At 38.7% G+C, this 280,751-nt stretch overlaps 5 protein-coding genes across 8 annotated transcripts; 2 read left to right on the top strand and 3 right to left on the bottom strand.

Annotated features, from left to right (window-relative positions):
* Positions 1-556: 556 nt before the first annotated feature.
* On the bottom strand, positions 557-31,031 carry SLC39A8 (solute carrier family 39 member 8). Of its 2 annotated transcripts, none has more exons than XM_063309886.1 (9): positions 30,441-31,029; positions 24,193-24,358; positions 19,879-20,048; positions 18,260-18,382; positions 17,336-17,512; positions 11,422-11,629; positions 10,648-10,832; positions 2,789-3,383; positions 557-2,522 (listed from the first exon to the last, which is right to left on the bottom strand). In XM_063309886.1, the coding sequence occupies exons 1-8, from the start codon at positions 30,717-30,719 to the stop codon at positions 3,234-3,236; spliced, it is 1,458 nt and encodes a 485-aa protein (XP_063165956.1). In that variant the 5' UTR covers positions 30,720-31,029; the 3' UTR covers positions 557-2,522; positions 2,789-3,233. The 2 variants fall into 2 exon arrangements, with proteins under 2 accessions (XP_063165956.1, XP_063165957.1); XM_063309887.1 differs by lacking the exon at positions 557-2,522 and adding an exon at positions 9,275-9,387 and having other exon boundaries at positions 3,295-3,383; positions 30,441-31,031.
* A 46,113-nt stretch (positions 31,032-77,144) lies between these two features.
* Positions 77,145-151,394, top strand: NFKB1 (nuclear factor kappa B subunit 1). Of its 2 annotated transcripts, XM_063310424.1 has the most exons (24): positions 77,146-77,487; positions 93,364-93,416; positions 95,805-95,892; positions 98,609-98,649; positions 104,226-104,324; positions 110,609-110,757; positions 112,753-112,916; positions 113,871-114,029; positions 115,696-115,800; positions 118,216-118,307; positions 118,564-118,702; positions 127,761-127,895; positions 129,363-129,452; positions 130,230-130,388; positions 132,332-132,473; positions 138,787-138,901; positions 139,887-140,088; positions 141,073-141,242; positions 141,923-142,025; positions 144,436-144,560; positions 146,085-146,151; positions 146,477-146,649; positions 149,080-149,254; positions 150,708-151,394. In XM_063310424.1, the coding sequence occupies exons 2-24, from the start codon at positions 93,372-93,374 to the stop codon at positions 150,893-150,895; spliced, it is 2,925 nt and encodes a 974-aa protein (XP_063166494.1). In that variant the 5' UTR covers positions 77,146-77,487; positions 93,364-93,371; the 3' UTR covers positions 150,896-151,394. The 2 variants fall into 2 exon arrangements, with proteins under 2 accessions (XP_063166495.1, XP_063166494.1); XM_063310425.1 differs by lacking the exon at positions 130,230-130,388 and having other exon boundaries at positions 77,145-77,487.
* Positions 149,350-212,011, bottom strand: MANBA (mannosidase beta). The gene is made up of 18 exons (XM_063310426.1): positions 211,793-212,011; positions 202,305-202,399; positions 201,932-202,037; positions 198,297-198,467; positions 191,183-191,306; positions 184,189-184,364; positions 180,140-180,250; positions 177,716-177,867; positions 177,048-177,165; positions 174,932-175,018; positions 172,049-172,216; positions 168,433-168,651; positions 166,523-166,687; positions 163,667-163,811; positions 159,212-159,354; positions 157,297-157,554; positions 151,659-152,796; positions 149,350-149,362 (listed from the first exon to the last, which is right to left on the bottom strand). The coding sequence occupies exons 1-17, from the start codon at positions 212,009-212,011 to the stop codon at positions 152,572-152,574; spliced, it is 2,682 nt and encodes an 893-aa protein (XP_063166496.1). The 3' UTR covers positions 149,350-149,362; positions 151,659-152,571.
* An 18,202-nt stretch (positions 212,012-230,213) lies between these two features.
* UBE2D3 (ubiquitin conjugating enzyme E2 D3) lies at positions 230,214-253,627 on the bottom strand. Of its 2 annotated transcripts, XM_063310314.1 has the most exons (8): positions 253,526-253,627; positions 252,580-252,939; positions 236,783-236,846; positions 236,633-236,664; positions 235,782-235,859; positions 234,600-234,705; positions 233,127-233,220; positions 230,214-231,532 (listed from the first exon to the last, which is right to left on the bottom strand). In XM_063310314.1, the coding sequence occupies exons 2-8, from the start codon at positions 252,601-252,603 to the stop codon at positions 231,487-231,489; spliced, it is 444 nt and encodes a 147-aa protein (XP_063166384.1). In that variant the 5' UTR covers positions 252,604-252,939; positions 253,526-253,627; the 3' UTR covers positions 230,214-231,486. The 2 variants fall into 2 exon arrangements, with proteins under 2 accessions (XP_063166384.1, XP_063166383.1); XM_063310313.1 differs by lacking the exon at positions 253,526-253,627 and having other exon boundaries at positions 252,580-253,027.
* A 13,754-nt stretch (positions 253,628-267,381) lies between these two features.
* On the top strand, positions 267,382-276,968 carry CISD2 (CDGSH iron sulfur domain 2). The gene is made up of 3 exons (XM_063310695.1): positions 267,382-267,600; positions 273,680-273,894; positions 275,269-276,968. Exons 1-3 carry the CDS (start codon positions 267,498-267,500, stop codon positions 275,356-275,358), a joined length of 408 nt encoding a protein of 135 aa, XP_063166765.1. The 5' UTR covers positions 267,382-267,497; the 3' UTR covers positions 275,359-276,968.
* Positions 276,969-280,751: the final 3,783 nt, after the last annotated feature.

The raw sequence follows: 280,751 nt of genomic DNA, 5'->3' as shown, positions 1-280,751 counted from the left end.
TATTTGAATATATGTCAGTGAAGGATTTTTATAGATGGAACAGCACCAGGAAGTGATAGAGGTTATCATATGATTCAGTGAACACGTGGATCTCTCCCTGTGGTAGCAGATTCTGCCAGTCTTCTTCTGGAAAGAGGTTCTCTGCACTTCAAAGGCTTGGTCTTCCACGGAAGATAATGTCCAGCTTTTGATAGCAGCAAAGCACCAGTCATGCTTTGGAGTTTATGAGAAGACAAGATCATTTGTAGATACAGTTTAGAAAATAAGGATTGTCCTATTGTTCTGCATAGTCCAGCATCACTTCCATGTAGACTGGCTGACCCTAGTCTGTTTAACAATAATTTATTCAGTAAGTCACAGTAGGGTTACACAATATGCCAGGTTGAAGCTATGTGTGAACAGGCCTTAGGGGTACATTTTATAATTTGTCTTCAATTTTGCGTTATTATATCTGTGCCATATGTAGATAATGCATACATTTGCATGAAACATGTAAAGTATTTTTACAAATATTAACCAAGTTGGCTTTTTAAAAGTTTATCAAAAGAAAAATGCATTTACATTTTCAATAAATCTAGTTTATTGCTTCACAGGAAACATAGCAACAAAGTCAAATCTCACCTCAAAAGTCAAGCAGGTAAGTATATCATGTATCTACAAAGTAATGACCCAGTTGAAATTTCCTAGTACTGTAGAAAATATGCTTAATTTGTAATAAATATTGCACACTTCCTCCAAACTGCTGTAGGATGGAAGAGAAATATGACATGTATTTCTTTCTTCCTATTCCTGTCTGCAGTATCAAGTTTCTTCTGTTATCATTATTATTTGCAAAAAAAAAATATCAATCTGTATATATTTTAGAGTGCATATAACTTTCAATCCGAACTAAATTACAGCAAGAAGAATACATACCCATCAAGATGTAAACTCAAATATGGAGAAATAAATGCAAGAATACAATGTGTTTTCTTTACTAAAATGATGATTTGGGCAGCATGAGTAACTTTGAGGAAATAAAAGCTAAAATAGGTATGTTAAACTTTTGAAAACCTATACCTTTGGTACCCAAAATTGTCAATATTTTCTACTCTGACTGATTCTGTAATACCTCTACATCACAGCCATGACTCCTGGGGCACACAAAGTCTTCTTAAAATACAAAATACAAAAAAGTTGTAATCACCCCTGGATTAAAGAATTTCATGTAGCACTTCTAGGAAAGATCCCTCCTTAAAGGATTGAGGAACCATTGTTCCCTAGAATAAATTATATTGGACATGCACCAGTTCACTGAGTCTGCTGAGCACAGTGATGCATTCCTGTATATTGGGTTAACAATCATATGGAACTTTTACATGAGCAGCTTCTCCATTCAGTGTTTGGATATGAAGCTCGACTTCCCATTAAAATTGGCACATAATTCCTATGAGAGAGCTTTGTGCATGTATCAGAGTTTACACAGCCAGACAGTATTTATAACATATCTAGGCATGCAATTCAGCTAACAGTTGTTGCTTTCTTATTCCTTCCATTTCTACAGAACTTATAATAAGAAGCTTTAACAGTTTGGTTTCAAGAATGGTATCACTGACTCATGTTGAAAGTCAGTAACAAAAGTCAAATGCTTCGTGGTGGTCTAATGTTTAATCTAGCGCCTTCCTTTAAAAACACCAGCAAAGTATAAACATTATTAATTATTAAAAAGTTGATGAATTTTTAATTTATTTTTGATGCCATTCCCATAAGCATGAAAGAGAAGAATTAAAAGTAAGTCTGATTACTCCAATATTAATTAGCAATTAGAATTTGTGCATGATTTTTAAAAATCTTGCTACAGTATTTAAAAAAATAATAATAAAAATCCCTGTGGAGGGAACCTTTAAGCCTATTTTGAAATTGTATTGTAGTGACAAAAAGGCAGTGGCTTCTCTAAAAAGAGGGTCTTGTCAACTAAAGCAATAATCCTATGGACCCTGGTGGCCATAGAAATATTCAGATTTCCTTCTTCAATGATGAAGGAAGAAGTCACTCCTAGGTGAAAATGAGCCATCCTTGTGAGGCTGCAGAAATTTTTTTTTTAAAAAAAGCTGGTATTCCTTCAGTACCAGCAGGGAGAAGGAACCATTTTCCAAAGGCTAGAGATCTGTAAAATCAAAGTCTTCCAGCTGCCAGACTATTACCAGAAAATGGAGAAATTGATACCATTAATTGGAATTAATGAAGAAAATATGTAATGCTCACTCAAGAATGGGAGGGGTAAGCAGGACACTGAAAATGGTAGCATGGTTCCTCCTACCCAGATATACACACATACCTTAGAACAGTGTTTCTCAACCTGGACAACTTTAAGCTGTGTGGACTTCAGCTCCCAGAATTCCCCAGCCAGTCCTGGCTGGGGAATTCTGGGAGCTGAAGTCCACACAGCTTAAAGTTGTCCAGGTTGAGAAACACTGCCTTAGAATATGTGCCATTGTCCTCAATAGGACTTAATTTTCTATATATTTTTATATAAAATTGATCTATAAACCACTTTGTGGTGTGGTAGGTGGCAGTATTGCAACTGAAAACTCTCCCCACAACCCAAGTTTGATCCCAGCGGAAGCTCGACTCAGCCTTCCATCCTTCCAAGGTTGGTAAAATGAGTACCCAGCTTGCTGAGGAAGGTGACGACTGGGGAAGGCAATGGCAAACCACCCCGCTTTAGTCTGCCTAGAAAATGTCGCAAAAGCGGCATCCCCCCCAAAGGGTCAGACATGACTCGCTGCTTGCACAGGGGACCTTTCACGCATAAACCACTTTAGCTTGGATCATACTGCGTATGTACCCACTGCATACTACCACTTAAAACAGGTCTTAAGTACAAACAGAGTTCCAAATCCAGAGGCATTTCTGATACACAGTTTTGGTGGTACATTTTCGTTGAAATAAATAGTTATTTGTTTATTTATTCGTTTTACAGATGAAAAATCGCATACCACTAAGTTGTTACTGCACTGATGTAAAAGTGACTCTCATAGGACAAGCGCATAGAGGAAAATGCTATCCTAGAACACATTAGATAATTATTTTTATATGTTTTCATATTATTTTTATCTTTATATATTATTTTTAGGGGAAAAAAAAGTTTTGTTTTGTTCCATGACTGGTGCAAACAAGGTACCTTTATTACCTCCAAGTTCCTTTGTGAAGTTCTTCCATTTATAATCTACTAAATTGTCTTCATTATCACATTACTCCAGGTCAATTTCTCCTGCGTAGAGAGTAATGAGCAGGATGGCAGTAAACCCTGTGAGCAATCCAGCATTTTGAATCAGGAAAAACACGAGATCTGTTTTTCTTCCGGTTACTTTTTCTCTCAACATATCGTTCAACTCTGGAAACTGGAGTTGCCGTGGGAATCAAACCACAAGAAAGAAAAAGATTTTTAGGTAAGTCTTGCCATCTAGTGGTGGAACAGCACATTACTGTATTCAATTTCTTAAATGCATTCATTGATTAATTGTACATTACTGGTATGATTGGGTATGATTTCTAAGTGCCTAAATAAAAAAGCCCTAATGACTTGGGGATACACCCATCCTGGATGGTAGGGCCAAACAAGCAATGGACAAGAGGAAAGATGCTGTTTATTTAGTTCTAAATCTCTTTTCTTAGTTTTGGGGACTTGCTCATATGTCCATCTTATGCAGGAGACATTTTAGTGGTTTGTGTACCAACTCTAAACAATACTCATTATACACTACCATACATCAAAAACATCTCAGACACAACCAACAGACTATTACAACCACATGGAATCACAACTAACTAAAGCCCTCCAAAACATCTCAACCTATCATGAGTGAAGAATTAAACTGAGGTTCAGGCCTAGCTGCAAAACCTGATAAATTGCAATGTTTTGTAAGTAGGAAAAAATAAAACAGGCTAGGGTAATAAAGGAGGAAAGGCTGTGAAGCCCTTGGTGCTCTCTGAGCTTGGTTGTTTGCCTGCAGACATTTCATTACCCGACTAAGTAACTTCATCAGTGCTGGTGAGCATGGGGTTTTCTCCCTGTTTATAGACAGTAGCTTGCCCTACCAATGTTGGTGCAGGAGTGGTTTTCCCTTTGATAGGTCCTTGATTAGGGCATTGTTCAACTCCACAGTTCAACCCTCAGCTACATATATTCTCTTCTATAGGAGGAGAGACTCCCCCCATATTAATTATGAAGGCAGAAGCAGAGAAAGAGGATATACAATATTTGCTGATGATTTAATAGCACTGACCCAGACTCTTCCTGGCAACCTAGGTGTACAGTGCTGGCTAAGCCATATTTTACTTCCTCTACTGGTTACAGGTACACAAAACAATTTTTCCCTTCTGTAATCACCTTGGAGCTGTGCCATGAAGTTTCTCCTTGGAAATCTCTAGACAAATCACTGCAAAATCCTAGTTTTTGTTTAAGATGAAGTGGGAGCAGAAGATTGTACATTAAGACTGGGTAAAGCAGGCATGTTCCACTTCAACAACAAACTCTACCTCAAGGCTTCAATTAAAATACTGAAGCTGAGCCTATCTGTCTTGACTGACCATCTCACTTGGAAAACTAACAGCTTCTGTGTGCGCAGGAAGACTGGTTTCCTTAAACGAAGTGAAATGCCATGGTTACTTTCCTTCATAGGAGCAGAGAAAGATGCTTCTTTTCACTGAAGTACTTTGAAGGGACACTTTGACCAAACCATTTTAGAAACCAAGCACCACTTTGCATAACTCGATTGTTTTATGTGTCTGCATTGTGTATATGTAGAATTATATGCATAATATACACACCAACATACATTATACCTTGTGATTGGAATGAGATGAGTAGCAATCTAATAAACAAGGAAGAGATTTATCTTTTGACTGTGCTCTTGTAGTCTGCATCAGCAAAGGTATTGGTGTATGACACTATGAAGTCATAGACCAGCGCTTTGTTTTAAAGCATGCCAGCATTGTTTAATTTTTAAGAAAAAGTCTCTTTTTAAAAGGTAGGCGGGGTAGGCTGCCTGGAGATCTAGGGGTAAATAGGTTACCAATACCTGATTAAGGAAAGGATGAAGAAGAGGTTAATAGATACAGGTAGTCTTCACTTAACAACCACAACAGGGAACAAAAAATTGGATGTTAAGCACTGTGGTCATTAAGTGAATCACCATGTGACCAGACCTGATTTTACGACCATTTTTACAACAATCATTAAGCAAATCCTGCTTCCCCAATGGATGTTTTTTGCCAGAAACCAGCAAAGAAGGCCACAAATCGTGATCATGTGACCACAGTATGCACCAACTGGTCATAAATGCGACCCGGCTGCCAAGTGCCTGAATTGCGATCACGTGACCACTGGGGTGGTGTGATGGTATGCAACGGTCATAAGTTTGAGTACAGGTCATAAAGCACTTTTTCCAAGACCGTTGTAATTTTGGACCATTGTTCAATGAACAATCATTAAGCAAGGAGCAAATGTAATGCCTGAAACTTTTACAGTGACATATTTTTGCTATATAATCACAAGAACTAGAAACACATACTTTAAAAATAAATGCAGTCATTTTAATTGGGAATCAAATAGAACTTTAAGATATTCCATGTAATGATTTGTGATTCTATGACTAAGACAAATGCAGTTTTTTCAATGCCTGTGGTACCCCAAGATGCTTAGTCTGGTCAATATATTAACCCATTTTCTGGTTTGTTCAAAACAGTGAACCATAAATTAACAAGCAATCTGGGCTTGCACAATATATTACCCCCCCCCCATTTAACCATGGCTAACACAAACCAAATGTAGGATATTGTGTGAATGCATTTTCTAGACTCATTTATCTGGCCTGGTTAAGGGTACTATATGAATGCATCACTACATATTTAAGGCAGAATTTAAAAAGTAATAATGAATAATCCCACAAAAACCATCACCAGCTTGGCAGATAAGCAATCTGCCATTTACTTGCAGTTTAATCAGTGCAGCATTCATTCCTTGAAAATTAATTCAAAGGCACTGAAGAAACCTCAATTTCTGCAAGAGACTGACCAATATAAATCAAAAAAGTTGCTGTGCCAGCTGTTTACCAAAGGCAAGGAAGGATCAAGTTCAGAGTTTTCAAAATTCTTTGAAACTTAAGTGGGACAGAAACTGGACTCCCAAAAAGCATCTTCCCAATTTAACTCAAGTGGGGGTTATAAAATAAGCCATCTGGAGGCACCATTTAGTAACCCTCTAAATGGTGCCTCCAGATGTGTGAGACTTCAACTTCTATAATTTCCATCATCCAAGTCATAATTCAGCACATCTGGAAGGCAGCAGGTTGGGTCCAAACACAGAATGCTCTTCTTTCCACATAGTAGGATTTCAGGTTCTTTGAAAGAAGTATTTGACAGAAGCTAGAATGGGAATTATCTTCAGCATTCTACCTGAAGTTAGTTCCTCTCCTGTTTCTCCTTTGAAAAAAAGTCTCCATGTAGATAGAAATGTATCTATTACTTAGTTTTTATAGGCCAAGCTAAATAAAGTAAAATTCTTCAATGTCTACTGCCCTCCTGTTCAAGTGAGTCCTTATTGGGATATCCCATTGTGACCATAATAGAACAGGAAATTGAAAAGGCATTTTTAGAGTCTAATTAAATGAAGTAATGGTGCTGGCAGCCTCCTTCCCTTACACACACACACACACACACACTTACACTTATGTATCCAAACTGTTTGTGAGCTATATGAAGACTTGAGCAAGCATAATCACCCTAATAAAAGCCTCAGTCCTTAATTGCCCATTACCTTTGTTTTTAGATGTTCTATTCAATATAAGCCATTGAAAAAAGTTTACAAGAATCCTGTGAAACCTAAACAAAAATGAAATTATTGTGGCTTACCACAATACAGTAGTTAAGCTTTTTGGCCTCCCCTGGTGGTTCTTTTGTGTACTGTCTAATTCAGTAGACAAAGACAAGGTGACAAAGAACTACAGGTACATGCAGAACCATGTAACCGTACTTCATTTCAGCAGGTTCAAAATGACAAAAGCAGTGTTGAGCCATTTGGATACAAGCTCAGCCTGTGTCCATGTTTTATATGTGTGTGACATCAAGATCTATGTACAAAAGGGGCAGGGTTTGCATCAGGATGCTGCTCCCATCATCTACTTATCTATCTCTCTAGAGTTTTAGTTCTACAGGAAAAATGAATGAGTTAGAAGTCTACTGGTATTGTGTCACTTATGCTTGTGATGGGAAGAACAAACTGCAAGAATGTGGAATAAATCCATTTCCTTAAACAGTCTTGTTGATAAACATCACAACACAACACAACAACATAACAATATCATTACATTACATTACAGCCAGATGGGCAACTGAAAGACCACTGATTTAAATGGTTTTTAAAATAAATGAGAAAATTAACAGTGGTCAGATCTGTCAACAGCAATTACTAATGATTGATTGACTATTTATTTATGCCCAAGAAATTATATACCATTCAATTCCTAAGACTCTGGGCAGCTGACAAGTTAAAATTAAACATATACAACTAAACTGAACTTAGTGAAGCTTTTGATTTAGACTGTATTTCTCTAAAAATCAGCCCTTGTTGGGTTGGAATAATACAAATGGAGTCATGTTCTGAACTGAACACGGTTTTTGACATTGCTAAGATTGTTACATTTCTTCATGTAGCATTTCATATAAATTATCCTTTACATGTCTCTGATACAGCATTTCAGGTAACTAGGGCCCTAGGATGTCCTTTCTTAAATGGACAAAAGCACAGGGTTAGCAAAGCCTGTCAGCAAAAGTAGATTTAAAGGCTTTCAGGATCCATTCTGAGCCCTGATGAAGAGCCCTTCAGGACCCCATAGTTATGACTCATCAGTTCTCACTGCTAACTTTTAAGGCTCAAGAGTGATCTCTGTCCTTGTGTATTGACTCCTTCCAAAAAGGGACTATTAACTTCTGCTTGACTCTGGAGCTGAACCTATCACCTCCTTTAGTATACTTATTCCCAAGGGCTTCCCTCTTTTTTTCCCTGAGATTCAATTACTTCTATTTTGTGACCATTGTATATGTTTTAATCAAGTAATACACAGTTATGGTGACTCACACAAAGATAACTGTAAACAAAGCTTTATTCTTAATAATTCATGGTAAATATTCATTAGAATACTTTTCAGTGTGCTCAGCTAATGGCATAATTCTATTAATGTTTATTCAGAACATAAATAAATTCCAGTGAGCTTAGTGGGTCTTTTTCTCAAATAAATTACTCATATGACTGCAGCCTAAGTTATACTACAACTGATTTCCAAGGAGAAGCTGAAGAACTATGCAGGGGAACCTAATGGTCACCTTTTTATATTTTCCTTGTATTTTACAGAACCATCCAGATCTACTGTAGTTATGCTTAGAAGAGATCCACTGAAATTATTATTAATGTAAGTCTCATACATTTCAATTAAACTTGGATTTAACCAACTCAATCTGAGCTAAAGAGAAGTTCAGGGTAGCTGGATATGTGGGAAACTGCTCCAGAGTGCTCCAGACCACTGCAAGGTAACCAATAAAGCAAAGAAGAAGCGTGATTTTGTGCAAATTCTCCTTCTGCTTATTTAACAATCATTAATCCAGGATATATATTGATTTTTTTTTGGCATGAGTGTTTCTAGATCTTAACTTGCTGGAGATTAATATCTAGTTTAACCAAGGTATTCCATTACCAGATACATAAAGCATCTACTGTTCCATTACCAGTAGAAATACAGTAGATGCTTTATGTATTTGACAGTAAGCAAATCTAGACAACTCTAATTCCTTGCTGTATCTGGTAATCATCAGGATTTTTGCAGCTCAGGTCTGGTAGCCCTAATGCTTCATCCAACTCCCAGAAGAATATTCCTTCAGATTGAGGGTGGAAAACAAAGCACCTTCAACCACAGACAAGTAAGAAATGAATTCAGAAGTAAGCCAGCCATAAACTGTAGCTACAGAGCAGACATTTAGGATTGATTTTTGAATGCTCTGTATTTAAGGCAGCCTGACTATAACAAGAAAGACATCAGACCAACAACTTTTTTTAAATATGCAGAAAGGTGGGTTTTTTTTTAAATGGAGAAACATTAAAAAATATGAGACCCTCTCTGTTTCGACTCCAGAATACTTCACCTGATAGACTAGCTTGGGTAATGGGATCAGTTCATAGTGATCAGCTAAGAGAAATGATGAGGAAAGAGAGAGAAACAAGAACTCTTACAAATCCTACCTGTTTCTAGACAGAGAAGAACAAAGTGGGGTTCAGCAATAAATCAGGGTTCTGTATTGACCATTCACACATATTATTTACATTGGTTTCAGACACAGTTCCGATCTAGAGACCTAAAGATAGAGAGATTTGAAAGGTAGATAGAGAAACCTATCACCTACTGCGCCATAAGCAGGCTTTAAAACAAGGGTGTATATGTATCATCTAAGATAGATATCAGAGAAAACAGCTATAATTCCCAAACATGCTCTTTGCTCTTGGTAAAGATGGGAAACAGCTCATAAAATATACCAAACAGCCATATGTCCACTTTTTTCTGACTATACCTCACTCATTGTAGCCAAAGAAAAGAGGCACAAACATCCTAGAATTCACTGTGCCAGCTATGACTGTAGAGTTTGTCTATTCATGTCTCCCTCTCCAGGCTGGGTGAAATTGTGTATCTCTACTTGTACTTAGTTTTATTAAATTTTCTATGTTTTTCATACATTTCATACATCTTTTGTTTTAGAATTTGCACAACCGGAACCATCAGAATGGCATATAGCCCCTGAAAAGAGTATGTTCCTCCGAGCCCTTCCAAAGTTCGCATAAATTATAATTCTTAATTTGGTAGAATGAGAAAAATATTCCATGCATGTGGGTAATTGCGTTAACAGCATTTAATTAAATAATTACTTTTTCCTAGCTATCTTTTTCTTCTTCGTTTTTTTTTTGTCCTGGACATACCAAATGTTTTGAAATGAAAACTGTTGGGATGCCACCACAGACAAGATGTAAACTGCGGTGGTCAGTTCTAGAACTATAGCTCTTGAAACCCACACAGTCTAAATCAGTGTTTCTCAACCTTAGCAACATTGAGATGTGTGGACATCAACTCCCAGAATTCCCCAGCCAGCCAGCCAGATGTAGAAGATGTCAATCTTCCATATACGCAGTTTTCAGATGCAGTTAGATAACTTGTTGGGGAGAACAGCTGTTCTAAAAACTAAGCAGGAAGGCCAAGATAGAAGTCCCACCATAAGCGTACCTTACTTTGTCTGATACCACTGACTATTCAGACACTAGGTTTAGACTGACTTCAAAGGGAGTTTATGCAATTTAGCACCACGCTGGGTTGCATCCAATATGCCAAGTGGTATGAACCGATTGCCATTTCAACGTCCTTAATTTCCAGAATGGACTAGCTTCATGCTAATAGTATTGGTCCTGTGGTTTCTCTTAACACCATTTCACAAATGTAGTCTCTTATAATCAAACACTGTAATCACTGTATATTGTAACAATGCTTACACTAAGTCCATTTCTACTACAGTAGGCTATGAAGTTTGTTAAGTAGGTAGATAGGTAAATATGTTGTAGTGGGAACTTACCATATCTGCGAGGGAGATGTATAGAAACATGCCTCCAGCAAGTGCAAAGATGATGTTTGGAGCAAAGTTGTTGCCTACTATTATACCAAAAACTAGGCCAATATAACAGGAGCACGCTGACAAAAAATTGAAAAACAAGGCTTGCCTTGTGCTCATCCCTGCATTAAGGAGGATGACAAAATCCCCTAAAAAAGAAACAGTATGGCATTATCAGTAAGTAATACTGGTCTGGTTTATATTTTGTCCAAGATAAATCAAAATGTAGAGAGCCAGTCTGGTGTAATCCTTTAAAGGCACTGAACTAGGAGCAGGCAGATCCAGGTCCTAGTCTTCCCTTTGGTGATTTTGGGCCAGTCACTCTGTCAGCCCTAGAATGGGAAGTGGAAAGACTTCTATCTACCCATCCACCCGGGACCAGTGTGATAAATTACAGCCCGAAACCTTCAGTGAAGAGGCTTTCATCTTGCAGTTGACTGATCCAGGCTGATAATTCAGAATGCCCTGGTGAAACATATACGAAATGTATCATTTCCGCATTTAAATGCTATAAAATACTTATGGATTAAGTCCTGCTTGTGAGACATCTGCCTGGGCGGCTTCCCCCATTAGAGTCCGATACCCTTTAGAGCGGGACTGCAGCTCCAGATTACCGAACCACTACAGTTTTAAACAGTTTAAAGCCATGACTTCTGGGAAATTATAGTAGCTGCATGGGTTCTAGAAGCCTGCCCCAGCTACGTTCTTTGACATTTGACATGATAGAAAACATATTACCTAATTCATGAGGAAACTCTTCACATAGGATTGCTATAGATGTGCTAATTCCCTGAAGCAGGGAAAGTGTGAATGAAGCCCCAATGGCTAGTCCATCAATGAAGTTGTGCAAAGCATCACTTAATGTGATCATCCAGGCAATTGTACCGATGTCTGACAGGGAAGGTCCTCTGAAACATTTGCATGAACTACTTTGCATTTCTTCTTTCTGCAACAATAAAAATACGAGAGTTACATCACATATTAAGGAGCTGCAAGAAGGCCCACGATCATGCATTACAGTTTTACAAAAGTGATTAATAAGATTATTAATACTGTTGTTGTTGTTATTTAAAACAATTAATAAAATATAAATAAGATCATGAGGGAATACACCCAAATCTCATAGACAATACAACCATCTTGTGTTGCTATTAATAATATTAACAAGGCATTTTATCATTATTAATTGTAATATATAACATATAATCATATTAAATTATTAATTGTATATTATCATTATAATAATATTATTTGATTGTTATGATTATAACACTGATTGTAATAATCATATATTTATTATTATAGTAATCAAATAATAAATATAATTGTTGTATAATTATTGTAATATATTAATTCATTAATTGGTGGGTAGGTGTGTGTGTGTGTGTGTGTGTATAATTTTATTAAGGATTTTAATTACAATAGTAAAATGTAATACAAACTAAAAGAAAGAAAGAAATAGAAAGAAAGAGCAAAAGATGCAAAGGGAAGGAAAAAATGTAGAAAATAGAAAGAAAAAAATAAAGAATATAGTAAAGAAAAAGAAAAGAAATATATAAAGAAGTGACTTCCAACCTTCATTATAAGTATAAATAATTTTAGTAACTCTTCATCACCTCTTAGTTTACATCCAATGATCTTCATCCCTTATCCCACCTCTTATCTATAGAAAAATCCATAAAGCATCATCTTTTTAGACCTGTCTTGCCATCTCCTCGCAAGGAGCAACTGTTCAGAACACATGTGGGTGGGAGCAGAAAGTCCATTAAGGTTTACCACAAATAACAACATATCTTATTTTAACCTTGATCATATAAACCAACTTTATATTCCTTTCTTTTACTTATAACAGTCTTAATCTTTAGTTCATTCAAATAATGTCACAGAATTTGATTTCTCTTCATTTCTTCTTTGTCCTTCCTCACAAGATTCTTCAAAGCTTTAACAAGCCTCTTTTGTAAATCCAATATAAAATAATTATCCAGGTCACTCTCTTAGTTTATTATTTCCCTTTTCATTTTCGAAACATCAAATGGTTTCTTTTATATGTCCAGTGTGACATCCTTTTCCATGTCATTCTTATATCCTGTCATTTGTAGATCTACTTTCAATGCCATCTCTGTCTTGTCAAATAAAGCTTACTCCTCATCTGCCATTTTTTCTATAACATATTTTGGACACAGTCTATCCATAGAAGCAAACATCACTATTGACATTGTTGATACTAATTTCTGATTCAATTTTTTGAAAAAGTCCTTTAGTATTTTCAGTGTTGTAATGTTTTGTGTCATTTTATAAGTCCCAGTTAATTAGCTGTCAACCAGGCTTGTGTATTTTTCTCCTTTAACTACAATCTTTAGTTCCCTCTAGTGTCCAATTTTTAAAATAGCTTATCTTTATTGTGTCTTCAAAAAATCCAAACAAATCTATTTCCCACAGGAAGGATTACTTATAATTAATTCCAAAATCTTATTCCAAATTTGTCTGGACCCTTAATCCATTTATCACTTATTTAGCTTTTTGCTGTTTATTTCAATTTTTTTAATTCCTAAACTTACGATTAAAGTTTTCTTTCACTAAGGATTGAAGGCAAACTCATCCAGCATTCTCAGACTTGTTGATCCAAAGGTCTCTAATAGCTTAAAAGTAGGTAACAAGCAATTTTTGAACATGATTAGAAAAGGAAGTTTGCTAACTTAATGTCCTTTAAAAGACGCCTACTGTGGTTGTGAGCAAGATGGCTGTTCCTGTCATTTCCCAGTGCTCAAACCCACCAGAGACTGCTGTCTTGCAGTCTCCTCACAAGGAGCAACTGTGTCCTCTCCTTGTCTGGAGAGATTCCAAAGAGCCGGTCTACTAGCTCTTCATTCTTACATTCTACACTCCACTTTTCATGGAGCCATCTTCAGTCTGCAATTTCTTCCTCCAGAAGTCTATGAGAGTCAGTTTTGACTGCTGGCAACTTCCTGAACTAGTCCCTGCAGTTTTCTTGGCAAGGTTTTTAGAAATGATTTACCATTGCCTCCTTTTTATGGCTGAGAGGGTATAACTGGCACAAGATCACTCAGCTGGCATTGTGCCTAGGGCAGGACTAGAACTCACAGTCCCCCAGTTTCTAGCCTGATGCCTTAACCACTACACCAAACTGTGCTGCGGCCAGCCATCCCAGTACCCCAGGGCAAAGCCCCAGCTGCCCCAGCTGAAGCTACCCCATCCCATGGTGTGAATCCCCAGCCACCCCAGCACCAAGCCCTAGCCCCAGTCACAGCTGCCCTGGAGAAGACCACATGCAACTTGGAGAAAGCCCTGTGTGGCCTTCTTGCAAGGCTTCAAAAGGCCTCCGAAGGTTGCCCAAGCTCACAAGGCAGCACGCAGCCTCGGTAAGAAGGCCTTGCATGGCCAGCAGCTGCCCCGGGAAGGGCCAGGCTGGGCACGCCTTGTCAGCAGTGGGAAGATGGTGAAGGTCAGCTGCGGGCAAAGGGGTGGCAGAGGCAGCAGAGTGCAGGGTGGCCAAAAAGGCAGAGATGGCGGGGAGACAGGTGGGTGGGTGAGTTGAAGCGCCCTTGTGGTCATAAGTGCGGGCAGGCTGCCAAGCATCCAAATTTTGATCACATGACCACGGGGGTGCTACAATTGCTGTAACTTCAGGGACTGGGTTTAAGTACCATTCATTCGGCACCATCATAACTTTGAACAGTGGCTGAACAAATGGTCATTAACTAAGAACTACCTATGTGCATTTTTGCCAGATATTTGATTACTATAATTTTTATTGTTGATGAACTGCATTGAAAAATTTGGAGAATTTCAAATGCTATCTAAATTTCAGTTGGTGCATTGGAAATACAAAGTGAGATAAGTTTATATTCAAATGCAAACTGATTTTTTACCATAGGCTAACATGGCTCTTCTCCAACAGTGAAATTCCCAGAGAAGCCATTTAAAGAACAAGAGTACGTTCAATAGTCTTTCAAAAACTACAGCCAATTTTCTCAGCAAAGTAACAATACAAAACTTAATTGATGTCTGACATATATATTCAATTTCCTACTAGATCCTTTTTTCTTTAATCTTCTTAACTTTTAGTAATCAACACAGAGGATCCTGAAAGAATCTGTTAGAACACAAACCTTCTTCTAGCCACCAGAGTCTTTTGGAGTGGGCAGCCATAATACAAATAATAATAATAATAATAATAATAATAATAATAATTCTTAACACTATCTTTGTTTTAAGGAAGGACGAAAAGTTGTACAACATTGTCCTTTTTTAACCAAATCAGACACTACAGCATTCCAGTCTGAGCAACCACGAATCTTGTATAAAGATTACATGAGAGGTTAAAGATTACAGTTTCAAGTATGAATGGAATTTAAGTTCATGTGACTTCTGAAGATATTGACAGGGAGCTAAATTAACAGTTCAGAAGTCTAAAAGAAAGGGAGAACCACACTAGAGATTAGTTCTATTGTTATACTAACAGGACTAGCCTAAAGTCAAACAGGGTACTTTAAAGTCAATGTCCTTCTTGTGAACCTGCAGATCTAGTATCAGCTTCCTGGTTATGCCTGATATTACTATATAACTATACATACCTTTGTCAAGTATTTGTCAAGCAGAACCAGCTTCAGGAGAAGGCTTTGATGGGCAAATCCAGAAAGGGAAACCCGCCCCAACAGGCTACTGCCTCCATTTTGCATGGCGTACCCAAAGAGATTATGAGTAGCTACAAATTTCTCAGTTTGTGTGTCTTACATGTTCCATTGGGGGGAACTTAGGATACCATTTCCAATGACATCAGATTCTTGGAATCAACACCAATCAAGTCTAGCCTTTACCTCTGCAGCTGCTAGACTCTGTCTAGCGTATGTCATGATATTCGATAGGCAGGAAGGGTGACAGAATCACAAGAGCAATTGCAGGAATAGTGGGGTGGGGGGAGTCTCAAAATAGGCAAGATGATTGTTGGGACTTCTTGACTGAACCACTATCCCTTTTGTATACGCCTGTTGACACACATATAGAAGGGACATACAGTACCTCCAATTATGAGGCTGTTTGAACACACCTAAACACACTCTATGGATGTTGCTGGTTGGAAAGGACCAGTTATCAAGTTCAACCCTCAGAGCAGGAATACTAGTTAAAGCAACTCAAACAAATGTCTGTCACGTCTCTACCTGAAGAAATACAGCAAATCTAGGTAACTGGGTTTTTTTACATATAAATTTAATAATTATAATTATAAATAAAACCTTAAACGTGACCCCACCTCCAGGACCAATATTTTGCTTAATCATTCCTCTTTCCAAAAATGTAATAATTCTTGTGAAGGTGTACATCCTTTCCCTTTTAATAAGACAAATTCTACAAATATGTTCCATATCTCTGCAAAATCATTTCGGCTCTGCAACCCCCTTCTAACTTTAATATTACACGTTAACTTGTCATTGATTGCAATATCCCACACTTCTTTATACCATTCCTCTATTTGATAATCACCTTGTACCTTCTATTTTCTAGCTATCATTAGTCTTGCCACCATCAATAGATTTGTAATTAAGTCTTTAATAGCTTGAGTGCATCTAACCTTGTCATACATTGATAACTATGCTATATCTGGACAAACTTCCAAGTTTATCCCAGTTATCTCATTTACTTCTTCAAATACCAATTTCCAAAACTTCTGTACCTGTTTACAACTCCACCACATGTGGAGATAAGTGCCAGATTCCCAGAATCCCCTCCAACATAATACTGAATATTTCTATTTGATTTAGTCAAATACCATCTCCAAACCAATTTAAAACAATTTTCCTTTATCCTTACAGACATAGTTTTCTAAATGTGCATATCCCATATCCTGCCCATACCTGGTTTTACTATGAAACATTTCCACTAGGAAATCATGGGTGTATTTGTGTTTGTTTAGATGCAGCAAATTTTTACTTGGATGACTTTGTACAAACTGCTTCTTTAAAAATGGATTTAAGCTCCTTGTTAGATTAAACACTTTCACTTGTTTGATTTTTCCTTCCCTCCATTTTCTTTCCTTCCCTACAGTCCTCTGAATCTACTCTGGAAGACTTTGCTGAATTTTCTTTTCATTTCCTTCATCAAACTGAGGGAAAACTGATAAAAATAAATGCAGGAACTGCCCCACTGCCAGGGCAGCACATTATTCTTCCAAGAGCCAGAATTGCCTGCCTCTTTCTACCCAGTGCTGACTTGGTCAGAAGCCTGGAAGTTCAAAAAAAAAAGCTACACATTAATGTAGATTGTCAACATCCATTCACTTCATATGAACAATTTATAATGAAGTCCAAAAGGACAAGAGCTGGAAAACTCTCAAAGGTTAATTAAAAAAGCAAAAATCTATATAAAAAAGGATAGATTAAATTTACAACTTAATTGCAAGAAATATTTATATATGTGTGTGTATAAAGAAACACACATACAGTTTTCTCTCTCCATATCTGTGCATGCATGCACACACACACACACCTGTACTGAGTGGTTAACAATGCTGGAGTGAACTATGGATTGAAAGTCTATTTTAAAACTGTTATCAAAAAAGAAAAGATCAGAAATCAGCTTTTCACCTCTTTGCTGGAAAGGCTCTGATCAACTGGCAAGACATGTTCATTCATACCTGTCCAGAGATCACACTGACATTATCAAAACCCAAATTTCCATTAGCTTCTGCTACAGCTGGGTTTGCATAGCACATTGTTCCATTGACTGGTTTGAATGATTCTGCAGGAGGAGGAGGAGCAGAATGACCTTGGGGAAGTTTCAGTTCTTCAGGTTCAAAGTGTCTCTGACCCATCTAAAGAAAAGCAGATGAAACAATACAGGAAGGAATCAGTGGATTTCAGGAAGAGCTAACTTGTCCAAATGCATTTTTTTCCAATATACATGAAGTTGCTGTAGTATAAGTATAAATATACAATATATATATCTCTATGTGAGAAATTTGGCCATCTCATCCAGAAGTGCACACCCTAGGTCTAAGGAACACACACTGTATGACTCCTGAAAGCCTTATGTGCAACCCTCAGGGCCCTCCAAAATTACCACAAAATTGTTATTTTTAATGGGACAGAAAGGAAAATTACCCAGTACCTTGCTGAGAATCACATCAATTGCATTTAATTTATGTGATTAAATGTTAATTAAATGTAATTGTAAATTAAATCAAATTTAGCTTTTGTCCTGCCCATTTACTTTTTGGAATAGATCCATGTGTAGTTAATGTATAACATTAATGTAGTAGACCAAAGATGTGATTATCTTTTCAACCTACATTTCACACATGTCAGTGGCATTTAAATCCTCTCTCCCAATCTCATTCTGGCTAGACAGAAAAAACTGGCTTCCAATCAGTCTCTGCCTCCATGCAGTGAGCTGGATTGGGTGAGATCTACTGTATTGTTTGATGTGGTCTTGTGTTAAAACACAGTCTCAGCTTCTTATCTCTACTTTCTGTTCAGTTAAATAAATATAATCATCTTTAGCAGTGAAAAGCACCAAACATCTGCACATCTTTTTAATTCAATCCTGCTACCCAACTCACTTGACTATAGGTCTTCAACAACATTTTAAGAACTCTTTCCACAAAGAATAAGATGTAGAATCCACCAAAAACTGCAACTGCTTTTTCAACGTAGTTATCTACTTTGGGATCAAATCCAAATGCCTAGAACAAAAATATTAACAATAACTCCATGTTATCAGATATTCCTGTACTCCTTTAAGAAAACTTTTTTTTCATCATTCGCCTTTTCATTAAACTCACTCAATAAATTTAACCCAAATTTACCTTGTATTGTAACTCACCTAAACGCAACCATATATGTCACCATTTGATAGGTCTGTCCCATAAAGAAGGTTGCCGGTTTTATATTTAAATTATACCTATTCTAAACTGGCTGATTTGGAATCAATCTTGCCAAATAATTAACCCACAAAATGGATATGTGGGCCAGAAGGCATGCTCAGGATGGTGATTCATATGGAAACATACTGTAGTACGATGGCTCTGATTATATTTCACCTCCCCAATGGGCTCCATTCACACATGTTTAACCAGGTCAGCCACTAACCCAGTCAATTTTCCTTACCAGTGGTTCTGGCACCACATATCATCATTTGGGGAATAAAGAAACTTCATCCCCTTTATCCAAGAAGTAGCTGAACAATCCTGGCAAAGCTTCATAACATCACCAACTCCTTTTCTATTGGCCTGGTGGGCAGCAATAGGCATGGCTTGGTGACTGCAGCAATAGGCATGGCTTGGTGACTGCAGCTAATCAATGTTTTCAAATTGTGTTCTATTTGCCAGTTCTGTAATGGGAACATGTTTTTCAGCTGTTCTTTCTCTGCAATTCTTTTCCTTGGAGAACTCCGAAAGGAAATAAGGAAGTGCACGGGTTTTAGTGTTCCAATGATGAAGCTGATTGGGTGGAATTAATTTAACGCTATGCAAGGCTAGATCTCTTTTGGGTGAAATCTCGTGTTAGCTGGCCAGTTCAATTAATCTCCTTTCTAAAATTCATGATGCATTAATTTTCCACCCACTGACCCAGTTAACCATATCATGCAAACAGGGCCTAAAGGTAATCCAGTTCATACGTGAAAGTAAATTTTGTGCCTAATTTTAGCCCGAGGGAAAAATACATCCATTGTTTGAGATTTTACCAACTTGCCATATATCAAGTCAGAGCATTGTTTTATATAATTCAATGTAGCTAATTCTCATTGTCAGCAGTTCTGGTGGACTTGAGACAAATCTTCATTCCCAGCTCTATTCAGAAATGCAGGGTATTAAACTTGGAACTGCATACAACTCATGCGTTCTATCAATGGGCCACAGCCCTACCAATTTCAGTTCTGTCAGTTTCATGCATAGAGGGGTACTAACTGCTGTGCCTATACAACAGTGCCAATGAACAGAATTGCTTTATGATATTAGCTTGTTCTCCCTTCCACTTCCTGTCATAGTGGTAATTCAACTTTCTCAGAGAATACTGGCACAAATCTGACCTATCCACTTGAAGTGCTTATGGTTGGAGGAAAGGGAATTACTAAAGACTGTAATACTGAAGGATGTCCTTCTGGGTGTTCTCCATCAGTACAACATGGTCATATTCCCACATCCACCATTCTTTCCTTTTTTGCCTGCCCCTTCCTTACCTCTGGAATAAGCTGGAAAATTGCATTAGAGAAGAGTGTTCCAATAGCCAAACCTACAAAGTAGGTTAAAATCTTAGGGAAATAGTCCTTCTTTAAAAGAGGAGTTAAAACCAATCCAAGAAGTGAAGCAAGGCTGATTATAGTCACAGCAAGGAATCCAAAGCCCCAAACTGCAGAAAGAGAAAATCACACAGTAAAATATATATTAGTTATTTTAAAACAACGAAGTGCTTCTTGTAGATTCATTTGATAGGAAACTCATCTGGCAGGAAGAAGTTGGCATATCTCATTGAAGAACAGCTGAAGACATAACATTCAATATATAGTTAAGTCAAAGGAGTCTTTGGGACTATTTCACAAGAAACAGCATATAAATTATACGAAAGACATAATAAAATATGTTAAACTGCACCTGGCAACAGATTGAAAGTACTAAAGCAGGCTTTCCCCAAGCTATTGATCTCCAGATGCACTGAATTTCAACGGCCAGGTTTTCACCCAAAAGAGACTTATGGGGATTGTTGTCTAACACATATCGGGAAAGCTGTATACAGGATTTGTCACATTTGTGATCACTCTTTCCATGCTTAAACCACAGAATATCACAACAGACTTCAAATTAATTTTTTTTCCTTCCCTTTGACACTTCCCATTGTGCTACATTTCTCATCAGCTAAAGTTAGTTAAGGATAACCAAAAGCAATATGGCAGAAGAATTGTGACCTGACTAAAATGCACACAGATGCAATAGCATGTTTTATTCTTTTTAATTGTTTTAACATTCCCATTTTATTAATCTTTTTTAAGAAAAAAAGAAAGAAAACGAACAAGCAAAAAAAAAAATGAAAGAAAAAATGATGCAAAGATATAATATTAATAAGTGGACAGAAAAGTTACAGAAGTTGTACAGTTAGTACTCAGTATATCATTGATGAAGAATTAACCATAATGTATTGTTTCTAACAATAAGGGAAAGGGGTTTAGAGATCTTTTTGAATCTCTGAGCTGAGTGCCAAAGACTCCACTATTTTGTTATTTAAAGATACTTTTTTTAAAAAGAGAAAGAAATACCACTAAAAACATTATATGTGAAAATTTAATTTCTAATATTTAGTTTCTTCCCCTCTGTTGTACTCTGACTTATAAACAATATTTATAAATATTTAAAATTTTCATGTATTTCTGATTTCAGTTCTTTGGTCAACTTTTTTCCCCTTAAAAACCATACTCTACCTGCTTAAATTTCCCTTGCCTTTTGCCTTAATCAAAAGCAAGTTCGACTAAAATCCCAGAAGATGAAGATCAAATTAGACAAGGCTGACATAGTTTGCATTGGGATGGATTTGTGTTTACCCAATGGCCACCTCAAGATATTCTGATGTCTTTGGCAAAGGGCAAAATGGCATCCTATATCTTTCCAACTCTATATTTTCTACCTGAAGCAATTTCCTTATCCTGCATTATTATATTTCAATTCCACACATCGTATGTCACAGCCAATATTGGCCGGTGGTATTGCATCTACTGCTCTAATAACAATTGGTACCACAATTGATGTCTTCATCCAAATTTTTGCAATCTCTTTTTACAAATCTTTGTAATCTTTTCCACTTCCTTGTCTTCAACATTACTGTCTCTTGGAATGGCTACATCAATAAACTAAACATTGTTCTTTTCAGTAACAATAATGTCTGGTATGTTATGTTTCAGGGGGAAATTGGTCTGAATTTTAAAATCCCATAACATTTTTGCTGTCATTTTCAGTGACTTTATCTGTGATTTGATGTTTCCAGTAGTGCCTATTGGCTGTGAATCCATACTTTTCACATACATGCCAGTGTAATATCTTCCCAACTCAATCATAACATTTTTGTAATCAGTCTGTGTGATTTTGCTATGTCCAGTTAGTATATAATCAGACGGTCTAGTTTTTTCTAATTTTGCCTTGATAACTTTTGTGCAAAGTGCTTGTTCTTAGGCTAAAAAAAGGCATTGCTTCTGTTTCCTTTTTTAATACAATATTCTTAATGGTATTGTCTGATTTTCCTTCAGGACCTTTAAAAAACTGTCCATGGAGTGCTTTGGCTTTTTCAAATCTCATATTCAAGCTGTTGCTTCTTATAGTCAAGTTTAGATTCTGCAAATTGCCCTTCTTTCTGAGATTCTTTCAATAACATTTCTGTACTTGTTTTGATGTAAAGCCCTCAGTTTTCCTCCTCTGTGGTTTGGTTTACCTGTAAAAGTCCTTGTTCACCAGTCTTCCTTGGAAGAGAGAAAATCTACTGACATCACTACACAAGTGGAAGGCATTATTCACAGTTACCAATTTTCTCATTTGCTGGTCAAGGCTATCAAGGTCCTTCTGAGTTCAGTCCACTATTCCTGCACTACACCAGCTTTTATGCAGTTAATGACACTCAAGACTAAAATGTTTTGCAACAATGTCTCTGTAATAATACCTGCTGGGGAGATACAGGACTTAGTCTCACATGGATTAGGGTCACAGGCAAATTATATATGACAACTAATGAGATACAGCAAACATTTTGTTATTATCAAAATATCATATTTAATTATAATCATTGTCTGATTTGATATAAGGCAATTATCATGCAATAGCAGTCAATAGTGAAGAATGGTGGCCAACATCATGCCACTGTAGGTGTAGAAACATTGATAGTTTTTTATAGAAGTACATACAGTCGTGGGAAAAAGTAAGTGCACCCTCTCTGAGTTCTATGGTTTTACGTATCAGGACATAATAAAAATCATCTGGTCTTTAGCAGGTCTTAAAATTAGGTAAAGACAACCTCAGATGAACAACAACACATGACATACAGTATTACACCATGTCATTATTTATTTTTACAAAAATAAAGCCAAAATGGAGACGCCATGTGTGAAAAAGTAAGTACACCCTATGATTCAATAGCTTGTAGAACCACCTTTAGCAGCAATAACTGTATGATTTTATCAGTCTCTCACATCATTGTGGAGGAATTTTGGCCCAGTCTTCTTTACAACATTGCTTCAGTTCATTGAGGTTTGTGCCCATTTGTTTATGCACAGCTCTCTTAGGGTCCCACCACAGCATCTCAATTGGGTTGAGGTCTGGACTTTGACTGGGCCATTGCAACAGCCCGATTCTTTTTTTTTCAGCGATTCCATTCTAGACTTGCTGGTGTGCTTGGGATCATTGTCCTGTTGCATGACCCAATTTTGGCCAAGCTTAGACAGATGGCCTCACATTTGACTCTAGAATACTTTGGTATACAGAGGAGTTCATGGTCAACTTAATGAGTGCAAGGTGCCCAGGTCCTGTGGCTGCAAAACAAGCCCAAATCATCACCCCTCCACCACTGTGCTTGACAGTTGGTATGGGATGTTTATGCTGATATGCTGTGTTTGGTTTTTGCCAAACATGGTGCTGTGCATTATGGCCAAACATCTCCACTTTGGTCTCGTCTGTCCAAAGGACATTGTTCCAGAAGTCTTGCGATTTGTTCAGATACAACTTTGCAAACCTAAGCCATGCTGCCATGTTCTTTTTAGAGAGAAGAGGCTTTCTCCTGGCAACCCTTCCAAACAAACCATACTTGTACAGTCTTTTTCTAATTGTACTGTCATGAACTTTAACATTTAACATGCTGAGGCCTGCAGAGTCTGAGATGTAACTCCTGGATTTTTTTGCAATTTCTCTGAGCCTTGCACAGTCTGACCTTGGGGTGAATTTGCTGGGATGTCCACTCCTGGGAAGATTGGCAACTGTCTTGAATATTTTCCACTTGTGAATAAGTGTCCTCACTGTAGAATGATGGACTTTAAATTGTTTGGAAATGGCCTTATAACCCTTCCCAGATTGATGGGCAGCAACAATTGCTTCTCTAAGATCATTGCTGATGTCTTTACTCTTTGGCATTGTGTTAATAACACCTCAACGCTCAAGACCAGCAAACTCCTAAAACTTCGGCTTTTATAGAGGTGGGCACACTTGCTGATGATCAATTAATCAAGGGTGTTTGATTAGCAGCACCTGGCTGCTACTTAGCCTCTTAATACCTATGGAAGCAGTAAGGGTGTACTTACTTTTTCACACATGGCTTCTCCATTTTGCCTTTATTTTTGTAAAATAAATAATGACATGGTGTAATATGGCATATGTTGTTGTTGACCTGCTAAGGACCAGATGATTTTTATTATGTCCTGATACGTAAAACCATAGAACTCAAAGAGGGTGTACTTACTTTTTCCCACAACTGTAAATAACTAGAAAAAAAATAATCTGCTAACTCGACTAGTATTCTTGAGAATTACCTTCTGTGGAAGATGGTTTGGAACCACTTTTGGGTACAGATTTTTCACAGGGGTGAAAAATCAGTTGTTGTAAGACAGCAGGACATATTGTAGAGAAGGTGGTCTCCATAACCCTGCTCCTGTTTGACATTCCATACAGAGAAAAAATATCTTCAGCAGACATGCACTAAAAGAGAATGAAAAACTTGTGTTAGTTCAAGAAAGGAAATGAACACACAGCAGAGATGAAAAAGAATTAGACTTGAGTGTCATTAACTGCATAAAAGATTATCTTTGGAATGGGATCTGGGGGGAAATTCTCATTACTAGAAGCATCCTCTTGAAAGGCTACTGAAGCCTTGTCAAGGTCAATTTTAGACTAATTGTACCTTTTAAAGTGAATCTTAACAATTTGCAAGGCAAACTTCCTTTGAACTTGATCCACCCTGCCGTTCTCTCTCAACAGGCTGCAAATATGGAAAATCAAGATATCAGAATAGAAGATATGAGCACAGTCCTTAGATTCTTAGTGCAGGCTCCTTAGCCATTCATGGTTCCATTTATTATTTTTTGTTCATTAATTCATTCCAGTTGCACACTGCTAAATCAGGAATGACTCACTTTTACCAGCTTGCAGCCTGGATCCTATGCAGAAAACTATGGCACAATTTGAAAGCTGCAGCTCATCATGATCACATGACAACTCCCATGAAGTCAGGTGAGGTCATGTTGCAGGCTGATGCTGCTGCAGCTTGGATTCCAAACCAGGAATGGATGACAGAAGCCAGGATGAATGCAATTAAGAAAGCTTTATTAATTAATTCCATATACTTACACAGGAGAGTCCCTTTCCTGATCTGCCATGGTGGCTGCAAGTGACAGGAGAAGTGAGCCATCACAAATCCACTCGCAATGGGCTGCCTTTGTAGGCCAAGTTCTCTAGCCTTCAATCCCTCCCTCTTCCCAAATTGAGTTTTCTTAGAATGCTTTTGGGGAAATAAGTCAGGAAATATTTCCATAGTTTCAGTAAGAGAAGGTTGTATATTAGTGAGGATTACCTACATTGTTAAGTGTAAGGCAAAAGCGGGAAATAATTATTCAGTTGGGATCAGAGCAGGAAGCTCCTTATCACTAGGTTTGCACAAAACAAAGAAAGTGTCTCTGGTTTTGTGAAGAAAACAAGGAAGAGACTAGCTTGACTAAGCAGGCTTTTGTGGGCTAGCTGAAAGTGCAGTTCATTCACAGTTCAAGTCATGCCCCTCTTTTCTTTTTATTTCTGTACCTAGGAGACATTTTTGCACAATTGACATAGCAGAGCAGCCCATAAGCCTGTTCTGAAATGAATGACTTTCCCTGGAGCAGCACTTTCAAAACGACATGAATAAGAAAGAGATATAATCAGGTGACATATAGATGCACATTCAAGCGTTTGCTGGAACCAGGAACAAAAAGCTGTAATTAAAATCCTGCGTCTTTCTGCCCCTGATATCTCATGAACATGTTATATTTCTGGAGACAATATGTTATTAAAACATACTCAAAATTATGCTATGCTTCCTGCCTCATTGTTTATACACACATATTTTGTTAATGCTACGGATGGTTTTACTCTGAAGCTTTATGAAACAAGTCAATACTCTTCCCCGTGAAACCTGAATTGCTACATATTTATTATTATGAAATCCTGTAACCATTTAATTATAATTTTAAAGCATTCCACCAATGGTTATTTAATCTTTGAAACAGAAGATGTGGCTAAATTGACTCATTTAAGTAGAGAAAAGTCAATATCTACAATTATTGGGGACTGGAAACCCATTAGGGACTTTTTGCATAAGAAAAATGAACTTATGATTTATGGTTTTGATAATTAGACAGGATAGATTATAGAAATAAGAGAGTCATGATGTAACTTCAGAGAGAGGTTAAACTATAATTGTACTTATAACTACTGTAAACAAGATTGGAAGCCACTTCTTTACATCTTTCTTTATATATTTTTTTTCTTTTTTCCCCACTTTTCTTCTACTTTTTTTCCTTTGCACTTTAACTTTTTCTTTTATTTCTCCCTTTCTTTTTCTTCTTTTTCATTCTATTTTAGTTTGCATTCATCCTTATTATTTTAAAGCTATATATATTATATAGTTTCATACACATACACACACATTGATGAATGAAACAAATTCCCCCCCCCCTCCTTTGGTTAAGCCTGGAATGTCAGTTAAGTTATTCTGCCATTACTTCAAAGGTAATAAAGTAATATTTGGGGCTTGAGTAGCTGTCATAACAATTCATACGCAAATGTTTATACCATGTCAACCTAGTTATTCTACAAGACAATTGCCTGACCTTTGGCCACACCGGCACCTGCAATCAGTTATCACAGTAAACAAGCAGACTGACATGGCAATCTATGTTTTTTCCAAGAAAATGGATAACAAGCTCTGCATCTATAATTGACTCGAAGGATGTTGAACCAAAACTCTTCAATACCCCCATTAGAGAGATGCATCTCATTCTTCCTCTCCTCCCTCTCTTCTGTTTTTAGACATTTTGTGGTCTATAATTAATTATATTTATTGATCAATAAATATAAATTTTGTGTTCACTCTTCTAAGCCTGCAATGAAACTTCCACTTCTCCTCCTGAATATCCTGAATCCCTTCCACTATGTTTTGGATCTGATATGTTTTGGAATAGTTTTGGGGAAAATGCAATTTACTACAGGAAATTGGGGAAAGGGAAACATTTTTTTGTCAATAATTATCTGTTTCATTGGCAGATAGATGCCATTATATTATATTCAATATGCTTTCACTGGCTGCTATTCTAATGTCTTATACTTAACTATACTGTATAATAACAGTTTTATTCTAATTAAATTATATGTGTGATATGGCTTTAAATTACGTTATTGTAAGTCACTTCGATATTCTACAAAAAAGATGTGATATAAAACTTTTAATGAATAAAGTTAAAAGAAATAAAACTGGTTTATGTTCTATTAAACACTGGTATATAAATAACACAAAAATAACAAGAATAATGTCATCTTTATCTTCTTCAGATAAATAAGTTATTTTCATGAATCCTCTGGCTTACAGAATAATGCTGTTGAAATACGTTCCAATTTACATATTCACCAACTACCTTTGCAATTTGCTATGTAATATTTTAAAAACATATTAACAAAGCAGCTATTGCTGTGTCCTTGCACACAATAAATCCTTTCCCTAAATCCCTACTCAATGTAGGGGCAGATCACATAACATAGATTTATGATGTTACGGTATTTGCCAGGATTTGTGTTATGTGCATAAAGCGATAAACTGCTGCCCCTTTTACTCTTTAACTGTTTGTATTATTTCTGTTGTTGTGATAAGTATTCTGTTTTCTTTTTATTGTTATGAGCTGCACTGATATTTACACTGAAGGGAAACACTAAAGACAACAACATGAATAAATAGCATTTATAGCATAATTATAGAACCCCAGACAGCAAGTAGTACATATTAATTTTGGATGGTCTAATGCCTTTTAAAAATAGCTTCTAGAAGTACAACATGGGAGAAGTCTATTAACATTTTATTCTTTGCAATACAGTTCATCTTCCCACATACAGCTCACCTATACTTAAACTACCACATATACTTTATGCTACCATATTTGTTTTGCACAGGCCAAGCCTAAATCTGTTTCACAGAGAGACAGACAGACAGGCATACCAAAGAGCTTAAATGCTTCCTACCCCATGTGGTAAAAACTAGCTTGTATTAAAAGTGTTGTCATTGCTGCTGCTGTTGTTCATTTTCTGGATGTTCCTTCTCCAATGAGAGTTTGGGTGGATTATTACTACACCTGGTGATTACTTCCAAAATGAATGTTTGCCTCAGGTATTTCTACACAGAAACATTTCCCAATAGGTCTTCTCTGACATTCCTCACCTCCCTACCTTTCTTGTATGTTAACATCCTTTTTTTTTTTTGAGGTTATGCCTTGTGTGTGAAATGCTGTGATAAGTCAACACACAACAATGAAATTATCAACTTGAGAGCCACAGCATGGTCTGATATGTAAACAGTGGCCACACATGTAAATTTACTTTCCTCCAGATCTTTTGGGACTGCAACTCCCATCATCCATGTTATACACCAAAGGAGGATAGCAGAATTTGGTGAGGGAAATATGAGTTAGTGTCTAAAGGACACCAAGATGAGAAGCCTGGTTTATATCCTAAATGCGAGGTAGAGTAACACACAATTCAGTGTGGAGCACAAACAAAGAATAGCAAAGCAATGGCACAGACAACCTTTCTGCATTCTTTAAAGAAAAAAAAACAGTAAGATTCAAGCCTATTCACACTTTTTTAGTAGCATGACACTCCTTCCTGGATGGTATTATATTGGATTACAATCCTAGAAGGAAACTATTAATTTATTAAGGGATGTTTTCTTTAGCAGGTGAACATCATTATTTACAGAAAAAATTATATTATGATTATCATCATCACCCTTAACCATTTGGCAAAAGCTAAAACCATCCCAACACACAGTAGTGACTTCATCCATCAAAGGAAAATCCATGTCATGCCTCTAGAGGAGCCCAAACTTTGCCAAAGCTCCATGTATTGAAATCCAAGAACAATATCCATTGCCTTTCAAATTGTGACAAGACACCAAACACCAAGAAAATAAACTTGATTCATCTTCAGTTTCACAAACTAATATAGTTATGTGGAGCACATGAAACTGCTTTATTCTGAATGAGACCTTTGATTGATTTCATCTGGCATGTACATTCAGATCTTCTAAGTCTCTAACAGTTTTCTAACACATACTTCCTGAACCATTTGGGTGAGACTCTGGGATCTGAGATCTTCTGTGTATGTGTAAAGTATATCCTGTGGCACTAAACCATAGTTCTATCCTCCTATTTATACTATACCATAATAATGCTCAGTCCATAATGAGCTACAATTTGTGTGTGATTTTTTTCACATCTTATTTGTTGAAGAAAGGGGATGTCACCACTGCCCATAACTGGATGGTCTCTCCAAGAACAAATGTGGCTGTTTCCAAGAACAGTGGTTCTAAACTTTGCTATTATTCTGAAAATAACTTGCTTCATTTAAAAAACTATAGGTAGGTAGTCAAGAGGATAACATTTACAAGTATATTTTTTTCTTGCACTACTTATTCAATGTTTTCACAAAATCAGGAAGAGAAGGATAGAATAGCTGTACAATATATTCTAAAAGGTAATATTGGGAGCTGTCTGTTTTGAAGCATGCTCAATTATTGCATATACAATATTTAGCACTGAAGATGTATATTTGTTTTCCTGACCTAATACCCTCCAGAGATGTTAGACTTCAGTTTCCATGATTCCCATCACTGGCTATGATGGCTAAAAATTCTAGGAGTTGTGATCCAAAAGAGGACACAAAGATATCCAGACATAATTCCTGCTCAAAACCAACCCAGCCAGGTTTATTTAACCCAGAGTAGTGAGCCAATTTAAGCTGGGCCAAAAACCAGAAATGAGCCTGAAAGTAAACACATTGCACATAATTTAATGTGCAATTTATTTGAACTGAATATACTAAATATTGTATGGCATAAGCCTTCTCACGAGTCTGAGACATCCTCAGACTCCAGGAAGATGGCCTTTTTTGGCTCAAAGTATCTTTGAATGGTTTGGCTGTCTGTAGGTTAGGGTTCTGTGGGGGCAGACATCCTGGGGGTAAAAATATCCAGAGTATATAAGGAGATTGGCTATTCTATCATTGGGATTCTAATATGGGTTGTTAACTGCTTACAGTCCAGCATTCCCCAACAACAGGTATCTTGCCACTTAGATTTCCATCATCAGAAGTCCTCCTAGTTTCATGGTAGGAAGTTTTGCCACTGACATGACCCACCAAAGGTAGGGCTGTAATAAAATGATCTGGTGTTGTCAGTGGATCCCAGGCCTTAAACTTTGCCAGTTCTTCCTCCCAACCATAAAGGGGGGGGGGGGGGGGAGAGAGAGAGAATAAAATACTGTAAATGGAAAGAGCTGTCTCTGTGCGCCTCTAAGGGTTCCTTCCATCATAAAATGCCCAAATTCTTAAAAAGAAAAACTAAATAGATTCCTAAAGAAAACCAGACCGAGTCTTTCGGCCATAGTTCCCTCTTCCCTAAACTCGGAAAAGAAACCGAGAAGGCTGGGTGGAGTTAGATCTCTAGCGCTAGAGATGCAGGGCAAAGGGCAAAGGATCGTCTCTGTACCTGGTTATAGTGCAGATGCGCCAGCGATCCCGCCGGCCAGGACTCGCTCAGCTTGTGCCAGGCTCCCAGCGTCTGCAGCATCTGGCCGACTTGCTCGGTCGAGAGGCTCCGGTTAGCTCCGAAGACGGCGAAGACATCCCGAGCGAAGTGGTCTTCGACCGACGACGACGACGCAGCTGCTGCTGCTGAGAGATCTTCTTGGGTACGGGTGGGAACGAAGGCACCAAGTGCCAGAGCGAAGGCGGCGGCCAGGAGCGTCCGAGCCGCGCGGGGAGACATCGCCGGCAAGCGCGAAGAGGCGAGCGAAAAAGAAAGGCGAGGCGCGGAGGAGTTAACGAACCAGCCGAAGAAGCGCCGTGCCTTTTGGGGCCGACAGCAAGCGGGAGCGAGTCTTCCTCGGGCGCTGCTGCAAGTGAAGGTCCTTCTTTTCCCGCCCTCTTGGGCAGGGACAAGGGCCTTTCCCCGGACGTTCCCCAAATCCTACGCCGGAAGGGTGTAGGTAGGAGAAGCTGGCTCAGTCAGAGAGCCGAAAGAAGACCTTCTCTTCAGTCCGCAGGATGCCAGGCGCACGCAGCTCTTCCTGTAACAGGAGGGGGAAAAGACCGAGGACAGAGAAGGTGTCAGAAGCCGCCTTAATCCCAATCTGTTGCCTTTAAAGGGCACACTGGACTACAGCTCCCATCATCTCCAGATTGCTTGCCCAACCAGAGGGCAATAGTGTCAGGAGGCTATGAAGGACTGTATGTTCTTTCTTTTTTTTTCTTTTCTTTTCTTTTCTTTTCTTATCTTATCTTATCTTATCTTATCTTATCTATTTATTTATTTTGCCTTCCAGTCATTATTGACTCCTGGTGACTGCCTGGATTAGTCCCTGCTGTTTTCTTGGCAAGGTTTTTCAAAAGTGGTTTGCCATTGCTTCCTTCCTAGGGCTGAGAGAGTGCCCAAGGTCACCCAGCTGGCTTCATGCCTAAGGTTGGACTAGAACTCACCTTCACCATCTTCCAGTTTCTAGCCTGATGCCTTAACCACTACACCAAACTGGCTCTTGTTGTTCTAACTAGCTGGCAATTAATTGATCAATGTGATAAATAATTCTCAGACTTGCTCACTGATTTTATTCATGGTAAATGTTGGTGCTTCAGTTCTTTCATGGCACTTGGTTGGTTTTATTTAAAACTTATGACTGAATTCACTTTAGTTGTTGTTGTTTTTAAATCTGAATTCAGGATATCTCAGTGGACTGAAGGAACCTTTATAATTATATGAAAGAAATGTTAAAAAGTAATAAATGAAAGCAAGCAGCATCTTCCAGAGGCAAGATAAGTTCAAAAGGCAGCTGTTTTTTTCAGGACTGGAGTTTCCTAGTACTTTGCAAAAAACTTTATCAAAACACCTCCTGAACAATATTAGTGCAATATTTGATAAATGTAAGCAAATTCTCCAGAATTCTTTTGCAATGTAGAGTACCAGAGTGCTGTCAAGAAAAAGCAATAAATTGGGGAAGAGAAAAACTAGCTTTCCATCCAGCCTACTCCCTCTCCCTAATATATGCATCCTGAAAAAGAGTTTTAACAAACTTGAAATTCAGCACTGCTGGTAATATAGGAAAACGTCATTTCCCAAATCAGCCCGTTATTCCATTTACTCTATACTGACTGGCAGACCTACTCAAGCTTCAGATATATCTCTTTCTTTATTCTCCCAGAAACTGAAACTGCAATTTGGCATATAACGAATCGGCCTATTATTGAGCAAGTTTTAAGTTGCTAGGGAAGAATGTTAGATATGCAGCTCATACAGAAGAACAGAACAAATACCTACTTAATATCAACCTAGCCCAGCCTCCTTTTTCTATTATTGATGCTTCCAGGAAGCTCAGGAACAAGCATATCAATAACAACCTGCTCATGTTGTCTTTTATCATCTGGTATACAGAGATGCACATCTCTTGAACTCAGAGTTTCTAAGAACAATGGTTCTTAGCCATGACAGTCCCAAAGAAATAGTTTTAGCAGCAATAGTTACTTATTGCTCCAAGGCCTTCTGGAACAGCCAGATCCTGGTTGTTTGCTCACACCGCCTGACCTCAGGTGGAGCACTGTTCCAAAGGAGAGGGACAGTTACGGAAAAGACACACCCTCACAGTCCCCAATGATAGCAAACCATCAAGGATGAAACTTGAAGGGTACCCTCCCTACCAGAGCTTGATGGATGGGCAGAAAACATTGGGAGAAGATGTACCACAGGTATCCATGTCTCTGGTTTCAAACAGTTGGAAGCCAAATGGGAATCAGTCCAGCTGTTGCAGTAATGGTATTACATGGGTAAACCAGCAGGCACCCTTAATTACTTCAGCCCTTGAATTCTGGACAAGGTGTAGCTTTTGGGTGGTCTTCTAGGGCAGTCCTATGCACAGCAAGTTACAATAGTCCAATGGGAAAGGGACCACAGCATGATGGAAACAGTAACTCCTGGCTTAGCAGTAGTCATGACCAGTGTGCAAGATGGAGTTGTGCAAAGGCCCACCTAGCTACAGACGCAGCCTGTTCCTGGGCAGCAGGGGTGATCCCAGGGCCACTCCTAACTTATGAGCCATTTCAGTCCAGGAAAGCATGACCCCATCCATAAAAATGGAATATCACTGGTCTTGGATTCTGAATTCCCATCCACTTGTTCTCTGTTTTCTAATGAACATATATAGATCCGAGAGGTATCTGCTTCTCCATTTTGGTCTTGTGTGGGTTCATCCTCCAGAGGATTTCAACATACATGCCACATATACTTCATTATAAGAAGTTTGTCAGGGGCAGGGGAGTAACAGCACAAATCTCAATTTCAGGTTTATGAAGGAGAAATATTTCTATCTCCTGATTCATGATTATATAAAACTTCCTTCCCCACCTTCCTGTACCTGAATTACTTCATATTCTGTATTTTAAAAGCCTGGAGTATTTTAATGTTTTTTTCCATAGAAAAAATGCTGCGGTCCCTTAATAATTATAACGATTGCTTTCTACACCTTTTTCAGTTCTAAAATACCTTTTCTGTCACGGAATACCGAAAACTTTTCATAAATGTCAGATTTAAATAAATGAGTTGTTTATTCCTGTCCTTGCTCGCTTTCTTGCTCGCTTGAAATACATACTGAGTTTTACTAACAGGGTTATATACCAGCTTAGCCATTACATTGCCAGTCCCCCTTATTAATAATGGTGATGTGGCCACCTTTATCCTTATTGCATCGTTTTTTTAATAACTGATTTTTATTATCATTTTTTATCTGTTTTACATGTTTGATTTTATGATGTGAACTGCCAGGAGTCACTTGGAATTGCTGCAGTTTAAAATGCAACAAATGAATTAAAGACACAAGTAAACACAATCACTGAGGATGAAGATTCCACTTGTTCTACCAGATTCTTCTCTAGTCTGCACCACAAAAAGGCAAACAGTGTTGGTACTCCAGGAATCCTTTCAGGTTGACTTTTTTTTTTTTAAGGAAAAGGAACTAGACACATTTTAATTATAGTTGTTACTGCAAGCTAAAGCAATACGTGGGTAAGCATTAACTTTATTTCAAAAAATGCAAAATGCAGTCATGGGCTGCTGAGGGAATGGGGCACAGCTTGGGCTTTGCAGTTTCAGATGGTAAACAATCGTTTGCTGGATTTTGGCTCTTGCTTCGAAATGTCAACATCTGAACATGCAGATATAAAAGAATCTGCCAAGAAAACAGTGGGATCATGGAGGAGTTGCCTTTATCAACTTCCTGGCTAAATTATATATATTATTAGAGCATGAGTTTATGGGGTTATTTTTAACTTTGAGGTAGGCCCCCAGGCACAGTGGATCTTTAAAAATTGCACAACACATCTATACGCAGATTAGTTAAATGCTTTATTTGTCCACATGAGAGGTACTAGCAATATCTACACACGTAACACAATCCACACATTGAATGTCAGCATTCAAAAACTCTCCTACAGTGTTTTGCTCCTTCATCCTTTTTTAAAGCTCTGTTGCAACCCAATAAACACTAAGTGTTCCTTGGCAACAGACAGTAAAAAATGCTGTTTCTCAAGACAATCTCGCTAAGATTGTCTTTTTTCTTCACACAGTTTCTGGCTGTCAAGCATTATAGGAGGACAGTCATGTTAATCAATGGTAGCCAAAAATCAGAAGGCATCTGGAAGCACCTTTTCCTAATATATATTTTTAAAAAATACATAAGCTTCCAAGAGCCACAGCTCACTTCACCAGATGATCCAACATCAATTTAGCCACTCCGTGCATCTCTTTCTGATTTTTGACCATCAAGCACAAAGTTCAGAGAACTTTGGGTGGGCTGGGGATGGGGGGAGGTAGCGGTACAACAACTTACATTTATTTATGAACAGCTACAGTAATTTTGGAAATACATGCACAGTCCTCTATCTCAACTCATTCAGCCATCTCCTAGGAGAAGAAAGCAAACAGGAGCTTGCCAGAGGCAGAATGTTCTTTACAATGGGAAGACAGTAAGAATGCGTTCTCTGTTTCTGTCACACAGTAATTTCATTCAGCTCTCTGCATTCATTCACAAACATCTGTGTTGTCTAGTCTTTCCACCACTTTCATAATTCTTTCTGCTTCTATTTCCCATTGTAATGGGCAGGAGAGAAACACACTCACTTCCTTACTCACCTTGTCCGGTCTCTGCTTACGCCAGCAATCCTTCAGAATTAACACGGTTTCTTCCTTAGATAAAGTCTTAAGCGGAATGCAGGTTGCAGCTCAGCAACTGTATGCTGCCAGATAACTTGAGACACGTGCAATTTCTAGGATCAAAGATCAGCCACTTTTTGCCCCTCCCAGCTGTGGTTTTAGCCCTCATTTTCCTCGAGAAAGCACAGCCAAAATGAACGAGGCACTAAAATAATTCCTGCTGCTAACTCGGCTGCTACAGGACCTTGTTCTGCACTGTAAGCAGTATACAATTATGCCCTGAAGCCTGCCTTGAGAAGTAACTGATTTGTTTTCTGTGTAAGCAAGGTTATAGAAGCATTTCAGCACAACACGGAGAGAGTATAATTCTCTTACATTCCACTGGATTTGGCTTCCATTAAGATCTTCGCCATCCACCGGCAGATTGTGGTTCTTCCTCCCCCCACTATTTTTTTAATTTTATTTTTTGCTGGCATGGACAGGGAACTTAACAGGTAAAAGGCACAGCAACAGAATGGCACTGAAGAATCCCTCTTGTGCGTGCCACCAGATAAGCTTCCAGTTGCTCTGCAAGTTCCCACCACCTTCAGTGAAATGATTTGTCTGTAGGTCCTGCTTGTTTCTAGTAAGTTATTCAAAGGAAATTCCATGGATCTTTCAGAGGGTAAACCCTGTCAGTTTTCTCTAGATTCATATGAAAGGGACTTATGTTTGATTTATTTGGTAAGAATTGTACCAAGGTAAAACTATATACCCATTTCTTGAAAAATCAAATAAGATAGGAAACTCTGAGCCTTTAATCCACCAAAAAGTTCAGATGTTGAATTAAGTATATAAGTGTTTTGCAAAACTGTTCTATATGTTTGAAGGAGGGCAATCAACCTTTTACAGGTTAACAGTTGCACCAGTCATTGAGTGGTATGTGGGCAGAGCTAAGACGAACATTTCATTTCATTTCATTTCCATATACAGACACCTTTACAGTAAATTAAATTAAATTAATAAAATTTAATTTACTTTATTATTCTCCATTCAGGAGAATTCACTAAATTAGAATGTAAATAGTCTTAGGGGTCATCAGGGGACTGCACACAAGGCTTGTGGACCTGCATGCACCATTGTTGTGTTTCAGATGATTCATCTCAGGTTAAATGAGATGCTAGTCATAAATGCATGTAACGAAATAAAACAATGTTTGTTTAATGGAGAACATTTTGGAGAAGAGACAACTCAAGCTCAAACTCAGACTCAATTGAATTTCTCATCTGCAACATTTTCATTTTACTTTTGCCTAGTTTCCTTTTCCACTCCAGTATTTACACCCAGATACTTCTGAGTGTTGTAATTTGACTCACCATAGTCTATGCAGAACTTCCTTGTACTTAGAAAATTTCCTGGGGCGGGAGGGAAACCATAAGGAGAACACTGTGGATATTTGCATAGCACATTTTTTTTTCTTACATTCCAGAACTTCAGATGGATGAAATCTCTAAGGAACCTTTTTTCAGGCACTTTTCAGCCCCTTCTCTGACATGGAAAAACATTCTGGGAAGAGAGACAGGTGTATGTAGATGATTCAGTTGATGACTCTATCTGAATTCAGCTTTTGTATTTTCAGCCTAATGAAGTAAATTTAGAAATGCCTTGGGGTGAACATAAAGCTAAGAGGGAGGGGCAATAATATAGGTAAGTGTTTCTCAACCTTGGCAAATTTAAGATGGGTGGACTTCAACTCCCAGAATTCCCCAGCCAGCAAGGCAAGGTTGAGAAACACTGATCTAGGTATATGAGCAGAGCAAGAACATTGAGTTCCATTTAAAACCAATGGAAAGATTTGTCCATCAAAGCCTGCTTTGTTTATTTACTTTATGGGAACAATTTGCCAAAATGTAAATCTTTATTTTCAGGTTTTGAAATTGTAGCCTTGAATAAACCTCAGATGGTGATTCCACTGTCTTGTATTTTATCAGCCACTGGCTCTCAATACTGTGTGCAATTTCACTATTTGCAGCTACAGGAATACAGTCTGTGTTTGCATAATGCTGAAAAGTTCAATTCCTGGGCAATTCCAGTCAGAATTACCTTCTCTTTCCAATCCGCTGCAGAATGAAAATCCTTCTGTGACTGGGAGCTAGCCAAAGATTTGCCTCAAACACTGATACTTCCTCTCTCTTTTTCTCTTCCATCTTTCCAATAGCTGGAGGATTTTTAAGCAGCATGTTATTCAAAAAGAGGAAATGTCAAATAAGGTCAAGAAAGTCTTCAACCGTATAAACTGTACTGTACTAACCATACTGTAACTAAAGAGCAACTTAGTAGTGAAATCTGCAGTACATTTTCCAAATAATTACCACCTGTCATGGTATTTTATAGTGATTATAAATCATTACAGTTTAATCTTGTCAAGAGCTACTAGGATTCCAACAAGTTACCTTGCTGATGACAGTCCCATGTGGGGAGCTATCAAAAGTACACCTTTAAAGCTTACCAGTCCAGTGTCATGACCTCGTTGCAAGGCACAAAGAGCCTCACAACGTAGATCATGATCATTAAGGAATAGAGGAAGAAGATAATTAAACCAGGGATTAAAACAAGCACCCAAAGCACCCACACCCATGGACCCATAGACAGCTGAAAAGAAGGACATCGGACGAGCAGAGATAAGCCACACCTGGTGCCCTGGAGGACACACCCGAACCGAGGGGACAAAGGAAGACACTGGGAAAACGCCCATGCAGCCATCAAGGATCCCCATCAAGAGGGATTGGGACAATGAAGGGTGGAGGAGCCCGGGGCCCTGCAAGAGGGTATAAAAGGGGCACCTCCACACCACACCCCCCATTCCCATTTTTCATTCTGTCAGCCACCATTCCAATAAACCAGAAATCCTTAATACCCATTAAGTGAGTCTGTGTGTTATTGCGAAGCGAGACTGACCCTGACATCCAGGCTCTAGGCCTAAAGGTCTTCCTGTTTGTCCTGGAGTTCTAAACATGATCAGGTAGACCCCTGGATGCATGAAGGCATTAATGTGTATAGTCCAGCTATTGAACCACTCCTGATGTCCACCTTGTGCGTGCTTTTTTTCTGCTCAGTTTCTGACATACTGGTACTAAATGACAAAGTCTGAATTGAGCTCTGCTTTTATTCATCTCAGTGTGAATAATAACTTCCCCCTTACATTTGTGGGCTCAGGCAAGGTTGGGTCTGCAATCATGCAAGAGAATTCTGTGCCTTGTATTCAGACAGACCCAAATACAGCGGTCTTCATACCGTCAAGTATAACATAGTAAGTCCTGTAATGGGAGGAGACAGCATATAAGATATCTAGCCTGTCACTCTATCTACAGTATACATTTAGGCAGAAATGAGAAGAAGATCTTTTCTCCCTCCTCCTTATATGTCCCTTGCCTCTGCCTTCTGAGTTCCAACCAGGTTGGCATGCTCCAGGTTCCTTCAATTAAACAATGCCTTTTATTGGGACCCCAGAAGTATGTCTTCTCTGTAGCAGTGCCTGCCCAGGGGAACAAGGTTTGCCCCAAGATTCAAATGGCCCCACCCTACTTGTAATGGTATGTGGGAATGACCTTGAGGGATGAGGGGAAGAGATGCTGCCTAGGGAACAATCAGATAAAAGAGAGACAAGCCCACAACTGCTTAATGGTCAGAGAAAGAAACTTAGGACGGATCCACCCTAATTGATCAGGCTGTAAAAAGAGATGGCAGGAGATTTGTACTTTCAGACTTGCAAATTTCTATTAATGCAGCCTTAAAATAAAGTAGAATTAGTTCATCTGGTTGTGTTTCCTATCTGGTTTACCTGGGAGGGCTGACATTCATGGTGTTTCGAAGGGCCCTGAAGACATGGCTCTTCACCCAGGCTTTTGATGAGGATGATTGAAGCCCCTTTTCTTTCTTCTCCTTGTTCCCATCTGGGTTTGTTTTCCCTGCCATCTTTATTGTTTTTTGTTGTTGCTGTTGTTTTGTCGTTTCCTCATTTTAAATATTTTTAATAATTTGTAAACCACCCAGTCACTGGGAGTCAGGCGGCATGTACATTTATATTGTTGTTGTTGTTGGTCACATAGTCCGCCAGATGTTTAGACTGGATTTGGCGTTTTTGTCCACCTATTAAGTCCTTCCCAAGGACCTGGTGTAGGCAGATGTTGTTGTTTAATGATATTAAAGGTATCATCGCAAGATGTAAGCTGTTCCAAGTAAAGCTGCCTTTTGCATTTGACTGATGGTGATTTTGTCAATGCTGACAAAAGGCCTGCAAATAGAAGTAGAACAAATGACTGTGGAGCACCACTGGTGTTAAAGAGGTGCTCCACAGTCATTCGTTCTACTTCTATTTGCAGGTCTTTATATTTTGTGATTTTCTCCAGTTCTTTCTCTTCTATTCTGCTGTCTCCAGGTATTGCAATGTTCACTATTCAGACTTTTTTGTCTTCCTTATCAACAACTTGTAAGTCTGGGAATTATGATTATGATTATGATTCCACCGATAGTTGCCCATACCCCTGTCCAACATGCTCAAAGTAAGATAGTTTGGGCTCACATTTTTTGCTCAATGAGTTCCAAAGCTAACAATCTGACTATGCAGATGATACCACTTTGATGGCTGAAAGCGAAGAGGAACTGAGGAGCCTTATGATGAAGGTGAAAGAAGAAAGTGCAAAAGCTGGCTTGCAGCTAAACCTCAAAAAAACCAAGATTGTGGCAACCAGCTTGATTGATAACTGGCAAATAGAGGGAGAAAATGTAGAAGCAATGAAAGACTTTGTATTTCTAGGTGCAAAGATTACTGCAGATGCTGACTGCAGTCAGGAAATCAGAAGACGCTTAATCCTTGGGAGATGAGCAATGACAAATCTCGATAAAACAGTTAAGAGCAGAGACATCACGCTGGCAACAAAGGTCCGCATAGTTAAAGCAATGGTGTTCCCCGTAGTAACATATGGCTGCGAGAGCTGGACCATAAGGAAGGCTGAGAGAAGGAAGATAGACACCACTTTTGAACTGTGGTGTTGGAGGAAAATTGAGTGCCTTGGACTGCAAGAAGATCAAACCAGTCCATCCTCCAGGAAATAAATCCAGACTGCTCACTTGAGGGAATGATATTAAAGGCAAAACTGAAATACTTGGCCACAACATGAGAAGACAGGACACCCTGGAGAAGATGCTGATGCTAGGGAGAGTGGAGGGCAAAAGGAAGAGGGGCCGACCAAGGGCAAGATGGATGGATGATATTCTAGAGGTGACGAACTCGTCCCTGGGGGAGCTGGGGGTGTTGACGACCGACAGGAAGCTCTGGCGTGGGCTGGTCCATGAAGTCACGAAGAGTCGGAAGTGACTGAACAAATAAACAACAAGAAATAAATCCCATTGTGTTCAGAAAGGCTTGCTCTGAGGTAATTCCATGCATGGGATTATAGTATTAATTTATGTATTTAACTGCATTTTAGCCCAAGCTAATAATAATAGTTAATGTAGCATTAACGTAGGTCTTTTTCAGTCTTAAGAAATATTTTGCCTTGTATACATTACCTCAATACGCCTTCCAAAAATCATTTCTGGTAGGCTGCTCTTATTATCTCAATATTGTAGCTGGCTTTTGGGACTGGAGCAACAATACAGCACCTGGTCTAAATCCAGGGCTGAGACAAGATTGAGCCAACAATCTCCCACTTGTGAGTTTGTAGTAATCCAATGCCTACTTGGGCAGACGTATGTCCAGTGGAGCTTATTTGTACATAAATTGGCCAAGAATTGCCATGTTAAGTGCTATACACTATTTGTATGTTGCAGAGATTAATAGGGTAGTAAAAGTAGCACTCTTAGTCAACCTACAGCCTAATTACAGTGTAGCTCTAGGTTTTCACAGATTAACAGCTTCAACTACTGTAACTTAGCTTTGAAACAGCATGTAAACAGATGCTTGGACCACAACATTAAAGAGCAAGAACAAATTGCAAAGAAATGTTTCCTTATATTCTGTGCTGAAAAAATCTGCACTCTTTATCTTTTTTTTTTCAATTTGAGGGAAAACAAAACATTACATTTGTCTTGAGAAAGAACAGCAAATCCAATGAAATTCTCACTGAGTGAGGTACAAGGGAGTTCCAGTTCCTACTGTGGTTATGAGGTAGCTGATCAGTTTGTTGAGTGTCCTTCCAGAAGTCTAAATTTTCCAGGTTTCTCTCCCTGATGGGATAGCAACCTAAGGGATAGAATGTTATCAGCTAAGCTACACAGATGTTTTTGACACAGTACTACCATAAACCGTGGGTTGATTGCCCACTGATGATTAATATTATCAGGTTTTGTTTTATTTTATTTTAATGCATTTTATCCGTATTTGTATAAATTTGTATTTTATTTGTAATTATGATATGTGACCATAATAAATATTAATTGAACCATGGGTTACAAGTTTTCCTGGGCTGAAGGTCACACCTGGCCTTTGAGTGGCATGATACAGGGCACATACCAAAAATTGCAGGTGGAGCTGGACAAAAACTAAATTTTATTTTATTTACAGCTAAACTTCATTACAACTAAATATAGTTAATGATTATTCACCAAACCTATATGTAATTATTTTCCCTTCAATCATATTTGAAGGTCTCCAGAAGACACATCTGAAATTTACCATTGGTTGTCCTGGAGTCTCTGGTTCTGCATCTCTGCTTAAAATGTCTTAGTATACATTAGGAATAGCGCTGACTCCAAGCACCAGTGAATTGAGATTGGAACCTTATGCTAAGGAAGGGTAACAAGCATCATGTACTTTCTGATGAAAATGATGTTCTGTATGTCATTTACATCATGATGGCATGATGCAACAGACACCAATGGCATAATTTTCATCCTTTGCATGATGATATCTTTATGTATGTGACATCACTCCAGTTTCTACCAAATACCTATACTTATGCTCTTGTAAATACCATGACTGGGCTTATTAGCCTACAATGTGTTATAATGTCTGGAAACTAGCATTCCCATTCTGTTTGATGATGATACTGTGCAAAAAAAATATGGAACTGGGGTGTGAGCTTTATCAAAGCAAAAGGAATTGACAATTTGTAAATTCATTGGCATACCTGGAGTTCCTAAAATACCTATGTAAAATGGCTGCGTATCATTCAACAAATTATTCAGAGGCTTTCAGAACTTGTAGGACTGTGAGTTCAGCACTTCTGTGCTACTTATTAAAGTAGCTGTGGTTTTTCTTTTAGGCTTCCATATTCGTCTGGAGTCATCTGATACAACTCCTTATGATGCCACATCTTTTTTCAGGCTTCTGTGGAAGTCTGACGAAAGATGCAGCTCCTTTAATAAGTAGCAGGAGGTGCTGAAGTCACAACCCCAGAAGTGATGAAGCACCATTAACAAAGTATGCACAGTCCTAATATCTAATTTCTGAAATTGTTTGGAGAATTCTGACTAACAACATAATAGCATTAGCACAACAGTTTCCAGACAACCTCTGCCATCGGCTCTCCAAGTTTTATCTCTTTATAGGTAGATTTCCTCAGAGATATCTACTCTTTCTTTTCTTTTTTTACATGCTGTCATACCATTTTTAAAACCACAAGAAATCTTTCTTGGAATGAAATGAAAGAAGCCTTTATTGCAGACTGATAACTCCAGTAATTTTTTTAAATTGTAGAATGATACCTTTGTACAGTTCAAAGAATGGGAATTAGAGCATTATTCCTACTGACAGAACCCTATGACTAATGAATATATTTTGCAAAAGAAAAAAAATCACAACTACCAGCTTCGTTTAAGTGAATAAAGTTTAATCATTTTATGAAATATTCAAGATCTACTGTATGAAGTAAGACCACTGACAGTTTTTGGAGAATGATACATGTCTACTTCACTTAATAGCAAGGGAATCCTGTCAAGTTTATAGAAAACTCTTCCTTTAAGGTTAACTGGATCTCTTTGAAGAGATCTGGGAGAGTACTGAGTTTTGAAATAGATGAATCTTTTGGAACTTTCTATGGCACTGAATTCCTTTTAAAGCTATTTCAGGAAGCCATCAAGAATTAACTGTAAAGAAAATCCCATAGATTACTTTTTGATAAAAATTATCAAGATCCTTTTGAAGCTTGAGCCTATATTCTGGGGTGTTAGCAATTCCCCTTAGCTTTGTGTCACCTGCAGATGTTGTGAGCATTCCTCGTATTCCCTCATCTAAGTCATTGTTATGGAATGTGTCTCTGAAGGGGTGGTGATGCGGTGGATTTCAGCGGTGCCACTAGTTCTCAGGAAGGAGGGTGCACATTCCAAAGAGGTAGAGGAGATAAGTGGAGGCACAGTCTGGGAGGCAATGGTGGGAAAATGAAGAGGTTCAGGATAGCGCCGCCCTAGACTCTCCCAGGTTATTTCCCCTTAGGTTAGGTAGAGTAGCTTTAGTCTGGCAAGATTCTGTCTATACGGTGTGAGCAAATAAAGAACTGGAGTTTGAATGGACTGACTGTTGTTTTTGGACTGGGCCTGACAGTCATTTATGAAGATGTTGAAGAGTACTGGGACAGAATCCTGGGGTATCTTGTATAAAAATCCACTATCTCTTTTGTTTAAGGTCTGTATTCTCATTTTGTAAAAATAAAAATAAAATATGAGGTGTATATGCATGAATTACAAGGTCAGTTTCTGGTTTATATATATTTTAGTCTGGATTACATAGAATACTGAATGCATGTTGATCTAGCACATGTTTTCAAGCATTATGCCCCTGACTTGATTTCCTGTGCCATCAAGACTAAGCATTATTACTGAAATCATCATCATCATCATCTACCAGAGAGTAAAGTAATTCACAGCAGAGTTAATATAGTTAATACATCCCAAAAATCAGATTATCAGATTAAAGTAGCTCAACTTTATCAAGATCAACATTAGCCTCCATCTCCAGGTTGAAACCTGAAGGATCTTTCTAGTATTTCATTATGACAATCCAAGTAATGAGAAAAACTGTGTATCAGCTAGATTCCAAATACTGCCGAGATAAGCAGAAAACACAAAGTATTACATTAGAACTGGACTGGAACAAACATGAACTGTAAATAGATTTGGCGACCCAAACCATGCCTCTTTGCAAGAAAACTATTGAGGACCAAGGGGCAATTCTTTGTTCCAAGGCATGCACTCAACACTGAGATATTTTAGTGCTCATAGATATGGTAGTTCAACAGACATGTGCCCTTCTTATCTATTCTAAGATGGCAGCTAATCAGAGGATAGAACATGGACATAGAGTCTTTTGGTGTAATACAAAAAAACTTTCTGGATATCAAATGAATAAGTTTAATAAGTTGAGCAAGTTTAGTTTTCCAGGAATAGAGCTGAAGTTGAATGTCTGCTATCTGTCAGTCATTTGAAACATAAAGTATTTAGCTGAACCATTCAGAAGTATATTTTTCCTGCAACAATCTGGGGAACTTAGCCCCAGCGATCTTCAACAATAAACTAAGTGATCCATGAAACTGTACTGGATTTATGATGCCAAACATTGACTGAGAATTTAAATTATTCTCAGCCATTTATCTCATCTAATTCAGCCATTCAAGGTATCTTGTTGTGGCCTTTCTGAATAAAAACAAAGAAATCAGGAAATAAATTTTAATATCAGGAAATAAATTCTTCCTTGCAGAAAATCAGTTTGAATGATATCAGTACATTATTTCAAACTATACCTAGAGACCTATGTAACTGTTGTTCTATTTCCTTTCTAAAAAGATATTCAGTCCTGTGACATACAAAAGTACATTGCAAAAGAATTTCTGATCTAGCATTCTTGATAGCATAGTAGCTGCCCTACTTTCCACAGATACTAAACTAAAATGTGTAGTATGGGTTAGGAATATGTGTCAAGACCAGACCATTTAAGTACTGAGAATAAAACCAATATCTGGATACCAATTCACACAATCTAGTACACTAACCACTTTCTTGATTCCAGCTGTTATTTTTAACAAAGTGACAGCTTAGATGTTTTCCGAAGTACACACTATTGCACCAGATTTCATGAGCAAGAACAATCAAGAAGTACCCAGAATCATTGCATGTTCCTCAGACCTTTGTTTCAGAAACTGGTCTTTGTGTACTTATTTATATTTGAAATTGGCCTATGGTATCCTTATAGAACTTCCTTGCTTTTATGGGCCTTTGGTCCTCTCTTTTTCATTCAACATCTTTCTCCTACCTTCTGGTCTGCCTGTTCATTTAATTGACCACTACATGCATTTAAATAGTGAGGTTTGGCTTATGAATGCTTCTGCCACAATAAACTGCTTACCCTTTCAGTCACCTCAGGCATATTTTGCCAATACAGCTAACATGGCTAATCTTCAGAAAACCTGCATGGAAGCCTGTATCCAAGAGTGAATATATATTCTTCTATGCAATATTTTTTAGGGTGGCTATTTATCCAACGTGACAGGAAAAGTTGAGCTGAACAAAGAAAAAAAAAGGTAAGACTCAAAATGTGGGGGGGGAGGGACACTCAAAATAGTTAAATGCATTATAAAAAGTAAAACACGCAGCACATTTCAAGGGTGCAAAGTTATAGATTTCCTAGTAAAGCAATTTTTCTCCATGAGAAACACAATATAAAGGAATTAACATGACAGCCTTCTGCTCATTTTACAATCTATGAACTACTGGTAATTCTTATGTTTGTTTCGTTGTTTAACTTATACATTTTTGCAATATAAAATAGTATAGAGTTAAACAACCTTTATCTGGAAATAAACATACTGTACTTCCTTTTTCAAAGTATTAGCTGAGAAGGATTCACAGATGTCTCTTTATATATCCTGACATAAATGCTCATACATATAAGATATGATACTCAGGAGTTGTTTTGATAGAGACAAGGTATATCTTTGTAGATTCTGGAGACAATGATCACATTTGCTTTGGGGTAAGAAAAAAAGTTGTACCCACTGAACTTAATTTGGACTATTTGTCTACTTGCAAACTTTAAAGTGCATATTCGTATTTCAGAAGTGGTTTACAAAGATTCTTGTTCTCTGCTTTTGCTTCTACAGTCAAATATGACCGAATAAATGGCAGCTAAATAAAAGCACTGAATGAAACTTACAAGTATGAACTGGAGTCCCTTAGTAATGATGAAATCAGACTGGCTAAACCAGACCTTCAAGATATAAACTGACTGATGTATTTCTCTGATAAAAAGACCTAGTTAAAACTAGTGTGCATATGTCTCTAAGTGTGTGTGGGTAATTTAAGCAAGAGAAGTACTGCTTCTCAAATAATCTATATAAAAACAAGGTAGGAGTGCTATATATATCCCTAGTATGTAAACCTGTGTGGTATAGTTTGGAGCCTGTCTGGTGTAGAGGTTAAGGCAGAGATGTCAGTGCAATATTCACAGGCATTCAGAGGTATGGTGTCTATGGAACTGAGGTACAAGAGAGCCAACATGGCTAGTAGCCATTCACAGCAGCATCATGCATTAATTTAATACAATCACTACAAACTTTCATTAAGACAATTTTTGTTTAATTCTATATAATTTGAAGAATTGCTTGGTTTTGATAGTTCTGAATCTCCCATATGGTTACGGCACTGGGTTACCATAGGTTCTAATATTAAGAAAGATGGGTGGAAGCTAATATCCACTATTTGTACACCATGGAGTTTCTACACTTGACGAAATGCATTGGATCAATAGCGTTTAAAAGCAGTTCCGTTCCCTCCTACTCCAAAGGAAGTGCTATAATCACGTTACTGCTATACACGGTGAGGAAACAGTGAGTATGTCCAAAATGGTATGGGACTGTGGTTTGAGTAGGGAGGGGCTTTCAATTGCCTTTCAATGTTCTGAGAAGTGTTCACCTTGTCACACACTCCAGCAGGCTATACACGGAGCAGGAAAAACCTACTGACCCCAACTTTCCTTCTAAATAATAGAAAAGCATTGTTTTTCTTCCTTTCTGGAAGAATCTAAGCACTTTTTTAAAAGCTGTCTTACTAATAGTGGAAGAATGTAAGCACTTTTTAAAAAGTTCTAGATGAATAAAGCTTCAACTCACAGGGATCTGTTAAAGCAGTTTGTTTGTTTGTTTGTTTTTATTTATTTATTTATTTATAACTCTGGGATTATAAAACCTGGAATGCAAAAGTCCATATTTTCTGCATCTCTTTGCTGCCATCTAGTGAACGTTTGGATTTTTGCAGCCCAGGTTTGGTAGATAATTCTCGAGTAGTCTCTCCTATGTAGAAAGTCTCAAGTTCTACTTCCAGCAGCTTAAGCCTTTGCTGTCTTTGGGACCATCTTCTCTAAGTAGTATCTACCTGCCCTACCCATTCTAACAGGACTTTCAGGTGTCCACCATATGAGAGAAGGATTTAATCAGACAGCAATGTGTTTATTGTTTTATCTTATTATAATGAATGTTCATGGTTTGGTTTTGTTTTTATTGTAGGTCACTTAGAGTTCTTACTAGAGTTCTTTCACAGGAAACATAATAAGCAAAGGTGATAATAAGCAAAGAAATAATTTCCAGAAAGGGTTCGGAAATTCTATTTGAAAGCAGCTACAACATAGCTAAGGCAATACTCAATCACATAGACCAAGGCAGCTTTCTTTTTTATATATATAAAAATGTTATTAAGTTTCAAGCAAAGATAAAAGCAACAGAAAAACAAAAAAACTACAAAGAAGAAAAAAAAACTAAAAAAAGTGTGAAAACACAACAGAAAAATTTTCCAAAGTTACAGAAAGAGGTGACTTCCAACTATTAACAGAAAGGATATACAAAAATTTCCATAATCAATCCCTTACTCTATATTAAACCAAAATCACATTATTTCTATAAATCATTCCATTGGCACATTGTAAAAATAACTAAATACAGTTACTCCCTCCTCTTATATTAAAACAAAAAAAAAAGAAAATGTATATAGACCTCCTTAACAACTCCCCCCCCCCAAAGATAACATTTATTTAATTATTTCCTTCCTACTACTATTCTATGCATTTCTGTCTTCTATAATAAAAATCAAACTAAGAAACACATAAATTGTCTGCCATTATACTTGATAATACAACAGTTTTAATAATCTTAATCATATTAAACCATCCAAATAGACATTTTTTTTATTATACCTCAATAACAAGGCAACTTTCTATATTCCATCCATCACCTCCATCATCAAGTAGAACCCAAGTCACATCTGTTCGCAGCACACCTCTCAAAATAGCACTCATATGACCATAATGAGGGTTGTATGAAATATGAAAATCAGTTATGAAGATCTGATCCAAATTGGACTGGAGATCTTTCAGAAAGATATATAGAAGGGGAACTGACATCTTTGCTTGCTGATAACTTTCTTTTTCAGAGTGTGGGGGAAGATACAACAGGAACAACTATGCTAGATATGAGATAATCCAACAGCAAATATTTAGTTAAGGAAGTAGAGCAGCAAGAATGTTGGGGGAAAATGTAATGCAATGTAAGAGTAAAGTTCTTGATTTTAGGGGGAACTGAATTTGATGTAGTCAAACACTTATCTTGTATTTCAAAAAAGCAACTCTCCTTTCTTGATATTCTCAAGACTTCCTGATTTAGGTAACACCAGGGCAACGAGGAAGTATCAGAATGGGAGTTTCCCATCTATGCACTCCTATAGGGATGGGGCAAAAAAAATATATCACCTAATAGTAGCACACAATAGATTGGACAATTTCCAGGTTAGGGGTGTATGTACCTCTTTGCTGATTGAATGGGGGCCCAGAGTTTTTCAGCCCAGCTCTGATAGTGACAACACTAGTGTTGCTTCATAAGTTTAAGCTAAGGAAGGTGCGGTGCAACTGACCCTCCTGTTAAATCCAGCATTGTAGCTTCTTCCCAGCTTTGAAAAAATACATCATACATTTTTATTGATCATCACTGAATTCCTCTTCTCTCCAAGTTCCTCTTTTCATTTTATCAAAACCTGCTCTTAGTAGCATTTAGTATTCCTATTCTAACCTTCTTAGGCTTTGCAGTTATATCATTATTTTGTATTCCTTTACTTTTATAGAAGGTTTCACTGAGGGTGTACTAATAAAAATGTTTGATAAATTAAAATATTTTTATAAGATACTACTGTCATATTTCCAACTGCTTAAGCCAATGCATGAAGCTGCATATTGTAGGGAAAACCCAACCACCCCAATCTTAGGGCAGGACAATCAAAACTGTTCGAAAGTCCAGGATGAAATGATGCATGAACTATTCTGTGCAAAGGCATGCTAAAAAAGTGGGAAGGAGACAGAGAGTACCGCTAAGGAAGCTGCTCAGTTGGACATTTTCTTTGGTCCATTCCACCACCACCCCTCCGGGCTATGACCATTCACTGCTCTACACATTAGTTTTTAAAGTAATATTCATTGTCATTTTTAATTAGCAATTGTTTCAGTTTCTTGTAAGCCCCTTTGGAAGGATTTTTATTCTAAAAACAGGAAATAAGTTACTGTAATAAATAAATAAAATGGCCTGATTCAGTTAACTCTGGTCCAAAGTAGAGCTGCAAGATTAACTTGGGCAGAACTTCTGAAGCCTATCGCAGCACTGCTTCATCCACAGAATGAAGTCTGGTTCTAGGGCAATGTCAAAGGGCTGGTTTGATCGACAAGGCCCAAAAGGTCACCTTCCCCAGCCTGGAAGCTTCCCGAGTCTACAATTCCCATTATTCCCAGCCAGGGCAGCATATACCAGATGCTAGGGAACATGGAACATCTCATTCAACATCTATAAGGATGCCATGATAGGAAAGCTGCCTCAAAGCTGCCTCAGAAACAGGGTACCTGATCATTTGTATTGTATGTGTGTATGTATTTATTTATTATCTCGCCTTTATTATTTTTATAAATAACTCAAGGCAGCGAACATACCTAATACCCCTTCCTCCTCCTATTTTCCCCACAACAACAACCCTGTGAGGTGAGTTGGGCTGAGAGAGAGTGACTGGCCCAAGGTCACACAGCCAGCTTTCACACCCAAGGCTGGACTAGAACTCTCAGTCTCCTGGCTTCTAGCCCAGCACCTTAACCACTAGACCAAACTAGTTCTAATAATAATTGCTTTCTCTGTGACATTTCTAGCCAAACCTTAAGATTCACTGCCAAGGTTCAACTGGTATGGAGGAGGTCTGCACCAAATGTGTGCAGCACCATCTCAATTCCCCACCTGTGTGGAGTTTGACTGTTATCATTCAGCCATTGTGAAGGCAGAACACAGGAAGTTCTACATATCCTATGGATTTATGCATTTACCGAAGCAAACAAAGTCTTAGGGGCTTTATAAGGGAGCAGGGCAAAATGCAAAACTGTGATTACAGATAATCTTTGGTCACATTCATCATACTCTAAATCCTTAGCAAAGATGAGACATCTCTTTCTTGCTCATCAAAAGCACGTAATGGAAACAATATTCAGGGATGACGAGAACCGTGGTCAAAATACTCTGGCTTACTTACCACATCAGACAAACTAAGGGGGTATGAAAATAGCAGCTTCAGAGTTAATGGTGCAGCAAAACACACCTTTTAATATAGCTTGAAAAGTGCTTATTGCTACCTTACTGACATGTAGAAATGATGAGAGTAAAAGGATCAGCACCTAGGTAGTTGTTAAACCCTGTAATTTTCTTGATCTTTGTCACCCTACTGTAAACAGATTTCTGTAACATTTTCTTCCTTCTTCCATTTTATGTTTTATGTCTTTTATGTTATCGTCTTTCAATATTTGTTTAGTATCTTTGCTCACTAAGTATTTTCCACTTGGAAGTATCCAACTATTTTATACTGGCATAGAATTTGCCCTTTTATGGGAGATTTCCATGCAGATTTGGCACACCCATGTTGTTAAAGGTGAATCTATTCCATTTATCATCTTTCCATTCCTCCAGGTCTTTCAGGGCCACATCTGTGTTGTTCTTTATTCGTTTAGTTGCTTCCGACTCTTTGTGACTTCATGGACCAGCCCATGCCAGAGCTTCCTGTCGGTCGTCAACACCCCCAGCTCCCCCAGGGATAAGTCCGTCACCTCTAGAATATCATCCATCCACCTTGCCCTTGGTCGGCCCCTCTTCCTTTTGCCTTCCACTCTCCCTAGCATCAACATCTTCTCCAGGCTGTCCTGTCTTCTCATTATGTGGCCAAAGTATTTCAGTCTGGCCTTTAATATCGTTCCCTCAAGTGAGCAGTCTGGCTTAATTTCCTGGAGGATGGACTGGTTTGATCTTCTTGCAGTCCAAGGCACTCTCAGAATTTTCCTCCAACACCACAGTTCAAAAGCATCGATCTTCCTTCTCTCAGCCTTCCTTATGGTCCAGCTCTCGCAGCCATATGTTACTATGGGGAACACCATTGCTTTAACTATGCGGCCTTTGTTGTCAGTGTGATGTCTCTGCTCTTAACTATTTTATCGAGATTTGTCATTGCTCTTCTCCCAAGGATTAAGCATCTTCTGATTTCCTGACTGCAGTCAGCATCTGCAGTAATCTTTGCACCTAGGAATACAAAGTCTTTCACTGCTTCTACATTTTCTCCCTCTATTTGCCAGTTATCAATCAAGCTGGTTGCCATAATCTTGGTTTTTTTGAGATTTAGCTGCAAGCCAACTTTTGCACTTTCTTCTTTCACCTTCATCATAAGGCTCCTCAGTTCCTCTTCACTTTCAGCAATCAAAGTGGTATCATCTGCATATCTGAGATTGTTAATGTTTCTTCCAGAGATTTTAACTCCAGCCTTGGATTCCTCAAGCCCAGCATGTCGCATGATGTGTTCTGCATACAAGTTGAATAGGTAGGGTGAGAGTATACAGCCCTGCTGTACTCCTTTCCCAATCTTAAACCAGTCCGTTGTTCCGTGGTCTGTTCTTACTGTCGCTACTTGGTCGTTATACAGATTCTTCAGGAGGCAGACAAGATGACTTGGTATCCCCATACCACTAAGAACTTGCCACAATTTGTTATGGTCCACACAGTCAAAGGCTTTAGAATAGTCAATAAAACAGAAATAGATGTTTTTCTGAAACTCCCTGGCTTTTTCCATTATCCAGCGGATATTGGCAATTTGGTCTCTAGTTCCTCTGCCTTTTCTAAACCCAGCTTGTACATCTGGCAATTCTCGCTCTATGAACTGCTGAAGTCTACCTTGCAGGATCTTGAGCATTACCTTACTGGCATGTGAAATGAGTGCCACTGTTCGATAGTTTGAACATTCTTTAGTGTTCCCCTTTTTTGGTATGGGGATGTAAGTTGATTTTTTCCAGTCTGATGGCCATTCTTGTGTTTTCCAAATTTGCTGGCATATAGCATGCATTACCTTGACAGCATCATCTTGCAAGATTTTGAACAGTTCAGCTGGGATGCCGTCGTCTCCTGCTGCCTTATTAGCAATGCTTCTTAAGGCCCACTCAACCTCACTCTTCAGGATGTCTGGCTCTAGCTCACTGACCACACCATCAAAGGTATCCCCGATATTGTTATCCTTCCTATACAGGTCTTCTGTATATTCTTGCCACCTTTTCCTGATCTCTTCTTCTTCTGTTAGGTCCTTGCCATCTTTGTTTTTGATCATACCCATTTTGGCCTGGAATTTACCTCCGATGTTTCTAATTTTCTGGAAGAGGTCTCTTGTCCTTCCTATTTTATTGTCTTCTTCCACTTCCGCGCATTGCTTGTTTAAAAATAATTCCTTATCTCTTCTGGCTAATCTCTGGAATTTTGCATTTAATTGGGCATATCTCCCCCTATCACTGTTGCCTTTTGCTTTCCTTCTTTCTTGGGCTACTTCTAGTGTCTCAGCAGACAGCCATTTTGCCTTCTTGGTTTTCTCTTTCTTTGGGATGTATTTTGTTGCTGCCTCCTGAACAATGCTGCCAAGTTCTGTCCAGAGTTCTTCCGGGACCCTATCTACTAAGTCCAGTCCCTTAAATCTATTCTTCACCTCCACTGCATATTCCTTAGGAATATTAGTGAGCTCATATCTAGCTGATCTGTGGGTCTTCCCTAATCTCTTTAGTCTGATCCTAAATTGCGCAAGAAGAAGTTCATGATCGGAACTACAGTCAGCTCCAGGTCTTGTTTTTACCAACTGTACAGATGTCCGCCACCTTTGGCTGAAAAGGATGTAGTCAATCTGATTTCGGTGTTGTCCATCTGGTGAAGTCCATGTATAAAGCCGTCTCTTAGGTTGTTGGAAGAGAGTGTTTGTTATGCAGAGTGAATTGTCTTGGCAAAATTCTATCAGCCTATGTCCTGCTTCGTTTTGTTCTCCCAGGCCATACTTACCTGTAATTCCAGGTGTCATTTGACTGCCCACCTTAGCATTCCAGTCTCCTGTTATGAAAATAACATCTCTTTTAGGCGTGTTGTCCAGTAGGTGCTACAGAGCCTCATAGAACTGCTCTACTTCAGCTTCTTCAGCATTTGTGGTTGGGGCGTATATTTGGATCACTGTGATGTTAGATGGCTTGCCCTGAATTTGAATTGAGATCATTCTGTCGTTTTTTGGATTGTATCCAAGCACTGCTTTAGTCACTTTACTATTAATTATGAAGGCTACTCCATTTCTTCTGTGGTCCTCTTGTCCACAGTAGTAGATCTGGTGGTCATTTGATGTGAAGTGGCCCATTCCAGTCCATTTCAGTTCACTGACGCCCAGAATGTCGATCTTTAATCTTGACATCTCACCAATAACCACATCCAATTTGCCCTGGCTCATAGGTCTTACATTCCAGGTTCCAATGGTGTGTTGATCCTTAGAACATCGGATTCGCCGTTCACCACCAGCACCATCGGCCGCTAGCCATCCTTTCGGCTTTGAGCTAGCTGCGTCATCACATCTGGGGCTAGTTGAACTCATCCTCTGTTCCTCCCCAGTAGCATTTTGACCATCTTCCGACCTGGGGGTCTCATCTTCCGATGGTATACCGACATATCTCTGGTTGTACTGATCCATTTAGTTTTCACGGCAAGAATACTGGGGTGGGTTGCCATTACCTTCCCCAGGGATCGCCTTTAGTCTGACCTCTCTGTCATGACCTTCCCGTCTTGGGTGGCCCTTCACGGTTTAGCTCATGGCATCATTGAGGTGCTCAAGCTCCAGCACCACGACAAGGTAACGATCCTTTGCTGAAGGGCCACATCTGTAAGATGATCCATTTTACTTGCACAAAGTAAATGGGATTTGTAGGAGGAAGAGTTTGATGAAGACTTCCAGTTGACTAGTGTTTCTGTGTGCTTGATCTTACAGTTGCCTAGGGGCTTATGTGCCAAGTTTGGGTCATATAGTAGTTATTGCCTAATATTAGATGGTGCATAAGTCTCAGTCCTATATACAGTACAACGAACTCTAAATAACTAGGTCCTATGTTACTTTGTTGCATTTGATCCAAATTTTAAGTTGAGAATTTATATCTCCCATTTGAGGAAACCACTAGGATTCTGGAATCAGAAAGTTAAAATTCATATCATTATTTAGCACCTTATTCTCTTATTTTAGCTGACTTTGTTGTTGGAGTTGGTAAAGGGTAATTCTGATGTTTTTACACATATTTCCATTACTCTGAAGTACCCAAGCTGCACACACTCAATATTTAAAAAAACTTTCCTTGGGATTTAGTGGAAGCACCAGGGCAACCAGGGAAAAGAATTGACTGGAGGAGAAGAGACTGGAGGATGAACTCCTATCCCTGACTGCGAAGACTTTGTGCCCTTTAGGCTGGGTCCTGGCACATATTGGCCCGGAATAAGCCAACAGTAAGATGAAATATATTAACTTCTGGTTAATTTGGGGTATGATGGGATCATTCTCATCACAGCCATCCTATGCTATCAATGCACATGGCACCTTACACCAAACAGGGCCTTTCCCCACGGCGGAATTGAAATGCATTCCACCATCGTCAAGTCAGCAGAAAACTATATTAGCATGAAATCTGTTATCCTCATACACATTCCCTAGCCCACCTTTATTACCACTTTTCCAACTCACTGCAGCCACCTGCCTTTTGTTCAAGCTACTGGTTGACAAAGCTTAATTGTTTTTATAGGCATTAATGCTGCCACTGAATACTGTCAGCTTAAGGCAAGCAACTCTAACATTGGCACAACTACAGATGACTTTAACCCTGTCCCTCATTGGCAGGTGATGAGGTGAGGGCAGTGTGATGGGTATATGCAGAAGAAGTATCATTGTGCCACAGTTAGGGGCAAGCTGAGAAACACTTATTTTCTTAAACCACAGGCCACAAGAATTTCTTTCCAAGTCATCACTCCAACTCTTTCCAAGTCTCAGTACAGTACATGCCTCACTTTTTTTATGCTGTATAATTACAAATAACATAGTACAACTGAAACCAGAGACTTTTCTTTTGGGATTAATGGAAAGGCAGTTAGAAAAAAGTCACAGAACTTTGTTTTTATATATGATAACTGCAGCGAGACTAATATATGCTCAAAATTGGTAAGGTTCGACACGACCCACAATGGAGGAATGGCTGGTGAGGTGGAGGATCTTGTGGAGATGGCTAAATTGACTTCTTTGATTAGAGAAAAAAAATCTACATTTATGGCTGACTGGAAACCCCTTATAGACTTTTTGCAAGAAATGGAACAAAATGCATTTATGGTTTGTAGTTTTGATGATTAGAAAAAAAAAACTGGACAATAGAAAAAAGTGAGCCTTTTCTGTAATCATAGAGTAAAAGATAATTTTGTAATTGTATTTATAGTCATCGCAGAAGAAATCAGAAACTTCTTTCTATTTCTCTTGGTTCTCTCTTTTTGTACTTTTTCTTTCTTCTTTCTTTGTTTCTTTTACTTCTTCTTAGTTTGGGTTAGTTTTTATGTTCTTTGTAAAACTTTTAATAAAATTTATTTAAAAAAAACAAATAACATATAATGATATATTATTGTATATTTTAATAATATATTATTATTAATATTATAATAAAATAATAATCAGGTTTATTATAAAATAATAATCCAGATACCCATTAGATGGTGGCAAAGAGTTAAAGTAGCTGTCCAGATTTTTGCAGCTCGGATCTGATGGCCACCACTTTCACCCCACTTTAAGCAATTACATCATACTGTATAAAATATATGCTGGTTTTAAATGTGCTGATGCCAGCATGCACTGTGTAATTTGCCAGCTAACAAGCACCCTAGCCTGAATGTTGCAAAAAACAGTTGGATACCTGATGGAAAACTGATGCATTTTTCAGAGAAACTGAACATGATCCAAAATGCCGGAGGCTGTTTTGCTACTTCCGGATTTAGGAATCTTCTGATTAGAAGTTTGTATACTTCAACACTAGATGGCAGTCATTTCCCAGGAAAAAGGCAGGACCAGTTTTCACCTTGAAGGCGTTTATGGGCTAATGTGACCTAAATAGCAACCTTCTAACATGGAACAAAAAAGGAGGAGGCCGTTGCTGTCAGTTAAAATGCTGAAGATGCTGACAGTGCAACAGGGTGGCAAATAAAAAAGGGTGGCAAAAACAATGTCAACATTTGATCTTGAAATTAATTTCCATAGGACTACAATCTGAACTGGTTTTTCACACAGGAAGAAGATGAAAGGGGAGAAAAGTAATGATATACCAATTACGGTGTGGTTGCAGGCTGACTGTTCATGTGGCCCTCTAAATATTGCTGATCAGTTAGAGTTAGGGCCAGGAAGATCCATGTTCAAATCCCCCACTCAGGCTTGGGGCAAAGCCAAAGCTAACCAGTCCTATTTGCTACCTTGAGGTAGCAAAAAAAAAAGTATGCCGGCGTAACATTTGCTACCTTGACAGCCAAGATCTATTTTTGAACAATAACTAAAACTAGCAACTGGTTCTCTCCTAACCATTTTAAAGTGGGACAAGTTTAGGGGGGGAAATGGCACTTCTAGAGGTGGTTATACTAATAACAATAATTCTCCCTAATGTGGGATGAAACAGTTTTAGGTACTGTAGGTGATGCTTGGAACAGCACGTTTTGTCAAGCTGCCTATCAGGTTGCAATGGAAAAAAAACATTTAGAGTTATCTACCATTGCAGTTGCCTGTAAGCCTGAGTAAGTAAATAAAGATATAAATTCCCTGCTTGAAACCATCGACCATGGTTTGAAACTATGTTTAGCTCCATTAAACATGCTCATTTGATTACCTGATTATTAACAAAACAAAGGTAGAATCTTTTAAGATCCTTCCTTTGGAATAGTCAGAATCACCTTACTTTAAATAAGTAGCATCATTCAAAAGGAAGAAGAAAAACAAGGCAGACTTTTTAGAGACTTCACCAAATTTCAAAAATTTATAACATAAAACTCAGAATATCTGTTGGGCTTGTATAAAAGCTGTTAATGAATTATGACTCAGAAACTAAGTAAGTTAAAGACTGTATCATGCAATAGATGCAGAATTCAAACAAGACAATTCATATGCAACAATGGCAATAGCAACTGAAGACAAATATTGAATTTATTGTGCATATCACACTTAGAGAATATTAGTACAAGATATTTTATCATTGGTATAATTGCCAAAAGAGATAACTCATTTTCTAAAAATTGTTGAAAATGAAGTAATCAGTTTGGATCATTCTTTCACATTTGGTGGCTATGTTGTAAATCCCAACAATTCTGGAAGATGATTTGTTGTAGAAAGAAAGAAATTTTAAAGGTTGAATTCTCTTTCTGGACAGCTGTTTTTCTGTGAAACATTACAAACGTTACATTCTCACAAAGTATACTGAATTGGTTTTGTATTTGACAGAAGTTGCTAGGATACTTTATGCTTTTTATTGCAAATAAATCAATCCTTCTATTAGAAGAATAACGAAGTAAGCAGTGTGAGTATGCATTAATACTGAAAGTAAACTCGTATTTGAAGAACAAGTCTGATAAAGAATTTAATTCAGCTTGGAAACCATTTATGGATTACAGTTCTTCATACAGATTTGTATAGCATCTGAAATTTGGTCTTCTCTTAACATTAGGCTTCAGTATGTTCTTGTTTGATTCATTAAATAAAGATAGACAGATTAGACAGAAAACTTCCTTAATTCTATTCTGATTTATTTATTTATTTATTTATTTTATTAATTATTATTCAAATTTAATTACCACCCATCTCCCCCAAAAGAGGGACTGTGGGCGGTTTTATGATTCACATTAGACTGGCTACTATTTTTAAGATACTCTAATATGCAGCACTAATCCAATGTTACTTCAAATTTTTTATTTAATCTTATATTGCTTGTAATTTATTTTCTATTTTCTTCTTAGCTTTTTTTCTGCTTTTCTTCTTAATTCTGTTCTTTTTTAATATATGCTAAAATAAAAAAGAAAGGAATATGTATATGTATGTGTGTGTGTGTGTGTATAAAGAAAAGAAAAGAAAAATGCTCATTGAAACAAGCTGGACTTATGCTTTTTTCCTCTCAGAGTCATGAAGTTATAACAATTTTCCTACATTCCAAAACCTCAGGCCGCTCTCTGAAATGTCCTTATTTTTTTCTATTACCTGTCCTGTGCTCAGGTTGAATTTCTATAGAATATTAATACTGTGTTTAGCAAATAACAGAATAAATCCTTCAATTACCCTTTTAATCACTTTTAACAGGAAACCTTAACCAAAACTTGTGCCAAGATCTTAAGAAACAGGACTAGGAATGTTTGGGGTGGGGGGAGGCATAGTGTTTGTGAGGTCATGAAGCTATCGTGACTTGAAACAAATTGAGCAATGATGTTATCATACTAGCTGGTACTTATCAGCATCTGCTCTGGGAGGTAAAAAAAATGCAGGTCTTGCAGGTTGGGGGGTGCCTGCATCATCTTTGTACAGCACAAGAAAACCAATCTTGAAATGTATCAGTCAGCTGTGGCATTAGCAAAGATTTTGTAATGGTGTGCAATTGCCCTCCATTTCCCACTTTGAAGATTTTGAAACTAAATTCACACAATTCAAGCTAAACTCTTTTGGTCACTGCTGGTGTTATCAACAATTTTTTGACCACAGCATCTGGACCTCCATTCCCTGCTAGTCAGGGAAACCCATCCTTGCAGAATTACACCTATTTTGAGGTTGCTGCATTGATTACCAATAGGCTTCAGGATGCAATTTGAAATGCTGGTTGTTAGTTATAAAGCCCTTTGTAGCATGGCATCAGGATACATTCAGGGACTGCTTTGCTAGATATGATTCTGCCTACCTGGTCCACACATCAAGGTAGAAGGACCTCCTAATAATCCTGCCTCATTAGGAAAAGAAGGGACTTAGACAAGGAAGAGACCTTCTCAGTGGTAGCCCCCATTTTGTGGAACAAGCTACTCCCAGAGGAGAAAATGGCTCCCACCCTTGCATTTAAGGAGCCCCTTCAGCTGGCCTTTGTACCACAAGTTAATTGTGGGGTATCAATCTACTATTATTATTGTTTATGATGTATGAATTTTGTATGCACGAGATATTAATGTATGGTGTTAGTTGCACTGTATGACTCTGTGTTGGTCAGTTTGGGATGGTTGATGAATGATGTAAATAAATAAATGAATGAATGCCTGGACTTGGGGGTGGGGGAACCAGATGACAAATCTATGACATCAAAGAATTAGGGTTTTCTGTACCTGTTTGCTGCCATGTAGTAGTCATCCAGGTGTTTGCAGTCCAGATCTGGTACCTCTACATATATAGAGGGTGGAGCATGATTTATTATTTTTTCCAGCTCTTGAGGGAATAGTTCAGGGATTAGCTATGCTAATTCTATCCTAGACCTTGTACTATGGTTTTGAATGTCTCATGCCTCCAAAAATCAGCTGACCGTGCAGCTGACCATCAGCCATAGCAATCAGAAGGGGGTTGTGAACCAAATCATAATGGCGTTCGAGTGGTTTTGGTTTAGTATATGATGTGAATCCAGACACTGTGATTTATGTAGCATGGTTCATGGCTTAGTGTGCTGGTTGTGGTTTACTCAGTTAACTATAGAAAACAAATAATGATTTAAGCCACACATAAGCCCAATCAGACTATGCCATAAATTAACGTATCCATTTTACAGAATAAGGTGGCAAAATAATTGCCCTTCAATTTACAAATATGGAAAAACCTTGCAGGACATAAATCTGAAGCATGGAAATGGTGGCTCTTCATATTCTAACTTCTGCCAGCCCCACTGAATGGTCTGATGGGTTTAACTTCTAACTTTTTTTTTCCTTTGGTATTTTATACATTTGTGCATCAGTTGCTCAATAGCACCCTTTCCACTAAAAATGAGAGCTGATTTGCTAAAGGTTGTTGAGAAGTTAGCTTAGTGCTAGAATAGATTGTTATAGATACTTTCCACATAGGCGTATGCAGCAAGAACTCCAGCAACATTGAAAGAAGCTTATTGTTTAGCACAGGATTTCAGAATCTTTTTGAGACCCCTTAATCCTTCGAATGGAAGATGGGCTTAAGATTTACAGCAAATGTTAGTTTTTAAATAATAAATCCATCTGTACTGGAGATGATGGATAAATATTTCCCTGAGGCTTAAAATGGGGAGGTTGGGATCAGTTTTTGCTTTATGGCAAATGTCAGATAAAGCAAATATATGATGCATTTACTTTTCTAAAAGGAGTAGATAAATTGGGTTTGTTGAACAAGGGTCAGGAAGATGGCTGGATAGACAAACAACCACAGCCAAATTAATAGGTTGCTTTTACTGAACCCAGACTCAAGATAGAAGCATATCATTTACAAAAGGAGAGGAAGCTGTGCAAAATATATAGACTGTAATCCCACGTATATGTACTGTATATTGCAGGTTTAAACTTTACTAGGCTACCAGATATAGGCAGTTAAAATTTGAATGGCCACTGGATGGCAACCAAGAGACAGAAAATGTGGATTCTTTGCTGCCACCTAATTGTTCTCCAGCATTTTGCAGACTATATGTGGTAGCCCTAAGCTATACACAACTGGACATTGAGTAATAAGTTTGCACATCACACTAACCCATATTGTGGTTTGTTGGTTTTAGCTTAGCATGTTTTGTGAACCTAACTCTTGTGTTTTGGAGCCTGTAATATTTGGCTTAGCATGTTGGGCAAACCCAGCACATACTGGCTTATTCAGTAACCCATAGTGAAAATAAATTATGGTTTAACATACTATGTAAATCCTTGCAGTGGTTTAGTTCATACCATGCTAAACCATACTGTGTTTTCTTTGGCTTTTGTTAGCTAGTATGAACCCAGCTACTGCCGTTGGTAAACCATGGTTTAGAGCTTAGCAAGCTGTCTGAATCCAGTATTGTGGTTTATCCGGTAATGCATAACTCAGCAATCATGGAATAGAATGATGTGTGAATATTTCAAGCTATTGCAGGACTACTAGTTTAGAGGAGGAAAGCAATTAATAGATAGGAGTTTCCTATCAAGAATTACTGGAATAGCTTGAGAACCAGTAAATATACTTCTGGTCAGAATGATTTTAATGCAGTTCCATATTGTTTATTTAAAAACCAGCAGCCCATCTCACCACCTCACTAACGCAATGGCTGGGAAAGCCATCCAATGGACTTAGACAACCTCCTTTTTCTTCTGGCTTATTGTTATGTATTGCCCACCTTTCTGCACCCATTCAGTGTATTATAACCTTGGGGGATCAGTGGGAATGGGATTTTAGCATGTCTACCTGTCTCCCAATTACAACCTGGGAGAAGGTCCCCCAAATATGTAATTCAGTAACTTGCTATTTATGGCAACATTCATACAGAGAAAGGCAGAGAAAATATTAGATAAGGGTTTTTTTTTTCCTCAGCAAGGTGGTGGTGATGAAGTTTTGAATGTTTCAATCTTTATACTGCAAAACAAATAGGAGAGCTTCCAAATAGTAAGAACCTGACATTGTTAGATCAAGCTGGCATGCAGGGTGGGTGGTAGCAGAGATACTAATCAAAGTCAAAGTTGTAAATAGCATCTATGTTTCATGTCTCATCCCTCTGCTCCTCACCACAGCTTCCGGGGTTATTCTCCCCTGCTTGGCCTTTCTGTTTCAACTTGCATGATTTAAAAGCCACACGTTTCCTTTAAAACACTGAACAGCCATTTCTCCGCTCATGTTGCCAAGATCTTTCTTTTTCAGCTGGCAGAGCTCTTCCTTTGTCTGAACCAAATCAAAGAGTAAGACACAACACCAAGTTGTGTGACTCGCCTGCACAGCTCAGAAAGAATCCTGGCATCTTGACATTGGCACCTTTGGGCATCAAGGTTTCACAAGGCAGCTGAAAAAGAGGCAGTGCTACAGCAAGACCCAGGTTTATATCCACACTTTCCTAGGTGGAAATGGGAAAGCTTCTGCCTTAAACCCTGGAAAGGTGCTAATCAGCTGATTTGGGATGATGTAGTCCAACATATCCGGAGACTGATGCGAGTAATAATGAGCAGGTGAGACCAATTTCTCAACAAACATGAGGCAATTTCTTATGTTTTTAATATAAAACACTGATAGAGGCGGACCAAAAGATGTGACATCCCCTGACCATGTATGTGGAAGCTAGAAGGCTCCTTCAGGTTGTACAAATTTTTGGCAACATAACAGGTTCATTAAGCAAAGGTCTACACAGGTTCCTGACAAGTAATAGATAGAAAGAAAAGAGTGAGAGGGATACTACAAACTTAATCAACTATTCCTGAATATAGCACACAATCTCTTAAAAATATCTAAGAAGTTTTTTAATTGTTTATATAGAACTATAAAAAGAAGAAATGCAAAACATCTTACAGGCTGGTCTTTTCTTTGTGCCGATGAAGAGCCAACACTGAGAGTTCACACATTTCATCAGAATAACCTTTGGGACACAAGTTTCCTTCCAAGAACAAAGAAATTTTTTTTGCAATGAATACTGTCTTTCCCAAATATTTATATTTTGGATGTATTATTTATTTATCAAATTTGTCACCGCCCATCTCCTCCAACCGGAGGGACTCTGGGCAGTTTACAACACAGAATAAATATACAATAAAAACTCAAATAAATAGACGATAAAATTCCAATAAAATCCCATTAAAACCAAAACAATTTCTTAACTACCCCAGCTGATAAAATCCAGATGGCTATGATCTCTTCAACCATCATGTAGGAGGGGCACTTCAAGGCACCAGCCAACCCCAAGTATGTCAATTCTCCTCCTTGCCCCAAGCCCGGTGGCAGAGCCAAGTCTTCAACTTCTTCCGGAAGGCTAAAAGCGATGGGGCTAATCTTACTTCCGGGGACAAGATGTTCCAAAGGGTGGGCCCTACTGCTGAGAAGGCCCGCCTCCTGGACCCCGCCAGATGGAATTCTCTTATTGACAGGGTCCGCAGCATGCCCTCTCTGCATGAGCGGGTGGGATGGGCTGATGATACAGGAAAGAGGCGGTCCCTCAGGTAACCCGGTCCCATGCCATGTAGGCTTTAAAGAGGTGATAACCAACACCTTGAATTGGACTTGGAAGCAAACTGGTATCCAATGCAGCTCACGTAGCAAAGGTGTTATGTGCACCCTTCTAGGGGCACCAAAAATAGCCCACGTGGCCGCATTCTGGACCAGCTGAAGCTTCCGGATACTCTTCAAAGGTAGCCCCATGTACAGCGCATTGCAGTAGTCTATATGAGAGATAACAAGGGCATAAGTGACCATCCAAAGGGCTTCCCGATCCAGGAAAGGGCACAACTGGTGCATGACACGAAGCTGTGCAAGGGCCCTTCTGGCCACGGCTGCCACCTGCTCTTCCAGCAGGAGCCGTGAGTCCATGAGGACCCCCAGGTTATGCACCGGGTCTGTCTGGGGCAGTGCAACCCCATCCAGAACTAAAGATGACAAAGTCCCAGATACGGAGGAACCCTTAACCCACAGCCACTCCCTCTTACCAGGGTTCAGCCAAAGCCTGTTGTTCCCCATCCAGACCCCTACAGCCCCCCGGCACCGAGAGAGGGCAGTTACAGCATCACTTACCTCACCCGGGATGGAGATATACAACTGAGTATCATCGGCATACTGACAATACCTCATCCCATGGTGACAGATGATCTCGCCCAGCGGTTTCATGTAGATGTTAAATAGGAGAGGAGAGAGGACCGAGCCCTGCGGCACCCCACAAAGGAGAGGTTGAGGGTCGGATCTCTCCCCACCCCCCATCACCACCAACTGGGACCGGCCCTGGAGGAAGGAGGTGAACCAGCGCAAAACTACGCCGCCCACCCCCAACTCCCTGAGCTGACCCAAAAGGATACCATGGTCGATGGTATTGAAAGCTGCTGAGAGGTCAAGAAGAGCGAGGATGGATGCACTACCCCCATCCCGATCCTGCCAGAGATAATCCATAAGTGCAACCAATGCCATTTCTGTCCCATATCCTGGCCTGAAACCTGACTGAAAGGGGTCTAGATAATCCGTTTCCTCCAGAATCCTCTGGAGTTGTAATGCCACCACTTTCTCAACCACTTTCCCCAAAAAGGGGAGGTGGGAGACTGGACAAAAATTATCCAGTACAGTAGGGTCCAACGATGGTTTCTTGAAGAGCGGTTGTACCAGCGCCTCCTTAAAGGCAGCTGGAAACACCCCTTCCCTCAAGGATGTATTAACCATCGCCTGGACCCAACCACGTATCATCTCCCGAGCTGCTTTCACCAGCCAGGAGGGACATGGATCTAATTGGCAAGTGGTGGCATTTACTGTCTGGAGGATCCTGTCCACTTCCTCGGGTCCAACAGGATCAAACTGTTCCCAGATAATATGGTAAGTATTACCACAGACCCTACCTCACACTTGGAGTCTAGCGTAGAGCGGATCCAAGCAATTTTGTCTTGCAGATGCTCTGAAAACTCCTCTGCACGGCCCTGTAGGTGGGTCACTGCACCCACGTTCCCCAAAAGGGATTGAGTGATTTTAAATAGGGCCGTTGGGCGGCATTCTGCAGACACAATAAGAGCGGAGAAGTATTGATGCTTCGCCGCTTTTATCACCACCAGGTAGGCTTTAATAGCAGCTCTAACCAGTGTTCGGTCGGATTCGGTCTTTGTCTTCCTCCAGCGGCGCTCTAGACGTCTCTTAGTCCTCTTCAAAACCCTCAGCTCCTCCGTAAACCACGGGGAGCATCGAGTATGATGAGGCAAGAGAGGTCGCACAGGTGCGATCCTGTCCAAGGCCCCAGCCGCCTCCCTATTCCCTATTCCTTACATTTTAAGAGCATAAAAAAAACACATTTAACATTTTTTTAAAAAAATTGGAGACCACTGGCTTGGTAAAATAGGAGGCTCCAATTCCCTATTCCAATTTTTGTAAATTACCAGTCTTTATTTCAGTAAAACACTTTAATTGTTGGTAGAACTGGATTGTTGGCTTACTCTTTAAAAATGTTGGTCTAATATCCTCAAAATCATAATATTTTATAATAAGCCTTATGGTCCATGAAGAGTATATCATAAAGTGTCCCATTCAGCAATTTTAGGCAGGTTATATTCTTAACCTCCCTCCTAAAATTTAAAGTGTCATTAACAGTGAGCTTTTTTAGAGTAACTATTCCATTTCCAACCCAAACTTTTCAGGAAAAAAGAAGTGTTAACTTCTAAGTTTAAATAAGAATTATCCCAGAGTCAATTTCTCCAAGGAACAAAAATCAAATTATAATTTATTTCCCAGTAACATCGACACATGTCTAACAGCCTTCGGTGCTGGAAATACAATAGAATTCCAGATATAATTGGAATAAAATACTAGCCAGGATACCAGAAATGCAAATTATAACTCTCTAATCATGCCCGTAGCGGTGCATCATAATATCTTTTTATATGTATTACATTATATTGTTTCAATTAAGAAGCCAAGAGTTTCCTTGGTTTTTCCCTCTCTACCCAATATAGCTACCTAACAGACTTTATTAAAATTCCCTATCATAACAATATTTAATTAAATGCCAACTTAGCAGACCTATAGGCACTATACAATTCCCAAGTATGATTTCTCACATTCATATTTACAACTTTTTTACACTTTTTAAATTTACTATAAGTATTTTTCTTTTTTAAATGAAGCATATTCTACCCTGCATATAAACTTTAAACACATTCCTCACATTTGTTGATCTGCTATTAAAAAAAAAATCTAAATGTTTTTGTTGCTGATCAGCAAATGGTGGATCCTCTAATATATTAAAATACCACCTAACACCAATTTGATGTTTCTTAGCCCAACCAGTGTAGCTGTATTATAACCAGTATTATAATAGAACCTGTAGAATAGTTTTCAACTTGATTAACTATGAATTGAAATAATAAAAAAATAATCCAAATGTGAGCATATGCCATATGCAGTTGAAACAAGTATATGCTTGTTGAGACAGATTTAATTGTCTTGCTATATCAACCAAATTAAATTGCTGGATATAAATATTGGAGGCACTCCATCTCTTTACCTCATTTTTTTTAGAAACTTTATTTCAATCAATTGAAGGGATAAATGCTAAATCAAAACAAGGGTATGGCAGCAGGCAGGAACTATGTTCATAGAACATGCTTAATCAAGTCACATAAAGACCTTGCAGATGAGCAATTTGGTTAGATATAATTTGGAAATGGTGCTTTGTTTGTTTTTTGGTGCCTTAGCACATGGTGTCCACCCACCCTATTTTGTTAGTTTGCTTGGTTCACTATACCCTACATCATATTTTGCTTTAACCATAGTTTATTGAACAATCCACAGAGTCATGGTTCACATATTACTAAACTCCTAACCACAATGGTAGATTTAATCAACATGAGAAGTTTAAACCAAACCAACCACATTAATCTGTTGTGTGAAACCCAGCTATCATGGAAGTGCAAAAACAGAAAGGTCAGTTCTGTTCTCCAGAACCAGACAGGACTTTACAGAGATGGTTCACAAAGGTAGCTCATCTTCCCCAACTGAGAAAATAAGGCCAGACTGTTGTAAAATAGCAGCAGACTAGGAGACAAAGTGTCATTGTATTTCTTTTTGGAAAAGACATATGGGGAGCTAAAAGAGAAGCAGCTGTGTTGGAATCAATGATTTCTCAGGATGCAGGAAGGTGCAAGAACTCATGGTTCTGGTTACTGGGTTTGAAACCTTTAAGGGCATCAGTGGAAATGTTTTTGAAAACACAGTGTGATAACATATTTTAATGTGTACAGTAGAACACACTGTCTTTTCATGGCTAAAATACATGAGGGTAGAATTTTGATTATGTACTAGGAAAGAAAGCTAAAAATGTGTTGAGTACCCTCTCATTGTTTATTGGAGAGTTGTTGTTCTTTTCCTTAGCTTCCTAAACTTTACTTACAGTATCTATTGCTTAAATGTTCTTAAGCCTACAGGAGAGTTTCATATGGTAGTCCTCACTTAATGACCATTTGTTGAGTGATGGTTCAGACTTACAACGGTGCTAAAAAAACCAACTTACAACCAGTGCTCACACTTATGACCATTGCAGTGTCCCTGCACTCACATGATCACGATTGGGCACTTGGCAACTGGTTCGCATTTATGACCGTCGCAGCATCCTATGGTCATGTGGTCACCATTTTTGACCTTCCCAGCTGGCTTCTGGCAAGCAAAATCAATGGGGAACTGTGTGATTCAATTAATGACCATGTGGTTTGCTTAGTGACCACGATGTAAAATCAGGTCAAATTTGCTTAATGACCGCTTCGCTTAGCAATAGAAATTCCAGTCTCAATTGTGGTTGTTAAGCAAGAACTACCTGTATTACTTTGAAAACTAAGCAGATAAACCTGGTTAGTACAGTAAAACTTCAACTTAATGGACCATTTGGAAGGAAGTGGTATGTGTTAGATCTGAATTGAGGTCACTTCAATTTACATCATTTGCATAATTATATGTAAATGTCCTTGTTCAGGCTGAATTCCAATATAGTGGACTCACCCACTAAAAGGAAGTTATTGCCTGCTAAATGGGTTGAGATCTGTACTCAAATTTCACACATTAAATTCTAAATCTACCAATTGGGGTTCTTCAATAGTTTTGCTGATGGATGGGAGATTATCAGAAAATCTGAACATGGCAGGCTAGATGGGAAGCAACATTTTTTAATAAACTTGGAAGAAGGCAATGGTCAACCATTTCTCAACTGTTGCAAGAAAACTACTCAGATGTGTCCCTGAAGTCACCAGATGGAATTTTTGCCATTTTTCAAAACCCTTTAGAACAGTGCATGGATTTAGGAAAACATGAAGTGAGAAAATGTGCAGAACAACAAGCATTAGGAAACATGCAGGAAATGGTAAATCTGTGAGAGATTGAGAAAGGATGGTTAGGAAAAATGGGATCAGTGCAGGGTTTAGGACCTGGTCCTTGGGGAAATAGGGCATGTGCTAGAAGGACACAGGAAACTGGCTACTGAATCAGACAAATTCTACCCCAGACTCAGACCGATGAAACCCCAGCACTGCAGCTTTGTATGAGTTCTTTTAAATAATATTTTTATTAAAGGTTTTAACTACAATAAAAGATAATACAAACTAAAAAGGAAAAGAGAAGAAAGGGTGGAAGAAAGCAAAAAAAGAAAGAGGAAAGAGAAAGAGAAAAAAAAAACTAGGAAAGTGACTTTCCACCTTCATCATAACAAGTAGAAACAATTTCATTATCTCTTCAACCCCTCTTAGGTAACAAGTACAAAACTCTTCATCCCATAACTCAACTCTTAACGTTAGGCAAGTCCAAAGGATAATGTCTTTTCCAATCCAGGTGTCAGTCCTACCTGGAATGCCAAGGACTGAACCTTGGAACTTCAGTGAAGCATGTGCTTTACCCCTGAGCTATAGAACCCACCCTAGAAGGAGACACGCAATTGCGTCGGATGGCAACGGGTTGGGGAAGAGATTCTCCAACGGGTTGTTGATTTCGTTCTTAAGTGCATAGACAAGATTTATCTATCATCTAATTTGACTTCAGGTCTCTAATGTTTCACTCTTATTATTACACTCCCCATCACTAGAAAATGGTGAGCACTTTACAAGAAATGCTGCAGGCACAATGAAATTTAATGGTAGTAATAAAAATAGTCATGTTGGTGCAGAAGACTTTTTTTTTTTCATTCTTAAGATTACATGTATAGTCTGAGGGTTCAAAACAATTATGTTCGGATAACATGAAACATGATGTGTATTTCTTCTAAAAAAAACTATTTTGTGTTGGGGAAAATAAGACTTGATATTGAAAAAAGGTTAAAATGCAGCCAAACATTGGACTTCAATTCCCATAATTGCATCAGCATACTGGCTGGGAATAACAGACTTCAGTTTGTTAAAGGAAGATCCTGCTGTGAACTTGCTGTATGATGACTGTTCTGAAGGAGCCTATAGAATCCAATATGAGATATGTGGTCTCATGTGACTACCCAATTACTTTGTGGTGGACTCTGTCTTGGGGATCAGAAGGCTTCAGGAATGGTCTCTGTTTCCGGTCAAGGTTCTAAATTGACCAGTATACAGATGCTTCAAGGGTTAACTGCGTGAGAAGTGTTTCTGCAGTCAGACTGGCCTAAGTATATAATCAGGGAATAAAACAGCATATTATTCAGCTGCACACACATTTGGAATTCTTGAGCATTAGGCGATTATGAACTGTATTTGATATAGTTGATCTACCAGCCACAATTGTGTATGAACGGTGCCTATCTGATCTTCTCTGTAACACAATCCAATTCCCTGCTGCTTCATGGAAGCCAAGCAATGACATACGATGCAAAGGATCTGCGTTTGTTTGTTTTAAAAGCTGCTGCCTGTGGCCCGGAGTGAAAAAAGGAAAAAAAACAACACCCATTTTTGCCAGTAAACACTCCCACTGGGGGAAAAATGATATTAGGGAGGGAGAGTTAATTTTTTTTGAGGGATAATTGGCTTAACCTTAAAACCCCAGACTCTTTGTAAAGGACTTAAATGTTGATGAACCTACTCTGGGCAACACAAAAGGAATAATGGGAACTAAAACTATGGTTGAGTTTTTATGTTTAAAATTGGTATTGGCAGAGTTGAGCAGAGATCTGAAACATCACATCTTGTTTTGTTCTGACACGTATCTGTCAAATGTGAATTGGCAAAGGTTATAATAGGTCCACTTATAACTTGAAAAACTATAGTGCCTAAATGTTGGGGCTTTCTACAGAGATATACTGATATTTCTCCTTTCTCATGGACCCATTTCACAGAAAGACTGGCTTTGCAGCAACATGCTGAAAGACCAAGTGGCTGCATTCAGACAACATGCTAAGCTGGGTAAGTTATTTCCCAGGACCTTGTTATATTGTTATCCATTCTCTGAAGATAAGTATGGTCTTTTGCTAAAATAGATATTTTGTGTTTCTTTTTGCTCATTAATATTTTGAATTTCATCTTCAACTATTTTATCCTCTTATGTGCTGAATTTTATGTACAAGTGTTAGTGATGTGCTTCCAAACCTAACAAAATATTAGAACAGTGGGGTCCAGGGAATGTTTGTGTGTGTGTGTGAGTGTGTGTGTGTCAAAACTGGCAAGATGGGAGAGGGATAAAACCTCAACCCTTTTAAAAGACTGGGGCTGGTATCCTGATGCTCCATCCATACAGTGATCATATTTTCTTGGAAAAAATAAAAGACAAACCTGAAAAGGGGGCAAACTGAAAGCATTCATAAGCATAAAAATAAATTAATTGCTTATGTTTACAACTTTGCTTTACAAAAGAAAATTCAAGAGCAAAACCAAGAAAATAAATAATTAAATTAAATAAATCTAAAGGACAGCTTTCTGAAAAAAAAAGACTGTCCATTATAATAAAGGATGAATGGTCACTGTATCCATCCATCACTTTGCCAGAGTTGTTGTGCGCACCCTGCAGATGCTGTTGAATGAAGAATCCAAAATGGTTTTTAACTCAGTCAAGCTGGTATGGAGATGCATAATTTTTTAAGTGATAGAAACTTACACAGAACTCCATCTCTAATACGTAAGGGCAGAATGTCATATTCCACATCTAAAAGTAAGATGTATTCTTTTTTCTAAAAAAAAAAAAAGAGTGTCTTTTCACACTTTCTCATATAATGCATTAGTTGAGAGCGGGTTATTGGGTTCTAAGACTGGTCGATCTGTACTTAAATCAGTGACATTTATGACTGGTCACCCCAAATCCAGCCTGAATGGACAGGAAATTTTGTTTGTTTGTTTATTTATTTATTTATTATTTATATTTCAAATTGAGTCACCGCCCATCTCACTCAAAGAGCGACTCTGGGCAGTTCACAATAGAAATCTCTTTTTGTGTGATTTTTTTCAACATTCTCTCCTGTGATCAAACAGCTGATTTATTTTCCATCATCTTTATTCCCATTTTCACTTGATCCTCCTTCAGTTACTTTCTTTATCCAATTTTCCCTTCCTTTCCATTCCTTCTCTCTTTCCTTTCAAAATATATTTCAATTTTTAAAATTTTATTTAGAACAGGGCTACCAGACCCAAACTGTGAAAACTCAGAACACTAGAGTAAGAATTATGGGCATTTCTTTGTTGCCATCTATGCATCCAGGTGTGTGGTCAACTGGATGTAGATTAGTTCTTTGGATTAATTGTATTCAGTCCAGTTGGCTAAAAAAGAAGTTGGATGTAACAAAAAAAATATTTTTTCATTGCACTAGACCTTTTTATTTAGTTCTCCGTCCTTATTTCTTGATTGTTCCCACAAATAATTTCTTACTTACTTAGAGGCAGTTAATATTTTCAATCATGTAAATAACCTAAACAATATTATTGTACGTGCCTTTCTTCCTCCTGTCTTTTATCCCTATAAGCAGCATTTCCTGGCCCTTTTGAATGTTGGTCTTATTGACATGATTTGTGTTTTTGTCTATATTAGGCAAAGTGATCAGAGAGACTGAAGATGCAAGGAGTGATCTCTATGAAATTGTGGTAGCTCTGAATTACTGGAAATTCTAAAGAGTTATATGAGCAAGTGGTTATTACAGTCAAAAGGCTATGTAACTTAAAAAGTCCTAATTCTGATTTACTTGGCATATATTATTTATTTATTTATTTATCAAAATTTGTCACTGCCCATCTCCCTCAAAGGGGGGACTCTGGGCGGTTTACAGTAAAGCTAAACACAATTAAAATACAATAAAAACAAGATATCTTAAATAAAAATATAAAATAGCATCCAAGATGGCAATATTAAAAGTTCTGATTTAAATTCATAACTACACGGGAACCACTTTAAGGCACTAGCCACCCCCAGGATTAACTACCCTCCCCTTCCCACCCCAAGCGAGATGGCAGAGCCAGGTCTTTAATCCTTTCCGGAAGGCCAGGAGAGAGGTGGACTGCCTCACCTCTGGGGGAAGAATGTTTCACAGGGCAAGGACCATGGAAGAGAAGGCCTGCTCCCTGGGCCCCACCAATCGACAGTCTCTCATGGATGGGGTCTGTAACATGCCCTCTCTGCATGACCGGGTAGGACGGGTCGATGTAATGGGGATGAGATGGTCCCTCAGGTACCCTGGCCCCATGCCATGTAGGGCTTTAAAGGTGATAACCAACACCTTGAATTGGACCTGGAAGCAAACTGGGACCCAATGCAGCTCCCACAGCAAAGGTGTTATGTGCGCCATCCTTGACCCAAAACTGCTCGCATTGGTGCATTCTGAAACAGCTGTAGCTTCCAGATACTCTTCAAGGGTAGCCCCATGTAGAGCACATTGCAATAGTCAATATGTGAGTGCATGAGTGATCGACCAGAGGGCCTCTCGATCCAGGAAGGGGCGTAACTGGCACACAACACAAAGTCGAGAAAAGGCCCTCCTGGCCACGACTGCCACCTGCTCTTTGATCAGGAGTCGTGAGTCCAGGAGGACCCCCAGATTCCGCATCGGGTCTGTCTGGAGCAGTACGACCCCATCAAGAACCAAAGATGGTAAGTTCCCAAATACAGAGGAGCCCCCAACCCACAGCCACTCCATCTTACCAGGGTTCAGCTGAAGCCTGTTGTTCCCCATCCAGACCCTCAGAGCCTCCAGGCACCAAGAAAGAGTGGTCACAGCATCACTTACATCACTCAGATGGAGATGTATAGTTGGGTATCATCTGCATATTGATGATATCTCATCCCATGGTGGTGGATGATCTCACCCAGTGGTATCATGTAGATGTTAAAAAGGAGCGGGGAGAGTACCAAGCCCTGCAACACCCCACAAAGGAGGGGCCGCAGGCTGAATCTCTCGCTCCCTTTCAACACCAATTGGGACCGGCTCTGGAGGAAGGAGGTAAACCAGCGCAGAACCATGCCACCCACCTCCAAGTCCCTGACCTACACCAAAAGGATACCATGGTCAATGGTATCGAAAGCCACTTTCGAAAGAGGTCAAGAAGAACAAGGATGGATGCACTGCCCCCATCCCGCTCCTGCCAGAGATCATCCAAAAGTGCAACCAGTTCTGTTTCCATACCATATCCGGGCCTGAAACCTGACTAGAAGGGGTCTAAATAATCCATTTCATCCAGAATCCTCTGGAGTTGCAATGCCACCACTTTCTCAACCACCTTCCCTAAAAAGGGGAGGTGGGAGACTGGACAAAAATTGTGCAGCACAGTGGGATCAAGCAACAGTTTCTTGAGGAGGGGGTGCACAGTGCCTCCTTAAAGGCAGCTGGAAACACCCCCTCTCTCAAGGTTGAATTCACCATCGCCTGGACCCAACCATACATCACCTCCTGGGCTGCCTTCACCAGCCAGGAGGGTCATGGATCTAATTGACAAGTGGTGGCATTTACAGTTTGGAGGACCCTGTCCACTTCCTTGGGCCCTACAGAATCAAACTGTTCCCAGATAACTGGGTAAGTACATTCCCCAGGCATCTCCGCAGGCCATACCTCACACTTGGAATCCAACAATCCACTCAGAGTCCCTGTTTGGGGGGAAATGGGTGGTAGCAAAAATTTGAGAAACAAACAAACAAATAAATAAATAAATAAACTTGGAATGGATCCAAGCGATTTTATCCTGCAGATGCCCTGAAAACCCCTCTGCATGGCCCTGAAGGTGGGTCACTGGGCCTACCTTTCCCAAAAGGGATTGAGTGACCTTAAACAGGGCTGCTGGGTAGCATTCTGCGGATGCAATAAGAGCAGAAAAATATTGAGGTTTCGCCGCTCTTACCGCCACAAGATAGGCCTTAGTAGTGGCTCTAACCTGTGTTCAGTCAGGTTCAGTCCTTGTTTTCCTCCAGCAGCGCTCTAGACGTCTCTTAACCCTCTTCAGAACCCTCAGCTCCTCCATAAACCACAGGGAGTATTTCATCTACTCATAATGGTCTAGCTTCCCAGTAAGATTCATCCTACTCTAGTGAAAAATGAAAATATTACCGACACTTTAATGTTTGAGTTTGTAATGGCATTTGAGAGCTTGTTCTGACATTGATACATCTAGTAGCCATTTTCAGGACAATCAGGAGGTGCAGTCTGCCCCAACTTCACAAAACAGACAAGCCCTTTGCAGTGAAAAAGCATGAGAAAATGAGCCAGAATCTTATTCCTATAATTGCTTATATATAGGTGCCTCATTGGAAAGTGCTGGAATTCTTGAATTAAAACCTTAACCTACTTTCTAATAAATCTTCATAATCAGAGGTCTGAGAGATTAGTTCTTTGGATTAATTGTATTCAGTCCAGTTGACTAAAAAATAAGTTGGATGTAACTCAAAAAACTTTGAGCTTATTTCTGTGAAATTTGGCAGAATTCCATTCATTCCTTAGTGAATGGAATAAATAAAAGCACTGTGAACTATTTATGTTTATTATGTTTTTAGTATGTATGCTAGATAATGGGAAGGTGGAACTCTGACTAAACTAACACTCCAGAATTGGGAATGAGTCAGGATGTTCCCTTTATCTCCACCTGCTCTAGCTAGACAACTCTAGCTACTTTTTAAGCTAAAATCTAACTGTAACCACTTAAATGCTCTTGGCAGATTACTAATGTATACATACAGTACTAATTTCAAACTGTTACATTTTCCTTAACCTTCAAGACTGAACAGCTGAATTTTGGAAAAGTACATAGATCACATAAGTGAAATAAACAGAATACAGTACATAATATTAAATTGCTTAACATGGATTAAATACTGTCAATCTATGCTGAAGTCCTTACCAGTACATTAAGCAACTTAACATGTTTTAAGAAGTATCAGCTGAGAAATTGTAATGTACTGGTGAGGACTTCAGCATAGATTGACAGTATTTAATCCATGTTAAGCAATTTAAAATTACATACAGTCTTTCCCATACTTCAGTTAAACTGCAAAGAAGGGAAGATTTCCTGAGGGGACTCTTCCTATGTGGCTTTTTCCATAACTGTGTGACTATCAGAGTTAATGGGAGAAACCAGCACTTGAATAATGATTAGAGAAAGTATCCTTCCCTTGAAAAAAATTGGAAAAATCCACCAGCCAATTCTGCTGCCCACAGATTTTTATACATGCATACATACATACATACATATCTGTTCAATTGTATCTGATTCTCAGAGACTGCCTGGACCTTGAAAGCCTGTCAAAAGTGTTCTCTCTCTCTCTCCGGCACTCTCTCTCTCTCAAACAAAGACCACCCAACTCTCACATGGTGACCCCGGCGGCTTACAGAATTAAAAACCATGAAAACACAATAGACACCCCCCAGCAGCAGCAAACCTATTCATACCAGCCACTTGTTGGGCTCTGAAGCAGCCTGGGGTTCCCAGGCCGGCTGACAGAACCTCATCTTCAGGGCCTTCCAGAACAGGAGCAAGGAAGGGGCCAATCTTATCTCTGGGGGAATGATGTTCCAAGGGAGGGAGCCACCAAGGAGAAGGCCCTTTTCCTCAGCCCCACTAGATGTACTTCCCTAACCGAAGGGACCCACAGCATACCCTGCCTCCCGCTCTGGTGGGCCAGGTGGATGTAACTGGGGAAAAGTGGTCCTGCAAATACTTCAATTTATACCTAACAATAATTAAGTCAGAGTTGTTTTGACTCTCTTTCTCCCTTTCTACTTTCCCAGGACTCATATATGTATTTTCTGTAATGGCTTCACATTCTCCTGACACTCCATCACAGGATGGGAAAGAGCAACTGGTCTTTGAGGACTGAGCATTGAGTCCCAGGAGCCTCTGTGTCTGTGTCTGTGTCTGTGTCTGTGTTTGTGTGTGTGTGTGTGTGTGGCCTGTTTCTTTTTCTTATTGTAGGATATTAACTGTTACAATTCTGTTACTGAAGTTTTAAAACGTAATTTTATTTTGTAGCTCTGTAAACCTGAGGGTTGAGGCAGTAGATAAATCGCAGAAGAGAAGGAGGAAGAGTGCGTTTGGTCTATAAGCCACTGATGATCCATGAGAAGCTTTGCAGTTCTTCTTGGCAAAATATGGGATCAACTTTCCTAAAACATCGGACTTACTGGCTGGGATTTTGAGCAGGTAAAGTCCCGCACGCGTGAAGGGCACTAGGCTGGAGGTGGTTGATATCAGAAAATATTAAAACGTATTTCTTTTATTATTTCTGTCATCTTCATCATCGCGATGAAGCAGTATCTCCGCCGCAGTCATTAAGTGCCCTTGTAAGGAGGAAGACAGTCCCACTTGTAGCAACTGCCTAATAACTTGACTTCCGAGTAATAAACTCGCGAGGGCTGGAGTGTTGCACACTCGGGCCCCACCCAGCCCATTTTCACCCTACGGCAGCCCTGCCACCGCCCTCCTCTGCTTCCAACCCTCCCCGGGGGCGGCTGTTTCTTTCTGGCCGTTTTCATTTTTCCTTCTCCGCTCTTCTCGCAACGTCAGTGGGAATTTCCAGCTAGGAAGTGAGAGGGAGGCGAAAGTGCGACAGGGGAACGGCCAGGAGTGGGCGGGGAGGAGGGAGGTGCGAGGCGCTCCGGGTCGCGCGCCCAGTTGAGCGCGCCCGCGCCCGGGTGGCTGCAGTTGTGTGGGCGGGCAGGCGCACGGCTGGAGGGCGACCAAGTCCTCGCGGGGCTCCTGACAGGCGGCGGCGCGCGGGGCTTCCTTTTTCGCTCGGCTTTTCACCCCGACGACGAGCCGAGCCGGGGCGTCTTGGGCAGCCGCTTCCTCCTGCTGCGACCACCGGCCAAGAACAGCCTTTGCGCTGACATGGCGCTCTTTTGACCGGGACGTCTCGGCCACGATCGTCTTGCTTCTCCTTCCTTTTCATACTGCGCTGGTCCCCGGGAGGGCCTCGATCCGAGTTCCTCCTTCCTTTCCTCGACGAAGCCATCGGGAATACCGCTCCCGAGTGTAAGGTGAGCCCGCGGAGCGCCCATCCCCACGACAGGCTTCTGTGCTCGGGGCTAGCGTGAGGGTGCGCTTTCGGTGCCACGCGGAAAAGTTGCGAAGTCGGGAAAGAAACCGGGTCGTGTTTTTTCTCGGATGTTAGAGCGCGAGGGTGGCTCATCCTGTGGGTTTATTCCAGCGAAACGGTTCTTTCCTTCTTATGATCCCCGGATTTCATGTGGCAGAAGCTTTCCTGACAGCCGCAGTCCTTAGGCTTGATGCCACAGTAAATCGGTGCATCCTGAAGCGCAGCTGACAAGGCTTCTTTGGGTCTATGCCTTTGTATTCGCCCCTATAGATTTTATAGGTATCACCTTAGCAACGGATTTTGGGGTGGGAGGGGATTCAGCAGGTTTAAATCTAAGGTGTGAATGGTTTTAGATCTGGCACCAACCTTTTTAGATCCGAGCTTGACTTCTAGGGAGGTGTTGACATTTTGAGTATCGAATGCTGTATCTTGCCACACTGCTTGTGTATGCCTTTGTGTGTCTGTGTGAGTGTGCCTGCCTGAGTTCAACAGAACTTTCTACTTCCTCATTCCTGTGTAAACTACAAGACACTACTCCTTGTGCTCGCAACTTTCTGGAGCACATGGCTAGGCCTTCCCTAAACGATGCATCCAGTCCATACAGTTGCAACTTTTTCTTTTTAGCAAGCCACAGAGTCTTCTACAGGGGTGTCAAAGACTGATATGCAACTGGTAAAGCTTCCCCCATAACTTCCTCTCTGTTCCAGGAACAGTCTCAGCCTGTACAGGGCAGCCTCAATACTGTGCATCATGATTTACAACTGTTAAACGATGTCAAAGTTTTGCTGGGGAAATGTAGCAACAGTCTTTGATGAGGAGTTAAGAATATTGTGGGAAAATGACCAAGATGATTTTCATCCTTGCGTTGGCTAGAAAAAGGCCATTTCAAACTGAAAAGGCAAAAAAAGTGAAAGTATTGGTGTTTCAGATGGCATCTTCACTGATACTGAAAGTGGTTCTTTAGCTGCCAGGATGAATAAAGACAAGTTTCTCCTACAGTAATATGAATGTTCTCCCTTCTATGCCAGGATTTTATTTAATCAATTTATTCGACTGACATTCTTTCTTTCCACTAGTGACTCAGTGTTCTATGTAGGACTATTTCTTCCAAGTTTTCTCTGAGAGAAAGGTAGGCTGTCCTGAAAGAATCACCCCATACAATTTCATGGCTGAGGAGAGCTTGAACCTATGTCTTCTTACCTCTAATCCAATGCTAGCATTAGTGCACACACTTAATCATGATTCTACATACTAATTGTCCTGTATCAAGTGGTCTGCAGTCATGTGGCATTTAGGAGCAAGATTTACTAATCAGAAGCTCAGGGCCAAGAGCTGAATATTCTTTTCAGTGCTCCTGTGTCACTGTCATTTTTTCTCAGATGGATGTGATGTTTATCATTGTTGATAAGACTTCCTCTAGGTATGAGGCCTAGGACTGTTGTTCTGTTGTCCTGACAAAAAAGATCTGATTCCTAAAAAGGGTCTCCAAAAAAAGAAAAGAAAGAAAAGAAAAAGAAAAAAGAGAATCATTAGATGAGTAGTGGGTAAGAATGACCAGAAATGGAGGTAAGGGAAACAGGTCCAGTAGGTCTTTCAGATGCCAAGTTCAGCTTTGAAAAATGCTAATATTTTGAGCATGAGCAGAGTGTGTCTACTTAAATGAAGGGGGGGAAATCACTCAGACACATGGATTTAGGTTTGTATCAATTAAAGTACTGGTAAGAAAGAACTAATATCACAACATAAATAGGAAGTTTCCTATAAAGAGTACTGTACTGGTCAGTGACCATAATAAAATCAATAGGTATAGGTGTAGGTATAAAAAGTACATGTAAGCTGTTTAAACTTCTGTTGTTTCTTGATATATAAATTGGGTGTTTTTTGGCTGTTTTGGTTAGATAATGTCAGTGCAATTCCGACATGCAGTTCAATTATGATGATTACATGTCATCAAGTCATTGTCACCTTTTAGCAATCACATAGATAGATTTTCTCCGTGATGATCTATCCCTATCCTGGTCCTTCAGCTCTCCCAACAGTGCACCCATCACCACGGTAACTGAGTCCATCCACCTTGCTGCTGGTCATCCTCTTCTCTTTCCTTCCACCTTTCCCAGCATTAGAGCCTTCTCCAGAGAAATATGCAATTTAGGTATCATTTAAACAAAGCATATTTAAGGAACTATGCAGATGAAACTAAGATGGGATAGGTGAAGCAGGACATATGTCTTTACATATTGGCCATTATTGTAGATTCTCAAATGTCTTGTTGACGCTACCATGGGGACATGAAAAGTCTGTACTGAGTGTAAGTGGGAGATGTATGTCAATGCAATACAAGGAATTACAATTGCCTTATAAATATTACACAAGGGATATGTTGGACTTCAGAGTGAAAAGAAAGAATATTGTAAAGGCTGCCACTCTATTCATTTATATATATTCTGAAATAAATTACATTTTTCTCATTATAAGGTATATAAAATAAATTTTGGAAAGAAAATATGATTTGTTGAGACTCAGTAATTTATAAAGGGAAAGCTGAAATTTCAAATCAAATTGTAGGACATTTCTTTCTTTGCAACTGAGCTATGCAGAATTTGCAAGATTAAGATATTAAACTTTCTTTAATAAATAGCATTTCTAAAGATACTCAGTAATGGTTTTTTATTATTAATAACAAATACTGACCACTTACATGTTCACTATTATGCAGTTTTTGAATTTCCCAGTTTCTGTTACTTCAGTGTTAGTGTTCAGTATAATTCTTTTTAACTAAAAATCCTCTTCATACAAAACATATATGATGCTTTGATGTTTTTCAGTTGATTCTTCAATAAGAAAGAAGTTCTTTCCTCTATAATAAGTCTATTAGAAATGATGAAGAGAAGAATTAGAGCATGCCTTTGTGTTGTATCAAAGCAGAGTTTTATCTGTTTCATAACTCTGTTGCTACATTTTCAGTCTAATGCCTCTCTGTGAGGCTGACAGCTCTATGTTCCCCAGCTAGTACTGATGGGTCTACTACCTTCTGACTGGAGATATGGTACATCTGTAATTATCATTGGTAGCCTCATCTGCCATGGATAAGTTAGAAATAACACATAACTACCATTGATATATGAATATTTCCAAGATTTGGACTGATAGCAAAACAGACAAGACTGGCCTTTGTTTTTCTTTATTATCTTTTTAGTAGTCAGTCATTTGACTTGTGTGAAAGAGCCATTTCACATATGGCAGTGAATGGTGCCGTGTCCTGGGTATGCACTGTCTCATGTATTTTACTCCAGAATATTTACATCAGATGGTTCTTCCTTATTTAGTTATATACAGACAGTAAACTACACAGGGGTTCATTAATTGTGTGCAGGTGGTATTAAAATATAAGAACTGTATTTTAGGTTAGACCAAATTTCAGCATCCTCTTCTTAAAACAGCAGCCAATCAGATGCCTCCAAATATTCACACCAAGATTTGAAATTATAGCTAGTCTGAAATGCAAAATATAATATTCAAAAGAATTCTGCCTTCATATCAGAGCTCTCCAGCTTTCTTGTTAACAAGAGCTTCTTGTGATAGATGGAAAATCACTAGTGTTTACCCCTGGAGGGTTCTTTTTGAACAGAAAGTTGGCATATAAATAAAATAATATTCTGAGCTACTAAAAGCATATATTGAATATGCATGGCTTGATAAAAATTATGTTGGGCATTTATCATACCAGGTTTTACCAATCACCAGTTTCTGGAACAATGTCATTGTACATTAAGAGAATGAAAAGCAAAGTGTAAAAAAATAATTGCCCTTTAATTCATTAAAAAAGATAACACAATTGTTATCAGACATACAGTGTGTGTATTGTTATCTTTCATCTTTCTTTGAAAGATCCTGCTTCTGCATTCATGTCAGCAAGGGTGGATTATTTTCTTTGCCACATATTAGCTGACAATGTTGTGTTACAAAATCAGTTACTACAAACCAGTCCTGAACATCACTTCTCCTTATCCATGCATTCTCTGAAAACTGAGATTTATCTCTTTTAACTATGCTTGGCCTCTGAAGTCTGCTCCCTTTCTTTTTGCAGCTGACAATCTGCATGAAATATCTAAGTAGCATTAGAGCTTACAAGCAGAGATGTAGTAAGCATGTGCATCAGTGGTAATGCTGAATGAAAGAACAAGCATAAACTGGGATGATGAGCTAGTATGAAAAGAGAACACATTTGTTGGGAGCTGCTAACAGAATCTCGCTGCTGCACAGAAAGTTATGTAAGGTACTGCTTGGAGAGAGAAGAACCAGTAAAAACCAGCATGCTCAGTTCTCCAGTGGATGATTGATAATGTTTTCCCCTTTCAGAATAAGATTAATTTATGCAAGGAAATGTTTTACTGTTTTGAAAGCTGCTGCTCCAGCTTTCCTTGATGGCTATCCAAGCAAGCTACTGGTCATCACCCCCACAAGCTAATAATAGTCAACAAACTATCTGTTGGAGACCCAGTAGAGTCAAGACTTCTGCTCTATGTTGTAGATGCTGGGGAAGAATCGGTAAGGAGATAATAGGCAGGCCACTACTGGAATAATACAGTAAGTCCTTATGTGTGTGTCTGTGTGTAAGAGAGAAGGACAGAGAGAGATCACATGAGAAACAATCTTGAATGCTTGTCTCTACCAATATTTTTGAGCAGTCATGCAAATATTTAGTTCATAGAGAGACTCTCCCATCAAGATATTGTTAAGTCTTCTCTGTCTGTCAACCTAACTGATATTGTGCCATTAAATGCCCCCACTCCGTATTATACCAGTTCTCTTTTGTAAACTTATTTCTAAATAACTTTATAGCAGCAAGTCATGAATTTTGAAAACCTTTCTGGAGAATTTCTCCAGTCCTATCAATGGAATGGTACCCAGTAGATTAATTACTAATACTCTGACATTATTATTAAGTTTTTGACTGTTTCATGTCCAGGTTAGCTTCTGTGATTCAAGTGTATACTCTTGAAACAATTTATTTTGATTGAAGATCAGATTATACAGAAGAATCAAGTTTATTTTTGTGTGCTGCTTGTTTGTTTACTTAAGCTTCTCTATGTGCCTGAAAAGTACATAAATTTAAAAAATTAAACTACTGTTTGCCAGGTATTAACTATAATACTAGAACCTTGAATGGCCCTTCCCTACCCTTCTTTAAGAGGTTCAGAGCAGCATACATGCTCTTCTATCATCTTCAAAGTCACCTCAGGAAACAGGTTAGACTAAAAAACAGTGAGTGACCTAAGGTTACTCAATAAGTTGTCTGGCTGTTGGGATCTGAACTTGAGTGCCAAATTCTCCTGTCACTCATATCACTCTGGATTCCAGTCTCCTCCTTTCCCATAGTTGCCAAACCATAATTCAGTCTTCACATCAGTCTTTGAAATTGGGAAGAAGGGTTTTTTGCAACAGCATCTAGTTAGGTGTTTTTTTTTAATTGTCAGGGGGAAATATGCTTTATGAATTAAGGGCAGAATAATGGAGCTCTGGGTAGATGCCAGTTTTGGGGTCTCCTGTGGTCAGATGGACAGACCATTGATTGTTGCGATAATTCTGGGTGAGCCAATCAGGAGAATTGCAAAATATTTCAGAAGTGATTGGACAGTGAAAACAGTGGCTGTGTAGAAGTGCCCTTTAGGAGTCAGGCCAATAACTTAGTCACTTGGCTACTTACTATGATCGGAGAGATTGTGTGCTGATTCTGATGTGATCAATTCTGACCTAATTCAGAATTTCCTATAAGAGTTTGGCCCAATTTCTGATTAAGCTTAAAAAAGTGAAGCAAATCATCTTTACAGAGTACCTTGTAAAACAACATTCTCCAAAGAATAGAGCATTTCTAGTACCTCATTCATTTATTTTTGCTACATGAGAAAAAAAATTTATTGGGACCACACATGCAAGCAAAATTGCTCAGTTAGATCACTAGGTAATGTCAGCAAGAAATGGAGTAAAAGTGGAACATTTATTACTGAATCTACATAAGGGTTCATCAGTCATCAGATTCCCTTTTTTCCCCAAACTCCAGCTCTTGAAATTATAAAATAATAATAAAGAGCCCTTGTGAATGTGCATATATCTTGTTTCATTTCTGGCAAAATTCCATATAATCCTCATATATCCTCAATCAATGAAATAATTATCCAGGCATTTCTTGGTGTAGAAATCATACACTTACAGGTAGTCCTTGCTTACCAAACACTCATTCAGCAACTGTTTGAAGTTATGACAGTGCTGAAAAAATAACTTTACAGCCAATTTACTACCATTTTTTACCTTCGCAGCATCCTTCAGTCATGTGATCGTCATTAGAATCAGTATGTGTTTTTATATGCCTGACTTGTGTTTTTTTCCTTTTTTCTTCCCTTGCAGAGCAGAGAGATTGGAAAGAAATGGGATTACAAAAGAGTAAGATGTTTGCTGTTCTACACATTGAAAGCAATGTGATCATGCCAGTGGCCTGGGTCTGGGAGCTGCAGGCATGCTATGCAAACAGCTTACAGTATTATCTTGAAATCTCTTCATCTCCTATCTCTCCGCTCTGCGAGGTGGGGGCAGAAGCAAGAGATTTCTGTAGGCAATCTCTCCTTTGCCTGCCCCTCTGCTGGCATGGGAGAGTAAGCTGTTTGCGTAGCGTGGCTGTGGCTGTGGCTCCCAGCCCTGGGCTGCTGGTGCAGTTGCATTGCTTTCAATGTGTACAAGACAATAAGCAGGGATTGGAGCATTCCAAAGGGTGGGGGAGTGGTTTGGAGGCAAACAGAAATGAAGGTGTGAAACTGAGTAGTCATGTCTCTTTCTAGTCAGAAAGCACAGTTGTGGGCCCATAATTTCCCACTTAGTGGCGGAGTTGCCAGTCCCGATTAGGGTCGTTAAACGAGGACTACCTGTAAAAGTATGGTTATCCACTTTTTCAAATATGTGTTGCTTAGAGTCACTATGTAAGATGGGCAGCTATACAAATATGATAAATAAATAAAATAAATACTGTATCTTTATTCTTGGAAACTTTGAGCAAAGAGATAGAAATATTGATTTAGCTCCCAGGAACATTTTCAAGCATGTTTGGACTATGAGAATCACTCTTCTTCACCCATCTGATGCATCTCTGCTTTTGGTTACATGCGTGCACATGTAAACTGTAGTACTATCTTATAGAGATTCCTTTTTTCTATTTTCTGAAAGCATTGGCCCCATCTTCTCGTAACGAGCATTATCACTGATGTTGCCACATCATTCTTCAGTGGCTACTCTGTCTTTGAATAAAGGTAAAATTGGTTACCTAGGTTTTTCCTTCTTCCCTTAAGTTGGAGGCAGCACAAATGCGTGCCATAATAGCCTGTCTTGAGCATTCTAAACTAGATTGCAGAATTGGGAGTAGTAGAAACTGCCAGTTCATAAACTGCTAGCACTTTCAGCTTTGCAAATGGACTAGGGAGGAGCGTTAGGCAAAGAGCAAGCTCATCTTTCTTCTTGCTTTTAATAAATAGCCTATCTTACAGGGGTCATGTCTGAGTCAGGAAGTCTGCATTTCAAAAGCTACCCTTTCCCTAATTCAGTCCCTTATTTCTTATTGGACTCTTATTGCTAAGATAATATATGTATTTAATCATTTACATTTAATATTATGCAGATCATTTAGTTATACTGGAAGAGGAATTAGCACAATTTGTTGCATTGATAACCCAATAAATATCATTTATATTGTTGGATTTATATTTAGTTGCATTAGCACAATCTATTGTATTGATAGCCAAATAAAATAAATATTATGCACATCATTTACTAATTTTGGAAGAAACAGTAGCCAAATTTGTTGCATTGATAGCCAGATAATATATAGCCAAAGAAACCTATATGGTTGCCACTTCCAGTATTTTAATCAACCTTCAAAGGTTGTCTTATTGCAACAATTATCACCATTTCCTTCCTGTTCCCTAAGAGAAATATAGAACTGTAAGGGTGGGGAATCCATTTTCCTTTAAACAATCTGATGGTTTGATGTTTACCAAGATTTGTTTGTGAATTGTGGGGTGGCTTATTTTCATTCCTGAATGGATTTTAAATCTATTGCTGGAAGTTTTGCAAAACAGTGGAATAGAAGGAGAAACCTAGAAAAAATACAGTTCTGAAGAATGAATAGTTGGTTAAGAATCTATTCCTAGATATATGCTTTTTAGACGTTTAATACTTTTAGTAATTCCATCTTTAAGATGGAAGACATATCTTCCTGTAGGGGTTAGATAAATGTTTTAGAAAAATTCAAGTTCCTGTTTGCATTTATATTTGTGGTCTCTTCCTTCCTGATGTCACTGTATTGACATTTCATTTCCAGTTCAAGTATTTAAGTACTGGCCCTGGTTACACACATTGTGCATTTTATTCTTATTTTGGTTGAAAGCCATGAAACTTGTGTATGTGTTGACCACTTTGTCTGACGTTGAGCCACAAATTACTTATATGTACTATCATATTTAAAAAGTAATTTGTAATTTGGTTGAAGTGTTTGTGATGTTAAACTTGGCAAGTAGGCTTATTTGAGAGTCAAATGAATAGATAGGCAGAAGTTGTGATTAGTACTCTTAAGTTTTAACCAGTAATCAGTTTTAGTTGATTAGATGGTTACAAGTTAAGGGAGATCATGAATCGAATAATATATTTGTTCATTATTATGTTATGTTAATTTTGGGTGTATTATAAGAAGGAAAGAGAAATAATATATTAAAAAGAGACCTTCCTTTCAAAGGAATTGTAATTTATAATAATTTAGATTTTCTTCCAATATCATAATCTATATAGGTATTTGGTTCTGTTGCCATTTTATCTAGTTATTGTTGGACTGATAAATCATTTTTTTTTAAAAAGTAGTTGTAAACTCTGATAAATATTGGGAAATATTGTACTGAAATTAATGATGATTATCTCAAAATAACTGCGGGCAAAGGTAATATGGTATTTATTTATGCTAAATGAGCACATGTGGTGTATTTGCTTTTCAGATTACCTAATCCATTCTTGAACATTCTAATATTTTAATAATAATAGAATTTTTAGGGTGTGATGATAAAAGCTTTGTTTTGTACCAACCAAACTAAAATGATAATCACTTAAATTAGGTGTTTTGGATCACATTTGAACAATTTAAACAAAAATTCTGTTGTAAAATATTGCAACTGGAAAATCCAAAGTTTCCCTTTTGTGAATCACTATGATACATTCAAACTATGTCTACTGTAAGAATTACGAAATAAACACAGCTTCTCCAGACAAGTAAATTCTCCCTATTTGTAAATCTTACAGAAAAAGGAACTATGAAGACAATTAACAGGTCTCTCTAGAAAAGAGGTAGCTAAGAGAGAAAATACTTTGAATCATAAAGTTTTCTGAAGGACTGAGACTCTGCTGATGCATTTAAAGCTCCTTGCAAACTTATACCATGGATTTATAACTAGTTAGGATTGTACTAAAACGAAATTCAGTCAACATACGACATTTACAGGTTTTTGCCAGGAACGTATGAAACCTCTCCCATTTTGGTTCTCTACAAATGAAAAAGCAGGCAAGCAAAGATGCAAAATACGATTATGAATAATGATTGTTCAGTTAACAGACTTTTTCTTACTTGGCTTTTTATTACAGAATTCTAATTATTTATTTTATTAAGGTTTATAGCAATCTGACATTTCTTTAGTGTTTTTTTTTATAATTGCCTTGTTATTGGTACAAAAGTTAATTTGATAGGAGATAATGGTTAGTCTTGTTTAATTTTTGTTGTATTTCTGGAAACTACATGCCTTGCTTAATAACGAAGTAACATTTGGAACTAACGTAAGTTCATTTTCTTTCCAACAACAACTGTGATGCTGCCCCAATAACCACATTTTTCATTACAGTTGCTATATTTTATATGCTCCAACTGAAACTATTTACTACAGTATGTACAATCTGTAGCCTGATAATACAGTTCTTTAATTTTGCCCTTTGGAAAGATAAAAGGGGTGATTTTAAAAAAATATTAATATGTATTAAATACAGGCTTCAGCCACTTCAGTCATAAGGAATGTAGAAACACCTATATTTTAATATTTGGCATTTATATATTTAATAGTTGAAATGTTAAAAGGCATGATGTTTATATGTAATATTTATATATAATGTATAATATTGCATAAATAGGCATCCTGTTGTAATCCAGAAATTCCTGAACTACAAGTTCAACATCTCTAGGAAGCATGGTCAGTGATGAAGATTGTTGGGAATTGCAGTTGAAGAGCCAAAGATTGCCAGTAGTCTTTTAACTATTCTGTAAATTTTAATGTATCCTACAGTTACATTAGGTTGTAAATGTATTTTTTGGAGGGGGGGAAAGCTGTTTGATTTATGCTTTATGATGACTGGGACTATGACGACTGTGACCTTGAAGGTTTCTGCCACCTATCCCTTATTTATAAAATGTTTTCTTTGGTTTGCAAATCAAAGATTCCCATGTTATCAGCTTCAGCCCTTAGGGCCATGATAGGAATGCAGTATTCCTTTCTGGATTGAGATATATTGATTCAGCTGCTGGGCAGGAACCAAGCTTCTAATGATACCCATCAAAAACATTATGCAGATGTTTCTTTTGTTTTGTTTTTAAGCCAGTCAGAAGTTACTGCATTTCAGTAATCTATTAGCTTCCCACAGTTAAAAAAGAAGGTGGAAAAGTGTGAGAAATATATGAGGGCTACAAATGTAAGTTATTCTATCTGGATCCCTGTAAAATTTAATACATGTAGCAAGGTAATTGTTTTGTAGGGCTGCGGCTGAATGCTTTTGAAGAGCTTACTGTACCATCATAAGAAAGTGCATTGAATGTCTATGAGGGAATGGTTAGGCCAACTGATGGTATGGGTGGAAAAACATAAAAAACAAGTGGAAAAAATGAGTTATTCAAATATTGTGTATAACAGATTTGAGTAACTACAAGAATTTATAGCTCTCTTTTAAATGGGGGAGGGGAATCATGTCTATAGCTGTAGCAAAAGTTGGTTTAATTAACTGTACAGCTCCACTAGAGCTCTGTCTACTATTAAGTGCAGACGACTTCTTTCTCTTCCTCTCTTCCAGTTTTAATTTATTCCCAATCTCATGGGTAGTTCTTTGATAGTTCTAGAGAATTCAAAAGCTTGTTCCCTGTGTTGCAAAGTTAACTAAGCTGGAGGCCATCATTACATTATGGGATTATACACTGAAAAGAAGAATTTCCCAAGTTCAGCTTCATTGGATGAACCCAAATTATAGTATTGTGAGAGAAAAAAAACTGTTCTTAGACCACTTTCTTTTTATCATGCATATTTCTGTAATATATATTACATTTATATAACATTTATACTACAAATATTCTCACATCTAGAGATGATTTTATCACCCATTACATGTGCTTAGCATTTTTATGCAGCCATTCAAGAGTGTTTCATTGCTGAAAAAAATGACATACTTTCATATTTGAAGGAGTGTCTTTCTTACACAAAGTTTAGGAGTACAGCTGTTTTTAAGTGTTCAAATGTATACTTTCATAACTGTCTGAGAAGACCCATTTCAGGTGGACTTAGATATTGTATAATATCTGTCACTACTATTCTGCAAATACTGCTAAGCTAAATATGGCTAAGAATTCTGAGAAGTGAAGTCTACACATATGGAGGATGACCTAATTAGGGAAGCTTGGCTTATGGCCTCCCTTGGGATTTTGGCTTATCCTCCATATGTACTGTACATGACATTACTGGGAGATGGTTTTCTAAGAATTTGCAGTTGGATAGCAATACATGGATAACACCTGCTGGTCTCTCTCATTTGATTGATTGATTATGTACAGTCACCTTATTTTCAACTACTGGCGACCACAAAGGTAGATTTTCTTCATGACAATCTTCCAATGGTGCACTGTTGGTCTCTTTCCTTCCACCTTTCCAGTATTAGTGTCTTTTCCAGAGAGCCAAGTCTTTGCATAATGTGGCCAAAGTACGGTAATTTGAGCCTGATCATTTGTGCCTCAAGTGAGAACTGTGGGTTGATTCGTTCGATGATCCATCGGTTTGTTTTCTTGGCTGTCAACAGTATTCTCAGGAGTCTTCTCCAACACCAAAGTTCAAAAATGTCAATACTCTTCTTATCATGCTTCTTCAAACTTTCTCCTTTGAGTCTGAAGTTTTTTAATGAATGTCACAGCATAGTAATAGTTGGATGTGGGCTAATAAAGTGAAATTGTATCTAGTTAAGATGAAGGTGCTATGGGTGACAAGAAAAACTGAACCAGGAGTAGGGATATACCTTGGTGTACATAGGATTTTATACCCCTTGAAAAACAAGATCTGCATTCATATATTTAGGATGTTCTTGAATATGATTTTGAGTTCAAGTGGCAAACCTAGCTAAAAGTTATTTTTTGCGCAATTTAAGTTAGGTGTACCAGAAAATACACCTTCATTATCATCTGCTGTTAGGACCTCTTCAAGAATCAAGGTTCTGTAATAAAAGTGGGGCTATACCATTTCAGCTTCACTCTAGATCACCTCTGTTTCATGGTAATTGCTTCCCCTTTTTTTTCTGAGCATAATTTAAAGCCCTGGTTCTGGAACTGTAAAACTCTAAATAGTTTTAACTAAGGTGACAAAAAAATCAGATGGAGTCTACTAGCACCTTTTCTGATTAACAGATTTATTAAAAGGCATAAGCTTTGATAAACTGTAGGTCACATAATTTTTCTAACCAAATGCAAACAACATGACATTCCTAAAGGATTGAGTACAAACCCTCTACAGTCCACAGACTACAGCCATCATGCAATACTCTCTCCAGGAAACTCAGAATCCTTTGAAATGAGTAAAAGTTAAACACCAGTGCCATCTCTACCCTGGAATTTCAACTGCATCAGGACTTCACCAAGACAAGCAACAAACCTACACAACAGAACACATCTCTTTTAAGAAAAAGAAAGAAAAAAAAACCTGCTCATGCTTCTACAAACATCCACTCACCAGAATGGAAGAACTCTGGATTGGGTAGCATTTCTCCAGGTGGAACTCATGCACATGTGTGGGTCCTCCTAGACTCATGGCCCCTGCTTGAAGAGCGGGTGGCAGCTTTGGCTAGGAGGGCCTCACCAAAGATTTATCTTGAGTATCAACTGCACCCTTTCCTGCATCAGGAAGCTTTTCTCATAGTCATTCATGCATTACTCACCTCTCACATCTCATTTGGGTTGCAGCAATGCACTCTGTAGACTATTTGGAAGCTACAGCTGGCTTGAGTAGTTATGGTTGTATGGTTGTACCTCGGTAAGCCCATATTTCACAAAATGCACTAATTACCATTGGCCTCCAGGTTCAGTACAAGGTGCTGATGGTTATCCTTAAAGCTCTTTATATCTTAGGGCCTGTTTATTTGCGGTCTCTCTCCAATTGTCTCTGCCCATTCCATACGATCCATCAGGGTTGGCCTGTTTCAGATCCCCTCACTCATGGAATATAATCTGCCCTGAAGCATGCCTCCTTTATTGGTGTTCCTACCCCTCAGGGTCCACACAGCCTCAACCCTGATATTCTTCAGAAAGGCTATAAAGCTTTTCCAGCAGGTCCTAGGCCATTGGGTTTTGTAAACCCCCATATGTTATGATTATTTCAATTTTATATTACTGGAGCCATTGTTTCTATTTGTTTTTCTTTTATTGCTATTTTGTGCTTTTTACTTGGGTCCATCTCCAAAGTCTGGTTTTCTCAGGGTGGTTTTAAACAGACATAACAAATTGTTGCGAGTCAGACAGCATATACATTTAGATGATGATGATGATGATGATGATGATGATGATGATGACAACAACAACGATGATCTGGCCACATGAGAAAAGAAAAGAGAAATTATTTTCGCTCAGGCTATATCCAAGTTTTATGCATTGAGCCAACATAAGGATGTGTACTGTTGGTAAATATAGCTTTGAACTGACAAATTTATAATAGTCTGAAAGTCTATTAAAATCTATTAATAAACATTCCTTATTGCCAAAGAAAAGTAGCTAGGATTGGGTCCCATAAAACAGACAGAGATCAGTTATTCTGTACTGATTTATGCAGTTAACTTCCATACTTTGGCAAATCAATGAACATTTAATGTGTCTTTTTGTTTGTTTTTCCATTTGCTGTAAACCATTTAAAAGTTATAATCTGATTAAAAACCACTAACTCCTACAGTCTATATGACTGCACATGCCACTAGCATTTTGCAAACAAAATTGGAGCAGGGGTTCTTGTATGAAACATGGCATCATTCAAATTAATGTTTATGTTTGTGGTTCAAGACTGTTTGAAAGAGACTTCGAAAGAAATCTTGGTTCTTTCATGCTTGAAAGAAATAGCCTTCAGCATGTGACAAGAGGTGCATGTGACAAGAATTGTTTCTTAATGCTGGTAACATAATGTCATTCTCTACACTGTCTGCACATACAATAAACCAAAGATTAAACCACACGATGGCTTAGTGTGATGTATGAATCTAGCCACTGAAATCTGCAGTCCATTATCCTCTTCTTGTTCCATTCTGTCCCTTCTAAGGCTATAGGATTTTTATATAGTTGACACAAGCAAAGTATTAGTAAAGTATTTTGCCTGGTGAAAGACTAACTATTAATAGTACAAGTAAAATTGGCAGTATGTTAACCTGTGGGATGCTACTGTATTTGTTGATTTTTCAAACATGGAATCTTGTTCATTGGTGCTTGTAGAACATAATCTATGTTTTGGATTACTTCTTGTTTTTTAATGATTTTTTTTCTTATTCTCTCAATTTGCATCCATATATTGCTCATACTTGAATCATCCAAAATTACATCAGATTCATACAGTCATACCAATGAGATACAGACCTTGAGACATTTTTATATGGAAATCCCATGATTGAAAGGGTTGTTGTAATATGTTACACTGCTCTAAGTCCTTGGGACTTTTGCAAGAGCACTACTATGCTATGTCTCAACTCCTTCTAGTGAAGGCTTATGCAGAAACACATTTTTATAGATTGTGCCTTGGCTTGCTGTGACCAAAACTATTTCTGATGTTGTATTGATGAAATGGATTGTTTCAAACCAGAATGACTATTGCTCAACCACAGCCATCCTACGTCACTGTTTATGAGCAATGTTTCGAGCATTGTTGATCGGTTTTCTCTTGAAGTCCCTTCATTTTTTCATAAAGCAAATAGACCCTATAAAGAAAACTAAACAGTTGGAGAGTTATTTTAGCATAAATTTAACAGGCTTTATGCAGATGGCATCTTAGTTCCTTCACTGGTTGTGGAAAGCAGTTCTGAAATATTTCTTTTTTGTTGTGGAGCCTGCCCTGTGGAATGATATCCTGCCCTCTCCCCATGATTTGACTGGCCCTGACCCTGTTAACCTTCAGGGAGGATTTGAAGACCTGGCCACTAGGATGTTAGATGAGCTCATCCTGGGAGGTGAAATATATGCTAGTGTGCCTCGAATGTGTGTTTTGTTGTCATAGTGATGTTGGTCTTTGTTGCTGGGGATATACATGTTATCTTTCAAAAAAATGAGCAAAATCAACAGTGATTTTAATTTGCAGATGCCATCTTTATTTTCTTAGATTTTATAGATGCTGCAGTATCTGACAAATTTCTTTCTTATATAGATTTTTTTTCCTCTCAATTTTGTTCTCTCCTACTTCCAATAATTTGAGTAATAAAGGTCATTTGCTAACTATGCACTGACTTACCAATACCTGGTTAATTGTTTCAGCTCTCAGAATGGCAGATGAGAATGCTTATCTCTTGGGAATGGGAGATCATCAGGTGAGTATCTGTACCCAATAATAGCAATCGTAATATGGAAATAATAAAGTGTAAAGTATTAAAAATCGTAAGAAGATTTATTACCTCTTTAACAAGTGAAGACTGTCAGAACATTATACATTCTGCAGAACATAGTATCTAAAATATGCCTATATTTAAATTCAGGTAAAGTACATCATGAAATAATCCATAATGAGAGCACATCAGTTGGTGTATATCTGGGCATTCTTATTCTTCATTTAGTATGTTGTACCACTGATATTTTAAAGGCTAAGTAAATTTCCCATTGTTGCCTATCAGGATTGGACCCACAGGTCCTCCATCACTTTAGTGAGCCGCAACTGTTTCAAGAAGTGGTAGTACCTTGAAGTGAGACTTTCCTTCCTTATTTCATTCTTCCTTTATCTTTAAGCAATTTGAATGAGAAGCCAAGCCAACCTATAGGTTGGGTGAGTGAAGGGAAGAATGCTTCTTTATTATGATCCTGATACCTTGAAACTACTTTTCCTTTGACATTACCAACTATTTGCCTTTTCCATTTGGAAAGTAACCACACCAAATCATTGACAGTAGGTTTTGTTTTTGTTTTGTTTTTGTCATCTCCACATCCATTATGGGTTTTTTGGGGGAGAGTGCCTTTGAGTCAGTATCGGCCCCTGGAGTCAGTTTGATAAATATCTGAGACACTATATAAAAAAGAGCTGGAAATAAACACAAGAGGCCAGAGAGTCACCACAAATAGCATACTTTTATTCTTATTCTGGTAAAGATGTGAAATAAGTTTTTTGAAAGCAGACATATAAAGTTTACTTGGTATTGCATTTTTAGGTGAGTGTATCCTGAGTGAGTCATAACTATAATTTAGATATTTCTTTATTTGTTCATTAATGAGTAGGAGTTGCAACTTTTTGACACTTATGAATCTCTTTGTAATGTATGATATTGAAAGTAGTGAAAGGCAAACTTTCCAAATAAATAGCATCCACCTACGAAAAACTGTGAAGCATAACTGATTTTGTTGATACTGGTTGGTGGAGGGTCTATATCTACCACTGCAGGATTGCTGGAAATTAATCTGATCATCTGTACCATGGGTAGGCAATGAATACATGCAAGGATGCTATCATGGTGTCCACTAGGCTACCTGCCTCGAGTAACTTAATTTTTTTATTATTATTTTTTAAATAAAAAAAGAAGCAAAGCTGGCATACTGCAAAACAAAGTACCAAAAGTGAGTCTGAACCTCACAAGTGCTGTGATTTTCTAAAAAAAAAAAAAAATCATTGGTAGAAAACAAAAAATGCTGGAGGCTTCAGCCGTCTGCTTTGTTTAGAAGTATGCCCACCTGCCCAGAAAAATAAAAGTAAGCTGAGATGGTAGAAGGCATCTTGAGTGTTAAACTAATGGCAACGACTAACCTCGACAGTTCATATTTTTGTAAATTGCCATGCCTACCATTGATAAGCCCCCCAGGCTTTCTTTGTGATTACATCCACACGTGCTGTAAAATGTGCCCCAAAGGCTGCAAAATGTTACCTACCCTCTTGTATAATAAATGCTCAGAAATTTAAAACAGAAACACTGATATGGGAAGTAACAGAAGAAAGAGTGGGAAGTGGAGGCAGGGCTAAATAGGAGAAGAATCCATAGTTATTTTAGTAGGATGTATTAGGTATTTTTTATAATGGAATATGGGAACTAAGTGGTTGAATCAAAGTTGTCTTTAAAAAAATATACTCTGAGTGTGATTTGAAGGAAAAGAACATGCAGATTCTTGGGAAGCATTAGGGGTTATCAGTTATTACATGAATACATCATATATAAATTTATTTAGTATTACCTTTATCCCAAGGTGACACATAAGGATCTTCCCTTATTTTGTCACTCAACAGTTCTGTGAAATACCTTGGGTTGAGAGACTGTGAACGTGAAACAGTTTTAAAATAACAGCTCACACTTGAAATGGGATGTTTTAATAAAATGTCATGCTCAGAAAGATTTAAACTGAAGTTTTGCATATTGTTATAGTTAAATAGTATTTTTTGTATTTCTTACCTGAACTGCAGGTAAGAAATGGATTTACCTTCAGTATGTTTGACCACTGAATTATAGAACGCCAGACTTCAACTATTGATCGTACTCACGTTTCACAATGTATTTGGGGTTTTCACTGTTAGCTATACTAGATGGCTAAGAGTGGATAATTCAGACCAGATGCTGTAAATAGCTGGATGGTAAAAGTGCTGCATGGCGAGGTAGCACAGACATAGTAATTGTGCAGGACAAAATATAGTCACCAAACAAATTACAATATTTTATTTTTGAACTAGTTTTTATAAGCAGCTGAAATATCTGGATTTACTCAAAATGCAAACATTCTTAACACAGGTATATGCAATGGAACATTTCCCCATGGGGATGAATCAGCTGTTCAATAACACAAGCATGATTGCAACTGATCTGCCACTTCGCACAAGTAAGAGCCATTGTTGCTTGATTAACAGCATTTATTAATAATATCTACATATACGGATGATGGAAAGAGATTTTTGTAAAAAAAAGGAATGTGCTTTTAAACGACCATTTTCTGTGCAAAAAAAAATACTGCACAGAATATTTCAAATGTTTTGACTCCTTGACATGGCTAGCTGAATGTCTATAACTTTAAAGTAATTGAAGTTATTAAATTGGTCCCTGAGTTTGCTTTTTTTACATTTGCCTTTTTTCTGATTATATTGTACTGTTCTATATTATAAGCATGAAGGCAGGAATTGTATTATTTTATTGTATTTGGCTTATTTTATGTAAGGAATCTTTCCTAGATATCTCTTTGTCTCAGAAGCAAATAAAATGCTATAGATAAATGATAGATAAATAATAATGATTAAATGGCTACAAATAAATATTAATGATATGGCATCAGTCTACTTTCAGAATTCATGAATTTGTTCTCTATAACGGGGGATTGGACTGATGAAAACCATATATTTGCATTCTGAAATCAAAGGCATTTTTATTCTAGAATTATGTATTTTTACAACAGGAAACTATCCATCTAAAATACCATTTGTTCTATATGTTATATTTTTCATTACTTTATATTTCTTTCCCTACTAAGACCTTCTGCTAATGCATTCTATTCGTGTGCCCTATCTGCACAGCATTCTTAGTTTTACAAAATGCTTACTACTCCAAGTGATGTTAACTCTAATCACAAAATGTTTTTCTCAGGAGATAGAGATTATGATTGTCAGGATCAGTTCTTTCTGGATTCTTAATTTTTCTTTTTACATGTGGCATCACTGTGTATGTGTTCGCATTACATACTGTCTGTCCTATAGAACTCACAATCACATAGAACAGCAGTATTCCCAATCTGTTGTCTATCCCTAATCTGTACTTTAACTTGTGAGACCTTCTTAATATATTTTGTTCTGAAAGTTTCCCTGTGATTGGTTAGATCTAGGACAGATTTCACAATGTGCAACAAACGTATGTCAGTGGTAAAAATTAAAAATCATAACATATGATCACACAATACACCAAATCTGTTTTCTAGAACGAGGGTTGGGTTCTTTCTGAGAATTACCAGACTTGGTAGTCGTTACTCATTAACTAGATGGCTAGAAAAGAGAAATCTTTAACAAGGGCAGCTTCTCCCATTATGGTTTTCTAAAATGTAAAAACAAATTACGTGTGCCCAAACTATACATTTTACGCTGTTCTATAGAGCAGTGACCTGAACTGAATTAGGAAGGGACATCTTGAAATATTTGACAATGAAAGGCATTGTCAAATAACATTCTGACCCTTTATATATTATCACTGTACAGTTCATGTTTGTGTTTGCCTGTGTGTGTGTGTGTGTGTGTGTGAAGTACTTGGGAAGTTTGGGGACTTCCTGAAAATAAATACCCTGTTCTTTGCAACTGTGCAAAGATGACAGGGTTTTTTTTGTTGTTGCTATGGTCCTATAGGCCTGTTTCCCCAAATTAAACACCGTAGACGACTTAAGAGTGGACCTGGATGTTTTTAACAAACAGTGCAAGGAAGTGTGAATGACTTGCATTCTCATGTCCTTTATGGCCGGAACTCATTGTTCTCCCAGGGAAATGTGTGAACTCAGAGTGTACCTTGACTTTCTCTTTGAATGTTATTCTCTTCTATTCACTATTTATTATATATGAAGATGATTTGAAAGTTAAGGTTGCTGTTGAGCTTTGGCTGTTTAACTGTTTAATTTATTTAGCATTTCCAAAGCCCAGAAAACATAAGTATACAGATTAATCATGTTCATGTACTTGTGTGAGGAACCTTTAGGAGGAAGGATAGTTTCATAGGATATAAGGAACTACAGTGGGAAGAAGACAGCTGAAACACAGTTTTTTTTATCAGTGGAAGGTTGTTATGTGGCCTTTTGAATCTTGGACCAAGTTTTAAAAAAACTTTTCCTTAAAATTAAATAATGCTCAAAAATATTTAAAATACCTGTAAATATCTAGCAACAAAAGAGTGAATATTAAAACTTAAGAGAATCTCAATTTCTTTTCTCAAAAAGTATTTTTAATACCTATCCCCTCAGGCTATGAATTGTTCTTTAGGACGCCTGGTTTTTACTTGCCTTAATATGTCTTCGGGTCATCCCATTTAAAATCTTTTAAAATCTGTCATTTTTTATTTATGTTTCATTTTGTTGCTGGATGTCTAATTCCTTTGGCTCTCTATATTATTATTGTTTATTGTTGTAATTTTTAATAAACTGATTTATGCTTTGAAATTTCTTTGTGTATAATGAATTGTGGACCTAATCTGGACTGAAATTGCAATTTTTTGTTTCTATCTTGTACCTATCCCAAAGACCAGTGATTGATAACAGAAATTGTTAAATAAATAGTTGCATAGCTATTATTTGCTTAGAAATAGTTTTCTTGAATGTATCAATAGTGCAGATGTTCTTAGATGCTTTGAAAACATTTTGTGATTGTTATTGTTAAAAAATATAGGTAGCTATGCTCATGCAATTGTACCACTACTTTATTCTGTTAGGATTTTTCTTTGTTGAACATATTAACTAGGAATTGCAGTCATATACAGTATAAGTCTTCAGTTTCTTAAAACATCATTTGTAAAATGTCTTCAGAAATACAATATTTATATGAACTCTTCTGTTTTTTTATTTTCTTTTTTACTAGCTGATGGGCCATATCTTCAAATAGTTGAACAACCTAAACAGGTAAGAGAAGAGAACTGTTTTATTTTTTAATATTGAAAGGTTAATAAATTAGCATAATAAAATCCCATTTATTTAAAATAATGCCAAACACAGAAAACACGTTTTGTACGAAATTTGATCATTATGATAGCTGCATAACTATCATAATAGAATGATAGAATGAAAAATTGGTGGTCTTAAATCTTCTCTCCCACAAATTCTCTGGGATCTGCTTACTCTAGCTCTATCTCCTGCTTTTTTAAAAAATATACTTTTTATTAAGAATGTTAATTACAATAGTAAAAACTAATACAAGCTAAACTTAGAGAAAGAGAATAGAATGGAATGGAACGAACAAATAAAAAGTGCAAGAAAAGAAAGAAGAAAAAGAAAAGAGAATATGATAAGGAAAGAGAAATCTATAAAGAAGTAACTTCCAACCTTCATCACAACAACTATAATCAAATTTAATAACTCTTTGCCCCCTATAACATTAAACAGATATTTCTTCATCCCATATCCCATCCCTTATTTATCAGCAACAACTTTTCAACTTTTCAGTTCTGGTGTCAGCAAAAGGTCTATAAAGGATTGCTAGAACATTGCAAAAAAAAAAAGTCTTATTTTAACCTTGATCAAATAAACTAACTTTATATTCCTTCCTTTTACTTCTGACAGTCTTAATCTTTAATTCCATCAAATATTGATGTAGGATTTGATTTCTATCCTATTCTTCTTTATCTTACCACACAGATTTCTTCAAGACTTTAACAAGCCTCTTTTGCAGATTAATAAGAAAACATTTTCCAGGTCATTCTCTTGGTTTATCATTTGCATTTCTCTTTTAATTGTTAAAACTTAAGCATCTTTCTTTTCTATATCCAGGAAAATGTCCTTTTCCAAATCATTATCTAGGACTGTTATTTGTAGTTCCACATTCTGTACTTTCTCTATCTTATCAGATAAAATATGTTCCACATCTGTCATTCCTTCATTAACATATTTTAGACATAGTCTATCCATTGAAGCAGATATCTTTACAGTGTTGATATTGTAGTTACTAACTTCTGGCTCCGTTCTTCAAAGATCTCCTTTAATATTTCTGATGTTATAACGTTTTGTATAATTCTATAAGTCCAGGTATTTATTGATATCAGGTTTGTATCTTTTTTCTTCTTCTGCTTAAAATCTTTAGTCTCCTCTAGTGTCCAGTTTCTGAAATCATCACTTATCTTTTGTTATGACTTGCAGTTGCCAGGATAACCAAAATAAGTCCATTTCCCATAACAAGTGCTCCTATTTAGAAGCAACTCTGACATAAAGGGTTGCTGTTTGCACAAATCCCACATGCACTGAGCTAGTATAGAGAGAATAATCATTAAAGACAAAATTAGACTTAAAAACACAGAAAAAGACATTCACCTCAGCCCAGTTCTTATCTAACTTTTACCTATTCCTCTAAAGCAGTGTTTCTCAACCTTGGCAACTTGAAGAAGGGTGGACTTCAACTCACAGAATTGAATTCTGTGAGTTGAAGTCCACACATCTTCAAGCTCCCAAGTTTAAGAAACACTGCTCTAAAGAATACAGACCCTTGGAACAGGTATTAACTTTACACCATTTTTTAAACTTGATAAATCCTTCTTCCTGCAATTTCCATTTTTAATCAGAGATTGGGGGGGGAGGGATATGAGCTGTCTTTTCCCCACCCCTACCTCCCTTGCATCCAACTTTACCACATTAGCTTCTTGCTCCCTTTCTCTCAGAATTCTGACTAGTTTTTCAAATATAAATATTTTCCCTCTTAATAGAAAGGAAGGAGTTCAGTAATGTGACTTCGTAGGTGACCCAGGATATACCGTTGTCCTTCATGAAAATGTAGATTTCATGTCTGAGATGAATGAATGCATATTAGGCATGCATGCCTGAGCTTGTCAGACAAGAATGGCTGGCAAGAAAACTGCAATTTTGTAAGACTGGCTGGCTATTAGTAACAATTGATTTTGCTGAAGTGTAATATTTTTTCCTATGAATGACATATTGAAAAGATTTTTTTTAAAAATAAGCAGCTCTATTCTCTGCATGAAATACGTTTTTTGGCAAAGCATTGTAAATAATAAAGAATTAAGGAAACTTACCCTCATGTAGCAGCTCTACTATACTCAATGCATGTTTCCACAAAGAAGTATATGCTGAAAAACAAATAAAATAATAGTGTATAGGTTATAAAGGTACTGCTAAAGGCAAATCAAGGCTCCTAGCCTTCCCTTTCTTTCAGCAACACCATTTTGCTAAGGGGTGTAAGGGTTAGAAAGAATTTGTTCTATCCCCTTTTCCACTAGGAACCTTTTGAATTTGTGAGAAGGGTACTCTCCTCCTCTATCACACTGGAGTGCAGATACAGGCCTAGGGAATTTTCTATTTGCCCATGTCACAAAACCTTTAAATTTCTCAAATGCCTCATCTTTATGTTTTAAGATGTAGATAAATGTGTATCTTGAGAAATCATCGATGATGGTCATTGCATACCTTGCTTGTCCAAGACTTGGAGCAAAAGGACCAATAATGTCAGAGTGTACAATTTCAAAAGGTCTAGTTGTAATTGTCACTGTGCTTACTCACAGGAGCTTTTAGTGTTTTGCATTCTTTGCAAACTACACAATCTAAGTATTTATCACAGGGTTTTATCTTTAGGTCAGCACACAGCTGTGGCATTTGTGCTATATACTTGAAATTAGCATGACCAAATCTCCTGTGCATCAGGTGTACACATTGGTCATGATATGGCGTGTTGCCAACTGCAGCCTTGCAGCTTGGCTTCCTTGCATTTTGCACAATGTACAAGGAGTCTTTTAACATACCAGTAGCACACAATTTCCCATTTTTTCATATCTCACAACCATTTTTCTTTAAATGTTATGACATACCCTGTTGCAGCCAATTGTGCCACAGATAAAAGGTTTGATTGTAAATTTGGCACATACAACACACCTTTTACAGTTTCTCCCAAGCAGGATAAATACAAGTCACCTTGTCCCATAATTTTGGTCACAGACCCATCAGCCAAAGATACACTTTGTCCTTCAGTTTTAGACAGTGACACAAAAGAGCTTTTACAATTACATAAATGACAATTGGCCCCAGAATCTAACACCCATACATCAGAATTACCCTTCTCAGCAACCTGTGCAATTTGGGTTGTCTGAAGAGCCTTCTTCTGTGTTGCCCTTGTGTTCTTCTTCTCTGTCTTTCTACTCTTGGGTCTCAAGACACAGTCTTTCTGCAAATGTCCAGCTGAACCACAAGTGAAGCATCGCTGGCTGGCTAGTGCTGTGGCCTCAGCTTCTTTTCCCTTGTTTTCTGGTACTGCAGCTTTCCAGAAGAGATGGGGGGGATCTTTCCTCTCTCTTCTCCCATTCAGCGAGTAAGCGCTGTGTAACATACAATGGGGTGAGGTCTGCTTCAGGCATAGCCTCCAGGGTACAAATCAGCGTGTCCCACTTTTCATTCAGTGAGGACAGGAGGATATAGGATTTGTGAGAGGTGTAAATTCCATTCCTCTCTCCTGCAACTCAACAAACAGCTGCTGAATATAATGCAGGTGCTCAGGAAGGCTATCTCCTTCTGCAAGGTAGGTTTTGTACAGCTTTCTTGTCAGGGTAACTTTACTTCCTGCTGTTGCCTTTACATACAAGTCTCTCAAAGCGTCCCAAAGCTGCTTTGCAGACTGCATACCTCACACGTGGACTAGCTGATTGTCCTCAACTCCCAGGATAATGGTGGCTCTAGCCGGCTCATCCTGTCTAAGCCATTCAGCACTGGGATTTGGGGGGGGTTGCTCACCAATTGGCAGCCAAAGATTCTCTCTGCGAAGATACATCTCCATCTTCAGGGCCCAGTTCAAATAGTTGGTCTCTGATAGGTGCTCCAGAGGCATCGCTGAGGGCTGGGAGGTAGCCATGGCTTCTTCCTTCTTTTGCAAGTCACCTCAACTGGCTTCTTTGTCCTGTAGACCGTCAGGTGCTGGAAAATCTCCAGGTGGCTCCAAAGAAAATCTTCACAGGTCTTTGCTACCTGCCTTTAAATTGTGCATGAGGTGTGGAGCTGATCTCTCTATTCTCTCTGGGTTTTACTGGGCTTACTGGGTTTACTGGGCTGTTTCCTGGGCCCATAACCTGTTGGCAGAGTGCTTAGAAAGCATTGGCCCAGGAGAGATCAGAAAAGTCACACACCAGGCATTTCTATAAAAATAATTGTATTTACAGAAAGCAAAACATATTTAAAGGCTTTTTGCTGAGAGGAGAGATTTCTCTCAACTCTCTGCAAGCCTACACAGAAGGGAAACTGAAACTAAGACAAGTTCAGGCAAGTTCCTCCCTTAGACAATGCAACCATTAACACGTGAAAAGGGGACAATTAAATTCAACCTCTTCACCCGGCCAAAATGATTAGTTACCATAGTAACCTTAATCTGTAGTAGAAAACATATTAACATTAAAGGCATGGATTTTTTTCATTTAAATTGTTCTCATTTTTTCAGCATAACATTACTATATGTAATTTATCATTTGTGTTGTGCAGATACCTATTTTTTTGTTTAACTAGCAAATTTTGACATAATAATAATAATTGTAGTAGGAGTAGTAGTTGTGATGAATTGAAAGCCAAAAAAAAATCCAGCATCTGTGGGACGCATAGTCTTTATTGGAGTCAGCCAAAATGATACAGAAAGTTGAAAGCTTTAGTTGGTTCTAAAATCTTCCATAGTTATAATATTATAAAAAGCAGAGGGGATGGGGGAACAATAAAAGTGGTTTGAAATGTTAAATCGTTTATAGTAAATTCTGAGTGAAATTCTCCTGTTAAAATAGGGGGAAATGGATCGAAGAGTTGTTATTAAGGCTTTAAGATTAGGTATTCTTTTTCTTTTTTTATTGAACAAATATTCAGAGAAAAATGAAAAATAAATATCAAGTTAAGATCAACCAGTAGAAAAAACAAAAAGAATAAAATATGTCCTTAAGGAGAAGTACAAACATTTTCAACATTCACATTCAGTATTTCTATTAGAAGAACATTTCTATAGATGAAGGTCATCTGCTGGGAAAGCATTGTTAGTATAGTTAATAATGGTAATCAGATTTCAATTTATTTATCCTGAAAGGAAACACTACAAAAGCATCCTTTAGTGCTTATGTTTAGTCACCATCAGAATTTCATACCTAATATTTGGGAATCGTGATCTTTTTTGTGGAATAAGGTATTTCTATAGCAATTATTTGACATATCTGCTATAAATTGTCTTCCAATTTGTAATTTATAATTAGCATTTAATGAACTTTATGGAAGGAAAAAATAATGTGCACTGGAGTATCACCTGGATTAGTATTTGCTAAATTTTGTAGTGGTGCAATATTTAAAATATCTACAGTATTAATAGTAGGTACATATTTTAATATACTAGTAACATATGTGAATATATGTATAGAACAACTAATATAAAAAGAAGATGAGAAATATTACTGATTTATCTAGCTTATTCAGGAATTTGAAATTCAATTAAATGTTCTTTAATTCTTTAAAACTAATCTCCTTAGAGGGGGTTTCGTTTCCGCTATGTTTGTGAAGGACCATCACATGGTGGACTTCCTGGAGCTTCTAGCGAAAAGAACAAGAAGTCTTATCCCCAAGTTAAGGTAAGTTAATAATATAGATTATTACATTTAACATGATTAATATTTACTATATTTAACATGATTATAATTACCAATTATAAATTTGCATGACACTCTATAGAATAAGAAAGCAAATGTGCTTGCTTCTCGAAGTACAATTCATGTTTGTCTGAAATGATTTTATGTAAGGTTCATTCTATGGTTCTTTACAGCCTCCTTTGGAAATAAATGATCACTTAGATTAAGTCCTCAGTTGTAATGGGATGGGGGAAGAAAAACCTTGGGAGATGGGGCAAAGAGATGCTGCCTAGGGAACAGTCAGATAAGAGAGAATATAGCCCGCAGCTGGATAGTGGGTAGGGCAAGAGGCTCAGAAGGGACCCTCCCTAGTTTCTTGGGCTGAAAGGAGACAGCAGGAGAATTGTACTTTCAGACTTGCAAGATTCTGTCAATGTAACTTTACAATAAAGTAGAATTAGCTTACCTGGTTGTATTTTCTGTCTGGTCTACCTGGTAAGGCTGACACCAGTTGTATCAACATTGAGAAATGAAGGATGGGAATTAGCCAGACAAGTATTAATTCAAAATCCACAATTACTGAGATCTTTTTGAGCTTGAAAAACTGTGTTTTCATAGAACAATAAGCTGAGATTCAGGGACATCCTGGTATACTTTGTGATAAACGCTGGCTGTTCACTCTTGCTTTGCTTCTGTTCACAAGCAGGAAAATAGTTTCATCAGACAGGGGCTACATTGAGCAAATCTGACTCATTTGCTTAAAAAATATCACAAAGGCTGGTCTTGATTTTCAAAACCTAATTTTTCTGAACATGTTGGTTCCTATAAAGACATTTGTGCTTTTTAAGTTCAGAATGAGGATTTTACATGCATTTAGATAAAAGTGTTACATATCTTCTCTCAGCTGTAGCTGTGCATTATCAATGTATGTACAGTCTTCAGAGAAGCTGGGCTGTGTCCACGATGATGAGGTTGGCATGCATGACTTGCATGAGCAGGCTGAATGTCTTTGAGGGCTATCCCTGCTCTTTCTTGATAATGGGCATAAGAAAGGTGGTTAGGTTTTTAGGCAAAAGGCAGCTTTAAAGACCCACAGTTACCAACATGAATAGAGAAGCATAGGAAAGTTCAGATATACTGGACTAGTATATCAGCAATCGAGGGTGGGGGAAATCAAAGCAGGCAAGATGGTAGTCGCAGCTCACAATCAAAGCCCTGCCCCAACATGTGTGCATGTACAAAAGGGACAGTATTTGGATGGCACATTACCCATTATAATACCACCACCCCTGCATCTGCTGCAGTCTGCAGCAGTGATTTATAGTGTTCCAAACTTTATTTTTTTACTGTAATTCCTGTTACAAAGATAGAGGACCACACTGTTTAGCCTCAGTGTAAACCTTAAAAATTAGCAGCTGTTTTCTCCTAAGACTATTCTGGCTTCTTCATGACATCTTTGTTATTTTTATAGATTTTTTTTTAATTGTATGGCATAGCAGTTCAATGTTCATGCTGCTTTTTCTTTCTGGGAAATCCTTGTGAGGTCCAGCAGCCAGATGTGTAGACTGTTTAGCCATGATACGTCACATTGCCCAGGGTGCACCACGAGGAGGCTAGTCTACATTGCACTGAGTTGGGCTGAGAGAGTGACTGGCCCAAGGTCACCCAGCCGGCTTTCATGCCTAAAGCGGGACTAGAACTCACAGACTCCTGGTTTCTAGCCCAGAACCTTAAACACTAGACCAAACTGGCTCTTATTTTTATAGATGTGGTAAGTCAATCTATGCTTTCGTTTCTGCATAAAATGGACATCTGTTTTTAAGGATAACTGTGTCCTGCTCTATCTCCTGCCTTATCTCCCTGCAGGAACTTTTCTTTCTAGCACTGGCTCCAGTAGAAAAAAATGAGGCAAGCTAGAGAGAAAAATGTTTCTCATGGAGACAGATAAGGTAAGGCAGGGGAGAGGTAGGCATTAGCTGTTCTCAACTATGGACATCTTTTTGCGCTTAAAATTAAGATCTTACTTCTCTTCCCCCAACATCTTAACAAGATTTGCTTGTGAATGAGTAAATATAGCTTTTCCTAGGACATCGAGCTCGCATGCATTTCTTAGAACTTTCTAGAGAAGTAACTACTGTATGTTTATTTCATTTAACATTCGGTTGGGTCTTTTTGGAAAATATGTCAGAAATGTTCTCATATCTATGGAAATGGGCAAGGCATGTGGGTTTCTTATGGGTATTTCCCCTCTTCTTAATATTTCATCTTGTCTTTAATCTTTTATCATCGTTACATTCCTTGGTCTTCAATTCTGTATTCTTTTAGCTGAGAAAATCTGATTAAACAATAGGTCTTGCTTCTGAGTAGACATGAAGAGTTGCACTGTCAGTCTTTTTTATTTTTATTTGAAAGTATTGTATCCTTTTTTTCCTATTTTATTTCTTTTCATTTATATAAATCTTTCCATGACAATACCTGCAAGGAGAGGTTGGCAGATAAATATGGGGAAGTTCCTTAAGGCAACTTTGGTAGCTTGTTAGTGCCTGTTCTTGATTTCAAGTTTAACCAGTAGGAAAGTGGAATATTTTGCGTTCTGTTTCCTTCTGACTATCTGCTTTCACTCAGGATGCTTCATTTTCATGAATGGAGAGACCTCCAATATGTTAACAGTATGTTCTGAATAATTATTAGTTGTCATGACCTATATGGTACAATATATTTTACTTTGCGTGTAATCAGATAAATTCTTCTTGTTTCTGGTGTATGTTCTGTTTATGCTGCATTGTTAATTTGTGCAGCACCATCTTTTCAAGTTAACATGTAAATGACATCACTTCAGGCAGCAACATACAGATTATTTTCCTTCTAACTTCCCCCTGGGTTTTGTCATTATAAGTATCCTATCTTTTGGAGAACATGGAAGCCATAGTAAAGCATAATCTGTAATGTTTTTAAGGAAATAAATGGCTAAAATTCTACATACCTAAGGCAGAATCCAATGATTTTGTTAAAACTACGCAACAAACATTTCAGCCTCACAATACAAACTCTACCCCTTTGTTCATTTGTGCATCGCACTGCATGTACAAATGGGGCAGAGCCCTCCCTTGCTTTTTTCTGCCCTAACGCCACATTTTGATTTGCTATAGTAAAGCATGAAACTCTACTATAAGAGCCAGTTGGGTGTAGTGTTTAAGGCATCAACCTAGAAACCGGGAGACCAAGAGTTCTAGTTCCACCTTAGGCAAGAAACCAGCTGGGTGACCTGGCCCAGTCACACTCTCTCAGCCTTAGGAAGGAGGCAATGGCAAACCACTTCCGAAAAGCCTTGCCAAGAAAACTGCAGGAACACGTCCAGGCAGTTGCCATGAGTCAAAACTGACTCAAAGGCATGAAATAAATAAATAAATAAAATGAATCGCTGAAACCAGGCAATGGTAGGATCATACTCTAGGGCCTTTCCCCATTCCCGAGTTGTAGTGCTGTCTGCTGTCTGCCCATCAGTAGAAAACTATACCAGTATTAAATTCGCTCTCCCTATTGCCAGTTCCTATCCTACCTTTATTGCTTCTGTTCCTGGTCAATGTCAAGGTATAGGTGACAAAAGTGTAACAGATATTATGCACTTTAGGGCTGCCCTTGGACAGTGTTAGAACAAGAGAGACAATATTACTTTACCAAAGGTACAGCTAAGGATAAATAATATTTGCATGCATAGACAAGCGCAGATGGATTGGAAATAAGAACGTAACAATAGCCATTGCAGGCTAAGTCCCATATGAATGCAGCATTTTCTTCTCCTAGTGGGGAGCCAGATGCCCAAAGATACCTGAAGTGCATTTGGATGGGGCTCACTGACAATTAAAAATATGTGTAATATGTTTAAAACATTTGCCAGTAATGTGTGCGTGTGCGTGTGTGTGTGTGTTCTGGGCAACATGTATTGGAATCATTGCCCTGTTAGTATGAAAATTATTTTTGGTATTGCCATGACAGAATTTCTCCACACAGAATTTATGAGTAAAACTTTTCATGCAGACTCTTGCTTTCCCTTTTGTTTCTGTTCTTGTTTAAGGAATATCATTTTGAAAATAAGCTTGTAACATCTATAGTGAGAACTGACCATTTTCAAACAGGACTTAAATTGCTTAATTAACAGAACTTTATAGGATGTCCAGCAAACTCCTACCCTGTTGTCTTTTTCCCATATTTCTTTAAAAAAAAACACAAGAAATCTGTTAAGAAAAACAGGATGCATATCTTTGGATTTATAGTGCCAGGAATCATCCTTCTGGTTTTCAAATGTATGTTATAATACATATTCTGTATAAATGTTTTCAAAAATTATATTCGGCTTATGAAAACATTCCTTCTGCTTTCCATAATTTAAATATTTTGTTTTTTGTAATTATGTATTGACCATTCTGAATATTCCAGTCTGGCAGATTTTATATGTACCCACTTCAACCAAGATGACACCAATTCATATTCCTAGATATATATTTTAATCCTCTAACTCACAAATAAGTGAACACCTTCCCTGCATGTATTCATCAGTTCCACTTCATAATATCAGACTACCTTCATTCAGATCTATTTCCTTTCTTTTGCTTTTAACTTAAGAAATACACATTTTTCTTTCTCTCACTTCATTTCTTAATCCATAATTAGAAAATTTATTCTTTTTCATTCTAAGTCTCAGTTTTCTATATATCATTGTCATCAACAAATGAGCCCATCCAGAGGTATTGATCTTCTTAGTGATTGCCCATCATGGCGTTGGTCAAAAGCTGTTATGCATCCTGGGATCTCTAATCTAGGGACTTCCTTGCAAGCCAGCATACCATCACCCACATCACAGTACCTAGCAGGTACATGCAGCATCCCTATGCACACTCACGATAGTTCCATAAAATCCTTTATTTATAACCAAGTTAGAGGATTTTTTTTTTAACGTCTGGAATTACAGAATGCCTCTCAACCCTCCATCCCTTTTAGATGCTTTATTTGAAAATTGTTGCAAAGGTTTGAAACAGATATAGGCCTGTGTGGTAAATATATTCTGAAGAGCCTTCTTCACTAACTTTTTGTTAGGCTTTGGTTCCACACCTAGACTTCTCTCTCCAGGTAGGGAAGAGGGAAAACCTCTTATTTCAAACAAGCAATTGAGTAAAAGCTTTTGTTCCATCTCCAAGGCATTATAAGGGCCATCATTGCTGTAAAATGCTTGATAATGGGTTCATAAGCTGTTTTGAACTGTGATTCCAGTCTGAGGGGGAATTTTAAGGGGGACTTGCTGTTGGGTATAGAAAAGATACTCCCATCCTCCCATAAACTGACCCCCCCCCCCCCAAATAGAACTACATGTATGTGTGGAGGGAAAATTCTTGCTAGGAAGTAAGTTCGCTCTTCCAAAGACTGTGATCTTCCTCAAAATATTGCTGCAGAACGTTGCAATGTAGCTTCAAAATCGACTTGGTGATGGTGTCTGAATTTATTTTATAAATCCTAGCTGTTTCAAGAAGGCTAGAGTCAAGGCAAGAAAAGTCTGGAGCACAGTCTGATAGGGCTCTATGGCACTCCAAAACTGGCTTGGTACTGTCAGTCTCATTTTATCCAAATAAAGAGCAAATATCAACCCAAAATAAATGTGTAATGAGAAATCAAAGTCAGGTTTCAAGACTTATGTAAATCTATTTTGCCATTCTTATTAAGAGAATATGGTTTAAATATACTGTATGCTTCGTGTATTTCTAAAGAAAAGTTATTGTTTTATAAAAACATATAAGGTTCTATCATTATTTTATTTTATATTTGGATTAAAATCAAGTTATGAAAAGTAAGTGGTATATTTATTTCTAACTTCAATGAAATCATTAGTTGTATTCATGGGGATGTCACACCAATTAATTTATCATTTTAGTTTGCGTATCTCTGATTTAACTTACAGTAATAGAGGATTTTCAGTTTCCTCTATGTACTCATCCAATCTATTGAGTCCAAAAGTTCTGAAACTATTTATGTGCTATTTCAGAACTTTGTGTTTATGTACGTATATTAGCATCCCTCTCCCCCATTTTTATTTCAGATCTCTGCCTCTTTTCCATGTCATGCCTGACATTTGACATGTCTTTGTAAATTTTAAATAAAATTTTATTCTGCATTCTACAGTGTGTTTGTGCCTTAAGGCCTAAATTAATTCCTAACATGCAAACACATCTCAAAAATCCGTGTAAAATCAGGACAGAGGAATAATTGCTCAGAAGTGTTTATTCTGCATCTTACAGATCTGCAACTATGCTGGACCTGCTAAAGTAATAGTGCAATTAGTCACAAATGGAAAACATGTCCACTTGCATGCTCACAGCTTAGTGGGAAAACACTGTGAGCAGGGAGTATGCACGATAAATGCAGGACCAAAAGACATGGTAGTGGGGTAAGTACAATAGTGTCCTTGTAAAGTATAATTCCTACATAATTACTGTATGATATGTAGATTCAGTTCTGCTTTAATAAAAAGTTTACTTTTTATCCCTTCAACTTTCACTCTGGCTCACCTTTCTAATTTGTGGCAAACCATCCTGTTTTTTAAAAGATTAGAAATTAGAATGTGAAGAGATGAGTAAATTTGCAAGTACATGGTGCCAAGTTGCCATTTTTGTGGTTTAAATCAGTCTATAGTAGTACACGCAGAAAAATGGTTATCATATAATAAAATCTTGTGGATGATTACCCTTCATTTAGGGTTTCTATACATGTGATCTGTGATAAAGTAGATCTCCAAGACGCGCGCATGCAGGCACGCGCACGCACACACACCCCTTTAAGATGCAGTCAAATCCCAGTGGGAATGTGAAAATTTTATTGTTGTTGTTGCTATTGTTATTTCTAGTATGCTTTATTGAGAGGGCCTTAATTATTTGTAAATTTGCTTGCATAATGAGTTGAAATTGATAATGCATGTCATGGTAGAGAAACAAAATGTATAATAGTGTATGAAATTAATGGTTCATATATTGTTATGGTTTCATTATAATTTTCCTATCTTGAAGACAACTATAGAAGAGAACTGCTGAAGTATTGAGGGAAATAAATGTTTCATTATTGTGAAATAACTCTTTCCAGGTGCACCTTAGCAAATAATATAATAGTTCCTGTTTTTAAAATATAACACTTTCAAAAAAAAATTTCAATTTTCCTGTGACTTTTTTCCTTGATTTTCAGATGAAGAACTGAGATAGATAATTAACTACTTGTTCAAATCTGTCTGATTAATAACTGAATAACAAAAAAATAGAATTCAACCATTCTTATGGAGATGTTACCCCTTTCCCCCAATACACCCTTGCTAAATTCAATTTCCAGGTCTTTTATTTTCGTTGGAAGCTTCTCCCCAAGCTTCTCTAACTAAATAGGTTAGCCTCTTTCTTCATTACTAAATCAAATTAATATCTCTTTACTCAAATAATATTAAAGTCAGTATGATGTTGACATAAACATTGGATTCCTTAAACTGTTACATTCCAAATGTGAGGCAACAAAGGGAATATTAAATCCTAGTTAATCTGCTTTTTTTTAAAAGAGCAAATAAAGGACACATCGTATTGTTCCTAAGGTTGGATTAGCTTTCAGATAACTTGATGTTATATAGGAAGGGTTTAGGAACATATATGTCAGTTCTGAAAAAAAAGTCAGACAGGAGCTGGTTTTCAGACTTGAAAGACTCATGCTTTTGATGTTAAGAATCAGGTTGCCAGCAAATTGAGTGCAAGATTTCAGATCTGCTGTTTTGCAATTCTGCTTCTAATCTTGTCATTTTCCTGCTAGCATTTTTTTTCCATCAAACATGTTGAAATAATAGACTTGCCCTTAGGGAACCAAAATATATTTTGGAATGTAGGGACCTTTGTGTCAATAGTAATAGATATTTTAACTTGAATTCAGAGTACACCGCTTGCCGCTACTTGTCCAAACATTGCACCCTATTTGATGCTCTGTTGCTGTTAAAACAAAAGCTCTCAAAATCTTTCCTACATTTAAAAATGCTCTGAGTTAATTTATGCAATCAGGTTTTATTGGCTGTAGATTTTTTTCCCCCTCTAAGTCGCTCAAAGCAATATATTATTATTTATTTTCCACATCTCAATGTATGCTTGCAACAGCCCAATTAGAGAGGTTACTGGTTCAAGATCATTGTTTGCACTATATACAGTACTTGAGTGGCATTTAAACCTGGATCTTCTTGGTTATGGTCTAATGCTTAAATAGCGTAGCTTTAAAATATAAAAAAAGCTGAATAAGCATAGGCAACAGAGTTTGCATTGATTGAGGCCAGAGAAAATATGGAAGTGAGGTAAGAGTAAACAATAATTCTTTGGACATGACAAATTTTAGAGTATTTCTTCAAATAGTGTTTTGTATTTCTGAATAGGTTTCCAAACCTGGGAATATTACATGTCACAAAGAAAAGAGTATTAGATACACTGGAAACCCGCATGATTGATGCATGTAAAAAAGGGTACAATCCAGGACTCCTAGTTCACCCTGATCTCAACTATATACAAGTAGAAGGTGGAGGGGAGAGGCAGCTAACAGGTGGGTGAGGAGTTCAGCTCTCTTGTGCATATGAAATAAATGCTACTTTTAATTTCTGTTTGTCATCTTCACAGTAATCAAGCAATTTTCTCTTTTTTATCATTATGCCTACTCAGAGTTTGTTAAGGAAAAGAATGATACTGCTTTTGAGATGGTTGATATAAAGTTCAGTGGGAAAGAAAATAACTAATTTCTTTTATGCTGCATATTAATATCCCTTTGATTGTTTTTCAATATTTGTTTCTGATGTATGAATCTCTCACATTCTTGAACATCTTTTTATCTGTTCAGTCATGTCCAATTCTTGGAGACTGCCTGGACAAGTCCCTGCAGTTTTCTTGGCAAGAAAAACTTTTTCAGAAGTGGTTTGCCATTGCCTCCTTCCTAGGGCTGAGAGAGTGTGACTGGCCCAAGGTCACCCAGCTGGCTTTGTGCCAAAGGCAGGACTAGAACTCACGGTCTCCCAGTTTCTAGCCTGATGCCTTAACCACTACACCCAACTGGCTCCCTCTTCTTGAACATTATCCACTCCTTTTCTTTTTCTTTATCTCTTGGTCGAAGTAATACTTAGAATTAAGGCATACATTATGTAATTCTTTTTTAATTTCTTTGCACGTCAAATAGCTGTGTGGGTGATCTTGAATTGAGTGGAAGACTTGTGGAATTCCCTGTATCTCTTAAATAAATAGCAGTGGTGTGTGTGTGCATGCTTGAGAAGGTTTGAGCATATAAAAGATACTGTTCAGAAGAATCATACAATTGAATATAATGTCTCTTTACTATATTCCAGTTGTGTGTCCTGCATCTTGGCTTCTATCTGAGCTCTTGCTTTCTCCACTAAAATGGCTAGACCTTCTCTTAATTCAATTTCTGAGCCTGCTTTCTCTTTCACCTGCCATACCACCATTAAGACACCATGCCACAATAAACCATGGCCTTCTCCACTGTTTGCAGAGCGAGAACGAGAAATCATTCATCAGGCAGCCCTTCAACAGACTAAAGAGATGGATCTCAGTGTCGTGCGGCTCATGTTCACTGCATTCCTTCCTGATAGCACTGGCAGCTTTACAAGAAGACTTCAGCCTGTCTTGTCTGACCCTATATATGACAGCAGTGAGTGTCTTCTCACTTTTCTTTCTTTTCTAGAAAGAATATTCTTTCTATTCCAGTCCCAATCACATTCACCCATTCCATTGGGTCCGGCAGGAAGGGCATGTTATGCAGGACCGCAAGCGGGGCATATGCCCTGGGCACTGCGCTGGGGGGGCACCAAAATGGGCACGGAATCCATGTTTGCTCTGGGTGACACAGACCCTAGTTGCATGCCTGATGTTACGGACCCCTTCGTCTAAAAAATTCCAAGGAGGAGAGCCTTTTCTGCCATGCCTCTGCCCTGTGGAACATCTTGCCCACTGAGGTGATGTTGGCCCTCACTCTTCTAGCCTTCAGGAAGAGCGTCGAGACCTGGCTCTTCCAACTAGCTGGGGATTGAAGAGTGATAAGCAGCCCTGGCGGTGGTTGGTGGCTTAAAGACTCTCTCTGCGCTTTTTGTTTTTCTCTTTTATCTTCCTCTTTTTTTGTATTTTTATAATGTTTTTTATTACTTTTTTATTTGTAAGCTGCCCAGAGTCATTATTATAGTGAGATGGACAGTGTATAAATTTAATTATTAAATAAATAATCTGTGGCCAGATCCCAGTCTGAATGGGATTTGTTGCAAGCTTGAATATTCAGGCATGGGCAATTTCCCCTAGTTAACATTAAAAAAACAGAAAAGTACTACTATCTAAAAATATATATATTATTTTCTATAGCTGCAACATTCCCCAAAAAAGTCAAGCTGATGGCTGCAATCACACTATCACCACCACCACCCCCTTTTTTTTTTACAGTGTTGAATATTGTCAAAGGAAGCAGGGCTTCCATGGTGTGGTTGCAGCCATCAGGTCCACTCTTTTTTTCAGTCCCTTTTGGATTATCCTGTAGCATATTGTGAATTTTAAGTAGAGTTGGATGCTGTTCTGGTAGTTGTTCTTCAGTTTTACACCAGACTTTCCAGAATCTGTATGAACCAGTTTTTATACATCCTCTGTGTTCCATAAGCCTTTCAGCCTTAACTCTAACATGTCTACTCCTTTGTACTGCTGTAGTTGGTGTGGATCTGGAACTCAGTTATATATATATATATATGAACTTTTGAATCCCCATGTATAACAGCTGGATGTGCCAGTAACATTATTAAAAATTTAGTGATCATGCATTGACAGTCTTTTTATTCATACAGTCCTTTAACAAAACCTTGCTACATGAACATAATAAGAGGATTACATTTTAATTTTGTGATTACATTTTATATTATATTTTATATTGTACTCTTTCTTTTCCCCTCATATCAATAAATTATAACCCTGTGTTATAGTTTTTATTACTGCCATATTTTTATTTATAATTTCTTTATAGTTTATTTCCATTTGTATGGCCACCCATCTCAAAATCTTGACTCTGGGCGGCTAACAACTGTTAAAAACACCATAAACAGAAACATAATAATAAAAGCATAATTGGCAGCCGAGATAAAACCACAAAAATGTCAAATAAAACCAGCATCTTTTAATATTAAAAAGTGGCATGGATTTCCCAATAATCTTTTCCTATTTTATGGATTACAGTTGTGTATTTTGTAAACCTGAATTTTGAAGATGACACAGCCAGGTTGGGAGAAAGTTCTTCTTGCTGCAGTAATTATAACTTGACCTAATTCTTCTTTATATACCCCCAGAAGCTCCCAATGCATCCAATTTAAAAATTGTACGGATGGATCGGACTGCAGGCTGTGTGACAGGAGGAGAAGAGATTTACCTCCTTTGTGACAAGGTCCAAAAGGGTGAGAATTCAAAATTGCATCTATCATGTTTGAACATAGTTATATAATCATATTCTGGGAATTAATGAGGGTAGCTGATAAGGAAAGAGCTGGATGCTTCTAAGATAATTAACTGTTTCTCAATCTAACCTATTTCACAGGCTAGTAGTAAGGATAAAATAGAATGCAAAAATAATACAACTGAATTTTTACAAGGAAGAATGGGATAAGCAGGCAGCTAAATACAAATAGCTGTCATGTTTTCTTTTGGTGGGGAATGGGGAAGTTTGTACTATGAAATTTATTAATAAAATATGCTTCGGTATCTTGGAAACTTGCAGTAATTATTCCATAACCAAGAATTGATTTGATTTTTATTTCTAATACAAAGATTTGTGTATTATAGACTTAAGTAAATGATGAAAATAAGATCATCAAAATAAGTCTGACAAAGCCCTTCCCAATCCAAGATAGGGAAGTGAAATACATTTCTTAACTGATTTAAATAAGACTCTGAGTAAATGGAAACTCCAAAGTGGGGTTTTCCCTTCGCAAGTATGTTTTTTCCTTGTGACAGCATTAATTGAAATTTCTCCAGCCTAGCGAATTGAAATGTATAATGAGAAATGTAATACTTTTTTTCTCAATAAATGCTTCTATATTAAAGGATTTGAGATAGCATCTATTATCAAAAAACTCTCCATAATTATCAAGAGGAAAAAACTGGTCAACACTCAAAAAGAGAAAGTAGAAGCTTCTGCTTATATAGAACTGACCGCCCACAAGTCTTCTCCATTTAGGCATTCCCCAGATATACAGGGACGGCATCTCTGTTTCTGTATAACTTTTGGCATACAGTAGACTACACTGAACCTGTAAACTGGCTTATTTTAAGAAAGAAAGGAAATGTTAGCTACAACATTGTTAGCAATATTCATGTTTTCATGGTGGTACCACTTGGTGTTCTCCAGATGTCTTAAGAAAATATCTGACCTTGGTTGCATAAATGTTTGTGCTTGTTGTGCACCAGCTGTAGTTTCTGATTTTATATACTGAATGTGGTTCCAGCCTTAGGACACAAGACCAGAAGAGAGAACAACAATTTAGGAATCATTATTAAGAATCTTCCTGCACAATTAGATTACATTGACACTGGAGTTTTTTTTACTCCAAATTTACGTTTTTTCCTACTCCAAATTGTAAATTTGTAGTATGTAGATTACATTGACACTGAAGTAAATTTACTCCAAATTTACGTTTTTCCACAATCAATCTAGAAAATGTCAAAGCTCTGGACATCCCCAAACACTTTTCCCTATCTAGAGAGTAATACTGCTGTTAATGGTCCAATAATTTACTGCTTCTCCATTCCTTCCACTTTCTCCACATTTTTGCAAGTCCTCCATTTCTGTTCTTTGCAGAGTTACTTTGTATGTGTCTGTGTCTGTGCCTTCAAGTCAGGATTGACTCTTGGTGGCTACCTGGACAGGTCCCTGCAGTTTTCTTGGCAAGGTTTTTCGGAAGTAGTTTGCCATTGCCTCCTTCCTGGGGCTGAGAGAGAGCAACTGGCCCAAGGTCACCTGGCTGGCTCTGTGCCTAAGGCAGGACTAGAACTCACAGTCTCCCGGTTTCTAGCCTGGTGCCTTAACCACTGCACCAGACTGGCTCCTGTTACTTCAGTATGCTGAACAGGAATACACTATTCCTTTTTGACAATTTTATTCTATTTTCCACATCTCTACTCCTTTTAAATTCACCTGTAAAACACAGAAACAGATTCCAGTAACCCAGAAAAGCACATCTGGACTCCTCAGCCATGCTGCTCTGATTATAAACAGCTTGTGTTGTTCTACCAGATGAACAGCTTGTGGATAGGGAAGAAGAAAACCATTACCTTTTACTTTGTTTTGTCAACTTTCTTTGCCAATAGCTAAGCTGTGCCATCACACATTCTGTGGATTGACTAGTGCTGGCCCAGTTGGAATGTAAGGTTTGCCAGCGTCTGCTTTCTGTCTTGGACAAAAGAAAATGCGGACGGGGGGGGGGATGATGTAATAGATAATTCCCAAAGTATTTGTTTTTTAATTTGGCTCAAATTTATTTGCCTCCAGTTTGGATACAACTTGGAACTGTTTCTATACAAAGGTCTTACTTTGCATAATTATTCACCACATAATTATTCACCACATCACTTGGCTCTCAGGTGGGGTGGGAAAAAAAAACAGCAAAGTTTCAAGAAATGTCTGGAAGGTTGATGTCACAACTTTAAAAATCAATATCAGTGTTTTAAATTGGATCTAGACTGTGAATGTAAAACTGAAACAGTATAGTCTTTTCAATCTAACCCAGCCCACTTTACCTCATCCTGGACTTGAGATACCTGCTACTGCATTAAACATGAATCATCACTGATTGTTGTTGTTGTTTTCCCTACAGATGATATTCAGATCCGTTTTTATGAAGAAGATGAAAGTGGTGGTGTCTGGGAAGGTTTTGGAGACTTTTCGCCTACTGATGTACACAGACAGGTATGTTCTTTTGGCAAGGAATTAGAGTACTAATGTATACAACCAGTTCTAATTTGAGATATTTCATATCTAACCGTTCTCAGGGTATGAAAAACTGATCAGAGTTCACTTCCTATTACTTTAATAAAGTAGTAGCTACTATACAGAGATGTATAAGCTTCAAAGAAAGATACTATAATGTACAGATATGTTAAATATATAAATTATTATACTTTACTTTACTTATCCTGATCATCTATATTATGATTGCCTACAGTTCGCAATAGTATTCAAAACACCGAAGTATCGCGATGTCAATATCACGAAACCAGCATCTGTTTTTGTTCAGCTACGGCGAAAATCGGATCTGGAGACCAGTGAACCAAAGCCTTTTCTGTACTATCCTGAAATCAAAGGTAATTATCAACACTGTACTGTAATAGATTATAGAAGGCATGCATCTTTTTAGAAAACCATCAGTATTGGATTCTTCTACATTTTGTAATATGTTGCATATTAGTTAATATTCTTGACTTTGTATGAATTCTAGAATGACAGACTGCTGCATTTAACATTCTACCCATTGCAAAAAATGGAATTTATAGTCAATAGGGGTGTTTTTTACCTTCTGGAAAAGAGCCCTAAATGACTTAAGGTAAAAATACCGCTATCATGCAAACTTGCTTAAATATGGAGGTGTGTTGGAATGACATGATATGATGATACAGGTTATTGTAGAAGCTTCCCATATTTCTTTTCCAGTCCACCAGTAACATGCTCCACCTTCTGGTAGACTCCACAATGGAAAAGTTATTCCATCTCTAACAAGAAAAGCCATTTTTACTATCAAAACTTCCAACATTTTCAACACTGTTATTATATCACAGACATTCTTTTGTAGCCTTGGGATACTTTTCCATTAGTCAGAATTCCCACTAAACTTCCCAGCAGCTAGATTCAGATTAGCCATTTAATTTCCAATTAATTTAAGGCAAATACATAGCAGCTGAAATCAACTTCTAATGTCCTGATATTTTTGCACTCCTTCCACAACTAGTTTATTAACAGTATGCTTCATTCACAACCATTCAGAACGTCTTCTTAGAATTTTGAATGCATTTATTTATATTTTTTACTATTACCTTCCTTTTACCATCTCCACTCATACCTATCTGTTGGAAAGAATGTTTGTCTAACTCTACCCAAATACATATAGACAAAGAGATAGTTTGCGGGCCGAGGAACACTAACAAGGAGTCTTATTACATTTTGGTGTAGGGAAAGTGTTTGCTAATTCATCTTCTGTGGAAGTTCAGGGGGTGGGACACTCAGTACATGTGGCCCACTTGAAAGCAGTGGCTGCACATACCAGTTAGTCAATGATCTCTTCAAGTTCCAGAGTTAAAATTATAGGCATACCAAAGATTGTAGTGTTGTGAAGATCAGCACAGCTCTGAACAAAGGCAGATATACCTATGCTGACTTGGTTTTAACATCCCTTTTAAAGACTTGGGAAACTTAAGTCTGATGATCCATCTTAATCTCTTAGAATGCACCAAAGTTTTGGATTTCTTTTTCTTGAGAGAAACCCTTAACTATTTCCTAATTCAAGTAAACTGTCTTGACACATGGTTCCTTAATGGTTTCAGTGTCATAAGCCCTTTTTTAAAACGAATGAATTCATTTTTATCTACTTGTTATCTGACTTTTGGTTTTGGTTTTATAGTTTGACAAGAAGTACCTTCATCAATATTGTCACATCAGATGTGAAATATCTATGTGTCACATTAATGGGGAAGAGGAAGAACAGAACACTGGATAATAGGAAGAGAGTATTATTGATTACAGGCAATAGAAATAACAAATTATTTTGATAAACTTTACAAACTTTGGCATGCCTATAAAGACTGACTGAAATGCATTGATACAGCCAAATGTTACAAGAAAGAAATAACCAACAGTCAGGATATTTGGAGATGTTTTCATTTATTAATGTATTGATTCAATTTGTAAACCTATCAAACTTATTTCTCAAAAAACCACTTTCTTTTATAATTTTTTTAAAAGAATGTCACACTCTTAGTATTTATTTGATAGGTGTGCATGATATTTAAATTATTTTTCAAAGTGTCCTCTTTGGCAAATTTGTATTTTTATGTTGTCAAATAATTCTGATCCTGAAAATTTCCAAATTTAATTATCCATGTCTGTTGTTGTAGATATATTCCAATATTGTTTAGCATTTTGCTTTGATTTGTATTCATTGTTATTGCAAATACTGGTTTTATAAGCCACTGTCATCTTATAACTAATTATTTCAAACATTTAAGGGAATAAAGGCATCTAACAGTCCAAAATAAAATGTAAACAATTTAAAATATTTGCATTTTGAAAGGAATTTCCATGTCTGAAGGAAATAGATTTAATATTTGAAGTAGTACTTGACTCCCATAATCTGTAATTATGTAGGTTTGTTTTTGCTATTGTTGCACATGTTTAGTATTTGCAACTACATTTCATTTATTAATTCATTGTTTGACTTACATTCTTAATAGTACTATACATTTCATCCTTGAAAAAAATTAAGCAGATTTAGAGATAGCTCATTTATTTTCTAAAAGAATTGGGAGATTCCTTGAAGTACTTGTTGGCGCATCATGTTCTATTCTGATTATTCTAGTCAGGCTACAATAGATATTGTTCATCTCTCCATTTTTTTAAAGGATAGAGTATTTGTTCCATGATGTCCAAAATAGAAGATGCAGCTTGTACATGTCTCAGTTCTTCTCAGGAGTCTTTACTTTGCTTCCCACCCCATACTCTTTCCACCAATAACAACTTAGTCCCCACTTGCTGTTTCAGTGCTGTGGTGAATCTTTACCTTTCCTGCACACACTGCATGACTGATAAGCATATATGAGCTCCTTCAGTTTCACCAGATGCCTCTCATTTGTAATGAATGCTTGTAGAACACTCATGGCTATTTTACTTAGGTTCACTGTACTGAGTTAGAAAGGTACAGCATATCTTCACTAAAATAATTAATAGCCTTTAATTATTCTAGCAAGTGTAGTCACATGGCACATTAACAGTTCTTTCAGATGTGTTACCATTGTGTTACCATACGCAACATGAGAATGAATGGGCAAGCTGGAAATACATGTACAGCAGTAATAATGCAGCCAGCCCATATACTAAACATGCTCTGGCAAAAAAGCAGAGTCATTCTTGGCTTTGAACACAGGTAAACAAAACCAACTATTTCAGTATCAAAATAGAGCTTGTTTCCCATTCTTACAAATACTCAAAGGCAAGACTGATCTCAAGACAACTTGTGAGAATAAAATCTATCACACCTGAGGGAAGTACTTCAAGTATTAAAGGTTTGATAAAGGCAACAGCATGTAGATGAGGTGGACAAATGAGGGAACAATTGGTTTGTTCTTGATAGGTTGTTATCATAACTGACAGGAAGTGATGTGTATTAGGGAATTTCCAGATTTACCACTGAATTGATGAACTCTGTGCACTTCTTTTTTTAGGATTCAGAAATCTTTGTGGTATATGCTTGAACTTTGCAGAAGGTTTCAAAAATTCCCTAGGCACCTCCTGAACTATCCGGAGGCTTGTTGACTATCTGTCTATCTTGGGGAATTGCCCAGATACAATGGTCTACTTTGGTGGACATACCTTTCATTTACTAATTAAAAATATTAATGCAGTTCCAAGTATGTTGTTGTTTATTCGTTTAGTCGCTTCCGACTCTTCGTGACTTCATGGACCAGCCCATGCCAGAGCTTCCTGTCGGTCAACACCCCCAGCTCCCCCAGGGACGAGTCCGTCACCTCTAGAATATCATCAATCCACCTTGCCCTTGGTCAGACCCTCTTCCTTTTGCCTTCCACTCTCCCTAGCATCAGAATCTTCTCCAGGCTGTCCTGTCTTCTCATTATGTGGCCAAAGTATTTCAGTTTTGCCTTTAATATCATTCCCTCAAGTGAGCAGTCTGGCTTTATTTCCTGGAGTATGGACTGGTTGGATCTTCTTGAAGTCCAAGGCACTCTCAGAATTTTCCTCCAACACCACAGTTCAAAAGCATCGATCTTCCTTCTCTCAGCCTTCCTTATGGTCCAGCTCTCGCAGCCATATGTTACTATAGGGAACACCATTGCTTTAACAATGCGGACCTTTGTTGTCAGTGTGATGTCTCTGCTCTTAACTATTTTATTGAGATTTGTCATTGCTCTTCTCCCAAGGATTAAGCGTCTTCTGATTTCCTGACTGCAGTCAGCATCTGCAGTAATCTTCGCACCTAGAAATACAAAGTCTTTCACTGCTTCTACATTTTCTCCCTCTATTTGCCAGTTATCAATCAAGCTGGTTGCCATAATCTTGGTTTTTTTGAGGTTTAGCTGCAAGCCAGCTTTTGCACTTTCTTCTTTCACCTTCATCATAAGGCTCCTCAGTTCCTCTTCGCTTTCAGCCATCAAAGTGGTATCATCTGCATATCTGAGATTGTTAATGTTTCTTCCAACGATTTTAACTCCAGCCTTGGATTCCTCAAGCCCAGCTTGTCGCATGATGTGTTCTGCGTACAAGTTGAATAGGTAGGGTGAGAGTATACAGCCCTGCTGTACTCCCTTCCCAATCTTAAACCAGTCGGTTGTTCTGTGGTCTGTTCTTACTGTTGCTACTTGGTCGTTATACAGATTCTTCAGGAGGCAGACAAGATGACTTGGTATCCCCATACCACTAAGAACTTGCCACAATTTGTTATGGTCCACACAGTCAAAGGCTTTAGAATAGTCACTAAAAGAGAAATAGATGTTTTTCTGAAACTCCCTGGCTTTTTCCATTATCCAGCGGATATTGGCAATTTGGTCCCTAGTTCCTCTGCCTTTTCTAAACTCAGCTTGTACATTTGGCAATTCTCGCTCCATGAAGTGCTGAAGTCTACCTTGCAGGATCTTGAGCATTACCTTACTGGCAAGTGAAATGAGTGCCACTGTTTGATAGTTTGAACATTCTTTAGTGTTCCCCTTTTTTGGTATGGGGATATAAGTTGATTTTTTCCAGTCTTATGGCCATTCTTGTGTTTTCCAAATTTGCTGGCATATAGCATGCATTACCTTGACAGCATCATCTTGCAAGATTTTGAACAGTTCAGTTGGGATGCCGTCGTCTCCTGCTGCCTTGTTATTAGCAATGCTTCTTAAGGCCCATTCAACCTCACTCTTCAGGATGTCTGGCTCTAGCTCACTGACCACACCGTCAAAGCTATCCCCGATATTGTTATCCTTCCTATACAGATCTTCTGTATATTCTTGCCACCTTTTCTTGATCGCTTCGTCTTCTGTTAGGTCCTTGCCATCTTTGTTTTTGATCATACCCATTTTTGCCTGGAATTTACCACCGATGTTTCTAATTTTTTGGAAGAGGTCTCTTGTCGTTCCTATTCTATTGTCTTCTTCCACTTCTGCGCATTGCTTGTTTAAAAATAATTCCTTATCTCTTCTGGCTAACCTCTGGAATTTTGCATTTAATTGGGCATATCTCCCCCTATCACTGTTGCCTTTTGCTTTCCGTCTTTCTTGGGCTACTTCTAGTGTCTCAGCAGACAGCCATTTTGCCTTCTTGGTTTTCTCTTTCTTTGGGATGTATTTTGTTGCCGCCTCCTGAACAATGTTGCGAACTTATGTCCATAGTTCTTCCGGGACCCTATCTACTAAGTCCAGTCCCTTAAATCGATTCTTCACCTCCACTGCATATTCCTTAGGAATATTAGTGAGCTCATATCTAGCTGATCTGTGGGTCTTCCCTAATCTCTTGAGTCTGATCCTAAATTGTGCAATAAGAAGTCCGTGATCAGAACTACAGTCAGCTCCATGTCTTGTTTTTACCAACTGTATCGATGTCCGCCCCCTTTGGCTGCAAAGGATGTAGTCAATCTGATTTCGGTGTTGTCCATCTGGTGAAGTCCATGTATAAAGCCGTCTCTTAGGTTGTTGGAAGAGAGTGTTTGTTATGCAGAGTGAGTTGTCTTGGCAAAATTCTATCAGCCTATGTCCTGCTTTGTTTTGTTCCCCCAGGCCATGCTTACCTGTAATTCCAGGTGTCATTTGACTGCCCACCTTAGCAATCCATTCTCCCGTGATGAAAATAACATCTCTTTTAGGCGTGTTGTCCAGTAGGTGCTGCAGATCCTCATAGAACTGCTCTACTTCAGCTTGTTCAGCATCTGTGGTTGGGGTGTATATTTGGATCACTGTGATGTTAGATGGCTTGCCCTGAATTCAAATTGAGATCATTCTATCGTTTTTTGGATTGTATCCAAGCACTGCTTTAGCCACTTGACTATTAATTATGAAGGCTACTCCATTTCTTCTGTGGTCCTCTTGTCCACAGTAGTAGATCTGGTGGTCATTTGATGTGAAGTGGCCCATTCCAGTCCATTTCAGTTCACTGACACCCAAAATGTCGATCTTTAATCTTGACATCTCACCAATAACCACATCCAATTTGCCCTGGCTCATAGATCTTACATTCCAGGTTCCAATGGCGTGTTGATCCTTAGAACATCAGATTCGCCGTTCACCACCAGCACCGTCGGCCGCTAGCCATCCTTTCGGCTTTGAGCTAGCTGCGTCATCATGTCTGGGGCTAGTTGAACTTATCTTCTGTTCCTCCCCAGTAGCGTTTTGACCACCTTCCGACCTGGGGGTCTCATCTTCCGATGGTATACCAACATATCTCTGGTTGTACTGATCCATTTAGTTTTCACGGCAAGAATACTGGGGTGGGTTGCCATTACCTTCCCCAGGGATCGCCTTTAGTCTGACCTCTCTGTCATGACCTTCCCGTCTTGGGTGGCCCTTCACAGTTTAGCTCATGGCATCATTGAGGTGCTCAAGCTCCAGCACCACGACAAGGTAACGATCCTTTGCTGAAGAGTTCCAAGTATACTAGTTGAATATTGTCCAAATCTGGGAATACATATTTATTTTATATAATTGTTACTCTTTAGTATTTCATTTAAGTTCAGGGTTACTAAGTTGGGTGGCTGGGTGTTAATTTGGGGAAAAAACATTTATAGGAAATCTCGTGTTTACCAAGAAGTTACCTTATGTCATGTCAGACTTTTTATCCACCATGTCTACCACAGTCTACTCTGATTAAGAGTCGCTTTTCAGAGATCCAAGCAAAGGTCATTTACATCCACTGCTCTTTGATATTTTTCTTAACTGGAAATGCCAAAGATTGACCTTGAAATCTGTTGCAGGTGAAATACGTTCTTGTCCTACTCTGCTGTAATCTGTTCTAATGTCTCTCTGCCTTCCTCTATTTTTTCTCCTCCTTTGAACTGATTACTGATATATTATAGCTGTAGTATGGTATTCCATTCTGATTTTTTATTACATGGAGCTCTGATGAAGACACCATGTGCAGGTGGGAGAATTAAACTCCTGCCCAGCCATTTGCTTCACAATATGGAGAATTATTGTTAATTTTAATCCTTTAAAATATCATGGGCATTTTTCCATTATATCCTCTCTCTCCCTCCCTCCCTCTCCCCTCCCTCTCTCCTGGAAGAAAATAATAGGAAACCTTTTCCATATTAATGTCAAGAAAATTACATGGGCAGATCCATGAAGCAAGCACAAGTCAAGCTTGACTGTCCTATTACTTTCCTAGATTTTTCTTTTCCTATGCTTCTACATTAGTAGCTGTTTTGCCCTTTTGAGACCCTGAAATCTTGTAGCCTGTCCCTCCTTTTTATGATGCTAAATTATCCAGCTCAACATTGCTTCACGATGTTAGATTAAAATAAATAACATCAATAAGTGCAGAAAGAATGTTATTTTTCATTTGGTCATAATTCATGTTCTGTCTAAGCAAAATATAATGGGTTCAAGAAGTGTAACAAGGACAATAAGTATGAGGATGATGGAGCTATGTATATTTAACCTTCAGAAAGATTATTTTTAGTCATCTCTCTTGGGGATATGATAGCATAGCACCCTTTAGGTTCTGATGAGGTGCCACATTTCTCTATCAACCCAGATTATGTGGCTCATAAAATGTTACTGAATTAAAGGTAGGCAGTTTCTGGTTGAACCTTCCTAACAATAAGAGCAATATGCGGTGAATACTAAGGAAGGTAGTGGGCTTCCAATTATTAGCTATGTTTAAGCAGGGGCTGGGCAGCCATCTGTTGTAGATGCTTTAATTTAGATTGCTGTATTGAGCAGAATGTTGGGCTTGATGGACTAAGTGGCTCCTTTCAGTTCTATGATTATGATTCTATGAGTTTATATGCTTTTAGCTGAAGACAATAAGAATTAATTAGTATCATCAGTGGGAAAGTAGAATTAGTCTATAAGTTAGTTTGAGAACTGCCTTAGCTGCTAGTATAAGATACTTCTTGACCTATTTTGGGCATTGCTCATATCCTGGTATAAACCTAAATACAATTAGGCTTATTATTTGCCTGTGATTAATTGGAAGATCTTAAGATAAGTAAAAGGGGTCTTAGGAGTGGCTTGGGCATACATAGAACACTCATAGTTTCTTGCAAGTATAGTACCTCTTACTCCATCTTTCTCATTTGTGCTGTGTCCCTAGGATATGTAACTTCCATAACCTATTTTGACTGTTCTCATCCTTTCATGATACAGAAACGTCTCTTTTCCCCTTAGAGAACCTAAGGTTTTTAATTGACTGTTAATAATTAAATTTTATAATAATTAAATAACAATAAACAGTCCATGCTCTGGACTGGAATCAACATAGTTCCTGAGATACATTTGGCAATTTTTCATGTGTATACACAGCAACGCATTATTAAAGAATATAGGAAAGAGAAAATGGGAAGGCATATATCTGGAAAGGAAAAAAACCTTTAAGTACAGGAGGAAAAAGAGTTTTATTAATCTTGAAGTCTTTGCTAGTATGAGAAGTCAGCTGAGAGCCAACTGCTCAGATCAAAGGCTACTAAGCCCTGTGCAGAGAGTCCTAGACTAGGAGCTTAGTAAAGTTTGTCTGGTCAGGAGGTCTGTGATTTATTACCACATCCTCGTCAGATAGCCTAACAGTCAGTCACACTCTTAAATAACAGTATCTGCCTCATATCAATCTTCTGGATGACTTACATTACAGGCTATGCCTCAGTTTTCCCTGTATTGCCCCAAACAATGTACCAGCAATGAGAGAGGAAGGGCTGACTCTTTGAAATAGGGCCTCAGAAGCTCCATCTTACAAGGACTTATTAGAAAAGTAGATCCACAGCTATTTTTTATTCATTATTTATACAATCATACTCTTACAAAATGTGAGAATTCTGCTCATGTTTATGTAATTCACAGCACTAGCAGCAGGTATTGTTCCCTGTTTGATAGCCTGTTGCCTTCTGAGAAGAATAGATGTGCCTTTTGTCTGAGCTGCATCTCTCTCATCATTCCTTTGTTGAAAATGTAGACAAAGAAGAAGTGCAAAGGAAACGACAGAAGCTCATGCCGAACTTCTCTGATAGTTATGGTGGAAGCGGTGCAGGTGCCGGCGGAGGTGGAATGTACGGAGGAGTAGGAGGAGGTGGTGGTAGTGCTGGATCAGGTAAAGAAAAATGAGAATTAAAATGAACAACGGAAAATGTATTTGGGAAGTGGTTTTTCTTTCATTCCGGATCAGAGAATGTTGTCACTATGAAAGATGGGTTTTGTATTGCAGGAGGTTTAGGGAACCTGAAGAATTATGTTTTATGTATGTGGTTCCATACAATGCTGATCCTAAACTGCTGCCATCAGTACAGTTTACAGTTACGCACCTCATTCTCTGTGGGGTTGGATGGCTCTGTGTATTCACTGAATTGTAGATTAAGTAACACTGCTTTATTCCATTTAATGTCTTCATGAGGGAAAAATAGTACAATAGTACTTTTCATTTCTAAAAATCAAATATTTTCACCTGTACAGTATTTATCTTAATACAGTAAAACCTAGATTTTTATGCACAGTTGGGGAAGAGGTGTCTGTTGATACCAAATATCCTTCAATTCAAATGTATGTAATATACTTCCCTTTTACACAGTTTAGATAAAATTTATGAATTATCTGGAGCATTGTTTGGCAAAGCAGTCCACATTTATTTATTTAAATTTAAATTTAAATTTAAATTCATTAAATTTAATCCCCCTAATCTGTCAGGGGGAAATGGGTGGTCAGTTGTGTTCGCTCCTAGATTGAGGGGTTCTGCTCATGGTCACTCATGCCCTAGTCACCTCCTGGTTGGACTACTGTAATGTGCTCTACATTAGGGCCACCCTTGAAGAGTATCCAGAAACTTCAGCTGGTGCAAAATGCAGCAGCGCAGGCAGTTATGTGTGTTTCTAGAACAGCACATGTTATGCCTCTTCTCCACAAGTTCCATTGGTTACTAGTTTGTTTCAGGTCCAATTCAAGTGCTGGTTTTGACCTTAAAGCCCTACATGGCATGGCACCGGGTTATTTGAGGGACCGCTTCACCCTGATTACATCTGCCCATCCCACCAGATCCAGCAGGAAAGGCATGTTATGGGTCCTGTCAGCTAGGGAGCTCAGTTCCTAGGTGGCGGGCCTTTTCTGCTGTGGCACCCACTTAATTATGTAAATTTACATACAGCTCTATGTAAATACAAGGCTGGATCCATTTGTACTACTGAGATTTCTATATTGTCTGCTATAGATAGTGAGTTAGTCTAAATAATTTATGTTTCTGTTATTTGTGATATAATTATAAGGCCATGACATGAGCATGTTATCAGCATCTAGAGATGCCATAGTTTCACTTTAAAAAATGAGGAAATGACCTTTTTATAGTTGTTTTTATTACTTATAATCCAGATTTTTTCCTTGGAACACAAGAAAATCTACAGACTTCCATAGAGATTCACCAGGCCAAGACATCCTCCAGATAATTCTGTCAGTTGGAACTATTTAATGTTGCACTTTTAATCAGTAGTTCATTTGTGAATACTGTTCATCTGAAAAAGCTACAATTAATGATGTGCCTTCTAATCTTTTTTCTTTTCTTTTGTTTGTTTAGGATATGGGTACCCACCATATGGGTTTTCTGGTTATGGAACAATGAATTTCCATTCCAGCACAAACAAGACTGGTGCAGGAATGAAACATGGTAAAGATCAAAGGATTTTTTTTTCTCATTTGTGTTATTCGCTAGAATATTATTATATTTGTTATTACTATTAGTAGTCAAGTAATCTGAATTTGATTACTAAGATTTACTAAGATTTGTTTAATTTTTATAGTATGTGATTTTACCTACAGTATATGTATAGTCTCTGTAAAGGAGCAAGTTTGATAGCCTCCTGTTGCAAGGCCATGCAGTCTGAAATAGGTCATCCCTTCTGCTAAAAATCCACACAGAAATTAGACAAATAAAAAAAGCATTAAAGCCAACAGAATATTTTTTTCCAAAACTCAATTGTTGCTAGGGAAAACATACTTCAGGAAAGTCACAATGTACAGCGAGCAGAGTTATCATGTCTCCCTAGATAATCATGCTCATAAGGTCACACACACACACACACACACCAGAGGCCACTTGCAGCAGGTAGGTTTAGGGAAAAATGGTCCTATCACAGTCAGTTGCCGCTTTGGGGCGGTGAGGGGTAGTTTAGCTAAGGGGATAAGCTAAGATCAGATCTAAAAGTGCTGCAGATCATTTCTGGCCTGGCCCATTGGTTGTTGGAATTACTTAGTTGTGCTAAAAACTTCATGAATCAATGTCTTTTGCTTGGTGGGAAATGATAGCTGCTTCTCTTGGCATTCACTTTGAATGTAATAGAGGACAAGCCAGAACTGTTGCAATTTATACTCTGATGCTATATTCCCACTGGTTTTGTTGGATTTAAATTAAAAACTTAGTTCTCCATATTTCTATCTTTTTAAGGATTCTCAAATGGCATACCTAAAAGGGAAGATCAAATGTGCTGCAACAAAAAACACAAGAAATTCAAGGAAAAAATAGAGATCGATGATAAAAGCAAAACCAACACTGGATTAGTTTCTGAGATGGAAGAATATGCTGATGCCAACATTCATTTGCAAGGTAATCAGCAAAGTTTATTTAGCATCCTTGCATTTATCTAGGAAGGTGAGATGTTGATGAAGCCTTGGCTCTTACATGCAGTTCTTACATGAATTGTGCAGTTCCAGATGGTCAGGTTTGATCATTTCTGGAAACAGTGGGAAATCAATTTTCTAAATTCAGGCATCTTCTAGTTATTTTCTTATTACAGTAGAGGCACCTGTTACCTTAAAATGTAATGTGTTATCATTGCAGCATTGCATTTGTCATCCAGGAATGACTAATTTGCTGCTTTAAGTTTTATAAAACTGTTTTAAAATACAGTTTTGATTCAAGAAATAATATGCCCTTTGGACATAAGAATCATAATGTATACGAGTGTGTGTGTACTTACATTTGCGTCTGTGTGCATGTATGAATTTGTATGATTTAATCTGTCCCTTTAGAGCTTAAATTCAGCTGACTTTATAATAACTTAAAGATGTAACCTGCAACATCAGCTAAATAACAAAATAAATCAACACTGAAATGATAAACAGATCATGGCTAAATATTTAAAAAATGAGGATAAGAGTTTAAATCCTATCAATAACATTTAAAACCGTAAAGGCATGAGAGAACAGAATGGATACTCAGTGTTTGACGACTAACAAAAGGTGAATATTATTAGAAAAAAATTACATAATTGGAGTGCCACCCCAAAGAAGCCCATTTCTTGCTGCCCACCCAAACTCCAGTGATGGGAATACTTGAAACAGAGCCTTCGAAGATTACCTCAGCGGATGGAAATTCTTGCTGGAAGAGGGAACTTGCCAATCCTCCTTTCTACTGAAGCAAACAAACTACATGAAACATGTCCTGGCAAGCAAAGATCACGCATGGAAGAATGTTATGTCCGGTTGCATACAATGCATGTCAGTTCATATTAATTAACGAGCACAACTGCTGAATAAATCTGAAACTTTGAAGGTATTCTGGTGACCAAGTAGTGAAACAGCTTAACGTGTTTCCAGGGTTTTATACATAAAAACAGCATAAAAACAAAGAGGAATGCCAGCTCTTATTTGAGATGAGAATCAAAAGCCCCTGTATTTTCTCTGAGCCCTGCCAGGTAAACAGCCTTTCTGTCTCCCAACCCTTTGATTCAGTATCAAATACACCAGAGACCAGGCTGTTTTGTCTGCTTGCAACTCCTGCACAGTAATCCTTCCCACAGGAGGAGCAGCTCTGGTGAAGCAAGCAGAGGTGAAATTTGCCAGAGGAAAACAGCAATAGACCTACCATTTTCATGGCTTGTCAGTTTCAAAGAGAGCAACACCTTGAAATAGAAGTTTCCCCTCTATAGAAATAGTAGAGCCATTGTACAATTGCACCTAGTCATGGTATTGCTTCCTATACTTCATCTAGTAACTTTCATCTGGCATGGAATATAAAACTAACTTCCTTCCTTCCTTCCTTCCTTCCTTCTTCTGTTGAAACTTTATTCAGTTGGCCATCAGATACACATTGAGAAAAGGAAAGAAATACACATTTCTCAATTCCTCTTTATCTCTTTAAGGCCCACTGGAGCCTTCCAAAAAGTGACTTAGTGCTTTGGGTCAAACCCATTTCTACTTGTCTCCAGATTCTTGGATAATTTAGTAGATTATAAAACCTGATAAATATCTGTTAGTATTTACCATTTTTCCATTTGTGACATGGATGCTGTGACAGACCTTTTTTTACTGGACTCAGATCTTGGTAGAACCTACGCACAATCGTTTTGGGCTAAGAAACCCCAGAGTTGCCTACTATACAGATTAAATGCTTTGCTTGGGATTACAACTTCTGTGTTCTCTTGTAGGATGGTTTTGAAGTATAGAGGTTTTCATGTATTGTGTAGTTCTCTGGCATCTGACATACTCTGAGAAATTATGGGTGTATGTTTCTATTACAAATGAAAATGATCATTCCATGCCCTACAGATGCTTTCTTTTTGGAAAAAGCCATGGAACTTGCTAAGCGACATGCTAATGCCCTTTTTGACTATGCAGTCACAGGAGATGTGAAGATGCTTCTTGCAGTACAGCGCCACCTTACAACTATTCAGGATGAAAATGGTGATAAGTAAGTATGTAATACCAGGCCTCTTTAAACCAAATTTGTATAACATGATGGGATGGCACTTTGGTACATGATGGGAGAAACCTAACCCTAATTTCCCAAATTCTGTAAATGTTTTTCCATTTTAAATTATTAATAGAAAAACTCCTTTCTCAAAGATGCCCACAACTAGCCACAATGATGTCCGAATGAAAAAACACGTGTTGTAATATTACAATGCCAGTTCTGCCCTTTCATAGTTGTGTTGTGACATATCACACAAGTCTCAGTGAATCCAGTGACATTTACTTTCAGGCCAGTATACACAGAACTACATCTTAAAGACAGAGAGTACATGGTCCTCTGCAGAAGAAGAAAAAGGAGGGCTGAGTGATGAAATGTGCATCACAACATTGTAAAGCATATACAGACCTTTACAGAAGTTATCCTCTGCAGAGGTCCATGGCTCTCTGTCTTTAAGATGCAGTTCTGTGTATACTTGCCTGAAAGTAAATTTCATTAAAGTCACTGATACTTGTTTCCAGGTAAACCTGTTGAGTTTTTGAAGTATCATTCTCACTATTTTACTTTTTTCCCAACTAACAAATGTCATATTCTACTCCTGAGATGACACAGAAAGGGAAATAATGGTTCCAAAATGAGACTACATTCCAATGATTCATTGTTGGTGCTTCTCATTTAGAGAGGAAGAAGCAAAATTGTTTGACTCATCTCTATATGTAACATTTCAAGAACAGAATGAGAGGGTTTTTTCCCCTTTAACTTTGATCCCTTTTGCCTTTTAGATCAGAGAGAATTCATCCCTATCTTTTTCCAGAATGCCTTAAGTCTTGAGTTTTTTGCAGCTACATCCTTTGCAGTTGATTCAAATCAATCACTCTTCCAGAATGCACTGAAGAGTTTCCATTTGGAAAAAAAAGAGGATAATGGAAACACCCTATCTGGACATGATGGGAGTTGTAGTCTAACACATCTAGAGGGTTATCTGATTGGAGAAGACTACCTTCCTCCCATTCCCAACATCAGCTTTTGATACTTAACCTTGCCATTTCCCTTTGACAATTAATGAACAGGAAGCTTCTCAACTCTGAAGCTGCAGAAATTGGCAGGATTATATATTATCAGCTCTTTCTATAGCACTGGGAAGAAGCCCAGGAAGGTTGATAAATCCATGAAAGGCCAAACCAGAAAACCCTTTGTCTTTTCCTGTTTAAAAGAAATGAAGGATTGAAAGATTTTTGGTTCTGGCCAGTGGTGATATAATTGCTGCAAAGAGTTAGCTCAAATCAACGTGATTCCTACATCTCTAATGCAAGAGAATGAGAAGAGAAGGTTTCTTTCAATTGTTGCCCATTACTGAGCATCAGCTGAAAACAGCCCTGGATTAACCATTAAGCAAAATAAGCACATGCTTAGGGCACCAAGGGAAGGGGGACACTGCAGAGCTTTTCCCCCTAGCTATCATGCCCTTTTCACTGCCACATGTAAATTTAGTTTTTAGCACTTACTGAGACTTAATGCCTTGTCAGTTAAGCAAAAGAAGGGCCAAGGGGCACCATTGTTGGGCAATGCTTAGACCATCAGTTGGCTTTAATCCAGCCCTGCCTGAAACATGTATGTTTGCCTTTTCTCTTTTCTGCAGAAAAGAAACACACAAGTAAGCTCAGATTCATTTGTCTATCTTAGACTGAATCAGGAATCTTTCTTGGATTCTGGTCTTTAGAATTAAGTATGAAAAGAAAGAGGATAGCAGTCCTAGTTCAAATGCTGTTCATAACTTGTATTTTGCATGTAAAGATCTCAGATTCTACCTCTGACAACAGTTGTTAAATAAGAACTTAAGCAGTGCCCTGCTGGATGGGACCCCTGGCTTACCTAGTACAGCAGTCTTTTTTCACAATGGCCAGCCAACTGCACAAGGAAGCCCACTTGTCTGTCAGCAATGGCCTTCAGAGGCAGTCACACCATCATCAAGGCTAATAACCATTGATCCCCATGACTTCCAAGAATTGGTCCAACCCTTTTTTGAAGCCAGCACCGCATCTTGTGGTAGCAAATTCCAAAGTTTAATTACATATTGTGTAAAAAAAATATTTCCTAATTGTTCCAGGATTACATTTTATTGGGTGTAATGAAATGTGGGAAAGACCTTGGGAGACCGGGTGAAGAGATACTGCCTAGGGAATGGTCAGATAAGAGACAGCATAGCCTGCAGCTGCATAGGGGGTGGAGCAAGAGGCTGAGAAGGGACCCTCCCTAAGTTCTTGGGCTGTAAAGGTGAAGATTCTGTTGATGTAGCTTTACAATAAAGTAAAATTAGTTTATCTGGTTTGTTTTCTGTCTGGTCTACTTGGTAAGGCTGACATTAGGTGACCACTGGCTCTAGGGAAGGGGAAAATAGCTTGTCCTTGTCCACTTTATCCACACTATGCATAATTTTGTACACCTCAATCATGCCCCCTGTCATTTACCTCCTTTCTAGACTAAAAAGCCCCAAATGTTGCAATCTTTCCTCATGGGGAAGCTGCTCCAGCTCCTTGATCATCTTAGCTGCCCTCTGAACCTTCTCTAGCTCCACTATATCCTTTTTTGAGGTGTGGTGACCAGAACTGCACCCAGTGTTCCAGATGCAGTTGCACTATTGATTTATGTAAGACCATTATATATTGGCATCTCTATTTTCAGTACCATTTCTTATTATCCCTAACATGCTGTTGGCCTTTTCTTTACAGTGGATGCACATTGTGTCAACAACTTCATTGAACTGTTTACCATTACTCCAAGATCTCTCTCCTCATCAGTCACTGCTAGCTCTGATCCCATATGAGTAGTTAGGATTTTTGGCACCAATGTGCATCACTTTTACTTGCTCATGTTGAATGACAACTGCCATATGGATGCCCACTCCCCTAATGTGCAGAGATTGCTTTGAAGCTCTTCACAGTCCAATATTGTTTTTACCACCCTGAGCAATTTGGTGTCATCAGCAAACTTGGTTATTCTGCTAGTCATGCCTGATTTCAGATGGTTTATAAATATGTTAAAAAGTACCAGTCCTAGGACAGAACCCTGGGGAACCCCACTAGTTATATCTGTCCATTCTGAGCAACGTCCGTTAATTCTTACTCTTTGTTTTCTATTCTTTAGCAAATTGCTTATTCACAAGAAGACCTGCCCACTTATTCCATGGCAGTTAAGCTCATTAAGAGGTCTTTGATGAGAGGCTTTTTCAAAGTTTTTTTTAATCTAAGTAAATACTAGCTCAGCCTTATCCACATGTTTATTAACATCTTCAAAAAACTCTAGTAGATTAGTTAGACAGGACCTTCCCTTAGTGAAGCCATGTTGCATATCCTTGAGCAAGGCCTACGTGTCCAAACGTTTGGTAATTTTATCTTTAACGGCAGTTTCCCCTGTCTTCCCCAGAACAGATGTTAAGCTGACAGGCCTATAATTTCCTGGATCTTCCCATGAGCCCTTCTTAAAAATTGGAGTTACATTAGCCACCTTCCAGTCCTCAGCTACAGAGGCCAAGTATAGAGATAGGTTGCAAGTTTTAGTTAGAAGGTCCACAATCTCAGCATTAAGCTCCTTAATAATCCCTTGGGTGGATACTTTCAGGGCTTGGCAATTTCTGGAAGTTCAGATATAAAAGAGCTAGGGAAGATTCTGTGCCTGACAAAATATTGGGCAGTATGTCTCTTTCGTTCTGTTATACATAGGGTCGCCATGAGTCGTAAACGACTCTATGGCAACAACAACAGTGTCTCAAGAAGCTTCTGGTTGCATACTCTGTTAACCCAATTCCTTGCTTTGTGTAAACTTTGTGGTATTCTTATGTTAGCCCTTTTTAATACATGCTTGATCTTCTCTTGATCTTGTGAAATCCTATTTTGACTACCATCCTGGAATTCTATTCATGCTATATCCTGCTACATTCTCCTAGGCAGTGTTCACATGGCACAAATGATGCAGCCATCCTCTACCCCATCAATTGATTGCTGCCAGCACACAACATAAGATAGCTGGGAGTGTCATGTGATAATCACTTTTTAATCCACTGAACCCCAGCAGTGGAGGATTGGAGGCTGTCTCTTCCTTTCCCACTTTTTGTTCTTGTTTGTTTTAATTCCCTCAAACTATGATGATATGAGATATGATGATATATGATGATGTGAGATGAGATGATAATATAAATATAATATAATAATAGCAGTGACACAATTAGGGTTAGTGCCACTGTGGAAAAACTGGAATCCCTCCAGTTGCCTTCTGCCCCTTTTTCACACACAGCCCAAGGAGAAGTGAAGACTAGGATGGGAGTTTGTAGAAAGGCATTGTTATCATGGGGTCTCTTTAGGACATCATCTCAGCTTTAATAAGTTATTGCCAGGATGTGAGGGGAGGCAATTGCCTGGGGAAAGTTAGTTTAGCCTCAAACAAGACTGTTTTTCCCTCTCCCAAATGACCAACATAATGTGCCATACAAACTTGCTCTTAATTTATTGTTAGGAATCTAGAGGCTGGCTCACAGTAAGCAGAATGAGATGGGGCAGCAGCTGGATGTATTTTCCTCATAGGAAAGTACACTCTACTGGGAAATTCCCAGTCTCTGAAAGCAGATTATCCATACTATTAATCAACATGCCACTGCTTCAAGGCATATGTTGAAAAATAACTATGGATCTGTACAGCAAGGTGAGACAGACTATACATAACAAGAATTACACAGTTTGCTCTTGAGTACAGGATTTCTCTTTTACAAATAGGATTTTCTCTTTTATAAATAGATTTCTCTTTTACAAATAGATTTATTTTGAATACAAGGATGGAGTATAAAACAACAAAGTAAAATAATTGGCATGGGATAGGTGTGAGAGCTTTAGACTTTGTTTTTTTACCTTACCATCTTCAAGGGCTGCATTTGAATTTCCAGAGACATCTGACTGGCTGCTATTGAAAAAGAAATGCAGGAGAAATTTTTTTGTCCAGTGCCTTCAAGCTAGAAGAGCAAAGTGAAAAGAAACAATTGTTGGCATAATCTTTGCTTAGGACAGCCAGACATGATGGGAGTGAAAGGAGGGCACTAGATTGGGTGTAGATTTTTTGAAGGTGCTGTTCCTTTTCCTGCATTTTCCACCAAACCAAACAACCCATTTATGTTGGTGTCTTTGCCCTGCCCCTCTCCCTCCCTCCCTCCAAAAATCTTACATTTTTTTAATTCAAAAAGTCTTTTGGGAGATTTATTCATTGAGTTGTTTGATTACTTGTCTAAAAAAAAATAAGTTTGAAAAGTGATTAAGCAATGATGGGTAAGTTGAGGGAGATGGACAGTTTTAAATTTAATTTTAAAATCAGTTAGAAGCACATCAGGGGATCTTACATATAGGCTCTTGGGAAGTTCAAGTTGTTTCTCTTGAAACCTCTTTCGTTTTTTGAACTAATGAGTGTATGGATGGATGGGAACCAATGCAGTTGAAGAAATAAGAATTTGTGGTCTCAGCACAGTAAAACGAGGTTGGATTTTTGTAATGTATTTCATCTTATATTCATCTTACATGTGGGTTGGGGTATTTTCCCATTACATCTCTTTTTCTAGCTACATTTCTGAATATACATTACAGACAAGAACACTAAAGATCTGCTCAATATTAGGTGATTGTCTAAAGGAAAGTGTAATTTCCCTTTCAAGCTGATGTGGTTCTCAGCCTTTCAGATCTTAAGTCCCACCCATTAGTTTATTAAAGAACCTGAATCTCATCATAACAGACAGTAAAAAACTACTTTATCTCTGAAGTTTACAGGCTATATTTATATTAAGTGTACAAGCCGTACTTCTCCTTTATGGCAGGTTTTAATGGTTTACCCTGTGTCCCACCTAGTATATTTCTAATTTCTGTGTCAACTGTGTTACCACCAAATTAAGAAGCAATGATACAAAAATACTAGCGAGACTTGTGATGCCTTAAATTGATTATGGAGGCAGTCTACTTCAACAGAGTTTATGAAGTATTTCAACTCTGTTCCACATGATGTTAAGCTTTAAAGATATTCAGGATTGCCCATTGTCTGCAGCAAAACTGTGGCTACCTTTTTGGAAATTATGGGTCATAATTTCATTCTACCAATATGAAGCATGATTTGTCATTAAAATTCCTGATTTACAAAGGAACTCCAATTTTCATATACAGTTTTGTATAATTGCAAAAATGCTAAGTACTAAGTGTAAGGAAAACTATTTGCAATATACTTACCTCTTTTGGTATTATTACTGAAAAACTCTTTTCTTTCTTTTCTTCCTTTTGATCCATACCAGTGTCCTTCACTTGGCAATTATTCACCTTCACACGGAACTAGTGAAGAACCTTTTAGAAGTAATAGCAGATATAAATGCTGCTGATGTTCTCAATGTCAGAAATGATCTTTACCAGGTATGGAAACATTGCGAGGAAGGCAATACCTGGCAAATCCAGGTCATTTTTTTTATGCATTACTTATTGAAAAAAATCAGCCAATTAGATCGTGGAAAATTAAAATATGGATGTACATTAGAGGACACAGTGAAATTGACAAGATGACACACTGCAACTGAAACTCTCCTGACCCATTGAATATTATCTTTCTACTTTTCTTAAGAGCACCAGTTTGGTGTAGCAGTTAAGGCACTGGGCTGGAAACTGGGAGACCGTGAGTTCTAGTCCTGCCTTGGGCATGAAGCCAGCTGGATGACCTTGGACCAGTCACCTTCTCTCAGCCCTAGAAAGAAGGCAATGGCAAACCACTTCTGGGGGAAAAAAAAACCCTTCCAAGAAAACTGCAGGGACTTGTCCAGGCAGTCTCTGAGAATCGGACTTGCTTGAATGGATTAAAAAGAAAGCTTTTCTTGAATATAGAACTAAAGAAAAAAGAAAAACTAAGTGCAGAAATAGGAGAAATATATTCTATATTTTGTATTTTAACTTTACTCTGAAATATTAATAAAGTTCTTTAAAAAAACTTTTCTTAAGCTACAGGTTTTCCTGAGCATCCATCATATTAACCAGTTGATTTCCATGTTTTAATCTGTACTATATGTTGCATATTGTTTTAAGCAGGTGATTTGTGTGAATTGAGCCAGTTTGGTGCAGTGGTTAAAGGCACCAGGTTAGAAACTGGGAAACTCTGCGTTCTAGTCTGCCTTAGGCACAAAGCTAGTTTGGCGACATTAGGCCAGTCACTCTCTCAGCCCTAGGAAAATGGCAAATCATTTCCAAGAAATTACAGAGAAAACTGCAGGGACACGTCTAGGTATTTGGCAGGAGCCAAGAATGACTCGAATGCACACATACAAACACACATCCAGAAAAGAATGTGAAAAAAAAAATTCTGATTTTTTATTTCTCCCCTTTCCTTCCCCATACACACTTTTTAAAACAGACTCCTTTACACTTGGCTGTTATAACAAGGCAGGCAGGAGTTGTGAAAGACTTGCTTGATGCTGGGGCCGATGTGAACCTCTTGGATCGCCATGGGAATTCTGTCTTCCATTTGGCAGCTCAGCAGGGGGATGAGGTGGTGTTAAGTATGTTGCTTAACCACAAAGAGGCATCTGTGATGAGAGAGCTTCCTAATAGTGACGGTAAGCAAATATCAGGACTTCTGAATATCTAATTGATTAAAACATAATAGTGCTGTCATATTATTTTCTCAAGAGCTATTTATTATTTCATTAAAGCTTAGATTTCCAAGCAATCTCAATGTTTTAATGCCTAGATTTTGAAACAGAATACATCATCATCTATATAGTCAGACTTAACTGTACAATCAAGGTACATGATGCTTTAGAGAAGACTGAGTATAACCTACTGTACAATAAGAAGACAGAAAAAAGAGGATGTCATGTCAGTGTGCCATCTCTTCCCTTGTCTGTCCTTGCTACTTTTTGATATTTCCTTGATGGAAACCTTCCAAAAGATGTCTTTTCCATTCCTATGTTTCTATCCCACAGTGCTGCCCTTCTGAAATTTACCACTTTTGGGTGGTTCGTTTTGGAACAATTCTGTCTTAGCTGTTCAGGAATATGTCCTGAAATTTGTCACTCTTCTTTTTATAGAGCCTGTTTTATTTTCAAGTAACTTCAAGATTTTGGAAAATGAAAACATGGTGGTCATTTTTTTAAAAAATGGTATTTGCAGGACAATTTGTTTTGAGAAAAAGGGCAACTCTCCATGTATATTATTTTTTTAACTGAAGCGAGTACACTTTGATTGTGTATTGTTATGATTAGTATGATTATGATTATTACCATATTCACAACAATGTGAAATCACAGCTGCCAGTTCTTTAGCTGGTGTTGGCCTTGGTTCGCACTGAGTTCCTCCCAAGAACCTAGGATGTCGTAATGTATCAGCATAGTAAATATGCGGATCCAAGCTGTGTGGCTTTTTGTAAGTAACAGATGGAAACTTTGTCAATGCACAGATTTTCTAAGTGCCATCCAAGACTTTTTGGTATGGCACCCAGTGTGCCAATAACCACTGGGACCATCACAGCCAGTTTATGCCTTATTACTACTACTACTACTACTGTTGTTGTTGTTGTTATTATTATTATTATTATACAGGTCTGACAATCCTTCACCTAACTGTGATGGCAAACAGTATGCCATGTCTCAGACAACTCCTTGCTGCTGGTGCTGATGTCAATATCCAGGAACAGAAATCTGGGAGGACAGCCTTGCACCTGGCTATTGAACAAGGAAATATCTCCATGGCAGGTTGCCTTCTACTTGAGGTAAGCATTATGGGGGCAAAACTTCCCTCTCCTTCTTTCTTCTTTGAAAGGAGCAGCTGCTGTTCTTTGTGTAGCCCTCCCACCTTTGTGAAATTTGGCAGTGGGCAGGTTGTACATCACACCCTGCAATAATGCTACATAAATATTTCCTTCAGACCCAAGTGTTTTGTCCCTAACTAGTAGAAAAACAAGGGGTATCCTCCTCTTTTTACCAAGTGATTATTTTGGAATTCATATCACATCAGATATAAGTACAGTGTTTCCACTATCTGGCTCCAGGATTTCTGGTGATCTGCGAGAGTGTTGTACAAAGTACGAATAACGATGCTTATATATTTATATGTGTTTATGTATCTGCAGTGTGTATACTGGAGGGAGAAAGATCCAGCATCTTGGAGGATCATCAAATCTCACATGTTTCAATACTCTTAGTCAAAATCTGAGACATGCTGTTCTTACCCGAAATCTTACAATATTTCAGTCAGAAACATGAAGTCTTGTGAGATTTGATAGCCTTGGGACATTTTGGTTATTTTAGTTTTATTTTAAAGTGCATATATTCCAGAAAGGATATAGTTGTGTAGTTGTGAGCTTAGGCCAATTTACTATATTTTCTGTAGCTTTTGCTTTCAAGCTGGCCACAAGCCAAAACAGCATTTCTTTTGTTTAACAAAAACCAGGGAGATGCATTTGTTGACAGCATTACTTATGATGGAACCACTCCACTTCATATAGCAGCTGGAAGAGGATCTACAAAATTGGCAGCTCTTCTCAAAGCAGCAGGTAAGGAAGTAGTCAGTCTACAGTGACTGTATCATGATTCACTCCCAAATGCTAGCTGAAAAAATTGTATAATTAGAAATTGTAGCCAAATAAATGGCATTGCTTTTCTAGTACACACACACACATGCAGTCTTATGCTTTACACCACTGTAATGCAGCAGTGGCAGTTCCTGTCTTGTAGTATTAAACAATTCACATTTCAAAATGCTTCTCCTTTTTCCCTCTTAATCACTTTTATTATCCTCCTCTTCTCAGTCCCTTTGGGTGTTCCACACCCTTTCTTCAGCTGCCTCCTCATTTCTTCTTACTCACTTTCTTTTGTGCTTTTAGTCATTCTCTCACTGAAAATCTTAATCCAGAGTTACAGTAACTATATCATTGGGCAGATTGGGGTAGTTTCCCTAGGCATCAGAAGCTGACAAGGTGTTGGATGGCAAGCCTTGTGTGATCCTGCCCAATTCCCTCTTCAGTAGCCCAGCGCTCTCATATAGAGAATGTAATGCCTCAGCTCCCCCTACTGACTCAGTGTTGGTGTCAGCTTTTGCTAAATTCCCTTTTTAAAGAACCATACGCATTGTTGTAATATGGTATTAAGTCTTTAAAGACAGAGGTCCATTCCCCACTCCTGAGTTAAAGTACAATTCATCCACCCTTGCGCGGACACAAAACACCACCAGGATAAAATTTGCTGTTCCCATTGCCAATCTTTATTCTGCCTCTATTTCATTTATTTCCACTCACTGCCAAATGGTGCTGTCCTTATTTAAGAGTATGTCATACATTATAGGCAAATTGGGGTTTTTCCTTTGGACGTGCTGTTGTCCTCTTTAGCCAATCGCAACCCAGTGAGAAAATGTCATCCATCAAGGCACTGCAGCAAGAATCGTGTTGTGTCTTACTTTGGGACTCTGATGCATATCTTTCTCCAGGCTGATTAGTCTGCCCCTCTTAGCACACCTCATTTGGGCACCTCCCAAGTTAAAACAATGTGAAATGAACAAGCATGTCCTTGACACTAGAGCAGAAATAGCCCCAAAGAGGAAGAAGGCATCCCCTGCATTGATTGTGGCACTAGATAGATCCTGTAGAACAAGAGAACAGAAATTGATAGCTGCTGGGAAGTGTTTGAAACTGACCAATATGGAAATCTGGCAGAAAAGCCCAATCCAACACCCCTCATCTTCTGGACACTCCAATGAAGAAAAGCAGGAAATTGTTCTAAAATAAATATATATTTCAGAATACTATTAAAGCAATCTAGAACAAGAATACCTCATTTCCTTCTCCAAATTAAATATTGGAGGTCTGGACATTTTAGAGTACCATTAAACAGGACTAGCATTAATACAATCCCACTTCTTCCCCACATAAAACAATGGAGCTCTGTTCTTCTCTCTTCAATCTTTTTGGAAGTTTGAGAGGAGTGGATGTAAAAATAGGAAGGGGATGGGTATGAAAGGGATTCAGGAAGCAAAGTACTAATGGAGAAGGCACCCACTAAGAAATGACTACAACAAAGCCTGGTTAGTGACAAGAGGAGAAGAGTGTGTCAGCTCCTCCCAGCAGTCCCCAAACACACCTCAACAGAGCCTGCCTCCGAGATTGTAATTATACCTTGAAGCTGCAATGGGGTGCTATCAGCTTAAGAGAGAAAATGCTTCTTTAAAACTTATACACCTCATGAGCAACCTAAGGCTGTTTCATTCATGGGCTCAGGATGAGTTGAGGGCAGATTTGTTCCAGGGGAAAACTGGTGTGGGCGAGGCTTGTTTGTGTTGTGTTAAACTCCAAATGGAAGGCATGGTGAAAGATATTCTTCAATAGAACTTGAAGTAAAGAGGACAAAAATAGAAGAAGTCACAACAAAAGGAGACCCTTTATTTCAAGGTTCTTTTATTTTCTTTTGGGAGGTAAAGCATCCTTATCAACATTATTTTAATGTTGTAGGCTAGGTGCACATTTAGATGAATTCAGCATAATCATTCCAAGTATGGATGTATGGCACTCAAAGCATTTAGGAGACTAACACTTAAAAGACATAATTAACAAAAACCACCATTTAAAAACAAATCAAACAATTCTGCCCCAAGTTTGGGCATCAAGAGCACCTAAAAGTACAAACTATGAAATAATAACTGATGAGCTATTTTTTCCTTTATATACGATCACTCCAATTTTTGGGGGCGGGGGTTGGAGACTTGTTAATATACAGAACACAACACATACATACAACCCAATCAATGTGCTAATTTTGTTTAAAAATTGGGGGATTGGGGTAAAATTAAGCAATGCCAATGACACCTAGGCTCCTTGAACTTTTAATTACCTACATATTAAACTAAACTACTGTAGTAAAAATGCTAAAGGAGGTTTATGATGTTTCTTCCATATTCTTTAATTACTAATAAAGGTGCAGATCCCCACATTGAAAACTTTGAGCCATTGTTTGAAGAAGAGGAAGATGATATGAAAGATAATGATGGTGAAGGAATTATACCCGGGACAACACCTCTGGATATGGCAACAAGCTGGGAGGCAAGTGATCATTGTCATCTTGTTTCAAAAGCAAACATTTTTCATTTGTTTCATCTTAGGATCATTTTAAGCATATGAATCAGATATTCTCCCTTTTGCAAAAATTGGAAACCTGTGGTTTTCTAATATGGTCAGTGCTCAAGGATGCAGAGATTTATAGTTCAGCAACATCTGGAGGACCACAGATGTTGGTGGTCCTCCATACATTCTCAATGTATACCATGATGTTGAGGGTGAAAAAAAAAAACTTCTTATAAGTGACCTAGGTTCTATTTGGACAATGATACAACCAGTGCTGACACCTTAAGATGTTATTTAGTGTTGCTTTGAAAATTGACATGCATGAACTTAGTTTTTTTTTTTATGAAAAAGAATTTTAAAATTGTCGTTTAATTGCAGGAGATATTAGCAATGTCTGTATAACTAAGAGCTGAAGGTTTCAGGGGGTAAAATGTGCATTTCCATCCGGGGGCTCAAGGAAAATTATTTGAGAACAGTATTCTTAACTGTGCCCAATGGCTGAGTTGGTAGGCATTTTAATTTCCTGTGATGCTCTCAATTCTGAATATTTTTGCTAGAATTCTGTTAATTGTCTAAAAAGCACTGTTAAGTGAAATTGCTTTAAATAAACTTTTTTAAAGCAAGATTATATTGGTTTTTGTATCAGTTAGATATGAAATGTGACTAAAGTTTTTTAGGAGAGACAGTTTGGTGTAATGGTTAAGGTACTGGGCTAGAAACTGGGAGACCATGAGTTCTAGTCTCACCTTGGGCACAAAGCCAGCTGGGTGACCTTGAGCCAGTCAGTCTCTCTCAGCCCTAGGAGATGGGAAACGACTTCCAAAATTTTGCCAAGAAAACTGCAGGGATTAGTCCAGGCAGTTGCTATGAGTCAACAGTGACTTGAAGGCACCAAAAAAAAAAAGGTTTTTAGACCATTGAGGACAAGAATTTAAATCCAGATACTGTTTTTGAAAAGTGGTTGCGATTTGCAAAGTGGATTAACTCTATCAGATGCAAGGTAAATTAAGTATTTTATAACAAAAATATTTTAATGCTAAATCATAGCTTAGCACTATGAAAGGGAACTTAGCCAGTCATGGGCTGTCATTTCTCTTTTCTCTTGTAACCACAACAAAGAATTCAGAAGTAAAAGCTTATGTTTTAAACCAGCCATATTTTCTTACCTTTGAAAAGACAAGTTGTAATTAAGCTATGATTAGTAAACAAGATGTTGTGAGATTCTTGCTCTTAAAAAGAAGCAATATAGGGTTGTTTTTTACTATTAATTAAAACCACATTTGATTCAAAAATGGAGAAAGTGTTCCTATTTTCCCTCTGCAGTTGTTCTAGTGAAGGAGAGAACATAAGAACCTGAACCTCTCTTTGACATAGCAAGCTGTGATTTGGCACTGTGTCTAAACTTGGCAACTGAACAGTATAAATGACAGGCTCAAATTAAAACCTAAACATACAGCATAAAATCAGTACTTTCTCAACTCTAGTTTTTTTCCTTCCTGACAGGTGTATGACATCTTGAATAGCAAACTCTGTAAGTCAAAGGCAGCTTCTGAGGATCTACTGATTCAAGGTAAGGGTATTTTTAAGCAAGAAAATAAACCCTTTGATACCCATTTCCTCCTTTAGTAGGCATTATTTTGCAGAGAGCCAATCTATATAGGTTGTCAGTGGGGATTGGTTGGTCTCTTTTTATCCCAGTTAAAAATACTGATGTGGCATGTCTTGATACATATAAAATGGTTTCAATCTTCCAATAGTAGTCACTGGTGAGTTTCATGCTACTTTAAATACGTGCATGCTGCTCCTTAGAAATTTGAAGGAAGTGAACAAAGTTTAAAGTAATTTTATGGAATCCATAATTATGGCTCTCAAGTGGATTTTTTTCTCTTTTCTAGGCAATATGAAAGACCTGAATGAGGATGTTAAATTACAGCTGTACGAATTGCTTGAAGTTCCTGATCTGAATAAAAATTGGTCCATGTTGGCACAAAAGCTAGGCCTAGGGATACTAAATAATGCCTTTCGGTTGAGCCCTTCTCCATCAAAGACTCTACTGGATAACTATGAGGTAATTCTCTTAACTGCTTTACTATGGTGAAAACCTTTGGCAAGATGGTGTTCAAACGATCTCATAACTTTAACTTTCATCTTGTTACTCACAGAACTTCTTACATGCCAAGAAACTCTCTGTATTCTGTAAGGCCTAATTTTCAGGGATTCCCCGGTCTTTCACACCACAGTATAACTTACTGCATTCACCGTGGCTCACCTTCTTTGTGCAGCATTTTTGAAAGGCTGGACAGACCCCTCCTTGGGAGGTGAGAATTCTGCTTCCGGCATCCAGCTGCATGTAGCTAAATCTGGACCTCACCCTACATTAAAATGATGCAATAATAGATTGCATACTGATTAATTTTTTAAAAAGATTTTTTAAATCGTTAGAATAATAAAATGCAAAGGAAAGACATTGGATAGTAATGGTTGAATAATTCAGAAAGAACAACTCAGCATGAATAAAACATAAAAGCATAGAGAAAAGACTTTCTACTGACATTCTCCCCTTTCCTTCTGGCTGGGTGGGAAATCCTGGGAGTTGAAGTCCACCCATCTTAAAGTTGCCAAGGTTGAGAAACATTGTTTTATACTAAACATTAAAGATAATAACTAATATCTATTTGAATCCTTTCATCTATTAATTTTCATTAGTCTCATAACTTTATTCATAAAAACCATATTCCAAGTGTCTCAATTTGTCCTGCTGTGTAGTATGTAGTATGTATAGCCATCCTTGCTTAAATTTGATTAGATTTCTATTATAAATACATAGTCAATTTTGCCATTGCTGCGTAGCCTCCAATTTTGGTCTCCCATTCGATGTCGTCAGCAAACTTCCTCTTTTCCAATGTGCCAAATTTGTTCTTGCAGCTGTCAGCATACAAGTACACTGTATATCTTAGAAAATTTCCATTTTTTCATTTATGTTTTCTGGAATTACACCTAGTAAAATTAATTGTGATTTCAGTTCAAATTTTATTTTTAGGGTTTTCCAAATATTTTGATATATTTCTTTCCAGTGCTTTTGAGGGTTTTTTTTTACAATAACCACCTCATATGATAACCTGTTCCTTCTTTTTTGTGGCATTCCAGCAATTACTGTTACATTATTTGTCTATCTTGGTAATTATTGAGTTATATATCATCCGTAAAACATTTTATACCAATTTTCTCTTACAGTTTGGAATGTACCTTTTGATCTTTCTTTTGCTCTTCCCATTTTTGTACCACACTGTGATTATTTCACTGAAGTTTTGCATCCACTTTATCATGCAATTTTAATTTGTTCCATCTTTGTGCCATATTTCAATAACTATACACACACATACTCTCTAATAGGTGATCTTCATTTTTGTGTGTTTCAAATTCTATAACCTTTCTCAAAGTCTTTCCTTCTTTCTTGAGATCACTGTCTATTCTTCCAGCAATCTGTAAATACATCAGCCATAGTAAATTCCTATCTTCACCAAGCAGTTCTTGCTATGTCTTTAATCTGTTTCTGGATGCACCTTATGGCATATGTGATTAAATCTTTCTTAGTATAGTTGTCCCTAGAATAAAAGGTATTTGATGGTGAAGCTAATGGTGAAGCTGCCCAGACATACTGTTTTTAAAATATTCCATATTGTTACCAAACTTTGTCTTATAATATGTCCATTGAGATTCTTTTGTTTCCTTATACCTTAAGTACCTATGAAGTCCAGGAGATAGGTCAGCTCTTTCTGTGATTGATTTTCAACTATTTGGCAATTTTATCCATTCTGTTATCCATGATAGATTATTATTAAAATAGTAAAATGAAGCGTTTTCTTCCAAACTTCAATGTAACATTTTAAAATTTTTATTTTACCTTGTAAATGTATATTTCTAATGGAGAAAAACAGAATTACATGGTTTTCTCAAATGATAAGATTGCAGGATTTAAAAAATACTGCAAATTCACTCAACTGTCTCTTAATAGGTGTTGGATATTTTTTTGAGTGGCGGATACAATTCTAAGATACACAAATATATCTGCCACCACATATAGGTAAAGGTAAAGGTTTCCCTTGACGTAAAGTCCAGTCGTGTCCGACTCTAGGGGGCGGTGCTCATCTCCGTTTCTAAGCCTTAGAGCCGGTGTTGTCTGTAGACACTTCCGGGTCATGTGGCCAGCATGACAACACGGAACGCCGTTACCTTCCCACTGAAGCGGTACCTATTGATCTACTCACATTTGCATGTTTTCAAACTGCTAGGTGAGCAGGAGCTGGGACTAGCAACGGGAGCTCACCCCGCCGCGCGGTTTCGAACCACCGACCTTCCGATCGGCAGCTCAGCGGTTTAACCCACAGCGCCACCGCGTCCCTGTGCCACCACATATACTTGCATGAAAATCTAATCATTAGGGAGTTGGGGGAAAAAAGGCTGCCAAAGTACTCACCTTTGTTTTACCTCTTGGTAGGTTTCTGGTGGAACAGTAAAAGAGTTGGTTGATGCCCTGAGAGAGATGGATTATCCAGAGGCTGCTGAAATAATCGAGAAAACAACTCTTTCATCAAGCCAGCCTAGCCAGGAGAACATCAAAGATGTTGGCCTTCCATTATGTGACTTACCTTCTCCCAGGACAGCACAAGCAGGTAAATTATATTATATCAATCCAGACCTGTAGAGCAGGAGACCGTGGCAACTTGAAGGTATGTGGACTTCAACTCCCAGAACTCCCCAGTTGCCAAGGTTGAGAAACACTGTTCCAGAGTAACATTTTGCAGATGAATTAGTTTCTTGTGGCAAAGACAGCAATAAGATCAAAGTGGTGATACAGGATTTGAGCCAAAAATTCTACCTTGAGCAGTTTAGAGAAAGGGCAGGATATGGATACCCATACAGTTCTCACACCAAACATCTAAATTAGGGCATTAACCCCACTAGGTACTTTTAACTGTTATAGGCTTCAGGCATCATTCAGTCCTCAGTATTTAATGGCTATGGAACGGAAATATCACAAATCAAGGCAGACACATACTGTTTACTTGAAAGACTGGGTGTTTTTTCTTATAAAATGTTTTATAAGAAAGTGTTTTATCTATATAAAAGTGTTTTATCTTTTAAAATTGCACAGGTCATCTTAGATTTTCTGATGATCTTTGGCAAGGGAAGCAAAGGTGGTTTTTTCCCCCAATGTAATATTTCTTTCGGGGTGTGTGGAATCATTCTACAGAGTCAGATTCATTTTCAATAAATATAGTAATGTTGTTGATTTTACTGAAGCTAAGCATGTTTGGTTTTGATTAGTTCTTGGATGGGACACTGCTGTGAGTTTTTATGAAAAACACAGGATACAAAAGTGAAATACTCCTCTTTGGGTTTGCTAAATAACCCTTAATGCTTACTACTTTTTTTAAAAAAAAGATTTATTGTTCTATTCTTCATTATTGGAAAGCAAGTCTTCCTTAAATTCAGCAGGATTTGTGGTATCATTTATCAGATTCTTACCAGCTTTTCTATTGCATCTGCTTAGAAGCAGGACTGGCATTTAAAATGCATTACAAGCAATTAAAACACATTGCTACATTCCTGAAGATGGAGTAGTGGGTTCAGATTGAACCAGAGGGTGGTAAAACTTTATAAACCATGGGACAGTTTCGGTTCCATTGAAACTGGGGCTGCCTCCAGTACTTGCAACCCAATTTACAAGGATAGAGGGACACTGTTGGTATGAAAGCAGACCTAGGAGAATCTTCAAAGAATACACCAGCTCTTGTATCATAAAGCTGATTCAACTTGCCCAGCATTTCCTGCATTGTTTATATTGTCAAGCAAAAGCCTCCCCTCTTAATCAGAAACATCAAGGATTAAATCCAAGGCGTAGGCTATCCAAAAAATGTTACTAAGCTATGGAATTGCTGCAAGTAATTAGCAGGCAATACACTGAAAATTCCTGCCCTGGATTGAACTGCAAGGAATCTTGACTCTGGACCAGGAAAACTCGAGGGGTTCTATTATTTCCTGTAATGACCTGGGGGTACTGTGTAATTCTGTACGTGTTGTGTCTTACTAGCATTTTTCAAACTTTCCTTTCTCTTTCACCAGATGAAATGTGTAATTTCAAATTCCAGGATGCTGAAAGCATTTGTGACAGTGGAGTAGAGATCTCTCTTCACAAACTTAGCTTTACATATTCTGAATCTTTTACCAACAAGACACCAGTAAACCTTAAGAAAATGGCTTCAGGCTATGGACAGGACAACTCGTTACAAGGCAAAATTGAAGTAACTTAAAATATGGCATTGCTATGAAAATTCTTTGCAGAAAAAGGGAGTTGTTAATGATGCAGAGTGCACTAGAAGAAAAAGCTCTGAAATGTTTTATCTACTGGACCTTTCAACAAACTCAGATAAAATCCCAGTAAAGTAGGAGACTCAGGAGAAGGATTGAATGGCATTTATTATTTCCTAAGAGGATCATCTGTAAAGAAAATTAACAACCCTCTTGATGCTCAATGAAAGTTATATAATAGACATTAACTGTGGTCCAAAGCTGTGAAGCACAAAATCAAAACACAAACGGTAATCAGCATACTTAATTGCAAAATATAATGTAAATGTATTTAAAACTTCATCTGGTGTCTATAAAATCATGCAAGCTTCAAACTGTTTCCCATTGTTTTACCCTTTTTCTACTGTAAATATTTCAATTTAGATGAATTGCCACTAAAAAAATTGTTTTTAAAAAAGCTTGTTTTTTATTTTACTTTTATAATAAAAAGCAAAATTGTGATGATTTGCAGCATTATTTATATTCAATATATGGGAAATATGGCTAGAAAGCTTCTCACAATCAGTTTATAAGAAAGCATGTGGAGCAAGTTTAGAAATGAAAATATATAAATTGATTCCTGTTACTACTTACTTCTGAGGTAGACAAGTGCATCATTTCTGAGCAGTGTTTCTCAACCTTTAAGATACGTGGACTTCAACTCCCAGACTGGAATTCTGGGAGTTGAAGTCCACATATCTTAAAGTTGCTAAGGTTGAGAAACACTTGTTTTTGAGTGACAAAAAAACCAGGGAAAGAAATTCAAACATTTTCACAAACTCAGACATCTTGGAGGGTGGAAAAACTAGATTTAAATGGGTCAACAAGATGCTGAACCCTCCATTTTTTATTCAGTTACTGATTACTTCAAGTGCCAGAATTTAAGTTCAGCTGAAGGCCACAGCCCTTGGCTTAAAAGCCTTCCTTACAAATAATAGTTTCTGGTTGCTGCTCCTAATGAAAAAGGAAAACACTATGCCAGAGGTGTTCATACTGTTATCTTTTACATGCCCTCTTTAACAGTGGACACAGAAGGTCCAATCTATAAGCCACCAGTCTGGTCAAACTTCCCGTGTGTTCACCAGCAGTATTATCCTTCTACACTGTAAATTTTACCTGTGACACAGAGCAGTGTTCTAATTACATGTGAAGGATGCCCATGCAGCACTTTAAAAATAGTAGCTATGATGCCCCAACACAAGAAGCAGGAAGGAAGCTCTGTCTGGTAACTCCTGTAATGGGAGCAATGTCTAGATGTCCATAAAGATCTCCAGTCTTTTGCAATATATCCTTCCATTGGGCATGCAAACTCTGGTTCTGGAATACAGAAAAATGGCACCAGAAGGATTCAGAGCATTACATATTTTACTGGCCCTTGCCCCCCTCAGGATGTATGCTTGTCTGACTTACTTCAAATAGTCTCAATCTAAGAGTCAGAATTGCATTTATTTATTTGTTTACTTTATTAAATTTATACACCGATCTCACTATATAAGCCATCTCACTTGGCATCACTCCACTTCACTAGGCAATGCCAAAGCTGGCATGAGAATAATGTCCAATAGTTCCATTTTATGCATCTCCAGAGTTACGTTTCCTGTTTCCAATAGCCTTCCTTTCCATTCTTGCAGAGTTTTCCTCAGGAAATGTCTGTCAGCGATGTTATGCTGAGTGACTTCTCCAGCTCCTTGATGCTAGTTGTCTCCCAAGGGTAAAAGAATATGAGTTTTTGCTTCTCTGTGAGAAGAAAACCATTGTCACTGAACCTTCCTGGGATGTTCCCAACATCCAACCAAACAAAAGGAGCAATGGCTGTGGCTTCCAGGACAAGTTGAAAATCATCTCCTTCTTGAGAAATAGAAGCCTGAAAGGGGCAGACAAATTTAAGTTACTGTATCGTTTCATTCATTCAGCAAAGGATCGTTACCTTGTCGTGGTGCTGGAGCTTGAGCACCTCAATGATGCCATGAGCTAAACCGTGAAGGGCCACCCAAGACGGGAAGGTCATGACAGAGAGGTCAGACTAAATGCGATCCCTGGGGAAGGTAATGGCAACCCACCCCAGTATTCTTGCCGTGAAAACTAAATGGATCAGTACAACCAGAGATATGTCGGTATACCATCGGAAGATGAGACCCCCAGGTCGGAAGATGGTCAAAATGCTACTGGGGAGGAACAGAGGATGAGTTCAACTAGCCCCAGACGTGATGACGCAGCTAGCTCAAAGCCGAAAAGACGGCTAGCGGCCGATGGTGCTGGTGGTGAACGGCGAATCTGATGTTCTAAGGATCAACACACCATTGGAACCTGGAATGTAAGATCTATGAGCCAGGGCAAATTGGATGTGGTTATTGGTGAGATGTCAAGATTAAAGATCGACATTCTGGGCATCAGTGAACTGAAATGGACTGGAATGGGCCACTTCACATCAAATGACCACCAGACCTACTACTGTGGACAAGAGGACCACAGAAGAAATGGAGTAGCCTTCATAATTAATAGTAAAGTGGCTAAAGCAGTGCTTGGATACAACCCAAAAAACAATAGAATGATCTCAATTCGAATTCAGGGCAAGCCATCTAACATCACAGTGATCCAAATATACGCCCCAACCACAGATGCTGAAGAAGCTGAAGTAGAGCAGTTCTATGAGGATCTGCAGCACCTACTGGACAACACGCCTAAAAGAGATGTTATTTTCATAACAGGAGACTGGAATGCTAAGGTGGGCAGTCAAATGACACCTGGAATTACAGGTAAGCATGGCCTGGGGGAACAAAACGAAGCAGGACATAGGCTGATAGAATTTTGCCAAGACAACTCAATGTGCATAACAAACACTCTCTTCCAGCAACCTAAGAGACGGCTTTATACATGGACTTCACCAGATGGACAACACCGAAACCAGATTGACTACATCCTTTGCAGCCAAAGGTGGCAGACATCTATACAGTCGGTAAAAAAAAGACCTGGACTGACTGTAGTTCAGATCACGAACTTCTTCTTGCACAATTTAGGATCAGACTAAAGAGATTAGGGAAGACCCACAGATCAGCTAGATATGAGCTCACTAATATTCCTAAGGAATATGCAGTGGAGGTGAAGAACAGATTTAAGGGACTGGACTTAGTAGATAGGGTCCCGGAAGAACTATGGACAGAAGTCCGCAACATTGTTCAAGAGGCGGCAACAAAATACATCCCAAAGAAAGAGAAAACCAAGAAGGCAAAGTGGCTGTCTGCTGAGACACTAGAAGTAGCCCAAGAAAGAAGGAAAGCAAAAGGCAACAGTGATAGGGGGAGATATGCCCAATTAAATGCAAAATTCCAGAGGTTAGCCAGAAGAGATAAGGAATTATTTTTAAACAAGCAATGCGTGGAAGTGGAAGAAGACAATAAAATAGGAAGGACAAGAGACCTCTTCCAGAAAATTAGAAACAGCGGAGGTAAATTCCAGGCAAAAATGGGTATGATCAAAAACAAAGATGGCAAGGACCTAACAGAAGAAGAAGAGATCAAGAAAAGGTGGCAAGAATATACGGAAGACCTGTATAGGAAGGATAACAATATCAGGGATAGCTTTGACGGTGTGGTCAGTGAGCTAGAGCCAGACATCCTGAAGAGTGAGGTTGAATGGACCTTAAGAAGCATTGCTAATAACAAGGCAGCAGGAGACAGCATCCCAGCTGAACTGTTCAAAATCTTGCAAGATGATGCTGTCAAGGTAATGCATGCTATATGCCAGCAAATTTGGAAAACACAAGAATGGCCATCAGATTGGAAAAAATCAACTTATATCCCCATACCAAAAAAGGGAAACACTAAAGAATGTTCAAACTATCGAACAGTGGCACTCATTTCACATGCCAGTAAGGTACTGCTCAAGATCCTGCAAGGCAGACTTCAGCAACTCATGGAGTGAGAATTGCCAGACGTACAAGCTGGGTTTAGAAAAGGCAGAGGAACTAGGGACCAAATTGCCAATATCCGCTGGATAATGGAAAAAGCCAGGGAGTTTCAGAAAAACATCTATTTCTCTTTTATTGACTATTCTAAAGCCTTTGACTGTGTGGACCATAACAAATTGTGGCAAGTTCTTAGTGGTATGGGGATACCAAGTCATCTTGTATGCCTCCTGAAGAATCTGTATAACGACCAAGTAGCAACAGTAAGAACAGACCACGGAACAACGGACTGGTTTAAGATTGGGAAAGGAGTACAGCAGGGCTGTATACTCTCACCCTACCTATTCAACTTGTACGCAGAACACATCATGCGACATGCTGGGCTTGAGGAATCCAAGGCTGGAGTTAAAATCGCTGGAAGAAACATTAACAATCTCAGATAGCAGATGATACCACTTTGATGGCTGAAAGCGAAGAGGAACTGAGGAGCCTTATGATGAAGGTGAAAGAAGAAAGTGCAAAAGCTGGCTTGCAGCTAAACCTCAAAAAAACCAAGATTATGGCAACCAGCTTGATTGATAACTGGCAAATAGAGGGAGAAAATGTAGAAGCAGTGAAAGACTTTGTATTTCTAGGTGCAAAGATTACTGCAGATGCTGACTGCAGTCAGGAAATCAGAAGACGCTTAATCCTTGGGAGAAGAGCAATGACAAATCTCAATAAAATAGTTAAGAGCAGAGACATCACACTGACAACAAAGGTCCGCATAGTTAAAGCAATGGTGTTCCCCGTAGTAACGTATGGCTGCGAGAGCTGGACCATAAAGAAGGCTGACAGAAGGAAGATAGATCCTTTGGAACTGTGGTGTTGGAGGAAAATTCTGAGAGTGCCTTGGACTGCAAGAAGATCAAACCAGTCCATCCTCCAGGAAATAAATCCAGACTGCTCACTTGAGGGAACGATATTGAAGGCAAAACCGAAATACTTTGGCCACATAATGAGAAGACAGGACACCCTGGAGAAGATGCTGATGCTAGGGAGAGCGGAGGGCAAAAGGAAGAGGGGCCGACCAAGGGCAAGGTGGATGGATGATATTCTAGAGGTGGCGGATTCGTCCTGGGGGAGCTGACGACCGACAGGAAGCTCTGGTGTGGGCTGGTCCATGAAGGCACGAAGAGTCGGAAGCGACTAAACGAATAAACAACAACAAAATCGTTTCATTATTTTCTTTGTTTATTTGTCAAGAATTCTAGAGAATTTGTGCTACACATGCGCCTCTTTAACACTTCGTCATCTTCACAACAGTACTGTTGTTTGCAGAAAAAATGAATTGCATATAAGGAGTATAAAGAACATCCTAATTATAACATTTCATTTATAATAAACAGTGCTTTAGGATTTATTGATCTAAATTCCCCCTATCCCCAAATTCCTGGAATTGTAGGTCTGAATTGGTGAAAATAAAGGAAACTATCTCTTCCCAATTCCACAATACATAATTCTCAAGATTTCCTGGTTAAAAAAAAATGAACCTAGACATATCCTTAATTTTAACCATTTACCCTATTAATGGCAATGTTGTTTAGATGCTTAAGATAAGTGTTTTATTCAGTCCTGCTACAACCTATTTAAGTTGGTAAATGTGGCTTTAACATATGAAACCTATATATACAAATATATCTATCTCAAAGTCAAATATGCTCCAATGACCAGGTTCCAGTATGTTTGATTTAGTCTATTTTGCCCCATCAAGTATATCAGCATTAATCATGGGACCACTAAAATAATGGAAAAGTATTGGTGGCAGAAGCTATATTACAGAAATATATACATGATTAATGATTGTGTTACTTCTATCACCCCAAGCCCAGGTAGTTTCCTACACTAGCAGTTTTGCACTTATATTTATGATTATATGACTAATATGATAATACAGTTCAGAAATTGATCACATCATTTCAAAAACAGAACGTTTTGCTTGAAAAGGTATAATTCTCTTCCAGAGAGGAAAACAATCCAAAATTAGATGAAAAGCTGTCTGTGCGTGTGTGTATCTTTGTGTGTAATCTCCTACTTTCAGACGCAAAATCTAAACCAGCAGAGAGTTTACTGAGATCTCTCTAGATTATGCAAATTAGGTAATTTGGCATCTTGCAATTAATTCTGCTTCTCCAAACCAGGAGAAGAGAAAGAAGCTATGCGGGTCAGTAAAGTCACACTCATTACCACCACCTCTATCTTGTGAAAGCATATCTTCATAAAGACCGGAAAGATGCTAGAAAAGGAAAAAGAAACTTGGGAGGTTGATCTGTATGCCCACTATCAAAGTTTATTCATATTTTCAGAAACAATACCAAGAAGGGCATTTCCTCTAGCTTTTATGACTGTCAAAACAACACATACGCTTAATAAAGGCCCAATTTGGCTGAGGGCAAAAGTATTGCTGAAAATGGTACTTACATGAATGTGTGGATTCTTTAATCCTTTTGCATTCTTCAGGGAGGACAGGAAGTGGTAATTAATTGGACTGGAGAGTTTACCTTCAGTCTCAAGGTAAAAGGTGATGATGCAGCTTTGCCTGGTACAATTTCCACATCTTTTCAAAAGATCATTTATGGGCTCCTTATAAATGGGAACTGCACTTCCTGCCTTAACAATCACATCATCTTTTGCCAAAGTACACACTGGCTCCATCCTGCTCCAATCAAACAAAATTATCTATGGGGCCCATAAGAGATCAAGACAGAAAAAAGCGATTATGAGTGAGTGCTTTCCATCAATCAAATTCAGGTACTCAAACATTTCTATAAATTTCTTCAAAAGGTAGAATCATACCTTCATTAAGGCTATCACATTCTATCTCATCTTGCATTACAGCTGTACATGAAATGGAAAATATGTTTTGCTTCACACCTGAAACAAGCCACTGTGTTCTGGAAGTTGGATTGACTGTGTTTAGTAAGAAACAAAAGCCAGAACATTTTGGTGCTTTCAGGTTTGGGCCAAAATAAAATCCAGAGAGATCCCAGAGAATGTACAAAGCACATAGGCCAAGGCCAGTGCATGTTGCCTCCTCTGTCCCAGCTCAGCATCCTCTTTGGTCTATCCAACCCCTTATCCTCCCAGCACATTCCCTTCTCTCTCTGTCTCCCTACCCTCGGCCACCACCTCTGAAGTAACTCCTGTGCACCTCTTCCTTACAGAAAGCATATCCCATCAGCCTGCCCATCCCCTTATCAGCCCAGTACCTTACTTTCCGCACTTCCCAGCCACCAATGTCCCAGTGTGGTAGTTCTTACCAGCCCACTTGTCCCCCCACCTCTCCAAAACAGCTGTAACAGGCACAGAATGGGTTGGGCACAGAACATTTTGCATATTCTTCTCTTGCACCTTCCCTTACAATATTCACAGCTCTATTTTTATAATACTTAAATCTAACAACAGCTTACAAACTGGACTGAATGCCTTCTTATTTCATTTCTGAGCTTTGAGTAAACTAAGAGGAAGTTGAGCTATCAGGCAAAAAAAGAAAAAAAATCTAGTCTCCTTCAAGCTTGTCACATTTGATTCCTGGTGACTCTATAAACACAACCCAAGTTCTTTTCTTTCCTTTTTGCAACAATTTTTTTTTTAATATTCCAGTCCAGCCTCCAGCCCTGAGATAGCCCAGTAGATTCCCATGCACATAATTACCAGGCCCATCTCTGCATAATATTCTCTGAGAGCAGTCAAGATCAGCTATGAGTTGCTACTCGCTATGACATCAGGCAAAACCACAAAAACCCAATCAAAATAGGGTTTTCTTGTGAGTTTTTCCCCTTGCTTGCATCCTTAAAAATGTTTTTTCTTTTTCAATGCTGAGGATTTTGCTGGTGATTTTGCCTCAAAGCAAAATTCTGTTACTGCCATTTTTCTTTCCCAGAGTACAAAGAGAAAAATAATGGCACCTGGAAATTGTTGCCCTGTCAAGTTGGAAGAGAGGGAGGAAGGGAAGGAGGGGACGGGGGACAAAAAAGAAGCAAAGTCATGAAAAGTAAAGAATCTTTCTATAAAATTGCTCTGAGCACTGCTTCAGGGCTCAAACTGCAAATTCTGGAATGAAACCAAAACCACAGAAGATTACCATGTTAGATATTTAGTTCTTTCCCATCCCTCGCATGCTTCTTCTAAGAAGATAATATAGTCATCAAAAAATGAGAGAAAACATTTCTTCCTTCAGAATTCTTGTTTTAGTCATATACGAATTTAAGCAATCCATTAGAAACAATATTAACGATGATCTGTTATGCTTTAAAATCAATTGGCAGCTTTACTTTTCTTCTACTCCAGAATCCTCTCCAACCCTCATTTCAACATGAAGCAAAAGAGGACTTACTTTGAGGGCCAGGCTGTAGTCAGAATGAAAATCAGAAACTCCATATATGTAGAAAACATCTTCCTTCTCATGTCCCACAGGCAGCAAAGAAGCAAAGAAATGCTTGGCAAAGTAATGAAGCATCTTCCATTTGCCACCGTATTCTAAGAAAGTGTTCAGAAGGGAAAACGTTCACCACAGTCTCCCCAGAAGAACCCATATCGAACTATTCAGCTTCAGAAGCCTGCTCTCTTTCCTACATTCAGGAGGAGATCAAAGACTGGTCTCTATATACAGTACATTACCTTAGAAAAGGTTTCCAGAACCTGGAATGTTCCAGATGTGTTGCTAGCCGGGAGTTTTAGGAACCGCCGTTCCAGAACATTGGGGGGGGGGGCGGTTTACACCAGATTGGAAAGAGATGCCTTACAGGCATTGCTTTTTTTCCAGGATTGTATGTAATAGAAATAACACCAAATATAGTGGTACACACATACATATAAACAACAAATGTACGACCACAGAAGCCTTTGTGGATCACAGTCCACTTCCTAGGATGAATCTGTGAAAGATTAACTAACATACTCACAGAAGATTTGTATGACTCAGTTACTTACCACACCAGCATTGCAGCTCTCTGAAAGTCAACTCATGGGGAATAATCACACTGCAAGCTGATCTCCCTGATAGCACATGTGGCATTTTTAATAATTATCATCCCTAATAATGTAAGCCTTTTCCATGAAGTCGTTTGGAGTCAGGTGGTGTCTGATTAAATTAAATTAAATGCTCTTTTGTCCTCCGATTAGCAAAGACAAAATGGTTGGTACATCTTCTCACTCAGAATGGAGGTTGCTCCATTATAGAGAATCTCTTGAATCGGAGCAGACAGCCAAAATAATTTCCATGGCTGCAGCTTCAACTCCTTCTTAGAAAAGGATTGGCTCTGTGATACAGCATATGCTTCATGGGAGAAGGCCATAGACTCAATTATCTCCAGCTAATGGATTAGACAGCAGCAATGAGAAAGACCTTCCAAAATCAAGAAAGCCTTAAAATGAGACCAGTTCAACTCAGCTCCCCTATTCATGTTCACTTTGGGAAGTTCTTGCATGAAAACCATTTGTATTTCCAACCTTTTTTCTGCACAACTATATTGCTTCTCTTGGAAGTGGCAGCAAAGCAGTAATAAAAGGTGGCAAGGTTGTAGGTGTAATTTTGTAGGGCTGTACAGCACTTTGGATTTGAAGGCAAAAAGGTCTTTGGAACACACCTGGGTGTACACAGGCTATGTCTGCAACTCATTAAAATAGCTGCATCTTTTCCCATGACTGCATGGCTGCTCAGTGCAATCCCAGGAAGAAAATGCAAGTGAAATCCTCTGACTTTACTACTGAATTTTGTCCTGATCACAGAGTTGTGGCAGAAGGTGATACACCTTTCTGCAGTTCTTAAGTGGAAAGCACTATGCAACTACTTTAGCTGCATTTAAATGGGCTTCACACATTTGAAAAACAAAAGCAACCCCAACCAAAATATCTCCCCAAATCCCATTTTATTCAGACTAGTTATATTATCTTTCTGTTCACTGATTCTCCCCACCACTGCAAAGTTCATATGCAGCCCTCACCAAAAAGATGCTCATCCCTTATATTCCTTACAAAAGGTATAGCTTATTACCACAGTTCCCAATCTGTGTGCTGGGGCACCCTGGGGTGCCACAGCAAATTCACAAGGACACCACAAGATATTTTAATTTTTTGAGGGAAGCAGAGCAATACTCAATACCTCAAGGTAGTTCAGTTTTGGCCTAGGAGCACTGTAAAACAATACTGAGACACTAAGTGCGCTGTAAACCAAGAAAGTTTGGGAACTTCTGGCTTATTACTAGGCTACCATGTCTCATGAGAACTCAAGCTAAGACATGTGATGAGGTTTCCTGCTCATCTGATCCTCACAACAACTACCCAGCAAGGTAGCCAATCTTAGAGAGCATGCCTAGCCCAACATCACCCAAGAAAACAATATGGTCAAGTGGAGAGTTGAACATTGGTCTTCCCACTCCCAGCCCAACTCCTTAATCTTCACACCACATAGGTACTCTATCATGTAACATGCGTTCATTTCTACTGACACAACCAATGTGGGAATGCTTCTAAAAACTGCAAGAGTTCAAGCAATTAACAAGCTTCAAGCAATCATCTACATTCAGATATTGATCTTAGATCACAATAAAAGAACTGATGGGGGAATCATATACTCATTATTTTAGAAAATGAGCACCTTAAAGCCCTTTTCAACATCTACTGGAATCAGAACCGGTAGGGCTGGCCCACATGATTATGGAGATCAATAGGAGACTTTGGGATACTGGTCCTCTCTCAATCCCAACATATCACAAAGAGATGTTGTGAGGATAAAATTATAGAGTCCTCCACACATGCTGCCTGGAGCTCCCAAAGAAAAGCTGGTCTATACATATAATAAATAAATAAACAAACATGCTATACAATCAAAGCATTAAGTATTTCCTTCTCTCTGTAGCCATAATAATTGTGCCTTAGAAAGGTGTGATTGTCTTTAATAGCTGCTGGGTTTCAGCTCAGCAGAAGATGAAAATGCTAGAGTATAATGTCAGTAAAAACTGAGTCATTTCTTTAACCAAATGTGCGATCTGAATTGATCATGCTAAGGTGACCTTAAAATGAAGGATGGAAGCTGAGAATACACAGCTTGCAATTTGCCTAAGACGTAACCCAGTGGCTAATGCAAACCATATAGGTGGCTGACTCAGAAGCCTTTAATCTGAAGCTTCAGACATTGCAGTTCCTGAACAGGCTGGGCGAGAACCAGAGGAGAAGGCAAGACTCCCTCTACTTACTGAGATCATCTGGGAAACATCGCCTACAGAAGCACAGGCTCGCCTGGCAATGACTCAGGGTCCAGCCTTGTCTGTAGTTTCCCTGGTCTCTGAACTGAGAGGACTGACCTCACTAATGCCATTTAAAAACACACACACACATTTTTAAAACAGGCTTTTAAGTGTTCATCATTTTAATTTAATCTGTTATTTTAACACTTTTGTTTCAGTTTAGTTTTATGTTTTTATTATAACCACAAGACTTCAGGTGGAAGGGAGGGAGGGAGCGAAGATTATTTCTATTCCTTCTATCACTGCAATGAAAACTGGGAAAGATCATGTCACAAGGCTGGCAAGACTGGTTTTGGGGCTTCTTTTTCATATGCTTTAAAAGAGTTGGTGTTTGAAAGTTTTTATGCTAATTTAAAGCCAACACTACAATTGCTAACTCTGTCTTCCTGCTAATGATTTTTAGCAAATAGTGATCAGAGGTGGCTTGAGGACACAAACCGCCTTCCTGCTGTAACCTTATGTAGGTATTAGGCAGCAATTACCTTTGCCCATGCTGGCTGGAAATCATGGGAACTCAAGTCCAGCCTATCTGAAAGTCATGGGGCAAGAAAGGTCTCCTAAAAGCCTCTTAGGACCACAGGGGTAACTCCTGGCCCTCCAAATGTTGTCAAATGAGACCTTCCAGTCTTCCTGCCAGCACTGCCCTGGTGGATGCTGAGTGCTGTGATTCTGAAACCACTAGAAAGCCTCAGGATCCCAAACCTGTTTCAGAGAATGATGTGCTGCCTTTCTCTTTCAATTTAGAACTGTTATTAAACATCTCCTGAGAGGAAGAAACCAATGACAACTTCCTGTATAAACAGCTAAGGTTAAAACAAAGACTTCATAAAAATTTCTGTTTTCCACGCCTCCTACTTCTTTGCTCAACAAAAATAAAAAAGCTACCTATTGCCTGGATGAGAAGCAAATCTGTACTTGCCGTTCCGAGAAATACAGAGGGGAAGCACAAGTCATTTCGCACCTTTCCCACCCCCAGCAGTTGGGGAGGCTAAGTTTAATTTCCAGTTTAAAATGCTTGCTACTTTAAATTATTTCTTAAACAAAAATGTAGCAAATTATTCAGCAATTTGTGTTAGACTAGGTGAGGGAAGGAGAGCCAGTCTGGTGTAGTGGTTAAGACACCAGGCTAGAAACCAGGAGACTGCGAGTTCTAGTCCCACCTTGGGCACAAAGCCAGCTAGGTGACCTTGGGCCAGTCATTCTCTCTCAGCCCTAGGAAGGAGGCAATGGCAAACTGCTTCTGAAATCTTGCCAAGAAAACTAGTCCAGGCAGTCTCCAGGAGCAACACTGACTCGAAGTGTTGCCCCCCCACCAAAAAAAAGGGGTGAGGGAAGACCTGTGTTGTTAGTCATGAAGCTGACTAAATAATCTTGGCCTATTCATCCTCTTTCTATCTATACTAACTCACAAGATAAGATTTGGTTGAGGAATCCCATACACTGCTTCAGCATCTTAAGAGAAAATGGGACTAAAATGAAAGACAGGCACTAATAAAGCCCATACTTTAACTCAGCAGAACTACTATTTTTATTTTGAGTCTTACCTAGAGAAGCCCAGGAAGGGGCTTGCCAGATATCATTGAGTTGCCAAAAAAGTGCACCCATGGTTCGCCCCTCCCCATTGACAATCTCACTTTGGCTGCGACGATAGAATTCGGTTTCAGTTTTTACACATTGAGCCTGCATGATCTAATTTGGGATATATAAAAAAGCGTAAGTTGAAACATACATGCATCTAGAAGCATACAGGTTCTTGTAATTAGAGAACATTCGTCATTCATAGAGCAGCAGATCTGGAGGATACCAATTATCAGGACCCATTTCAACTGTGCTTTCAACTGGGGCATGTGAGTAAAATTACTTTAGTCACCTAACTGGATAACCTAACACCGGAACTGGGAAAGAGAATGTGACTGTACTAGATGTCCTGGACTTCTTGGTGGCTTTTGATATCATTCACCATGGTGCATTATGGAGGACTGGAATGTTACTATTCAGAACCTAAGAAGATAGCCTGGAATGCCCCATACGGTTCCACTTTATTCCCCATGTTGTTTAGTATCTAGATGAACCTGTAAGAAGAGGTCTTAGGTAAAGGTAAAGGTTTCCCTCGACGTAAAGTCCAGTCGTGTCCGACTCTAGGGGGCGGTGCTCATCTCCGTTTCTAAGCCTTAGAGCCGGCGTTGTCATAGACACTTCCGGGTCATGTGGCCAGCATGACGACACGGAACGCCGTTACCTTCCCGCCGAAGCGGTACCTATTGATCTACTCACATTTGCATGTTTTCGAACTGCTAGGTGAGCAGGAGCTGGGACGAGCAACGGGAGCTCACCCTGCCGCGCGGTTTCGAACCGCCGACCTTCCGATCGGCAGCTCAGCAGTTTAACCCGCAGCACCACAGAACTTAAATCCAGACAAGATGGAGATCCTATTGTTCAATAGGAAACTGGACTCTAGGCTTCAGGTTCATTCTGCTCTGGAATGAACCCCTCAAAAAGAGCAGATCCACTGTCTTGGACTGGCCCTTGGTTCTAGATGTCTTATGATTCTCAGGTGATAATGAGGAATACAGTTACTATATTATGGCTAGTGAGTCATTCCTGAGATGATCAGACCCCAGAACAGATTCCCATCCCTTGGTCACTCCCAGTTGACTACTGCAACATACTCTGCAGCATATCCAGAAACCACAACTAGTGAAAAATGCAGCAACAAGGTTGCTAACTGGTGCATGATACAGGCAGCATATTTCAGCTAGTCCTATATCGGTTACTGTTGGGAAAACACTCCCGGCTATGAGGCCCTCATGCCAGACGCAGGACAGACATTCCCTCATCTCAGAATCTACATCTTCATAAAAGGAAGATGTAAACTTTGAGTCACATACACAGTCATATTTCTCTTAAAAGACTTGGTTTTCCTTGAAAACAAAGGAAAAAGCTCAATACCAGAGCTATGAAAAGGAGAGAACTAACCTCATTCTCCTGAGCCTCTGATTAAAGCAGTGTTTTTCAACCTTGGCAACTTTCAGATGTGTGGACCTATGTTGGCTGGGGAATTATGCTCGCTGGGAATTCTGGGAATTGAAGTCTACATATCTTAAAGTTGCCAAGGTTGAAAAACATTGAATTAAAGGATGGAATCTACAAGAAGCTAGAATAGGAGGGGGCTTTTGCTTCAGGAATCTATTTCTAAGGAATCTAGAAATCTAGAAGTAATCTAGCCAGGAAGCTGCATTGGTAGTTTGATTTTTACATTTTTGTGTAGTGCTCCTTAAGCCTTATTGCATCTTATGCTTATTATTTCTGCAAAAGTAAGGAATTCAGTGTAACCCAACCTCTCCATTCCTAAATTCTTGCGAAGCAAAACATAATCTAACAGCAGTCTCTTCTGCCTGAGCTCACTACCAGCAAACTCAGGCCAGCACCATCTTGTGGTCTGCCTGGCACATTGCATGTATGTTTTAAATTTTTTTCTTAAGAGTAAGAAAGATTTCATATACCCTTTTCCATTTTTTTTAAATAAAGCTTGGTTTTGTTTATCACATGTGAATTTAGTCTATCTCTCAGAAAAGATAGGCCCCAAATTATATAAATTATTTTCTTCCTATTTCACCTTTCAGTCTGCAAAAACCAGTGCAGGTAGTGAAAGTGGTATCTCTCTTGTACGCTGGGTTGGGGAAGGACACCAGATGACTTTCTGGAAGCTGGGTAGTAGCAGAGGGAGCTACCAAGACTAATCCAAGACAAAAAGGCAGAGCCAAGGTGTATAGGCTTAGAAGGTTTCTGAAAAATGAGGTTTCCACTTAAGGGTTCAGCCATGCTACTATAATTGTTTTCCAGACACCAGTATGTTAGGTTTTGACCTTTAAATCCTGGCTGGCTTGAAATCAGACTATTGGAGAGATCACCTATCTCAGTATGAAGCTCCCTGGATGTTATGGTCAACAGGATAAGTCTTCTTAAAACTTCCCTCACTTTCCTACCACCTTTTCTTGGACTCATATTGAGAGGGTCTTCTCCTATGCTGTTCCCAAGCTTTGAAACGCAGTCCCTCAGGAGCTGTCCTGAGCAAATCCTCAAAGGGTAACCTCACTGAATTAGACCATAAATCCATATGTGGAGACTACAAAGATCTCAAAGAAGAAACATTTGTGCTACATGTACACGTAGTAGCATACACACTTTTCCCATCATAGAAATTATACACTTGTAAGAAAAATATATAAAAATGAAGCCCACAGACAACTTCATATTGATTATGAACTTCATATTCATTAGATCCAAGAATTAACTTTGGTAAAATGTGAACAGATTATCTTGCACATTTTCCATGAAAAATCATAACATTATCTTTATTTTTTTTTAAGGTCACAGTTAACATTCTGACAAACACTTACCTGAGTGAGATAGATTGTCTGTTTGAAGTTCTCAACTGGATTTACTACCTGAGGCAATTTAAAGTGAAGCCCTGCCTGATGAAGCATTTCGTCATTACCTCCAGCACGATGCTGTCGGTGCAGGGAGAAATTACTTTTATAAGACCAATCTTCCTCAACAGACACCTGAATATAAAGAAGAACATATTTATATGGTTTTAAGAACATGAACAGCATACAGAAATGCATGCAGCACTTTAAAAAAAAACATATATTTTGCTTCAGAGTCTATGTTCTATTTATTTATTTAAATAATCTAATATAGTTACCCAAAACAAGGACTCTAAAATTAGGGCAATATCCTCCCCTCAAAAACTGGGGGACCTGGTAGGGAACAGACCCCAGAATGACTCTCTTTTTAAAAAATAATTAATTGGGGAGCAGTAAAAACAACAACTCTCACCAAATAAAACAAAGAGGTTTATTTTATTAATTTATAATAATTTATTAATTTATATTATTAATTTATATATTTTTAAACAAAACCAGAATTCACAATTTTCACTTTAAAAAGCCTTGTGATGGCAGAGAGAGCAATCCCTTCCAAACCCATGCTAACTCTAATCTATCCTACTCTAGATAAATCTTCCCCAATGTGGCACATTCCACATGTTTTGGCTGGTAGCACTGTGAGTGGTAATTCTCAATGTATTTGCAAGACAGCAGGTTGTGGAATGTTGCAGCAGACTGAGATCATGGAGACCTGAATTCCTATCCAGTTATGAAGCTAACCAGATAGACAGTTGTAGGCAAAAGGATAAACTTCTAATCCTCAAATGTAGAACCAGTTTGCTAAACTGCATCCCCAGATGTGTGCATAAGCCTTAAGTTTATAGTTCATTTATTTTGATAAAGCTGAAATAAACCTATGGTTCCCAATGTTGTATTTAGATCCAGGAATCATAATTCCCTTTTTTTCCTGATCCAACTTGTTCTATATTTTTGTTTCTATGAAAGAAAATTGTTCAAAATACTGTTAGTTTCTGAATGTGCTAAGATACCTTTAATTGGCTCTCAAGCTGGCTAAGAAATCATGCCACATTTACAGATACCATTCTAAGGCAGCTTAATCTATCCTGTATTAGTTCTACAGCCTATTGGTTTAAACTGGAGAAAAAGAAAACCGAGTGCAGACTTGTCAGTCATCCTGTGTTAGATTAGAACTGCCTTCAAGCAACCAGTTAGAGAAGCTTTAGAGAATGTATTTCCTTTTGCTTTTCAGCTTATAAATTAGCATAGGGTAGGGAAATAAATGCTATTTTAAGTCTGTACCTTTAGCTTCTCTGTAAAGCTAAGCATATGTCCACACATCCTTCCACTGAAGTCAATGGAAGGGACAAAGGAGGTACAGATTTTGTTTTCCTTAAAGCCTATTGCATCAACTGGGTGTGGTGGAGTATAATTAAACAGTACTTTAAAGGCATCTGGGTGTTTAATATGCAAATGCTTAAATACACAAACTGCATCAGCAAGGGAGGAGAAGTAACTAACAGATCTCAGCAGATACTCTACTAGACACCACCACTACCACCGCCTTAGCTGAGAACCTAAGGAAAATCTTAGTTCTGAATCTGGTGTTTGTATTGGGCTCCCAAAGGTCTAAGCAGTGGCTGAATACTAGAAAATTGGGGAAGTTCTGATCTTGCAACGGTCATTGAGAGTTCTGAGTTTAAAAGGAAGCATCCTGTTTTATGTGGCTTTATTCCAAGCACAGGATAAAAAGGGTGCTTGGTTCCACATCGTTTAATCTTACTCTTTTGTGTTTTGACCTAAGACTGGACCAGATGGACCTTTGGGTTGATTCCCTAAGTCTCATCTTACATCCATAAAATGTGCTGGAGAGTGAGAGAAGACAGCTGGCTTTTATTTACCTGTGCCAAGGTGCTGAAGGAAGGCCATGACTGAAAGCCATATTCAGAGGCAAACCGGGCCCTGGGATACATGGACCAGTTCCAGCAGTCTTTCTGGTAATTGTAGTAATGGATATCTCCGTAATGGGTATCAGAAGGGTTGTGAGCCAGCCAACCTTCCTTGACTGACTCCAATCCGTTAGTAGGGCTTGAGGCAATGAAAGGACGGCTCGGATCTTCCTACATTTAACAAGATTCAAAATAACAGACTAACTGGGGTCAAGAAATAAAAGAGAGTTGCTATAGAAACTACCTTGACAAACTATAATTTGGAAAGTACAAGCAAAAGGCAGATTTTTCATGGTGAATCACAGTCTCTTTTCCCAAGAATACTAGACCATTTCTATCATTTCTGGTTCACTGAATGTGTCAGTGAATGTCAGATTCCTGGAATCGGATTTTCAGCTGCAAGAATCAGAGTTTCATACTGCAGCATCAAAGGGAAGCAATCAGATTCACAGAATCATAGAGTTGGGACGGAGGGGGGACTTTGGTCATCACATCCAACATCCTGCTCAGTACAAGAATCCAAATTAAACCATCAGATGGCTGAATAGCCTTTTTTGAACACATCCAGTGATTGTACTCTCCACCTCTCTGCAACTTTCAGATTGCAAGACAAGTAGACAGAAAATCTTGTACAGCCTAGGGCCCACTCAAGCACTTGGTTTGCACAAATCCAGGATCCCCTCTGCACCCCTATATAGCAACAGTCTTCACAGACTTTTACAGTGGAGCTGATTAACTTCCCATTCAGCTCCAGCATTCACATTGCCAAGCTATCTTTATACTGTTAATGCAGAATGGGAACTCCCATCTCATCCTGCTTTCTCAATTCTCCCCTCTCCCTGCTGACGTCAAGACACCACAACAACTTGACACCTTTTCCAAGGTTCCTTATGCTGACAGGAAAGGCACCCTGTGTGTGTGTGTCTGTCTGTCTGTCTGCAAAAGCAAAAGCAAAAGGAGAGGACAGAGATGCTGGCTGGATGCTGATTTTTATACTTCTCCTTTGGCCAGTGGAAGAGAACAGTTGTTAGTTATTAGCTCGCAAGAAATAGTGAGCTTCAGGGGGGGTGAAACAAGTGGTTCTGTGGAAATACCTTGGAAAAACTGACCTTGGGAAAGGGCCAACAAGGTAATTCCAGGGAATGAAGATACTATTCCTTTCACATCTGTTAGGTACTGCCTACATAATTTCCCCTTCCTGGTTTTATTTATTTTACGGCTTTTACATTTTCCAAGTAAATTACCCATTATATTTATTTACTGCAGAACAAAGGAATCTTTCACCCTTGTTAGTTTACCTCTTTACTATTGTGCATAATTCCCAGTGTCTGTAACATTCACCATTTTAGCTATCAAACTTGGCTGTTTCATTCAAAGACGAGACACTTTTGAGGATAAGACACAGGGGCCAGAAGGTATTTTTCCCCCATGGCCAAGGTAATCAGGAGGAAGCTGATGCCTTCCATCTTCAGTGTTACCCAGCAAGCAGATGGAACCAATATGGATAGTACATGGAATATCCAGAGCTCACCATATCATTACAGGGACTGAAACAGCTATGTCAGACAGCAAATTGGACAAAAGAATTCACCTCCTGATCCATTTCATGGAGAAGCCCCTTCATCTCCTATAAGCACACAGCTCTAAGAACAGCTTTCTGTCCTGGCCAGCTGCCACTGTATGTTTCATTCTCAATGTGTTGTATATGGATGCAGCCATGACAGTTGTCAGTACAGGCAGTTGCTACATCCATCACAGAATTATATATTAAATTACATCATCTGTTGGACAATCTTTCAAGAGGGGAAGCTTGTTCTGAAGTTTATACTTCTGTTCCAATGGTTAATTATTTCTTTCACTAGGCAGAGAACTTCAGTGTGGGCAATACAGGGAAGAACTTTCTTGCCAGCTCCAAAATACCTTTGTACCTATAATAAAGAATAATATGAGCCCTTTCAGACTGTACTTGCCAGATCAAGGCTGCAACTATTCAACAAAAGACTTTGAGAAGCACCGATGCTAGAAAAAAACAAGCCCAAAGTACAATGTTTACATCCCATAGTGCACTTCTATGATAACCAGCTCCTCACCTACCTGTATCTTTTAGTCCAGATTCAGAAAAATTCAAAACAATTACTGCACACATTTAAAACTGTCCTGCACAACTTGTAACCAGACAAGCCAAACAGATCTTTGACACTCTAATATGTAATGGCTATTAGCAGGGGTGATAAATTTCCAAGACTTGTCTACAGTACTTAGGATTTCAGAAAAGAGGAGCAGGAGGAGGAGGAAGAAAATACAAGGAAGAAAGGAAGAAAAGATGAGAGATAAGACACCTGGTAATCCATAGGCGTGGCAGCTGGACTGTGACCTGTTGAATTGTGCAGGCCTCATTTAGAAGGAAAAAAATGAAGTATGTTCAAAACCAAGTGCTCCTAAAAGGGTCATGTATCCTTGTGAGCATTGTGACAAGGTTATCAAGCTGATGCACAACAAGGGCATGGGGAGCAGTTAAAAACAGTCTCCTCTTTCCTAACTAGCAGCTTATCATTATGTTTATTAGAGAGGTCAGACAGATTCCTAAAAGCACATACAGTAGGTATTCCAACAGGTCTAGGAGACTGAACTAGGCCAGATACAATAACTTCATCACTGTTTTTGAGACAGACCATGATCTTGCTCTTTACAGAATGACTTCATCTCCTGTTTTTTACAAAATGCTTGAGGAAATGCTATTACTGCTACTATAGTATCATTATTATTAAGTTAACCATAAGTTCCAATTCAAATAGACCACCTTTAGCTATAAAATGAAGAGAGGAAATATGCACCTCCCCAGCAGTCACAGAGCCCCTGAGAAGGACTAGCACCAAAGGTTTGTCAGCCAACTGCAGCTGGCTAAAATGTTTTTGTCACCTTTCTTAATTTTGTGAAGACCTGCATGATTTCTTTTTAAGCTTGGTCTAGCGGTTAAGGTGCTGGGCTAGAAACCAGGAGACTGAGAGTTCCAGTCCCGCCTTAGGCATGAAAGCTGGCTGGGTGACCTTGGGCCAGTCCCTCTCTCTCAGCCCAACTCACCTCACAGGGTTGTTGTTGTGGGGAAAATAGGAGGAGGGAGGAGTATTAGGTATGTTCGCCGCCTTGAGTTATTTATAAAAATAATAAAGGCGGGATAAAAATAAAATAAAATAAATAAATAAAATGTATAGCAGAGCAAACACCAGTATTCAAATTAGAACCTTGGTCTTTTTCCCCAAGCAAGACTCTTCTAACCTGATACAATAGGCAATCAACAGAAGAAATCGTTTTAATACATATTTTACAAAGCCAGCAAGGGAAGAGCAGAACATAAAATTGTCAGGGCTGATTTGAGCACATCAGGACTCAAAGGAAACAGATGTTTCCAGATTTTATCTAGAGCATCTATAACATTAAGGGTTTGCCTGCAACATATTCAAAACAATCCATTCATTTCCAGACTCTGAAGGAAAATCACAATTCAGCAGAACATAAAGCCAACTGTCAGCTCTCTTTAGATTTCATAAGGAAAAGAACTGGTACTTACAGCAACAACAATTTCTCTGATATTATCAACATAAAGCGTCACATAATCTTTGAAATAAATATTCAACTGTGCACTTGGAATGGAGAACCAGTTGGTGGAAAGTGCAGCTTCATTTTCATTGTTCCCACTCCATAAAACAATGGATGGGTAATATTTCAGTCGCTTTACCTGGAAAGAACAGAACTTCTTTCAACTTCAGACAAAAGTATTGCTATGAAAAAGCAAAAGTATTTATATGAAAAAGTAAAAGTATTTGTGTGAAAAAGCAAAGTCAGAAAAGACAAAGTAACACTCCCAAGACTGGCTTCTTCCAATGCACTAGGATTGCAACTCCTGGAAATCACAGCAAGCATGGCCAAAAGCTACCCTAAAAGACAAAGGACATTGATGAAAAAACCCACACAATTTTACCCATGTCTTAATGCATCTGGAAGTGTGACATAGTGTAAAAGGAAGCTGTTCTTCAAATTCTGGAAGTGACTTGTGTTTTAAAGGCTCCAGAGAAGAAGAATCCAGTCCCATCACACAGCTTCTGTTTTTTTTTTTTTAATTAAAATAATTATTTTTTTAAAATAGTGGTAGAATTGCCCAATGGTGCCCAGTTACTTCTCTTGAACCTGCTAGCTAGGCTTATCTCTGATAGAAGAAATAAACAGGGCATTCAATTTTCTGAAGTTTTCATCAGCAGAATGGAAGTTTCCAAAACTACTTCCTGTTCAAGGACTGGATGAGTCCATGCCTTCTTCCATTAAGGCAAATAGGAATTATCTGAGCCAGATATGTGTAGAAGTGTTGGGAGCATGAATATCAACTCTTTTAATGTGCAGCCAGCAACAAAAGAGTGTTTTCTTTTGCTTTTTTAGAGAGATCGGGGGATATTTCATGTGGCTGCAACATCTGTAAGCATATAATGCATACAACTTGGCCCCTTTGCGTGCAGAGATTGCCATGCTCTCTGCTCCACCTTGGAGGGAGCGGGCTATTAGATTCTTCTAATTAAACAAAAAATGGAAAGCTAGTTTGCTGCAGAGTAAAGTACCAGCCCCAAACATGATCTCTATTTCCAGCAATACCTCTGGGCCTTCCTTAGATTTCAGAGACATTCTTAGAAAATAAAATGATGGTGACTGGAGCAAAGTACTTTGTTGCAAGGTGGAAATATAAAGGCACACTACAGTGATGCAGGGCATGGGTGGGGGGAAGAAGAGCTGGTGATAAATGGGCAAGTTTTCAGTAATTGGATAATGTGTGATTGGCTACAGTGACAATGGCAGCCGTTACATGAGAGTACTGAAAGAGTAATCTCACAAATGTTCCCACAGGGACAAAAAATTAGGAACCTCCTGCCATACAGATTATACTGTATATCTCCAAGAGTGGCTCAGACAATGTGGACTTCTGAGTCATCACCATATAACACTCATTTTCAAAATGATCAGTACATTCTTCTCCTTTAGGTAAATACATAAAACCTTAATAGGTTTCTCCCTTTAAAAATATGGTAACTGCTGTGCTTCCTATTTCCAGTCCTGGGAACAGAAAGGATAGGAGAATCTCTCTCAGCTCAATGCAAAAAGGACTCTGTTTATTCAAGCCACAAAGGGAAAAGGCAACTGAGACTTGCTTCTGATAAACCTGGCCTGAAAATAACCCAGAGATTTCAAATAAATTTTACCAGCAACAAGCACCTGTTTCTGAAGACTTTAGAACAGAATTCAAACAGGAATATATTTTACAGTCCAATTCAGTGAATAGTTTATAGCAGTGTTTCTCAACCTTGGCAACTTTAAGACTGTGGACTTAAACTCCCAGAATTCCCCAGCCAGCCATGGGAACTGAAGCCCATACATCTTAAAGTTGCCATGGTTGAGAAACACTGGTTTATAGGATCCATGTGGAAGCTTTGAGTCCTGCTCCTTTGCTGGAATTTGTACCAGTGTTGGTCTTGGCAGCAGTAAGGCACCACAGAAATGGTCTCTTCTTCATAATGCATCCAAAACTATGAATCCAAGCAACTATTCAGTGATGGAATTGGCTGGAGTCCAGAGGTGGTAGTGATGAAAGGGCCAGTCCTACCAGCTCAAAATTATACTGGCCCACTTTCAATTTTTCAAACAGATTATTAAACAATCAACCACACAAGTTAATCAATGAACACATTTCTATATGAAAGGCAGTCCACAATCACATTAATATACAGTGTACTTCCTTTGAGGAAAGGAAGCACCCATTCTCTTTTTTCTCCATCTCTTGGGCACACACAATAATCCAATGCATTAAATCCCTCACCCCCATGTCTGTCTCAGTCTCTCTCTCCCTCCCTCCACATCCTTTCTGTTTTCCTCCTTCTTGGCACATATCCCTGTAAAATAACTAAGAGGTTTTAAAAGTGGAAGCTTTTAGAATGCTGTGAATATGGAGAATATTCAACATATGAGGAAAAGAGGATTAATGGGCTACAACACACTTCTTGGTCCATGTGGGAATTGGGCTTTTTTTTTTTTAAGTATCCTATGGAAGCTTCATGGGGATTGTAAGGATGTGATGCACAAGATGGAGAGACCCTGGGCTGTATCCAACCCACAAACAGGAGTTGCCTACCTCTGACATAAGTGTTCTGGGAAAGAGCTTTCAAGAATGCTACTCCACTCTTTCAATCACCCAGTTTCATATCATAGCTTGCCATGTGGACAGTTAGCCAAGTTAGATAGAAAGTTTGCATACCACCATTAACATCTTCCAATGCATCGTGGGAAGGAAGGGAGCAGTGGAGTAACAGTAGAATTAGCCTGCTCGGAGCAAGATAAATTTACTGATGTGCCTTCAGCTGACATGAATGTTTACTTCTTTGTGATCTTGATCCTCATGGACAGAATAACATACCTGATGAGTAATTTCTGCTCTTACTGAGTCTAAGAAGCACTGGTTGGATGGATAAAGGGCACACGCAAACATAAAGTCTTGCCAAATCTAGAGAAATTAGACAAAAAATGGAAGATCAACAACCAGTTTTTTCCTATAAATACAAAAGATATTTTCCATCATATCAGTGATTCCAACCTGGCATTTATAAAATGTATTGGTCTACAATTCCCATCAAGGGCATGCTGACTAGGGATTATGGAGGCTGTTATGTCATAGATCTGGAGGGCATTGCGTCAAGAAAGATAGTCTTAACTGTTACCTTTTTAAAATAACACACAGTCATAAATATATTTTCTTCCTCCAAATCACAATTAAAGCTAAGATCCTGCACACACTTTCTTGAAAATATGCCCCACTGAATATAGAGCTTGCTTCTCATTGGCATGTACAGCACTTCAGTTTTGCAGTACAGAAAATATAATAAAGGCACAATAAAAGTTTGTTGTAGCCCAATGAAATTGGGGTGATCTGGAGAGAAGGTAGCATTATAAAGCAGAAAAAAATAATATACAGTAATATAAAATAAGTTCGAAAAAAGTATGGCCTAACTGTTGTCAAACATCCTACTGATGTTATACTCTTTAGCCAAAACACCACAAAGTAAATATGGTTTGTTTCCCCAACAGGCAGTTAGGTAGAATACCAAGATAAATAAAAAGGGCTAGGGCAGCATTTCCCAACTTGGTGTCCTCCAAATGTCTGGAAATTATAACTCCCAGATTTCTCCATATTCACAGGAGCTGAAGTTCAACACATCTGCAGGAAACAAGGTAACAAAGCACTGTGTTGAGGCTTACTTTCTAAGGAAGCCAAACATTCAGAAAATGGGCAACAGCTTGTGAGGTGATTCCTAGTACTCCTTCTTTGGAATAAATTGTTCCTCATATAAGGTGCAAATGATCAGCAAGTTATTTTTTTAACTAGAAACAGCAAAAATAGTTATCCCCACACAGAGACACACCTAGATAATACTCTGAAATAATTGAAACTTCACGTAATCAGGTATGGAATTTGCATGGAAAGATGATGGGGTTTGATACTCAAAACAGATCCTTAGGCTCTGAATTCTTTAATCTGAACTGTATACTTTCTGCACCAGGTTCGGTCTTGCTAGTGGGAAGAACCAGAGGAGGGTGAAAGCAAGTAAAATAATTGCATTTGGATGTTATCCAAAGAGCCCAAGGTGGGAGCTCCAATTTCATCTGGCTACATCATTAATCAGAATCTAAGAAAATGAACTTATAACTTATAACTCAGGGTTACACAGGTACTATTTCTCTGCAATTTCAAGCAGGTGTCTTCCTCCTAATCATACTTCTGTTTGTATACACCCTTCATTTAAAAAAAAATGGGTTTTGAAACTTTCTGTGCTTGGTCTCAAGCCAGGACTCCGTATGTTTTTTTTTTAAAGTATTACTTGCTTTCTAAAGTAAGAAATTTCAGAATAGTCCAAAGCTCTCAATTATCTTCTGGCGCCTAAACTATATTTTACAGCATTTGGACCTTGACATACCTCAAAGGACAGAAAGAACCATCACAGTGAGCATTTAGTAATAATATAGGTTAGAAGTAGATACCATACATGGCAGCAAGAGGACCAAAAGCAAACGGGAACCATGAACAGTTCGTGTTTCTCATTTCCCTACTTCTGCATTTTTCTGCTCAGTTACTTTTGATTTCATTTCTTTGCATTTTCCAGCATACAGTAGGGAGGCAAGTGAACTGTTGAAGTGTGCAGTCTTTACCCATGAGCATAGATTCAGTAAACTAAAAACACCAGTGTTTTCTGTTTCCTCAGCATACTCACAAACTGCTCTGCAGGAGAAGAGTATATTCACCAATCTGGCTAGGCATCCCCACACTGGTGCATTGGTCACGCAGTGCTAGATTTTAGATCTGCTTCAGTGGAATTTGCCTTCCATTCCATGGCTTGAGCTGTTACCTGTGGTTTTACTACAGGGATGGGCAATCTCTGTGCATCCAAGGGCTACACTTAATTTATAGAGAAAATACTATGTATGCTGCTACTTTTGAGGTCAGTTGCTGCTAGCACGTGCTGATTTGGGGGGTTTACCATGATTCCTAGTTCATCACAGATCTTATAGAACTCATCTTGCTCATATATGCCTCCTCCCCAAACTCGAAGTGTGTTCATATTGGCATCAACCGCTGACTGCAGTAAGAGCCGTAACCTATCAAGAAGAAGTGGAAGTTCAGTCTTACTGAGCAGCAAATGCATACCCCATAGAAAAGCATAAGGAAGTAGCAAATATTTCATTTGAAAGCATGCACATAATTCAATAGTGATCTTGCTTTGTACATTTTAGCACTGAATTATTCCATGAGCAACACTGAACTGAAGGGAGCTACTCAGCTATTATATTTTCTTGGTGTTGGCATAAGCTAATAGTGAATCAATCTTTGCAAGCTGCTATTTCCATTCCTTTTTCAAAGGAGAAGCAGCACCAGCATGCAAACAGGGGGGGGGGGGGGAAATCAGCCACTTTTCAGTTCCCAGTCCTTCAAAAGATCTTTTGTTTTAGTCACTGTGTTCCTTCCTCCTTTATGAACTCTGTAATATATCTTATTATTTCTAGACTGTCAGAATTATTTCTTCCATTAGAAATGAATATTAACATTTCCACAAAACTGTTTCAAAATTCTCCAATCCTCAGTCAAGTAGTTGTCTACATAGACCAATTTCCTATAGTGAACATCTAAAAAACATTCGTTCAAACTCACATTTTAGGGTTCACGTTGTCAGGAAATGAATCAGCTGGAATCCAGTTGGAACCTTTCATAAAAATGGGCAGTCCATTTATTCTGAAATAAAAACTCAAACCAGGCGAGCCAGGAATGGGTTCCTCTACCAGTTCTACTGTCCGAAAATAAACCTGGGGAAAATGAAAATTTGGACACGTTTCACAGAAAATTTTAGCTTTAAGATGCATGATTTGGATATTTTCCTCCCCAACACCACCATGTGAAATATAATGCGACCTTGCTGCAAGATTTCTTAAAATAAAACATGAGGCTGGATTAAATTAGAATCAGTTGGAGAAGGAACCTGAAACTAGACCAGTGTTTCTCAACCTTGGCAACTTTAAGATGTATAGACTTCAACTCCCAGAATTCCCCACCCAGCTGGGGAATTCTAGGAGTTGGAGTCCACACATCTTAAAGTTGCCACGGTTGAGAAACACTGAACTAGACATTGCTAGAAAATTCTCATGTTCCTGCTGGATTCCTGATTCTTTTTCAACACATTTTTGCTGTGAGCATCCATGCAGTCTGTTTATGATTACTGACATGGTAACGTAATGAATCAACTAGACTACATCTTTATTACAATCAAACTATATTCACAGAGAAAGTACAGAAATCTTAGCCCAGATTTAAAAGGGTCCCAAATCTTTTCTCCAGCACTACTTCTGACTGGAATTACAGATCAAAGAAAAGAGGGGAAAAACTCAGTTTAGCTATGGAAACAAGTGACCTAACATTTTTGCTGACAACTTTAAAGGAGAAGCTGGGTAAATTTGAGGTTATTCCTATTCCCTATACAGTAAGTTCCTGAATTACAGCCTTCTTCAAGCCTTTACCCTCCAAGTGGGTTGGGTTACCATTTCTATAATCCTCAGTCAGCAAAGACATTGGCTGTGTATGATGAGAATGGCAGCCAACACATCTGGAAGGCAATGCCTTGAGAAGGCAAGCTAATTTGGGGAGGCTATTCCCTATAGCTCACACTCCACCCCCAAGGCATAACCATTCAAGAGTAAAGAACCAAACACACCATGGAGTAAAAAAGGTATTACTACTTTAACAGGCACTATAGAAATAAATCACTCTGTGGCAACAAGATGCTGCCGGTCACAACAGCAATAGTGAAACAACCATTTTATAGTATTTTTATATGTTAATGTGCTTCTGCCTTTCCTTTAATGTTATTGCCCAAAGTGTCAATAAATAACATAAAATAACATCAAATGGGAAAGGGGGATATAAATTGAATACATTTTTAACCCATCCACTCCCAATTGCAGGCTCAATTCAAGACCAGCCTTCCTCAATCTGCTGTTTTCTAGATGTGCTGGATCAGAACTGTGATGAAAGGAAGGCTTTGCTGGCTTTAGATAAGGATGGGTATAGTCCAGCACACCTAGAGGCTGTCAGGTTGGCCTATACAAAAAATAACAAGAACACTTCCTTCTGATACATAAAAAAGAGTTTCATTTCAGTAAGGAAACTTTTATTTGTGAACATGAAATGAAGGCTGCACTTTTGCCATGCTTAGACCATATTAGATAGGATTAATTCTGCCCAGTATACTCAAAGCAATGCCTTCTGCACTGAGCTGTTTGGTGTAGGCATAAAATATGCAGGTTTTTCAAGTTTAAAGCTGGAAGGACAGGATATCAAATAAGAGAGTGGAGCCAGAAAAAAGAAAGGGTCAGGGTCAAGACCAAAACTAGCTTTAATTTATATCTATTCATTAATCCTTTTATTAAAAATCACTACAGTATTCTGTGACAACCTCTAGAGGTAGTTCCAGTGGTTGCATGCAATGCTTTCAGGGACCATATTCTGAGTGAGTAACCTGGTAGTCATATGCAGTTTTCCACTATGTCTTTATGGCCCATGGAGCCATTCAGGAGACCTGCCTGATTTTCTTGTTGACCTCTTATTGGCCTGATCAGATGTTCTGCAAGAAACAAAGTGATGAATTTCCAGAACCCTAACAATTTTCAGATCTGTCACAAGGAGGAGGAAGACTATTTGCTTCCTCCTTCCTTCCAGGGACACCACTGATATTGCTGGACAGACGGGGAATGAATTAATGTCCAATCTGACATCCAATGTGGCCATCAATCCATAACTTTATTTTTAACACAGATAGGTTGCCAAATGAAAATATTAAAATGTACAGTGGAATATCTCAGCAACATCTGGACAATATGTTAATAGTATGTGTATAATATAGAGAAAGGGGTACAGTTCGGGCTCCACTCATCCACTTAAGCATTAGAAGAGCCAAAATCTTGCAAGGTGTAATGGTCCTTTGACCATTATCAAAGCACAATGTATGAACCCAGTCACAGAGGCTACAGAAGAGAAAAGACAATTTTATGTTATATGTCATGCTAAGTAGAAGATCTTACATACCTTCCAAAGTTTTGTGATCTTATATTCTCCCTGCATAATGAACATTGCTTTCATGCTGTATCCAGTCTGGTTTCCATGGCCAAATGGCCACCAAAGTTCCACTGGCACATTCTTTATACCCCAGGGAAAGAAAGAAATATATCAGGACGAAAGTCTAGACAGAACTTCATTCAGCTCATAGAGAACTGCTCCTTGAACAAACAACATCCTTAAATTTTCCTTGAATGATGGACTAAGAGCAAACAATGTGACAAAGCAACCCTTCCAGAGGACCCAGCTATCTGCAGTAGGTATTAGTGATGAAAGAATTTCATTTTTTAGTCAGGTTTATAAGTAATTTAAATTTTAGATATAAAAAAAAAACAAATGTACAAGGGCATCACCTAGAATGTATCCAGTTATGCTCATGATCAATTCAAAACTTCCTCCATCAAACCCTTACATGATTGGTGACCATTATTCACTTCAGTTTGGGAAAATCCAATCTAGGTCAATATTCAGAACAGACATTATCCAGACTTATTTGGGAGACAAAGGAAGAAACTCATTGTCAGGATGTATGTAGCATTGGCTCATCCTAACAACACTTAACAATGTTTCCTACATTCCTTAAAATAGATAACCAAATGTGGGTATAGTTGGCACCACTAACAACATGATTTCTCAGGATAAAGCAGAATGAAAAATCCCTGGTCTCCAGCCACAAAAATATTGCCATAGAACCCTTGCCTCTGAACTAGGTGATCAATGCAGCCAGCTGGCCAGTGGGGAAAAATCTCTGGGCTTCTTGCTGCCATTAGGACCAGTCATAAAGTAATCTATTGTCTGCTGGCAACTGGTTGACTGAGAACCAATGGTTGGTTTCCTGCTGCTAAAGGCAACAGGAAACCAACAAACTGAAATGGGGTCCACTGGGAGAAGAGAAAAAAACTTATTGCTTTCATCTTTATTCCGGCAACTCTCAAACTTGAGCTAGATTTTAGCTTCAGGGGGGCAAGTTCCTCTTATTTTATTTATTTTCTATCCCACCTTTATTATTTTTATAAATAACTCAAGGCGGCAAACAAACCTAATATTCCTTCCTCCTATTTTCTGCACAACAACAACCCTGTGAGGTGAGTTGGACTGAGAGAGAGGGACTGGCCAAGGTCACCCAGCCAGCTTTTATGCCTAAGGCGGGACTAGAACTTTCAGTCTCCTTAACCACTAGACCAACCTGGCTACTGTAACAGCATTTCAACCCAGTTTAATTGTCCCTCCTTTGATCACTTGGCACTGTGAATAATACACTCCATGATGGGGATCTGGAAATGTATATTAGCAGCAAAGAAAGATGTATCAAAAAATCAAACATGATTTTCTTCTTCCATTACTCTATCCTGCCTCACTAGTTCCCATCTGAAGTAATTTTAGAATGGTGAGGAAGGGTTCAGAGAATTTCAAGAAGGAATATGATAAGGGTTAGGTTGGGGTTTGGTAAGGTGCTGGCCTAGAAACCAGGAGACTGTGAGTTCTAGGCATTCCTTAGGCATGAAATCTGGCTGGATGACTTTGGGCCAGTCACTCACTCTCAACCCAACCCACCTCACAGTGCTGTTGTGGGAAAAAATAGGAGGCAGTATTGGCTATGTTGACCACCGAGAGAGAGAGATAAAGGGGAGGAATAATAATAATAGCTAAATACCATAAGCAAAGGCATGAGTGCCCCATTAAAAAATAATCTTCTCCAAATCTCACATTCTTGCCTACTGAGATCTTAAGTGTAAATTCATCTTACAAGATTCTGACCATTAAAAATAACTAAAGTACTGTATGTAAAAAATCATTTCAATATGGGTGTCCTTAAAAGTGAAGGATGCCACAGGCACTACATTGTTAACACCTGGACTACACTGTCTGAGGTCCTCACACAGCACTACACAAGACCACTGTTGTCAGCCTTCTGGGGAGCATGCAACTCATTCTATTAAAAGTCCCAACCTCTTACTGATATCATAAGAAATCATCCTGCAACATTTCAACATGCAAAGCTCATTATAGGTTTCTATCCTGACATGCTTTCAAAACTATTTTGATAGGACCTGCATAGAAATTCCCAGAGGACTCACCTGACCCTGTTCACAAACTATTACTGTAGCATTCCCTTAATCTAGGGCCCTCCAGATAGGTCAGGGGGCATCAAAATCCTTAGGTGGCATAACTTTTGACTATCAGTGGATCAATTCCACCCCTTTTTATTAGTATAACATTTGACAGTGACCACTGTTTATTTAATGCAGTTGTTTGTTTTAGGTAGAAGCATTAGCCCCTTTTAGGTAAAGTAAATCCTGATGCAAAATTTTAACCATGAAAAAGTTACGAGGTATGCATGAACATTCAAATGAATAGATGTTGAACATGTGAATGCTCAATTGTCTGGGTATTTCACAGACAGCAACTAGGGAGGAAACATTTAAACAATCCAGTTTGTTGTGTCTATTACCAAGGCATAGCTCAGCAGAGCCACTAATGCTTTACCTTTCATTATCTGGGATTACATCAAGCAGGAAGCATGCAAGGGTACATGAATTCTTAGCAGAGAGCACAAAGCATTACTAATATGCCTCTTTTCCTCCGCAGTGTAAAGCAGAGAATGGCATAGAAGCAAAGGCACTGCTAGAGCATAGCCATTGGCTGTTAGTGATGTCACATCCCCACTCAACCATTTGCTACTCCTTTGCTGGAAAGCACCATGTGCATTCAACTTGGGTAAGGGGTGCGGGGGGAGAGAGAGATTGAGATTTACTGTTTTAGGGGGGCACAAATGGTTTGAGCAACCTTGTCTTTGGAACACTTCCCAGGAATAAATTGTTGTTGCTTTAAAAAGTATGCGTTCTGTGATTTAATACATTAAATACACACAGCAACATAAACTGCAGGTACAGATTATCTACATTATATAAAAGTTCGCTTCTGAGTGCTTCATCACAAGAGCATAAAAACAAGGGATCAGGGAAGATGGGTCTGATGAGCTGGAACAATAATTGTGTGACTGTAATCACAGGGCCCATCTGTAAATGCTGAATGGTTTTAAATCTGTTCTGTTGAATGGGACTTCTGAAACAAATTGGTTTCTCCTATTCTGCAACTCTTGATGAAGGTTTTTTTGCTGCCAGGAATGAGAAATCATTACTTACAATTAGGCATAGTCTGACAACCAAACCATAGGTTAAACTAAACTGTGACTAAAGAAAATCACTGTAAGTGACATGAAGTCATGTATTGTCCAAACTGAAATAGAGGGGTTTATGTGTGGTTTATTTTCCCAGCTGCCCTCTGGGCATTAGAGGAGGCTGGAACAGCTGCAAAATGGGTCAATTCCAGCTGCAATATATTCTTTTGCTTCCTCTTTTTTCATGCCCTCCCCTTGGGAGGGTAAAAAGCTGGAATCAGGATATGAATGAATGGAGAGTCTCTGTCTTGGTCCAATAATGATCAGAACCCTGCAGTGTTACTGTTTGCTTCTATTATACCAAACCATTGAAAAAGAGCTGGCCACTACAAAGGTGGCTGGGACACAAACCAAACCAGGAGATAATCAGTAAACTGAGCCCAACCACAGTTTAGCATGTCTTCTAGTATCTGGCTATCATGTGAAATGTAAGCAGGGATTTTTGCATCAAACACAGAGAAGAATGCAATGCGAAAGGTACAAAATGAAGAATCAGAACATCAAACATCAGCTACAACCACCTGGCAATAGCCACTTCCTTGGTCATCTATGCCAAACTGTATCTCCCCAGGCAATCACACAAGGAAGAGCTTGCAAACTGGAAAAGTGCTGGTTCTTTCCCAACTAATATTTTAAAATCAATGGGAGGATTAGAATCACAGTGAAGATGGGATATAAAATCAGTTAATGTTTGTCTGGATTGTGCTCGCTGACATGTCAAATAGTTAGCATTCTTTGTGCCTTAGTAAACCTGCATGCTTTTCCAGCATGTACAAATACGGTGCGCTGATTTTCACACAGAAGAGAACTCTCCATGTGCAGCAGACGTGGTCCTCACCTTACTGATATTTACAAGCAGTGCAATGTTGCTTTCTCCAGGAAGAAGTTGCACAGTGAACACTTGCTGGGTCCTCAGCTCAGGAATATTCACAGCCACAAAACCGGCAATTGGCTTTTTGCTGACAACATCAAACCCTGACTCTATCCGAAGACGCCATTGATGAGTGTTTCGCTCTGGACAAAAATAAAAACAAGAAGGGTTGTTGCTGGGAGACATGAAATGTGATGCTTATTTTACATATTCTGTTAGTCAGAATGGCCCTCCCTGACCTGGTACTCTCTAGGTGTGATGGACTACCATTCCCAACTTCACAGCAGATGGAGGCTGCAGGTGAACAACTATAAAACAGAGGTGCCCTACGTTTTCTTGGTCAATGAACAGACTCTGCCTTTCAATGGCTTGTTAATGGCCACACTCCAACAGTAACAGGTGAGGCCAGCACAAAACTTTTGGCCACTGCCACTGACTTCCCTCTTCAAACAACTATTGGAAAATTGGATACATACACCAAGAAACTCATCCACTGACCAGTAATGGTAGATTGACACACAGAAAATAAATGCTGCATCAAGACTATTCTAATTATAGCTGCACAGAAACAGCCTTTTAAAATCCTCTACCTAATTTGCAACTGAATGGAAGATTTCTCCAAGGAAAGAAGAAAGTCTCCAACAAGTCTTCAAGGGCAAGACCGCTACTTTGGAGTGACAATAGCATTGTCATGGGAGGAGCATGAGAACCAGGAAACCAGTAGCCTGTTGGAGAAATTATTTGCAATGAAAGAGAGGACATTCACATACTCCTCCTGGCCACCTCACCACTAAATAAGTGTAAAAGTATTGCATTTCACCAAGAGAATTTCTCAGGTATTTTCTTCTCTTTTAAAAGACACATCATAACTGGATGAGTGCAGGTAATAAAAATGCAAGGTTTTTTTCCTGCCTGGCACCAGTTGTAATTAATAACACAGATTATTCGTGCATTTCCCCCGTCTGTTATATTTGCGCTATTTTGGGGAAAGATCTTAACTTTTAGACAGCACAATCACTTCAGCAGAGCAAACAAATGCTACATTCAAGAAAAATGTGTGAAAACTTCTGTGCTGCAAGGCTGTGAAGTGAGTGAAATTATGCTGGAGAATGAATTGAATCCATTGTGTCTGAATCTGATGCGGCTTATGGATGTTTCTCTTGGTCACTCAAGTGTGCTGGACTCATCAGTGTGCTGATAACTAGTAAGAAAAGGTCCCTGCAGCATCTAAAAGAGTCTTCCAGTTCAATTCATTCATTCAAAGAGTATTCCCAGAAATAGTTCGGCCTGTCTTGATATGCCAGGATAAACTATCTGTCTCTTGCTAAAGCTCTGCTAATCACCTCTTTAGCATACAATAGGCAAACCCTATGAATCAGTAAATGCAGGAAGCATTTCTTTTAAAGCACAACAGCTCTGTGTTTCAATGTGCTCTCTTACAACAGTAAAAATACAGAAATCCAAGAAGGCCATCAACAACAACCACAGCTCCTCAGTTGATCAAATTACTTCTACTTCTGTACATGAGCCATGCTCACTTTCCCATCTACATCAAACCTTGTGCTGAACCCTTCTATCAGAGTAAGTAATATTAGCCTGTGGACACCAGTGAATCCAAGGTTCCCGCCCTCTAGAGAGAAAAGATGGGCCACAAAGAAAGACGCTGTCCATGGACACTATTCTATTATTCTGTCACTAGCACCTACTTGGCTCCATTCATCGTAATATATAGTAAATTTCAAATTCAATTATAGGGAGAAAAGAATTACATAGGGATGGATAGAGAAATGCCTTGGGACCTTCCAGATTAAACCAAATCCATCTCACCATTTTCTGTACAGCCTATGAGTCCTCATTTGTTTTGCCACGATCTAGTGATAAAGACACTAGCATTATCCCATTCTAACACTGCTAGCATGCCTTTCTGCTATGGATGGAGAATAAATAAGAAAAAAGGAGCTAAAACACTCCAGTGGAACAGAAGAGATACCCAAAGACTATAAATCTCTGCAGGAGAGATTAAAAGAATGGATATATCAAAGGAAAGAAATGGTATCAGAATTAGAGAGGAGAACACAACTCTTCACCACACCCAATATCCTGCCACTTCTGGCATACAGTTTCTCCAGTATAAAAACAAACAAACAAACAAACTGAAAGCAGAGGACAGAGCAGCCCTCAAACACCTAAAAATGGACCAAACTATTATCATCCTCCCAGCAGACAAAGGCCACACCACCGTCATTATGGATGGATCACAATATATACAAAAGACCAAAGAGTTACTCAAGGACGAAGAAGCCTACAGTGAGCACCAACCCCATACAGAAACTGGATAACCAGGACAAAAGAACTCTTAACAACCCCACCAAGAAAGGTCAAATTACAAAAGAAGAACAGAGGCAGATAAAAAGCAGTGGACCCGTCCTCCCACACTTCTACGGACACCCCAAAATACACAAGCCTGGCATACCACTTCGGTCAATTGTATCATTACCAGGGACTCCCACATACAACATAGCTAAAGAGCTCACAAAGAAACTTGGGCATCTCACAGAGGAGAGTGAATATTCTATCAACTCCCCACTACAGTGCCTCCAGAAAATCAAAGACCTGAAAATAGAAGATGAAATTATGGTGTCATTCGACATTACAGCTCTTTACATCCATAGACCTGGCACTAGCGAAAGAATCCATGGCAGCAGTTCTACGCAACACACCCGACCTAGCCAAATACCCAGAATAATGGACCTCATTGACCTCTGCCTTACAACCTACTTTCAGTTTGATGGACAAATATACCAACAAATCAAAGGAAGGACTGTAGCAGTCACTATGTAGGACAGACATGCAGAAGACTAGCAGAGCGCACCCATGAACACCAACTAGCAGTCAGAAGACATGATAGATAAAAACTCCTTAATCTCACAACACATAGACAGCCTCAACCATAGCTTCAACTGGGAAACTGTGAGCATCCTAAACCAAGCCAAATCCAAAAATGCTAGAGAATTCCTGGAAGCTTGGCACTCAGACAAAGCAGCCATCAACAGACACATAGAGGTAAACAACATTTACATACCATTCAAAAGAGACAATAGAAAAGCCAAAAGACCAGAACACCTCCTCACCAGCAATCAACACCCACATATGCAAAGATAACACTAGGATTAACACCAGATGAACAACTATTAACTCAGTCAACCAACCCAACAGCAAACAAAAGCCCAGTCAAGGAACTCCCAAGAAGAGAACAACACATCCACCACCACAAGCTGGACAAACTACAGTATATAAACAGAGAGCAAGGCCCACTCCCCTTTCTCACTGAAGATGTTGCCTGGTCTGGCAATGAAATGTCTGCCAGAAAACAACAACGCTCAGAGAGCACCAAGGACTCCACTGGGGGAAAATTCAGAGATTCAGAGTGATGGTGTGCAATCTCAGCAGCTCCTGTTTGAGAAAGGCACAGGTTGAACATCACACATGTCAACACAAAAAGTGATGCAAGAGAAACAGCAAGTTATCCTCTAATCTCCACTCTCTTTTCCCAAAGGCCTAGGATGCAGCTAAATTCAGACTGCTCCACCATCTCAAGAATGAGTGATCTAAGAGGTCACCATGAATATCAAATTGAGGGCAGCACCAAGCGATGGCCTACCCAGAGTTAGTAAGCCAGAAAAAAAAAGTTTAGCCTTTTTCTACATGCTTGGATGCCAACCATCTTGCCCTTTAAAACCCACCTAGTTTTAATTTTTTATTTCTAACCTGGTGCTTCTTATTCTACATAAAACTCCCATGGAACATGGTTCTTTTTTCAGACACAATTAAAAAAGGGGAAAAAAATCTCTTCAAAGTACTTTCAAGCATTTTATATAAAATTATTTATTATTACTATGATTATTATTATGAACTAGTGGCTTCTCTCTGCCTCTCCCCCCATCATATTTTGTATTTCTATTTTAAGACAATATTGGGGGAGATGGGGGGTGATATAAATTTAATAAATAAATAAATAAATAAAATATTACCCACTACTATAAATAACTAAGGTCTACCAAAAAAAAAAGAGTAAGACATATAAGCTAGTAGGAAGATGGAGCCCCAAATTCTTCCCCAGGGATATTATTCTAGAATCAGTTCTAATTTTGCTTTAATAAATAGCCTTAGACTGAATTTATGTCTATCAGTTCACCTAGCTCAGTTACATCCAACAGCATCTGCCCAAGATTTCAAAGAGAAATGTTTGCCAGCCCTACTTACAGCAATGTGACCAGTGAGAAACATTCTAGGATTTTGAGAGAAAGTTGCAGATGCTGCCACAAAAAGACCATCACAGGGAGAAGAGAACTTGCCTGCTCACAAAATGGTTACTTTGGTGGGCAAAGCCAGAAGGCCAACTGGTAAGGTTGTTCCCTGCTGTTCCTCTCCTGATCAACTACCCTGCTGTTCCTCTCCTGATCAACTTATCTTGGTCTTTTTTTCTAGGCAGATAGACCAACTTTCAGACAAAGCACAGGCTGTAGCCTCCACCTTATTTGTTTTCAGAAAATGCCACAGAGCCCAGGGCCTGGCATTTTGCTTTGCAACCTGTAATTTCTGATTTCTCTATTTTAAAGTAATAACAGTAATAGTAAGAATAAGAATAAGAATTAAAAAGTCAGATGGAAAGGGTGCTAGCCAGTTTACCAGAAGTACAACTTATATCCCCATAGCAAAAAAGGGAAACACTAAAGAATGTTCACACTATCAAACAATGGCACTCATTTCACATGCCAGTAAGGTAATGCTCAAGATCCTGCAAGGTAGACTTCAGCAATTCATGGAGCGAGAATTGCCAGATGCACAAGCTGGGTTTAGAAAAGGCAGAGGAACTAGGGACCGAATTGCCAATATCCGCTGCATAATGGAAAAAGCCAGGGAGTTTCAGAAAAACATCTATTTCTGTTTTATTGACTATTGTAAAGCCTTTGACTGTGTGGACCATAACAAATTGTGGCAAGTTCTTAGCGGTATGGGAATACCAAGTCATCTTGTATGCCTCCTGAAGAATCTGTATAACGACCAAGTAGCAACAGTAAGAACAGTAAGGAAGGCTGAGAGAAGGAAGATCGATGCTTTGGAACTGTGGTGTTGGAGGAAAATTCTGAGAGTGCCTTGGACTGCAAGAAGATCAAACCAGTCCATCCTCCAGGAAATAAAGCCAGACTGCTCACTTGAGGGAGTGATATTAAAGGCAAAACTGAAATACTTTGGCCACATCATGAGAAGACAGGACACCCTGGAGAAGATGCTGATGCTAGGGAGAGTGGAAGGCAAAAGGAAGAGGGGCCAACCAAGGGCAAGACGGATAGATGATATTCTAGAGGTGACGGACCCGTCCCTGGGGAGCTGGGGGTGTTGACAACCGACAGGAAGCTCTGGTGTGGGCTGGTCCATGAAGTCACGAAGAGTCGGAAGCGACTGAACGAATAAACAACAACAACAACTCTTTTCAATGCTTAATGTAGGAACCCTGTCTTCACTCCTAGGACCTCATTTAGATCCTGGGGGCATCTATAAAAATCAGTTTCCAATTCAATACTCTGGACTAAAGAGTACTCCTTCCTGATTATGTATATTAATATCTCATTTTTGCAGCTGATTCTTTTTTTATAAGAATTTTATTAAATTTCAAACAAAGATAAAAACTACAGAAAAAAATAAAAAACTACAAAGAAAAAAAAACTAAAAAAATGTGAAAACACAGAAGAACTTTTTAAAAAAAAAAGTTACAAAGAAAGATGACTTCTGACTTTTAACAGCAAGATTATACAACCATTTTCCATAATCAATCCCTTACTCTATATTGAACCAAAGTCACATTATTTCTATAAATCATACCATTGGCACATTATAAAAATCACTAAATACATTTGCTCCTTCCCCTTATATTAAAAGAATATATACACACACAGAGAGACAGGTACGTACACCTTCTAATCAACTTCACCCCCAAAGATTACATTCATTTATTTATTTCCTTCCTACAACTATTCTATACATTCCTTTCTAATATAATAAGGATCAAGCTAAAAAACATATAAATTGTCTACCATTATACTTGATAATACAGCAATTTTAACAATCTTAATCATGTCAGACCCAAAACCAAACATCATTCTTTTTTTTTTCTTTTTTCTTTTTGTTATTATACCTTAATAATCTTAATTCAAATCGTTGCAGCTGATTCTTGATACATTAAGAGCTGACTCATGCTGGCCTTGCACTTTGGGTAACCTTTGAATCCAGTTTAACATGCTTTCATCATAAGCCTTTATTCAGGAAACCTTCATAGAACACGCAGACCAAGAAAAGAGACCTCCAGAAGGATCAGGCAATGAACTGACAAGCAGAAAAAGAAAGGCAATATCTGTTCTAAGCAGAGGAAGTAATATGACAGGAGCTCCACAGTGGACAAGCTGGGGACCGTTAATATGGGCAGAGAAAGAAGAGTGTTAAGTGAAAACAAGGAGAACAGCCAATGTACAAAGTTCCTGATACAGTAAAATTTCTGAATCTAAACCAATGTGAATTTGAAGAATTACCCAGCAGTAACTACTAAAAACTCTTCATAAAATCAATTTATTAAAGAGTGCATTTAAAAAAAAAAGTGGTAAGGACACAACTGAAGGGAGATGGCTAGAAGCATTGACTTTCTTCATAACTAGAAACACAAGGAATCAAGGAGAAAAATGATGGGAAGTCAACAGTAGGAGTGAACTAGATGGAAAGGATTCTAGGCTGACTAGAGAAAGAACTCGATGTTCATTTGCCATTCATAACTATTACAGCAGGGGGTTATTTTCGGTCATTGTCTTATTAACAAGAAAAACCAGAGCCATTAGTAGACTTCAATTTTAAAGTATCAAAAGGCCATCTCTTCCCACATTCAGTGAAGAGTGAGGATAGCAAGACTTACCATAGAGAGGAATCACAGAGAAGTAGATAAGGTGATAAAGATTATATGCTTCAATTCTAACATCCTTCCAAATTCCCTGAGTGGGGAAAGAGGGGCCCCAGTCCCAGCTAAATGAACACTGTTCCTGCAATAGATTAGACAAAATACAGTGAGCTGCACAATTATCACCTGCAAAAGCAAAGCATCAGATTCTGCAACATTCATCTACAAGGGGAGCTGCATTTTTTTAAAGACATCTGAGAGTCACAGGGTTGAGATATGATGCACTGACTACCTGATGCAGCAGAACTGAATGTGGAGGCATTTTCTGGAGTTCTGTGGACTTTGAGGTAAAGCAAAAGGGCTTATTTACAAAGAAAAATAATGTATTTGCTGCTGGATATGGGTGGATGGGGTCACAAAAACAGGATTGAAGGTTGAAAGTGGCATGTGGGTTGCCCCCCGCTTTGCAAAGAAATAAAAAAGTTTTGACATGCATTGTATAAGAATTATATTTCCAACCTTCTCTATCTCCAAAGGGAAGGCAAGAAAAACCTCAGAAGGGTGAACAGAGAGAAATATAAATAAGAAGTCATTTCCCAGCATTGAGGATCACTCTAACATAGCTTCCTTCCATATGCTTCCTATCTTAAGAAAATCCATTCTGCAGGACAAAAGAATTTGTCACAGAGTCTGTGAATATTAATCTATTAAATAAAATAAAATAAATAAAACTAGTAAAATAAATAAATATATAAAAATGGTGCACTGGCTTATTGAGCTCCATAGTGAGAGTGATTTTCAAGATAGGAATGGTTAAGTAGATCCAAATTTATTTGTTTATCATTTTATAAAGATTGTCAATGATGGCTGAGTCCCTTGTTTTTAAAATGATTTTCCAACACCATTTTGGAAATGAAGCTTACTCTTGATACTAGTTTCAGGATTCTTTAATTTTAATGGTATTTCTTTTCTCAGGGTGTGAAGTACATTGCAAGCTAGAGAGGATCAAGATCCCAATGCTTTGCTATAGTCACAGTTACAGACTGAGACAAAGTCTCTTTTAGGAAGGATAGCATACTGATTTTCTCACCCACAAACCACTGATAAACTTCCAAGGCTCAAAACACAACCTGAAATCCATTGCTCCAGCCTGGCTAAGAAACAAAATCCATTTTCAAGCATTTGGGCAAGCAAGGGAAGGAAAGCAGCTTAGGATATATTTCCGTCAAGCTCTCATAAAACCAAGGATAAATTGGAGTAACACATAATTATGTATATTACTCCTCTGCTCCTTGAGTTGTGAGACAGATATGATTGTAATGTTATTATTTGATAAAACTAAACAATATTTCTAAGGAGAAAATGAAAGCTCAACATGGTTCATACTATGTTCTCTATTGATGATTCACTTATGATTCTTAGCTGTGCTATAGTGTAAATTAATAGGCTAGCCAAATCCTTCCTCTGCAGTATAGAATCATAATGGGTATCCTCCCTCTTCTCAGTACTTTTTCACTGACATTTCTTTGTTTTACTTTTCAGCTTGCTTTTCTCTTTAATCTTATCCTTTTCCAGGCATTTATTTTGGTTGACATTCCGCTTTTTAGAACTGAAAATAACTAAATCGTATTCCATGGTGCCAAAATAAAGTCAGTGGGATAAAGTCTTAATAGAGCATTCTACTTCAGTTACCGTAATAAAGATCTGATTCAGTTACTGTCTCTTCAGTACAAGATGACTGCCAGCCTCTCTAGCATGCCCCCCATTATGTAATTTCTGGGTTCTGAAAGCTGCACTCCCAGTACACCAACAGGAATCAGATTAGGGAGCACTGGGAGGTATATACATATCTCTACATACTCTCTACCCATATTTGTAACATGCCTTGGTAATATGCATTTGGTTACAACTACCATCTCAGATCAAAAAAACTAAGTAAGAAATATCAATTGTACATCAAAATTAGGCCAGTACAATTCACACACTTCAGAGATAATTCAGTTCTCTCTGAGATTTAGAAATACCAAGGGCTACGTGACACGTTAACTTTTATCCCATGGAGGAGCACTTCCATGTGAAAAATGCTACAAAATGAAATTACAGACTCTTATTTATTTATTTATGTATCTATTATTCAAATTTTGTTACTGCCCATCTCCCCCAAGGGGGACTCTCCCCCAAGAATCTTGTATGTGACAGCATCCACAAATATATTTCATCATGTGCTGTCAGGCTTTGTGTCAACGTACACAAAACTTTCACATGACTTGCTGCATGAGACTATTTTGAAAGTATATTAAGCGCTTTATGGGATCAGAGCCTATTCCATTTCAGGATTATGGCAAATTTATCTGTTACTGTGCAAAAGAAAAAGAGTAGCTAAAATAGCAGCATTAGGGACTTTTACTTTTGAAGCCATGGTTCCTTAATTTCAGGTCCCACAGAGAAAAGCACTGTACTACAGCAGAGATTGGCAGTGTAGCTTATGCCAGGTCCCTGAAAGGCTCTCCCTTAAAATTGTCAAAATCTCACAAAATTTCAGCTAATCTAGGGAAGAGGCATGATCATACAATGGGACCTGGGATCTAAGAAAACTGCAGACTTCTACCCAAGAAAACAGCCTTTAAGATAGTATTTTCTGCAGCTTCATCATGTTGCTGGAACAACATTTGGAGGTCCACACCACCATCAGTTCCCATACAAACAACAACAACAACTTGTTGGGAAGCCAACCAAGCAGAAAAGACTTTGGTCCCTACCCACTTAGTTTTTGAACAGAACCACCCTCAGGGATCTAGCTTCCAAAGCTAAGCTATGTACTATAGCTTTAATATAACTCAGTAATCCAAGAATGAGACATCCAGAATCAGATTATCTGCACAGCCCCAGAATTTAACAGCTGCACTGCTTTCCATTAACTTTACATGAGTCATTAGAAATCATCTGTAAACTTATGCAAAAACAGATGGTTCCACTCTGGATGTGAGGTTCAGGTCATGTCAAAATATTCAGGGCAAAGCAAGTTATTGACCAATCCCTGGAAAGGTACCACAATGTGGCCTCATGATTCCCTCTGCTGGGCATACAAGAGATCTTGCTGAAGTTTTGCAATGTGACCTACCGATCTAAATTTATAACCCTAATAAATGGTAGCTGAACCATACTAATTTTGGCAACACACACTGCACTTGCCTCACTTGTCCCCTACATCCCAGGAACTGGATTGCCTGCTAGCAGATCAAATTACAAGTAGTGAGAAGCAGGCACTGTGCCTATTTCTAGTTTATAATCCTGGAAATAACCATTTCTTAGAACAGAATTTGTCCATCCCCACACCAATTACCTTTCGGCTTGATTGCTGCTATTATGCATAAGTTGAGTTTCAAATCTATACAAGCAGCTGGTAAGAATACGGCAAGAGAAATAGTTTCAAACTGGATCCACAGGCTTCAAATCTTAAGTCTGCATGTGGCAACTACTCTGAATGTTCTCCATGAGAAACTTAGGCAACAGAATCACCATAGGCAGATATAAAAAAATAAAGCCACGAATCAAGCTTTTGTGTGCTATAAAATCATTTCAAAATTTGATCATTAGAAGAAAAGTATAGACATTTAGTCTAAACTCACTTTCCTGGAATGCCCCTCATTTTGCTTCTCATATTTCTGCTCTACCAACTTAAAGTTCAAGCTCACTTATTTTTAATAAAGGATGAATTTCCTCACTTACTTATGTACACTGCTACAAATGTCAATGTATAATAATGGGGCACAGAAGAGAAATAATCCACAGGGCAGGTCTGGTTTGCAGAACACCTAGGTCTGGTTTGCAGGACGCCTGCACAATGGTGGTTAACAACTACCTCCACGTGGCCAAAATGTTGTCATTCAAGCTAGTGACATTTGTCACTGAACTGGCCTGCCAAGTGTAGAGTGAAACCATGCCATTTTTCTTCGGTGTTACCAGTATGCCATGACCTGCTTCAACAAGGATTTTTTTTTCAGTCTCTTTGAACTCAGTTCACCCTTCTGAACGGTGCCATTCTGGGTAACCAAATATTAATCCATACATGAAAAAGGCTGCAATACAATTTATATACTGCAGGGGTCAGCAATCTTTTCAAGTGGCAAAAGGCATGGTGAGGGTGCCCAAATATAAACATTAATTCATACATAGTTAAAAGTATATGTCACTTTTAACCAATTAAAATTGCTGAAATCTCAGGAAAGAGCCAAATCTCAAAAGATCTGAGTTCTCAGATGGGATCACATAGTAGTTGAGCCACTTCTAATTCTCTGTCTCTCTCTGTGTAGGTCTACACCTACACAGGTGTATTATTTAAAAAACAATGGAGGTCAGTGGCCATCATCTACTAGTATGAGAGATGCCTTGGTGCCTATGAGAACCATGCTGCTGATCCCAGATGAACTGAAGCTTGTGGTCCTGAGAGCCACAAAAGACAGCCACGGAGACTGCACATTGACACATATGCTTGTTTTAAATGTAAATTTTAAAGATTCACACAACTGGCCTATGCATACCTCTGAACCCCACCCATAATATTTCAAAAGTACCCAGCTGGCTCCTAAAATGCAGCAGCTGTTTTCATTCTACTTTCTTTACAAAACGTATCAGGATGGGAGAGTGGAGAGAAGCATCCTATTTCAAAATCATGTTAATCAGTGAGTATCCTTTGCCCATAGACATCCACCTTCACAGCACTTATTTGCCTGTTTCACATATTCAAGTGGTACCAACCAGCTGCCCACAATGACGCGAAGGGAAGACAAACTGGTAACCAGTCTTGCCGGTAGCATTAATTTAAGGGAAAACTCCAAGAAAATCCCCCCATTCAGAGGCTGAAACTTTAGGCCTATTCGTTTTTGTTTTAAGACAAAATAGTTACTGTACATTAAGCCAAGCAGTCATTTATGCCATCATAGCCCATGTCCTTAAAATATAAACCCAAGTCAGAGAACAGAAAAACACCAATTTTCCACCAGGTTTTGGTGACATGGAGAGTTCAGCCCACAGGCTGTTTCAACTTCAGCCTGTTGCCCGTGCCATTTTTTATTGCAAATGCCATATGGTTACTGCTGAATGACGGACAAATGTCCATGAGTACCATGACAAATCTCCTTGTACAAGGAAAGTAAAATAAATACAAGAAGGGCATAAAGGGGAAGAGATTCATTTTAGGAAACATTATAACTGATATTCAGCCTTAATTGCATAGTTTCTTCAAGAGTGAAAAACTTTTTTCAGAAAGTATCTCCCATAACACCACAACCCTTTGCAAAGGCCACCCTCATCTTCTCTACTAAAAATATGAGGACAGCTGTTTAAGTTTTTCTTGCCCACTCTCCCAGCACTGTTTTCTAATCACCCTGGGAGAAGCCACAGATTCTAGGGCAGAAAGATGACCTCTTACATTTTAATTGGTTATGGTTAATCACAACAGCTGTTTCTTCATAGCTTACTTCACCTATCCAATTCAATCACAGAGGCCACATCAAAATTCAACCAAAGTTATTTCTATTATATTTTTAATTACTCTGTGCTCTTCTGTCTGTGTTTTGATGAAGTCACTTTTTTATCAGGAGACAAAAAAGATACCAAGCTAGTGAGTTTTCTTAATTGCAGTATTTAAAGCACAATGGTGGATGAGCCTTTCTACATTAGGACCGCAACCCTAAATAAACATATTAGGGAGTAGGTCACCTTGGATACAGTGAGACTTATATCCAGATAAACACAGAGAGGATTGTTCTGTCTGATATTTACAGAAATAAGATTCACTGGTCCTTTTTAATAAATTTCTAGTCATAATGATCGTAATGAATAAAAGCTGTTGGGAACCATCCTGTAATAATCCTCAAGCAGATCCCACCACCCTTTTACAACAGCTTAATAAGGTCTGGATTCTTCTTAGCTAACACTTCCCAGAAACTGTCAGAGCAGGTTGAACAATATAAGTGGCTCGCTACATGGGGAACAGCAAATGCATACAAAGGTGCTTGGCTAAGATTCTTCCAAGTCTGCCAATGTATTCTGGCACTTCTCAGAGTCAGCTTCCATCTTTTCTCATTGTTGAAATTCTCTGGTTGGACTCAGTCATAAAGCACCATCCATGAAATGAATGGGAGTTGGCTGAATTTTTAAAATCCATTCTATTTCAATCACAGCAGCTAAGAACAGTTTACAACTGGCTTTTGCTAGCACAGATCGTATGAACTCTCTTGTTCTCTAACTGTTAATATTACTTGGTTGTCACTGGTGATAAACAAATTATCTTTCCATTTTCCCCCCATCTTATGGAAATTCTCTATTAAAATTAACATGTTTCAATAAAGTGTGTTACATACCGTAAGGCTGATCCCTGAATAAAGGAAAATAAAACATTTGAACAATTAACTATATAGAATATTAGAAAAGGAAAATAAAATATCTAAGTCTATTAGCTCCATTATGAATTCTGCAAATGTATTTCCTTTCATAATCTAATGTATGTAATTTTCTTGTTTGCTTTCAGGTAAGAATAATGGTCTAAAATATGCTTATTTTATTACCTATTTCTAAAAAGCAATCATAGCCATATCTAAAATCCAGAGCTGGGTAATACCATAACTACAGTCAATTAAAATACAGGACATCCTCACTTAATGACCACAATTGAGACCAGCAACTCTGTCGCTAAGTGATTTGTGGTCATTAAGTGAATCACCCACAGTCGTTAAGCGAGACATCAGTAGCCACAACTTGCAGTTTTACTGCTGGCTTCCCCATTGACTCTGTTTGTTGGAAGCTGGTTGTGAAGCACCCAAATGTAGATTATGTGACTGCCAGGATGCTGCAATGGCTGTAAGCATGAGGGCCAGTTGTAAGGTTACTTTTTCAGCACCATCATAACTTTGAACAGTTGCTAAACAGGGCAGTCGTTAAGTGAGGATTACCTGTAACAAAGGCGTTCCATTGCTTTACCTTGGGTGGACCTATAAAAGTATCACTTGATTATGGATTATTGATAGATACATTTAAGGGATAGAGTCCAGTTAACAATGACAATGACAATTGTAGGACTCATTTCCTCTGATCATCACTATTACAACATACATGCACACACCAGTATTACCTTTCTGATGAAATTCACATGACATTCTCCTTTCTGCACAGGTGGGGGACATTCTGGAGGCACCTTGTACGCTTGGTGAATTTTACTTTGTTGTGCAGCATACCAAATAGCAGATAAAAAATGAACTTGGATTGTGTTGATCTCCTTGATCACATCAGTAATATCGAAGTTCTATGTCAGGGATAGACCAACAAAGAGAAAGAGAGAGAGAGAGGTTGATTACTGACACAATGAATTTGTTACTCTGGCTCACAGCATACACTGTATGTTGATTCAGTTATCTGCACTTGGATTCTTTTGTTTGTTTGTAGAAGTATATAACAGTACTGGGTGGGTACTGTTAAGAAATATGCATGATTTGATGTCTGATTATTTCTTCACATTTCTGAAGCTCCAAGGTCAAGACTCTCCTGCTTCAAGGATGGCAAACTTCTTGGCTAGGGGCAACAGTTTCATGACCTGCTGGTTGGCCATGTATCTTGCAGTGATGTCATCAGAAGAGGTGCTTTTCAAGCAATGCTGAGGCTTTCTGGCAGAGGTGGCTTAAGGAAATGAATGAGAGTTTTTTGCAGCACAGATGCCTTGTGCTTCCATTTCTACCCTCTTAGAATACTTTCCAAACCAATTCCCAAGAGATACCGCACCTTAGAGCTGTTCTTAGCTCTGGGTTACCCAACTTATTGGTGATCCAGATAGTCATATTAGTTGGCTTACCCATTTCATGATGTTGTTGTTGAACATCAGATGAGTCTGCAGTGAAAAATCTGGACAGTCATCAATGGGGGGAGGGGTTTATAGTGAATCCTGCAGTGTGCACAGGGTTGGACTTGATTACCTCTTAGGTCCCTTCCAACTCTATGGTTTTTGATCTATGATATCATATGGATGAACAGGCTAATCTGGTTTGTATCATAGAAACCTGGATCAGATAGCTAAGTAGCCCATATTTAACCAATTAAGTTCGTCCAAATACAACCCTGGGGCTGTCTCAGTACATCAGAAGCCCAAAATACTTTGCAGGCCAAATGGTCATGTTAATTTTTTGCTTCTAAGCAGTCAGATAGAAAACCAATGGCTGGAGGTGTGCATGTTTCTCTGTTTCCATGGTCATATCGTTTCTAAATACAATTTGGCTTGACTACCACTCCCCTCTACAGGAGTGAGGAACCAATTACATGATCCATCCCAGACTTATGGGATTGCAGCAATTCTGAATTCTTTGAGGGATTTTTCAATGCATAAAATAGGATTAGAAGAGACCATGGAAGTCTTCTAGTCCAACCCCTTGTCCAGGGAAGGAATCCTCAAACCATCCCAGACAAATGGTGGACAACAATTTGCTTGATAACCTTCAGTCATGGAGCACACACAACTCCAGTAATGGAGGCAGGCTGTTCCTTTACTTAATAGCTCTCATGGTCAGAAAATTCCTCCATATTTCAAACTTTGGTCTTCCTCTGAAAGCTTCAACCTGTTGGTTCTTGTCCTACCCTCAGAAACTATGGAGAATAAATTCATAGCCACTTTCCTAGGACAGCCCTTCAGATATTGGAATGCTGGTATCACATCTCCTCTTAGCCTTCTCTTCTTTGGGTTAAACATACACAGTTCCTTTAATTCAGGGGCTGTTAACCTGGAGTCCACAAACTCCTCAGGGTCCATGGCTGGATTTCAGGGGCTCCATGAACTTAGATGGGGGAAAAAAAACTTTATTTTCGCTATTTTATTTTAATGTATTTACCACTTTAGCCTGAGGCCCAGGGAAAAGCCAGATTTCAAGGAATTGTTTAAATATAGTCAGGGTAGGGACCATACAAATCTGTGCAAGTGAGATCATTCCAGAGGTCAGTTGCAAGACAGAAGGCCCGCTTCCTGGGTCCTATCGGGTGACACTTTTGAATGGATGGCCCTGGAGTATGCTCAATTGTAAAGGACAGACAAAAGCTATGAAAGACAGATGATCCCTCAAATAACCAAATCCTATACATGAAGGGCTTTATGGCTGATAACCAGCACCTTGAATTGCACCCAGAAGCCTACTGGTAACCATGCCCATAACTGCCCATGCTGCTTTATTTTGGACCTTCTCCACCAGAAACCATCTAAAGGAACAAGGAGAGAAGAACTCCTGCTTGTATATTGGCTATGAATGTATTAAATGATAAAGATAGGCAGAGAAAGGCCCAAGCTACCAGCCTTTTGCAGCCAATCATTTTGCAGCCTGACCACTAAAGCTTTCTATGCAGACAAAGCAGATGACACATAAATATGCCCTCATATTCTCTATCACCAACTAATCAAGAGGGGAAAAAAATCCTCTCCTGACTCAAGACATTTACAAGACCTTTAACCCAGCCCAGAGCCAACCACAAACACCCATAAATATCATTTTGACTTACTAATGAAGCCTATATCCAGCACCACTACCAGTTCCATCCCATCTCTCTGAGAGATGGACAGGCTTCAAGAAAAACCCTGGGTTTTCTATTCTACATGCATGGCATGAAGAGGGTAAGAAAACAGGAGCCTTCCAGTTTTGCAGGGTTTTGCTTTTAACATTCCCCAAAGAGCTGCTTTTCTTTCCCAACCAATCAGCAAGCCTGCAGAGGTTAGGACAAGAAGCAAACTCACGTTTACAAAAGGGGCAGGTACAACAGGAGAAGGTACTTTCTGCTGCTATTTTTTTTCCATTCTGAGGCACTGGCCAAGTAAGAGGGTTTAGCTGCATTGAGTCTCTCTATACCTCTCTAGCTCACTCTATAACTCTAAATCAGTATTTTTCAAACTTGGCAACTTTAAGATGTGTGGACTTCATCTCCCAGAATTCCCCAGCCAATTATGGGAGTTCAAGTCCACACAACTTGTTGCCAAGTTTGAAAAACACTGCTCTAAATTCACTGGCCTGGTTCACACAACATGCAAAGCAATAATTCAGTAGAACCATGCTACATTTGAGTTCAAGGCAAAATGGTGCTTCAAGCAATTGAAGTACTTGCCACACAGTACTTGTCCACAATTCCTTTGGTGCAGCTGCCTTCTACAGCTGCAATGTGACCTCAGAAGAAGACAAGTTTGGCCTTTGAATCCAAGGCACAGTATAGCCCTGTCATATAGTTTGTGTGATTTGGGCTTGATGAAACCAACCACTGTGATTTAATCAATAAAACATGCTTCAACAAACAATTGTTTGATGTGATATGATAGCCCAGCCACTACTTTGACTCCCATTGTCAAAAATCAATTGTCCTTGAACCTTACTGCTTATCAAATGTTTGGTTTTTGGAAAGTGATTTCATTTCACCTGCCATAGCTATTCAGATAAATCATGAAAAAGTGCTACAGAGCTATAGGTAAATGTGCAGGATCTCTCGCTGCAAAGCGCCAGCAACAGTTCAAATTGGGATCTGAAGAGGCAAAGCACATCAAACCCATATATTATTTTTCAGTTACAGAAACCTCTTTTGACAACAACTGTAATATATTACATACTGCACTGGTAGTTACTTACTAATTTAATTTAAACAATATAGTTCAATAAGTTGGCAACATTTGAAATGTCCTGAATTTGAGATGTGTTTATTTTTTATTTGTTTCTTTGACTTCAATAAAGCAACCAAAAAACACCAGATACTCACATATCTCTGGAACATATTATCCGTCTTTCCAACAGTTATGTTATTGACCACTATCTGTGCTACCGTATCTACTCCCTCAAAAATCAAACTCAGTTTTTGCCACATACTGCAGAAAAGATAACAAAAAACACAAAATTATTTTGTTATATTTACATACCTTCTTTACAATTCTACACATACCCTGCCCAATTTCTATCATCACAACAAGCCTGTGAAATGGGTAAGACTGGCTTATGGACCAGAACCTGGGTCTGCAATCCTCCTGTTCAAAGATGTGCGCTGCTGTACTCAGGGGTCTGATTCTAGATAAATGCATACAAATATGCAGTCCAAACCTTAGTATTCTTAATTTCAGTTTTCTCACATAACATACCTGATATCAAAAGGAACTTCGAATGTTCTGCTATATGTCCAGTTATCCAAGGAGATCCATCTGTAGGCCAGATCATTAAATCTATAGTAAGGATCCTACAAATCAGCCACATGAAACAAACAAACAAAGAAACAAAAGCTTAAAATTGAGTAATGAGACAAATTATATCAAAACATTTTAAAGATATTGGAGTAGGAAATTGCAAAGAACTATCAAGTAAGGTAAAAGACAGCATAATACCTAATTTGCTTTCACTCACCCTTGCTACCTGTTGGTAAATAAAAGAGGGGATTCTACATCTACATCCAGTTGATTCATTAGATTAATAAATTTCACAAAATTATAATTTAATTACTCCCCCAAAAGAGTGAACAATTCTATAAAAATAAGGTAAAAATGAAAGATTAATGCTAAATAATGAGGCAAAATAAACAGAATACAAATCAATAAAGTCCCACAATCAGAGAAGAGACATGGTGAAACAGAATGAAAATGCAGACAGGAAAGGTGGAATAAAAATGAATACTGTTTTTAATTTGACTTTTCCAAGAAAATCTATCCTAAGATAATATTAGACACAGTAAGTACAAATCAATGACCAACTATAATTTATGGTTATGGTCCTCATGCTATGATGGCAATTGGGACCAGAATTGGCATGATAGTTTGTTGAACTAAACCCCACCTGCCCCATTCCCAGGCAAAACCAAAGGTTTAAAGACAACTTTAATCTGATCTATCTGAAGAACATACTGTAGATTTGATGAAACATGCCAACTTCAAACCTTGCTAAGTTGATACTTTCACAATAACATGATTAAGATTAAGGTTGGATGCAGAAAGAACTGTGGTTACAGTAATTAAAAATAGAAGCAAAACCTACTAATCTCTTTTACAGGACTGTACTAGAAGAGAATGGAGTACACAAGGCAGAGTTTGGGTACAATTGATGTCCGTTACACATGTACGTTGTTATTTGTTCAGTCGCTTCCGACTCTTCGTGACTTCATGGACCAGCCCACGCCAGAGCTTCCTGTCGGTCATCAACACCCCCAGCTCCCCCAGGGACGAGTCTGTCACCTCTAGAATATCATCTATCCGTCTTGCCCTTGGTCGGCCCCTCTTCCTTTTGCCTTCCACTCTCCCTAGCATCAGCATCTTCTCCAGGGTGTCCTGTCTTCTCATTATGTGGCCAAAGTATTTCAGTTTTGCCTTTAATATCATTCCCTCAAGTGAGCAGTCTGGCTTTATTTCCTGGAGGATGGACTGGTTTGATCTTCTTGCAGTCCAAGGCACTCTCAGAATTTTCCTCCAACACTACAGTTCAAAAGCATCGATCTTCCTTCTCTCAGCCTTCCTTATGGTCCAACTCTCGCAGCCATATATTACTACTGGGAATACCATTGCTTTAACTATGCGGACCTTTGTTGTCAGTGTGATGTCTCTGCTCTTAACTATTTTATCGAGATTGGTCATTGCTCTTCTCCCAAGGATTAAGCGTCTTCTGATTTCCTGACTGCAGTCAGCATCTGCAGTAATCTTTGCACCTGCTTCTACATTTTCTCCCTCTATTTGCCAGTTATCAATCAAGCTGGTTGCCATAATCTTGGTTTTTTTGAGGTTTAGCTGCAAGCCAGCTTTTGCACTTTCTTCTTTCACCTTCATCATAAGGCTCCTCAGTTCCTCTTCGCTTTCAGCCATCAAAGTGGTATCATCTGCTATCTGAGATTGTTAATGTTTCTTCCAGCGATTTTAACTCCAGCCTTGGATTCCTCAAGCCCAGCATGTCACATGATGTATTCTGCGTACAAGTTGAATAGGTAGGGTGAGAGTATACAGCCCTGCCGTACTCCTTTCCCAATCTTAAACCAGTCCGTTGTTCCGTGGTCTGTTCTTACCATTGCTACTTGGTCGTTATACAGAGGAGGCATACAAGATGACTTGGTATCCCCACACCGCTAAGAACTTGCCACAATTTGTTATGGTCCACACAGTCAAAGGCTTTAGAATAGTCAATAAAACAGAAAGAGATGTTTTTCTGAAACTCCCTGGCTTTTTCCATTATCTAGTGGATATTGGCAATTTGGTCCCTAGTTCCTCTGCCTTTTCTAAACCCAGCTTGTACATCTGGCAATTCTCGCTCCATGAATTGCTGAAGTCTACCTTGCAGGATCTTGAGCATTACATTACTGGCATGTGAGATGAGTGCCACTGTTCGATAGTTTGAACATTCTTTAGTGTTTCCCTTTTTTTGGTATGGGGATATAAGTTGATTTTTTCCAATCTGATGGCCATTCTTGTGTTTTCCAAATTTGCTGGCATATAACATGCATTACCTTGACAGCATCATCTCGCAAGATTTTGAACAGTTCAGCTGGGATGCCGTTGTCTCCTGCTGCCTTGTTGTTAGCAATGCTTCTTAAGGCCCATTTAACCTCACTCTTCAGGATGTCTGGCTCTAGCTCACTGACCACACCATCAAAGCTATCCCCGATAGTGTTATCCTTCCTATACAGGTCTTCCGTATATTCTTGCCACCTTTTCTTGATCTCTTCTTCTTCTGTTAGGTCCTTGCCATCTTTGTTTTTGATCATACCCGTTTTTGCCTGGAATTTACCTCCAATGTTTCTAATTTTCTGGAAGAGGTCTCTTGTCCTTCCTATTCTATTGTCTTCTTCCACTTCTGTGCATTGCTTGTTTAAAAATAATTCCTTGTATCTTCTGGCTAACCTCTGGAATTTTGCATTTAATTGGGCATATCTCCCCCTATCGCTGTTGTCTTTTGCTTTCCTTCTTTCTTGGGCTACTTCTAGAGTATCATCAGACAGCCATTTTGCCTTCACACACCCACTTTATTATTACTGTATTTCAAAGTTCCTATTAGGCAGAGGCAGACATCTTTTTTGCATTTGTGGATTCAGGGAGTCTGTTGTCTGTGTTCTCACAAAATGGCTGCCATGAAGAGGGAGGGGCTCACACATTCACAAAATGCGTGTTGTGCTTGGCTGGGTGATCACAGAACATGTATTATCAATGGACAAACTGCTACATTTGCTTCAGCCATCTTTTCCAGCTACGCAACTGGCTGTTTAGCCAGATTACCTTTCTCTTTTGAGAGGGGGACACAGGTGGGCAACTTCATCTTCTAAGAAGGCCAAAGTGGCTAGTGCCCTGGTATGCAGCATGCTACCTTCCCGGAAGATGATTTTGGGTGGGGAAGGGAATGTAGACCTCAGTGCATATATATACCATATTCTAGGTGTCTTCGAGGACAACACCTAAAATAAGACCATTTCCCATAGACAGTAGTACTGTTCTGGGTTTCTTTGAATGACAGCTCAAAGTCTCTAAACTATGCATGCATTTTCCCCCCTGGATAGGGGCCCCCTCCTGCTCACCATTAGTATTCATGACAAGTCCCTTCCCTGAAATCACCTGGACTGCACAAGACAGGGACAAGAACAAGATGAGGCTTCCTTCCATGAACCTCTTTAATTCAGCTCAACTTAATATGCAAGCCCAATTCTGAACTACTTCCCACATCTACAAGTTTCAGGAGTGTTGCCGACAAAGCACTTCCTCCAGTTTTAATTCAGAAAAGCAACATGTTGCAGCTATCAGATGTGGCCAATGATGTTTTGAATCACAGAATCAGCCATTTTCAAGGCCAAATACAAGAGAGACACTTTCCATCCACCCAGATCAACCAACAAAATATTGACAAATGTGGTGAAAACAAAGCAAGCAGACCACATTCAAATCAATAACAACAGTATTCCAAAGAAGTCTCCAAGCATGGGTTCGAAAGTAGGCATAACACCTTTGGCAATCGAGTCGTAAATATTAGCATCAGGGACTTGGTGGTGGTAGAGGGATCAGACATACTTAGTAGACGCAGTACGCTGATTTGATAAATGAGGAAAAAAACTGGGGAGAGGGGACAGAACTACAAAGGAGGAGGCCTGTAGTGGCAATATTTTGTTCCAGGTCTCATTTTTTAAATTTTTGTAATGATCCACATCTGAAGAGGAAAAGGTAATTCAGGACACACATGGGAGCTCATGTAACACTCATCAGCAACTCCTTAAAGATCCTGTGTCTTACACAGATGATGCATGATCCCAAGAAAAGACATGTTTGATTTAAGGAGGTGCCAACACCTGATATTGTACAGTACATGCATGCTCCAAATGACCTTTTCCCCTTCAAACTTTGAAAGCTGCACGGCACTGTTGTTTTTAAGGATTGTTCCTATGACTTCTTGGAAGGATCAGATACTATACATTCACACAGGGCATCAGTCTGTGTAACATCATGGTGAAGGAAGTAGTTGCGACTTGTGCTGGCATGTCTCGGCATAGCCAGAAGAGTCAACCCAACGTGTAGTTGAGTAATCAGAATGATAAACTACCTGCTGTGGATAAATGGGTAATTTATAGGAGCAACTTCCAACCTTTTACAAGCAGATGATCTGCCCTGCTAACACACTACAGTGTCAACTCTGACAACAAACAGAAATGAGTGTATCTATGCTATGCAGTCTGTGGCCACAGGCATAGGCCACTTTCTACGTAGGGAAATTCAGCTTTGGTGAAACCTCAAAAACAACACAGAATTGCTGGTGATGGTAACAAAACAAGGACAATAAAAATGATCAAACACCTGTAGTAGAAAACGCAACAATATTTGAGCACCTTTGCTGAGAAAAAAAAAATTGCAAGCAGGAAGGAACATGATACAGGTGCATAAAATTAGATGCTGTGGGGGAAAAGTGGATAGGAGTTTTATCTCATTCTCCCTTAAACATTAGAACCCAGGGATATTCAACAAAGTTGAACAGTTGGAGATTCTGGACAGACAAAACCAATTCTTTGTATGGCATATGGAATTAGCTGCTGTAAGATGCAACAGTGGACACCACATGGCTTTAAAAGAGGATCAGATAAATTCACAGATGAAAAGCAACCCCTAAGACTTTTGATAATACCTCCAAAATCAAAGGCAAAATATGTATCAATACTAGTTCCTGAGAAACAATAGAAGGCCATTGTTCCCTTGTCCATCTCACAGATATCCCACAGGTAGCTTCATGGTCACCATGGAAAAAGAATGCTGGACTAGATAGGTCTGATTAAGGCCTGTTCTTATGGAATAATACTGATCAATCGATTTATCCCACAGTAATTCTGGCCACTTATATGAGGTCGACAAGCAACATTATGTGCATAAAACTGCATGAAAATATAAAACAGAAATTGTTGGCATCCCCAAGCCAGGACTCAGCAGTAAATCTCAGTCCCCCAATGTCACACAGCTTAACTTAGTTGAAGTTTTTCGCACAATATGAAGTAGCTACATAAAAATATTTTTTGAAAACTAGAATGAAACCACACTGAGCTTCATTGAGAGACTCTGCCCTGTGCTTCCTGACTTTCAAGCCAAGGGCTTGCTGACATAACAGGCCTCTATACCCTATAAACCACTGCTTGTGGCTTATCTTGTATAGAAATAATTTCCAGTTAAGATGGAAACATTCTTTTATAAACACATAGCACAATAATGCCTTTCCCAAACTCCCTGGGCCATCTAGTATAAGTTTGTCTTTGGGAAAATGTAAACAGGAAAGGAAGTGTTGGGTTAGGTTTTACAAACATTATCTGGCTAAAGAAGCTGATCAATTAAATGTGTTAAAGGCTAAAAATGTTAGTTCTGTTTCTCAAAATGTACAATGTATCTTGTAGGTTTCACCTTAAAAGAGAAAGAAGAAGGTGTTCTAAAATAATGGGTGCTTTTTTTAAAGAACTTGTGTAGAAAAGTGTTTTTAAAAGTTCATCATTGGACAAGCAGAAAAATATTTTTTATTTAGTTGCTTAATTGATTAATCATTACTATAACTACATCCAAGCTGCAGTTTTACATAAGATGGGTGTCGCAGCTGGATATAACCAGTTCCTATCTACTTGCTCAAGTTAGAAGGGCAGTCTCTCTAATGCAGTTTCTCAACCTTGGCAACTCTTCCCAGAATTCCCCAGCCAGCCATGGGAGTTGCAGTCCACATGTCTTAAAGTTGCTAAGGTTGAGAAATACTGGTTGAGAGCATGGTTTCAGTAATCTGGAAAAAAAAATTCAGCACTCATGGCTTGATCTCGGGGATCAAAAGAAAATGCAGAAATGTTCACTGCAATATACACAGTATACACAGACTGCTGCAGGCACTTAATAGACATGTCCAGCTCTCAATGAAATGGCTGCCTGACGTCAGAAACAGACTTCAAATCCTGAACTCTTTAGTTACAAGGTAAGCCTTCAAACATGAGTCATTCATTCCACTATCCTTGAACAGCTTAATAACTTTAATGCAATACTTAGCAGCAGCTAATAAAGTACCCTAGCATACTTTTAATAATTTGTACAATAGCACACCAGTTGCCACAATGCATCAAGCATAAATCATCAAATGAATTCATGAAAATCATTATTTTTAAAAGATTCCTCTGTTTACATCCTATTATAATCCCAGGCTTGTATTTGGATCCTAATCCCTACATTATGCTAAATGTAGCAATACTCAAGAGTGCAATTCTATACCTGTCTCCTCTGAAGTAAGGTCCAGATAAGCACTGCAGGCTTCACAACAAAAGTAGAAAATAAATTTGGGCTTGAATAGAGGCCTTTTAGATTTCTGGTGCAAGCTAACATATTACAAGTATTTGGTCATTAAACCAAATAAAATAAAAACTTGCACTTGGAAACAAGGATATCAGCAAGACTTTTCTAGACAAATATGGAATACACTTTTTAAATTCTGCATTTTAAAGAAGCACAAATACAGACAATCCAATAAGAACTAGGTCTGTAATGCATATAGTTCTACTGAAACAGAGCTGCTTCTTCCTTTTATCTCAATACATATGTCATGCAAGTAAAGATAGTGTTTATTTCATTGTTTTAAAAATGATCAGATAAAAGATAACAATATTCTCACGTAGTGACTATGGAACTAAAGATGCAAGACTCTCCGAACGGTTGAGAATTAAAAACAACCATAGAGGCAGGCTTCCCTATACTTGCACATTCTAGATGTGTTTGGCTACAAGTCCCATCATTCCCAATCAGGGTTCCCACATGTTAAGAAAGGTAAATATTAAAGTATTAAGATAATGTCTTCGCTCAAAAGGGGAGAACAAAGCAGATGACTCAATAAGCCCATGTTGTTTCATGTATACTTTTACATGTCTCTGTGTTATGGAACAGTGGTTGTTTTTTTTTAATCCATTCAATCAAGTCCAATTCGTGGAGACTGCTTGGACAAGTCCCTGCAGTTTTCTTGGCAAAGTTTTTCAGAAGTGGTTTGCCACTGCCTGCTTCCTAGGGCTGAGAGAGCGCAACTGGCCCAAGATCACCCAGCTGGCTTTGTGCCTGAGGCAGGACTGGAACTCCCAGTTTCTAGCCTGATGCCTTAACCACTACATCAAACTGGCTCTCATGGAACAGGTTACAGTATTTCCCTGCAAGTCCAACTGGTTGGCCACTATTTTTCTGCATGTGCTTTACTTTCTTACAACTTACTTAGTGAGCTTAAGCAAACATGAATTCCTTGTCTTCGCCCTTCCTTCCTGCTGCCTTCTGATTACAGTGCTTCTTTCCCTACACAAGTTCATTGAAACAAATGAGGCTGCAAGAAAACATTAAATTTATTAATTAATTTATCATATGGCTGCTCATCTGCTCAGTGACTCCCTTTGCTGTGTAGTTCTTACTTCTTTCAACAGGATTGAAATAGGCACACACTTCATTTTCTTATGCCACACTAAACTTGAATGTGTCACCTGCATGGAACAATTTCAATGAGAATGGCCAGAGTACAAGAACTTTAAACCAATTCTTTGTTTTTAAGGCATCAACCCTTATATTAAGGATTCCAGTTAATTACATTTGAGGCTATGTGATCTGCACATTCACACATCATGTGCAACTACTGTCTGATGCTGGTTAATTAAATGATACATCCATCAGGGTAATTCACTTTAAGAAAAGTGGAATCTGTGTTGCCATGTGGCATGCTCCCATTCAAATCCATGTCTTTCTCCATAATCCTCCTCTAATACAGTATTGGCATTGTCTATGCACACGGATTTCAACTTCTTTCAGTTCCCAGCCACTGCATATGTTCAGTCCTCACTGGGATTTTGAGGTTCCTCCAGCCCACCAGGATGATTTGATTTTTTTTTTTCCTATAAACCAGGTGGCCTCTGCAAGCCTGCCAAATAACTGATTCTTATCTGGAGAGCGTAATCTTGGCTACAAAAACCACTGAATATCAGAAATGAAGGGAATGTAAAAACAAGGTAAAAATAAATGCCAGATTTTGTTTAAAGCAGATTGTTGAACAAGCCATAGTGCTTGATTTCCAGATAATATTAAGTTATAGCTGGTAGGTTCATATCATGCTAAAGTTAAACAAACTAGACTAGTTTCTTTAGTACAATGGATCTTATCTCTGATCCCAGGACCACTAGTGATCTGTATATGTACATCATACATTAAGTACTTTCTGTTCAGGGTATCAAAATAAAAATACATATATTGTTTTAAAATGGTTAGCATATCAGGAGACTGACAGATCTCACAAGATTTTTGAGTTCTGGCTTGACACTTTTTGAGATTTTGGCTACTTTTAATATTAACTGTTATTCAGTGTTGAGATCCTACAGACCTCAGTGGAGATTATATATGTCATGGTGTCATTACCACCCCTTAGCTTACGCATGGTGGTCCTCAAAAGTTTTCCAGGATGATTCAATTTTACGCACAAAGGAAAAGATTGATTACGGCTGACTTAGTGTTAAGTGTGAATATGACCTTTCCATAAAGTAGCTGAAGAGCCCAATATTAACTGGTGGAAAGACTCAGCCCCATTCAAGCCTAAAATAGATACCATGACAGCCACAAGTAAAGCACCTACCCACAAAAAACAATTAATTGTATACGGGAAGAAATGGATGTAGTGATGGTGGAAGGCTCCCTGAAAATCACATCAAATCCAAAAACCCACAATTCATGTACAGATGAGCACATCAGTGGAGCAACTTAGTCACCAATCAAACGAACAGTTCAGAACTCTTTAGCACATGTGCTTTATCCATCTTACTACCAAAACATCTGATTGGGCTCACAGAAGCCTACTTAATACTGAGAAAAGAAAGGCTTCAACCCTTGTTTGATTTCGTTTTTAGCACAGTAGTTGAAACCAGAATTAAACAGCTTTCATTTGGCAACTTCCGGAAGATCCCAAACCAAGAGCATTCCCCGGGGACAACTCAGCCCGAATTTACTACTACAGTTGGCTCAACTGTCGCCAGACAAGTGGACCACAATTAACCCTCCGACCTGGGCTCGCGGGACACGTCCTGCTAACCACCTGCTTTCGAAGCCAGGCACTCCGGCCCACAAACCGGCTGACGTGCGCCGCCGCCATAGTGCCCCACCTGGATGAGACCCTCTCGGAACAAGGCGGTGTGCACACAGCCCGGGACCTCGGCTTCCAGAGCCAGCGAGCCGTTCGCGTTGTTCACCAGCCAGGTCCCCCGCAGGCTGTGCGCGGCTGCTCCGGCGGGGCTCGGCGAGCTGGAGCGGAGCGGGAAGCCGCTCCTACACACGGCGAACAGAACCGCCAGCACAAGCATCCCTGGATCCCTGCTCGGCATCCTTGGCTTTTCCATCAGAAGTTGCAACCAGGCGGCGGCTGCTGGCAGGAGGCGGGTACTGGTGGAGGCGCAGCGGAAGGGAGAAACTCCGAGTCCCGGAAGCCGCGTCAGCTGAGCTTCCCTGCGAAAGGGGAAACCTTCGTGCGCCTTTGGCCTCCGCGCAGGGGAAGAAATACCCCTGTGCGCATCTTCCTCGCCTCTGGACGCCGCAAGGACGCTTTCGCTTCACGCGTCCGCCGAAGTCGGGGAGGGAAGCTGGAGGAAGCGGCGACCGCGGTGGCTGCAGCTTGCCGGCGAGTGCAGCCGCGAGATCTCCTCTCGTTCTCGGTGGCGGGTGGCTTGCCGCGCACCGCCTCTCTAGAACAGCAAAAGGCGGCGGCGGCGGAGGCGCTCTTTCTTTCGGCCCCGCAGCTTGGAATCTTCTTTTCCGGGTACGCTCCTTATAGCTTTCCTTCTGCGGTTCGGCAAAGTGAGTCGTTTTTTAAAATCACCTTCTCCGCCCCTCCGCGTCAAGTTTTCATTGGTCAGATCGGGCAGTCGCCCCCGGGCTACGTTCTCACATCATTTAGCCGTGGGTAACAGAACCACGGTCGGTGTTACCCGGGATACTGCCCTACAGATTCTCCGGAGGAGCCGGATGGGGACGTTTCTCGTTCAGAGTGGGCAGCGAATGTCTTGAAGCCGTGCGCTGTATCGCGGGAGAGGAGGAACAAGGTTTTGTGATTTCAGCCTCCTTTTCTATCCGCTGTAATTTCTTTTGCGAACGCCCTCTTAAGTTTAAGCTACTGCTCTCGTGCCAAACGTCTTACCCTCTCCATTTCTTTGCTTATTAAATCTTTAATATCTTTTACTGCGTTGCTCATTACTGGAATTTCACAGCCTCTGGACTACATTGTCACCTTTCGATTATGAATTTGACTCTGTGATTCCCAATGAAGTGGACAAGGTCCCCCAAACTGTGAGTTCAGCCACCTGTTTGTTAGATCCAGGCCTCTTGTGAGTCATCAAGACTGAATGAGAGATGACCTGTGGTTGGGTCTGTGCAGTGGTGTCAGCTTCTTTGAAGGAGGGGTGGTCCCCCCAGCCTTGAAGGAGGTAGTGGTGCTTCCCCTTCTCAAGAGGCCATCACTGGACCCTTCCACCATGGACAGTTACCGTCTGGTCTCCAACTTTCCCTTTGTGGGGAAGGTTGTTGAAAAGGTGGTCAGACAGCGGTTGCACAGGATCTTATTATGTGGACCCGTTCCAGCTGAGTTTCAGGCCAGGGTACAGAACTGAGACAGCATTGACTGTGCTTGTCAATGACCTTTGGTGGGGCCAGGAGGGAGGTGGTATGTCCTCCCTTACGCTCCTTAATGTCTCACTGGCCTTTGATATTATCAGCCATGGTATCTTCCTTGACTGCCGGTGTGGGTAAGGAGTGGGTGGGCACTGTGCTGCAGTGGTTCCCCTCCTTCCTCAGCCGTTATTTCCAGTGCTGACAGGGAGGGAGAGGCCCCTACAGCCCCTCACCTGTTGCATGCTTCAGGGCTCGACACTCTCACCCTCCTGTTTAACTTCTATATTAAACTGCTGGGTGAGGTCATTTGTCAGTTTGGGATCCAAGATCAGTATGGTGATAATACTCAATTGTACGTCTCAACCCTGGACTGCCCGAGTGAAGCTGTTGAGATACCCACCCAGTGTGGAGGCTGTTCAGGTCTGGATGGGAAGGATCAGGCTCAATCCTGACAAACTATAGCTATTTTGGGTCCCCTAGATCTGAAACATGTTCATCTTTAGTCATGGATGAGGTTGTACTTTCCCATTTGGGAGTCCTGGACTTGCAGCTACTGCTTGAAGAACAGGTAGCAGCTGTGGCTAGGAGGGCCTTTGCACAAGTCCACATTGTATAACAGTTGCAACCTTCCTTCAGTTGGGAGGCTCTTCAGATGGTGCCCTACTGACCTCATGATTGGACTATTGCAATGTGCTCTACATGGGGCTGCCCTTGGAATGATCTGGAAGCTACAGCTAATTCAAAATACAACAGTGTGGGCAGTAATGGGGGCTTCTTGCTATGCCCATGTGTCCAGTCAGCTTCCAGATTCAATATAGGTCATTACCTATAAAGCCCTTCATGGCGTAGGAAGCACCTGTCTCTAATTGTTCCTGCCTGTCAAACTGGGTACACTCCAAGTCCCTTCAGTTAAATGTTATCTTGTGGGACAGAGGAAGTGCGCCTCCTGTGTCATGGTGTGTGTGCCATGACAAAATTCTGGAATCTCAAAATACTCTTTTGAAACTAGTTTTGCCACTTTCACTTTCAGAGCAGTAGTATTTCCACTGTCTGTGTAGAAGGTGAACAACGTATCTGAAAATGAGCTTTTTTATGTATTAAAAAATCCCTCCATACCATCAGAGAAGACAATCATTAATTTTCTATCAGATATTCTGATTTGCAATTTTACTGCTGTTAAAAAAAGATCTCTCAAATTGCCTTTCTTAACAATCTGAAGAGTCTTTAGATACTCTTGCCTGGCAATAAACTAATTTGAATTAATTTTTAAAGTGTTAATTCAGCTTGGTCCTGAATCAATTTCTGTTAATTCATGGCTCAAGCTAGCCTTGGATTTTCTTTCCCAATATAGACATGGTGGTATGATTTCTTATGGTATGACAAACAAAGTATATGTAGATTTTAAGAATCATTACCTGAGAAACACATTAAGAATATGAAATAAATATAAACCCAGACTGTGTCCAAAAATATCACCACTGACATCCACACAATAAGTTTTTTATAGAAGAGAAACAGCAGACAAAGAATGATGATTAACATATGAAGATTTATTAATAAAAGATAAGGAATAAATTAAGATGAAGACAAGAGAACAATTAGCAACATTCTTTTCAATGGTTTTCTTATAATCAGATGAAAGAGGTTTAATATGGACAAAGGGTCAACTGGAGCTGCTGAGCTTGCCGATCGGAAGGTCGGCGGTTCAAATCCGTGTGACGGGGTGAGCTCCTGTTGCTAGTCCCAGCTCCTGCCAACCTAGCAGATCGAAAACATGCCAATGTGAGTAGATTAATAGGTACCGCTTCAGCGGGCAGGTAACGGCGTTCCATGTAGTCATGGAGCCGTGGTCCACATGACCACGGAAGTGTCTACGGACAAACGCTGGCTCTTCGGCTTTGAAATGGAGATGAGCACCGCCCCCTAGAGTCGGACATGACTTAATATCAAGGGAAACCTTTACCTTTACCTTTACTACAAATAATATATCATAGCTAAAATGTACAAATTGTTACTAAGGTTTGAAACAGAGGATGAACCGGTTAAAGACTGGTGAAATGGCCTGCAAACTTTGGTTATAACATAAATATGGGTGTATGGGAGAAAATGTGGGAAACCGGTGTTAAATTTACATTGTGTCATAATTTAAGACAGAATTTTTATAAAATGATGTATCATTTGTCTATGTCAACAGTTAAACTGTCAAATGTATAAAGGAATATCAAACCAGTGTTAGAAGTGTGAAAAGGAAGAGGGAACTTCTTGGCATGGTGGACCTGTGAAAAAGCAAATAAATTTTGGGTCCAAATTCATACGATGCCAAAGATACTGCAGATTAATATTACAGTGAATGGATGAACTAGAAAAGAAATATGGGAAATTAATATTGTATATGGCAACTGCAACAAGATTATTGCATGCACAAAGATGGAAGAATAATGAAATACCCACTATAGAAGATTGGATTATAAAATTGACGGAGCTCACAGAAATGGCAAAGCTGACCCGTTTGGTCAGGGGAAAAAACGATGAACACTTTTTTAAAAGACTGGAAGTCTTATATGGACTTTTTGCTGAAAGAAGAAAAGACAGAACTGATGATTTATGCATTTGGGGATTAGAAAGGATTAAAAAGGGAAGGGAAAGAATAATACGGTAATTACTCGATAAAAGGTAAAGGTAAAGGTTTCCCTTGACGTAAAGTCCAGTCGAATCCGACTCTAGGGGGCGGTGCTCATCTCCGTTTCTAAGCCTTGGAGCCGGCGTTGTCCCTAGGGACACTTCCGGGGCATGTGGCCAGCATGACGACTCGGAATGCTGTTACCTTCCCGCCGAAGCGGTACCAATTCATCTACTCACATTTGCATGTTTTCGAACTGCTTGGTGAGCAGGAGCTGGGACGAGCAACGGGAGCTCACCCCGCCGCGCGGTTTCGAACCGCCGACCTTCCGATTGGCAGCTCAGCGGTTTAACCCACAGCGCCACCGCATCCCTAATTACTCGATAGAAGGATAGAAATCATAATTCTGTGTTTTCTTTTTTTTCATTTCCTTTTTTCTATATACTTTTTTCCTTAATCTTCTAAATTTGTATATGTTTACTATACTGAAAAATTCTAATAAAAGAAAAGATGATAAAGAATTGGGACAGGCCACATACCTGGCAAGTGGAAAAAAAACCTAAAAAGGATAAAAGCACCCTGAGAATGAAGTGTAAAAAAAAAAGAAGTCTCTTCCACAAGGGAAGAAAATGGTAGGAAATTGTGGCCAGATTTCTGCCAAGTTTTAATGTACATTAGCGAATCAAACATTGGCTCAATTTTGCCCCTCATTCCTCAGGGCTTTTTAGGGAAATGCTGTCTTTCCAACAGTGGCATACACTCATACAACCCTCATCTTATTATGAACATTTAAATCAGTGTTTCTCAACCTTGGCAACTTTAAGATGTGTGAACTTCAACTCCCAGAATTCCCCAGCCAGTTGCCAAGGTTGAGAAACACTGATTTAAAGGATCAAAATGACAATAGAGGGTGAATGCACTGATCAACAAAGGGCATTGTAATTGTTAGCATTTTTGTTGGTTTGCCAGCTCCACACAAAGAATCATGTAGACACCTCAAAGCTTGTCCAGAGTTATGAACACCTGGGTGCAGGAATGTCATCTTTTGGGTGCAAATATATAAGGGGCAGAGGTACTAGGCAATGGAAGGGTTGTGCTTATATTGTGTGAATCAAGCAGCAAGGGCTGAATCTGCTGGCAGAAGCAAGGTCTGAGGGAGGATCCCAGTAGGAAGAAGGAACATGCAGCTATGGATCCAGAAAGGGAGATCTGGCTGGTGGGAAAGAACTGAAAGTGGGTTTGGCAGAAGTCAGGGAGGAAAAACCAGGGTAGATTTATTTATTTCCAAGAAGCTCAGGAAAGAGTTATTTCCCCCCTTTCCATCTTCCTGTCTGTAGGTGAAAAGAAGTCTAAAAATAAAAGCACTTTTAAGCTGCCATCAATGTGCTAACATAGCAAAGCAGTGATAAGTAACACTTGTGTGAATAAGAAAGGGAGCGAGTGAAACAGTTAAAGAACTGCAAAAAGTTCTATAGATAAATATATGTATATAGAAATCTAGAAGTCTTGTTAGGCTAAGGCCATAGTATAATAGGGATAAGCACAAGGTATTTATTTGGAAAGTACTGTAACAACAACACTTTAGTTAGTAGACATAACTGTGCACATGTCTGTATCAGTTTTTGTCCCTTTCCCACCCTCCAAAAGGAAGCATAACTTCATAATGTCCTAGATACCAGAGAAGTAATGTAGGCAGTGAATAGCCAGATATTTTTTTTCCTGGATGTTCTACAGCTTGATTTGAGAAGAATCTTTGGTTTGACTTAAATGTGGACACTTCCAGAGTAGCCCAGCTCTGTACAATAAGATCTGGCTTCCCTCTAACATTTCTTACGAACATGTGCCTGAGACAGAACGCTTATATTTTTTGCATGATTTCTTGCATTTCCTTCTGAAGCAAAAGAAGTGCATATATACAATAGTACTTAATACTATAGGAATTCCCTTAATGTGGAGTCCTTGCTGCTCTCTGAGCCTTGTTTTCTTGCAGATGTTTCATTGCCAGACTAGGTAACATCTTCAGTGCAAAGAGGGAGTGGGCCTTGCTCTCAGTTTATATACTGTGGCTTGCCCTGCTTCTGTTGGTAGGGGTGTTGTTCTCTCCTTGGGAGTTCTTTGATTGGGCTGCTTGATTCTCCAAGGAGAGAACAACACCCCTACCAACACAAGCAGGGCAAGCCACAGTATAAACAGTATATAAACTGAGAGTAAGATGTTGCCTAGTCTGGCAATGAAACATCTGCAAGAAAACAACAAGGCTCAGAGAGCACTGAGGACTCCACAGTTCAACCCTGAGCTACAAATATTTGCTTCGATTAATTCCCTTAATGTTGATGAAGGATTTTCGGTTGTCTTAAAATTCAGTCCCCAGGCATCATGGTTAAGTAAGGAGATGGATATTCAGCCCTGTAACTCAGAGTTAATTTTTTCAGGACCCAGTTTAGGTGAATCTTATACCCATGTTGGCAATCTAATGCTTTGTTGACCCACAGATGACTTGTGCCTGAATGAAGACATAGAAAGCACAGCCTTGCTCATCCCCTGGTCTTGACAGTTTGCTGTTGAAGGTTATGGAACCTTTATCATTGGATAGCCAATTCCAGAAGACTCTGTTTCCTAGAATTTATGCTGCGGAATACTTCAGATTTCCATCTTGCTCCCTGTTTTTTAGTATCTGATAAACCTGAGTATGAGCTCATTTAAACTGAGGTGTTGCCAAATCATGCCCAGCTCTATTTCTTTTACATTCAGGTGAAAGGGTTGAAATTCTGAAGGTGTACCTGCCTTCAGTACTGAATTAAATGAGAGCCAATCAATTGGTGAACAAGATAACACCCATTTCAGGACAAATTTTTGATGAACCCATTGTTTACATCCTTCTGTTACAAGGATTGCATTTGTTCCTACTGTTTTTATTCTGTAACCAATTAATAATCCACTAATTAACTTTTCTTATGCCACAATTGCTAAATTTTAAGAACCTTCAGTGAATAACTTGATTTTCCAACTAAACAGTGGCTTTAGGGTCCCTTTTCCACATATTCATTGATATTTTAGACTGTATTCACATAGCTTTCTAAACCATAAGCCAGATCAGGATAGCTAAGAAAAACCAAACAATCATGTCTCAATATATTGTATGTCACATTAAACTCTAATATAGTTTGAGCACAGGACATGAACACAGCCTTTGGGATTTCTAAACCATGGTTTGATTTAGCATGTTTTGTAAATACAGCCATAAATAACTTGCAAGTGGATAAGTGAAGAAGAATTTAACTTTGCAGAAGCTATCCTGAGTCTTAACATATGCTTGGTAAAATTACCTCTAACATTACATTCCACCAAATTATAATATATAAATTAAACTAGCTGAATCTGTAACTTCCTGAATTCCTGTTTTGAGAGAATATTTAGTTGGCTATTTTCTTCTAGCATGAAGTTCATTCCTAGAGGCATGTTACATATTTGTACCAGAAGATCTGCAATTTTATATTTATAAATTCTTGAATAGCTCCCATCTGGACCTGGTGATGTGTCTGTTTTCAGTTAGTAATGTTTAGAACAGAAACAGAAAAAAATGCAGCCCTTTGAATGTTACTAAACTACAACTCCCAGCAGTGCCAGCTAGCATGGCCAAGGGTTAAGATGCAGTCACTGGTATCAACAACTGGAGAAGTATAGTTCCCTCTTCTTCTATTTCATGTTTGCTAGAGCTTCTCAGGTATCAGGGTCTGAAAAGATATTGTCAGGAAGGGAATCTGCCTATACCTTCTATGGCAAAGGCAGACCCACCTCATGCATTCATCTGTCCTGCAAGCTCCCTTCTTTTAGCACACCTCTAATCCACAGAATTATAGAGTTGGAAGATGCCATTTAGGCTACTGGGTCCAGCCCAAAGAATTCAAAGTTAAGGATTCCCAGAGAGATGGCTGTCTAGCCTTTGCCTGAAAATACACTGTGAGGGGAAGCTTACCTCCACTCCAAGCCATCAGCAAATAGCTTAAGAGTAAAGCTATTTTACTCTAGGCATCAGGCTAGAAATCCGGACACTGTGAGTTCTAGTTCTAGGCACAAAGCCAGCTGGGTGACCTTGGGCCAGTCGATCTCTCTCAGCCCCAGGAAGGAGGCAATAGCAAACCACTTCTGAAAAACTTTGCCAAGAAAACTGCAGGGACTTGTCCAGGCAGTCTTCAAGAATCAGACATGATTGAATGGATTAAAATAAATCAGACCTTTAAACTTGCAACATTCCTGTAACTCAAATCCATTATTCCATGTCCTGCATAGAGTATTCCATGGTAACTTTTTTTTATGATATCCTTCCAGATATTTTAAGACTGCTATCTTTCAGACAAGCCAAAAGCTCTAGCGATGGTACCTTCATTGGTTCAAGGATCCAGCCTGCTTCTTAGTTGGTTTTCCTGATTCTGATGAAAGTTAGTCTGGTTGTTCGTGATTGAAAAATATGTTCCAGAAAACTTTTTGTAGCCTCACATCTGCTTATTTCCCTGTTTACAGCCTTGAGAGGGCTGGGTCTATGATTGCACAGCCCACGCCTGCTGTTTGCCTAGCATGTAATAGATAAACAGATTAAAATCTTAACTTTTAAAATATGTTTACTTAATTGGACAGAGAAACACAGGCAATACCACAATTATAACTTAATTATTTCCAGAAGGGTAATAGTGGTATGTTACTCAGTTCCAAGAAAAAATAAATTCTTGCAGTGTGTTGAAGATTCAGATTTCTTGGGCCGTAAGGTTTTGTAAATTACAGCTCAAAGATCTGTGAAGTTATACTAAGTTGGTAAATGCACGCACATATAGCTGTAGAGGCAGCTAACCCTTGAGCAGCCAGGAATCACATTTTTAAAAAATAATGGGTGTAGCCTATAGCCATGTTGAACAGGATAGGTACATCAAGGAGGGCATAACTGGAAGTACATTTTTTAAAGAAATGATAATCACAGGATAGCAAAACATCTGGAATAATGTAAAACAAAATGTCCCATTGTTTCCTGTACTAGGGAAGTGTGAAACAGGGACCACTCAGGGCAGAGCGAGGTGTGCTTATTCTGGATCATCTGCACAAATAAATGCTGCTGCTGCTCTGATCATTTAAGGCTGATCCCTGATATGGAATCTGCCTAGGTAGGTAGATGGAAAGGCCAGATCCAATTCATGAACTAGATCCAGTTCTCCCTCCCACACAGAAATGGTAAATTAAGATGACCAAACTGATAATCTAGTACAGGAGAGAGCAACATGGTATTTGTTACTTACACCTCTTAGCTTAAACTCTTCAAGACGTCTTGATGATCATGGACAAGTTATTTATGATGGTCATGGATGAGTTATTTTTCTCAAACATTACCAACTTTTTTCACCCCTTAATATTTGATGTTGTTGATTTAGAATAGTATCATAGTATCATGATGCCTTAATAGATTGATTAGCTTTCAGTGATGTCAAAAATAAGTTTGGGAACATTTAAATTACCCTCTTAATGAGAAAATGAAATTTAATTAGTTTTAATCTGCTTCACTGCAAAAGCACAAAATAGCGTATGAACAGTTCAACATATCTAGTTCACTGAACTTCTAAAATACATAGATAATACGTTTATTATCCAGATCCCATAATTAGGGTATTTCTTAACCAAACGCTTTTCAGACACATTGGATCTGCAACTTACAGAATTCCTTTTATTTTTTTAATAGTAATCTTATTAAAAATCACAACTACAACAATAAAAAACTAATACAAACTAAAAAAAATAGAAGGTGCAGAAAGGAAAAAGAAAATAGAAATAGAAAAAGAAGAAAAAAATAAGAATATAGCAAAGAAAAAGAAAAGAAATATATAAAGAAATGACTTCCCCCTTCATCACAAGTATAAAGAATTTTAGTAACTTGGCACCTAAAATACAACAAATGATCTCTTCTTCCCATATCCCATCTCTTATCTATGAACAGATCCTTAAAAACATCATTTCAGTCCTGATCAGCAAAAGTCCATTAGGGGTTACCAGAGATAACATATCTATTTTAACCTTGATCAAATAAACCAACTTTATATTCCTTCCTTTTACTTTTAATAATCTTGATCTTTAGTCCCTTCAAATAACATCCTAAAACTTGATTTCCTTTCATTTTTGCTTTGTCCAAAGCTTTAACAAATCTCTTTTGTAAATCCAACATAAGAAGATTATCCAGGTCACTCTCTTGGTTTGTTATTTGTATATCCCTTTTAATTATTAAGACATCAGCCAGTTTCTTTTGTATATCCTGTGTAGCATCTTTCCCCATATCATTCTTGTAGCTTGGCATTTTTAAATCCACTTTCAGATCAATCTCAGTCTTGTCCAGTAAAACCTGTTCCTCTTCCATAACATCTTTTAAACACCTTTTAATCTATAGAGGCAGAGACTCTTAAAATTAACTTCTGGTTCTATTGTTCAAAAATATCATTCAATATGTCCAATGTTAAAATATTTTGCTCCATTCTGTATTAGTAAGTCAAATGTAAGTGTTCTTCTCCTCTCACTGGAATATTTAGTTCCTTCTAGTTCCCTCTAGTGTCCAACCTTCAAAGTCCCATCCTATCATGTTTTTTTAAAGAATTCAAAACATTTTCCCACGGGAAGGGTTCTTATAATTAATTCCAAAATCTTATTTCAAACTTATCTGGACCCTGAGTCCATTTGTAACTTTCTAAAATCAAAGTTTTAATCACCCTTTTGCTGTTTATTCCAGATTTTTTTAAGTCCTTAAACTTGTATTTAAAACTGCTTTGGCTAAGGATTGAAGGAAACTCACCCAGTGCTGTAAAACTTGTTGATCCCAAGGTTCCTAATAGCTGAAAAGCTGTTAACAAGCAACTTCCAAAAGTGATTAGAAAAGGAAGTAGGCATACCCAGTGTCCTTTCAAAGGCGTTGAACACAGTTTGAGCAATATGGCTAGTCCCTCGTCTCCCAGAGCTCTACAGTCGCAAGGAGCAACTGTAAGGGCCACTTGGGAACGATCTCGAGTCCTCTCCTTGTCTGGAGAGGAATTATGAAGAACCGGTCTACTCACCAGTTCTTCATTCCACCGCAATAGCTGGCTCCGCTTTTAGTGGAGACGTCTTCAGTTAGCCATTTCTTCTGAAGAAGTCTCCCAACTTACAGAATTCCTGACCAATGTGACTTTTATGCTTCTGGGAATTCTGGAAGCTGCAATTGTAGCATACTTAAAGGATGTTTGGTTGGTGAAGGTTGTGCCTAAGATTATAGTAGGAAGTTCTAAAATAAAATTTAAAAAAATGGATAGCTGATTCAAGATACTCCCCCTAAAAGACAAGATGCACAATGTATGGTTAATTAACCCCAAAATGGCCTGATAGTGGCTAGCCAAGTTGGGATTAGACAAATATATGTGGTGAATCGGAATTCAGCGGATTACTACATGAAATGGACTAGATGGTAGTTTGCTCTGTTCATTCTTTATTTCTAACAGTTCCTCATCTTTAACTGGATGCATTAAGTTTTATATCATTCTCTATTACATTTAGTTATGGTTTTGCCTGCTGCAATCAAGAGGCTATTCTACTAGTTTTTTTATTTGCTTCTGTACTTTGAACAAGTCTGTTTTGCTATTGTATTTTACATTTTTGCTGCATTAACATATAGGAAAATACAAACATTTGAAGTAATTTGCTATTATTTATATTTATATAGACAAATCAGAGGCCACCAGAACATGCAACAAGTTTTCATAATATCTAATATTAGATAGCTTGTGGTCAGAGGGTTCCAATAATGGCTTCTAATCCCAGTCATGTCTGTTGGACATTATAATGCACTTTTTTGTGCAAAGAGAACTCTCCCCAACATTACATGAACGGCAACAAAGGTCCTCTCTGCTTTTTCCTTTAAGGCATTTTAAATTTCTGCCTGTTTGTCTTTTATAAATGCACAATAAGGTAACCTGTTTATGTGGATTTATCCATATTGCGAGGGTCCCCTTCACCATTTGCAGTAGGTGAACAGAGCCAACCTTTTAGTTAGTCCTTGCTCAGTTCAAAACATGGCATAAAGCAAGTTGCTAAAGATGTAAGACAGTAGCAGCTCAAAGACTGAGAATCCAAGTGAAATCACAGCAGAATCATGAATATCAAGGTATGAGTTTTAGCAAGTCCTATTATTAGATTGCTAATAATAAATGTTCATTACAGCCAGCATGTTCTGCTTCACCCAACTTATTTGTCTTGGTATAGCAGTAGTTTCTTAAAACAAGGACTCCAGGGAAATGTAACTGCAAATAATCTGAGTTTGGTTGAGTTGGTGGTATAGTAGTTTGTTCAAAACCCACTCTGCCCAAATGTTGGAGGATAACAGTTCACTGATTTGAGCTCAGAGTAACATCTTAAGCTGCACACTGACATCATGCTAATACTTGTGCATGGCGTATCAATATAGCTATGTTTGTGGCTTAATACTGTTTGTGGAGTCAGCCACTGTAGCAAACCATGATTAAACGAAGTCATGTGCAGTGTAGGAAACACTTTTCTTAGTCCATTTAAGCACATCTATTCAAATGTTTTGTGTAAGAAATTATCTGAAATACAGAAAAAAAAACCCCTCTCAAGATACTGAGTCTTCTTGCAGGGCACTATGAAGGTAAAGAAAGTTTAACAACTGATTCCTTTAAAATTCTGTCCAAATAGGATAGCAAACTTACCAAGAGTGGGACTCGGCCACAAACATATCCCATCTTTTCAGTCTAATTTAAATTACCAGAACTTCCAAATTCTTCAGAAGCCTTACTTTGTGTGTTCCTGGCAAATTGAGTAGGCAAAGATACCAAAGAGGTTTTTTAGTCCAGAGACGTTACTATGATCACCCTATGATCTCTTTTGTGCCCAGTCAAGACATTTGTGGTCATAGACAACTTTTAAACAACTTATAGCCTAGGACTGTTTCAAAAACCGTTTTTAATTTTGTAACTCTAAGGCAGTGTTTCTCAACCTTGGGAACTTTAAGATGGGTGGCTGGGGTATGCTGGGAGTTGAAGTCCACCCATCTTAAAGTTGCCAAGGTTGAGAAACACTGCTCTAAGGTATGGTATTTTATTTAATATTGCTTTATGTATTTTTTTTTTAAAAGTTGGTATCTCTCATTTACATTCATATATTGTAAACTGATAGCAAAAACTGTTTTGGAATGTCATGTTTAGTAATTAAATAAAATACTGTTATAACTGTAAGTCGGCCTTCATACATGTATGAAATTATCACCAACTGAAATAGTTAAGAAGCTGCTTAGATGAATTGTCCATGTGCAGAAGTGAAGATTTCCCTGTTTCCATACTGTTATTCAGAATTGTTTTCTACACCTTTTGCAGAGTCCTCATGGAAATCTATGACCCTTCTGTAATCACTACAGCCAATAACAGTTCATCAGGGTTCTGCTTCTCAGTTAATTCTAATGATAATAATCCAGGAAAAAAGCAGCATTAAAGGAGCACACACTAAAACTCATACACCTATTGTGCTTTTAATGCAAAAACAAAGTTAACGTAACTAGTTAATACAGTTTGTTGCTATTAAAACAGGAAGTGACTTGGGCTGTTTCTGAAAAAAGAGGGTTTCACAAAAAGTGAGAGTGTAAAATCTGCAGGACAAAAAAAAGATCTGTCTCTAGCTTTATAGCAGGATTACCTTGGTATTTTTTATCATATATTACTCAGCAAAAAATCCCAAGTGTGTGTGTGCTCCCAATCCTAATTCCTATAGAGTCCGAATTGTCTGATACTTTTTATTGGTTCAGTTTGTGAGGCACCCATGGTAGGAACCCTCAACATGTCGTACATGTGCTAACAGGACTGTGATACTCACACCTAAGGGAGTTTCTTTGCCATGTCAGGCTATTCCCACTGAATATGCAATTATTCATTACTGTCGAAGAGATCTTTTAAAAACACACAGGCCAACTAATATTCTATCCTTGATTAAAATGGACCAGAACCAAAACAAACAAAACCCCGTAAGTAAACGTCTCCTTTACAGTACCATAAATTAATTTCATACACCATATACAGGATGTACCAAAACTCAGGCCCCACAGGTCAATCACAGTATGTTTATTTATGTATAGAGAAAACGTATTAAGAATGTTCAAAGGTCTGCGTCAAGAAAATAAGTGTTAAGAAAATGGCGGCCAATTTGAACATTGAATGTAATTATACAACTGGTCTATGGGGTCTGACTTTTGCTACACCCTATGTATTGGGAAAAGTAACAAGTAAAAATGATTCGGATTGACAACATGTAAAACATCTCCTTCCCTAATTTGATTGAAAAGTACATGCTCCTAGACACTGCTGCTTTCCAGAAATTTGAAGATGTTGGCTACAGCAGCATGGCTTTTTAATTTACTGAACAGTTCTCAATCTCCCCAAACTGCATCAGTCAACCAGAAGCGGTTCTAGCAGATGCTTAACTGAAAACATGCATCCTTTTCAAACCATTTCAGTCTAATTTCCACAGCCACATTGACAGCAAAAAATAATAGCTGCACATTTACAATATCCTTGTTTTCTCTTTGGGCTTCGTAATATTTTATTATATGGCTGTCCAATGCAGCTCTGAACAGCTTTCAATACACACAAACACAAACCCAACCAAAATAAACAGTAGTAAATAATCAGTAAAAGCCAACTTGGCTCACATTCACACGTTTTCCTAGTGGGGACTTTAATCACCCCAGCCCAGTCTTGGGAAAAATAGCTAAGTTTTAACAGCTTTTCTAAAGGCCAGCAGGGTCAGGACCAACCAAGCATTGGGTGCATTATGTGAAATTATTCAAAAGGACAGGCACTGCTATGTAAATGGAACACCTGCTGGGTCCCACCAGGTGGCACTTTTTCGAGGGAGGGACCCAAAGCCTGCCCACCCTATTAGAGCGAGTGGGATGGATGTTCTTGGGAAAAGTGTTCCCTTAAGTCATCCTGTCCTGCACCATATTGGGCTTCAGAGATAACTTCAGCCACATCAATTTGCAGAGTTAGACTGATTTAAAAAAAACAAAAAACTGTTGGAATAGTAATTAATTTGAAAAAGTAATTCAAGTTTAATTTTACACTTTAGGAAGAAATATTTTTCTAACTCTAAATAGGTCAAAATGCCATTGTCCTTTCCACCTGAGACTCTTAACAAAAACTAAAGTTTAATTCCATGGTTGAAGTGGGTGTGACCAGTGTGTGCTTAAATTGAGTTCTATCACTATTACATTTAGTAACTCCCTCGTCTGGTGCATTACACAGAAGAGCAGTGGGATACATGCAGCTGAGCTACCCAACTGCCAGACCATAGTAATCAAGGCTGCAGGGAGCTTTGACTTAGCAATACATGATTTAGAGTGCACATTTTCTCAGGTGCAGTTAGCCAGAATTCTTCCCAAAAAGCAAGACATGGACATTAAATAAAAGGCAAATCACGTGTAGAAGTTATTTTCAGAACTCTCTATGCTGTATTAATATTCTAGCAAAGTCATGCTTCATCTTGGGAAAGTCAAGGCCAACTTTAAGATGTATTTGCATGCAGTCTACTTCCAAAGGTTCAGAGCTGCCCTAACATTTACAGACCTTCTGATGGCACGGTCAGTAGCCACTTTCCTATAACTCTGCAAAATTTTCAGAACTCCAGCATTAACTGAACAGCATAGGAATGTAACCAAAAGCAAGCACCAATTTCTTCCTGTAATAGCAAGGCAAATTAGAATAATTACAAGTTCTCTGATCAGCAGCAAAACCTGGAGAACAGTTGCAGCAGGGCTACATGTGGAGCTCAAGACTAATGCCAAAAATAAGAGAGTGGTCAGCCACTATGAAATGCTTTGGAGCTGCTTAACAGGCTAGTCAATAAAACAATACTGTAGTTGAATTTAAAGCTAAAGCTAGTCAAACCAAAGTATTATATCATAGAAATGACAGGCTGCTCTTTTATTTAGTGAAAAATACTTGTTCATAAAGCATGTAACATGGCCCTGAAGATAATTTAGCCTCATCTATAAAAAGAAAGTTGACTCTGCCAAGTTATTTCTAGGAAATAAGAGAGCAAGGAATATATGGGCTGAATTAAAAGCTATAAGGATATCTTAAATGAGATGAGAGCGTTGGCTAAAAACCCAATATACCGTTACTGCTGGTAACAATGCCTGGTGTGCATGCGCGTGTATATGGAGGAGTGTAAGATGACACAAGTATATTCCAACATCGGGTTGTGAGAAAAAGGTTTTGAAACTTTCTAGACACTGTGTAAAAAGTGGCCTACGAATTTATAAAAGCATTACACATCCGGGGCCAAGATTCCAAACTGTTTTCAGCATGTCTATTTCCTATTTTCAGGAAATAACAGAAGGGAGCATCTAGGGAAAAAAAGAAGTATAAGTAGTCTTTGTTTAGCGACTGACCTGTTTAGCAACCGTTCAGTTACAACTGTGATGATAAAGTAACTTTAAGACCAATCCTTGCATTTACAACCTTCACAGGTCTGTAAAGCAAAGGAAAGCTGAAGATTATAAGCACAGTTGTGGTTTCACTTAGTGACTGTTACACTTAATGACCAAGTTGCTGGTCCCAATTGCAGTCGTTAAACAAGGACTACTTGTACTCCCACTGTAAAGTGGGATTCTATTCTGCTTGTCCAGTTGACATATACACCAGGACTATAACAAGATTCCTACACTGATTAGGCCCGTACTAATAAAAGCCAAAAGCCTCATTTGCTTTTCTGCAAAAAGAACTACACCTACTTGACCTGCCCAACACACCTGAGACCGCTACTGGTAGGCGAAGAGTGATCGCCATCCTCCAAGCGGCGGTCAATGGTGAAAAGTAGATGCAATGACACTATTAAACATTTTGATATGAGATAAAATCAAATGGAACCAAACCAGTACTTATTGAAACTTTTCCAAGGCAAACATAAATATCAAGCAGGACAAAGGTCTCAGAATTAATTATAAACTGCATGTAGGGAAGCAGTGTATTCAACATAACTACTTTTGAAGTAGGCGTTTGCACACAAAATCTAATCCGCTCACTTTCCCAGTCTTTATGCCATGAAGTCTGAACCCATGCTTTATGAGTAAGACTATACAGCAGAATAACCAATTGTAACCTGTTAATATTGTTTATTCAACCTATGAGTTTTATGTTACATTCTCCAGCATTTGAGGAGGGGCAAAGAGGCTGTTAATAGTTTATATATAGCATGCTATAGAATTTAAGATGCTTCAGGAAAGGTGAACATTTGAGGAGGGCAAAGAGGCTGTTAATAGTTTGTTTATATATAGCATGCTATAGAATCTAAGATGCTTCAGGAAAGGTGAACATTCTTCAGTAACTACAACTACATAGCAATCAAGCCTTATTTGTTTAAGCTTGCAAAGAATCAGTGTTGAACTGTGAAATGTCTTTATATCAAAATTTTGTACAGACTATATAACTAATAAGCAATCAGTGTTATATTAGAAGTCAGCCTCTTGCATACCGTGATTAAAAATGTAAATTACATCATCGGAAGGCAACAGAAATAAGCCTTCCAGACATGTTGGGAGCTATAATCCCAACGTATCTAAAGGGCACCAAGTTGGAGAAGGCTCCCTTAGTAACATTTTAGATAAGACTGTCATGCTTGACTATAATTAAGCATTTTACTTCAAACTGAACAAAGGGGCCTTATTTTAATTACTGGCCCTGATTCTTCAAGTAATCTTTCCTCACCCTGTAAAGTTGCTTTTACTTACACTGAAATACATCCAAAGCACTTGGGTGGAATTTGTACCACACTGACAACTGAATTCACCAAAATGTAATTTTTTAAAAGATGAAACAAATCATGGCCAAACTTAATCCCCTTTCATAAAATGCACAGTCTACATTTATTTTACAATGAGATTTCCAAAATTATGCTGAGGAAAAAGCATTAAGATGCACAAACCTCTAAACAGTGCTGAAAATAGAGGTAGAAATGGCAGAAGCACAAACTCATAGCACAGGACTAGAAAATATTGAGTTGTAGACCAGAATGGAGACAAAATTACGATGTAGAAAGGAGAAAATCCATTATTATCAAACAAGAATTAGTGGCACAACTCAGTGCTCCTCAAAACAGAAAACACTGTAGCAATGACTTTATTAATTTTTGGTCACCCAAAAATAGCGACCCTTGCAGCAAAAATGTTAATTAGGTGGCAGCATGATAATCCTTTGGACAGCAAACATCCCACATAGAAAAGTCACTTCAACACAACCTCATGACAATTCCCACATCAAAACAGTACTTTATTTTGCAATTTTGCCTCTTTACTCCCACATAAAGATCTTTCAGTTGTCAAGTGTACAAGGCGAAGAAATGCTTCTCAGTTAGCAAGCTGGGTGCATTTGGCGAAGTCTCCACAATACACCTGTACATATATCAGCTGGGTTCCAAGCCTGTAATTGAAAGCTTGGTTCCCAGGACCTTGTGTAGCTCACTAAAGTCTACACTACTAGGTTAGCTTATTAATTCTGCATATTCCAGGGCTGATCAATGTGTCAACCTGAACACAGACCAAGTATTATAACTGAACATGGCAAAAGGCTCACTCTACTAACTTCACATCATTATTTGATGTCAAACAATGAGGCAAATCCCAACAAGTATATACAAAAACCACCTTTGCTTTTACAAAAGATTTTGTTTCCCATACTGATTAATTCAGGCAGCTAACTCATTGGTTTATGTAACTTTATTGAAGAAAATAAAATCAATTACTAGGAGAGCTATTAGTTGATCATTCATCCATTGACAACTTGCATCATTTATTCAGTGCTATATTAAACTGCTGTGGAAGATAGATTAACTAATAGCTCCAAGCATCCTAACAAAATTTAAATGAGAATTACAAAAATGTTCCGAGACCCTATTTTGGAATACAAGGGATGTTGGACTTCCAATCTCCATTCTCTGTAGAACAAGAACTGGTCATTCCTTTATTGACATGCATAAGATACATCACGTGTTCTGTTCTGTTGATGCTACAAGTTCTGTACCAATTCTCCAGCCATACCAGTTATGAGCACAAGTATGTCATGAAACCTCAGTCTCTAACACCGGAAGGTTTTAAAACAAGATGGATGATGCTACAGCAATGCTATCTCCTGTGATGTGAGCAAACAGAACATCCATCTCCCCTCCCTTTGGGTGATATCTTCAGTAGAACTGTTAGAGCAGTGAGGAATGATTTCAATCTCATAACCAAGTTAGAGTGAAGACATTGGCCACAACACACATGCTCCATTTAAAGAATTCTGAATCTTGGGCAATTGTTCTTGTATAACTACTTTACAAATTCTAAAAAGCAGTTATTGTCCAAAGCTGGAAGAGCTAGTCTTCTCAGATGAGCATGTGCATGAATGGATAGAGGTAAATAAAAAAAAAAAAAAGATGAGGTCTGATAGGGGAGCAGCCGGATAAGAAAATCAAAAAGGAACAGTAATTTAAAGTTTATTCCAGCTATAATGCAGGTTATTCTGACTTAAGGTAGCATCACATGGCATACTTCTGAGTCCATTCCCGAGATATTCTGTTGTACCTGGAAAAGGAAAAAAATGTTAAGCCAATATGTATCAGCAAAACCAGAGCCAGCAATAACATGTAACACATTACAAAGTTTTTTGCAATGACACAAACATACTAACTTTACAAAATATTTAATGTATTCCAATGAAACTTGGAAAAATTAAGTTTCTGAAACAGAAATCGTATTCAGAGACAACCACAGGAATACCTCAAATCATTTTGAAAATGGTTACCAACACAGAAAATCTACTTAGCTTTCTTAGTACTACATAATGTTCTTACTCAAAATTTAAGTTAAATTGAGTAATCTAATTCCAAAGAGCAACAGTTTTATGTAAGAAATCAGAATTCTTGATGTGCAGTATCCCTATATTTTCCTATGATCCAAAGCAATCCTACTAGCATGTTTGAAAGAACTGGTATCAACTCCAGTATTCACTTGGTCCTTTGAATAGCCTTGATAAGAGCGTGAACTTTCCTCACCTCAATATACTAGTATTTTTAGCACTATTCTACAAGTTTTGCAGTGGATTCTGGGCAAAGCACACTTGCCAATTTTTATCTAGCATATAAAAGTACACAGTATTGCATATTAGAAATCACATTGTAATATGCAAGTATAAGTGGATATTCTTGCTAGCAAAACTCCACACAAACATCACAAACAAACCCTTAAATACTAAATATAGCCAGCCTCTCGCATAAGCAGAGATTGTGAGAGAACTGTGCAGAACTCCACTGAAATTGAGTCAGTACTACATTTACATGCTCAGTTATTATGTTAGTGTCTACCTATACATGCCTATAGGCTTTTGTACTTCTGAATTTAATCTGCTAAATAATTAAAATTAAAATTAGAGCCACTTTTGTGCTGAATAAGACCCATAATACTTACCATGTAAGTGTACTGTTCCAGAACCAAGAAAGATCTACAAAACTTTCTTATATTTGACTATACTCATCTAGCCATGCAGAGAGGCTTCTCACGCTGAATACAAATCAAGCAGTTAAAACTTTGTATTTCAGTGACTTGAACAATCTTTTGTTAGTTAATCCAGTGCCTTGAAGCATGCTGCACTCAAGTGCTGAAGTCCCCACATCATTAATGCACCATGAAGTGCAGTCTTACCCTACAGCATAGCGTATTTCTCTGTCCACTCTCTTGCTAACCTATTGTACCTAATTAGATAAGTATATTTAGTAACACAGACCAGCCAATAGAGCCCTATTAAATTTATCTGGGCAGACTTAATTGCAAACACAAAGCAGAACTACTAACAGATAATTTTGATGCAACCATTTTACTTCAAAACAAAAGGCAATACTAAATCATTGAAGTAGTAGATAACTTTCACTTTCCCCCTCAGACTCCAAACTATAACCAGAGTGTTCTCATTTTTCAAATTGTCCATAGCAATCTTACTTATGAAACAACATTTTGTACAGTGTTAAATTCCTATTCTAGCATACTACTGAAGCCTTCTAGATTTTTTTTTTAAAAAACCTAAATATTTTACCCAATTCAGTTTTAAACAGCAGCAATGACTCAACGGTTCTCTAGCCACATTTCACCACATCAATTTTTCTAAAAACAAAGTTATACTTACTTGTCTCTGTCTGTTTTATAGATGCGCGCAATCTCTGGCACTAGGGGATCATCTGGATTTGGGTCACATAACAGTGAACAAATGGATAAGAGAACTGAAACAAATAGGAAAGAGCATATAGAAGAATTGTAAATAGTTCAAAGAACAAGTTAATTACTTCTGCATATGCAGGAAGAAGAGTCCCATATATTTTACTGAAAAAAGGTTATCTCTAGCTTGAAAAAAAAAGGTTAGCTTAGTCAGTTGAAATGCTCATTTAAACTCGGGATCTTTATTCTTAGTCTGTTCAACCACACCCATGCATAACCCTGGACCATGTTGCCCTGTGAATATTCTGATAAACCAAAATATTTTTAGTTTGAAACCCATTTGGCTTGGCTTCTTGGTGATGCAAAATCCGCCTGGGTCTAAAAAATAAATTTAAGTGCTTTGTCTAGCAAGAAGTCACTCAGCTTCTCTTTAAAGATTGAGCCCTAACCCTTACAGATCTCTGCTTGTTTTGTATACTGCATAATCAACAGGGACAGCAGTGGTTACTATCAATGAGAACATGGAACACTTATATAAAACTAACAACAACAATCTATAACTCACAATGATGGAAAGAGAATGAAACTACAAAAGGCACAACAGCCTTACCATATGACTACACAGTTCAAGCATCAACTGAGGCTAGCATACCTTGACTTTTATGAAGCAATATGTGTTGAGAAAATATGAATTGCTTTTTGTTTATATTGCTCTCTTCCTAATAGTATTTGGGATCTTTTTTTTGAAAAACTGCTAATTCTCTTCCGAAGAAAAGTGAGTAACGGTCTCACATACAAGTAAATGCTCTACCTGGGTAATGCTGTGAACATTAGGGAGTGAGGTTTAGTTCACTAAGTTAATGAATGTGGACAACTTATAGGAAAGGTGGAGAAAAATCTGTGGGGCTGCTGCCTGGGTGGGAAAGATATCAGTGGGTAGTTGCCTCAAAGCAACAGTCAAAGGTCACGCCAAAATGGAAAGGAAAGTAAGACAAATCCTAGAATATACAGTATTAGGGATCTGCAAGATTTGTCAATCTGGGAAAGGAACATTGTGAAAAACTCCAAAATATATGATTTCCCTCTGGAGTGTGCCAAATTCCTCTTCAGATCATATTGCAGGGACAGTTCAGAATAACTGATATAAATTCTTCAACCTAGAAGCAGGGTGAGTAATTCCATGGGTTATCCAAACCCAAAACATAGCTGTTTCATCTGGAACACTATGAACCATTTTCAATTTGCTAACCTGCCCTACAAATGGCATGGTCTGGGAGGAAACAAAAGGTTCAGGAGCTCTCTAGAACATTCTGTTCCTAGAATGACAAATTTTGCATAACCTAAATATACACATATAGCATCACATTCAAGCTTTTTGTTAACAAAATACAAAACAAAGGCAGCAATAATATTAACTAGGATAGTTGCACCCAAATACACTTACCTTTAGAAATAGTTAAAGCAGGAGACCACTGTGACCTTAGAATGTCAAGACAAATGCTGCCATTACTGTTAATATTTGGATGATAAATTCGTGTTGTAAATGCAACCTAAAAAATTGAGATCAGTCTGTAATTAGCATACATATCCTTCTGTTCTGATTAAAAGTGCTGGTTCTCAATATTTAGAACATACACAATACTACTGAACAATATCAAGGGGGAAAATGTCTGCTTGTTAAACTTCATATGTAAACTCAATTTTGGGTGTGCACAGATTGAAATGTAACATTTTATTTCTACACAGTAGTTACAACGTATGTAAATACAGTTCTACACAATCCCTAATTTTTTTCTAATAAAAATACTCTGTCAGTTTCTTCAGAAATATAGAAGGTTAGTATAAAATCTAACACATGCTATACCACAGCACCCTTCCCAAAGTTGGTAATTGAAACTGCATGGGGGGAGGGCTATTTAGCTCTGGAGGAAGTAAAGTATCAAAATAAAAATGTTAAATTTTTATCATTTGGGAAAAAATATGTATTTATACAATCAACTTCCAGAGCAATTTTTACAATGTCTTCTTATTCTCAGAGTGATAGGGAAAACTCACGATGATGCTACATGTGACAGACTCAAAGAATCTATAGAAGCATCAGTAGTCTAAGGTACAACAAAACTGGCTATTATTTTCAAAAACAACAATATATTGAACACAGCAGCACAAATATCCCTCTTTAGCTTTATAAAGTTTGTTACCAATCTACATTATGTTAATGGCCTGAAAGCACGTTCAGTAATTGCAGCTACAAAATATATGATTTCCCTCTGAGTATGCCGAATTCCTCTCAGACCATATTCCAGGGACAGTTCAGAATAACTGATATACATTCTTCAACCCAGAAGCAGGGTGAGTAATTCCATGGGTGGGCCAAACCCAAAACATAGCTGTTTCATCTGGAACACTTTGAATCATTTCAAAGTATAATGTAAGGAATACGGCAGTTATTTGAATGAAGTAGCAGATCTGTAACCCATAGGGTAAATCAGTATATAGATCCGAAGAAGTGATTTCTTTATGCCTCTTTAGCAAGCGAGAAATGCTATAGCAGAGCTCACAGTCTGTTACTTGCCTATTCATGCACAGATTCAACGTTTTAAATTATGTTTCCTCCTATACTTACCTTAGGTGGCTTGAAAGGGTAGTCTGTAGGAAAATGAATTGTCAGAAAGAAAACACCGCCTTGATATGGACTGTCGTTCTGACAGAGAAGAAAATTCAGAAGTCAAGTTAAATATTTCTGTAGGAACTGCAGTTTAGGATAAACACTGAAGATCTGTAGTAGCTAACTAAAGGTAAAACTATCTACAGCAAGGTGACTCATATATTAACACGTAAAAAGCATACCTTCACAACATTAACAATGGGGTGCACGTGATGATACACTGATTTCAACATCTCCTTCTGAATAGAATATAGCTACATGCACTGACGTGGCCAGAGAAGACAGCAATGATATTTATGGTCTGCCTTTGCTGGCATCAATACTGTTTCATGAATATTAAATATAGCCAATAGATCAATTTCATCTGTTATATTACATCGATTTATAGGCTATAATACAGTTCGTTTATTTTAGCATGATGTTCAAACTTGTCCTAAGGAAGACAGCCTGGCTTTAATAAAATTATGTGATGCATTAAGCCCAAAAAGAAGCTATGGTATAGTTTATTGTAGGCACAATGTTTCATAAATGAACTACCTTGGCAAAAGTGTTTTTAAAAAGTAAATTTATATTGGGTGAAATCTTAGGCAAAAGTTTTTCCATGAAAATCGCAAATCGAAGGTCATGATATTAGCACCTTCTAAGGTACACAGAATGAGAAAAAAGGACAATTTAAATTAACTAGTCCAACAAAAAGTGCCAAAAACTGTAAACTTCATACCATATAAAAGAACAAAAAAAAAGTCTTTCTAGAATAATTTTTAAATAGTTGCATTTAGAAATAATATTAACAAAACTGCAATACTTACAGGACCCATAATTGTAGCTTGCCAATGAAACACTGAATGAGAGAGTGGGAAGAGAAGAGAAAAAAGAAAAATTGTTATTCAAATTGTTTTTCCCAAGAAAAACATACCATATTGGTTTAGAGGGACCAGTATTTATTATCAGTAACTTACTGTCATCTCCAACAGGGCCTGCAGAACACTGAGCTGGTGGGTCACGAGCCAAGTCACTAAGTTCCTAAAACAAAAAACAGTACCTTCAGAGAATGACATCTTTCTGTCCCTTGCCTCTCCAAAGCACTCATCCAGACAAATGCTTTTATGCATCAGCTATTAAAAAAAAATCAACTTCACCTCACATCAAGTAAATTAACCATGCAATATAATGGTTATGCGATGCAAGTATAATATTGAAACCACTATGGAATGGTCCAAACACTGCAAACATTTGACACGCATGAGTCAAGGGAAGTCTGAAGATGGAAAGCTTGCTGAAACACTTTTTTACACCCAAGCCATGCTAAGTTCACTACTGCAACCATTCTAGATATAGTGTAAAGAGAGACAGAAGCACTGCTACCAATGCAGTTTTAGAATCAAGGAACAAACCAATGTGCCACCTATTTTTACCTTAAGCACCTATTGGGAAGCTAGACTCCACACTACAGCTCAAAAGGATCTACACTATAATCTGGAAAGCTTTCAAGCAATCTTAATGAAATCTAAAAGAATTCATATTTTCTTGCAGGAAGGCTTTCCTTCACTTTCAAGAATGTCAACCTCTACCTGAAATGAAGTTTAAATCCCGTGGACCCATCTTACGATACGTGAATCAATTTAGATTCCTTCTCAGAATAGCAAAGGCAGAGCATGGTAGAATTTAAATCTTTACTGAAGATGTAACTTTCACTAAGACAAAAAGTCATTGCCACAAATGCTGCAAAATTGTATCCAATTAATTGGATCTGGGTTTTGCTGTTTATTCAGAAACACTGAACAGGTCAGATTCTCAAATCTACCATTCATGATATTTTCAAGTTTAAGTCTAATCCTATATGGAAGTTTAAATGTCATTAAACATTTTAAACAGCATTCTTAATTGTTTTAAAGTGATACCTCATCTTTTACTAATATCAGAAATATCAGTGAAATAGTATGGCAACTTTTAAAATTATATTAACACTTATGGTGGTCAAGGAAAGGCATTTTTCTGACAGTAAGAAGTGGGGTGACAAGTAGAGCAGTCCAAAACTGGGAGGCTATATCCTTGATTACTAATCACTTTAATTCATAAGACAGAAGTAATGAGAAACAAACAATGTTTAGTAGTTTCAGTACTGGCAGATACAAAGAATAATCAGCTCTACTATAAGCTACAAACCATATACAGGTAGTGCTTGACTTACGACAGCAATTGGAACCGGAATTTCCATCGCTAAGCGATGCAGTTGTAAAGCGTGACCACACTGCTTGGTGACATAAATCTTTGCAGTTCTGGTTGCTGTCGATAACCAAATCCCACACTTGTCAGTCAAGGCAACTTCCTGCTGGGTTTGGGTGCGGTGAGGGTGTGTGAGTGGCCGGCACAGCATGAGCACAGAGGGGCTTGGGGAGGGTGTTTGGATGGGAGAGACTTACCCCAGTGACTTGCGACCTTCCCTGCTGGTTTCCCCATTGACTTTCTGGGAAAGCCAGCAGGGAAGGTTGCAAATGGCAATCATGTGATTGCAGGGCACTGCAACTTGTCCTAACCAGTTGCCAAGCGCCCCGCAATCACGTGACCACAGGGGGGTGCTGGGATGGCCAGAACTCTGAGGACCAGTCATAACCACCATTTGTTCAGCATTGTTGTAACTTCGAATGGTCGCTGAGCAAATGGTCATAGGCTGAGGACTACCTGTAGGCTACATTCCTAAAGTCAACTCAAGTTAGCAATCTAGCAGTTGATCTGAATATATAGAGTGATATATAGAGTTTACCAAACATCAGGCTTCATTGACAAATTATATAAATTATATTAAAAGTTCAAATTGCCTATTTCCTTCTAACACTTACTTGTTTTGACACATGACCTTTGAACATTCCTAAGTACAGTAACATTTTCCCTGAAAAAATATTAATAAAGTTAATAAAACATTTTGTAATTGGCCTATGGGGCCTGACTTTTGGTACACCCTGTATATAAAAATACAGAGTCCGTGTGGACTTGAACAACATATAACCTAATCTCAAAGCTACCTAGTAGTATCATGGTTTGTATACAACATCAACTATAGAAAACATTTCAAAGCCACTGAGGGAAGCAGGGCATCAGTGACATTAGTTATCCATCTAACTTCTCCCATCTGGATGTGAAAAGAGGACTTCCTGTAAAACAAAGCATCAGCCTCCAGATTTAATTTTGCTTCAAACAACGCATTGGGTTCCGAATGGACCCTATACGTTTTTTTACACAGTTGTTAACCAGTGCTTTTTTGTCTGGAACTGCCCTTCCTGCCCTAAAAAAAGTAGTATAGTTGGGAGGTCCTGCTAGAGTGATACTCCATAGAAACTATTCTGCAAGATTATCCATACAGTATTCTAAATTTTTCTGTTTTGCTTAAAAAACACACAACCAGGCTTACCATCATCATCTCCATGGAAACTAACAACACTTCCATCTTACCAAGTTCAAGTCATCACTGATTATAATTCAGCTGGTGATAACTGAAACTCGGCAGGGAGCTCAACATGTTAGCTATAGTATATTTCAATGTCTGTGTATTCAATACATCTCCCTCTTGCAGATGTTTACCTACTGTATAACCCAAAATCAACCAATAACTTTGTCACTTTTAAAAATTGCATAGAAACTCCGAACAAAAATGGTTTCAGCTATGCTTTTAAAAACTGAAGAGAATTTCCTATCACAAAGCTTCAAAGGTAATCTGAACATTACACCTAGTGTAATGAAAGTAGAGATATGCAGTTTCCTGTCACTGAATATTAAGCCTCTATAATTAGGCAGATTTAACATCCTCAGCCCAAAGTCAAATAATCATCTCCTACCACCTGCTTTTTAATAACATCTTGGTTAAGAGATCTTAAAAGGCTACACTAAATACTATTCATTTCTGGTAATCCTAATAAACATGTTATGCTTGACCACAGAGTTCAGAATGTATATTAATCATATGGTTCTAAGAGGAAATGCTATCTTTAAAAGATATGAAAAGATATGTATTCATTTACATGCCTATACAATACTAAGATATAGGCTGAATTCCCAACGTGGGACTTGTGGACATGTCTTTTGACACATACCATGCTTTGACCCATTTATTATAAATTAAAATAACTGCTTCATTAAATAGAAAGCTGGCATACTGCGAAGCTTTCTCATGATACTTATTTAGAAGTAGGTCCCTCAGCCCAATCAGCATTCCTAGAAAACACTGTAGAAGCAAGCTCATCAGCTCAGAAGGAAGATAAAAGGTGGGGAGGCAAGAGAACTATATAGATGCATCAACCTAAAGTCTGGCTTGAGCAATTGAGGAAAAAACAGGCTAAGGTTACAATTCATTCTCTATTGCAAGATACAGAGAATAACTGTTAACAAGACGGCTTTCTGACTAGCAAGTTCTAACAGTAGCTAGATAGACCTGCTGGCTTTGGAAGAGGAAAAAAAAACATTTCTAAGTTTACTAGAAATCTACATATACACTTTCTACAGCTACAGGCTACTTCAGTCTAGAAGATACACAGTCTTTAAGATAGCATATGGTCTCCATTTATTAATACAACCCAAGATGACTTCACAGGTAATTTGCCATAAAGTGAGAAAGGAAGGGGACTCAGGAACAAGCAGTATGTGGATTCTAGTTACTTCATGAGTTTCCAGAACTGCCATTATCTTAGGAATTAGCAAGAAGTTATGCCTAACATATACTTAGCCTGTACACTGTAGAAGCACATTTTCCCTTAAAGTGCTGCAAGTGTAACTCACCAGCATTGCTTACCAATGAAAAATGAAGTGGGACACAAAACTTTTCTTCCCAGAGCATAAAATAAACAGGGTTTATAATCTTAGAAACATGCAATGTAATATTAAATATGTTCTGAAGAAACCAATTGACGTCTTATCTCAGTATCATCATTCCCTACTTAATACTAAAAATTAGGAATATACAAATATGCAACAACAGCCCATCTTAATTCAATATTGAGTTTCTCAGTGATGTTATCTGCAATGCTTGTAAACAGGAGATGGAACACATCACCTTTCCATGCACTGTTCTCTTGCAGCTGGTATTTGGAGAAATGATCCCCTCAACACAGAGGTAGCATTGAACCTTCAACAAGAATCTTCGACAGTCCTCCATGAAATCATCTAAACTTATTTTAAAGCCATTCAAATTAGTAGCCATCATCTCTCCTTGTAGTAACAGAATTCTACAGGTTAATTACATGCTGTATGAAGAAGTTTCCTTTTCATCCATTTCACTAGTTTAAGAGAGGGAGAAAACTTCTCCTTAACCATTTTCTCCATGCTGTGCATAATTTATTCATGATGATTGTGTGCTCCTCAGTAGTTCTTTCTCCCAGTTAAGAGTTTTACTGTAAGTAAAAACTGGGTTTTACTTGCAATGCAAATTTGATAGTTTCCCCCTTTTCTAATGAATCTAGCATAGAATTCACCTCTTTTACACCTACTGCACCCTGAGACTTATTCTATCCACCATAACCCCAATAGCCCATGCCTGGTCAGTTATGGACACCTCAAAAGCATTGGTGTATATATGGAGACAGGGCATTTTGCCCCAGTGCACTGTTCAATTGAACCATATTTGTAATTTAGTTCACCAGACACTAAGTTTAAAAATATTTCTTGAGCTTTTCACGTTTGTTTTTCATCTGAATAGGTGGTACCACTTGCAAATATGGCCAACTCACTGCTTATCCTTAGTCAATTTATGAACACATTAAAAAGTGCTCATCTGAACACAGAATTTTGAAGGACTCTGCTACTTACTTCCCTACAATAAGAAAATCATCATTTATTCCTACTTGTTGCTTTCTGCTTTATAACCAATTAACAATCCATAAAAGACAGGTGCTCTAAACCTATGACTGTTAAATTGAATCAAGAACTGTTTTACAGGAATGCTGTCAAAGGCTTTTCAAAAATCAGCTTTCTGAGGCTGTCAAGTTCCCCTTGACAGCCTCAGAAAGCTCTAGGTTTGAGGCAGTTTACCAATTTACCAATCAATGCTACTTTCCCTTCAGCAAGGCTGTCTTATCTTAGATATTTTTTCTTTTAACTAGCATTTCTAACAATTTGCCTAAAACAAATGTTAATCTGACAGGCCTTTAATTTCTTAAAAGTCCTCCAGGCTCCTTTTTAAATAAGTAGTAAACCATCTTATGTCAACCCAGTCAGTAAATGAAAATCTTGAGGGCCTGTACTCCTAATCTAAATTAGTATGTCAATCTATAAACATTTTTGTATCAACTATTCAGTTGCGCGACATTCAAAATTTAAATATACGCTGATTGAAATGCAAAGGATCTTTTTTTCTCCCAAAGTTAACTCAGCCTTTAATTTAGCGCTAATTTAACATTTCATCCAAGGAAGAATAAAAACAGCTTTCAAACCTGCATCTCTTATAAGCATTATGCAGAGTGCAGACTTCAACTTAGTTCTAATTTCCATCACCAGAAAAGTATCTAGAGTAGTCAATTTCTCCCTCCCAATAAGCTGTGTGGATGCTCACATTTACCTGGATGTAGTGTGGGATGATGGTGATAGAACACAAGGTAGAATATGGCTGCCAATCCCGTATTATAACATGAATCTTAAAAATCATACATATAAGCTACTCTTTTTACAGCAGCTCACATTATTGGTTGACAGTTGTTGTTTGCAAACACCGCTGTAGGCTGACATATCCAGAGGTGAAGAAATGACAAAAGCGTAGGATCCTATGGACAACTCTGACTGTATGGATAGGAAACTGGGTGCCATCCAGTTGGTCAGGGTTCCAACTCCCACAATATTTTACTTATAGCATGCATATACTACTTCTTGTAAACTATGTTGAAGCAGTTTAGCAAATTTAAGAATGAAAGAATAAGTTAACATAAAATAGGTGGGAAAATTTTGTCTCACTCAGGGAATGAAAAATGGGCTTACAATAGGTGCACCCTGAATATAGACAGCACTGTATCTGAGAATGCCAGTCAGCAAATGATTGCAAACCACAATTCATCACACCCACAGTAATCTATTCTGTATTATGGCCTCAAGTTGTTTAGGACATATTTGTAACAAACTGTTCTTGAATCATAAGAGCTAGCTATCATGGCCAAGGCATTTTAGAATTTTTTGCTACAATCATCCAAACACAAATAGTTAATTGTGTAGTGTTCATATAGACTAGTACTTCATACACAGATCTATACCAGATACTAATTCCAACAGTGGTTTCTGAAAGGCAAGAAAAAGAATCAGAGCAGAAGCTAAAACACTACATGTTCATTAGCGGAGCTTGAAGAACTGTGTGTCAGACACCAGGACTGCGCATTTCAAAAATGCTTTGGATCTCATGCAAGGATAACACCTTCTACTATTCATTAAAAGAACCCAACCTTTTCAAGCTTCCTTACAAGCCTGTAAAAAGATACTGCTGCTTTAAAAGCCACCTTAACTTTAATGTGCAAGCTGGAAAAAGTGAAACTGCTTCAGTGAATAGCAGAGAAGTGCTGTACTTATAGTCAGGCAAGATCCAAAGCATATTTGTACAGACCTATCAAAAAGTCTAATCCAAGATACACATTTTTTTTTTGCAGAAAATTTAGACTATGGCATTATCAGAAAGCCTAACACTTGGGAACAAAATTATGAGACAGTAAGCCAACTTAGACATCTGCTTAAGAAAGATGGGCCCATGTTGTCTAATTCTACCCTTAACCTTTAGTAAACATTTTGGAAATAAATAATACTGACATTTCTAAGATGTCTGAGTATTCTTAAAGACTTATGTTTTCAGTATTTTCTTAATAAGTTATTAAATAAACAGAGTGGAAGGATCTCCTGCCATTCTGGAAATTATGCACAGCAAAACAAAACTAGAACATAGTAACTCCTTCCAGAAGGCTAGGGCAATGAAGTCGTTCTACATAATTCAATGAAGATTATGAAAATGTTCTGCTGAGGAGTGTTCATTCACTCCAAGTTTTAACTATCAGGGAATAATATTTGCCAATTGCTTCCAGACCCTGCATCTTGATGAAACTACATGAGTATTTTCTTTATAGAAGTGACAACTATAAAATGTAACAACTAGTTATAAAACTACTTCAGTAACGGAGACAACAACTCTTAAGTTATTTTAGCGTTCTTTCTCAACTGTCATTACAGGGAACATAGCAAATATGATTACTTCCACTAGAATAGCACTAAAGAAAAATGGTGGTATAGTACATCACAATATACTTCTGCACTTATTCTATGAATTTGTATTTTCAGCAACATAATCTTGAGTTAGGAAATAGGCAGTGGAAGGGGAAATGTGTTCTAATTATGGCTAGACAGAAACAGAAAAAAACTGAAGTAGCAATGAATGTCCTGCAAGACAAATCAGGAATAACTAGACTTGGATGAATCAGCATTACCTAAGCCTCCAAGTAGTAATTAAAATTGAGAAGTATGGAATGTATATGCATACATGTAATGTATTCTGATATTAGTAGCCTTGCTCTTGGAGAATTTCTTAACTGAAAATTCTGGAATACCAAGTCTGAGACTTTTGCAAAATGAATCAACTACTACTGAACTATGGCCTCTCTTCTATTGTGCAACACATTTTACATACAACACAAAACCACCCTTTAAAGACAGGTGACAGCAAAAGTACTTGTGGAGACAATGCACTGAATTACTAAGTCAACTAGTAAACACAGTGCTCTTTTAGGTAAGCTTGTTATCACCACTGTCATGACATCAAAATTCATTATGATTACACACACACCTTCCTATAAATTGCTCAGGATGTGATTTTAGATTTCACAGGTGGCTTTGTCTGGAAACTAAGCATTACTAACTTTCAAAACCCCAATACTGGCATTATAGCTATATTCTAAAATACAGTAGTATGTTGTTTAAGAATAAAGCTAGTAACTGCTATTAAAATCAAGTTCTCAGCAAATTTATGGAACCAACAACTATATGAATAACACCATTAAAACAAATTTCACCAGGTCAAAAGATTTACTTATCCCATTATTCTTAATAGCCCCAAAGACTAGTTGACTCAAGATTAATATATTCTGCTTTGTAGCAAAAATGGTTCACAAATTACAGGGCAAAGTGTCCATGGACTGAGTTGGAACAAAAATCACAGGAGAACATAATCCAGTAGGTTTCAGCATGAGGCATTTCTACCGCAACTAAGACTTACAATCTCGAATACTTTGTAGACAAGAACATTCATTAATCCACATTGGATATGTAAATGGACTACAGTAAAATGTAAAATATAGTTCTGGAATTGTGAGGATAGAACACAAAATAGAATTTTGGAAGTGTTGTCCATTTTTTTTTTAAAGAAACATATCTATGTAAAGTATGTAAAATCATAGTACTAATTAAAGCTGTACAGCATTCTGGATTTGAAGGCACAAAGGTACCTTGTAGTACACAAATCTAGCATCTGTTTGGAAGTGTTTATAGGTACACAGACCTTTTCCTAGAATTGCACAGGCTGCTTTAAGAACTTGCAGACAAAGTTATATTCACATAGTCCCAAGTACTTTTTAACCTTCAAATCCAAAGTACTGCACAGCCCTACTACTGACAGTACTTCAAAAAAAAAACAAAAAAACAATTTAGTGGTCTTGCAAAGTTAAACAAAGCAAAAAATAAAAACCAAATTATTAAAAATGCAAACCAATTATCTGAAATTAGTGCCTATACCAAACACCTTGAAACATTCCAGTCATGTCTCCTAATTCAGCAATGAAAATGAGAAATAAAACATTGCATTTTACATATGCCATTCCATTTCCAAGCTATTTTTTGAAGAAATCATCACCATCCAACCATTGTGTATCATCTTGTACTACAGGTAGTCCACACTTAGCTACCCTAATTGGGACCAGCAACTCCGCTGCTAAGCGAAGTGGTCACTAAGTGGGAAATCACATGACTGTTTTCTGGCTGGGAAGAGAAAAGACTACTCAGTTTCACAAACCTTTGGCTTTTGTTTGCCTCCTAATCACTCCACTGTCCTTTGGAATGCTCAAGTGCCTGCTTATTGCCTTGTACATATCAAAAGCAGTGTGATCACACTGGTAGCCCAGGCCTAGGAGTTATGGGCACGCTATGCATAGCATACAGTACTCTCTTGAAATCATCTTAGGAGGTGGGTAAGGGTCAAGAGAGATTGCCTACAGAAATCACATGCCTTTTTTATCCCCTCCCCTTGCGGAGCAGATTGGAGAGGAAGAGATTTCAAAAGAGTAATGTAAGCTGTTTGCATAGCATCCCTGTGGCTCCCAGCCCTGATCATATTACTTTCGGATGTGTAGAAGCACAAACAGCTTACTCTCTTGCAATCCCTTTCTCTCCAATCTTTCTACTCTGCAAGAAGGGGGGAAAGAAAAAACCAGGTCAGGAAGAGAACACACACTGACTATAATGGCAATCACGTGACTGAGGGACACTGGAAAGGTGGTAAATGGATGGTTATTTTTCCAGCACTGTCATAACTTCAAACCATTGCTGAACAAATGGTCGGTAAGTGAGGACTACCTGTAGTTTACTTTTTAAGAAAAGATATGCCACTTAAGTTCATTAAAGTTGGATGTTTTTATAATTATCATGGATATGTTCCATGATTTCTGCCAAGGCCCACAAATATTGCTAACCCCAGAATTCTTTTAACAAACCAAAAGCATCACTGCAGCTAGTTTTAGGATAGAATTAATCCATGTCATGTTGTACTCAAACAATACTCCAAATTACTCCAGTAGTGCAGGATGATATTAAGGCAGCCCAGCACTTATTTCAAGAACATATGTGGGCTGGTAAAAGAGCCCTTTTTGAAAGCCAACTAAAATTTCTTGCTAGTAAAGACAACTGAAACATTTATTATACACCACTTTCTCCAGACAATTATTTTAGTGATATAAACTTAGTGTCTTCAAGACATTTTGGATTACAGCTCTTCTCCAACACAGTGGTAAGCAAGTAGGTATTAGTTTTTATGTTTTTATTTTATATCCCGCCTTAATTATTAAGTTCATGGTTAATAACTGCAAGAAAGAGATAAACATAATTTTTTTTTAAGATTCAAACATTTTACCACTGCCAGGACAATCATTGTTTTTAAAGCATCTCTGCAATTACTTCCAACTTTACAATTTGTTCATTTTTTTACTGTTAAACATTTGGCATACAGGAGTCATAGATCAATGCAAAATAATCTAGGTTCAATTTCCAGTAAAAAAAAACAAAACTATCTGCAACTCTCCAGCTACTTTAAAAAACAAAGAGCCAGCTATCAGAGGAGGACTGATATTTAAGTTGCTAATTTGTCCAGAGAGATTTCTGAACATTAAAGTATTTGGAAAGAAATGCTGGCTAGAATTCTAGCATGATACGTATCTCCATGCTAATGGAAAAGTAAGTATTCCAAGTGTAATAAACAACTGCAACTGATCTGATTCGCTGTTATGTGTAAAGATGAATCCTTAAGATAGCACTGGATGTCAACATGTGTTAGCAAGGAAATTTCAGAGAGATCAGAAACTTGCATTGCAAACTGAGACGTTTATGACAAATCTACATAGATATTACTATAAACAAAGAACAGGAAAGTAAACCTAGCATATAAAGCAAAACTGGCAGGAAAGCAAGCAGTAGAATGGCATCTAGAGCAGCCCAGAGTAATGAAATGAGTAAATGCAAGATTACTGGTAACATGGCCATTACCATTTGTTTTACATATTTCTATGCTACTGCAATCAAGAGAGATTCTCAGCAGCTTACCTAGAACAAGTACAGATTAAAACATCCAGGGTAGGAATAAAACAACTACAAAAACAATACAAAACATACATAAACTACAGATAAAAATAAATAAAAAGATAGCGACACTCACACCAGGGGAAAGCTCCGTGGAATGATTTGGCCAACAAGAGCTTCTGAAATACCAACAAAAAATGAACCAGTCTGGTCTCCACAGGGAGCTGTTCCGCAGTGTCAGCAATGCTATAGTTTCCTGCTTGTAATGGCATTTACTTGAGAAACTTAAATATTTCAATTCTTCTTCCCCCCTCTAATCAATATAGTGAATAATGAATATAAATGCAATGGACCTACTGATGTAATTGCTGTGAGATTCCTATCAATATGATTAAGAAGGGGGGAGTGGAGATAAAAGTTCATTTAAGCATCCTATTAGGCTACAAATCTATGTTCCTTACAGTAGGATATAACCAATATGACAGGAACTCTAATCAATACAGTATTCTAATTTTGCTAGCAAGGGTCTTTGCACCAGACTAAGCAACTGCTTCTATAACAATTCAATCTGTTCATACCAGATTTCATAAAATCCTAATTGGATAGATCAATAAAAATAACAGAACTCTTATCTGATAAAAGTATAGTCTTTCTTACCCCCTAACAAATCCTGAGACATGTAATATCTAAGGTGAATTGTTGAAGGTGAACCATTTGGCAAAAGCTGGTGTCAACACAAAGAAGCCAAATTCACAATTTTTTTAAAGGTGCATGTACACATCTATATAAATTAGGGAAGACAGAGATTTAGTCACATTTCTTCTCTCTCTTCTTTAGGAGGCAATGGATTCACCACTACATCGTAGTCACAACCCTGTAAGGTTAGTTAGCTAAGGATAGTAACAGACTCAAAGGTATCCAGTAAGATACACAGCTGGATGGAAGCTTAAACCAGGAATTCTCTTCATCCTTTGTAATTTTTATGTCGTCCAAACAAACATACCTGAAATTAAATTGAGATTTCAATTTATACACATTTTAAGTATCTTGGAACACAAAACCAATACAATTATTACAAGGTAGTTCTGTATAGGATTATTCAATATCATAAAGGACCTTATACAGATTTTAAAATCTACAATGAAAAAGATGAGGATTTGTAAAAGACAGAATTTTAGCATAAATGTAAAGATACAATATACAATTTAGCTTAAAACTGACATTTTACCAAGTATCTAGTAAAGTATCATCCTATGCAATGATCTGACTTGGGCTAGGAAAGATACAGATTCAATTCATCCTAAATCTTCACTGGACAACTTTAAGCCTCTAAGGTCACCAAGCAGGTTGCTTGCTGTTAAAATAGAGGTAGAATCATGTTGCCATGAGTTCTAGGACCAAGAAAAAAAAAACAACGAATCAAGAAAACAGTAATGCAAAGGATGTAAATGGACTAGAAATGTCTAAGTTATCAATTTACTATGTTTAAAATGGAGTCAAAAATTATTTTTACATTATAGCAATCTCAACAGCACCATTTTATTTTATGACAGTATTAACAACAATTATGCTTCAGGTGACATAGTTCACACAATCCTCGTATCTTCTAGTTTGCAATAAAATATACAACACACTGTCAATGTCACATAGTGTCTTTGTATTGTTTGTTTCATTGACTGGTCATTGTCTGCAATAAATTATTATTACACCTAAACACTTCTGAATACATTCATTATTTGCACTGTATAACTGATAAACTTTCAAATATTTTCTTTCACAAACCTCTAATTAGGTAAGCTAACCTGCTAACGGTGAAATGTTAGCATCTGAAAAAAAATCTCATTATACTGATAGTTAAATCTCTTAAACTGAATTCAATAACCTAAGCAAGTCACTATAATCAATAATCAGGTAGCTAAATTTTCTGTCATTCATAAGCAGGCTGGGGAAGGAACCACAACTGCAATTCCATTGATGCTGCCTTCACTAAAAATGTCTCTACACATGTTACGATAAGCCAAAATGGATAAAAATCCATTATTCGTTTTATATAATTCTTTGTGTATCAAATGTACATATCAATGTACTTCCCTCAATCCTGTTTGGATAGTTTTGCTGTGAGAATAGCTAAAGAGACAGAAACCTCCATCCACATTTATTTGGCATTGTATCAATTCCAGACAACCCATACTCAGAAGTAATACAAAAATTAATTATAGATTGCTTGGTTTAACCACACCCACTGGGATGGAGGACCAAGCAAGAGTAATAAAGTAAGGTATACCACATGGTTCACGAAAAAGTATTCCTTGAACTAAGCATACTAAGAGTATTAGTAAAGAATTCTCCTAGTGTAGTTTGTATAGATGAAGATGAATAAATATATTTATATAGGATGTAGTTCAACAAATGTTCAGTTTGTGAGCTGGTATGCAATCTCTAAAATTTGGCCAATGTAGTAAGAGAAATATTACTTCAGGAACATTAGGCAATTTGATGCCTCTGAATATTCTGAACCATAGCTTCTTGACTACTGGATATGTCTGGGAGTTGTAGACTAAAATACCTTGAGTGCACCTGGTTACCTATTATTTAAAGCAACAACTCTGATCCATAATTACTTGTTTACTAGATGAATGGTGTAGCTCTACCATATAAATGCAAGTCAGTTGTTTCCATTCACTTTTGACCAAGTATGCAAGGTTACTTTTGGGGTTTTCATTAAGAAATATTTGTAGTGGTTTCAAAGTTTATGAAAAGAACTGCAACAAAAGTATACAGAGTAGCAAACAGGAGTATAGGAGATCCTTAGATAATATTTAAATAATGGTTATATGGTATGCAAATATATTAGTTGAAACTGAAATATTGTTATTGTTGCATAATAGTCTACTTATTTTAATGCCACTTACCCTTACAATTAAAATGTGAATCAGGTTATGTAAAATGTTTTTTAATCCAAAATGTTTCAAACTTGAGAAAGTTGTCTCAAGTTTGGAATAGTTTGTTCTGCTGTTGTTAAAATTGTTCTGACCATTCCAGAACTGTTTCAAGCTCAGAATTCTTCTAGAATGGTTGAAACAGGACTGGAACACTTCCAGGATGGTTGGAATAACTATTTTAAATTCAAAATATTTTGACACCGCTAGTTTATTGCTCTGGCCATAAGATCAATCTTGAGCTATTAAAAAAAAACAGGATGCATTTCTCAGACAGTTTATATATTACATGACAAGGGTGTTACTAATAAAAATGCATTCATCACAGCCTGGGTAAACCAAGTAGAAGTGAGATATCAACTCTGAGTGTTCTAGAACATTTCAGATGTATGGATTTCAGTTAACACCAGTTAAAGTTACATTACCAAAGTTAATGCTATTATAGCAATAGGTGTCTAAACTCTAGACTACAGACCTCAGCTTTTACAACTACATTTTTATCTATACAATCCAAGCTTCAAAAGCCAAGTTACTATCTCCAAGTATACTTTAAATCACACCTGACTTTCAAACTAAGATGGAATGCAACACCAACAGCATGAGCACGTCTTTTGTCAGGACTCTGCTTAACTTCCTTATCTTTCAATTCTTTAACATTTACATACATTAGGAAGAAACAAAACATTCAAGAGTCAAGGTGCTAAATGTTCTGCCTCTGTGGTTGTTGGGAAAACTAATTAAAGCTGGGTGACTCCCTTAAGAGTTGTTATTCTCTACTGCAGGGGAAACAAGTTTTAGAAATAAGCTTACCAGCATCTATTATTAAGTTTTAATGTTGAACACAAACATTAGAAAAAATGGCAAGTTAAGGACTATACTTCTGTCTAAAATATAATCCCAAAGGTGGCCCAGTTATTAAAACTGACTTAATGTTTTATATGTACTAACTGTAAGCAGTTTTTATTGGGGCAGAATATCTCCAAACATGGAGATAGTTAAAAGCCTTAAGCAGGCAACTAGTACTCCAAGACGCTAGCCGTGTATAAAACCTTCCACACTGACCCTTGGTTTACAACTGTCACCAGTGAAGCTAGGTGAGTGACAAAGTTACCTAAACCGCACCCTCTGCCACAGCAAGTGAGCCTTTAACTCAAAATAGGAACCAACTTCCTCACCACGACACTCACTTCACATAAAGCTTCTTACTCCACCCTCCTTCTAGATTGTGCAAGAACGACATTCTCGATGCATCACAGAGCCGCCACCACATACTTCCGCTCCTGACAAGGAGCGGAGGCAAAAGGCAAGTATTCCGCATTTAACAAAAAAGGCCACGGAGACTGGAGCTGTGATCGCGGCCAGGCCGATCAGCAGCTGCGATGGAGGTGGCCGAGAATGGAGACGTGCGTGCGTGTGTCAGTCATGTTATTGCTGAAAGCTAGGGAGAAAAAAAGAGAAAGAGATCCCGGGGAAGCGCCTGAACTGGCAAGCCCGCCGCCATCTTACAATGCGGGAAAGAAGTTCCCGGCCAGAGCACAGAAACCGACGACGGATGGGAGGCAGACGCCGCACACACGCATACACACATACAATTGCAGGGCGGCCCGGGTCACTTTTTAATTGCTCCCTCAACATACGACGAGGACCCCGCTCGTAAGCTACGATAATAGGCGTCTTTGTAATTTCAACGGGGGCAGATACGGCGGCTCCCGGCAGCCCGATCGCCTTCAGAATCGGCGCGGCCAAACGGCCGCAGAGGAGCACGAATAAGATCGGGGCCCTCCGCTACCACCACTGACCCCCAACGGTCCCGAAGGCCTGCCGGGCCCGACTGCGGGAAGCCAAGGAGCCGGGAATCCAACCTCCCGTCACCCCGTAACCCTACCTCCGGGCCCACCCGAACCACCGGGCGCCGCTGCCCAACGCCCTGAGGAACGGAAGGCTGGAGCCTCCACTCCCGGCTTATTCCTCCACACGGCATTTCAGCGAAGTCGGCAGGGTGAAGCGGCTTCGGGGGCCCATCTCACCTTATTGATGCGTTTCAGCGCCATCCTTCCTTCTGCGCGGGGAGACTGTCGCGGTGTGGTTGGTGGTAGTGGGTGGCCGCCGCGGCCGGGGGGTCACTCGAACTGCGCCTCCTTCGCCTCCGCCTCGTCGGGCCTGTCTGCGCCGCCGCCGCTGCCGCACTCCCTCCCTGCGGGTGGGGGATGGAGCAGCTCGCTCGCTGCCTGCGTTTTTCTCCTTCCTCCGGAAACAGCCGGGGGCGCCCGCCCGCACCGAACACCAGCCGCGACGTCAGCGGCGCCGCCTCTCTTTGGTGGATGTCTTCGCCCGCTAGGTCCGACCCGGCCTCTCCGGCAAGAAGGAAACGAGGAGTCCGCAGCTACCTGTTCCGGACAGGAACGGGAGAAGAGCGCGGTTAAACTCAGGCACAGCCGCCGCCGCCGCCGGCGAGGCCAAGGAAAAGGCGGGACTAATTATAGGCCCCGCCTCCTCCGCCACCGCCCTCCCTCCTGGGGGCGGAGGCGGGCCTAGGACGCGCGCTCGCGCGAGGTCCCACCCCCGAGGAGCTTCCGATTGGAGTTCAGCAACGCTCAACCGCCGCCATAGGGAGGGAGACCCTGCGCGCATTCGGCGGAGCGAAAGGGGTAAAAGAGGAGATAAAAAGGGGCCAGAACATTCGCGCACGCGCGCTTCGTTAGATTTATTTTTTTCTTCTCTAACTTCGGCATTAAGCGAAAAAGGGTGAAGGCGCACAAACGTCTTCGCTCAAACTCTCGCGAGATAAACAGCGCTTAGGAAAAAAATGCCCGGCTTCGCTCATCACGAGGGACCGCGGAGTGCGCGCGTCGAAACGTGAGCACGTGGGCGCGCACAACCCTCCACCCGGTCTTCTTCCCTCCCTTGGAGCGCCCCCGCCTTTTCTCCCCTGCCCCCTGCGCGAGAGCAGCGACGGCCTCCGCGGACACTTACAATCCGGCTGTCGGTGGAATCGGGATGCGGCGCGTGCGCGCTTCCGGCCGCCTCCCGCAGCTTCGTCTCTCGGCCCTCTTCTCCCTTTCGGGATTGCGCACTCGCCGAATGGCCGTCACAGCCGGATCTATTTGCCGAGAAAGGTCTGGGCCTATATCCCTCCGCACAGCTGGACTGGAGCTTGGGGCCGTCGGTCGCTTCATCGGACCCTCCCCACTAACTGGGATGTTACGCCGAACAGTTACTATTCCTCGGTATTTCCAGAGTGCTCACGAACTGGTTGAGTAAATCTAATAAAATTAGAAGCTGAGAAGATGTCAAGTTCAAGGTGCCACGTTTTAAGAGCAGGAAACTTTTTTTTTCAACCCCAACCCGAATATATAAACTTGGAAGTAAGTTATTTTATTGAGCTTCTGAAAAATTACATATAAGATTGGGCTGCACGTTTGAACCCTTCAATAGATTACACCGTGAAACAATAAATGTATTGCATCATGCTGTAATCCATAAACCGTCATTACTTGGGTTCACGCATGCTAAAAATCATTAACTTTGATTTACAAATCACATTGACTGAGTTCACAAAACATGCTGAGCCACCAAGAAACAACTGACTGTCTTCCATCTCTCCGTTGCTCTTTTCCAGCTGGTCAGTTTTGGGATTCATTTATGTTGTATTTACACATTATTTAACCATGGTTAACTTAGCCATGTGTTACTGAATAAGATTTTCTATGGTTGTATAGCACACTGACGCATAAACCACTAGCCCAGGCTGTTTGGCTAAACTGGGATTGGCTAGTTTGTGGCTCCACAAAATATAAAGGGAAAACAAAATGTATTAATATCAGAAAAGACATCATTGTTTGCCCAACATGAAGGATGGGTTAAAATATGGGTACTAGATTAAAAAAAGGAGTAGTCCCAATCCTAGTTTATTTCAGTTTCCTGTAACTCTTACTTCTTCCTAGGGCAGAGAAAAAGTGGATGGCCCAGAGTCACCCAGCTGGCTTCTGTGCTTAAGAAAGGCTAGAACTTGGATCTCCCCACTCCTTAATCACTATACCAAACTGTCCCTCAATTTTTTATCGTGAAGTATTTTTATTCTGTCCAGATCAACACAGCCACTGTCAATTTACAATACATACAAAAATAACATCTATTTAAAGCAATATCTTTAGAATACAAATGATGACCTGATCAGCCAAATACCAACAGTATAATGCCAAAACGCCTGTTCAGAACAATACAGTTCCACCCTACGGAAGACTGCTAGCAGTGCTTCTGTGGATATGTCCCAAAGAATGGGCACAAAATAGGGAAAGAGTGCCTTCAGGCAGGCTTCGACTGAACCCTAGTAAGTCAGAGTGGCTGTGGATTAATGACCCCTCGGGTTCGGGGAAACTGTCATCTTTAGTGCTGGATGGGGTTGCACTGCCCCAGACAGAGCTGGTGTGTGACTTGGGGGTCCTCTTGGACTCCAACTCCTGCTCGAAGAGCAGGTGGCAGTTGTGGCCAGGATGGCCTTTGCGCAACTTTGTGTTGTGCACTTTCCTGGATCAGGAGGCCCTTCGAACAGTCACTTATGCCCTGGTCATCTCCCACATAGACTACTGTAATGCGCTTTACATGGGACTACCCTTGAAGAATATCCGGAAGCTACAACCGGTCCAGAATGCAGCTGCACGGGCAATCTTGGGTGCTCCAAGGTTTGTGCATATAACACCTTTGTTGGTGAGCTGCACTGGGTTCCACTTTGCTTCCAGGTTCAATTCAAGGTGTTGGTTATTACCTTTAAAGCCCTACATGGCATGGGACCAGGATGTCTGAGGGACCGTCTCATCCCTATTACATCGACCCGCCCCACCCAGTCATGCAGGGAGGGCGTGTTACAGACCCCATCCGTAAAAGAATTCCATCTAGCGGGGTCCTGGAAGTGTGCCTTCTCTGCAGTAGCTCCCGCCCTTTGGAACATCCTTCCCCCAGATATGAGACAGACCCCCTCGCTCCTGGACTTTTGAAAAAGATTAAAGACCTGGTTTTGCCAGCAAGCTGGGAATGGGAGGGAAAATAGCCATACCTGGGGATGGCTAGTGCCCTAGAGTGATTTTTGATGGACCTATTACACTCACGGACTGATAAGAACTCTCAGCCATCTAGATTCCATCACATTTTATTTCTAGTCTATTTATTGTATTGTAACTGTTTTTTGTAACTTGATTTTAATTTTGTTTTTATTGTAAACCGCCCAGAGTCCCTCCTTGGGAGAGAGATGGGCGGTGATAAAGTTTGATAAATAAATAAATAACATTCTCAACATACCTTCCCTTCATGAACACATGGCCTAGACAGATTCTGGAGGAGATAGTCTCCAATGTATCCTAGAGCCAAGACATACAAAGCCCTATGGGTCAAAACCAGCACTTTGGAATGGACTTAGAAGCCAGTTGGCAGCTAATGCAGCAACCAAAAAGTAGGCATTATGCTTGCAGATCAGCTCTTACTTGCTGTTATCTTGGCTACTACATTCTGTAACAACTGTAGCTTCTGAATTCTTTGCAGAGGCAGCCCCTAAAGACTGTTACAGTAATCTAATCGTGTAGTGATAAGGTGATGAGTTACTGTTGCCAGGGCATTCTGGTCTAGGTAGGACTGCAACTGGTGCATTAGCCTCAACTGGGTGAAAGCCCCTCTGGCTGCCATTTCCATCTGCAGAAGGAAGATCCCCAACTTGCAGATCTGCTCCTTCAGCAGGAGAGCAACCTGATCTACAATGAACACCAGGACTATAGGAGAATCAAGGTATTTCTAGACAATCAGCAACATGTTTGCTTTAGTTTGGGCTTGTTTCTACTCATCGTGATACAGCCTCCAGATACTAGATTAAAATGCCAACAACACCTCTGGTTTGGCCTGATACGAAGATGTATAACTGAATATCAGTAAAGTGATGATACCTCACCCCAAACTGATGGATGACATTTCCCAGTGGTTCATACAGATTTAAATAGTGGGGAGACTGTTGAGCCCTGGTGCATCCAGTAGTCTCACTGCTTAATCTCCAACACATACACTCTGGAACTGCTCACTCATGACCAGGACCACTACAAAATGGTGCCTCCGACTCCCAACCATGTAGGCAGTCCAGTAAGATCCATGATCAACAGTATCAAAGGCCACTCAGAGGTCTAATAGGACCAAGAAGAGGACCAAGATTCCAACATAGACCACTCATCAGAAAAGCCATTGCAGTTGCCATCTCAGGCTCGGGTATGAATCCAGATTGAAAGAAGCCTAGATAATCCATTTCACTTACTAAGATCTCCTGAAGCTGAGCCATCTTAACCTTTTGTACAACTTTTCCCCCAAAAGGAACGCCGTAATAGGGCAATAGTTGTCTAAATTGAATTAAGAGATAGTTTCTTTCAAGGCTGGCGGCATCATGCCCTCTCTTAACTTGACATGGGAAAAGTTTCCATATTATAACACCAGCTGTTATTAGAATCTTTCCATCTTTCTGTTAGATCAAATGGAGTTGTAGGATTTTATTTTGCTTCTAATTTGATCAATAATTGAAGTTCTTTGGTCAGATCACACAGTTAAAGAGTTTCTAAAAATATTACAAAGAAAATAGTAAAGTAAGTTTCAAGTAAAACTTTAGGCACATTTTTAACAACATGGTAGTTTGATAATAGATACAACCACATTGGGTTAAGGGCCTTACTGGTGTTGCTTTAACAAAAAACAGATATCAATCTATCTTAGATGCTGTTGTGGATTTCTTGACTACAGTGGCAGGTTAGACTGGGTGATATAAAAACCTTCCAGTTTTTTTTTAATTGGTAACCTTTGAAATTACTTCCGGTTTCAGATAATATTTATTAAAACACTTGACATAGATTTTTTATCATGATCGATTGAGTTCCAAAAATGAAGGCAGACCCATATTAGCTTGGCTGTTGTCTAAAACAGGTAGGCAGAAATGCAAGCCTACCCAAAGGCAATCTAGATTTCTAGCAACAGCAATCTCTCTCTTTCATGGCAGCATGCTGGATGGCTAGGCAGATGAAAGTAGGCATGCTCCATCCATTCTGGGCTTTTGCTCTTCAATTACTGGCATGCAATACCCAATAGCCATCACTACCATGAGGAAATGTGGCCATCCCTATACAAGGATTTCTCATTCCTGGGATTGAACCTGTTGAAGGAGAATATGTCATATACTTCCCCATCATTCCGTAATAGTCATGATCCTTTGGGGATCCAAGGATACATCATATTAATAAAATTCAAAAATACTTGTATACCAATTTTAATCATTTAAAAATCTGATTTGATTTGATGATTTTTTATTTTTTTTCCTTAGGTGCTGTGAAGAGAAAAGTTAACATATGAACACCTAGACGTTTGTCCACAATGAAATCAATGGTACATAAAAAATTCCAGTGTGAAGATTCAGGCACAAGTGATGCATGATTTGCAATAAATGTCTTCTGAAAAGAGTTTATCATGAGGCAGGCAAGGTGCACACCAGTAATTCCTGAGATACATATAGATGTACAAGTTAGGCAGCCATTACTCATGTTTCAGCTGACCCCACCCATCCTCCCTCAAGGCAATACATCTTACAGAAGAAGTACACAGTCTGGTTTCTTGAGCTTCCCCCAGGTAGCTGTCTCACATGGCTTGAATAATGTTTAAATCGTTTTAATTTTAAAAATCCTCTAGCTTCATCCCTATTTAGAAGGCTGCCCCAAGGCCCTCCATGGGTCACACATCATTCCTAGAAGCTAGGAATGGGTGGCAGCAGTCCATTCCTTGTTTTGAAATTATATGCCTACTCAGAAAAAATAAAGGTAAGCTTGGGTGATAGAGAGTATTCTAGGGATGGGAGAAAGCAACCTCACCCCTTTGCTTTCTTGCGAACATACTCTGTGACTGGTCACGTAATCTATGGCAGTTAGTTTATCACAGCATTACAACTATGCACCAACCCAAAAGAGAATGTATTCCTGCCTCACAGGTTTCAGGCAAACCACACATAGGAATAATTGGTTAATGTAATGAAGAGATTGGCATATAAATACCCTAGCACCCATTTTGCAGCCCTAGTGCATTTGGCAACAAAACCATACATTTTCATAAATAATGAGTCACGTTTTATGAGATGGGCATCTATATAAATATGGATAAATGAATAAGATTTTTCTGTTTTCTTTAAAAAATCAGGCACAATTGGTACCTAATGTAGAAGTTTAAGCACCCATTTTGCTGCTTTAAATCGCCCTCAAACCTCAATCTCCTCCCCACAGAAGTCCAGCAGTTTTACCCCATTAACTCTAAAATTGTTATTAACCTCTTGGTCATATTACCTAAGGAGCACTTTGGACCTATGGAACTCAGATTGGGCATATATATGCATATGCTTTTTTTATATGAGCTTATGTCCAGTAATCTGTGCCTCTTTATAATGAATAGTGCATAGCACATCCTTCAATCTCTGGGTCAGTAGTTTCTCCCCACAACAATGTCATGTTTTTTCCTACCATACATTATAACAGAGCAGTTTGGAAATGTAACACTCAAAAGAATGTTCATAATCATTAAGCAGTATAGCAGGTGAATACATGTCAAGATTGACAGTTGTAATGGCCAAGAACATGCTACTCATTACATCTGGCATGACTAATACACCTCAGCAACCACTGCATGATGCACAAGGGGATGATGTAGGTAATAACTCATCCTCCAGACCTGGACAATTCAACCCAGTGAATCATTTATGTGAGTGAGAGACCTTGAAGCAGCCATTTCTTTTCTTGTGACTGAGATGTCACCTTGCAGGAATGTGGTCCTTTGCCATAGCTGCTTGACTACAACTCACCTAAAATAACAAGGATTCATGTAACACTTCTGCAGGGGCAATGCTTGGGAAGCTAATAAAACTTTTGGTAGAGTAAAATAAGTAATTATGGCTTGGATGCAAAGTTTTCTATTGCTAGGTTCTTGATTTCTCTTTTCTCTGTATAGGAACCTTCATTTTAATTTAAAGCTTCTATAGCATGATTTTGAAAAATTCAGAATTTGTTTTGAACAATTAGTATTTTCAGCACTTATATTTTCTAAACTTTTGGTTTATTGAAGGAAAGACTGCTTTGACTGAGGAAACTAGTTCTTGGCTTTTCTGAGTACCCCTGTTGCTAGTTTTCTTTTGTAGCAAATGAAATGTGACTCTGCTTTTGGATGGGCTTTTCAGATAAAAATGCTGTTCTTGATCACTGTTTGGCTCATCCATTGTGTTTGTTTTAGCTCCATACTGAGCAGATCAATAAAGAATAGAATACACCTGTTACTTAAGAATACTATAGTAGACAGAGAAGGAAGATGACAATATTAAGAAGACATAATTCCAAAACAAACAACAGCTGACAGCTTGCCAAAATAAAATATGTCTCATTTAACTACAGTTTCAAATGTTTCATATTTAACTGGAATTAGTTATTTTCTATTCTACAGATGCAGTTAAAGAAAAATTAATTCTAGAATCAATAGGGTTTGTCTTAATTATATAACAAGTATGTGTCAAGTATTTAAAATTAGGCCAAAATTCAATTAACATTAAAGGACTTTACATGGTAGTGGGTCCACTGGGAGAGTTGTATGTAATTGCTCTCAGCTATAATGATCAGGCTCAAAAATTCTTAATATTGTGCCTCAGACAAATAGTATCTTAGGTGTCCTAATCTAAACACAGGAAATAGAATTTTTGTGAAAGTGGCCATTATGGTTTGTAAACCATTGTGGTTTATAACTCAACATGAAAAACAGGTTAATTATGGTCTAAATTAGACCACTGTTTCTATTTTATTTAAACTGGTTGGTGATTCCTTTTTATAGTTAATCTGTGAACATCATACAAGTGACGGTGTAGTTGGTGGCTGAAAATGATGTTATCAGTGGGCTCTATATTATCATTTGTTAAAGTTTCACCCCACCTTTCTTCCCAGAATTCAATATGGGATTCAACATTCCTTCTGTATTTCCAAGGAACAGTCACCCTGTGAGGTTGATCAGGCTATGAATGATTAGCCCAAAGACCCTCAGTGAGCTTCCAGTGCTACGTACAGAGTTGAACCTGGGTGTTCATTAGTTACTTTATTGCACTACAGCATGTATGTGTTGATATCCATCCATCCATCCATCCATCCATGCAAAATCTCCTACACACTCCTATTTAGCTTTATTTGTCCTGACAAAACAGCAGCTGTCATATTTGGACCATAGAATTGGTCTGCAATTATGGGTTCTCATAAATCACTAAAAGAAAAAAAATCTTGATATTTTCCCCCGATATTGCCTAAAATTATAAAAGGCTACAACCCTTTAATAGGTTTTTGCTAGTAGGACTAAGCATCAAGAGCACAACTTCACAGATGCTATTATTTAGGGAATATCAAACATTTTCCCTAATTTTATCACTGAAATGAAGTATTCAAAGTGGCCTATATTTCTACTGATATCTTTTTAATGGTTAAATTACAAGTTATCTTTCACTAAAGTATTTGGAATTCAATCCATAAAACTGCACAGGGGAATATTCTGGTGGACTGGGAGCTTCAGATCTCAGGTTATAACTTTATGACCATGTAAGTGAAATAAAATCAGATAAATATATTCAGGGCAAAAGTGCAAAACATATACATTGGATGCAGACTTTAGGAAAATAATGCAACTTTATGCATTCATTTTCCCCACTCATTTTTAAAATATGTTCATAATTCAGGATTGTTGTTGTTTATTCGTTTAGTCGCTTCCGACTCTTCGTGACTTCATGGACCAGCCCACGCCAGAGCTTCCTGTTGGTCGTCAACACCCCCAGCTCCCCCAGGGACAAGTCCGTCACCTCTAGAATATCATCTATCCGTCTTGCCCTTGGTCGGCCCCTCTTCCTTTTGCCTTCCACTCTCCCTAGCATCAGCATCTTCTCCAGGGTGTCCTGTCTTCTCATTATGTGGCCAAAGTATTTCAGTTTTGCCTTTAATATCATTCCCTCAAGTGAGCAGTCTGGCTTAATTTCCTGGAGGATGGACTGGTTTGATCTTCTTGCAGTCCAAGGCACTCTCAGAATTTTCCTCCACCACCACAGTTCAAAAGCATCGATCTTCCTTCTCTCAGCCTTCCTTATGGTCCAGCTCTCGCAGCCATATGTTACTACGGGGAACACCATTGCTTTAACTATGCGGGCCTTTGTTGTCAGTGTGATGTCTCTGCTCTTAACTATTTTATCGAGATTTGTCATTGCTCTTCTCCCAAGGATTAAGCGTCTTCTGATTTCCTGACTGCAGTCAGCATCTGCAGTAATCTTTGCACCTAGGAATACAAAGTCTTTCACTGCTTCTACATTTTCTCCCTCTATTTGCCAGTTATCAATCAAGCTGGTTGCCATAATCTTGGTTTTTTTGAGGTTTAGCTGCAAGCCAGCTTTTGCACTTTCTTCTTTCACCTTCATCATAAGGCTCCTCAGTTCCTCTTCGCTTTCAGCCATCAAAGTGGTATCTGCATATCTGAGATTGTTAATGTTTCTTCCAGCGATTTTAACTCCAGCCTTGGATTCCTCAAGCCCAGCTTGTCGCATGATGTGTTCTGCATACAAGTTGAATAGGTAGGGTGAGAGTATACAGCCCTGCCGTACTCCTTTCCCAATCTTAAACCAGTCCGTTGTTCCGTGGTCTGTTCTTACTGTTGCTACTTGGTCGTTATACAGATTCTTCAGGAGGCATACAAGATGACTTGGTATCCCCATACCACTAAGAACTTGCCACAATTTGTTATGGTCCACACAGTCAAAGGCTTTAAAATAGTCAATAAAACAGAAATAGATGTTTTTCTGAAACTCCCTGGCTTTTTCCATTATCCAGCGGATATTGGCAATTTGGTCTCTAGTTCCTCTGCCTTTTCTAAAGCCAGCTTGTACATCTGGCAATTCTTGCTCCATGAACTGCTGAAGTCTACCTTGCAGGATCTTGAGCATTACCTTACTGGCATGTGAAATGAGTGCCACTGTTCGATAGTTTGAACATTCTTTAGTGTTTCCCTTTTTTGGTATGGGGACATAAGTTGATTTTTTCCAATCTGATGGCCATTCTTGTGTTTTCCAAATTTGCTGGCATGTAGCATGCATTACCTTGACAGCATCATCTTGTAAGATTTTGAACAGTTCAGCTGGGATGCCATCATCTCCTGCTGCCTTATTAGCAATGCTTCTTAAGGCCCACTCAACCTCACTCTTCAGGATGTCTGGCTCTAGCTCACTGACCACACCGTCAAAGCTATCCCCGATGTTGTTATCCTTCCTATACAGGTCTTCTGTATATTCTTGCCACCTTTTCTTGATCTCTTCTTCTTCTGTTATGTCCTTGCCATCTTTGTTTTTGATCATACCCATTTTGACCTGGAATTTACCTCCGATGTTTCTAATTTTCTGGAAGAGGTCTCTTGTCCTTCCTATTCTATTGTCTTCTTCCACTTCTGCGCATTGCTTGTTTAAAAATAATTCCTTATCTCTTCTGGCTAACCTCTGGAATTTTGCATTTAATTGGGCATATCTCCCCCTACCACTGTTGCCTTTTGCTTTCCTTCTTTCTTGGGCTACTTCTAGTGTCTCAGCAGACAGCCATTTTGCCTTCTTGGTTTTCTCTTTCTTTGGGATGTATTTTGTTGCCGCCTCCTGAACAATGCTGCGAACTTCTGTCCAGAGTTCTTCCGGGACCCTATCTACTAAGTCCAGTCCCTTAAATCGATTCTTCACCTCCACTGCATATTCCTTAGGAATATTAGTGAGCTCATATCTAGCTGATGTGTGGGTCTTCCCTAATCTCTTTAGTCTGATCCTAAATTGTGCAAGAAGAAGTTCGTGATCTGAACTACAGTCAGTCCAGGTCTTGTTTTTACCGACTGTACAGATGTCCGCCACCTTTGGCTGCAAAGGATGTAGTCAATCTGATTTTGGTGTTGTCCATCTGGTGAAGTCCATGTATAAAGCCGTCTCTTAGGTTGTTGGAAGAGAGTGTTTGTTATGCAGAGTGAGTTGTCTTGGCAAAATTCTATCAGCCTATGTCCTGCTTCGTTTTGTTCTCCCAGGCCATATTTACCTGTAATTCCAGATGTCATTTGACTGCCCATCTTAGCATTCCAGTCTCCTGTGATGAAAATAACATCTCTTTTAGGTGTGTTGTCCAGTAGGTGCTGCAGATCCTCATAGAACTGCTCTACTTCAGCTTCTTCAGCATTTGTGGTTGGGGCGTATATTTGGATCACTGTGATGTTAGATGGCTTGCCCTGAATTCGAATTGAGATCATTCTGTTGTTTTTTGGATTGTATCCAAGCACTGCTTTAGCCACTTTACTATTAATTATGAAGGCTACTCCATTTCTTCTGTGGTCCTCTTGTCCACAGTAGTAGATCTGGTGGTCATTTGATGTGAAGTGGCCCATTCCATACATTTCTGTTCACTGACGCCCAAAATGTCTATCTTTAATCTTGACATCTCACCAATAACCACATCCAGTTTGCCCTGGCTCATAGACCTTACATTCCAGGTTCCAATGGTGTGTTGATCCTTAGAACATCGGATTCGCCGTTCACCACCAGCACCGTCGGCTGCTAGCCGTCCTTTTGGCTTTGAGCTAGCTGCATCATCACGTCTGGGGCTAGTTGAACTCATCCTCTGTTCCTCCCCAGTAGCATTTTGACCATCTTCCGACCTGGGGGTCTCATCTTCCGATGGTATACCGACATATCTCTGGTTGTACTGATCCATTTAGTTTTCATGGCAAGAATACTGGGGTGGGTTGCCATTACCTTCCCCAGGGATCGCCTTTAGTCTGACCTCTCTGTCATGACCTTCCCGTCTTGGGTGGCCCTTCACGGTTTAGCTCATGGCATCATTGAGGTGGTCAAGCTCCAGCACCATGACAAGGTAACGATCCTTTGCTGAAGAATTCAGGATTACAATTGGCTATAATGTTGCATTACATAATTACATTTAAAAACAACATTGGAACAATATGTATAATTATGAGATGGGTGGTGAATGAATATGATAAATAAAAATATTGGAACAATATAATTATTTCACTGCATGTGAAAGTTACTAAGATATTTATAATCACACCACCTGCTGGCACTAATACAATATTGATTTTACTGTCGAAAGAAATGGACAGTTTTGCCTGTCTGGCTGGTACACCTAGCTTTCAAATTCTGGTGTACATCAATGGCAACTGGTTCAAGTTCACATGATACACATAACCTCTCATAAGCCTTGATTAAAGAGCTGTATGATAGAGGAATAAGATGGTAGATTCTATGGCCCTATAGAAATTTAGGATGTTGCACAGAGCCACACTGTGCTCTACAATACAATGGGATTTTTTCTGGGTTTGGAGTGCTTTGTAAGCCTAATTCTAAAATTAACTAATTAGGAATATAACAATATAACTACTTAGGAATATAACAATGCTCTTTAGCCTTTCAGTCTTAAAATCAGTCTTTCCTGATTTTAAAACTTCTCTTTTCTTCAGCAAGTCCTTTCATTTTATATAGGCCAAGGCTTAGTGAATAGAAAAGCAGTAGAGGGGGGAAAAACTTTCTGCTTAAGGTATTCAGTGTGTCCCTGTCCTGAAAGAAATTGAGATCAAAGACAACTTGCCAAGACTGGGTAGCTCCAGGAATTTATTTCAAGCACTTCATTCGGCAGCAGAATGAAGAAGAGGGGAGGAATAAGAGGAAAGAGAAAGTACAGGTATGGAAGACCACTGATCCAGATGACAGCTTTGCTGGATTCGAAACTGCAATGTCCACACTGCTAACCTTTTACAATAAATTCTAGAAGAAGCTGTGGTTGTTCTACAGCTATATACGGTATACACAGCTATATATGGTATACTCAGCTGTTTTTAACAGTTCTCCAAGGTATTTGAGTTTTAATTTAATGGCAAGATTTTTCTTTTGAAGAAAAGCAGGCAATATCATTTCAGAATGCAAAGACAGTTATCAAAATTATTAATAAAATGGGACCACAAAGGCTGGCTTTATGCATCACACCACAGCACAATGTGGTTTCTTTCATTTTAGCTTACTGTGCTCTGAGGTTTAAGACAATCTGTGAATTCAGCCAAATAATTTATTAAGGAGGAATTTCCTACTGGGTGCAATTGGATCTGCCTCATCCTTTAGCTATGATAAGCTGAATAAACAATTGGCTGACTTTGCACAATATACTAAACCATAAACCATCATTTACTTTGAAAGTATTAAGGTCCACACAGCATTCTATGGAAAAACGAAACAATCCACTTGTCTTCCCAAATTTTGTGAAATGAATTATAAAGTGATATCCACAGTTAATTCTTCATTTTGAGACATGGAGTGGATTGAAGATTAAATACTTTTATCATGGGCATTCATAGGGAATCAAGGAGACAATGACATGCCTTATGTAGTATCAAAAGTCATGATACAAATTACACAGCTGTATTATTTGCCTGATGACATCACAATGCACATGTCGTTTTGACAATCTGTATTGTTACAGATTCCTATGATGTTTATGCATAAATGTATCCACTTATAACACTTTACAGTAAGATTCTTAAAATTATCCCGAGAATTCAAATTTGAGTTACCTGAACTCTATCAGAAAAAACAGTTAAGAGTTCTCCCTCCAAAGGAAAAGGCTGATCTTTGACCCAAATGGGTATTAGCTTCTTAGCCAGAGGGAGGAAGAGCATCTAGACATGCAAAGTAAATCTCATCATCAGGTACAGAGTGTACTTATATTAGGGGTTCTCCCAAAGCTTGCTGCCCAGAAGGAACAAGCAAATGATTTTGAATGCTTTTTTGGTTGAAAATATAACATAACAAAAAAACAGCTGAGATATATAAGCAGCCAGGTCTAGGACCGTCATTACACGCACGCACGCACGCAAATTAGAAGCAACGAAGTATTCCAAGGTCTACCTTGACTGCCACATTTCATCCGGGGCGGGCGTGGGGGCTCTACTAACTAGATCAAAAGTGCAATCCTCTTGTTATTTCTCCACAATTGCAATTCCATGATTCCAACCTGAATATTTTTGTAAGAAATTGTTTTGCTGTTTTGATGAAGATTAGCGGAAGCAGTTTAAGGCCGCAGCCTGACTTGGTTATAACTTTTGATATGAAAAGTGTCTCTCCTTCCATATAGAAAAGTAAAACAAATAAATAAAATAAGTAAGTAATAAGTAAGTCCTCGAGTCGAGCTCAGCTTCTCGGGTCAACATGTCCACATAAATAAAACGGGACAACCTCCAGATGGCAGAAAATAGCTACACAAAATTGTAACTGTTTCCTACCTTCCAGTGGTCGCCTGGATCACTGCAGCGCAGAGCTGGTAGGTTTATAGAAACACAGTTACATAGTATTTATTTGCAAGTGTTTATTGTGGCGCAGAAATAATAGCTCAACTCTCTCGATCCAGCAACGTAACACAAGTAGCTGGTTTGCCACAGCCTTTTTCCAAGGGATTTTTCTGCTTCCTAGTCCGGCCTACTCTCCTTCGCAAGCCCTAGCTAGGGGGATCCTCCTTAGCTTTTCACGCCTTCCTGCGCAGCTCCCGGGTTTCCTCCCTCTCTGGCTACCGGCTCGTCAAACGCCTGGCAAGCCGCTGGGAAGAGCCACGGCACCCTCGCCCGAGGGCGGGCGGCCAGCCCCAGCCTGCTCCTCCCCTGCTTTCTCGTTCCGCGCCGCCCTCCTTCCTTGGTAGGTTCTCCGGTCACGCGCATGCTCGGTGGCGGGGAGACCCACTGCTTCTGTGCAAGGAAAGGAGGGCAAAGTCCGACCCTGGCATGAAAGTTCAGCGCGCGCGCCGGGGGTAACCGTGCAGTGTCCCGACCCGTCCCGTCTCGTTCCGCCGAAGCACGGCCCGGCGCCATGGTGCTGGATAGCCTGGCCCGCATCATAAAAGTGCAGCTGCCTGCCTACCTCAAGCGCCTGCCGCTGCCGGAGACCGTCGGCGGCTTCCTGAGACTCACAGGTTAGAAGGCAGGGTTGTTTGGGAAGAGGAAAGGAGGGCTCGAGCGGGGTGGTGTAGAAGGCTCTGGGTACGGCGCGGCGCACGCGCTTGTCTTCCTGGCGTGCAGTGGTTGCGCTGCTTTCCCCGCCGTTCCCAGTCGCCGGAGTTACTGGAAGACGACCTGCGCCACTTTGGACAAGCCTGACTTACCCTGTATTAGGACGATCATGGAATAACCTAATTTCTTGTAAACCCGGCGTTTGTCCTCCGCTTCGCTTAAGAATGGACGCGTGTATAAGTCAGTTCAGAAGTAAGCTCCCTTAGATTCAGTGGAACTGACACTAGCAACCTTCTCCAAATGCACTCTGTAGATGTGCTGGACTACAGTGCCCAGTTTTCCGCCACATGCTGCTGCATCCCAGGTGGGCATACGGCATCTTGGTTCCTCCTTTCTGCAGCTGCCAAGTTTGGAGCAAGCCATAATAAACTATGGCTTCACATGGTGGCTTACAAAGCATATAGAACATTGCTTCTGGGGTTGGGAAAATACAATACTAATTGGTATTCCAGCAGAGAAAACGTAACTTGGGTTCACACAGCTTACAGCCCTATGGTTTGTTTTTACCTGATTTATTTTTTTACAACCCCATAGCTGGCTTCAAACAACACATGAAGCCACAAACTGTAATAAAATATGGTTTACCATAGTGCATAAATCTGTATCTGAGTGATGCCAGGTTGGCCTTTAGGCCTCCATGCTGGGCGGAGAATGTCAAAACATGCTTTGCGATCTTATGATAGAAATACATGACCGACTGACTTGCATCCAACTTCAGAATGCAAATACAAAAGGCTAAGGTTTGGATCATAACGTTGTGATGCTTGCTTCATCATTGTGGTTTGTATCTATGGGTTGTAAAAATCACACCCTAAAATAGTTCTATTTCTAAAGAGTTGTCTTCTTTACTTTCAAATTCCAAAGCATTTTACAGTGCAACTTTAGGCACATTTAAATGCCACTGTAGATAATGTCGCTTCCCAGCACATGACAGCATCTTGGTTGTATTTTTTTTTAAGTTAACTGTCCATTTTTAAGTTAAGTATGTACCTTAAATTGTGCATTTTAAATATTGTAAACCACCCAGTGTCTTTTCAGAGCTGGGCAACCTCAAAACCCAATAAATTAATTAATTTTTAAAAAAAGCTAAGTAGGGCGATCACCACATAATACTAGGGCTGCAGATAGAATAGAACCAGTTCCATGCTGTTGCCAAAACCCTCTATGAAATCACTAGGAACCTAAGGAAGACTTTATATAATACGTAAAAGAAAAATGGTATAGGAATTTCACCCATTCATTTTTTCCTTCAGTTGTAATACGTAGGATTTTAAATTAAAGAAAAGAAATTTCTTGGATTTTATCCTCTTTCCTTTCAGTGTGTATTTATGAGCAATGTAAGGTTAATAGTCAAATCGTATTTATAGAAGCTAAGGTTATGGAATTACGTGTCTTGTGTTTAGGTTGGTTTGCTTTTACAGTTTTATCTGTGTATCTAAATAGTTTTGATGGTTTATTGAAGCCACTTAGGGAACTCTGTGTAGTGGAATAATAATGTAAATAAGCAATAACGATTGATAATATGACACAACAGATTTTGTAGTCATGCTGGCCACATGACTACAGAAGTGTCTACGGACAAACGCCGGCTCTTCGGCTTTGAAACGGAGATGAGCACCACCCCCTAGAGTCATACACAACTGGACTTAATGTCAAAACCTTTACTTTACCTATAGCCAACATTCTTTAGTGGAGATGAGTTACTCTGTTCTTCATTAATCACTCTTCCATTCTTACAATGGCATGGTTATATGAATGGGTAACTGTGCCCTTATGATCTTTTTCTGTGCATGTTTCTGTCCTGAGTGGTGTTTCTATTTCTCATATATCTAATTCATCTCTCACTGCAAAGAGTGGATATGATTATTATATCTATTTTTGGTACCATGAATGTACTGTACATTGTTATTCAAAGAAAGCAAGTCCATACCCATGAAGTTTGAAATTTGAAATGGGGGAAGCAACTAAAAAGACAAGGGAATAAATAGCTTGGTACACAACACACAATTATAACCCAACAAGATGTCACACAGATATGGATTCATACACCACAGCAATTTGTATTACAGTTTGTGTGTTTGTGGCTTCATGTCATTTGAGCCATGATTTGTTTTAACCACAATTTGTGAAAAACCACAATGGCTTAGGTCAATGGGTGAATTTAAGTACTTTAATTATATGTTGACAGGATTTATTCAACATAGTAAACAAATATAGTTTGTTAGCTTTGGGGTTAGCATCTTGCATGAACCTGGCCAATTGTGGTTTACTAGTCATCTAATGGTAATCTAATGGTCAAGAGGTCGGACTTGGACTGAGGAGACCCAACCTCAAGTTCCCACTTGATCACAAAGCTCATTGAAGCTTTGCCCAACCTTCTCACAGAATGATAGTGAGATAAACCCATATAAACCACTTGGAGTTAGAAGTACCATACCTGGGGGGCAGAAATCTGAATAATGGTTATTTGATGCCACCTACCAATTGGATTTTTGCAGCCCATGTTTTGGTTTGAGCCCCCATGGGAAAGGTGGGTTATAAACATGACACTAATAATAATTACTTATGTATGGTGTTGCTTAGCCTGATGTAGGATCACTATTATTTATCAGTGTCATTATAGTTGGATATGGAAATTAGGAAACCATGCCAAAGGCTTCATGATTAAGATATTTATTTACAGTACTGAATTTTTACACTACTGGACTCCTAGTGACTGTGGGCAGTTCACAAAGTAAAAAACCAGAAAAAATAACAAAACCGTATGACAGGAAGAATAAAGGAGCTATATAGAATAAAGGACAATAAAAGATGGGAAAACAGGGCAACAATGAAAATATACACACACTACTCAGAAGGGGCTTCAACCACCCTAGGTAAAATGCCTGGGCGAAGAGCCAGGTCCTCAGAGCCCCGCAAAATGCCAGAGGGTAGTAGTTACCCAGATCTCAGGGGAACCTCATTCCAGAGGCAGGTGCTGCAACAGGTTGGTTTTGAGAAGGGATTTGAAATGCAGATTGGTAAATAAGGGGCTACAGGAAAAAAAGGCAAGGTCAAGATCTTCAGATAGATGATGGTAATGGAGCTGAACGTAAGATGAGCATATGGTATACGTGTGAGACTGTTCATAAAACATGCATAACCTGGCTACTGAATTCATTTTTTGAGTTTTCACAACACAGTGAACCATAAACTAACCAAATGGCCCAGCATCACACAGCACACTATGTCACTAAAATCTAACCAAGGTTAATATGGTTCGCAAATGTACCCTTTTACTCCAGGAAATAAAGCCAGACTGCTCACTTGAGGGAATGATATTAAAGGCAAAACTGAAATACTTTGGCCACATAATGAGAAGACAGGACACCCTGGAGAAGATGCTGATGCTTGGGAGAGTGGAGGGCAAAAGGAAGAGGGGCTGACCAAGGGCAAGGTGGATGGATGATATTCTAGAGGTGATGGACTCATCCCTGGGGGAGCTGGGGGTGTTGACGACCGACAGGAAGCTCTGGCGTGGGCTGGTCCATGAAGTCATGAAGAGTTGGAAGCGACTGAACGAATAAACACAACAAAATGTACCCTTGACCTACTTAAGCATATTATATGAACATTGCTTGTAACAGTTTAATAGGGTATTAGGGGATGAAAATGACAGGAGTTGTGAATGAGTTTGAAAGCAAAATGCTATGCGGAAATTGTAATTTATCTTTTAATTCATCAAGAAGAAAGACATTTTAATACTTCAGACCTGACTTCCAGCAAATTGATCTATTAGCCATGTCACTTGTTCATATTTTCTTTCATGGCAACTTTATGGGGAAAATGCAGCAGTTGCTTGCATTTGTCTTTGTTTCTTATTTACTTAATTTTATTCAATTTGGATGCTGCCTGATTCCAATAGACACTTGGATGTATGCACTTGTCAATGTTACGAAATTGTGTGTGCTGTAAATGTGGACAATGTAAAATGTCTCACAGAGGTGCAGGAAGCAATGTGGATGAAAGCCAAGAGCCTCTAAATTCCCTTGCTAGAGCATTAGAGTATTTATTCTAGGTATATTGATTCTAACATCAGAGAGTCAATTTTTAATTGGCTCAACAGAATAAATCATCAAAAGAATGTGAAACGTGTATGTGCATGTGCATGCCTGATGGTAGATTGGAAAGGACTTCTTTCTTGGAGCCTCCCCCAGGCAGAGCATGTGGATGGAATATCCATGTCTGAGCCAAGAGATCAATAGAAGCCTATGTGACAGTAACTGGGGAGGAAAGGTGTGTGAACGTATTCTTGGGAAACTAAGCCAAACACTTATATTCTCTTTCTTGGGTTAACAGAGGATCACTTCTCCTCTCCCGTTCCTGACCGTGATAAATTTTCCTGATAACTGCATGAGACAAGGATACGTCTGTGTAAATGTATCTACCAAATGGCATATTAATCTTCCCCCCCCCCCACTCAAAACTGCCGTCCAGAGGTTGGATACACACAACATACTAAATTAGGTTGGTTAAAGATCTAGTAGCTGTATTTGCACAGCATAATAAGCTTGGTTAGCTTTAACCTTGGTTAATGTGGGAGAGGATAATTTTGCTTATTGTGTGAACTCAGTTGACTTGATTGGGCAAACTCAGGAAATGAGTTAATTCAGCTAACACATTAAACTTATTTTGAAAGTCTACCCAGAGCTATTTTTCTAAATTGACATGGCATATCTATTATCAATTATTCATTAAAAAATACTCCCTTCCAGCTATGACCCATTTCTAACCTGAGCTGCCTAATAAATTCAGAAGTTTGGAGAGATAAGTAAGCTTCAGCTCAAATGAGTAGTGGCCCTGTAGACTCTACGTGGCTAACAGTGTTAAAAATCAGAGGTGGTAAGAACAGCTTAAAAGCCGGCATGGGGTAGAGGATAAAAGGCCTTGAAAGAAAAGGAATCTTGTTCAGCCTGCCTTTCTTGACTCTGAATGCAGAGTGACTTCGGAAATTTTAGCTATCAGTTTGTGAGGAACAGAGGACTTTCATGTAGCAATTTTACAGGGAAGGTCACCTTCAGATCCATATATATCCAGATCCAGATTCTTCAGTTTGGTAGGATTTTCTGTCTACTATAGCAGTAATAAAACACTAGAGACTTCCTCCTCGTCTCAGCATGGTCTTTGCTTAGTGAGGACATCAATCCTACCAAACTGAAGAAGCGTGGGAAAACCCAGACAGATAAACCCCAAAAGTCAAGGCGGATCTGTTGTGGGTTTCTTTGAATGACAGCTCAAATTCTCTAAACTACGCATGCGTTTTCCCCCCTGGATAGGAGCCCCCTCCTGCTCACCATCAGTACTCATGACATTGTCACCTACCACTCTGGGCCACATGAGGCTAGCTTCAAATTACTTAGTGGAATTTTGTGAATGATAAAATCTGTCCTTTTCTGAGAACTTTCCAATTTATGATGTATACACATCATGGTGCTTTCAGAGAAGGCTTTGACTTTTTAACCAAGATAGTTACGGTTTAGCAACAGCTGGAGCACTGAAGGAGGTTGTATTCTTTTATATTACAATATCCCTTCTTGAATATTGGGTGTCACTCTAGAGATTGTCCTCATTTTCTGGTTTGTGCTTCAAACACTGATAGGCAACCTTCGTTAGAAAGTGCTCAAGCTGTCAATATGATGCTCATTTATGTCCTTGGCCTGTGAGCAAGAAGATCAAAACAAAGGGATCCACAAAGAAGCAAAAGGTCATTTTGTCTGCTATCATATTCTCTAGGGATTTAAGCCTTTACACTATCGCCCATTCAACATATAAATAATATTTCTGAGGTTCAGAAGGCTGATGCGAGACCGGGAAGTACTTTTAGTAGTTGCTGCTTGGGTTTTGTAATCTGTCCTTAGAACAAAAGCACTTGGCAATGAAGGGGGAGGTTGAAATAAGTTGATCAGAATGCTGTTCTAGAATATGCTTGTGGCATGTGCTTAGTTTCAGAATGGCTACGGTTACTGCCTTTCCTGGGTGTCCTTGCTCTGCTTGGATATCTTGCTATTCGCCCATTCCTTCCCAAGAAGAAACAGCAGAAGGACAGCTTGATTAATCTCAAGATCCAGAAGGAGAATCCCAAAGTAGTAAATGAAATCAACATTGAGGATCTGTGTCACACTAAAGCAGTGTACTGCAGATGCTGGCGCTCTAAAACAGTGAGTTATTTTGATTCGCTGTTCCCTTTTTGTTTATACAGTGATACTTGTCTTTTAGGATACAGATTGGTTTGCTTCTTTTAAAAGTCATGATAGTACACTTGGGGGTAGAGTGTTCCTGCAGACTGCTTATCCACTAGTGAAGAATATTATTATTATTATTATTATTATTATTATTATTATTATTATTATTATTAATTTTGCCAGAACTAGTGTTCATGGCATATTAGTAAATTTCTGCATTTTAAAATCTGTTCTGTAGATGGAAAATATTTTTGTGCATAGTCCTCCAGTATCATTGGGAAAGATGATGCCAGAGAACTGTATACGTGCTTTTGTGAACACATAAATTGCATGGACAACTAGAGTAGCCATGGTAGCTTGGCAAATCCATTTGTATTAACCATGATTTATAACTCAAATGATTTAAAGCTCTTTGCTTTCGTTTAACTTCTGACATGTTGTTGAACTGAAGTGGGAATCTGCTGGAGAAGAACAGCAACTAAAGTGTAGATGTGATTTGTCCATTTCATCTAACTAGATAGGGATAGCATGCCATAGGACAACTGTTTTACAAATCCTTTATAAATCATGACCTCTTATTATGCCATCTGATCACAAACCATAGTTTAATTTGGATATAGAACCAAATAATATTTTGGTTTTGTTAATTATGATTTGACATGTGTTCAAATTGGACATCTATGACTCAATTCTTTTAGCATGTGGATTACACTGAGCAGAATTCTGTATATATTGTATACAACATTTAATATAATTTTATTGTCACCACAGGTGTGGAACTAAGAGGAGGAAGGTGAGAATATAAGCAAAGAGCAGCCAGTACCAGTTAAATTCTCAAAATAAACTAATGTGGTTTATTAATTTACCATATTTTAAACCAAGCCCATTATGATATAAACCACACTTTATATCTTAACATGTGCAAACCTAGCCAATTGTTATGGTTGAACTAAATAGGAAAAGATTTTGAACAGAATATCTTTTGCAGTTTTTCATTTCTGAACACCTCTCACCCCCCATTTAAGCCACAGTTTTAAATAATACACATTAGATGCTCATCTTGGTCAATGGTTCTTAGTCAGTACTGAGGATGGAGCAAACACAGCCCATATTTTAAAGCACCAAAGATCCCATTTGGATTTCAGTTTAAATTTTGGATAGTTCTCATCCTTGATCCTCTTCTGTCCTATAACCCAAGCTAAGCTAGCCAACCAACCCATTCTGTGTATGTATTGTGTTCAGTTACGTTTTTTAATGCTTTTGAGGGTAACATTTTCCTTAATTGTGAGTACAGTCCTAAAACTAGTAGCATTCCCTGTCTCCTACTTTTTCTTTTCCTTTTTGTTTCAGTTCCCTGTCTGTGATGGCTCTCACAACAAACACAACGAGTCAACAGGAGATAATGTGGGCCCTTTAATACTCAGGAAAAAAGAAGTCTAGCAAACTCCTAACTATGCTGTGGCTGAAGAGAAGTCTACTTATATACATATATGTAGAGCTTTCAGTCTAGTAATGATCACAGGATTAAGTTTTGGTATATTTTAGGTTATCTTAGATTTATAAACTGTGCTAGACATTTGGTAATGTGTTGTATATGTTTTATATAACAAAAAGATACTATAATAGATATGCTTTGCTGTCATAGAATTATTCTTTCCAGAATTGCAGTAATTGTAACCAAAAATTAAATAGATAGATCGATTGATCAGTCTCAGTCTCTATTCTAACTACAGGTGCATCTACACTACAGATTTATACAGATTTTAAACCAGCTGTACTGCAAGATTGTCACCAAACTGGGAACTGATTTTTGGAGGCTGTCAAAGACCATCATGATTTTGGTCTTACATGGGTTTAAGAATTTGCATATGAGCCAGTACTTCAGTTTGAACATAGAGGGTGTGCAGGGATCACTTTTATACAGAACTTCAGATATCCTTGTTTGAGAATGATTAAAGAGATCTATAAACTAGTAGCAGAGTGTGTTCTGCTTTTCAGAAGTGATACATAATTGGCTTGTCTGTGATTTAGAAATTATCATACAGTATTATGTATTGATATTGTGAAATATAGAACACTTAAATCCAAGAACTACATATTTTATTTACACCGTTCATAGTGTTGAGTAATTACTGACTATTGAATGAAATGCAGTAATTAACTTATTTGCTACTAAACCTGCTCCTCCCACCAAACACATTAGTTCATGGCTCATGAACAGTACAGTATTCTGAACTTCATGTAGTCCTGTTTATGCCATAGTCTAATAGTTTTTCCCATATTTTCCAATCCTTCTTGGCCTGTATATCCAATCTACCTGTACATCTTGTACATGGTTAGATACAGATTCCCATGTGAAAGAGTAACATTAGGTGGTCATGGCCTACATTCCATATAGTATTAAGCTGTATGCTCTGGAAAACACCAGTTTCTCCAAAGGAATCAGGCAAACCAATAAAGCAACAATAACGGCCCCTAGATGAAGTTGTGTGCCAACTGTTTGTCCCGTCAAAGAACTGGGCTGCAAACAAAATATTCTAGGATGTTATGTAGTCAAAACAAAAGTAGATTCCTTTTCTCTATCCTCCTGAATCCCAGGAATTTCTCCATGAACAGAATCCAGTTTTCTACTAAAGCAGTTTACTTTGTTGGTTTCCTACCTGGTGAAGGGATTGTTTGTAAAACTTACATTCTATCTCTGGTATCCCAAGTATTTCCATTAATTCTTTAAATCCCTTGTCTGCATATTTACCATGGAAGAACTGTTGCTAGAAATGTACAGATATGGTATGCTTACTATCAGTTTCTTTCTAGAGGAAAAATACTATTTCTGGTTTAAAAAATGACACAATTGTATATTCTTCATTATGATCACATTGTTTTTTAAGAAGCAATTTTTGCATTTTTCTGTATTTCTGGTCATGGAGACCAAGGATCTCCCTTGAAGTGTATGATACTGCACAACAGTATGCACTATGAACTGGAAGAAATTCAGTTGGTCAAAAAATGGCAAATGAGTTAAATAAATGGATTATATAGAACATCTGCAACTTCTGCTCTTAATATTTGAGTCACAAGATTTATGTTAAGAATTTTTCATGCACTCCTCTGCAATAGTACACATTTGAGAAGGTCCAAGCTAGAGATGCAATTGATTAGCTTCTGTGATCTGATAAATGGATTGGGGTTGACATTTTTATCTGGGGAAAACTTAAATAAAACACACTAACCTGGGGTTCAGGATAATTTCAGTTTAAGATTTGTTGTGAAGTTTCTAGCATCTCACTTTACATATTTAACCTAATTCTTCTCAGCATTTAAGTATTGTATTCAAGATTTGATTTTAATTCAACACTACGCGTTCATTGTATGCTCCTAATACAGCTCTTAACTGCCCTGTTCAGCTGATGACTGTTAGTTCCCAACTAGACAAACTAAGACCTGTTGGGTCATCATTTCAGAAATATTTCTTTACCAAAACAGAGAAACAGAATGACCACAAGCAAGTTGGTGGATTTGAGGTACCTTGACTCAAGAATTGTTGCAGTATAATGCATCGGGAGCGACTTCCAACTTCCTCCCAGCTTCCCTGTTGACTTTGCTTATGGGAGACTGTCAGGGAGCGTCAGAAATCTTCCCTCCCTCCCAAGTTCAGGCTTCCTGCCAGCTTCCCCACTGAGTTGTTGGGAGCTGGCAGGGAGCATTGGAAATGACAATTATGCGGTGCAGTGGCACTTAAGCGCCACTTTTCCAAATTTCAATCTCACAGGGAGTAATGCACCCTGGATTTTGGACATATTCTTTAAGTTAGCCCATTTGAGGTACACTGATTAAAAAATTGTTGCCCTGTGATGTACCTTTTTGCCCAATTGAAGGTTACAGACAGACAAACAGGAGAGGTTTAGTAGTATACTAGACAACCCATCACCTGTTGGGTCATCGTTTCAGAGAGATTTCCTTACCAAATTCCTCAATGCCTTCAACAATGGCAGAACTTCTAACGTATTGAAAAAGTTCTTAAAAATTCAGGGAGAGATGTATCTGCCTTCAGGGTAGTCCATGTTGAACTGTATAGCATAGTCAAACATCAGGAGTTGATCACAGGAAAAGTTTTATGACATTTTGTATTATATCATAAAATGTTCTATGATAATTTTTATGTCATAAAATGTTTTATAACATTTGCCAAATTTATATTCCATGGGAGTCATGGGTCCTGGATTTTGGACACATTCTGTAAGTTAGCCCTTTGAGGTACTTGTTTCAAAAATATATGATGGAGATCTGAAGATATAATCCCATCTTCATTAAGTTTATCTGTTAACTGAGGCCCAAGTAAGCACTGTGTTACACATTTGTCTTCATATCAGACACATATACAAATCTACTGGAGTTGGGTGAGAATGAGATTTAACATCTTTCAAACTGCCTGCTTATAGAAATGTTTTGGTACATAATTATCTAACTCAATTTTCTCAACCTTAGCAATGTTAAGATATATGGACTTCAACTCCCAAAATTCTGCAACCAGTCCACACATCTTAAAGTTGCCAGGGTTGAAAAACACTGGTCTAATTGATAGATCTGTGTGAGTAAAAAGTCTGGATAGTTAAGTCAATGAGCTAGTTACCCAGCATGAATTTCACTATCACTGAAAATGTTCTTCAACCTATCAGGGTATCAGGCAGTTTTCAACTGATGCATAATTACAGAGAACTAGGTTGTGCACTAATGCAAAGCTGTCTCACCAAAAAGAAACCCAAGTTACTTTTCCTTTCCTATGAAGGAGAGAATAGTTTCAACAAATGCCACCACCTATCTGTATCCCCCATGTCATATTCAATGCTATCTGCAAGCCTTTCTCAAGCCACCAGAACAAAGCTTCAAGAGTTCTGTGAGACTGTAAAATAAAATATACAACAGGAAAGCCCTGTGCCAAGAATATTATTTTGTTTGGGAAAGCAAATTTAAGATCCAAGCCTGCCATTTTGAAATCCTTTTTCATCCACGAGATTCCATAGATACTGGCCAGAAATGCTGAGAGAACAAAGTATATTTTTATTATATAAAATACAGGTTTGATTATGGAAACAAAGCATCATGTACTATGATTTGTTTCTTATATTTCACCAAGGGTTGAATGTTTAATTTGATCCAGTTATACCTCCAATGTTTTTTTTAACTCAAATATCAGAGAGTTAAATATGAATGTAAAGTTTAAATTACCTGTCAAATCCAAAATGAAGGAAAATCAACTACCTCTTGCTCCCTCTGCTGAATCATTCCAGAACAGGACAGATTGTTTCTCTTTCTAAACAGCTGACACTTTTTAATAAATCTTTATTAGGTCTTTGATAACAGTAGCGACCTTTTTAGGAGGGGAGCAGCTGATCAATGCTCTGAAATGGGGATACTCCCTGTAATAGTGGTGTACTTACTTTTAAAATGTTTTGGATAGCGGTATGTGTCAGGAGACTGTTGTACATTTTAGATTAATTTGGGAGTTCTTCTAGACTCACCATTCTGCTGAAGAGCAGGTGGAAGTGATGGCTAGGAGGGCTTTTGCAAAGTTGTACCATATGCACAAATCATAACCCTTCTTGGACTGGGAAGTCCGCAGTCACTTATGTCCTGGTCACCTCCCATTTAGACTACTATAACACATTCTATGTGGATCTGCTCTTGAAGAAAATTCAGACTGGGGCAAGCCCAGTGATGGATGACCCCACTGTTTGGGGAGCTGTGTTGTTTGCCAGTTGGCTTCTGGATGAAATTCAAGGTGCTAGTTGTTACCCATGGCTTTGCACCTGATTACCTGAGGAACCATCTTTTGTATTCATCAGCCATCCAAGAAGATCAAATAGAGTCAACTCCCACTAGGTCCTGTCCCTCCAGAATTGTCACATGACAGAATGTCAGAAGTGGGCATTTTCAGAGCTACTTCCTCCCTCTGGTATCCCCTCTGCTCAGAAATTCAGCCAGCCTCATCCCACATGCTCTTTAGGAAAACTTTGAAGACCTGGTACCTGTTTTGTCTCGCACAGGAGGGTGTGTTGTAATTTGGAGGTGGGATTGCAAACACATTTGTATTGCTTTGGTTTTTATCTCTTTTTTTTTAAACAATTTTATCTATGTTCCAGTAATTTTGGATGTTGTTCACTGCCTAGAGCCATCAGGAATGGGCAGCACACAAGCCAAAAAATAAATAAAAATTGTTTATTCAACTTTCCATACTCATTATGAGTTTCTGTTTTTTCACAAAGCAGATAGCAACAACATAAAGCATTACACTAAATCTTTTAAAGGGTGGGAGTACTGGTGAAAGTGTTGATAAATTTTGCTTGGTAGCATCAGTAATTTTGAAAAGAAAATCTATATATCTTTAAGCTGCTGGCACATTTCCTTTCTCTTAATCACAGTGCTCTGGGATATGGATAATTTTTCTAAAGACAGGTGCTCATAAAGAGCTGCATACTGTGAAATAACACAAAGTTGCAATTGTGGATAAGAGAAGCAAAATTACAAGGATCGTGTCTAGCTCTTGATTCATGCTTTGGCAAGATCTAGTTTTTGAAATCTAGAGCTTGATTAAACTCTGAAGCTTCAATTATGCCTTTGTTTTACAGAGTGAAAGTACGCATGATCCTTGTATGGTCACCATCATCCATCTCATGAAGGAATTATTTCCTGCCATCCTAACCACTATTTTCTGCAGTACATTTAAAATCACAAGAAACTGAAAAGGCACCATAGTTCTTCACTGATCCAGTTCATCTCACTGGGCTGTTCAACAACTACTTTCTATGCTCACATTTTTAATATATATAGGTAAA

This window comes from Candoia aspera, chromosome 8, assembly GCF_035149785.1.
Source record: "Candoia aspera isolate rCanAsp1 chromosome 8, rCanAsp1.hap2, whole genome shotgun sequence".
NCBI classification, from domain to species: Eukaryota; Metazoa; Chordata; class Lepidosauria; order Squamata; family Boidae; genus Candoia; species Candoia aspera.
The sequence above is the reverse complement of the archived record's forward strand: the minus strand, read 5'-3'. Positions and strand labels throughout refer to the sequence as shown.

Excerpts from the sequence above, each read along its gene's own strand:
- SLC39A8 (XM_063309886.1), bottom strand. The coding sequence starts at position 30,719 with ATGTCTCCCCGCGCGGCTCGGACGCTCCTGGCCGCCGCCTTCGCTCTG. Across the intron at positions 18,383-19,878 it reads TTTTCCAGCTTATTCCAGAG|GCATTTGGATTTGATCCCAA; the intron begins GTAAGGAAGGGG and ends TTTTTGTTCTAG. Across the intron at positions 10,833-11,421 it reads AGAGTTTCCTCATGAATTAG|GGGATTTTGTCATCCTCCTT; the intron begins GTAATATGTTTT and ends TTTCTTTTTTAG.
- NFKB1 (XM_063310424.1), top strand. The coding sequence starts at position 93,372 with ATGGCAGATGAGAATGCTTATCTCTTGGGAATGGGAGATCATCAG. Across the intron at positions 98,650-104,225 it reads TAGTTGAACAACCTAAACAG|AGGGGGTTTCGTTTCCGCTA; the intron begins GTAAGAGAAGAG and ends TAATCTCCTTAG. Across the intron at positions 138,902-139,886 it reads TCAGAAATGATCTTTACCAG|ACTCCTTTACACTTGGCTGT; the intron begins GTATGGAAACAT and ends TTTTTAAAACAG.
- MANBA (XM_063310426.1), bottom strand. The coding sequence starts at position 212,011 with ATGCCGAGCAGGGATCCAGGGATGCTTGTGCTGGCGGTTCTGTTCGCC. Across the intron at positions 175,019-177,047 it reads GTGATGAACTAGGAATCATG|ATTTGGCAAGACTTTATGTT; the intron begins GTAAACCCCCCA and ends TAATTTCTCTAG. Across the intron at positions 163,812-166,522 it reads AGACAATCTATCTCACTCAG|ATCATGCAGGCTCAATGTGT; the intron begins GTAAGTGTTTGT and ends ATCCCAAATTAG.
- UBE2D3 (XM_063310314.1), bottom strand. The coding sequence starts at position 252,603 with ATGGCGCTGAAACGCATCAATAAG. Across the intron at positions 236,847-252,579 it reads CGCTGAAACGCATCAATAAG|GAACTTAGTGACTTGGCTCG; the intron begins GTGAGATGGGCC and ends TTTTTGTTTTAG. Across the intron at positions 233,221-234,599 it reads TGCTTTAACTATTTCTAAAG|TTCTCTTATCCATTTGTTCA; the intron begins GTAAGTGTATTT and ends TATTTGTTTCAG.
- CISD2 (XM_063310695.1), top strand. The coding sequence starts at position 267,498 with ATGGTGCTGGATAGCCTGGCCCGCATCATAAAAGTGCAGCTGCCTGCC. Across the intron at positions 267,601-273,679 it reads CGGCTTCCTGAGACTCACAG|TTTCAGAATGGCTACGGTTA; the intron begins GTTAGAAGGCAG and ends GCATGTGCTTAG. Across the intron at positions 273,895-275,268 it reads GATGCTGGCGCTCTAAAACA|TTCCCTGTCTGTGATGGCTC; the intron begins GTGAGTTATTTT and ends TTTTTGTTTCAG.